The sequence below is a fragment of the Eumetopias jubatus genome, unplaced genomic scaffold (assembly GCF_037043125.1).
Source record: "Eumetopias jubatus isolate StellerSeaLion01/CBP00866 unplaced genomic scaffold, mEumJub1_p1.0 scaffold_11, whole genome shotgun sequence".
In the NCBI taxonomy this organism is placed as follows: Eukaryota; Metazoa; Chordata; class Mammalia; order Carnivora; family Otariidae; genus Eumetopias; species Eumetopias jubatus.
In genome coordinates, this window is record NW_028274817.1 from 61,605,135 (window position 1) to 61,820,126 (window position 214,992).

The 214,992-nt window shown below is 35.9% G+C and overlaps 1 protein-coding gene and 1 non-coding gene across 6 annotated transcripts; one reads left to right on the plus strand and one right to left on the minus strand.

Moving 5' to 3' along the window:
• The first annotated feature begins 9,785 nt into the window (after nucleotides 1-9,785).
• Nucleotides 9,786-213,938, plus strand: BRWD3 (bromodomain and WD repeat domain containing 3). 5 transcript variants are annotated; one of them, XM_028101475.2, is made up of 41 exons: nucleotides 9,786-10,060; nucleotides 10,184-10,242; nucleotides 10,435-10,464; nucleotides 10,871-10,930; nucleotides 22,428-22,578; nucleotides 24,123-24,221; nucleotides 69,017-69,177; nucleotides 72,766-72,987; nucleotides 77,054-77,154; nucleotides 77,693-77,763; nucleotides 78,887-78,987; nucleotides 111,592-111,632; nucleotides 114,264-114,368; nucleotides 115,387-115,540; nucleotides 119,444-119,578; nucleotides 120,610-120,738; nucleotides 121,648-121,873; nucleotides 131,452-131,619; nucleotides 133,861-134,044; nucleotides 135,526-135,619; nucleotides 149,413-149,562; nucleotides 151,076-151,155; nucleotides 151,741-151,909; nucleotides 153,360-153,473; nucleotides 170,627-170,734; nucleotides 172,386-172,510; nucleotides 173,833-173,915; nucleotides 175,040-175,151; nucleotides 176,136-176,197; nucleotides 176,300-176,455; nucleotides 177,117-177,237; nucleotides 178,460-178,585; nucleotides 178,675-178,753; nucleotides 184,183-184,239; nucleotides 185,413-185,553; nucleotides 186,485-186,556; nucleotides 188,172-188,324; nucleotides 189,308-189,471; nucleotides 189,839-189,936; nucleotides 190,717-190,875; nucleotides 208,253-213,938. In XM_028101475.2, the coding sequence occupies exons 1-41, from the start codon at nucleotides 10,030-10,032 to the stop codon at nucleotides 209,005-209,007; spliced, it is 5,406 nt and encodes a 1,801-aa protein (XP_027957276.1). In that variant the 5' UTR covers nucleotides 9,786-10,029; the 3' UTR covers nucleotides 209,008-213,938. The 5 variants fall into 5 exon arrangements, with proteins under 5 accessions (XP_027957276.1, XP_027957278.1, XP_027957277.1 ...); XM_028101477.2 differs by having other exon boundaries at nucleotides 190,723-190,875; XM_028101476.2 differs by having other exon boundaries at nucleotides 151,076-151,152.
• Nucleotides 132,661-132,762, minus strand: LOC114207587 (U6 spliceosomal RNA). The gene has a single exon (XR_003608885.1). It is a non-coding gene; the product is annotated as a U6 spliceosomal RNA (small nuclear RNA).
• Nucleotides 213,939-214,992: the final 1,054 nt, after the last annotated feature.

The window sequence follows — 214,992 nt, forward strand, 5'->3', positions numbered from 1 at the left end:
GAAGCCAGAAAAGATTCATGGTAAGATTTCAATCTTTTTGTATTTGTTGAGGCCTGCTTTTTGACCTAATGTGTGATCTTTTCTGGAGAGTTTTTTATGTGCACTTGAAAAGAATGTGTATTCTGTTTTAGGATTGAATGTCCTCAATATATCTGTTAAATTTGTCTGGTCCAGAGTGTCATTCAAAGCCACTGTTCCCTTGTTGATTTACTGTTTGGATGATCTGTCCATCAGTGTAATTGGAGGAGTAAATTCCCCTACTATTATTGTATTACTATCGATTAGTTCCTTTATATTTGTTATGGATTGTTTTATGTATTTGGGTGCTCCCATGTTGGGTGCATAAATATTTACAATTGTTATGTCTTCTTTTTAGATCATGCCTTTCATGATTATATTGTTTTTTCTTGTCTCTTCTTACAGTTTTTGTTTTAAAATCTGTTTTGTCTGGGTAGACAGCTGCTCCTCTGCTGTCCTGTCTGCCATTCCCTTGCAGTGTATTCAATGAACTCTGTCTCCCGGTACCATATGCAACTAATGAATCATTGAATACTACATCAAAAACTAATGACATACTATACAGTGGCTAACTGAACATAATACAAAATAAATAAATAAATAAATAAATAATTTTAAAAAGAACAAACACAAAAAAATAAAATCTATTTTGTCTGATAAGTATTGGTATCCCATCTTCCTTTTCGCATTCATTAGCATGATAAATGATTCTCAATATCCTCACTTTCAATCTGTAGGTGTCTTTAGATTTAAAATGAGTCTCTTGCAGGCAGCATATAAATGGATCTTGTTTTTATATTCATTCTTACACCCTAGGTCTTCTAAGTGGAACATTTAGTCCATTTTCGTTCAAAGTAATTATTGATAGATATGTTTTTATTGCCATTTTATTACTTGTTTTATGGTTGTTTCTTTAGATTTTCTCTGATTCTTTCTTGTCTTTGTCATTTTTGGTCTCTACTTTTAATGTTTCTTGCAGTGATACTTTAGTGGTCATGAATTCCTTTAGTATTTGTTTGTCTGGGAAACTTTATCACTCCTTCTCTTCTGAATGATAGCCTTGCTGGATAGAGTATTCTTGGCTACAGAGTTTTCCCATTCAGCACTTTGAATATATCATGCCATTCCCTTCTGGCTTGCCAACTTTCTTTTGAGAAATTTCTAGCTAGCTTTATGGGTTTTCCTTTGTAAGTTATGGACTTCTTTTGTTTTGGTAGTTTTAATATTTTTTTCTTTATCATGACATTTTGCAAATTTAATTACAGTGTGTCTTGGTATTGACCTGCTTTTGTTGATTTTGATGGGAGGTCTCTGCACCTCGTGGATCCGGATATCTGTTTTCTTCCTCAGATTGGGGACATTTGTAGGTATTATTTATTGAAATAAATTTTCTGCCCCCTTTTCGCCCTGTTCTTCTTCTGGGACTCCTATAATACAAATGTTAGCACATTTGATGTAGTCACTGAGTACCCTAAGTCCATTCTCCTGTTTCATAATTCTTTTTTCTGTCTTTGTTCAGCTTCATTACCTCTCATTACTTGTGTTCTAGGTTATTAATTTGTTCCTCTGCTTCTTCCAGCCTGCTGCTCATTGAATCAGGTGTGTTTCTTATCTCGTTAATTGCACTCTTCATCTCTGATTCTTTTTTAACTCTTTTATCTCTGTGGTAAGGGTCTTATGGATGTCTTTTATTCTTTTCTCACATCCAGTGAGTATCCCTAGGATCTTTGCTTTAAATTCTCCATCAGGCATGTTACTTATATCTCTTTCACTTAGATTTCTGGCAGTGGCCTTATCTTGTTCTTTCATTTCTGACAAATTTCTACATCTTTGCATTTTGTCTACATCTCTGCCATCTTCTCTGTGTTAGCAAAGCCAGTTATGTCTCATGCTCTTGGTAGTGATGGCCTGATGAAGAAGAGGTCATGTACTGCCCAGGCCCTGGCACTTCAGGGAGTAGCTACAGTGTATGCTATATGCCCTTTGCTATTGTGCTTTTGCTCCTCTATCTTTCTGAAGAGGTTGTCCTTGCCTGCTGTGGGCAGTGTTTGGTCCCTGGCCTGAATGTGGTGAGTTTTAACTAAGTGTGCTGTGGTCGTCTTGTGAAATGAGACCTGTCACCACCTCTACCAGAACTGAAGCTCTACAGAACTCTCTGTGAGAAGTGGTGTTAGCAGGGGTTTGTGCTGATCTTCAGTAGCCTGCTTGCCCTGGGACTGTATCAAGTGTGCCTGAGGTAGGCAATCCCAGTGTAGTCCAGGGAGGTGGGGTTTGGTGTAAGTAAGTTAGGCAGCTAGTGTTGGCACTATGCTGCTTCCCACAGGTGGCTCTGTGTTCATGCTGAAGGGTAGGAGAGAGAAATGGCACCAGGCAGCTCTTTTGTTCCCAGAGAGGTGTCCCTGTGAAGGCTGCCTCTCAGGAATGCACTCTGAGAAGAATAAATGAGATCTCAACTGTGTGTTCCTGGTGTTCTTCAGATTGCTGTTTTCCAGGCTGTGTGTTCCTTGGTTTTTTTGCCTGCCTTCTCTTCAGAAGCAGCTGCGCCCTCCAGGCTCTATCCCAGCTAAGCCCACTGACCTTTTAAGTTCCAGACTTTAAGCCCTGTTTGTTGCAAGAACTCATTTTTAGCCCCTGAATTCAGCCCCTCTTGTTTTCCAAGCCAGTGGCTTTTGGGGAAATGTTCTCCTTGTGCATTTCCTTGTATGCTCCTCTCTCTCTCCCTCTCTCTGTCTCTCCCTCCCTTCTCTACAACCACAGCTTCCTCCTCTCTACAGCACCAGTGATATGTTTTCCCCTAAACCATGTCTCTACATTTCCTATGTTTTTGATGTGGTCTCCTCTCTACCTTTAGTTGTGGAGTTTGTTCTGTCAGTCTTCAGGTGAATTTCTGGAGTACTTAGAATGATTTGATGGTTATCTTGTCGCATTCATGGGACAAGGTGATCCTAAGGTCCTCCTCCACTGGCATCTTCCTCTGTTACTCCAGGTTTCTTTTGACTTTCATTTGCATGATAGATGTTTCTCCATCCTCTCACTTTCAACCAGCAGGTGTCTTTAGGTCTAAACGATGAAATGATGAATCTTGTTTTTTTGTTTGTTTTTGTTTTTGTTTTTGTTTTATCTATTCAGCCACTCTCTGAGCCTGGACACTTTAAATAGTATATTGTGGCAACTTTGGGTCTGGTATACCTTTCCCTCAGGTCTTATTATTGTAATGTGCTTGTTTATATTACTGTGTAAAGCCTCTGACATTGCCCCTCAGAGGGTGCAGCCTTGATTACATACACATTCACCCTGGGGGAACACTCATATTGGCAGGGCTTTCCTTGTCTCTTTCTCTCATCCCTCCCAGATCTTAAGTTTCACTAATTGCCTACTGATTAGTCTGTATTTTTTTTTTTTTACATATGCACTAGGGCATAAATTGACTTACAGTCTGATCCAGTCAAATTTGAGCTCCTTTGAAAGGATGTTTGCCTAGATCAGTGTTTGAGATTTGCTCTGATCTCAGGATGGCTCTTTTCAGATGTCTTTCCCCCTGTTTCTCTCCAAGACATAACCAGTGTAAGGTTTAGCCTATAATTCAAATGGTTCTACAGTTTTGGTGGGAATGCCAGCTGGTGCAGCCACTCTGGAAAACAGTATGGAGGTTCCTCGAAGAGTTGAAAATAGAGCTACCATATGATCCAGCTATTGCACTACTGGGTATTTACCCCAAAGATACAAATGTAGGGATCCAAAGGGGTACATGCACCCTGATGTTTATAGCAGCAATGTCCACAATAGCCAAACTATGGAAAGAACCAAGATGTCCATCGACAGATGAATGGATAAAGAAGATGTGATACACAAACACACACACACACACACACACACACACACACACACACACACACTGGAATATTATGCAGCCATCAAAAGGAATAAAATCTTGCCATTTGCAATGACATGGATGGAACTGGAGGGTATTATGCTGAGCGAAATAAGTCAATCAGAGAAAGACATGTATCATATGACCTCACTGATATGAGGAATTCTTAATCTCAGGAAAAAAACTGAGGGTTACTGGAGTGGTGGGGGGTGGGAGGGATGGGGTGGCTGGGTGATAGACATTGGGGAGGGTATGTGCTATGGTAAGTGCTGTGAATTGTGTAAGACTGTTGAATCACAGACCTGTACCTCTGAAACAAATAATACATTATATGTTAAAAAAAAGAAAAAAGAAAAAGAAAAAGATAGCAGGAAGGGAAAAATGAAGCGGGGGGAAATCAGAGGGGGAGACGAACCATGAGAGACTATGGACTCTGAGAAACAAACTGAGGGTTCTAGAGGGGAGGAGGGTGAGGGGATGGGTTAGCCTGGTGATGGGTATTAAAGAGGGCACGTACTGAATGGAGCACTGAGTTATATGCAAACAATGAATCATGGAACACTACATCAAAAACTAATGATGTAATGTATGGTGATTAACATAATATAATAAAATTTTAAAAAATGAAACAAAACATAAAAGAAAACAAATGGTTCTATCAATTTCTTTCCAGTTACCTTTTGCCACTACCCTCACTATTTTTTAGAGTACTCTCAGGCTTAAATTTCTTTATACACTATTGTAAATAAAGTTAGTTCCTATGGGGAAAGTTTCATAGTTGTCTCTTTTAAGCCCTCCTTCTTTCCTAGTGCAAAATCTCCAAAGTACAGTTCTGGTACTGAGGGCCAGCATAGTGGCATACTTCTCTAAGACATTCCAGCTTTTGGAGATGAGTGCATAGTGTAGGAGGAATGTAGCAAGCTTAGGTCTCTTTGCCTTGCCTGTCTTAGTATGCATCTCCTGTGCCATATTTCAGTAAAAGAGTGAGTATTCTTTTACTGGCCCCAGTATTCTGAGTGCCAAGGATGTCCCAAATCTATCCTTGTCCCATGAATGGGAGCTTTGTGAAAGAATGATGCCCACCGTATCTTGGCTGCATTGGATCAAGACTTAGCTTCAGGAACAGGTAGTTGGTGGAAGAATGAGAAACACTTATGTCCTGTGCCACCCAAGAAGATAGTCCTTCAACTGAGAAATAGGGGGAAAGAAAGCCATATATTTTTAGTTATTTCACTTGCAGTGGAGTTTCTTCCTAGATAAGCTTGTGTCAGGGGAAGGAGGGAATGGTTCTTGTTTCAAATACCATAAACTTTCACTGTTTCTAAAGTTTTAGATTTTCTTAAATACATGCTTTTTTCATTTATGCTATGCCATTTTAAGACCATTTCTAGAGATTTTATTTTTTATTTTTTTAAATGGTTATTTATATTTTATAATTTCCACTACTTTCACTGGGAAGCTTAGCCACAAAGCTCTTCATGCTGTTATCCTGGAAGTAGAATCTATCCATTCACATGTAATGCTGTTATTGATGTAGATGGATTTATGTCTATCATTTTAATTTTTTCTATATGTCTCATGTCTTTTTTGTCCTATTCTTTCTTCTTGGTATTAGGTAAATATTTTCTAGTGGAACTTCTTTAAATTATTTTTTTCACTATTTTTTAAGTTATTTTCTTAGTGGTCCTAGGGCTTGCACATATCTCTTAGCAGAATATGGTTCACTTTTACACTAATTTAGTTCCTTTAAGATATACAAATGTTACTCCTGTATAGTTCTATTCTCTCTTCCTTCTTTTTTTCCTATTTTTGTTATGCATATTATATCTATTCAGTATGTTAAAATATATTAACATATCATAATGTATGTGATATATTTAAGAATCTAAGAATACATTATTTTAGTTATTACATTGTATACATTTTTAAGAAAATGAGATAAGAAAATAGAACTATTTATTTATACAGTTTATTATATTAATCTTCTAATTTACCACTTCTGTCCCTCCATCTCAGGATTCCCTACATTTTAATTTTCTTTTTTTGCCATACTAGGGATATTTGCTAAATTTTCAACCTTGGTTTTCCATTAACATTATTTTTAAGGAGACAGAATAAAACAATTTTGTGGGTTTAATTATGTCCCTTCTAAAAGATATGTACATTTCCCTATCCCCAGTATGTGTGAATATAACCTCATTGGAAAATAGTGTCTTTGCACATGTAAATCATTCAGGTTCTTGAGATGATATTATTCTGGATTTAGGGTGGACCTGAAATACAATGACTGGTGTTTTTATAAGAAAGAGGAGAGGGATTTTTAACACAGGGACACACAAAAAGACCATATGAAGATGGAGTCAGAGACTGCAGTCATGCTGCCACAAGCCAAAGAACGCCAGGAGCCACCAGAAGTTGGAAAAGGCAAAGAAGGATTCTCTACTAGATTTTGGAGGGAGTGTGTCCCTGTGATACTTTGATCTTAGATTTATGGACTCTAGAACTGTGACAGAACAGATTTCTCTAGTTTTAAGTCACCCTCTCGTAGTAATTTGTTATTGGAGTCCTAGGGAACTAACACACCCAATCAGGCAATCATTCCAGATATTTTCTTTGTAAATCCATGTTTGCTTTCATTTATGAAAATTTCCTTCCCCTCCCAATTAAGCTTTTGGGCACAGGGTTAATACTGGTGATTTTATTGCAACAAAGTAATTCAAAGCATTTGGCTTATCATAAACAACAAATGAAAACTTTTTATGTTAATATACACATTTTAATAACTTTCCTTTTGTCAGCCTAGTCATTACAATCAAGAGAAAAGCAAGGAAATTGTGCCAGTTTATTGATTTACTGCTTATCATCTCTAAATTCTCCCTTCTTGACTGCTCTATGAAAATGAATATGGGATATTTATTTATTTTTATTTAAAGATTTTATTTATTTACTTGACAGAGAACAAGAGAGAGAGGAAGACATAGCACAAGCAGGGGGAGTGGCAGGCAGAGGGAGAGGGAGAAGCAGGCTTCCCACTGAGCAGGGAGCCCTACTCCAGGCTTCATCCCAGGACCCCAGGATCATGACCTGAGCCAAAGGCAGATGCTTAGCTGCTTAACCAACTGAGCCACCCAGGCGCCCTGATCTGGGACATTTAAATATTTTTCCTTTTGTCAGCTAAAACTGAAGGTTTTTCAGTAGATGGAACTGGAAATACAGTGCAGGAAGAAAGAGTTTTGTGTCCTGCTTCTGGCATTTTTACTGGGTAGGCTGCTCCCCCAGCTTGTAAAATTTCTCCTGTGCCTTGTTCCTGTGGTGCATTGTTTTGGTAGCACTCCCAGCAGCTTCCCCTGGTACCCTTCTCCTGGTGGCTTTGTAGTAATGTCCTTCTGGTGATAAACTTCCCCATGAACACATTTCTCAGGCACCCTAGAAGACTGATCCCCAGGGCAGAGTTCCAGTGACTTCCAGAGGTTGTAGTTTCAGCAAGTTCTGCCCACAAGGTACCACAGCATCTTTCCTGCCATTTAATAAGTCTTGTCTGGCTTAATTCTCTCCAACCAAGTCTGGATCTTAGTCCTAAGTGGGGAGTAGGGGTTGAGGGTACTATACCTCAATTCTAGGAGTAGTGGCTATTTTATCTACTATTATATTATATATCTATATATCTACTATTATATTATATATTAGAGTTCTCTTTACTCCTTACAAGGTAATCCCTCATTACTCCAATCTCCTATTATTGTTAATAATAATCTTAGCCTAGGTTTTTTAGCTCTCACTCTGGCCATGTTTTCCCCTTAGAAAGAAAGAATGACACAAGGTAATTGTCATATTATAGTTCTATCTTTGGTGGTTATGCTATAGTACTTGAAAATGCCATTAATGTTAATTATTATTAACAATAATTAATGATTCTTGATAATTAACAATAAAATTATTAATAATTTTGTATCTTAAACTTTCTTAAAAGGCACATGTTAATTTGAATTAATTAGTAATTCATAGTAATTTTCCCTCCTGATTGCACCCAGACTGATACTGGAATAACAATGTCCTATAAAGTTTGAAATATGGTATGAATATATTCACATGACTTTTACAGCAAGCAATTCCTGTGAAGTGGGCACAGCAAATACTATTACATTTAACAGATGAGGAACAAGGCTCACAGAATACAAGTAAGCTGTGAAAAGTCATATAGTTATTTTTATTATCTGTAAAATGGGGATAATAAAACCTACCTCCAAGGGTTTTAAAAAGATTTATAAAGATTAAATGAAGTGAAAAAAAAGATTAAATGAAGTAAAGTATATAAAGTGCTTAGTGCATGGTAGTGGCTTGATAAATGTTAACTGTTATATATATTATACTTGACTTGTAAAAAATATTTAATCTGGTGTTTTACTAAACTATTTGTAATGAGTTGTCTAGGGCTTGCTTATATATTTCTTCAATATCTTTTTTGTTTTTGTTAATGACATTTTTCAAGTACTGTAGCATAACCACCAAAGACAGAACTATCATATCACAATTAACTTGTGTGGTTCTTTCTAAGGGGAAAACATGGCCAGGGTGAAAGCTAAACAACCTAGGCTAAGATTATCAGCATAATGCAATTCTAGACCAACTGCGATCAATGGCTAAACTCTCAGTAAGGAAACCAAATTTCTAAGAATCCATCCCTAAACTTAAAAGGTAAACCTTCAAATTTGATTATTTTAATGAATGTAAATAGTACATGCAGCTTAAACATCATCTCTGGTCTCATCGGGTTTGGCTTCTATTAATTACTTTTTTCGGTCAAGGCTTGAGGTGGGAACAAAATATTAAGGAAAAGTAGAAACGGAGACTCAGTTTATTATATATGTACCAATTATTCTGCAAATCCTTTAATCACTTTTTAGTAACCGAATACTGAAAGTAAGTATTGTACTAAAAATTTAGGATTCTATGTATTAAAAAACAAAAACTGTCCCAAAGCTTTCATACAGATTTGTAATAATACCTAAAACCTTGCATACAGATATGTAGTAATACATAAAAATCCATTGTTAATGTAAAGTACTTTGGCAGTACTTTAAGACACAATTGAAAATTATCCTACAGGAATGAGACAGATATGGCACGTGTTAAACTTTCAGAAGGGGAAGAAATAAAATGCTTCATATCTGACGGCATATTCCCCCCACAATATGAGCTCTGTACTCTGGACTGGTAAGTAGAACATTTTCATCTGGTACAAAAACAATCTGAAAGCGAAACAAGTGACGTAGATATAGGGGCTCCTTTTTCTGCCTCAGTCGCAAGATCCCTCAGTGGCTGGCCTCTTTTCGGTGGAGGCAAAATAAAACAAAACAAAACAAAACCCCAAAAAACAACAACAAAGCCTCTTCGGTGACGGGAAGGAAAAGAAGAAAGCACTGAATCAGGTCAACCCCTCATACGTTCCTCACGACAACGCCAGAGGGAAAAGTCCTCAACAGGAAAGATCTCAACTGCTCTCCCAGGAAAGGAAAAGTACCTCAAGAGCTCTCGGAGGAGAACGCCACCATGGAGTTCTACGGCGTCAGCCAGAGCGTCGGCCGTCAGTTAGCACCTCCCCGTTTCCGGGAGCGGTAGCTAGGCAACCGCCGGCCTCAGGGAGAGTGGAGGACATTCGGTTGCCTTAGTGCCCCTAGCGGCGAACAGCGAGACCTGCAGGCTCCTCTCACAGTTTTTACCCTCCCCTCTCTCCACCCCCTTTGCCCCGTCCCCCCACCCCCCCGGCACTTCGGCTCCTCCCCTCTCTTCTCTCAGGCTGGCTAGCTCGCTCGCGCTCTCGCTCTCTCTCTCTCTCTCTCTCTCTCTCTCTCTCTCTCTCTCTCTCTCTCTCTCTCCTCTCTCTCTCTCTCGTCTCCCCTCTCTCTCCCTCCTCTCTCTCCTTCCTCTCCGCCTCCTCTGCTCTTGGGCTAGAATATCTATGGGTCGATACGTGATGCGATGAATCCGAGAGCGACCAGAGAGACCAAAACTAGGGCGAGGAGTGGGGCGGAAGCGGTGGGACTCCTGGGCATGGGGGCTTCACCACAATAGAGGCAGCGCCCCCACCCGCCCCCGCCAGCTCCTCCGGAGCGGAGCCCCCAAACCCCCTAGGGAAAAGGATGGCGGCGGCACCTACCCAGATCGAAGCCGGTGGGTAACTGTGTCTGGGGGCTAAGGAGATGGGAGCTTAGCGCGACGGCTGTCAGTTTCTTTTGAAAAAGCTTCTGTTTTTCTTTACCTCCCTCTCAACCTCTTTTTTCCCCTCTTCCACAGAGCTGTATTACCTGATCGCTAGATTCTTGCAGTCCGGACCCTGCAACAAATCCGCTCAGGTGAGAGGGAGAAGGAGCTCTGGGGAATGGTCCCAATGGGGAAATCGAGGCATCGGGTGTGCGGTTTCACTGAGGGTGAGGGAAAGGCCGGCCTTGACTAGTCCTGCCGTCAGCGGCGGGTTCGAAGTGGGGAGGGAGGAATGTGTTGATGGCCCGAGCTGCTCCTCATATCCGTGTTTCCCTTTTGCTCAGGTGCTAGTGCAGGAGCTCGAGGAGCATCAGGTACGGAGCCCCTTCGGGAAGACGTGGGGAGGGCTGGGGTGAGACTGGAGGAAGGGGAGGGCAAGTCAGGGGCGGAGGACAGAGGCTGGGAGGGAAGCTTGGATCTGGGCACTCATAACTGTTGTCACTGGAGTGAACCAGCTTCTTCCCTCAAAAGGGGCGGATATCGCTGGGGTCTTAACTCGCCCCCTCTTTATGACCAAGGGGGGCGGTTTTTCAGGATTTCCTCCCCCTCGGCCTCCTCCCTATACTGGACTAGCTTTGAGGCAACAGCTATCGGACCTAGGGAAATACAGACGCCAGAGGGTCGGGGACCAGGACCCGGGTTGGGTCGGGTTCATTGGGAGCCAAGGCATGGCCTATATGGTTTGCCCACCCCCCACCCTTTCTTTTCTCTCACCCCCAGTTGATTCCGCGCCGCTTAGACTGGGAGGGAAAAGAGCACCGAAGAAGCTTCGAGGATCTGGTGAGTAAAGTTTTCATTTCAACTTAATCCAACTCTTTCTACACTCTCTCTCCACCTTGTTCCCCCAACCCGCTCCCAACCCCTTAGCCAACAGGGCTGTAGAGCTCTGCGCTGGGCCGAAGAACGACTGCCCCTTCCCCCGCTCCCTGCCAGTCAGAGAAAGGGTACCTTGTCCTCCCCCTGGCCTCGCTTATTTCCACTCGGAAACTTTGAAGAATGTGAGTTAGTTATCAGAGATGCCGTTTTGTGGATTATGAATATGTTACAAACATTGAGAAAGGCCCATTGTAGGGAGAAAAGGGAGAGAAACCTGGGGGTTATCTTGGGGCACGTACCAAGGACTGACGTTGGCCAATGACAGCGTTGGTAACAGCCCAGAGTTCCGGATTAGTGGAAGAAAACTGGTTTCTGGTTGGTCCTGGCTTGAAATACGGGAACTGAGGCCAGGCTTAGTCTTTGGCGGGGGGGGGGGGGGGGGGGGGGCTTACGGGGTACGGGGCTCAGGAGGGGAGTTAACCGACCCTGGATTGGGCAAAACGACACAATTAAAAATAATAGGAAGCATCAAGCGAATTCCAAAATTTGCCGGTTTTAGGTAATCTACTACCGAATAAAAAAAGCATAATTATTGTATGTATCACATTTTAGAAAATAGCTCATTAAATCATTATATCGCATTTCTGCAGATACATTTTCACTAAATAACTACGGATTTATGACCTTTTTGAGAATTGATGAAACACGATTTGGGGTTTAGAAGAGCCAACAATGGTTATATTTTTAAAATATACTTTAGTAAAGGACCAAAGGCATTGGATTGACTGGGTTGTTTCTCCTACAAATGTAATTCATAGTGTCCATGCACTTCTGTTCAGCATTGACACACACAAAAAGGTGGTGTTTTTTTATTTTTCGGAAGATGTCCCCTTGCGTTAGCCTCTGGTACAGTGAATTGGAAGGAAATGAAAGGAGAAAGGGGTGATGTTACTAAAAACTAAATTCAGCTATCTTTCCTTCAAATAAGATCCAAATGGAGGAAAATCAAAGTTAAAGAGAGTTGAAGGGGTATGGTAGACTGTAAATATAAATAAAATGATTTAATAATACAATATTTAAACTGACAGTGTTAATTTGACAATTTTTATATTAAATTACAATAATGAGGCCATGTTAATAATTATTAAATAATAATTTTAGTTTTCTGACTAAATATTTTTTGCAAATCACAAAATGGTGTAATAATTGTAATATGGATAAACTCCACCATCTATACTATTAATGGTAAAGAATTCTCAGTTGGATAAAAACTATTTTGGAAAAACTGCATGTATTATCACTGTATTTAATTTGTAGTCAGACTTTTTGTTGGACTGAAGTCCTGCCAAAAAAGGGGCAAAACAATGCCTACCAATATCTATTTAAATACTTTATAACTAATGTGGTTTTGAAGATAGTTTTATACTGAGATGTATTGAAGATGTTTTCATTTACATTTGTCTCTAAACAGACCATTTTAAGCAAATAGCAAAAAGAAACTTAAAAAAAAAGCTTTTTTTAAAAAAGATAAAGCTTTTTAAAAATTACTTGACAGTGATAAAAAGCAAATGGACATCAAAATAATTAAAAACAGTCTACTAACCACACACCCACATAAAAACAAAAAAATCCCACAAAATCCAGTTTACTAGACTTCCTTTCCTTTTATTATAAAGGCATATTTTTACATAGTGGTAATCAATGTCCATTTTAAGCTCTATATTTTAACACTTTCACATATAATTTTCTTTTTTGAATAGACATTGTCATTTCAATAAGAAAAGATTCAGTTACATTTAAGTTGGCTATGATTTGAACTCAACATTCAGTTGAACATTTAGATTACTTCCAGTTTTTCATTAATATCTTTGCATAGTTAAATAGTCTTTCTTTTTTCCTTTCTTTTCTTGGATTTATTTTCCTGTACTGTATTTCTAAAGTGGAGTTATCAGGTCAAAGGGTCTCATCGGTTTTTTAGCTTCTCTTATATAGTACAAAATTGCTCTCCAGAAGATAGTACTAATTTATGATGTTACCATCTAGGTACTTAGAGTGAGTTTTTAAATACTTTTAAAATCTTTTGGTGGCTTTAATAGGTGAAATAGCCCCTAGTTGATTTAATTAGCTCTTTTTTTCATGATTAGTGAAGCTTAAATTTTAACCAGTTATTTTTTTAATTGTTAATCCTTTTGTATATCCCTATGTATACCTGATTTTCACATTTATCTTTTGAATTTATTGTTTTTTATATTTCCTTATACATTTTTATTTTTATATACACAGACTTTCATCTATTGTTTGAACATTGTCTATAATTTAGATAGTACATCTTTTGTTTTTAATTTAATTTTCATATTGTACAGAGGTTTTTATTTTTCTGGGATCCAGTGTTTCTAGGAATATTATATTTTGTTAATATGGCCCTATTTTAAATCAAATATCTGTTCTCTACTATAAATTTCTTTGTAAGGGAAGATGGGGTAGGGCTGAGTGAGAATTTGAACAGAAGGAAAAGAAGTATAGTGGCTTAGAACTAAATGTGCTGTGTTAGATTGATCACTAGATGCATCAGTTGTATAGTTGCTTAAAATTATTTCACATTTGACCTTTGATTTTGTGTGGCTTCATTGTGGGAGATATTTTTTTTTTCTTAGTGTAGGTATTTTTTAAAATGCTGTTAGAACAATGGATTTATACAATGTGATCTTTGATTTAGCTACATGTTTCAGGTTGAAGTTTAGGATAAGTATTAGTAATTAGTAAAACGTTATATGTACATAGTATTTATAAATAGTATAATTCTGTATGTTAAATTATATAGCAATACTTCGAACTGAAGGTAAACTAGTATAAGAAGGAAAGAATACAAATGCATGATGAAGAGCTAAAGGATTATAAACAAGGATATCAAAATACTGAATTAAGATTGCATAGCCATGTATACTATGAAACAAGACTCCTGCCTTTCTGTCTGTATGTGTACTTTCACTTAAATTGTATGTGCTGCTTAACTTGATTTATCCAGAAGAATATTAAGATAATAAGTTGGATTTCTTCAACACTTCATTACTGTTACTATTATGCATTCTAGAAATCCGTCTTTTTTCTTTCTTAAATCTGATTTAGTGTTTTACTTATAATTTGAAACAAAAGGAAAGGTGGTATTTTGTTAAAGCTACTAGCAGGCTAGTACTGACATATTCAGATCTGAAGTACCTTTTAAAATATGAGCCTGTACATGAAATGTTTGTCAGTTTATGTTGAACTGTAAGGTTTTTGAATATGGCATTTAAAATAAAACATTCTAAATTAACTTTCAGAATTTTAAGTAATGATACAGGGAGAAATTTGAAGTAATGGTGAGTTTTTTTGAAGTTTAATCTGGACATTTTTCATTTCTGCTTGACTCTTATTTACAATGTAATAGAATTAGATTTGCTTCTTACAATTCATCTTATGGTAGATAATTTAAATAATTACAGATGTCTGTTCATTTGTGGTGACCCTGTTGAATTGTTGCCTGTTTTATTGCTTCCTCCTTGGAGCTTTATTGGGGACTACAAACATAGTAATGAGGGGTATGTGTGTATGTGTGTGTTTAAATAAAGTTTTTGTTAACAAACACATTTTATATATTGAAATTGTGACTTGGAAGCTTTTTTTAAAGGCATGTTTTAATATTTTTTAATCATTTTAAGGGGACTTGTATCATGAGACTGAACCAAAGGCATAATTATCTTTAGGTATGGTATATATTTTTAAATTTATTCAGCATTTTTCATGTATAGAATTGAAAGCCCTAATTAGTGCTTTCATTTAGAGTGACATAGATTGTATTACCTTCATTTTATATTCAAAAGACTTGAAGCAATTTTATGCTATTGAAAAGTTTATCAAGATTGTATTTTCATTACTATCTTTAAAAAATGTATACATCTATGATGATATATGTCGTTATAAGAACTTGCATCTGCATATAATATATGCAAGTTTAAAAGTGCTTTCACATCTCATTTGATGCTCGCCAAGTACTTTAAAATACTCTATTTGAATTCCAGACATACCTATATTTTTTTCTTACCTTACCCAGCTCTTGTTCTCTAATTACTAGTAATAGCTTAAATTGTCTATTAGAACATTAGAATGATTTTTGAGTGCTGGAGGCATAGTTATTGCATCTCTAAGTGTGGAAGTAATTTAAGTGTGTGTGATTTATTAACTGCTATGTGGGTACACAGCCATAGTTAGGAAGAACAGAATGCATCATGGGAAACCAAAAGGCATGTGCTGCTCAACCCCAGTGTGGATATAATGCTAAACTGATAGGTCCTATGGTAGAGAGCAATTAATGTCTGGAAACTAGTATTCCTCACTTTTGATTTGTTTGAGCCACATGTATACTTTTGCGTTCTATAATATGTTGGTTTTAGCTATTTGTCTGGATTGATCATTGTCTTTTTTTTCACACTTTGGCTCTAAGAACATACTTTCAATGATTAAAATCCTTTGGGAGGGGGCACCTGGGTGGCTCAGACGGTTAAGCGTCTGCCTTCGGCTCAGGTCATAATCCTAGGGTCCTGGGATCGAGCCCCGCATCTGGCTCCCTGCTCCATGGGAGGCCTGCTTCTCCCTCTCCCACTCTCCCTGCTTGTATTCCCTCTCACTGTCTCTCTCTCTCTGTCAAATAAATAAAATCTTAAAAAAAAAATCCTTTGGGAGATTTATCATTAGTTCTAGGAAACTGGTATCTTAGTACAAATGAGATGGCGTTAAGAAAGTGAAGAGAGCTGCGATTAGGGAGTAAGAATTTGGGTTGGGTGAATGTTCCTTATAAACTTTTGTCCTGAAGGCACCTTTGTCAATTTGAATATTAGTTTGTTTTTGTTCTTGGTTTACTGATGTTGATTACTGATTGATTAATAAACAGTTTTTTGGTAGAGAGCAAAAAAGTAATTTTAAGTCAATTTAGTGTTTGGGTCAAATCTCAGAGATGCCCTTGTTTGACATTTTTCATAAAGGATTTTGTGAGTAGTGGAAAGTACCATAAGATTTAGTTGGGAAGATAGTCTTGCTGAGTGACCCTGGGCAAGTTACTTAACCTCTCAGGGATTCAGTTTCCTCATTTATAAAATAAAACCCCCTATCTATTTTACAAGGTTGTTGTGCGAACCAAATGAGTTAAATAGAATGCATTTTGTTAATTGAAAATGCTGTGCAAATAAATTGGTTACTGCATTTTAAAAATAGGACATAGAGGTTGAATGGAAAATGGATATCTAAAGAACTATGACCCCAGAATTTATATGTTCTTAACTAGCTATGTCACCACCTCATTTTCCTAATATTTTTATAAGGTGAGGGGCATTTAAAACAGTACCATTGGGGAAAAAGTATTTAAAAAGTAAATGTTAGAATTGAACCAAAATGAGTGCTTTGAATTGCATCTGTATTAACTCAAACAAGAAATGATTGTTATGTTAAAAGATGTTTAGTGTTATTTGCATTTTTATTAGAGAGAAGTAACTTAGTATGATACTGGTGTAGTATTCACTGTTTTTTAAGAAGTGGGAGATATGTCTTTCTGATGTCTTGTTGCCGGGATCCTCAACGCTTCTGATTGATCTTTTCTAATCCTGAACTGATTTTCTATACATTATTGATAAATATTTTCTTGTATTTTAAATTACCTTGTTGAAGATGTTTTCTCATGCCCTTTAATATCTACTATAGTACTTTATAATAATCTGGCCCTCAGTTATTGTTTGTGTAATTTTCTTAACTTTTGTCAGGAGCATTTCATGATATGTATTTCTTAGGCTTATTTAATATGCTAGCTGGAACTAAGTTCGTTTATCGGACCTTTCTCTACTGAGAAACTTCCAGAATGTGGGTAGGTCCCTTGTCCTTGTCTTGATATTATCTGCCCTCAAGGTTATAGTACTTTTGGTACTTTCTTATGGTATTGTAACCCAGAGAATATTTGAACCTAGGTGGGTTGCTCTTGGCTGTCTCATTCCTGGGAAAATCTTAAAACTGATAGAAAAAGAAATGCTATGAACAATGATAAACATTTTCAAAGAAAAGTAATAGGAAGTCTTAACACTTTGTAACCTGTTGTACAAACCAGTGTATTATTATAGTAGAAAAGTCTACCTGTTTTATTTCCCTTTCTGTCCAGTTTTTTCCCTTTCCTCCTTCAAATTCAGCAAACATTATAACTCAACACTTTATGATATAATATTGGATTATTGCAGACATTTATATTTTACTGAAAAGTATCAAGAAGAAAATAAACTATTAGTTTTTTGTGTTTTCTTCTAGTCTTATTTTTTTGTACATGTATTTTTTCCCATCAAAATCAGATGATACTCTGTGAGTTTTTTATTACTTTTTTTTAACTTAATGTTCTGGAGGAGAATCTTAAACATTGAGGGACATTATGTGTTAGTCACTGTGCAAAGTACATTTACTGGGTGGGGGAACCTTTCTATTTGCCTGGAATGCCTTCCCTTCCTTTTGTGTCATGTGAATTTTCACTTAGCCTTCAACTGTGAAATTAGACATGAACCCTACCCCTGGGCTGAAGTAGGTACTGTATCTCTTTGCTTCTCTTAGCTCTTTGTACTACCTCTGGGTACTTGTACTTTGATTTGTTTTATTTACAAGTTTGTTTTATTTACTAGTTTGTTTCCCCCACTGGGACTGTGGGTTCCTTTAGGACAGCAGTTTAATTGTCTTCCCATCTCATCTCTATATGTTAAATGTCTGAATGAATGAATGCATGAGTGAATGATTTTTTTTTTTTTTTTTCACAAATCATATGAGGTAGTTATTATTACTCCCTGTTTTCAGATGCAGCAGCTCAGGCTCTCAGATTGAGTAACTTTGCAGGTCATAGAAGTAGGAACTGAGAATGGTGGAAAAATTAAAATCTAAGTCCTTTCTACTGTATCACACTGCCAGAAGGAGTTAACAGCTAGTAAATTTTAGAACCTGAATAATCCAGGCTTCCAGACTTCAAAGTACCATGCGTATCTCTATGTTATACTTATATTGATGTATTTAAAGCCTTGCTGTATTTTTTAAAATCTATTTTGTTTTTTGTCCCTAAATATAAAAAAAAATCATGTGACTAATTTTTTATATGTACTTCTCCTCCCACCCTGCCCACACCAAAAAAATTAAAATCTCAGATAAAATGTATTTCACTTCTTCAACGTATGGGCCCAGTTTGATTCTTCATTTACCTGTCTAGTGATGATCTTAGAAAACAAAACACAGAAACAATTATCTCTTTTATTTGTTTCTTGGAGTTACTTATCCTATAATTTCTAAAAGCCAAGGTAAAAATATCATTATTGCTCTCTGAAGATTAGTATTTCAAATGTAGTGTTTGGTATGGGCCTGGCACCCTGAAGTTAGGTACCTTTTGCATTTTATTCAATTCTCAGCTGGATTCCTTTTAACTAATTATGATGAGTAGGATCATTTCTGTGAACTCTCTGGTCTTCTCACTTGTCATTATAATTCTGAAGCTTAGTAATTCAATTGTTAGGTTTGCTCTTTAGGTCAGCCAGTCTTCCTATCTAGAAGGTTTATAATCTAGGCTTCATTTAATTTCTTTCAGTTTATTTGAATTTATAGTTTTATTTTTTTGCAGTCTTTGTGTTAATTACCTTCATAATTTTTCAATTGCCTTAATAAGACAGTAATAGGAAGAGCAGTGGACAGGGAAACCCAGATTTCTGTACATTCACTGTGACCATTGGACTTCACTTCTGGATGTTTTTCCTACTATAAGATGTGAAGTTAGGTTAATTATGTATAAGGACCTTTCTAAATCAAACATTCTATAATTTAACTCCTTGGAGCTGTTTTACAAAATAATATAAAAGTTTGTATATACTCTTGAACTTTGTTTTTAGAGAATGCTTTTCTTCTGCAGACATCAAAGCACTTGTTGTGTTACTTGTTGGCATTATATTTCAGAGAGAAAAATGTGGTTAAATAACTGAAATTAGAATATTTGAGCTTTAGTTGAAAAGAGTGGCTTATAATATGTTACAAATTTTATAGAATATTTTAATACATACTTTTAATATTATATTTTATTACATATTACATTTTATTCATACATAATTCTAATATAGAATTTTTAAAAGACTTAAAAAAGTCATTACTGAGGATAGATAAGCGTTCTTATGCCAAAAAAGATCCTTTAAAAAATTTCAATTTTAATCAAAGCAGATGGATTGAAATAAATGTTGACTACCACTTTTAAGTCCTGAAATTTGATTTAGAAAAAACTGCATTGCAAGAACTGAGCTGATATAATCTGGAAGCCTGTTGATATTATTTAAAGGAGACGCTAGCATGTTCAGCTTAAATGTATTGTTATTGCTATTGTGTTGATAGAATATGTTTATCTACTACTGTTTCATAATCAAATTTTTATTGATTTTAGAGGAACAGACTTGTTGAATGGGACCACTTAGAAATTAAGCAATTTCCAGTTGTATAGGGTAGAATTCAAATTTGTAAAATTTATTTAATAGCTTATAATAAAAATCTTCAAGGGACAGAATTTGGGTGTAGATAAGTCTTGTTTTGGTTGCTTAGTTAATGATTCTGTATTTTAAAATTATTACTGAGGAATTGATAGAAAGATTTATGTAATTGACTGAAAATCAAACATCATTGTTTCCATAAAATGAAATAGCCAGGAGACTTAAGATGTCAGTTTAGGATATAGTTCTGACAGATTTTCTGTAAGGGGGTGATTCTAAAAATTCATATTAGAGAATTATTTTCTGGATTATATATGGTTAGATATATTGCAGTTTCTAGGCAGGAGAATAACTCTTGAGATGGTAACAGGACGAAAAAAAGAAGATTGATCAAAAAGAAAATGCCAGTTAAGGAGGGCACTTGTAATGAACACTAGGTGTGATATGCAACTGATGAATCACTAAATTCTACCCTGAAACTAATAATACACTATATGTTAACTAACTTAAATTTAAATTAAAAAAAAAAAAACAATCTGGGACGCCTGGGTGGCTCAGTAGGTTAAGCGGCTGCCTTTGGCCCGGGTCATGATCCCAGGGTCCTGGGATCGAGTCCCACATTGGGCTCCTTGCTCAGCAGGGAGCCTGCTTCTCCCTCTCTCTCCCTCTGCTTGTGTTCTCTCTGTCAAATAAATAAAATCTTAAAAAAAAAACAACAATCTGATACCCTGTGTCTTTTGATTGGGGCATTTAGCCCATTTACATTCAGGGTAACTATCGAAAGATCTGAATTTAGTGCCATTGTATTACCTGTAAGGTGACTGTTATTATATGGTTTGTGTTCCTTTCTGGTCTATGTTACTTTTAGGCTCTCTGTTTGCTTAGAGGACCCCTTTCAATATTTCTTGTAGGGCTGGTTTCATGTTTACAAATTCCTTTAGTTTTTGTTTGTCCTGGAATGAGGGATCTAGAGGGGAGGGGGGTGGGGGGATGGGTTAGCCTACTGATGGGTATTAAAGAGGGCACATACTGCATGGAGCACTGGGTGTTATATGCAAACAATGAATCATGGAACACTACATCAAAAACTAATAATGTATGGTGATTAACATAACATAATAATAATAAAAAAAACCAAACCTCTCGAAAACCCAAACAAAAAAGAAAATTCCAGTAAAGACAAGAACTATTATCCTATGTAAAGCTTTCATATAGTGTTTACTTGATGAAAAAGTAATGGCTGATAATGGAAGTGGAGTGTTGGTGGGAAAAAAGGCATAAACTATTATAGATGTTCATATGCAGTATTTTAAAGCTTTTCTCTTTGAGTCACATATTTTTCTGGGGTACTAAGTATACTTGCCTGTAGGCATATTTAGGAAATGTTTTAATGTGGAGGGAGTGAATTATAAACTAGGATTTTAGGATGTCATTGTCTGTAGATAATACTTAGATTAAATTGAATCATCAGCTGCTTTGACTTTAATGTTACCTGTATGTTTTACTAAGAGGTGGTTCTATGTAGTTATTTGGTTGGAAAACAAACTATAGATATGAGAAATAACTGAAAGAATTTGCTTGATCTTTTGTCCCAATCCAGAAGCTAAACTGTGTTGATGCAAATATAAAATAATCAGACTTGGTTGCCGTTCTTTCTGAGCATCATGACAGTTCCCAAGCCACATTTATTTTGGTAGATTAAAATTAATTTTTGCTTGGACTTAAAAAAGATAATTGGCAGGAAATAATTTTTAAAAATCACAGCAGAATCCCTTATTCACAGAATTCTGAATACACGTTTTATTATAGTTCTGCAACGTATGTTTTCTAAGAAAACAAACAAGGTACCTTGATAGGAGAATCTAAGATTTTTCTTCTATGAATTCTTGTGATATTTCTTATAGATGGACTTTACTTTGGTTTTTTAATGTTCATTGATTCATTGAACAAATACTTACCAAGAACACGCATAATTTCTTTTCTCATGGTGATCATTAGGGATGATTTACAAAATTATTCTTTTATATTGTATTGTTCTTGACCTGGTGATAATATATTGATGTGAGGTCCTCTGTGATGTTATATGTATGTGTTTACATTTTTATTTATATTTATTTTTCATTCTTTCTCTCTCCCTTTATGTCAAGATGAGATGTAGATTTTTTTATCTAAGGATTTAATGGTCTAGTTTTCTGTTTCCTCCTTTAATAATTAGGTATTTATGAAACACATCAGGGACTTGAACATTAGCTTAGACAAAAAATGAACAGTTTTGTTGTTTAATTTTCTCATCCCGGTCTGCATATGTTTACCATCTTCAGAAATTTGCTTGTGTGTTTTAAAAATGAGTTAATGTTGTGATGAATTTTGAGTACATAGCTTATTTAGAGCATAGTATATATAAAAATATTACTTTGATACTGTTTTGGAAACCAGTTAACTTTTTTCAGGAAAACCAGTTCTGCTTTATTAAGCAAATTTGTCCTGTTAATCCTAAAGGGATTTAGGTGAGAATTTGGTGCAAGTAATACCTTTTGTTTGTATTTTTATCATTTATATGGAATCTAGAGTCTCTGATTTTTGATCAGTTCATCACTACTGAATAAATCAAGTACTAGTAGAGTTTACCTGTTGTCTTTGTACTTTAATTTTAGGCATGCGCACTTTTGCTGTTTTGCAACACTTATTTCATAAGATTAACAGCTAAGCAAATGATTTAATCAAGGCATGTAAAAGTAAGTTTGAGTGCCATGTCATTTAAATCTTATCATTTAGATGTGCTTAAATTTTGTAGCCATTTCTTTAATTTGGTTAAAGTATTAAATATTTAAAATGTTATTTTCCTGATCCTGTATATAAAAGTTGCACTTTGTTCCATGATGGAATAGTTTGGTAATGGACTAAATTATATTTTTAAACCAAATTGGTTTTCCTGTTTTATTTATGCTTTTTAGGTGGCAGCCAATGCACACATTCCTCCAGACTACCTCCTTAAAATTTGTGAGCGGATTGGTCCCTTACTAGATAAGGAGATCCCTCAGAGTGTTCCTGGGGTACAGACATTACTAGGTGTTGGTCGGCAGTCTCTGTTACGGGATGCCAAAGGTAAGATTTTCACAGTTTTCAGAGGAAGGAGTGGAGAACAGCATATTTTCATGTTACGTAAATGTTAACATGCTTTCCTAAATACTAATTTTCTTCTAGTTTTTCTTATTTTGCCAATCTTATTTTCTTAGTGTACAAGTACATTTTTAAAGGCCTAAAAGAAGCCCTCTGCTGTAAAACAGTGAATACAGTAGAGGTAAAGAATATTAAAATCTTTTTGTAATCCTGTGGAATAGAGATCTTAAAAATCACTGCTCTAATTAGTATAGTATGCTTAAAAGTCTTTCATTATGTTTTAATATTTTTAAGTATTATGAGTCTTTATATCATCTTAATCACATATATTTTATAATATGTAAATGAAAAATGATATGTAAAAATTTATATGTGATATATGATATGTAAAAAAATTTTATAATTGAAAATATTAAAACAAATATCAACCCTATTAGTGACTGTTCAGTAACAGTTTTTGTACTCCACTGTTTTTCAGTCTTTTAAAGATTTTCCCCAAAGTTTTTCATGGAACCCCAATATGTAAAATATATAAAGTAGTATTTTATGAATATAAAAATGTGAAATTAGACATTAAGGATGCCTGTTAATGTAATAAATACTTCAGGTCTAGCAACTCATTTGTTTTGTTGTATTAGCATCATGTTTTTTAAAAATTTAATTCACAAAGGTAAATAGTTTCAAAAATATCAATTTTAAGCATCTCATTTTATAATATAAGGAAACTCTTCAAATCAGTTAATTTGGAAGTTTTCAAGAGAGCAATAGAGGGGTGTCTGGGTATCTCAGTTGGTTAAGTGTCCAGCTCTTGATTTCAGCTCAGGGCATGATCTCAGGGTTGTGAGACTGAGCCTGGTGTCAGGCTCTATCCTCAGCATGGAGCCTGCTTGGGATTCTCTCTCTCCCTTTCTCTCTGCCCTTACCCCCCCCTCCCAAAAAAAGAGTAGTGCAATATTTTTGTATCACAGTTAAATTATTAGGAATATTTCATATTTGCTTGAGTTTCTTGACATAAACATAAAAACAAAAAACACAACTATTTATAGTCATTTGTCATCTGACATGCAATATTGTTACCTGTTATGGCATAATTGTCAGGCACTCTGTAATGTGAGTATGCACCAAGTATACATGTTTCTGATTTTTACCTGGCATACTTGTGCCGTAGTTGTAACCTTGCTTATATAGTTTTATGTAAGTAGAGATCAAGATCAAGAAGGACCAATATAAAATTAAAACCTTATTAATCCATGACATATTTACTTAAGATTCAAATACATGAATAATAAAAGCTTTAGTTCTAGATCACAGAAATAAAATATCCTGGTGTTATATTAAAGTATTATTGTTTAACAGTCATAATATAGTTTGTAACATGTTTAAAAATATGCATGTTATTTTTTATTGTGGTATTAATAGTTAAAAATATACTCCAACAAATGAAATTGAAAACAGACATTTACCTCTGAGGTACAACTTAAAAAAACACTGTTCTATTTCTTGACTAACTTTTGATTCTTTTTGAATAGACTGTAAGAGTACACTATGGAATGGGTCTGCTTTTGCAGCTCTACATAGAGGCAGACCTCCAGAACTACCTGTAAATTATGTGAAACCTCCAAATGTGGGTGAGTATGTCCATATGAACTATGAACATATTCTTGATTTGTTTCTTCCTGAATTCATTATACAGCCAAAAATAGGTACCAGAATTAAATTTGAAGTATAAACAAGCTGCTTGCATTCTTGAGGAGTTTCATGGTTGGTCTAACTTTTTTAAAGCATTTTTATTTAATGTAGTTATGGTTTTGTGATCTTGTTTTCTTTCTTTCTTAGCAGAAGAATTTCCTTTTTTATATATATGTGTTTTTAACCATATGGATGTCTGTTTACATATCTATGTGCTGAACTTAAAGATTTTACAGGGAACTATGTAAGGATAACTTTCAGAACAAAACAAAATATATTCTGCTTATATCTGTTTGCTAAACATACTGATGTGATAAATTTTATATGTATTTATTAAAACAAAAAAAATCACCCTTCCCCTTTTTAAAGTTTACTGAAATTTCCATGTTCCATTCAGATTATTCCTGGGGCATCTCTGGCCAGACCATTATGGTGAAATACTACTAGTGGTTTCCAAGGAGACCTAGCTACAAAACTATTTGTACTAAAATTTAACTCTTAAAAAGAATGTATAAACAGCTAGATGAGTAATTGACACTCTGCTTCCCTATTTTCTTACTCTTCTAAAAAATTATTTTATATAGTGCCTAGGGCCTAGAGAATATTCCTTAAATTCAAATCGAAAAATAGAAGTACTTTTTAAAAGGAATACTATTTTATATAATAAGCTTATAGAAGTTATTTACCCCAAGAGGTTAAATAAATTTAGGCTAGAAATAATTTCAAAAGCTTTTTGACAAAATTATTGATAAAGATTCATAAGGGTTATTGAAGTAAATTAGATACTTCAGTATACATTACTAACAGTACTCTTCCATAGCCTGGATGTTACTGGGTGAAGAAGACTACTGATTTGGGTCTAATTGGATATGGCATTTCTAACATTTTTTTTCCATTTTCAGGGGTGGTTTGTTTACCCTTTAGAATTTTACAGTGTTCACTTTTCCCCTAAAGCTTTATTCATAATTAACTTATTGACTTGAATTAAGATGGCTCTTATTATTCATGCATTTATGTTCAAAAGCTACAATATTTTTAACCACATTGTCAACATTATTTGTAATGCTTTATACTTCTTTCAGTGGTCACATGTAAAGTGCTGAAGAGCAGGATTCAGAGTATTAGGTTTTCCATCTTTCTTTAGCCTTTCTTCCCTTCCCTTTTTAAAAACTATTTTAACTATATACATTCAAACTTCTACCAGTTTTGTACAGTGAACACTTACATTCTGACTTGGATCACTTTGTTATTTTTATAGTAATTGCTCAGGAATTTTAGTGTTCCTGGCATCGATGCTTTCACATTCTTATTTCTGCCCTGTTATTTGAAGAGTTATTACAATAGAGATAATTCAACTATGATGTATTTTCATGTAGTATATACTAGTCAAAAATATTTAGGATATTTAGAATTCAGAACCTGGTAAAAACTCAGAGGAGTTGACTAGGAAAGTAGCAAGATGAATAAGAAGTCTTAAAATTTGTGACTTAAGTTTTCTCATTAAGGGGTATAGTTCTGCATAGCTACTTTAAAATCAATCAGTTTTATAGTTTCCCAGTATAAATAAAACTTAATCCAGAAGGTGGGCACCTGCGTGTCTCAGTCCCTTAAGCATCTGACTCTTGGTTTCAGTTCAGGTTGTGATCTCATGGGTCATGGTCATGGGTCCTGAGATTGAGTCTCCTGTTGGGCCCTGTGCTCATCAAGGGGTCTGCTTGAAAGAGTCTCTCCATTTGCCCCTCCCCCAACTCACTCGTGTGTGTGTGTGTGTGTGTGTTCTGTCTCTAATAAAGAAATAAGTCTTAAACTTAATCAAGAAGGTAATCTTAAAAGTTTAATCAATTAATCTTAGAACTTTAGCAATACTGTTTTTAAAAATTATTTTTTTATTTATTTTTGGAGAGAGAGAGAGCAGGGGGAGGAGGTTGGAGGGGCAGAGAGAGAGGGAAAGAGAATTTTAAGCAGGCTCCATCTCACTACCCTGGGATCATGACCTGAGCCAAAATCAAGAGTTGTATGCTTAACTGACTAAGCCACCTGGGTGCCCCAGCAACACCATTTTTTTTTAAGATTTTATTTATTTATTTGACAGAGAGAGACACAGCAAGAGAGGGAACACAAGTAGAGGGAGTGGGAGAGGGAGAAGCAGGCTTCCAGCCAAACAGGGAGCCCGATGCGGGGCTCGATCCCAGGACCCTGGGATGATGACCTGAGCCAAAGGCAGACACTTAACGACTGAGCCACCCAGGTGCCCCAACACCATTTTTTGATAGAAGTTTTCCTTGGTCAAGTAAATGTGGGAAACTGAGTTTAAAAAATTATAGAAAAAAATGAATGCATCTAGGACTGCTCAGAGCCTTTCATATGCTAAATGCATTGTGAATCACCTTATGGGGAATATTTCCTAAATAATTTGACAGTAGAAACCCTTTACCCAAAATACCTGCAACATTCTAAAAATTTCCTGGAAACAGACTTGAGAAACTGGGTTATAAGCCCCTATTTACACCAGAAAATGCTAAAGTCCAGAGAAGTATGGGACTGGCATTAAGTTATACTGCTTGCCTTCCAAACAGTCTATTTCTACACCACATTTCCTTGGTATAACAGATCTGTACTTATAGAGCATCAAAGATAGAAGATTAGCCATGTTACATTTATTTCTTTATTTTGATTTATTTATTTATTTTTAGAGAGAGTGTGTGTGTGTGTGCGTGTGGGTGGAGGGGGAGGGGCAGAGGGAGAAGGAGGAAGGAAACTCCTCGCTAAGTGGGGACCCTGACGTGGGGTTGGATCTCAGGACCCTGAGATCATGACTTGAGCCAAAATTAAGAGTTGGATGCTTAAGTGACTGAGCCACCTAGGCACCCTTATTACTTTTATTTTTTAAGTCAAATATATTATGGTATAATTCATATAAAGTAAATTTTTTCTTTTTAAGTATATAGTCCAACGAGTTTTGACAAACATATACATTTGTATAACTAACAGCACAATAAAAATGTAGAACATTCTGTCACCTTCTGAATTTCCTCATGTCTCATTGCAGTTAATCCTCTGCCCCTCCCTGTATTCCTGGAAACCAGGAACCTCTCTGTCCACTCTACTTTTGCCTCATTTACAATTTCATCTAAATGAAATAATAAGCATGTAGCCTTTTGTTTATATCTGATTTTGCTTAGAACCTAGTACTTTTTTGATTTATGCATGTCATTTCATGTATCAGTAATTTATTCCTTTTTATTACCAAGCAGTATTTCATTGTATGGATGGATATACCATGATATGTTTGTTAATTCATCAACTGATGGGCATTTGAGGTGTTTCAGATTTTGGCTATTATAAATAAAACTGCTATAAACTTTCTTATATATATCTGCATGAACATTGATTTTCATTTCTCTTGGGTAAATATCTAATTAATGGGATTGTTGGATCATGTGGTAAGTATGGATTTAACTTTTTAAGAAACTGCCAAAATATTTTGAAAGTGGCTATCCCATTTTGTATTCCCACCAGAAATGTATAATTTTAGAATTAGCTTCTCAATTTCTACCAAAAAAACAGCTAGGATTTTGTTTGGGATTACATTGAATCTGTAGATAATTTTGGGGAAAAGTAACATCTTAACAACATTGAACCTTACAATCCAGGAACATGGTATAATTTCCCATTTATTTAGGTCTTCTATAATTTCTCACAGCAGTATTTTGTAGCTTTCATTGTACAGGTTTTGCAAATCTATTGTGAATTTTTTTCCTAAGGGTTTCATGTTTTTTTGGTGCTATTTTAAATTTTCAAATTTATAGTTGTTTTTTTGATAGTAAATAGAAATGGTTTTTGTTTTTGTTTTTGTACATTGATCTTGCTAAATTCATTGACTAGATCTAATAGCATTTTTTTTTTAGATTCTTCGGAATTCTCTACATAGATGATCACATTGTCTACAAATAAAGACAGGTTTACTATTCCTTTCTAATCTTGTCTGCCTTATGGTTCTTTGTCATGCACTAGTGAACTGCTAGTGCTTCAGGTATAATGGTGAATTGAAGTGATGAGACTGGACATCCTTCCCTAGTTCCTGATTTTAGGGGGAGAGCAGGCTGTCTTTCACTGTTAAGTATGGTTGTAGATGCCTTTATCAGCTTGAGAATATTCCTTTCTGTTCCTACTTTGCATAGAACTTTTATCATAAATAGATATGTCCCACTTTTTAATTTTATCCAGTATAGTTAGACTTATACCAGTTATTTTTTGGGGCTCATTTTAACTGGTATTTTATGTAGAATAGTGCTACCCAATAGAACTTTCTGTAATAATGGAGATGTTCTATTTGATGCCATCCAAAACAGTAGGTACATATGGCTGTAGTATCCAAGGAACTCAATTTTTTAATTTTACAGAATTTTTACCAGTTTTAAAGTCTATAACCACATATGGCTAATGACTACTATAATGGACAGTGAAGATCTAGAACAATATGAAAACCAGTAAGCAGCTTCCTGGATAGGTACATAATTTAGTAATAATGTATTGACTAATGATTCATTTTACAGATTTAACCTATGGAATGTTTTCTACTTTTGTACTTAGAAACTACCTTTAGCTTTTCCGTTTTTGATTTTAGTAACTCACTTCAAAGATAATATTGTGCCACTTTCTAATGAATTTCACAGTTGTCTTTGGCCAAAAACAATAAAATTCTGACCTTATCTGGACTTTCCACAATATGGGATTATTTATTCAAATGTTCCCATCCTTTGTGCAGTTAATCAACAATGTTATTTAGTAATTTAATGAAATGGAGGTGAGGTAGCATGGCATAGCATAGACTAACTACGTAATACTTTACATATATGTGTACTCAAGTTTACCAAGGGTGATTTTCCAAATCCCTATAGAGAAAGAGCAAAGATGCCTATGATATTTATGTTATTACAAGTCTAAGCTCCAGTCATGCCATTTCATTACCTGTATGCTTGACTAATCAAATTGGGTTTGCATTATGCCAAAATTAAATCAAAGGAAGAAAATTGAACTAAATTCAAAACAGTATTAATACTTAATGCCACTCAAAAAAATCCTGGAGCATATGTAATTAATATTTGTAATATCATTTGAGATCTTGTATTATAATCACAAAATATTGTTTCTTCATTCCCTTAAAGATCAGTATTTGTTTTGGAAACTTTGTAAGTAGTTGCACTAAAATTTGAAAAAAAAATTTCACACAAACACAACTCTTCTACTGAGCTAGTTTTTCAGTACAGAAGTAATTTCTTTTTTTTTTAGTTTTTATTTTATTTTATTATGTTAATCACTATACATTACATCATTAGTTTTTTTTTAATTTTTTATTGTTATGTTAATCACCATATATTACATCATTAGTTTTTGGTGCAGTGTTCCATGATTCATTGTTTGTTCATAACACCCAGTGCTCCATGCAGAACGTGCCCTCCTCAATACCCATCACCAGGCTAACCCATCCCCCTACCCCCCTCCCCTCTAGAACCCTCAATTTGTTTTTCAGAGTCCATCATCTCTCATGGTTCGTCTCCCCCTCTGACATACTCCCCTTTTCTTCCTCTCCTGTTATCTTCTTCTTTTTCTTTTTTCTTAAAATATGTTGCGTTATTTGTTTCAGAAGTACAGATCTGTGATTCAATAGTCTTGCACAATTCACAGCGCTCACCGTAGCACATACCCTCCCCAATGTCTATCACCCAGCCACCCCATCCCTCCCACCCCCAACCACTCCAGTAACACTCAGTTTCTTTCCTGAGATTAAGAATTCCTCATATCAGTGAGGTCATGTGATACATGTCTTTCTCTGATTGACTTATTTCACTCAGCATAACACCCTCCAGTTCCATCCACGTTGTTGCAAATGGCAAGATCTCATTCCTTTTGATGGCTGCATAATATTCCATTGTGTATATATATACCACATCTTCTTTATCCATTCATCTGTCGATGGGCATCTTGGCTCTTTCCACAGTTTGGCTATGGTGGACATTGCTGCTATAAACATTGGGGTACACGTACCCCTTCGGGTCCCTACATTTGTATCTTTGTGGTAAATACCCAGTAGTGCAATTGCTGGATCGAACGGTAGCTCTAATTTCAACTGTTTGAGGAACCTCCATACTGTTTTCCAGAGGGGTTGCACCAGCTTGCATTCCCACCAACAGTGTAGGAGGGTTCCCCTTTCTCCACATCCCCGCCAACATCTCTCGTTCCCTGACTTGTTAATTTTAGCCATTCTGACGGGTGTGAGGTGGTATGTCATTGAGGTTTTGATTTGGATTTCCCTGATGCCAAGCGATGTTGAGCACTTTTTCATGTGCCTGTTGGCCATTTGGATGTCTTCTTTGGAAAAATGTCTGTTCATGTCTTCTGCCCATTTCTTGATTGGATTATTTGTTCTTTGGGTGTTGAGTTGGATAAGTTCTTTATAGATTTTGGATACTAGCCCTTTATCTGATATGTCATTTGCAAATATTTTCTCCCATTCTGTCGGTTGTCTTTTGGTTTTGTGGACTGTTTCTTTTGCTGTGCAAAAGCTTTTTATCTTGATGAAATCCCAATAGTTCATTTTTGCCCTGGCTTCCCGTGCCTTTGGCGATGTTTCTAGGAAGAAGTTGCTGCGGCTAAGGTCGAAAAGGTTGCTACCTGTGTTCTCCTTTAGGATTTGGATGGACTCCTGTCTCACGTTTAGGTCTTTCAACCATTTGGAGTCTATTTTTGTGTGTGGTGTAAGGAAATGGTCCAGTTTCATTCTTCTGCATGTGGCTGTCCAATTTTCCCAACACCATTTGTTGAAGAGACTGTCTTTTTGCCATTGGACATTCTTTCCTGCTTTGTCAAAGATAAGTTGACCATAGAGTTGAGGGTCCATTTCTGGGCTCTCGATTCTGTTCCATTGATATATGTGTCTGTTTTTGTGCCAGTACCATACTGTCTTGATGATGACAGCTTTGTAATAGAGCTGGAAGTCCGGAATTGTGATGCCGCCAGCTTTGCTTTTCTTTTTCAGTATTCCTCTGGCTATTCTGGGTCTCTTCTGGTTCCATACAAATTTTAGGATTATTTGTTCCATTTCTTTGAAAAAAGTGGATGGTATTTTGATGGGGATTGCATTGAATGTGTAGATTGCTCTAGGTAGCATTGACATCTTCACAATGTTGATTCTCCCAATCCATGAGCATGGGACGTTTTTCCATTTCTTTGTGTCTTCTTCAATTTCTTTCATGAGTATTTTATAGTTTTCTGAGTACAGATCCTTTGCCTCTTTGGTTAGATTTATTCCTAGGTATCTAATGGTTTTGGGTGCAATTGTAAATGGGATTGACTCCTTGATTTGTCTCTCTTCTGTCTTGTTGTTGGTGTATAGGAATGCCACTGATTTCTGTGCATTGATTTTATATCCTGCTACTTTACTGAATTCCTGTATGAGTTCTAGCAGTTTTGGGGTGGAGTCTTTTGGGTTTTCCACATACAGTATCATATCATCTGCAAAGAGTGAGAGTTTGACTTCCTCTTTGCCAATTTGGATGCCTTTGATTTCTTTTTGTTGTCTGATTGCTGTGGCTAGGACTTCTAATACTATGTTGAATAGCAGTGGTGAGAGTGCACATCCCTGCCGCGTTCCTGACCTTAGGGGAAAAGCTCTCAGCCTTTCCCCATTGAGAATGATATTCGCTGTAGGTTTTTCATAGATGGCTTTTATGATATTGAGGTATATACCCTCTATCCCTACACTCTGAAGAGTTTTGATCAAGAAAGGATGTTGTACTTTGTCAGATGCTTTTTCTGCATCTATTGAGAGGATCATATGATTCTTGCTCTTTCTTTTGTTAATGTATTGTATCACGTTGATTGATTTGCGGATGTTGAACCAGCCTTGCAGCCCAGGAATAAATCCCACTTGGTCCTGGTGAATAATCCTTTTAATGTACTGTTGGATCCTATTGGCTAGTATTTTGGTGAGAATTTTTGCATCCATGTTCATCAAGGATATTGGTCTGTAATTCTCTTTTTTGATGGGGTCTTTGTCTGGTTTTGGGATCAAGGTAATGCTGGCCTCATAAAATGAGTTTGGAAGTTTCCCTTCCATTTCTATTTTTTGGAACAGTTTCAGGAGAATAGGTATTAATTCTTCTTGAAATGTCTGATAGAATTCCCCTGGGAAGCCATCTGGCCCTGGGCTTTTGTTTCTTGGGAGATTTTTGATGACTGTTTCAATTTCCTTAGTGGTTATAGGTCTGTTCAGGTTTTCTATTTCTTCCTGGTTCAATTTTGGTAGTTGATACATCTCTAGGAATGCACCCATTTCTTCCAGGTTATCTAATTTGCTGGCATAGAGTTGCTCATAATATGTTCTTATAATTGTTTGTATTTCTTTGGTGTTGGTTGTGATCTCTCCTCTTTCATTCATGATTTTGTTGATTTGGGTCATTTCTCTTTTCTTTTTGATCAGTCTGGCCAGGGGTTTATCAATCTTGTTAATTCTTTCAAAGAACCAGCTCCTAGTTTCGTTGATCTGTTCTACTGTTCTTTTGGTTTCTAGTTCATTGATTTCTGCTCTGATCTTTATGATTTCTCTTCTCCTGTTGGGTTTAGGCTTTATTTGCTGTTCTTTCTCCAGCTCCTTTAGGTGTAGGGTTAGGTTGTGTATTTGAGACCTCTCTTGTTTCTTGAGAAAGGCTTGTATTGCTATATACTTTCCTCTCAGGACTGCCTTTGCTGTATCCCAAAGATTTTGAACAGTTGTGTTTTCATTTTCATTGGTTTCCATGATTTTTTTTAATTCTTCTTTAATTTCTTGGTTGACCCATTCATTCTTTAGTAGGATGCTCTTTAGCCTCCATGTATTTGAGTTCTTTCCGACTTTCCTTTTGGGGTTGAGTTCTAGTTTCAAAGCATTGTGGTCTGAACATATGCAGGGAATGATCCCAATCTTTTGGTACCGATTGAGACCTGATTTGTGACCTAGGATGTGATCAATTCTGGAGAATGTTCCATGGGCACTAGAGAAGAATGTGTATTCCGTTGCTTTGGGATGGAATGTTCTGAATATGTCTGTGAAGTCCATTTGGTCCAGTGTGTCATTTAAAGTCTTTATTTCCTTGTTGATCTTTTGCTTAGATGATCTGTCCATTTCAGTCAGGGGGGTGTTAAAGTCCCCCACTATTATTGTATTGTTGTCAATGTGTTTCTTTGCTTTTGTTATTAATTGCCTTATATAATTGGCTGCTCCCATGTTCGGGGCATAGATATTTACAATTGTTAGATCTTCTTGTTGGGTAGACCCTTTAAGTAGGATATAGTGTCCTTCCTCATCTCTTATTACAGTCTTTGTTTTAAAATCTAGTTTGTCTGATATAAGGATTGCCACCCCAGCTTTCTTTTGGTGTCCATTAGCATGGTAAATGGTTTTCCACCCCCTCACTTTCAATCTGGGGGTGTCTTTGGGTCTAAAATGAGTCTCTTGCAGACAGCATATTGATGGGTCTTGTTTTTTAATTCAATCTGATAGCCTGCGTCTTTTGATTGGGGCATTTAGCCCATTTACATTCAGGGTAACTATTGAAAGGTATGAATTTAGTGCCATTGTATTACCTGTAGGGTGACTGTTAACTGTCTGTTGTCTGTGTTCGTTTCTGCTCTTTGCTGCTTTTAGGTTCTCTCTTTGCTTAGAGGACCCCTCTCAATATTTCTTGGAGGGCTGGTTTCGTGTTTGGAAATTCCTTTAGTTTTTGTTTGTTCTGGAAGCTTTTTATCTCTCCTTCTATTTTCAATGATAGCCTAGCTGGATATAGTATTCTTGGCTGCATATTTTTCTCGTTTAGTGCTCTGAAGATATCTTGCCAGTCCTTTCTGGCCTGCCAGGTCTCTGTGGATAGGTCTGTTGCCAATCTAATGTTTCTACCATTGTAGGTTACATATCTCTTCTCCCGAGCTGCTTTCAGGATTTTCTCTTTGTCTCTGAGACTCGTAAGTTTTACTATTAGATGTCGGGGTGTTGACCTATTATTATTGATTTTGAGAGGGGTTCTCTGTGCCTCCTGGATTTTAATGCCTGTTTCCTTCCTCACATTAGGGAAGTTCTCTGCTATAATTTGCTCCAATATACCTTCTGCCCCTCTCTCTCTCTCTTCTTCTTCTGGGATCCCAATTATTCTAATGTTGTTTCGTCTTATCATATCACTTATCTCTCGAATTCTGCCCTCGTGATCCTGTAGTTGTTTCTCTCTCTTTTTCTCAGCCTCTTTATTTTCCATCATTTGGTCTTCTATATCGCTGATTCTCTCTTCTGCCTCATTTATCCTAGCATTTAGTGCCCCCATTTTCGATTGCACCTCATCAATAGCCTTTTTGATTTCGATTTGGTTAGATTTTAGTTCTTTTATTTCTCCAGAAAGGGTTTCTCTAATAACTTCCACGCTTTTTTCAAGCCCAGCTAGTATCTTTAAAGTCATGATTCTGAACTCTAGGTCCGACATCATACTAATGTCCGTATTGAGTAGGTCCCTGGCTGACGGTACTACCTCTTGTTCTTTTTGCTGAGGTGATTTCTTTCATCTTCTCATTTTGTCCAGAGGAGAATAGATGAATGAGAGAACAAAATGCTAACAGGTTTACAACGTCCCCAGCAAATATACTGTATACAAATCAGAAAAGACCTGAAACCAGGGGAAAAGAAAGGGAAAGAAAGAAAAAAGGAAGAGAAAAAGAAAAAAAAAAGAAAAAAAAAGATTAAAAACAAAAACAAAACAATACAAAAAAGGCAGAATATGATCAAATATGATCAGGCTAGTGCATAGATCAGTGCCACACACTAGATTTTGGGCGTATTTTGGTCTGTTAGAAAAAAGTGCCTCCTAAAATTTTAAAGGAAGAAAGACATATATGTACAAAATAAGGGTTGATACAATGAAGGGATGGAAGATGACTGTAAGGATGAAAATTATAAAAGATTTTATAAAAGGACTTGGTAAGATAAGTTGTTTGAAAAAAGAAAGAAGATTTAAGAAAAAAAAAAGGAAAAAGGGAGAGAATGTGATCAGGCAGGAGACCAGAACAAAGCCATACACTAGTGATTTAGGGTATATTTTGATCTGTTAGAAGAAACTGTACCTCAAAATTTTAAAGAGAGAACAACTTATATATATATGCCAAAAATAAGGGTAACTACTATGAAGGGATAAAATATGACTCTAAAAATGAAAAATAAAAAATGTTTTTTTAAAAAGGATTTATAAGATGTTGGTTGAAAAAGGGAAAAAGAAAAATAAAAAAAAAACAGTCAACAAAAATTAACTTTGATGAAATAATGAATCATGGTAAAAAAAAAAAAAAGCCATGAATCTATGTGCAGTATTCCCCTAGCGCTGGAGTTCTCCTATTCTCCTTGATCGATCAACTTGGTCTTGGCTTGCTGGCTGTTTGTGCTGATCTTCTGGGGGAGGGGCCTGTTGCTGTGGTTTCCAAATGTCTTTGGCGGAGGCGGAATTGCCCCGCCCTTGTCGGTCCGGGCTAAGGAAGCTGCTCCGGTTTGCTCTCAGGAGCTTTTGTTCCCTGCAAGCTCTCGGTACAGCTTTGGAGGACCAGGGCAGAAATGGTGGCCTCCCAATCTCCACTCAGAGGAGCTGAGAACTCGGGGCCCCGCTCCTCAGTGTGCCCCCAGAGAAAAGCAGTCACTTCCGTGTCCCCGGTCTCTGGCCGCACTCCGTGCTCACCCGGCCTGTGATCGAGCGTTGCTATCTCTGGCACCCGACCCCGCGTGGAGTCTCCAAACCCAGCAGATCCCTGCAGTGCGTTCCCGCACCGCTCCTCCCCGGGAAGGAAGGGGAGTCTCCCCGGATCTGCTGCTTGTTGGGTCCCTGCTGGGGGAGCCGTGCCCCGACTGGGCCGCAGATCACAGTTTATGGCAACCCCGAGCTGAGAGCCTGCGACTCTGCTCCGTCTCTGCAGCCGGCTTCCCTGCTCTGATACCTGGGAGCTCTGGCGCACTCAGGCACCCCCGGTCTCTCTGTGACCCCAAGGGTCCTGAGACCACACTGTCCTGGGAGGATTCCACCCCCCGCTTAGCCACGCAGCGACGTCCCTCTGCCGAGCCAACTTCTAAAAGGTCCGATTTTGTGCTCCGTGGCTCTATCACTTGCCAGAAGCGGCCGGCGGAGGCCCCTCCCCCGCCGTCTATCCTCCCGAATATCGCCTCGGATTCACTTCTCCGCACGCCCTACCTTCCAGTAAGTGGTCGCTTCTCTGTTCAGAGAGTTGTTGCTACTCTCCTGTTCGATCTCCTGTTGAGTTCGTAGGTGTTCAGAATGGTTTGATCCCTATTCAGCTGAATTCCTGAGACCAGACGAAATCTAGGTCTCCTACTCCTCCGCCATCTTGCTCCGCCTCCACATCATTAGTTTTTGATGTAGTGTTCCATGATTCATTGTTTGCATATAACACCCAGTGCTCCATTCAATACATGCCCTTTTTCATACCCATCACCAGGCTAACCCATCCCCCCAACCCCATCCCTTCTAGAACCTTCAGTTTGTTTCTCAGAGTAATTTCAAAAGTCTGTTTCATGTCCCTTTGAAATGAATATTTGAAAGAACTAGTCTTACAGTTATTTTCTATCATGATAACCATTTCAGAATTTTTCCTAATTATTATATTCTAAACAATTTCTATAAAATTATCTGTAGAAATGATGGCAGGATGGCTTGTTTATTCTAGTTTGAGACTGACATTATTACCCGAGGAACAAATGTGCATACTAAGGTCTCTAAACTGAATTAAGGGCATGATATGACAGGACTATTTTTAAACCTTTTTCTTTTCTCTTTTATCTTTAGTAAAATTGATATATAGCATTGTCCTATAATTTACATAGTAGGCCTGTAATTTATACTGTATATAGCTCAGGAGGCTTGCATTAACTCTAAAGCCAAATTAATATTTATATATTACCATAAGCTTCCATTTAGCATTGATTGGCTCTTGACTTATTGGCCATTGTATGGTTATATGTCACACTTAAACCCATAATTCACTTGGAGGTGGGAAACTGGCCTCTTGTTAATATTAAAATGTAAATTGAAAGAAAGTCTAATTTAAATTTTTTGTTTGGCTGAGGTGACTGGGTTTCTGCCAGGAATATGTGTCATCCTCCCTCTCTAATTCTGTGTATTTCTTATCTCTTGCCCATGGATAACACTTTTGCCAGGCCTTGCTTTTTCTTGACTCCTTCTCTCCACTCACCATGTTCCTCCTATTTGTACTCACATAATTGTGCATGAAACTAGTTGATTCTGAAGTCATTACTTTTATGTATCTGGAGAGGAGCAGGGGTTTCTTGTCACACCTGCAAGTAATTAGACTGGAAAATAAACAATCTTTTTTTAAGTGCCACATTGTGAGTACTCACTAAATATTACATGAATAGAAGTAGTATAATTGCTGCCACATGGAAACTTAAGCATCCCTTTTAAAGGCCTTGAAATGGTTTTATACAGCTCATGAATTTCTCATTTGTGCCCATTTCTGGAATCAATATTGTATTAATATCAGTATTAATAATTTGTTTCTTTATCTGAAAGAAAAACAGCTTTTATTATATAAGTCTTAGTATCGTCATGTATAGTATCATAAAAAATAATTTCTCTATTCCTATTTTGAACATTCTTTCCCTTCATCATTATTCTTTGTCATTCCTTTAGCTTTTTCTTTCAACATACACCAAAGCATTCTAAAAGAATCTTTTAGTATTTGTTTTATACATTTTATGCAGTACCTTACAGAAATAGAACTTCATATTTATAGTTCATAAAGGTAAGCTATAAAACAGTTTCAGATTTGTTTAGTTAGAGGAAAAGGCAGCCTAATAAGACATCTGTGTATAAAAACCAAATGCAGTTAAATGGTTTAGAAGATAGTGAAATAAAGATTTAGGATATTTATTCCCAAATTATATTAAGTGAACTTTGCAGAAAGGTTGAATGGAATTAGAAATACTGTTTATTTACTATATCTCAATATTATCCTAGGAATAAGACGTTCAGTGATCATGAATGTCAATACTCTGTGGGACTTACTGGTGTAATTTAAATTATAGTGTGGATGGGTGTTGTAGGGTAGGAATGCCATCAACCTTAAAGACTGTAAAGCTGTTCTGTGTGGTTAAGGTTTCAGAGACATAATTTGATCCATAATAGCATCAAATCCATGAAAGAATTCTGTTGTCTTGTGCTTTTACTGTAGGTTTCAGGTTTTATTAAAATTTGTTTCTGCTCTTTTTCTGGCTTCTTTTATAACACTTTTTTTTTGTTTAGTTGTTAGAGCTTTTTTTGGGAACCCTCAAACCAAGCTTCACACAGAAAATATTATTAGTCTTTGTAAATCTAGAATTGACACTAAATTTCATGAGTCACTTTCCACTGTTCTTAAGAGTATTTTCTTAGTTTATTATCCTCTCTACTTATAGAAGCCATTATGTTCAAGTGCATTTTTAAATTAATTAATTTATAAAGATTTATTTATCTGAGAGAGAGAGCATAAGCAAGGGAGAGGGAGAAGCAGGCTCCCTGGAGCCTGACCCAGGGCTCCATCCCAGGACCCTGGGATAAGGACTTGAGCCGAAGGCAGACCCTTAACCGACTGAACCAACCAAGCTCCCCAGTTCAAGTTCATTTTAAACAATCAGAAGTTTGCATATTTGCTATGATTCTATTTTCTGATTAAAATTAAAAAAATAAAACTGTAAATGTTGATCAGGTGACTTTTTTGTAAAAGAGAAAAGACTAATCCAAAATTATTTTAGCTTTTAAATATATCTTATTTTCCGAAAAATTTTGTATTTGAAGATGATATTGATGGTGATGGGTGTGGTATTAGAAGCCTGATTTGTGCGCGCGCCTGGGTGGCTCAGTCAGTTAAGTGTCTGCTTTTGGCTCAGGTCATGATCCCAGAGTCCTAGGATTGGAGCCCCATGTCAGGCTCTCTGCCCAGCGGGGAGTCTGCTTCTCCCTCTCCTCCCCACTTGTGCTCTCTCTCGCTATCTCTGTCACTATCTCTCTTTCAAATAAATAAAATAAAATCTTAAAAAAAAGAAGTCTGATTTGTGAACAATAGTCCTTTTTGCTTTGTGTGAATAAAGCCTTAGGACTGTTTTTTGGTTAGCAGTTATTGGCTGAGCCTCTGGTACTGTTTTTGATTCAGTCTTAAGCTTTTGCTGAAAGCACTCTCTACTTCATCCTCCACCCAACCCCCACATTTCTGAGATTTATCGTTGAGGTAGGTGTGTAGCTACTATTTCTTAGAAGTTCAAAACTTTGCTTTATTGTTTTGAAGTTGTTTTAGTGGATTTTAAAACATTTCTTGATCCAACAAGTATTCTATTAGAATATGATTTTGGTAATATCCTTTGTTCTTCATTTCCTTCATAAGGCTGGCCTACCAAAATTGGGTTGAGATTATTCTTTAAAATAGCTAGACCCACTACTTTCCAGTGTTACTGGTAATGAGTCATATTTAAACTCTCTGGGTTGTTTATGGCTTCTTTGTATATGAAGTTAGCTTGACCTATGGTTAAAAAAAAACTAGTTCATTTTATCTTCCAATGCCATTTACAGAAGAATGGGAAATATTCTGTTTTTTTAATATAATCTGTCTTAAAATTTAAAAATGAAAAGTTAGAAATTATACAAGGATTTCATGAACACTAGGTATAGCACATTAGTAGATTGTGGGTGACAGGTAAAATTCCTCGTGTTATGTGACTGATGTATATTAAAAATCAGATAATATCACCAATTTGTATATTTTTGTTTTATCTGGAGCTTGATGCCAAGTTAATAATATACTGTTTCTCCCAGCAGGTATGGTAGTTACCTGGCTTTGGTTAAGTATTATATCTCTTAGCATCATTGATCAGATATTTCCTGTGATATAAGCAGTAGAATTCAGTGAGTTCATCTTGGTAGTGAAAGTTGCCTATGGCTAATGATTTTCTAGTTTAAGTACAGAAGTGTTGTTTTTTTTTCTGTTTTGGGAGGAGAGGGAGGGTGGTGCTTTTTGTCAGTACTAAACTGCTGAATCTCTAGGGTAATTAAAAATAATTTACCTTGTGGGGCACCTGGGTGGCTCAGTCAAGTTCAACTCTTGATTTTGGTTCAGGTCATGATTTCAGGATCTTGAGATGGAGCCCTGAGGGCTCCACAGTCAGCTAGAGTCCACTTGAGATTCTTTCTTTCTTTCTTTCTTCTTTCTTTCCTTCTTTCTTTCTTTCTTTCTTTTTCTTTCTTTCTTTCTTTCTTTCTTTCTTTCTTTCTTTCTTTCTTTTTCTTTCTTTCTTTTCTTTTCTTTTTTCTTTCTTTCTTTCTTTCTTTCTTTCTTTCTTTCTTCTTTCTTTCTTTCTTCTTTCTTTCTTTCTTCCTTCCTTCCTTCCTTCCTTCCTTCCCTTTCTTTCTTTCTTTCATTTCTTTTTCTTTCTCTCTCTTTCTCTTTCTTTCCTTTTCCTTCCTTCCTTCCTCCCTCCCTCCTTCCCTCCCTCCCTCCCTCCTCCCCTATCTCTCTGCCCCCCTGGACACCCCCCCCACTCTTTCTCTCAATAAAAAATAAATCTTTAAAAAAATTTACCTTGTTAAAGCCTCACCAGCAAAAGACCAGGAGGAACAAGCCTGTAGTCTGACAAAATCAGATTTATTGACTTAATAGTGAGGAAGTATACTCCAGAAGAACGATACAAGGCCTCTGGATAAGAGGGAGAAGGGAAATGTCTTTAGTAAATTTTGGATTGCTGCTGAAGAATTCTGAGAAGGGTCTGAAGTCAGCCAGGATTAGTTCTAGATTGGTGGCTGCTTCTGAAGCAGTTTGAAAGAAGTAGGGATTAACTAGGGATTGGGTGCTGTCTTGAAGCAGGGTGGTTTAGGAATTTGGTATCTCCCTCTGGTAATAAATGAAAATAGCAAAGCAAGTCTGGAGGCATCATGGTAAGAAGCAATAATCACTCAAAGAAGGGGTCATTATGATATTTTACAACTGGTGCATGACCTTGGGAAAAACAGTGTTTTCTGTTAACTTTGCAGTTGGCTTTATCTGTGTCTATCCTCCTAGCCTGATTAATTGCAGGGCTGCTTTTTCTTTTTTTTATTCTTAGCTGATATTCACTCTTTCAGTCCCAGATAGGTTTTGATTCTTTCAACATGTGGTCTTATAAATCTTTTTTAAAAGTTTTAATTTAAATGCCAGTTAGCATACAGTGTAATATTTGTTTCGGGTGTACAATGTAATGATTCAACACTTCCATACATCACCGGTCTTTATCACAACAAGTGCACTCCTTAATGTTCATCACCTATTTAACCCATTCTCCCACCCACCTCCCCTGTGGTAGCTAGCCATCTGTTTGTTCTCCTTAGTTAAGGTCTGTTTCTTGGTTTGCCTCTCTCTCTCTTTTTCCCATTTGCTTGTTTGTTTTGTTTCTTAAATTCCACATAGCACTGAAATCATATGGTATTTGTCTTTCTCTGAGTGACTTATTTCACTTAGCATACCTCCATCCATGTCATTGCAAATGGCAAGATTTCATTCCTCTCTATGGCTGAAGAATATTCTATTTTATACACACACACACACACACACACACACGTATATATGTATACACATCACAACTTCTTTGTTCATTCATCAGTTGATGGACACTTGGGTTGTTTCCATAGTTTCGCTGTTGTACATAATGCTGCTATAAACACAGGAGTGCATGTATCCCTTTGAATTAATATTTTTGTGTTCTTTGCATAAATACCTAATAGTGTGATTGCTGGATTGTAGGGTAGTTCCATATTTAAGTTAAGAGGAATCTCCATACTGTTTTCCAGAGTGGCTGCACCAGTTTGCATTCCCACCATCAGTGCAAGAGGGTTACCCTTTTTCTACATCCTCACCAACACGTGTTTCTTCTTGTGTTGTTGATTTTAGCCATTCTGACAGGTGTAGTTTTGATTGGTATTCCCCTGATGATGAATGATGTTGAGCATCTTTTTATGTGTCTGTTGGCCATCGACATGTCTTCTTTGGAAAAATTCCTATTCATGTCTTCTGCCCATTTGCTAATTAGATTATTCTTTTTTGGGTACTGAGTTTTACAAGTTATTTAAATATTTTATATACTAACCCTTTCTCAGATATGTCATTTGCAGATATCTTCTCCCATTCCATAGGCTGCCTTTAGTTTTATTGATTGTTTCCTTCACTGTGCACAAGTTTTTTATTTTAAGTCCCCGTATTTTACTTCTGCTTTTATTTCCCTTGTCTAGACCTCTAGAAAGAATTTGCTATGACCAATGTCAAGAGGTTACTCCCTGTGTTCTCCTCTAGGATTTTTATGGTTTCAGGTCTCATTTTTAGGTCTTTCATCCATTTTTAATTTATTTTTGTGTGTGGTGTAAGAAGTGGTCCAGTTGCATTCTTTTGCATGTTGCTGTCCAGTTTTCCCACCATTTGTTGAACAGACTGTCCTTTTCCCATTGGATATTCTTTCCTACTTTGTCAAAGATTAATTGACCATGTAGTTGTGGGTACATTTCTATTCTATTCCATTCATCTATTTTTGTGGCAGTTCCATACTGTTTTGATCACTACAGCTTTTAATATAACTTGAAGTTCAGAACTGTGATGCCTCCAGGTTTCCTTTTCTTTTTCAAGGTAGCTTTGGTTATTTGGGGTCTTCTCTGGTTCCATACAAATTTTAGTATTATTTATTCTAGCTCTGTGAAAAATGCTGGTGGTATTTTGATAGGGATTGTTCATTAGGGATATTGGCCTGTAGTTGTCTTTTTTAATGGGGTGTTTATATGGTTTTGGTATCAGGTAATGCTTTCCTCGTATAATGAATTTGGGATTTTTCCTTACTTTTTTTTTTTTTTTTGCTTTTTGGAATAGTTTGAGAAGAATAGGCATTAACTTTTCTTTAAAGGTTTGCTAGAATTCACCTGTGAAGTCAAATGGTTCTGGGCTTTTCTTTGTTGGAACTTTTTTGATTACTCATTCAATTTCTTTGCTTTTGATTTGTCTGTTCAAATTTTCTATTTCTTCCTGTTTCTGTTTTGGCAATTTATGTTTCTAGGAATTTATCCATTTCTTCCAGGTTGTTCAATTTGTTGGCATATGGTTTTTCCATAATTTCTTACAATTGTTTGTATTTCTGTGGTGTTAGTTGTTATTTCTCCTCTCATTTGTCATTTTATTTTTTGGGGTTCTTTCTCTTTTCTTTTTAGAAGTCTGGCTATGGGTTTATTAATTTTATTTTATTTTTCAAGGACCCAGCTCCTGGTTTCATTGACCTGTTCTACTGTTTTTTTTTTTTTTTTTTTTTTTTTTTAGTTTCTATATCATTTGTTTCTGCTCTAATCACTATTATTTCCTTCCTCCTGCTGTCTTTAGGCTTCATGTGTTCTTTTTCTAGCTCCCTTAGGTGTAAGGTTAGATTGTTTCTCTGAGATTTTTCCTGCTTCTTGAGGTAGGCTACATGTATTGAGGTAGGCTATATGTATTTCTATATACTTCTCTCTTAGAACTGCTTTTGCTGCATCCCATAGGTTCAGACTGTTGTGTTGTATTTCATTTTCACTTGTTACCATGTATTTTTAAATTTCTTCATTGATTTCCTGGTTGACCCATTTATTGTACCATGTTATTGAACCTCCATTTTTTTCTTCTGGTTGACTTCTGGTTACATAGTGTGTCAGAAAAGTTTCATGGTATGATTTCCATCTTTTGTATTTGTTGAGGCCTGTTTTGAGGGCTAATATGTGATCTGTTCTGGAAAATTTTCCATTTGTACTTGAAAAGAATGTGTACTTTGCTGCTTTAGGATGGAATGTCCTGAATATATCTGTTAAGTCCCTCTGGTTCAGTGTGTCATGCAAAGCCATTATTTCCTTGGTTATTTTTTGTTTAGATGATCTATTGGTGTAATTGGGATGTTAAAGTCCTTTCCACTTATTGTGTTACTGTTAATTCAAAAGAATTTGTTTTGTTATTTATTGTTTTATATATTTGGTGCTCTCATGTTGGGTGCCTAATTATTCACTATTATAAATCTTTTAAAAGCACATAGTCAGCAAACAAGAATTGTACTTAAGGGCTTTTCTGTATGTTCTTAGTCTGTGGAGTTGAAAAACATTTGTTTCACCCTAGAAATATTTTTGACACCAGTTAAATTTTCCACGTCACTGTAAAATAATTTTAAAACAAACAGATTTTTCTCCACTGTAAATAGAGAATGAATTGAATAGACTTGTGGCCTAAGAACTCTGATGTTGCCATTTTAGAATAGTCTTCAAATCTGGTAAACTTTCCAGTAAAACCCAATTTTAATAGAGCCACATTTCCTGTTGATACTGTTCACTGACTTTTGGAGTATGAAGGAAGTACATACTGTAGAATTTTTGCTGTTAAAGTTACTTTTTCAGGCTCATAGCAGATTGAATTTTGTATAATTTCATTAAAGTAGATAGCATTGAAAAGTGTGAAGAATACTGAACTAGAATTAGGAGACGTGGATTGAGCCTAGCCCTGGCTGTTAATTGGCTCTGTGATGTTAGACAAATCACTTAGCTTCTTTGGGCCTTAATTTCCTCCTTTACAGATTGAAGAAAATGCTTTCCTTCAGATCTCACAGAATGACCGTGATCTCAAATGAGATGTCTATGGAATTCATAAGCTTTAAAATGTCATGTAGATGTAATTTATAATTATGATATTGGGTCATAAGTGCCAATAATAATGTGAATAATAATAATGACTTATAGATTAAAGATGTATTTTAGTTATCTTTGTGAAAATATTGTCTAACTGACACTCAAGTATAGTGAGGTGCTACTTTAGTATGTAAACTTGTTAGACCTGTCCTTTGACTATAAATCTAGTAGTCTTCCCACAAAATTCTTAGCAAAGTAAATAATATATATTTCCTGGTTGCCATAGTAGAACCTCTTGTCAACCATTGTAGGTACTCTGAGATATTTATAATCCTCATTTTCTATCACTTTCCCAAATAGTTACCAACCTCTGATTTATGTTTAGAATCATAGTTTTGACATTGTTATATGTGTTTTATAAATAAGACATGAGATAATATCATGGGAATTGGTAAACACTATTTTATTCAATATGCTTTGAGGTCCAACTGTATCAACTTACAGCCTTGTAAAATGAGTAGTGGTACTCAGAAGAGAATTGCCTGTTTGATAAAATAAGAGCCTGGAATTTGCAGTGGGAGACGTGACTAGAAATGCAGGTTGGGGCCCAATTATTCTGAACTGTCCATGCTAGGAGTCTACAGAACTTTTGGATAAAGGGCTAGATAGTAAAAGTTTTTGGTCTTGTGCGTCATTTGATCTCTGTTGCTACTACTCAACTGTGTGGTAATGTGAAAGCAGCCATTGATAATATGTAAATGAATGAGAATGGTTGTTTTCTAATAAAACTGTCTTTACATAAACAGATGGTGGGCTGAAATTGGACCATTGACCATAGTTTGTCAACCTCTGTTCTATGCTATACTAATGAGTTTAGATTTTATCTTGTAGATATTAATGTGCCACTGGATAGTTTTGAATAGGAAAATTATATGATCAGATTTTTATTTTGAAGAGATAACTCAAGTGGCAGAGAGTAGGATAAATTGGAGAGAAGAGAGACTGGAAGAGGCAGACAGAGAAATCAGAGGGAAGGCTATTACTGTAAATGTAGACAGAAAATGATAAGTATGGCATCAGTGGCAATAGAAATGGAGATAACTGGATTGAGTCAAGCAAAATTTTGGAGGTAGGATTAATAATACAGTTTGGTTGGATGTGGTGAATAAAAGAGGAAGTGTAAGAAGTAATCTGTTAGTGACAAAATTGAGGAGTGGGAGAATATAAGAAACTTGTGATGGAAGGATAATTAACTTGATATGTGAAATCTCCATCTGTGGTATATCCAGGTAGAGGGGATGGATGTCCATGAGGTTGTTGAAAATGTGGTCCAGGAGCTAAGGTGAAGTACAACGGTTAGAGATAAAAATTTGGCACTAATTAGTATGTGGGTAGGTGAGATTGCCAGGGCAGCATGAAGACAGAAGAGAATCCTGGATAGCATTTGAATGAACTATCAGCCTTTCATCAAGAGTGAGTCAGGATAAAAAAACAATACAAGGAACTAAGAAGGCAAGGTTTAGAGAGGCAGGGAGAGAATCAGAAATAAGATCTTGTAAGTCATAAGAAGAGGATTATAGACTTGATCAAAATGCCCTATAAAACTTATTGACTATGGAATTTAAATTCTGAATGGCTTTGGAAGGTTGAAGGATAATCAAAATTACTTAACATTCTAGAAATATTTTTTAATTCAATTTAGCAAATATTTGAACATCAAATATATGCAGAGCCTTTTCCAAATGTTCAAGGAAGTCCTTGCTATCAAGGATTTTACTCTTTGGGGATGTTTGGACAAGATGCCAGAATATGATTATGGTATAGGGCATTGTCTCAGTCCTTTTAGGCTCCTGCAACAAACTGGCATAGACTAGGTGGCTTATAAACAACAAACATTTATTTCTCACCGTTCTGGAGTCTGAGAAGTCTAAGATCATGGCAGCAGCAGATTCAGTGTCTGGTGAGGGCCCACTTTCTGGTGCATAGATGGTACCTTCTCACTGTAACTTCACAGGGAAGAAGGGGCAAGGGAGATTTCTCAGTCCTCTTTAAAGGGTACTGATTCCATTCATGAGCACTCTGCCCCCATGATGTAATCACCTCCCCAGAGGACCCACATCCCAATACCATCATATTGGACTTTAGGTGTTCAACATGAATTTGTGGGTAAGACCACAAACAGTCTATAGCAGACATATAGACTAAGTGATTTAAGGGAAATACAAAGTGTAATGGGCATTCAGGAAGGAGAGAAGAAACTGATTAAGAGAAATAAGGAACAATTTTAAGGAATAAGTGGCCTTTGAGGTGAACTTTGTAGGCTGAGAGGTGGAACATTCCAGGTAAGAAGATAACTACATAGGACAGACAAGGTTTGTCTGATTTCAAGTGGAAAATTTATGCCTAAGAGGAGTAGGAATTATGGTTAGATATTTTGAGAAAGTTGGGACCAGATTAATTAAACAAATACTTGAGTGTCTTACTTCCAAAGGATTGAGCTAGGTCACTCCATGATTCATTAAACATTAATCTCTGTCTTTAAAATACTTATAATCTTATTAGATCAGAGATATGCAGAAGTAACTAATACAAGTACCATGATAAGGTCCAGGAGTGAAGTAGGAGAGCTCTCTTTTGGCTGAAGTGATTGAGAAAGATTTCTTTAAAAAAATAGGAGGCGGTTTTAGGCTATGTTTCCAAGGTTAAGGGGGATAGTGACAGAGTAAAATAGCAGACATAGGCATAAGGCTAAAGGAATAGCATAAGCAAAGGTGCCAGGGTGGTAAAATGTGAGAAGTTTAGTTTATGTGTGAGACTTGAATTCCTGTGGTCTTAATCAGAAATTACCAGTTTTGCTGGTACTCATTTGATTGTATATGCATAGTTAAGTCTGTACAGTTTTATCACTTGTGTATTCACCTCCACAGTTAAGATAGAGTTTTATCACCACAAGGATCCCTGATATTACCTTTTATAACCACACTTACCTATCTTCTGCCTGTCTCTTCCCACTGCCTCTGTCTTGTCAACCACTAATCTGTACTCCATTTGTATAGTTTTGTCATTTTAAGAATGTTATGTAAATGGAATCATACAGTATATAACTTTATTTCACTCAGCATAATTATCTGGACATTCGTCCAAGTTGTGTTAATATTCCTTCCTTTTTATTGCTGAGTGATATTCCATAGTATGGGTATACCACAGTTTATTTGTTCACCAGTTGAAGGATATCTAGGTTGATTTCTAGCTTTTAGCAGTTACAAATAAAACTGCTATAAACATCTGTGCATAGGTGTTTTAAATTTTGCTTTGGTGTGTGTGTGAACATAAGCTTTCTTTTCTCTGGTAAGCTTTCATTTCACTGGTATAAAATCCCAAGAGTACAATTGTGGGTCATATGGTAATTGCATGTTGAGTTTTTTAAGAAACTGCCTCACTGTTTTCCAGAGTGGGTATAGCATTTTACATTCCCACCAGCAATCTATCCAATTTTTCCACATCTTTGCCAGCATTTGGTATTGTCACAATATTTTTAGATTTTCTCATGTCTATGCAGTGTGCTGTATCATTGTGGCTTTAATTTGCATTTCCCTGATGGCTGCTGATGTTGAACATCTTTCTTAGTGCTATTTACTGTATGTATATCCTCTGATGAAATGTTTGTCCGAGTCTTTCACCCATTTTCTAATTGGATTATTTTCATTCTGTTATTGAGCTTTAAGAGTTCTTTATATATTCTAGATACCAGTCCTTTGTTAGATATGTCATTTGCAAATATTTTCTTCCTGTCTATAGCTTGTTTTTTTCATCTTCTTTACCTAGGATTTCACAGACCAAAAGTTTTAAAATTTGATGACATCCAATACATCAAATTTTCTCTTTTTGGATCATGCTTTTATTGTCAAGCCTAAGAATTCTTTGCCTCAGAATTCTGAAAATTTTTTACTGTATCTTTTTTTCGAACATTTTTACATTTAATTCTATGATCCATTTTGAGTTAAACTGTGTAATGTATGAGTTTTAGGTAGAGGTTCATTGTTTTTTACCTATGAATGTCTAATTGCTCTAGCACCATTTGTTAAAAAGGCTATTCTTCCATGGGATTTGACTTGCTCTTTTTTCAAATATCAGTCAAGAATATTTCATTGTCAAGAATCTATTTTTTGGTCCTCTGTTTTATTCCACTGATCTATGTTTATCTCTTCACCAGTACCACATTGTTTTGATTACTATAGTTGCATAGTAAGCCTTAACATTGCAAAGAGTAATCCCTCTCACTTTTTCTTTGTCAGGATTGTTTTCAATATTCTAGTGTCAACGCTTTTCCATTTTTATTTTATTTTATCTTATTTTTTATTTTATTTTATTTTTTGAGAGGGAGGGAGGAGGGGAAGAGGGAGAGGAAGAAAGAATCTTAAGCAGGCTCCATGCCCAGCATGGAGCTTGATGTGGGGCTCTATCTCACAACTCTGAGATCATGACCTGATCTGAAATCAAGTCGGACGGTTAACCTTCTGAGCCACCCAGGCAATCCTTCCATATACATTTTAGAATAAACTTGTTAGTGTCTGAAAAGCCTTTTGAAAGGAATTGCATTAAGCCTATAAATCAGTTTGGGAGAACTGATTTGTTTACTGTGTGGAGACTTCCAATCCATGACCATAGTATGTCTTTCCATTTATTGAGGTCTTTGATTTCTTTCATCAACATTTTGCAGTTGCAGCATACAGATATTGTACATGCTTTTTAAAATGTATATCTAAGTATTTAATTTTTGAATGATTGTAAATGATATTGTGTTCTTAAGTTTGATTTCTGCATGTTCATTGTTAGTGTGTAGAAATGCAATTAATTTGTGTTTGTTGATCTTATTTCCTCCTACTTTGTTGAGTTCACCTATTATTTCTAGAAGTTTTCAAACTCTTTTTAAACATATTCTATCCTGCTATTTTTATATTACAATTTGGAGATTAGATGATTTGACAGATTTAATTATGTTCTGGGTTGGTTTGAGCTAGAATGTGAAGTTTTGGGTGAAACCTGTTATAGTCATTGGAACATAGGATTGCTTTGGGGCAAATGCAAATTTAATTTTTTTTTTCTCATTTTCAGAAAAGGTATTATAAAATATTGGTTAAGAGATCAACCTCTGAAGCCAGATTGCCTGGGTTTGAATCCTTGCTCTACCATTTACTAGATTGGGATCTTGGAGAGATTACCCCTCTATGCTTCAGTTTCCACATCTTTAAAAAGGGAATATTAATAATAATTTATAGGATTAAATAAGTTAAACATACAAAGTTCTTAGCACAATGCCTGGCACATGAGAAGTGTTAAATGTTAGGTTTTATTATACATAACAAAGGATTTTTTTGTCAATTCTGGTCAGTAAAGTATGGGTAATATTTTTTCTTTAATTTAAATTTTGTTAGTTAACATACAGTGCAATATTGGTTTTTGGAGTAGAATCCAGTGATTCATCAGTAACATACAACACCCAGTCCTCATCACAGCTGGTGCCCTCTTTAATACCTATCACGCATCTAGCCCATCCCCTTCCCACATCCCTCCATCAACCCTGTTTGTTCTCTATCAGTGAGTCACTTTTGGCTTGTTTCCCTCTCTTCTTTTTTTTCTTTTTGCCTCTTCCCCTATGTTCATCTGTTTTCTTTCTTAACTATCACATATGAGTGAAATCATATGGTATTTGTCTTTCTCTGACTTATTTCACTTAACATTATACATACTAGCTCCATCTACATCATTGCAAATGGCAAGATTTCATTCTTTTTGATGGCTGAGTAATATTCCTGTGTGTGTGTGTGTGTATACCACCTCTTCTTTATCCATTCATCAGTCCATGGACATTTGGGCTCTTTCCATAGTTTGGGTATTACTGATAATGCTGCTATACACATAGGGGTGCATGTATCCCTTTGATTCTGTATTTTTTATCTTCTGGGTAAATATCTAGTGTGATTGCTGGATTGTTGGATAGTTCTATTTTTAACTTTTTGAAGAATCTCCATACTGTTTTCCAGAGTGGCTGCACCAGTTTGCTTTCCCACTAATAGTGTAAGAGGGTTCCCCTTTCTCCAGATCCTCGCCAACATCTGTTTGTTTCCTGTGTTATCAATTTTAGCCATTCTGACAGGTGTGAGGTGGTATCTCATTTTTGTTTTGATCTGTATTTCCCTGTTGATGGTTTGCATTTTTTCTTATTTGTTTACTTTCACCAATGAAAATTGTGTATAGTGAAGGTATGCAACATGATGTTTTGATATATGTCTATGTTCTGAAGTGATTATTACAATAAAAAATTAACATGTTCATCAACTACTATAGTAATAATTTCTTTTATGAGAACACGTGAGATCTACTCTCAACAAATTTCAGGTATACAGTACATTATTAGCTATAGTCACCATGCTGTATATGAGGTAATTAAATGTTTGTACCTTTTGATCAGTGTCTCCCCTTTTCCCGTACCCTTCCAGCCTCTGGTAACCACCATTCCAATTACTGTTAATATGAATTGAACTTTCTTTTCTTGGATTCCATGTATCAGTGAGATCATGTGATTTTTGTCTTTGTCTGGCTTATTTCACTTAGCATACTGTCCACCAAGTTCATCTGTGTTGTTGTGGATGGCAGGATTTCATTTACTTATTGCCAAAGGCAGCTGGTTGTTTTTTGTCTCCTGCATTTTCTATGTTTAGAATTAAAGAGCACAAAGCTCAGTTAAATTTAAATGTTAATCACAATGAAAATTTCCTAAGGTCATAGAAAATGAATAGAAATACTAAATTTCGAATTATACTTGTGGACAAGTGTCTCTTCATGCAGTTGATTCAAATGCTTATTTGAACCTATGCTTTCTAGAAAAAGGGCCTTCTTAATGTACTTTTCAAATTGAAATATATTTGATGTAAAACATTGTATAGATTTAAGTTCTACAATATGTTAATTTGATACATTTATATATTTTAATATGATTGCCATTGTGGCAATAATTAGTACCTCTCTCACATTGTATAATTATCATTTCCTTTTATTGCAATAATTAAATTCTAGTCTCTTAGTAGTTTTGTTGACTATAATACAATATATTTGTTTATAGTCACTATACTATGCATTTGGATTTATTTACTACTTGTTGCAAGTTTGTACCCATATAACATCTGTCCTATCCCCCAGCCACCAGCCCCTGGTAACTACCATTTGCTTCTCTGGTTTTACAAGTTTGAGTTTTTTAGATTACACATATAAGTGATTCCCTGGTTGAGTTCTCTCACTTTGATCATAATGTGATCAAAGTCCATTCATGTTGTCACAAATGGCAGGATGCCTTTCTTTCTCATGGCTGAATATTCCATTTACATATATACCACATCTTTTTAATTCATTCATCCACTGATGGGAATGTGGGTTGTTTCCCACATTGTGAAAAGTACTGCAATAAATATGGAAGTGCATATATCTTTTCAATATCCTGTTTTCATTTCCTTTGTGTATATAGTTAGAAGTGGAATTGCTGGATCATATGGTAGTTCTCTTTTTAATTTATTGAGGAAGATCCATATTGTTTTCCATAGTGCTTGAACCAATGTACATTCCCACCAACTGTGGCCAAGTTTCCCCTTTTCTTCACATCTGCGCTAACACTTATTAAGTGTTAAAGAACTTGTATTCTTTTTTTTTTAAAGATTTTATTTATTTGAGAGAGAGAGAGACAAAACGAGAGAGGAATACAAGCAGAGGGAGTGAGAGAGGGAGAAGCAGGCTTCCCGCAGGGCGGGGAGCCTGATGCGGGGCTCAATCCCAGGACTCTGGGATCACGACCTGAGCCGAAGGCAGACGCTTAACGACTGAGCCACCCAGGCGCCCCAGTCTCTTGTATTCTTGATTGTAGCCATTGAAATAGGTATGAAGTGATAATCCCAGAGTGGTTTTGATTTGCATTTTCCTGATGATTAGTGATGTTGACCATTTTTTTCCATGTACCTGGTGGGCTTTAGATGTTGTTTTTTGGAAAACAAATGTCTTTTCAGTTCCTCTGCCCATTTTTAATGAAATAATTTGTTTTGTTGTTGTGATTGAGTTGTAAAGTTCTTTATATATTCTGGATATTAACCCTTTGTCCAAAATATTGTTTGGAAACATTTTTTCCCATTATGTAGGTTGCCTTTTCATTTTGCTGATTGTTTTTTTAGTGTGCATAAGTTTTTTAAATTTGATGTAGTCCCACTTGTTTATCTTTGCTTTTGTTGTTTGTACATTTTGTGTCATGTTCAAATATTATTACCACATTCAATGTTGAAGAACTTCTTGTTTCTTTCTATGAGTTTTATGGCATCAGATCTTATGTTTAAGTCCATTTTGAGTTAATTTTTGTGAGTGGTATAAGCTACGGATCCAATTTCATTGTTTAGCATGTGGTCCATTGGTATACGGTACCATTTATTGAAGAGAATATCTTTTTCCCATTGGGTGTTCGTGGCCCCCTTATTGAATATTAGTTGACTGCATATGAGAGGATTCATTCTGGAGTCTATATTCTGTTCCACTGGTCTGTGTGTCTTTTTCTATGCCAGTTTAATACTGTTGTTATTACCATAGTTTTATTGTATAGTTTGAAATTAGGAGGGGTGATACTTCTGAATTTGCTCTTTCTCAGGATTTCTTTGACTACTTGGGGTCTTACATAATTCCATACAAATTTTAGGAGTATTTTTCTTCTGTTTCTGTGAATTATGCCATTAAAAATTTATTTAAAGATTTTATTTATTTACTTATTTTAGAGAGATAGAGAGAAAATATACATGTGAGCGAGGAGAGAAGCAGAGGGGGAAGGAGAGGGAGAGCGAATCTCAAATAGACTCTGCTCAGAGGGCAGAACCTGACACCCTGAGTCCATGACCTGAGCCAAAACCAAGAGTCAGATGCTTAACCAACTGAGCCACCCAGGTGCCCCTGCCATTAAATTGATAGACATTGCACTGAATCTATGGCTTAGGGTAGTATGGACATTTTAATGTTATTCATAATGCTGACACATGAAAATGAGATGTCTTATCATTTATTTGTGTCTTTGATTTCTTTCAACAGAGCCTTGTAGTTTTTGTTGTACAGATCTTTTACTTCCTTGGTTAAATGTATTCCTAAGTATTTCATTTTTTGATGTTTCTGTGAATAGGATAGGTTTGTTTTCCAGTGTTTCATTATTAGTATATGGAGATGTAACTGATGGAGAGGAAGATGGGGGCAGAGTAGGAGGACCCTAGACTTGTCTCATCCCACAAACACAACTAGATAATTACCAAGTCATCCTAAATACCCCAGAAAATCGACCAGAAGACTGACAGAAAAGTACTCCACAACTAAAGGGAGAGAAGAGGCCACATCAAGAAGGTAGGGAGTGCGGAGATGTTGTTTAGGGGAGAAACAGAACCTGGGTGCTGTGGAGGGGAGAGAGCTGTGGTCACATAAAAGGGCAAGAGAGAGGAGGACACAGGGTAATGCACAAAGAGAATGTTCCCCCAAAGCTATTGGCTTGGAAAATGAGAGGGGATGAATTTCATGAGTTCTTGCAGTGAGGCTTAAAGCCTGGAGTTTTATTTATTTATTTATTTGTTTATTTGTTTATTTATTTTACATTTTATTTATTTGATAGAGACAGAGAGAGAGAGAGAGAGAGAGCACAAGCAGGGGGAGCAGCAGGCAGAGGGAGAAGCAGGCTTCCACTGAGCAGGGAGCCCGATGCGGGGCTCGATCCCAGGATCCTGGGATCACGACCTGAGCCAAAGGCAGACAGTAAACGTCTGAGCCACCCAGGAGCCCCCAATGCCTGGAATTTTAAAGGCTAGTGGGCTTTGCTGGAATAGAGCCTGGAGGACACTGTGCTGCTACTGGAGAGAAGGCAGGCAAACAAAGTGGCCAGCAAACAGAGTGAGACCCTTACCACAGAGATAAAGGAAATAAAAAAGTGTTAGAGATGCAGAATGCAATAAACGAGATTTGAAACAGGCTTGATGCAATGAACAGCAGGTTATCAGAAGCAGAGGAATGAATTAGTGATTGAGAAGACAAAATAATGGAAAATAATGAGGATGAACAAAACAGAGAATTATGCAACATAAGAATAGACTTAGAGGGCTCAGTGACTCCACCAAACATAATAACATTTGTTTAATAGGAGAAGGGAGGGAAAATTTATTTCAAGAAATAATAGCAGAAACTTTCCATAGGCCAGGGGAAGGAAACAGACATCCAGATCCAGGAGGCACAGAGAACTCCCATCAAATTCAATCAAAGCACGCCAACACCAAGATATATTGTAATTAAATTTGCAAAATATAGTGATAAATAAAAAATCTTAAAAGAAGCAAGACAAAAGAAATCCTTAACTTTCAGGGGAAAACCCATAAGGCTAGCTGGAGATTTCTCAACAGAAACTTGGCAAGCCAAAAGGGAGTGGCATGATATATTCAAAGTGCCAAATGGGAAAATCTGCAGCCAAAAATGCTCTATTCATCAAGGCTATCTTTCAGAATAGAAGGAGAGATAAAAGAGTTTCCCAGACAAACAAAACCTGAAGGAGTTCCTGACTGCTAAACCACCATGTAAGAAATATTAAAAGGGATTCTGAGTGCAAAGAACAGCCAGAAAGTGACAAAGACAAGAAAGGATCACAGAAAATCTCCACATACAACAATAGGACAAGCAATAAAATGGCAATAAATACATATTTATCAATACTTACTTTGAATGTAAATGGACTAAATGCTTCAATCAAAAGACAGGATGTCAGAATGGATAAAAATATAAGACGCAACTATATGCTGCCTCTAAGAGACTCATTTTAGAACTAAAGACACCTGCAGATTGAAAGTGAGGAATGCCTTGCTAGGGGCGCCTGGGTGGCTCAGTCATTAAGCATCTGCCTTCGGCTCAGGTCATGAGTTTAAGTGTTACTAGTAGTCACATAGGTGGGAAAACCCAAGCAAATGGGGATATAAATATGTTTACATAGCTATGCAGAGATCATTGTGATATCAGCAAGAAAGACCCTTGAGGGGACACCTGGGTGGCTCAGTCAGTTAAGCATCTGCCTTTGGCTCAGGTCATGATCCCAGAGTGCTGGGATCAAGCCCCACATCAGGCTCCCTGCTAAGCAGGGAGCCTGCTTTTCCCTCTCCACCCTGCTCATGCTCTCTCTCTATTGCTCTCTCTCTCTCTCTCAAATAAATAAATAAAATCTTAAAACAAAACAAAAAAACACCACTAAGAAAAAGAACTACAGGCCAATATCCCTGATGAATATGGAATCAAAAATTCTCAATAAAATACTAGCAAACCCAATCCAACAATACATTAAAAAAATCATTCACCACTATCAAGTGGGATTTATTCCTGGAGTGCAAGGCTGCTTCAGTGTTTGCAAATCAATTCATGTGAGACACCACATTAATAAAAGAAAGGATAAGAACCATGTGATCATTTCAATAGATGGAGAAAAAGCCTTTGACAAAGTACAACATCCATTCATGATAAAAGCCCTCAACAAAATAGGTTTAGATGGAATATACCTCAACATCATAAAGGCCATATATGAAAAACCCACAGTTAATATCATTCTCAATGGGGAAAAAAATGAGACCTTTTCCTCTATAGTCAGGAGCAAGACAGGGATGTCCACTCTCACCACTGTTATTTAACATAGTACTGGAAGTCCTAGCCACAGCAATGAGACAACACAAAGAAATAAAAGGCACCCAAATAGGCAAGGAAGAAGTCAACGTTTCACTATTTGCATATGACATGATACTGTATATGGAAAACCTGAAAGACTCTACCAAAAAACTACTATAGTTGATAAACAAATTCAGTAGAGTCACAGGATAGAAAATCAATATACAGAGATCTGTTGCATTTCTATACTCCAACAATGAAGTAGCAGAAAAAGAAAGCAATGAATCAGTCCCATTTACAGTTGCACCAAAAGCAGTAAGATACCTAGGAATGAACCTAACAAAATAAGTGAAAAGACCCAAACTCTGAAAACTACAAAACACTGATGAAAGAGATTGAAGACAACACAAAGAAATGGAAAGACATTCCATGCTCATGGATTGGAAGAACAAATATTGTTAAAATGTCCATACTACCAAAGAAATCTTCATGTTTAATGCAATCCCTATCAAAATACCACCAGCATTTTTCACAGAGCTAGAACAAACAATCCTAAAATTTGTATGGAACCACAAAAGACCCCAATTAGCCAAAGCTACCTTGAAAAAGAAAAGGAAACCTGGAGGCATCACAATTCTGGACTTTAGGTTATATTAAAAGCTGTAGTGATCAAAACAGTATGGAACTGGCACAAAAATAGATGAATGGAATAAAATAGAAAACCCAGAAATGAATCCACAACTATATGGTCAATTAATCTTTGACAAAGCAGGAAAGAATATCCAATGGGAAAAGGACAGTCTGTTTGACAAATGTTGTTGGGGAAACTGGACAGGAACATGCAAAGAATGCAAATGGACCACTTTCTTACACCACACACACAAATAAATTAAAAATGGATGAAAGAAATGAGACCTGAAACCATAAAAATCCTAGAGAAGAACACAGGGAGTAACCTCTTGACATTGGTCATAGCGGCTTCTTTCTAGGTATGTCTCCTGAGACAAGGGAAATAAAAGCAGAAATAAAGTATTGGGACTTAATCAAAATAAAAAGCTTGTGTACAGTGAGGGAAACAATCAGCTATACTGAAAGACAACCTGTGGAATGGGAGAAAATATTTGCAAATGACATATCTGATAATGGGTTAGTATCCAAAATATTTAAAGAACTTAGAAAACTGAACACCTGAAAAATGAATAATGCAATTAATAAATGGGCAGAAGGCATGAATAGGCATTTTTCTATAGGGCACATACAGATGGTTAATAGACACATTAAAGATACTTAACATCACTGATCATCAGGGAAATACAAATCAAAAGTACAGTAAGATATCACCTCACACCAGTCAGAATGGCTAAAGTTAACAACACAAGAAACAACAGGTGTTGGCAAGGATGTGGAAAAAGGGTAACACTCTTGCATTGTTGATGGGAATGCAAACTGGTGCAGCCACATTGGAAAACAGGATGGAGGTTCCTGGAAAAGTTAAATAGGTAACTACCCTACCCTATGATCCAGCAATCACACTAGTAAGTGTTTACTCAAAGAATAGAAAAATATTAATTCAAAGGGTTATACACACCCTTATTTTTATGGCAGCATTATCTACAATAGCCACCTTATGGAAAAAGCCAAAGTGTCCATCAACTAAGGGATGGATAAAGAAGTGGTGTGTGTGTGTGTGTGTGTGTGTGTGTGTGTGTGTGTGTGTATGTGTATACACACACACACAATGGAATATTTTCAGCCATAAAAAAATAAAATTTTGCCATTTGCAACAATGGGGATGCAGCTAGAGTGTATTATGCTAAGCAAAACAAGGCAATCAGATGAAGACAAATACCATATGATTTTACTCATATGTGAAATTTAAGAAACACAACAATCAAAGAAAGGGGAAAAAACAGAAAGAGAGGCAAACCAAGAAACAGTCCCTCAGGTATAGGGAACAACCTGATGGTTACAGAAGGGTAGATTGGTGGGGGTGTTGGTAAAATAAGTGATGGGTATTAAGGAGTGCACCTGTTGTGATGAGCACAGGGTATTTAATGAAAGCGTTGAATCACTATGTTGTACATTTCGAACTAATAGTGCACTGTATTTAACTAACTGGAATTTAAATAAAAACTTTAAAAATAAAAAAAATGAAATGTAACTGATAATTGCATGTTGATCTTATATCCTTCAATTTTACTGAGTATGTTGATTTTTTCCAGTTTTTTGTTTGAAGCTGGAATTTTCTAAAATTATATTATGTACAAATAACAATTATATTTCTTCTTTTCTGATTCAGATGCCTTTTATTTCTTTGTCTTACCTAATTGCAATAGCTAGGACTCCCAGTACTATATTGGAAAGAGTGATGAGAGTGGGCATCCTTGTCTTGTTCATGATTATAGAAGAAAAGATTTCAATTTTTCACAATTGAGTATAATGTTAGCTATGGATTTGTTGTACATGACCTTTATTATATTGGAGTATGCTCCTGCTATACCAATCCTTTTGAAGATTTTTATCATGAAAGGTTGTCATATTTTGTAAATACATATTTTGCAGCATCTATTGGTATAATCATGTGATTTTTATCTTCCTATTTCTGTGATGTATTACATTTATTGATTTGAGTATGTTGATCTCTCTTTGAATCCCAGGGTTAAATCACAGTTGGTCATGTTGTATAATTCTTTTAAGTGTGCTTGAATTTTGTTTGCTAATATTTTGTTGTGAATTTTTGTTTCTATGTTTATCAGGGATATTGGTCTATTATAATAGCTTTCTTTTCATGTAGTGTTCTTATCTGACTTTGGTATCAGAGTAATGTTGGCCTTGTTGAATGATTTTGGAAATGTCCCTTCCTCTTCAATTTTTTGAAAAAGTTTGAGAAGGATTGGCATTAATTCTTTAAGTTTTGGTAGAATTTGCCTGTGATGCTGCCTGTCCTGAGGTTTTCTGTGTTGGGAGGGTTTTGACTACTGATTCAATCTCTTTACTAGTTACTGATCTGTTTAGATTTTCTATTTCTTCTTGATTCAGTCTTGTTAGGTTGTGTATTTGTAAGAATTTATTCATTTTTTTCTAGGTTATCCAATTTGTTGGCATATAATTATTGATTGTAGTCTCTTATGTTCCTATGTATTTCTGTTGTAATATGTCCTCTTTCATTTATAATATTATTTGAGTCTTCTCTCTCTCTCTTTTTTTTTAGTTAGTGCAGCAATTTTATCTTTTAGAAAAACCAGCTCTCAGTTTTGTTGATCTTTTTATTTTTTTCTTTAGGCCTCTATTTCATTTATTTCTGCTCTAATCTTTATTATCTTTCCTTTTGCTAACTTAGTGCCTAATATGTTCTTTTTCTTTCTAGTTCTTTGAGGTGTAAAATTATGTTTGAGATTTTTATATTTCCTTAATGTATGCATTTATCTCTATATCCTTCCTCTCAGAACTCCTTTCTCAGCATCCCATAGGAATTGATATGTTGTGTTTCCATTTTCATTTTTTCCAAGGTATTTTGTATTTCCCTTTTGATTTTTTTTTGTTTGACCCATTGATTGTTCAGAAGTGTGTTTATTTTTCACATTTGTAGAATTTTCAGCTTTCCTCTTGTTGACTTCTAGTTTCATATGATTGTGGTCTGAAAAGATAGGTGGTATGATTTCAGTCTTCTTAAATTTGCTATGACTTCTTTTGTGTCCTATCATATGATCTATCTTTGTAGCGTATTATGTGTGCACTTGGGAAGAATGTATTCTCGTGATGATGGATAGAACGTTCTATATATGTCTGTTAAATCTATTTGGTCTAAAGTATTTTTCAGTTTTGTTTCCTTGATTTTTCTTATGTCTTCTTTGATTCTTTTAATTAAATAGGTTGGCTATTAGAATCCTTTTGTATTCCAGAATGTGGCACAGTAACTCATGCATGTGGCCTTTCCATCTGGAGTTAGTTCCCTCAGATGCACTAGGAGCATGCGCGAGGACCTGGCAGTGGAATGGGAGTGGCATGGGCTTAGCACCTGGGGCTTTCAGGGTGCCCACTAGCCAGTGGGTGGATCCTCAAAGTGGAGCACTCCCAGAGATCAGTGGGGTAGACCTGTTGATCTGAAGCAGACAACATGAAACTTGTGCCTTCAGTGCCCTTTGATATTCTCATCTGCTTTTCCCCTATTCTTCTCCCTCCCCCCAATCAAGGAGGTCCCTCCTCCAAAATTCTGGCGCTGCCTGAGAGAAACAGGTCTCTTCAGTTGTAACCTGCACATTTGCAGCAGCTGGGCAGTCACTTACCACTTTTGATTTCTTCCTTCTCTGTGGGAGTGGTTGCAGCTTTCCACCTTTACTGGAGAAGGTGCTGCTGCAGCTGCCAAAATCTCAGACCGTTGCATTGTCATCTTGGGAAGCAGTGTTTCCTTGGCAAGTTCCTTCATCTCTGTGTCCAAGTTCGTCTCTATTCCACTCTGATAGCATGCCAGATTCTCCCTTCAGGCAGGCTGGCCCTCTACAAAGTCTTTATTGCCTGTGTGTATCCACTCACTTTTGCACTGTCCAGGTTCCCTTTATCCCATGATCACCGTGAGTTGGGGTGGGGCATGCTTACCCAGTCCCTTGGGTTGCAGCCCCCACCGAAGCCCTGTCTACCCATAGATGCACAGGTAGGTAGAAACCTCCGGGGTATTCTGGTATGATGTGCAGAAGCACTTTTGTTCTGCTATGAATGTCTAATTAGTTGTTAATCAAAGTGGAGAGAAAAGTGGAACAATTAATCTGTCATGATGACATCATTCCCTTAGTGAACTTTAAATTTGGGTTTTGCTATTGATCGTTGTATCCTAGGAATAAAGCATGTGTAATATGAGATTCTATAAGAAATACTCATTTTATTTCTAAAATGGAATCATTTTTGAATATATTATATAATAAACTTGGACTCTTAAAATACTTTAGAAATCTAAGTCAAATTTTTCTTCACTAAGTATATAAAATATAAAACCTTAAGTTTAGTATAAAATATTTATTTTATATTTTATTACTACTTTTGTACTTTTTCCAATTTTTAAATTATTTATTACTTTACAATTTTTGTCCTACTTGTTATACAGTTGTTTCAGTATGTTTCAGCATAGGCTTCCTTATCTTTTTGGTCTAATAATGTTCTGTCTTTCATGTATAGAGTTGATAGAAGAGAATATGCTTTGAGGTGTTTTTCACAGAAGTTATGCATTTGCAGTGATCCTTCTATTTCTTCTTGCTTACTGACCTAGGTGTTTTGATATGATTGACTGAATTTAGGAGAACAGACTGTGTGTCTTGACTGTTGTAGGAAAAAGCTGATGCAGTAATAAAGTTTTCTTAGTATAACAACCCTGTAATAAATCTTTGATTTGGTTTATTGTTATTAAGTGTTCTTGATATTGGGTCCTGTACTATTTTTCAGGGTTTTTTTATTACTGTTTAATATTTGAAATTCTAGTGCTAAGCTTTTAAGTCAAGATAATAAGTAGTACATCTTGTGCTGCATGGAGCAAATATTCTAAAATGAACACACTTTTTCAAACACCAGGATTTTAACAGGTTGTTAGTATCTTTATTTTTTTATTTTTTTATTTTTTATTTATTTTTTTAAAGATTTTATTTATTTAAATGACGGAATGGATCACTAATGGAGAGAACAGTGAAGAAAGGATTAACATAAGAAGCACATCCTTATAATAAATTCAGGATGCCACAGAGTGGGCAAGGCAAAGCTGTTGTTGAACTCTACCTGAAAAAAATCAGTCTGGTTTGAACTTTATTAATTTGGGTTACAGCATTACATATTATAATTACAAAACAGATAGAATTTGAGTATGTGAAATGCTGTATTAATATCTAGGATGTACTGGAATATCATACACTTCAAATTATAACATTTTTCTGTGCATTTTTTCAAAGATCATTCAATATTCTTAATTTCTAAGGGTATTTCAATAGTGTTTAAAATATTAATAGAAAAAATAATAAATTTCAGGAGAACCTTTACATGAATTTTATTCAGTTTTAATTAATTCTTTAAAATATTCTTGATAAAATTTGAGTCTTCTTATGGGATAACTGTGATCTCATATTCTCTCCTTTTTACTGTGCACTAGCACTTTTTTTTTTTAAAGATTTTATTTATTTGACAGAGAGACACAGCGAGAGAGGGAACACAAGCAGGGGGAGTGGGAGAGGGAGAAGCAGGCTTCCTGCTGAGCAGGGAGCCTGATGCAGGGCTCTATCTGAGGACCCTGGGATCATGACCTGAGCCGGAGGCAGACGCTTAACAACTGAGCCACCCAGGCACCCCTTTCACTTCTAAGTGATATTGAGAAGGCATAGAAAATTAAAATGAAATAAGTTAATTTTACTGCTTATTAGGGATACTCATAAAATTACCCAGTTTTTAAGAAAATAGTATGATGAAATATAGTGGCTATAATATAGGGAAAAGATCCACAAAGATGGAAGTGACCAATAATTCACAAGAGAAAACATTAGGTTGGGCAGAATATTTATAAATACTAGGTATAATGCAACAAAGTGAACTAGAAAATTTTACATAAGGAGTTACAAACTTGAAATGGTATAAATGTGACTACACTATGAAAAACAATGGGTAGAGGTAAAAGGAGTAAGAAATCTATATGGGATGATACTGTAGACCTGACAGTGTGGATGATGGTTTCCTAATGGAGAAGTAAAGATAGCAGGATATCTACGTCAGACTAATGCTTGCTGTCTGCTCATCCCCCCACTCCAATTATAGGTATTATGCTGAGCCATCTAAAATCACTATTTTTTTATATAGAAAATAGTTAAATACCAACAATTTCATTCAGTTCACCCCATATAGGATTACCCCAAAACACCTTTAAATCCCAATTAGCATATAGGGGAAGAACCTATAGATTTATCAAAAAGGAATAGATGGTATAAATTCATAGCTTAAATGTGAGAGCTGGAGATAACAATCTTTTCTATTAGTTTTCTATGTCAAAGAGAGTGCTCTCTAAACTGTAAAGGGTAGATCAAGCATGATTAAAGAAAAGAAAAACCAAGATACATGTGTGCCTACCTGCTTTAAGAAGCCCAAATGATTTAAATCCTAGTATACTGAAACAGTTTTCACTGGCAGGTATTCTTTGTGAAATCAGAGTGGACAGGAGAAATGGAAATGACTCAATAGACAAGTTATATGAAAGGAAACAAATAGTAGATTCTAGGAATTATAGATTGGTGAATTTAGCTTTAACCCCAGGCAGAATTTTAGACAGGTTTATTGAACAGGTGGTTTGTGAACTCTTAGAAAAGAAAGAGGTGAGCACTAGGAACATATGTTTACTAAGAAAGCATATCAAACTAACTTTATTTCCTCTTTAACCAATAGATAGTATAAGGCAGCTGTTTTAGAAAACTAATGTAGTATTTGCAGTCCTAAATTGCATTCATAGAAGTGTGGTTGAAAATACTCTGTGCTCATTAGACCACTGGAATATTTTGCTCAGTTCTTGTTATTTTAAGAGTCTGAGACATTGATGAACTAGAAACTTCTCAAAAAAAAAAAAAAAAAGCAACCACATTAGTGTTTAGGGTGAAAGAGTGTTTTTCTATAGGCGATGATAGGGAAGAGAGGTATGTGTGAACTATGGCTGTGAATAATGTAGAGGGGACCTCATGTATTGAGAGAAGATGGAAGGCACAAGTGATAGCTATCTTTAAATATTTCACGGGTTACCATGTAACAAAGGGATTTGACTATTTTTTGTTGTGTGTGTGTTTTTTTTTTCCCAGTGTAGCTCCCGAAAGATTGTTATCTCCAGCTCTCACATTCCAGCAAAGCCTGTATGATTCCCAAAGTTACAGGGAAAGAGTTTGAGTTCAATTAAAGGTAGAGTCTCCCCAAAATTAGAGCAGCTCATATGAATTGGCCATTTTTTAAAGAAATAATAATCTTCTCTTTACCAAAAGTGTTTAAGCAGAGGCTAAATGGCTATCTGCCAGATATATTATGGAAAGGATAATTTTGGGAAGAGGGAGGTTGGACTAGAATTAGTGGTTCCCAAACTTGGCAGAGTATCAACATCACCTGTAAAGCTTATTAGAAAAATACATTTCAAGAGCTGTATAGATCACTTTCCTCATTAAGGTATCTTATTCATGAAATTGGGTAAATGATGAAAGCTTTGTTCAGTGGAATGTAAATTCTATGAGGATGGGGATCTAGTTTGATTTGTTTATAAGCTGTATTTCCAGTATCTGTCAAGGGCTTAGCTCATATCAGGTGGTCAACAAACATAGGTTTTAAAGAGAAAGTATTCCATTGATAGCCGTTCAGTGCTCTCTGTGACTTAATAAATTTAAGACATACAGTAAGTCTTATCCTGTTCTTACTTGAATCTTTAAGCATTTTGGTCTATCACTGAGTTAGTTCATATATCTTACCTCTTGTTAGAGAACATTTAGATGCCTATCTTACAAAATTTTAAAGAAAAAAATTAGACATAATGGATTCTGAATAGAACATTTTGTATTTAAATATATTTTATACATATATACATTTGACTAATTTATCTACTAGTTGAATTTGTCAACATTGCTAAGTACAAAGAAATGTATTGTGATATCAAGGATGTTTGTCTGAAAATGAAAGTTCTTAAAATATTTCAAGACAAAGTTGGCATGTTGACATGCAATATTGAAAAATACTGGTTAAATGGACAATGCATGCAAAAAAGAGTGTTGACAGAACTCCTTAATGTATATAGAGCCTAAGGCCTGTTGATATCAAATGACTGAGAAAAATATGTAAATGTTATCATCTCAGGTGCTAGATGAATAAACAAAAAAATCACTGAGATTGGAAAGAAGGAATATTTGATGCTGCTGCTGTCAAATATACAATGTGCCTTACAGTAGAATTTTTTTGAATAGCTATTAGCAATAACTAGGAAGAACCCAATAGAAAAGTTGTGTTGAAGATAAAAATATATTGTTAAGTGTGTTAGGTGAAATTTTAAAAATTTACCTATACTTTGATCACAAAGCAGTTGGTTTCATTTGTCTTGTTTCTTTTTGGCCTTTATTATATATGTATGCATATTTTTTCATAATTTAAATCATAGTATACTTGTAAGGTTGCATTTTGTATTTTTTGCTTTGTAGTTTCTAAATTTTTACACAGTGCTGTAGTTTGGTATTTTAATTATTATTTCCTGTAGAATAGTCCATCACATAGTCTGTAATTTAATCAACCATTTCCCTGCTGTTGGACTTAGATTATTTATCATTCTTTGGTACTGTAAATAGTACTTCATTAAACATTTGTACATGTAACTCATTTTTGCTAATAAGTTGTGTCACTAGAATAGATTCACAATGGTTGGGCAATGGGTGTGTATATTTTCATGACTCGAAGTGTATTGCCAAAATTATTTTCAAAATGGATCATGTCACTTTATGGTGTATGTAGAAATGAAGGTGTATACCAGTTTCAAGTAGTAATTGCTGGCCTTAGGTTTTTAGAATTTTTAAAATGCTAATTTATTAAGTATAGTATTGTATTTCATTATTTTCATTTAAATTTCTTTTGATAGTTGGCAAAATAGTTGTGTATTCTGTGATTCAGTTTATTTGTATTTCCTATATTGTGACTTATCTGTTAATTTCCTTTATCCATTCATCTATTAGATCTTAGTGGTATTTTTTTAAAGATTTTATTTATTTATTAGAGAGAGAGAGCAGAACGAGAAAGAGAGCATGAGCAGGGGAGGGGGTCAGAGGGAGAGGGAGAAGCAGGCTCCCCGCTGAGCTGGGAGCCTGGTGTGGGACTTGTTTCCAGGACCCTGGTATCATGACCTGAGCCAAAGGCAGATGCTTAACCGACTGAGCCACCCAGGTGCCCCCTTGGTACTCTTATAGATGGTTAGTTTTATATGTGTTTTAAAATATTAAGATTCTTTTCATATTTGTTCCACATATTTTTCATTCTTCAATTAATAGTTTTCTTTGTAAAGGAGTCTTAAAAAGTAAAAGCTAATTTGTATAGACTATAAAGATGCATAAAGTTTTCAGTCATTGGGCGCCTGGGTGGCTCAGTTGGTTAAGCGACTGCCTCCGGCTCAGGTCATGATTCTGGAGTCCCGGGATCGAGTCCCACATCAGGCTTCCTGCTCAGCAGGGAGTCTGCTTCTCCCTCTGACCCTCTTCCCTCTCGTGCTCTCTATCTCTCATTCTCTCTCTCTCAAATAAATAAAAATCTTTAAAAAAAAAAAGTTTTCAGTCATTGTTCCTGATTTAACAGTTTTGGCCTGAGATACTAATGGGATCTCTTAGTGGGGTTAAGAATATTTTGTTTATATGCTTAGTTGTATTCCTTTGGCCTTCAAAAAACACAGATATTTGTTAGAGGAATGACTGGATTTCTGGTAGTTCTTTATCTCTCCCCTGTGTCTTTCACTACTTCTTTTTCTTTATGTCTCTGCTTTTCTTCTTAGAGTTGCTTTTCTGATTATTTTTCTTCCTATTGATGCTGTTTTTTGTTTTTATACTTTTAAGCAGTGGTTTTTAACTGTGGGCAGTTGTTAATATTTTTTTGTTTTTGTTTATTACCACCAGTAGACATTTGGCAATGTCTAGAGATATTTTTCTTTGTCACAGCTTCATGGTGGTAGGGTTCTACTAAAATCTAGTGGGTAGAGGCCAGGGAAACTGCTAAATACTTTTCAGTAGACAGACAGCTCTGCACAGTGAAGGTTCATCAGGCCCAAAGTGCCAGTATTTCTTGAGGCTGAAAAACCCTGCGCTAAAGTAACACACCTTTTCTTCTATCTACTTGAAAAGTATGGATAGAAAAAAGCAAAGAAGTGATGGTTGATTGTTTTAAGGAACCAAGAGCAGTAAGAAATGTTTGACTGGAGAAGGAAAATTGCTAAGTCTCAAAGTTATGGTGTCTGCTTTTTCCATCTTAGAATTGTGAAAATTTCTAGAGGTTGGGATGGGGAGCAGGTGCCAAAAAGAAATCCTCTGAGTTGGTAGTGATGCTTGTGAGTTTTCTACCATTATTTACTCAGCATTTCACAGTGTTATATAAATACTCAGTCTCTGTTGTGTTCTTATGATTTGCATTCAAAGTCTCATTGGTTTTACTATTCATCATTCATTTTTTGTCATTTTGTCAGTTTAAAATGGCCAGTGGATCTACCTTCACCTGAAGAAAAAAAAAGTACTCCATTGCTTTTAAGATTGAGATATGGAAAGATTTCATATTTTTTATTGTGGCATGGTTCTAATTGTGTTAATCTAGCTACAAACCCATTCTTGCCTTAATTTTGCCTTACTTCAACATAAAGCTGTTATCATTTGTACTATATTATTTATGCACTATGGTAAAATGTCACCTTGCCTCAAGGTGACTTTGCACTTAGAAGGATCCTATGGTTTGATTAAAATATAATGTATGGGATGTTAAATATTTTCAGTGTATAAGGAAAGACTGGAGGAATTTCACAGAGCAAGTGGGTGCTTGTAAATCCTTACATGGGGACTAAGATCTCCATTTTAGGTAAGTGAGAAGAATTCAAGTGGCATGTGGAAGAGAACTGGACAGACTTATGCTTTTTTCTGTTTGTTTCTTTTTTTAAATAAGGCAAAACAAACAAAAAGAACTATAATGACTTTATATAGGATATGCAGTTTCAAAAATTCATTGGTAACTAGTGGGAGAGTCTATAGTTTCAGAAACCAAAAAGCGGAGAACCTATAGACAAACCTATAAAGGATTGTTTGTTACTGAAAACTTGATGTATTATAGCTTCCTTTGTTTTTTCACTGTATAAGTCTATTACTCTTGGAAGTTTAGAGATAGCTGCATATGGAGTGGATAGGTTTGACGAGGTAGGACAGTTCATAAAATTCCCTATGTAATTTTTAAAATGTATTATATTTAATCAAATGTAGTCTCTATTCTAAAATTCCTTCATGTTATGGTAAGATTTAACTATATATTTAAAGTGACAGTATCTTTGACTATAGTTTACCAAAGAAAGGTAAAAAAGAATGAACCTGAGAAACCATAGTAAGGCAAACAGAAAATCAGACTTGTGGGTTTTAAAAGAAGAGTATTCTTAGTGCTTTGTGGTAGTAAACATGAATTCATAAAATCATGAAATGTGTAATGGAATTTAGACTTTTCACAGGGTAAAATTGCTATGGTGTGTGTACCCTATTTTATCTCATCTTAATATTTATGAATTAACTTCATGAAGTAGGTTTTGCTTTTAGGTCTTAAGAAGGAATCTTCTATTTTATGTTTTTCAGTGAATATCACCTCTGCCAGGCAATTAACTGGATGCAGTCGCTTCAGCCATATTTTCCCTTCATCTGCTTACCAGCACATTAAGATGCATAAGAGAATTCTGGGGCACTTGTCATCTGTCTACTGTGTAGCATTTGACCGAAGTGGGAGAAGAATTTTTACAGTGAGTTTAAAATTAATGATACTGTAGCATATTTGAGATTTACTACAATTGAAGGTAGGCTTCATGGCATTGGATTATACTTTATATAGTATAGGCAGAGGGAGAGGGAGAAGCAGACTTCCCACTGAGCAGGGAACCTGACCTGGGGCTCTGGCTTGGGGCTCTGGGCTAGATCCCAGAGCCCTGGGATCATGACCTGAGCTGAAGGCAGATACTTAACTGACTGAGCTACCCAGGCATCCTTCTTAGACACATTAATGCACGAAAAGATGAGTACAAAGATGAGTAAAAAGATGACTTTATAAACAGAGTGGCTGGAGGGGAGGTGGCTGGGGGGATGGATAATTGGGTGAGGGGCATTAAGGAAGGCACTTGATGTAATGAGCACTGGGTGTTATATGCAACTGATAAATCACTAAGTTCTACCACTGAAACTAATAATACATTATGTTAACTAATTTGAATTTAAATAAAATCTAAAAAAAGGAAAAAGGAAAAAATAAAAGTTATGTAACTTAAAAAAAGAAATTGAAATTTTCTCATTCTATGTAAGTGAATGGGTGAACTATAATGTCCTCTATGTTTTGGGAAATCTAATTTAAAAAAATTAAATCTTAAGGCCTCATATTCTAGAGGTGGTTAACTTATGTGAAACAAGTTTATCTGTTCCATTTCATTTCATTTTAAAATGCATTTTCCATTTGTCACTTAGTGTAATTGGTGCCCATTCTGCTTAATTAAAAAGATTAAAACATTCTTATGGTTGAATAATTATATTATACAGTTAGTAACCAATTTATAGTTGTGTATATCTTTCTTTTATTTCAGTACTAATTATTACTTTTTTAAGATTACATTTATTTTATTTTATTTTTTTTTTAGTTTTTTTATTGTTATGTTAATCACCATATATTACATCATTAGTTTTTGGTGCAGTGTTCCATGATTCATTGTTTGTTCATAACACCCAGTGCTCCATGCAGAACGTGCCCTCCTCAATACCCATCACCAGGCTAACCCATCCCCCTACCCCCCTCCCCTCTAGAACCCTCAGTTTGTTTTTCAGAGTCCATCATCTCTCATGGTTCGTCTCCCCCTCTGACATACTCCCCTTTTCTTCCTCTCCTGTTATCTTCTTCTTTTTCTTTTTTCTTAAAATATGTTGCGTTATTTGTTTCAGAAGTACAGAACTGTGATTCAACAGTCTTGCACAATTCACAGCGCTCACCGTAGCACATACCCTCCCCAATGTCTATCACCCAGCCACCCCATCCCTCCCACCCCCAACCACTCCATTTATTTTATTTTTTTGAGAGAGAGAGAGAGAGAGAGAGAAAGAGAGCGAGCAAGGGGGGAGGGCAAGGGGGGAGGGGCAGAGGGAGACGCAGACTCCCCCCACTGAGCAGGGAGCCCATCTTGGGGCTCAATCCCAGGACCCTGAGATCGTGACCTGAGCCAAAGGCAGATGCTTAACTGACTGAGCCACCCAGGTGTTTCAATACTAATTATCTTTTAAATTGTTTTTTTGTTTGTTTGTTTTTGTTTTTGCTTTTTTTTTCCATGAAGCATTTGAACTCATGACCCTGAGATTAAGACCTGAGCTGAGATCAATAGTTGGACACTCAACCGACTGAACCACCTAGGTGCCCTTAAATCTGGGTTTTTTAAGTTTTTATTTAAATTCCAGTTAGTTACCATACAGTGTAATATTAGTTTCAGGTGTACAATATAGTGAGTCAACATTTCCATACAAAACCTGGTGCTCATCTCAGCAAGTGCATTACTTAATCCCCATCACCTATTTTACCCATCCCCCCACCCACCTCCCCCCCAATAAACGTCAGTTTGTTCTTTGTAGTTAAGAGTCTATTTCTTGGTTTGCCTCCCTCTCTCCTTTTTTTTTCCCCTTTGCTCATTTGTTTTCTTAAATACCACATATGAGTGAAATCATATGGTATTTGTCTTTCTCTAACTGACTTATTTCGCTTAGCATTTTATTAACCAGATCATATCGTGTGCTTTTGAGTACAAAATTGTAGCATGCTAATATTTCTAAGAAAGGGTTTAGTCTCACTACTTTAGTACTAAGTTAACATAGAAGTGTATATAGTGTCATAATTTTCTTTTTAACTTTCTATGCTATAATAAATGAAGTAGTTTGCATTTTGGGAAATTATGACTCCTTGGAGTTCATTAAAGACTCTTCCATTGACATTTTCATAACTCCAAATGTATCACCTAAGTATTTGGATGTTAATGATCATGATGAAAATGACAATTGCCATCTTATTTTTTATTTTTTTAAAAGATTTCATTTATTTATTTGAAAGAGAGAGGGAGAGAGAGCACGAGCGGGGTTGGGGGCAGAGGGAGAGGGAGAAGCAGACTTCCCACTGAGCAGGGAACCTGACCTGGGGCTCTGGCTTGGGGCTCTGGGCTAGATCCCAGAGCCCTGGGATCATGACCTGAGCTGAAGGCAGATACTTAACTGACTGAGCTACCCAGGCATCCTGCCATCTTTTTATAAACAAATAATTACTAACTAACTTATTTACTACATTAGAATAGAATTGCTTTTTACTATTTTTAAAGCTCTTTTGAAATTCTCAATAGGAAGTTCAACTTAATATTTTCAGCAGTTTATTAACAAAGACTCATGTTTACTGAGAAATGCATGTAGACTTTAGGTTAAATTTTTAAATATTTGGGCGCCTGGGTGGCTCAGTTGGTTAAGCGACTGCCTTTGGCTCAGGTCATAATCCTGGAGTCCTGGGATCGAGTCCCGCATTGGGCTCCCTGCTCGGTGGGGAGTCTGCTTCTCCCTCTGACCCTCTTCCCTCTCGTGCTCTCTCTCATTCTCTCTCTCTCAAATAAATAAATAAAATCTTAAAAAAAATTTTAAATATTTGTAGAAAAAGTATTCTTTTTTTTATTATGCTATGTTAGTCACCATACAGTACATCATTAGTTTTTGATGTAGTGTTCCATGATTCATTGTTTGCATATAACACCCAGTGCTCCATGCAATACATGCCCTCCTTAATAACCATCACCTGCCTAACCCATCCCCCTACCTCCCTCCCCTCTAAAACCCTCAGTTTCTCAGAGTCCATAGTCTCTCATGGTTCATCTCCCCCTCTGATTTCCCCCCTTCATTTTTCCTTTCCTTTTCCTAATGTCCTCCATGCTATTCCTTATGTTCCACAAATAAGTGAAATAGAAAAAGTATTCAAGCAATTGTGATAAAAGGCTGTCAGGCATAAGGAAAGAAATAATGGCAGATATATTTAATGCCAAATCACTTAAAAGTGAGTTATAAATATTTTGAGTTGTCAGATTGGCAGTTTTGGGGAGTTCTTCACAAATGTTGTTAGTTTAGATAATGCTTTGTCAGTGCTGTCATTTGGAGATCATTTATATTTCTTCCTGGATCCATATTATATGGACAGAGGAGATTAGAAAGTAAAGGCTCAGAAGTAACTTAATGAAAATCCTCCCTTTGTCATTTTGGCTTTTTTTTTTCTGGGGGTGGTGGTAATGGTGCAGATTTTTGCTTCATTGGGAATATGTCCTTTTGTGTTACTATAGGGTTCAGATGACTGTTTGGTGAAAATCTGGGCAACAGATGATGGACGTCTCCTTGCTACACTTCGAGGGCACTCTGCTGAAATTTCTGACATGGCTGTTAACTATGAAAATACTCTTATTGCTGCAGGCAGCTGTGATAAGGTTGTAAGAGTGTGGTGTCTTCGAACTTGTGCACCAGTTGCAGTCCTTCAGGGACATTCAGCTTCTATTACTTCCATACAGGTAAGAAAAATGAAAAGATATCACTAACATATGTAATGAGGTTGAGAATTCTTTCAGTTTTTATTATTTTGTGTGGATATTATTATAAAGAATGGCAACAGAAAAATGTTGATCTCTAAGGGCTTTGTCCGTACCCTGCTCTGGTATTTTTTTTAATTCCTTTTTCATATAAATTTATTGTTTTAGAGATAATTTAAAAATCATTGAAAACCTTTTTCAAATACAGTGTAAGACATTTATCTCACTAGTATTTGTGAAGAAAGGAGAAGACTTATAAATGCTGTAAGGAAGCAACACTAATACCTGTTAGTCAGGTTGTAAACAGGTTCTAACTTGAATATTGGCATACTTTGTGTTAATATTTAATGCAAGATGTTTGTCAGTCTGATTGTGTGTGTGTGTGGTTTAATGTTAAAGAAAATTTTATTAGTTTCAGTGATTTCCTATTTCAACTTGATGTTTGACATACATTGACTTCTTTTAAATTCTTGTTCATAGAGTATTTTTACAAATGTTGATAGTGAAAATCCTGGATACCCCCAAAAAACCTTTTATTTAAGAAAACTAAGCTGAACTTGTCCTCTTCTTTGTGTTGAGAGCAAAATAGGAATCCTGAAAGTGTGTTTTACACTTTGGTCAAGGAGACCACTTTTGTGGATGAGATAATTACTTCCATTTACTTTTCTTTGTTCTTTAGTCACTAAAAAGTATGTCAGTCAATTTTTGTGTGTTATTTAATATAATATCACCTGTTTATGAGGAGCTAGCAAGAATTAGGTTTAGTATATATTGGATTTTAAAAATTCTGTATCAAATTTTTGATCTGTTGAAATTATTTCATGGATTTTGTTTTAGGAGATTATTAGTTATTTGTATTCCCACAATCCTATCTGACAGATTAGTTCTGGAATTTGGAAATAACTCTCATATAACATAAAAAAATAACTGCTTACATTGAAAAAATATTTATGATACTGTTTGGCTCCTTCATAAGTTTCATTTTCTAATTTCTATCTCATTTTGTTTATATTTGGGAGCTCCCTAAAGATCCATGATCTCTATCACATTCTTTCCTTTAGTGATCTCATTAAATCTCATGGCTTTGGATTTATCTGTAGGCTGATGATTTTCAAACTTATGTTTTCATCGTGGGACCTTTCTTTTAGTTCCATACTTGTATATTCAAGGACCCACTTGGTATCATCACATGAATGTCATGAATCTCAAACTCAGCATATTCAAAATTGAACTTCTGTCTTCCTTCTTCAAATCTCCTTTTCTTAGAGTGTTCTTCAACTAAACAAATGGCAGTTTTATCCTTTCAGTTGCACAGAGTAGTCATTCCTGACTTTTTTTCTTTCTCTTATATCTCATATCTAACTTGTTAGCATATCATGTTGGCTCTACCCTCAGAATAAATCCAGAATCTGACAAATTATCATGACCTTAATCATTACTATTCCATTTCAAACCATTATCATCTATAACCTGGATTATTGAAACAGGATTCTAACTGATCTTCCTGCTTCTTCCTTTCCTTCTTTCTTGCCCCAGTCTAACCTCTGCATAGCAGGCTGAGTGATTTTTAAGTGGAAGTTAAATCATGTCACTAGTACTCAAAACCTTCAGTAGCTTCCAAATTCACAGTTAATGTTGAAGTCTAAATGACCCACATTGTAAGGCCTATATTCTCAGCCCCTTGCTCTCTTTGACCTCATCTTCTACTACTTGTTTCCTGTTTTCATTCTTCTTTAGCTGCTACCCTCTCTGCTTTTTTAGACGACTCTAGCTACACTCCTGCCTTTGCTCTTTCTGTTTCATGTCTCTGGAATGGTCTTCCTTGGATAGTCACATGGCTTATTCCTTCCCTTTCTAAGTACCTTGTGCAAATGTGTCTTTCTCAGGGAGTCTTTCTCTGACCACTTTACCATTCTAAAATTTTATTATTTTTATTTTTTTTAAGATTTTATTTATTTATTTGAGAGAGAGAGAGTGAGAGATAGAGAGCACATGAGAGGGAAGAGGGTCAGAGAGAGAAGCAGACTCCCCGCCGAGCAGGGAGCCGGATGCGGGACTCGATCCCGGGTCTCCAGGATCATGACCTGAGCCGAAGGCAGTCGCTTAACCAACTGAGCCACCCAGGCGCCCTACCATTCTAAAATTTTAAGTTGTTCCCTGCACCAGCACTCTTTATCTCCTCTTAATTTTATTTAGCATGCATTCTATATACATTACTTATTCTTTGTTAATTGTCTCTCTTAACATCATGGTGTATTATCTTTTCAGATTCTTCTTTTTTGTAAGCAAAATTGAGATAAAATGATATGATTTTATAGTAGTTGCCTCTGGGTGGTGGGATTATAAGTAACTTTTATTGTTTTTCTATATTTACTAAATTTCCTTCAATAATTATATATTAATTTATATTAAGAAATGCACATATAAGTGTTTTTATTTTTATAATCTCTAACATGATTTATTATTTAAAAACAATTCAATTAGACTACATTAATAGGCCAGATCCCCCTTTGTGACTGATGAATTTGTTTATAATGGTGATAATAAAGGTTCTAGTGTTTCTTCAAACTTAATAAAATTATACTATTTTATATATATATCTCATTTGTATAAATCAAAGATCAGCAAATTTACAGATCAGATAGTAAATATTTTAGGATTTGCAGGCCGTATGGTCTCTGTCATACCTACTTGACTCTGCATTCCAGTGCAAAAGCAGCCATAGGCAGTGTAAGGTGAATTTGTTCCAATAAAACTTTATTTACAGAAACAGGCAGCAAGCTGGATTTGGCATGTTGCAGACTCCTCCTATAAATTGTGGATTAAGGTTTCCAATGCAAGCTTCTCTATCTCAGAAAGGAAAATATAGGCATGCTACCTGAGTACTGGTTTCTTTACTATATATATCAACTATTAATGGATAACATTAATTGATAATTTTTTATTTAAACTCTGTAGTCTTCGTAGAAGTTATATGTTTCTAATCAAGAAAACTAGATAAATGACTTCTAATATTTGTAATGATCACTTTCTTTAGATATGAGGTCAAAATTTGTTCAAACCCTATGCATCTTGATCCTTAATACTCATCTTAGTGGTGTTGATTATCTCTATTTGGGATTTTTAAAACTCATGGCATACAGAAACCCTCGTTTGATTTTCAACTTGTTCCTGTATCTCAGGCCTCAGGAGCCCAATGGCTCTTCCCTTATCTGATTCTTTTCTGGAGATGTATAAAATACTGAGTCAGAGCCTGAGAATCCTACAGGATAAAGGCTGTCCATGGTTTACCCAGGGTATTAGTTATCCTTTAAATTGGCAACTTAAGTATATTTTTTAATCTGTTTTTTTCTACAATGATATAGAGATTTGACCTATTTTACTTATTCTATTAAAACAAATGAAAATTATTTAAATTTTAAAAGAACAAAATTTGTATCATACGTCATTGAAGCTGGAATTTAAAGTAAAATATTAAGGCCAAAATATTTAGATATTAATTTCCTAAGCATTGATTTTAGATTGGTTTCTGATGCTCTGTTCATATGAACTATAAAAATTCCACAATTATTGCTGTATAAGCATACATTTAGCAGATTTCTAATGGTTTAACTAGTAACCACCTTGTGATTTTTTTCCTCCATTAAAAGTAATGAAATAATAATATGTGATATTCAGTAATTTAAAGATATTTTTTTTTATTTTTTAAGATTTTATTTTTAAGTAATCTCTACACTCATAACCCTGAGATTAGGAGTTGCATGCTCTACTGACTGAGCCACCCAGGCACCCCTAAAAATAGTTATTTTTAAGACTAATACATTTTATCCTAAATTTGATGACTGACTTTTTTTCTACAATTTCTTGATATTTTAAATTTTTGTAAGGTATTCATTAATCTAGGAAATTTAAATAACTGATTTCTTGAAAGTGAAATTCTTAATTGAATTTATTTATTTTTTAAAATGATTATAATTTTAGAACATGCTGTGTTTAAAATAAGTTTGAACATGAAAGCTTTCTATTTGAATTAGAATTTTTTTTTTAGTTTTGTCCATCAACTAAAGGCACAACCAGATACCTCACTTCTACTGGTGCTGATGGAACAATCTGTTTCTGGCAATGGCATGTAAAAACAATGAAGTTTAGGTAAGTTTAGAATTGGGTTAGAAATTTTGTGCAAAATCAAGCATGTTTATTTTTCTTTATTACCTTGAGAAATTCTTAATAGTCCACATATTTAAGTATATAAATATATGTGTGTGTGTGTGTATATATATATATATATATACACACACACATCTATACCTACTTCAATTAGATGTTAGAGATTTTAGAATCAAATTTTTATGAAACCAATGTTGAAGAGACTATTTAACTTATACACAAAATTTTGTAAAGAGTATTTGTTTCATTTATTATTCTGGTAAGAAGACTTTGAACTTCTCTTAATGGTAGTAAGTTATGTGGTAATTTGTAAAGTTATAATAATGATACTGGTATCTTAAAGTATATTTGCAAGGTTTAATGCATTTTTAACCTGAATGATGGGAATAGTACTTAACTACTTCAGTTGTGTGTTTTTTATAGTACTGATATTAAATCTGTCAATATCCAGCAGTGTACAAAGATTCTTGCATGTTAAATGAACATGATGGAAAATAAAAATATCTTACTTTTCCCTTAGAGATCGCCCAGTGAAATTTACTGAGAGATCCAGACCTGGAGTTCAGATATCTTGTTCATCTTTCAGTTCTGGTATGTGTAATAATTGAAAGTTTCAAGTACCCAAAATATTAAATGATCCGGTTGTAGAAGAGATATGTATAATTTTGTGGAGAAAAACAGTGTATATTTGTTAATAGAAACATACCAAAAATGTGAACCATATGCTATAATAGATGGACCTTTGTGGACTTTAATTAACATATAATAGCTTCTTATTTTCTAGTATGTTTTTATATAAATCAGAATTTGGTTGGTAAAAAGAAAAGCTCTCCCACCATACACACACAGTTCATCATTAAAATCCTGCCCTGACATTTCAGAAAATATGTACTGTGGTTCCATATAGAAGACACTTTTACAGTGTGTAAATTGTGCTTTTCTACTGCTAAGAATCACATGCTAGTTGACCTTTTCTTTTATTGTGGTAAAATATAACATAAAATTTACTATTTTTTAAAAAAGATTTATTTGAAACAGAGCGTGTACCCGCGCACATGAGTTGGGGAAGGGACAGAGGGAGAGAATCAGGCAAACTCTCTCCTGAGCATGGTGTCTGATACAGGGCTCAATCTCAGGACGCACAGATCATGACCTGAGCTGAACCCAAAAGTCGGACATTCAACTGACTAAGCCACCCATGTGCCCCTAAAATTTACTATTTTAATAACCATTTTTAGGTGAGTTTTGTGACATTAAGTATATTCACATTGTTTTAGATATATTACCACCATCCATCTCTAGAATTTTTTCATAATCCCAAAAGTGGTTGAGTTTTTACATTGCACCATTATAGCCACTGAAAAGAGACTTGTAGCTATAGGTCATTTTATAAATAATTTTGGAGCACTATGATTTTGCATAAAATATAAAGAATTCCTCAAGGCTCTGACCTTTAATGTTTATTATTCAAAGGCCTATATTTAGTGTATAGTTGTTGGATTTTTGTTGGGTGAATGGTATAGTTGTCCTTTAAATATTTCTCTTGAATTTTACCTATTTTTCTCTGAAATTTTATGTCATTAAAGATTAGAAGATAACCTGTGTTTCTGGAAGTCCTTTTATTAATATAAGGTAGCATATAACTAAGAAGGCAATCAAAGTGTTTTTAAATTCCTTGGTACAATGTTTACTTGTTTGTTTTTTAATCTTCCAGGTGGTATGTTCATTACAACAGGTAGCACTGACCATGTGATTAGAATATATTATTTGGGTTCTGAGATCCCTGAGAAAATTGCTGAATTAGAATCACATACGGTAAGAGCAAAATGAGAAACTTATGTTGTTTTCTTTTTTAATATCTCTGGAAAGTTGGTTTTATTTCTTTTCTAATCTGTACCTTAATTTAATATATATTGGTGCTGAAATCTATATGGTAAGGTATCTCGGTAGTAATGAAGATCAGTGTGAAATTCTGGACTTAGTATGGCTGTAGTATTTAAAAAAAGTTCTGTTTACAAAGAAAAAGAAAAAACATAGTAATAGTTAATAAAAATCCTCTTTTAGCCTGCTGTATTCAATTAATTATAGGAGCTGTTTGTTACTTTAAAATCTACATACTTTTTAAAAGACACATTGAAAAATGGTGGCATAGAAGGTTCCTGAAATCACCTCCTCCTGTGAACACAACAAATCTACAGCTATATATGGGAGTGTTCCCTCTGAAAAGGACCTGAAAGCTAGCTAAACCAGTGCCTCTACAACAAAGGATAAAAGGGCCACATTGAGATGGGTAGGAGAGGTAGAGACGTAGTCTTCAAAAAACTCCACCCCAGGAGCAGCGACCTACAGTTGGGAGTGATCTCATAATATGGAACTTGTTCTTGAGGAGCAAGGTGTCTATGGCCCGCATCAGGCACCCCAGTCCTTGGGACCTACACTGAAGAAATGAGCCCCCAAAGCATCTGGCTATGAGAACCAGTGGGGCTTACTTCTAGGAGAACTGTAGGGAATGAAAAATACACTCTTAAAAGGGTCCTACACAAACTCCCTCGCCATGGGACCCAGCTCAAAAGCAACAGTTTGCAAGGCACTTAGACTCTATGTGAAGGAGACTCATTTGCTAATCTTAAAGCATCTGCTGGAGAGGCAAGAACCTGTTGGGACTCTCTCCAGGGACAGAGGTGGGCACCATTTTTGCATTCTCCTGCCTTGTTGGTCCTGGTGTAGATGGGTGCTATTATGGAACCCCTCCTTTAAGTCTTTATATCTGCTAGCTTCAGTGGTAGCACCCTGCCCATGCACACTGCAGCTGTGGCTTATCCCACCACAGCCAGGTGGACTGAGTACCACACCCCCATACCACATTCACAGCTCTCCTGCCATAGCTGGTGGGCATGCATAGCCCACATGGGACAGCCCTTGAACACCTGGCTCTAGTGGCCTGGGGTATTGTGTTTCTGGACCCAGTGGGTTTGAAGCAGTTAGAGAGACAGTTTTTGGCAGGCTACCATACCCAGGGCACTGCACAAACAGAAGACTAAAACACACCCCCATTCTTGATGTGAAAAAGTCCTATTTTTTTGTCATGGGGACAGGTCACACATCCAGAGGCTACAGAAGGGCTCTCAAGGAACATGGGCAGGGATTCACCATATTAGCGCCCTCATTTGACCCCATCATAGTTTGCTGATACCTCACAGAAAGGTTATACACACGTCTAAAGCTACGGTTTTTGCAACTATTGTCCAGGGGACACCTCTGGAACTGGTCTGGAAGTCAGCAGGGTTTACGATTGTGGACCCAAAGACTATATATTTGCATATCTTAAGAAGATACTGCCTGATAATCTGTCTTACAATTAGGCTGAAACTAGTCACTGTCAGATCCCTCCATTCGGAACAGTGACAGGTCTTGGCATACGCTCAACAACTGAGACCTATCAAGAACAAATTGTGCTACTTATAGACAATCACAGAGGTCTGAGAAACAACCAAAAGCTAGGGCGTGGTTGAATTGATAAGGTTTATCTCCAATGCAAGGCCAGATTTATATATGGAATCTAAAAAGTTAAAACAAACAAAAAACGGAAGCAGACCCATGAAGGCAGAGAAAAAACTTGTGATTGCCAGAGGGGAGGGAAGTAGGGGAATTGGCAAAATGGGTGAAGGGAAATGAGAGATACAGGTTTCCAGTTATGGAATGAATAAGTCATAGGGGTAAAAAGTACAGAATAGGGAATATAGTCAATCATACTGTAATAGCGTTGTATGGTGACAGATGGTAGCTACACTTGTGGTGAACATAGTATAATGTATAAACTTGTCAAATCACTATGTTGTATACCTGAAATTAATATAACATTGTCAACTATAATTTAAAAACTTTTTAAAGAGGAGAGGTAGCTATTTTACCTAACACATAGAAACAAACATGGAGTCAAGCAAAATGAGGAGACATGTAATGTTCCTGATAAAAGAATAAGAGAAAAACTTCAGAAAAAGACCTTAATGAAATGGAGATAAGTAATCTACCTGATAAAGAATTCAAAGTAATGGTCATAAATATGCTCACCAAACTCAGGAGAAGAATGGATGAACACAGTGAAAACTTCAAAGAGAAGTCACAAAGCTGAAGAATACAATAGGTGAAGTGGTAAATATACCTAGTGGGGTTCAGGGGCAGACCAGACAAAATGAACAGATGAGCAACCTGGGAGACAAGACACCAGAAGTAACTGAGAATAGGAAAAGGGAAAAAATAGAAAAATTAAGATAGTTTAAGGGACATATGGGACAACGTCTAGCAGAATAACATCTGCATTATAGGAGTACCAAATGAAGACAGAGGAAATAAAAGTAAAAAACTTATTTCAAGAAATAATGGCTGAAAATTTCCCTAACCTATGGAAGGAAACAGATAATCAGTTCTAGGAAGCTCACAGAGTTCCAAATAAGAAAAAACAGAGATCCACATCAAAGAATATTCAAATTAAAATTTTAAAAATTAAAGAGAATCTTAAAAGCAGCCAGAGAAAAACAACTTCTTGCATTAAATGGGACCCCCATAAGCCCATCAGCTGATTTTTCAATCGACATTTTGTAGGCCAGAAGGGAGTGGCATGGTATGGCATGGTATATTGAAGGTGCTGAAAGGGGAAAAAAAAAGAAAACATCAACCAAGAATTCTACCTGGTAATATTCAGAATTTAAGGAGAGTTAGTTTTCCAGACAAGCAAAAACTAAGTGAATTTGTCACCATTAAAACTGTCTTATAAGAAATGTTAGAGATAAATTTCAGCTGAAAAGAAAAGGGATTAACTAGTAATAAGAAATTGTATGAAAGTAAAATATCTCACTGAAAAAGAAAAAACATATATTAAAGATAGGGGATTAAACACATATAAAGCTAATATAAAGTTTAAAACAAAAAAATTGATAAAATTGTATAATAGTACAGGTATACACAAAATGAAAAGATTTATTTTTTAATTCTTTTTTTTAGCTTTAAATTTCAGTTACTTAACAGTGTTATATTAGTTTCAGCTGTACAATATAGTGATTTAACAATTCCATACATAACCTGGTGCTTATCACGAAAAGTATACTCTTTAATCCCAATCACCTATTTAACCCATTCCCCCAAAACTCCTCTGGTAACCATCAATTTCTTCTCTATAAGTAAGAGTCTGTTTCTTAATTTGTCTCTCTCTTTCTTTCCCTTTGCTCCTTTCTTTTGCTTCTTAAATTCCACAGGTGCATGAAATCATATGGCATTTGTCTTTCTCTGACTGACATTTCACTTAGCACTATACTCTGTAGCTCCATCCATGTCATTGCAAATGGCAAGATTTCATTTTTTATAAAAACTAAATAATATTCCATTGTACGTATTCTTTATCCATTCATCAATTAAGGAACCCGTGGGTTGCTACCATATCTTGGCTATTGTAAAAAATGCTGCTATAAAAATGGGATTGATGTATCCCTCTGATTAGTGTTTTTGTATTCTTTGGGTAATTACCCAGTAGTGCAATTGCTGGATCATAGGGTAGTTCAATTTTTAACTTTTTGAGGAACCACCATACTGTTTTCCAGAGTGGCTGCACCCAGTTTGCATTCCTACCAACATTGCAAGAGGGTTCCCCTTCCTTCACATCTTCACCAACACCTGTTGTTTCTTGTGTTGTTGATTTTAGCCATTCTAGCAGGTATAAGGTGATATCTCATCATAGTTTTGATGTGAATTTCCCAGATAGTAAGTGATGATGAACATCTTTTCACGTGTCTGTGGGCCATCGGTATGTCTTTTTTGGAAAACTGTTTATGTCTTCTCTCCATTTTTTAACTGGATTATTTGGTTTCTGGGTGTTGAGTTTTATAAGTTCCTAATGTATTTTGGATACTAACCTTTTATCAGATATGTCCTTTGCAAATATCTTCTCCCATTGCTTAGGTTGCCTTTTAGTTTTGTTGATTGTTTCCTTCATTGTGCAGACACTTTTTATTTGATGTAGTCTCAATAGTTTATTTTTGCTTTTGTTTCCCCTGCCTCAGGAGATATATCTAGAAAGAAGTTGCTATGACTGATGTCAAAGAGGTTACTACCTGTGTTCTTTTCTAGGATTTTGATGGTTTCCTGTCTCACATTTAGGTCTTTAATCCATTTTGAATTTATTTGTGTGTGGTGTAAGAAAGTAGTCCAGTTGCATTCTTTTGCGTGTTGCTGTCCAGTTTTCCCAACAGCATTTGTTGAAGAGACTTGTCTTTTTTCTGTTAGATATTCTTTCCTGCTTTTTAAAGATTAATTGACCATATATTTATGGGTTTATTTCTGGGTTTCCTATTCTTTTCCATTGATCTATGTTTCCATTTTTGTACTAGTACCATACTGTTCTGATCACTATAGCTTTGTAGTATAATGTGAAGTCCAGAATTGTGATGCCTCCAGCTTTGCTTTTCTTTTTCAGGATTGCATTAGTTATTTGAGGTTTTTTGTGGTGTCCTACAAATTTTTGGATTGTTTGTTCTAGCTCTGTGAAAAATTCTTGTGGTATTTTGTTAGGGATTGCATTAAATGTGTAGATTACTTTGGGTAGAATAGACATTTTAACAATATTTGTTTTTCTGATCCATGAACATGGAATATCATTCCATTTCTATGACCCCGAGTTTCTTTCATCAGTGTTTTATAGTTTTCAGAGTCCAGGTCTTTTAGTTCTTTGGTTAGGTTTATTCCTATGTATCTTATTATTTCTTGTGCAATTATAAGTTGGATTGATTCCTTAATTTCTCTTTCCACTGCTTTATCATTACTGTATAGAAATGCAACAGATTTCTGTATGTTGATTTTGTACACTGCGGCTTAACTAAATTTATTTATCAGTTTTAGCAGTGTTTTGGTGGTATCTTTTGGATTTCTATATAGAGTATCATGACATCTGGAAGTAGTGAAAATTTGTTTTCTTCTTGCCGATTTGGATGCCTTTTATTTCTCTGTGTTGTCTGATTGCTATGGTTAGGACTTTCCAGTACTATGTTAAATAAAAATGGTGAGAATGGACATCCCTATCTTGTTCCTGGGTGTGGAGGAAAAGCTCTCCATTGTTCCCCATTGAAGATGTTGTTAGCTGTGGGTTTTTCATATATGATCTTTATCATGTTGAGGTACGGTCCCTCTAAACCTACTTAGTTGAGGGTTTTTATCATGAATGGATGCTGTACTTTGTCAAATGCTTTTTCTGCATCTATTGAATGGATCATATGTTTATTATTTTTTCTTTTATTGATGTGATGTATCGCATTGATTGATTTGCAAATATTGAACCACCCTTCCAACCCAAGAATAAATCCCACTTGATCTTGTTAAATGATTTTCTTAATGTATTGTCGAATTTCGTTTACTAGTATTTTGGTAAATATTTCTGCATCTCTGTTCATCAGGGATATTAGCCTGTTGTTTGTTTTTAGTGGTGTCTTTTATCTGGTTTTGTTATCAGGGTAATGATGGCTTCATAGAATGAATTTGGAAGTTTTCCTTCCTTTTCTATTTTTTGGAATTGTTTGAGAAGAAAAGGTATTAACTCTTCTTTAAATATTTGGTAGAATTCACCTTTGAAGCCCTCTGGTCCTAGACTTTTGTGGTTATGAGTTTTTTGATTACTGATTCATTTTCTTTGCTGGTTATGAGTCTGTTCAAATTTTATGTTTCTGCCTGTTTCAGTTTTGATAGTTAATATTTTATAGAATTTATCCATTTCTTACATGTTGTCCAATATGGTGGCATATAATTTTTCATTATATTCTCTTATAATTGTTTGTATTTCTGTGGTATTGGTTATTTCTCCTCTCTCATGTGGGATTTTATTTATTTGAGTCCTTTCTCTTTTTTTCTTGACAAGTCTGGCTAGAAGTTTATCAGTTTTATTAATTTTTTCAAGGAACCAAACTCCTGGTTTCATTGATTTGGTTTTTTTTAAGTTTCTATATCATTTATTTCTGCTCTATCTTTTTATTTTCTTCCTTCTGCTGGCTTTACATATAGTTTGTCCTTCTTTTTCTAGCTCCTTTAGGTGTAATGTTAGGTTGTTTATTTGGGGTTTCTCTTGCTTCTTCAAGAAGGCCTGTGTCACCATAAACTTCCCTTTTACAACCACCTTTGCTGCATCAAGGGTTTTGGACTGTTGTGTTTTCATTTTTATTTGCTCCCATGTATTTTTTAATCTCTTCTTTTGTTGCCTGGTTGACCTATCATTGTTGAGTAACATGTTATTTAATCTCCATTTATTGTGCTCTTTCCAGATTTTTTCTTGTGGTTGACTTCTAGTTTCATAGTGTTCTGGTCAGAAAAGATGCATGGTATGACTTCAATATTCTTTATTTTGTTGAGGATGTTTTATGGGGTAATACATGATCTATTCTGGATAATGTTCCATGTACACTTGAAAAGCATGTGTATTTTGCTGTTTTAGGATAGAATGTTCTGAATATATCTGTTAAATTCATGTGTTCTAGTGTGTCAGTCAAAGCCATTGTTTCCTTGTTGCTTTTCTCTTCAGATAATCTGTCCATTCATATAAGTAGGGTGATAAAATCCTGTACTGTAATTGTATTATTGTCAATTAGTTCCTTCATGTTTGTTATTAACTGTTTTATATATTTGTGTGCAGCTATGTTAGGTGCATAAATATTTACAGTTGTTATATCTTCTTGTTGGATATTCCCCTTTATTATTATATAGTGTCCTTCTTTATCTCTTGTTACTCTTTATTTATTTATTAATTTTAAGATTTTATTTTTATTTATTTGACAGAGAGCAAGAGAGCACAAGCAGGGGGAGCTGCAGAGGGAGAGGGAGAAGCAGGCTCCCTGCTTAGCAGGGAGCCTGACACAGGGCTCGATCCCAGGACCCTGAGATCATGACCTGAGCCACAGGCAGTTGCTTAACCAACTGAACCCCCCCCCCCAGGCGCCCCTGTTAGTCTTTTTTTAATGTCTATTTTTTCGGATATAAGCATTGCTAGTGCAGCTTTCTTTTGGCTACCACTTGCCTGATGTTTCTCTATCCCCTCACTTTCAATCTGCAGGTTTCTTTAGGTCTAAAATCATTCTCCTGTAGATAGCATATATATGGGCCTTGTTTTGTACCCATTGCATCACCCTTTATATTTGAATAGAGCTTTTAGGCCATTTACATTCAATGTAATATTGATAGATTTGTGTTTATTGTCATTTTGTTATTTGTTTTGTAGTTGTTTCTGAAGATTTTCTCTAATCCTTTCTTGTTTTTCTCTCTTTCATGTTTTCCTGATTTTCATTACTGATGTGTTTGGATTTCATTCCCTTTATTTTTTGCATATTTATTGGTGGTTCTTGGTATATGGTTACCATTAGTTTTAGATATAATGTCTTCTGTATATAGGAGTCTATATTAAGTTGATGGTTAAGTTTGAATCCATTCCTTACTGCTGTAATCCCCATGCTTATTGTATATGTTGTTATAATTTATCTCCTTCTGTTTTGTGAGATCATTGACCAATTTTTTTACAGAAATATTCATTTTTACTGCTTTTGTGTTTCCTACCTTCTACTGTCACTTTTTGTTTTTCCTTTCCACTCAAAAGAATCCCCTTAAATATTTGTAGCAGGGCTGGTTTAGTTGTCATGAATTCCTTTAGGTTTTTTGTTTGTCTGGAAACTCTTTATGTCTCCTTCTATTCTGAATCATAGCCTTGTTGGATAAACTATTCTGGGCTGCAGATTTTTCCCATTCAGCACTTTGATATATTATCTCACTCCCTTCTGGCTTGCAAAGTTTCCATTTAAAAGTCTCCTGCTAATTGATTTTCCATTTTAAGTTACTGTCTTCTTTTGTCTTGCTGCTTTTAAGATTTTGTCTATATCACTATATTTTGCATATTTAATTACAATATGTGTTGGTGTTGGCCTGTTTTTGTTGATTTTATGGGATTTTCTGTGCTTCCTGGATCTGTATATCTGTTTCTTTTTCGAGATTAAGGAAGTTTTCAGATATTATTTCTTCACATAAATTTTCTGCCTCCTTTTCTCTCTCTTGTTCTTCTGGGACTTCTATAATACGAATGTTATTAAATTTGTGTTTTTTTTAAGATTTTATTTATTTATTTGAGAAAGAGAGAATGAGAAATAGAGAGCACGAGAGGGAAGAGGGTCAGAGGGAGAAGCAGACTCCCTGCTGAGCAGGGAGCCTGATGCGAGACTCGATCCTGGGACTCCAGGATCATGACCTGAGCCGAAGGCAGTCGCTTAACCAACTGAGCCACCCAGGCGCCCCGAATGTTATTAAATTTGATGGAGTCACTGAGTTCCCAAAGTCTATTCTCATTTGGCATAATTCTTTCATCTCTTTTTTGTTCAACTTGAGTACTTTTCATTACTCTGTCTTCTAGATCACTAATTTGTTCCTCTGCTTCTGCCATTGTTCTCTTCATTCCATAAAACATATTTCTCATTTCGTTTTTTGACCCCTTTATCTTTGCTATGTTATTCTTTATCTGTGTGTTAAGGTCTCACTCATGTCTTCCACTCCTTTCTTAAGTTCAGTCAGTGTTCTTATGATCAATGCTTTAAATTCTCTATTAGGCATGTTACTTATATCAGTTTCACTTAGATCTCTAGCCATGGCCTTTTTCTATTCTTTTGTTTGGGATAAATTTCTCCCATTTTGCCTCCCTCTTGTGTGTTAATATAGTCAGCTGTGTCTTCTGCTCTTCAAAGCAGTACCTTTATAAACAAGAGGTCCTGGAGTGCCCTTCAGTGCACTATCTCATGTTTGCCTGAATCTTGCACTTTGGGAGCGTATCCTGTGTGTGTGTGTGTGTGTGTGTGTGTGTGTGTGTGTGTGTGTGTGTATGTTTTGCTTGTGCTCTACTGTTGTGTCTGAGTCACTTTTCCTTCCAATGCAGTTGTCTGCACTGACTCTCTGCCTGTTGTGGGCTGTACTTGCTCTCTGTATTGTTAGTGGGATCCAGGCAGGCTAGCTCTAAGGGTCATGCCCACCCAGATACTTGGGAGTAGGGTAGCAGTATTAGCAACATTTATACTGGGCCACTAGTCCTATGCTGCATCCACAAAAGCACTGCATTGGCTGAAGACTGTTTGCTGGGTTGGCCTGGGGTGGGAGGCTGAGTGCTATACATCATAATGCCTAGGTATGGTTGGGCCTGGTGCACGATAGTGGCTTGGGGCATGTGGCAAGGCGTGGCCTGCAGCAGCAGCTGTGCACCCAGCAGCTGGTCATCGCACGGTCATAATGGCTCAGTGTGGCAAGGTAGCTGTGTGCTGTGAGGTGGCTGGGCTCAGTGCATGGGGGTACCTATGCACTGGTGAGTGGGAGGAGTGCATGGCTTTAACAAAATTTGCCCTGAGCCCATGGTCACAGGACAGCAGACTTGGAGTGGTTGAGTGCTCAGGAGAACTCGTGGAGGCGGCCTACTGCCAGTAGGTTAGATAGCAAGTGTCTGTGCAGCTGCAGATAACTATGTATTTATGCTGAGGGGTGGGGATGAAAATCTTGCCTGCCAGGTCCTTCATTTTTGAAGTCCCCCAACATGCTCTGAAATCAATAGGAACAGATCTGTCTTCTGTTTGCTCTCCAGCATTGTGTAAACTACTGTTTTTATGTTGCCTCTTCATGCGGGCTGTTGTCTCTTTAAGGGCTGTGGCCCAGCTATCACTCACCCTCATGGCTGGTCCAGTGCTGAGTCAGCTGACTTTTAAAGCTTCAGGCTCCAAGTCCCACTGATTATACAGACTCACAGAATTCAGTCCCTCTGGTTTTCAATGTCCAACGTTATGGGGATTAGTCTTCTCAGTGTGAGTTCCTTGATGTGAAGGCCTGTTTCTCTGCCCTCTCCATGCACACAGCTCCCTCCCTTCTGCCAGCAGCCTCCTTCTGCCTTTCTGACTTTCCTAACTTTCAGATGCAGCTTTTTCTCTATATTTAGTTGTTGAGTTTGTTCTGACAGTGTTCAGATTACTCTCCAGTTTATTGGTTTGGATATAGATGATATCTAGTGGTACAGGGTGAGCTCAGGTCCTCTTACTCTGCCATCTTCCCTGGCAGGCATGAAAATGAACAGAGTTAAAATCAACATCAATACAAAATAAAAATAAGTAAGTAAGTAAAATAAAATCAACATAAAAATAACACATTAGGGGTGATAAAGATGTATAGTTTTAGAATGCATTCATACATCAGTTGCTATCACTTTAAAATAGAGTGATATATATAGAATGTTAAAAGTGAAACTCATTTAATACAAAGCAGAAATCTATAGTAGAACACAAAATGAGAAATGAATTAAATATAATACTAAAGAAAATAACCAAACCACAAGTAAGAGTGCAAAAAATAAAAAAAAAGGAAATGAACATAGAGGAACTAAAAAAACAGCCAGAAAATACTCAATAATTGTCGATAAGTACATTCCTATCTATAATTAGTATAAAGTTAAAGGAACTAAATTCTCCAATCAAAGACAGAGTAGATGAATGGATTTAAAAAAAAGAAAGCAAGACTCATTAATATGTTGCCTGCATGCTCATTTCAGATCTAAGAACACAAAGAAACAAAGTGAAACTATAGGAAAAGACATTCAGTGCAAATGGAAATGAAAAGAACACTGGTCTTTTGCATGTTGGGAGTTTGTGATTACTAATTTCTTTGCTGGTTATTGGTATCTTCAAATTTTCTATTTATTTCTGTTTCAGTTTTTGGTAGTTTATATGTTTGTAGGAATTAATTCATTTCTTCCAGATTGTCCAATGTGTTGTCACATAGTTTTTCCTGAGATACTCCTATAATTGTTTGTATTTCTGTGGTGTTGGTTGTTATTTACCCTTTTTCATTTGTGATTTTATTTATTTGGGTTCTTTCTCTTTTTGATAAATCTGAATAGAGATTTATCAATTTAATTTTTTCAAAGAAGCAGCTCCTGGTTTCATTGATCTGTTCTATTGTTTTTTTCGTTTCTGTCTCATTGTTTTATGTTCTAATCTTTATTATTTGTTTCTTTCCGCTGGCTTTAGGCTTTGTTTGTTGTTCTTTCCCTAACTCCTTCAGGTTTAAGTTTAGGTTGTTTATTTGAGATTTTTCTTGCTTCTTGAGGTAGGCCTTTATTGGTGTAAACTTCCCTCTTATGACCACTTTTATTGCATCCACAAAACTCCCAATAAACAAAAGTCCAGAACTAGATGGCTTCACAGGCAAATTCTAACATACATGTAAAGAAGAATTAATATCTATTCTTCTCAAACTATTCCAAAAGGTAGAAAAGGACAGAATACTTTCAAATTCATTGTGAGGCCAGCATTACCCTGAACCAAAATCTGATAAAGACTCCACTAAAAAGGAGAACTGTAGGCCAATATCTCTGATGATTATGGATGTAAACATTCTTAATAAAATATTAGTAATCCAAATCCAACAGTATATTGAGAAAATCATTCACCATGATCAAATGGGATTTATTACTGGGTTATAAGGGTGGTTCAATACTCATAAATCAATCAATGTGATATACCATATAAAGGAAAGGATAAGAAACATATGATCCTTTCAATAGATGCAGGAAAAGCATTTGACAAAGTATAGCATCCATTCATGATAAAAACCCTCAACTAAGTAGGTTTAGAGGGAACATACTTCAACATCATAAAGGCTTTATCTGAAAAACCCACAGCTAACATCATCTTTAATGGGGAACAACAGAGAGCTTTTCCTCTACACTCAGCAATAAGATAGGAATGTCCACTCTCACCACTGTTATTTAACATAGTACTGCAAGTCCTAACCACAGAAATCAGATAACAAGAAGAAATAAAAGGCATCCAGATCGGCAAGGAAAAAGTCAAACTTTCACTATTTCTAGATGATGTGATATTCTATATAGAAAACCCAGTAGACTCTACCAAAATACTGATAAAACTGATAAATTCAGTGAAGTTGTAAGATCCAAAATCAATGTACAGAAATCTGTTCCATTTCTATACACCAATACTGAAGCAGCAGAAAGAAAAATTAAGAAATCAGTTCCATTTTCAATTGCATCAGAAATAATATACCTAGGAATAATCCTGACTAAATAGGTGGAAGGCTTTACTCTCTTAACTATAAAACACCGATGACAGATATTGAAGATGACACAAAGAAATGGAAAGACATCCCATGCTCATGGATCAGTAGAACAAATACTGTTAAAATGTCTATACTACCCAGGGTGCCTGGGTGGCTCAGTTGGTTAAGCAACTGCCTTCGGCTCAGGTCATGATCCTGGAGTCCTGGGATCAAGTCCTGCATCAGGTTCCCTGCTCAGCAGGGAGTCTGCTTCTCCCTCTGACCCTCCCACCTCTCATGTACTCTCTCTCATTCTCTCTCTCAAATAAATAAAATCTTTAAAAAAATGTCCATACTACCCAAAGCAATGTACACATTTCATATGATACCTATCAAAATACCAACAGTCTTTTTCACAGAACTACAACAAACTGTCCTAAAATTTGTATGGAACTGCAAAGATCCTGAATAGTGCAAGCAATCTTGAAAAAGAAAAGCAAATCTGGAAGTATCACAGTTCCGGACTTCAAGCTATATTACAAAGCTGTAGTCATAAGACAGTATGGTACTGGTACAAAAATAGACACATAGATCAGTGGAACAGAATACATAACCCAGAAATGAACCACAGATATATGGTGAATTACTCTTTAACAAAGCAGGGAAGAATATTCAATGGGAAAAAGACAGTCTGTTCAACAAATGGTGTTGGGAAAACTGGACAGCAACCTGCAAAAGAATGCAGTTGAACCACTTTCTTAAACCACACACAAAAATAAATTCAAAATGGATTAAAGACCCAAATGCAAGACCTGAAACCATAAAAATCCTAGAGTATTACATGGGCATTAACCTCTTTGACACTGGTTGTAGCAACTTCTTAGTAGATATGTCCTGAGGCAAATGAAACCAAAGCAAAAATAGCCTTTTGGGACTTCATCAATATTAAAAGCTACTGCATATAGAAGGAAACAGTCAACAAACTAAAAAGCAACCTATGGAATGGGAGAAGATATATGCAAATGATACATCTATTAAGGGTTCAGTGTCCAAAATATATAAAGAAATCATAAAACTCAAACCCCAGGGCCACCTGGGTGGCTCAGTCGGTTATATATCCAACTCTTGATTTTGGCTCAGGTCATGGTCTCAGGGTATTGGATCAAACCCCGCATCAGACTCTGCTCACTATGGAGACTGCTTGAGATTCTCTCTCTCCCTCTGCCCCTCCCCCCACTCGCACTCTCTCCCTCTCTCTCTCTCTCAAAAAAAAAAAAAAAGAGACCATGAGTTGGGGGGGAAGGGCAGAGGAAGAGGGAGAAGGAGGCTCCCTCTGAGCAGGGAGCCTGACGCTGGGCTTGATCCCAGGACCCAGGGATCATGACCTGAGCTGAGGGCAGATGCTTAACTGACTGAGCCACCCAGACACCCCTTAAATAAAATCTTAAAAAAAAAAAACTCAACCCCCAGAAGACAAATAATGCAATTAAAAAATGGACAGAAAACATGAATAGACATTTTTCCAAATAGACATGCAAATGGCCTACAGACATATGAAAAGATGCTCAACATCACTGATCATCAAGGAAATACAAAATTAAACTACAATGAGATATCACCTCACACCTGACAGAATGGCTAAAATCAGCAACACAAGAAACAACAGGTGTTAGTGAGGATGTGAAGAAAGGGGAGCCCTCTTGCCCTGATGGTGGGAATGGAAACTGGTGCAGCTACTCTGGAAAACTGTATGGAGGATCCTCAAAAAGTTAAAAATTGAACTACCCCATGATCCGGCAATTGCACCGCTTGGTATTTACCCAAAAAATACAAAAACACGAATTTAAAGGGATACATACATTCCAGTGTTTATAGCAGCATTATCTATAATAGCCAAACTATGAGAACAGCCCAAGTGTCCATCGACTGATGAATGGGTAAATTAGATGTCCATTGACTGATGAATGGATAAAGATGTGCTCATGGATGGATGAATGGATAAAGAACATACACACACACACATTCTGGAGTATTAGTCATAAAAAATATTGAAATCTTGCCATTTGCAATGATGAGGCTGGAACTGCATAGTATTATGCTAAGTGAAGAAAGTCAGAAAATGACAAATACCTTATGACTTCACTCACATGTGGAATTTAAGAAGCAAAACAAACCAGCAAAGGGAAAAAAGAGAAAGAGAGAGAGGCAAATGTAGAAACAGACTCTTAACAATAGAGAACAAACTGATGGTTATCAGAGGGGTAGTGGGTGTGGGATGGGTTAACTTGATGGGGATTATGAAGTGTACTTGTGATGAGCACAGAGTGTTGTATGGATGTGCTGATCATCGTATTGCACACCTGATACCAGTATAACCCTGAATGTTAACTAACTGGATTTAAACAAAAAGTTTAAAAAATGAAAGCTTTTAAGGAGAAAAAAAAAATAAGGAACACTTGTGAAACTGTGCATATACCAGACAAAATAAACTCTCAAAGAAAGATGGTTATGAAAGGTATAGTAGGTTATTACCAAATGATAAAGACATCATTGCAACATGAGCATATAGTATTTGTAAATATTTAAACACTCAGCATAGGAGCACCTAAATATACAAAGCAAAAATTAACAGACTTTAAGGGAGAATTTGAAAGCAATAAAATAATAGTAGGGCACTTTAATATCCAACTGACATCATTGGATATATTTTCCAGGCCAAAAAAAAAAAAAAATAAATAAGGAAAGATTGGCCTTAAAGGACACATTAGACCAGATGGACTTAATAGATACATAAAAAATGTTCCATTTAAAAGTACCAGAATACACATGAAACATTGTCTAGGATAGATCATATTTAGACCAAAAAACAAGTGTCAGTAATTTAGAAAGACTGAAATCATATCAACCATCTTTTCTGATCACAATGCTATAAAAATAGAAATCAGTTATAGAAGGAAAACTGGTGGGAAATCACATATATGTGCAGATTAAACAAGATAATACTGAACAACCAATGGATTGATTAAGAGATCAAAGGAGAAGACAATGTGTGCCTGAAGACAAATAAAAATGGAAATATAACAGTCCAAAACATGTATGATACAGCAAAAGCAGTTTTAAGAGTTAAATTTAACAGCAATACAGGCATATATAAAAAACAAGAGAAATCAGAAATAAATAATCTTACTCTACACATAAAGGCACTAAAAAAAGAAAAACAAAGACCAAAGATACTAGAAGGAAGGAAATAAAGATCAGAGAAGAAATAAATGAAATAGAAACTAAATGACAGTAGAAAATATCAATGAAAGTAAGAGCTGGTTCTTTGAAATAATAAAGTTGACAGATGTTTAGCTATATTCATCAAGAAAAAAATAAGAATGGACCCAAATTGATAATCAGAAAAAGAAGTTCCAGTTGATACCACAAAAACACAAGGGATCATAAAAGCGTATATAAACCATTATATGTCTACAAATTGGATAACCTAGAAGAAATGGATAATTTCTTTTAATTTTTATTTTAATCCAATTAATTAACATATAATGTGTTACTGGTTTCAGAGTTACAGGTCTGTGATTTATCAGTCTTATATAATACGGAGTGTTCATTACATTACATGCCCTCCATAATGTCCATCACCCAGTTACCCCATCCCTCTACCCCCGTCCCCTCCAGCAACCCTCAGTTTGTTTCCTGTGATTAAGACTCTTTTATGGTTTGTCTCCCTCTCTGGTTTCCTCTTGTTTTATTTTTCCCTCTCTTCCCCTATGATCCTCTGTTTTGTTTCTCAAATTCCACATATCAGTGAGATCATATAATAATTATCTTTCTCTGATTGACTTATTTCGCTTAGCATAATACCCTCTAATTCTATCCATGTCCTTGCAAATGACAAGATTTCTTTTTTTTTTGTTAGCTATTACTATTCCATTACACACACACACACACACACACACACACACACACACACACACACACCATCTTCTTTATCCATTCTTCTTTTGTTGGGCATCTGGGCTCTTTCCATAGTTTGGCTATTATGGATATTGCTGCTATAAACATTGGGGTGCAGGTGCACCTTCATATCACTAATTTGTATCATTGAGGTAAATACCCAGTAGTATAGTTGCTGGGTCATAGCGTAGCTCTATTTTCAACTTTTTGAGGAACCTCCATACTGTTTTCCAGAGTGACTGCATGAGCTTGCATTCCCACCAACAGTGTAAGAGAGTTCCCCTTTCTGCACATCCTCACCAACATGTGTTATTTCCTGACATGTTAATTTTAGCCATTCTGATTGGTGTGAGGTGGTATCTCATTGTGGTTTTGATTTGTTTCCCTGATGCCGAGTGATGTGGAGCATTTTTTCACGTGTCTCTTGTCCATCTGGATGTCTTTGTTGGAGACATGTCTGTTCATATCTTCTGCCCATTTCCTGAATGGATTATCTGTTCTTTGGGTGCTGAGTTTGATAAGTTCTTTATACATTTTGGATACCAACACTTTATCTGATATGTCATTTGCAGATATCTTCTCCCATTCTGTCAGTTCTCTTTTGGTTTTGTCAACTGTTTCCTTTGCTGTGCAAAAGCTTTTTATCTTGATGGAGTCCCAGTCTTTCATTTTTGCCTTTGTTTCCCTTGCCTTTGGAGACGTGTCGAGCAAAAAGTTGCTGTAGCCGAGGTCAAAAAGGTTGCCACCTGTGTTCTCCTCAAGGATTTTGATGGATTCCTGTCTCACATTTAGGTCTTTCATCCATTTTGAGTCTGTTTTTGTTATGGTGTAAGGAAATGGACCAGTTTCATTCTTCTGCAAGTAACTGTCCAATTTTCCAAATACCATTTGTTGAAGAGACCGTCTTTTTTCCATTGCATATTCTTTCCTGCTTTGTCGAATATTGGTTAACCATAGAGTTGAGGGTTCATTTCTGGGTTCTCTATTCTGTTCCGTTAATCTGTGTGTCTGATTTTGTGCCAATACCATATTGTCTTGATGATTACAGCTTTGGAATAGAACTTGAAGTCCAGAATTGTCATGCCGCCAGCCTTGGTTTTCTTTTTCAACAATCCTTTGACTATTTGGGGTCTTTTCTGGTTCCAAACAAATTTTAGGATTATTTGTTCCAGTTTTGTGAAAAAAGTTGATGGTATTTTGATAAGGATTGCATTGAATGTGTAGATTGCTCTAGGTAGTATAGACATTTTGAAAATATTTGTTCTTCCAATCCATGATCATAGAATGTTTTTCCATTTCTTTGTGTTTTCCTCAATTTCTTTCATGAGTACAGATCCTTTCCTCTTTGGTTAGGTTTATTCCTAGGTATCTTATGGTTTTCAGTACACTTGTAAACAGGGTAGACTACTTAATATCTCTTCTGTCTCATTGCTTGTTTATGGAAATGCAACTGATTTTTGTGCATTGATTTTATATCCTTCCACATTGCTGAATTCCTGTATGAGTTCTGGCCATTCTGCGTTGGCGTCTTTGTGTTTTCCACATAGAGTATTCTGTCACCTGCAAGAGTGAGAGTTTGACTTTTTCTTTGCCAATTTCGATGCCTTTTATTTCTGTTTGTTGTCTGATTACTTATGCTAGGATTACTAGTACTATGTTGAACAGCAGTGGTGATAGTGGACATTCCTGCTGTGTTCCTGACCTTAGGGGAAAAGCTCTCAGTTTTTCCCCCACTGAGAATGATACTCGCTGTATGCTTTTCATATATGCCTTTGATGATATTGAGGTATGCTCCCTCTATCCCTACATTGTGAAGTGTTTTAATCAAGAAAGGATGCTGTGCTTTGTCAGATGCTTTTTCTGCATCAATTAAGAAGATCATATGGTTCTTCTTTCTTTTATTTATGTAGTGTATAACATTGATTGATCTGTAAATGTTGAACCACCCTTGCAGCCCAGGAATAAATCCCACTTGGTCATGGTGAATAATCCTTTTAGTATACTTTTGGATCCTCTTGGCTAGTATTTCAGTGAGAATTTTTACGTCCATGTTCATCAGGGATATTGGTCTGTAATTCTCCTTTTCAGTGGAGTTGTTGTCTGGTTTTGGGATCAAGGTAATGCTCACCTCATAGTTTGGAAGTGTTCCTTCCATTTCTGTTTTTGGAAACATCTTCAGAAGAATAGGTATCACGTGTTCTTTAAATGTTTCATAGAATTCCCCTGGGAAGCCATCTGGCCCTGGGCTCTTGTTTGTTGGGAGATTTTTGATCACTGCTTCAATTTCCTTGCTGTCTGTGGGTCTGTTCATGTTTTCTATTTCTTCCTGGTTCAGTTTTGTTAATTTATATGTCTCTAGGAATGCATCTGTTTCTTCCAGATTGCCTAATTTGTTGGCATATAGTTCCTCATAATATGTTCTTATGATTGTTTGTGTTTATTTGGTTTTGGTTGTGATCTCTCTTTCATTCATGATTTTATTCATTTGGGTCCTTTCTCTTTTCTTTTTGATAAGTCTGGCCAGGGGTTTATCAATCTTATTGATTCTTTCAAAGAACCAGCTCCTAGTTTTGTTGATCTGTTCTACTGTTCTTTTGGTTTCTATTTCATTGATTTCTGCTCTAATCTTTATTAATTCTCTTCTCCTGGGTTTAAGCTTTATTTGCTGTTCTTTCTCCAGCTCCTTTAGGGGTCAGGGAAGGTTGTGCATTTGAGACCTTTCTTGTTTCTTGAGACAGTCTTGTATTGCTATATACTTCCCTCTTAAGACCACTTTTGCTGCATCCCAAAGGTTTTGAAGAGTTGTGTTTTTATTTTCATTTGTTTCCATTAATTTTTTTAATTCTTCTTTAATTTCCTGGTTGACCCATTCATTCTTTAATAGGATGCTCTTTAGCCTCCATGTATTTGAGTTCTTTCCAAATTCCCTCTTGTGATTGTGTTCCAGTTTCAAAGCACTGTGGTCTGAAAATATGCAGGGAATGATCCCAATCTTTTGGTACCAGTTGAGACCTGATTTGTGACCCAGTATGTGATTTATTCTGGAGAATGTTCCATGTGCACTAGAGAAGAATATGTATTCTGTTGCTTTGGGATGGAATGTTCTGAATATATCTGTGAAGTCCATCTGGTCCTGTGTGTCAAAGAAAGCCCTTATTTCCTTGTTGATCTTCTGCTTAGATGATCTGTCCATTGCAGTGAGGGGTTGTTAAAATCCCCTACTATTACTGTATTATTATTGATGTGTTTCTTTGATTTTATTATTAATTGGGTTATATAATTGGCTCCTCCCATGTTAGGCACATAAATATTTACAATTATTAGATCTTCTTGTTGAATAGACCCTTTAATTATGATATAGTGTCCTTCCTCATCTCTTATTACAATCTTTGGTTTAAAATCTAATTTGGTATAAGGATTGCCACCCCAGCTTTCTTTTGGTGTCCATTAGCATGATAAATGTTTTTCCACCCTCTCACTTTAAATCTGAAGGTATCTTTTGGTCTGAAATGACTCTCTTACAGACAGCATATCGATGGGTCTTGCTTTTTTATCCAGTCTGAAACCCTGTGTCTTTTGAATGGGGCATTTAGCCCATTTACATTCAGAGTAACTACTGAAAGATATGAATTTAGTGGCATTGTATTACCTATAAAGTGACTATTACTGTTTATTGTCTGTTTCTTTCTGGTCCATGTTAGTTTTGCGCTTTCTCTTTGCTTAGAGGATCCCTTTCAATACTTCTTGTGGGGCTGGTTTTGTGTTTGCAAATTTTTTTAGTTCCTGTTTGTTCTGGAAGCTTTTTGTCACTCCTATTTTGAATGATATCCTAGCTGGATTAAGTATTTTTGGCTGCATATTTTTCTCATTTAGCACCCTGAATATATCACACCAGTCCTTTCTGGCCTGCTAGGTCTCTGTGGGTAGGTCTGCTGCCACTGTAATGTTTGTACCCTTGTGGGTTACAGACCTTTTGTCCCTGGCTGCTTTTAGGATTTTCCCATTGTCTCTGAGATTTTTAAGTTTCACTATTATATGTCAGGGTGTTGACCTATTTTTATTGATTTTGAGGGGGGTTTTCTATGCCTCTTGGAGTTAGATGCCTGTTTCTTCCCCAGATTAGGGAAGTTCTCTGTTCTTATGTCCTCTAATATACCTTCTACCCCCCTTTCTGTTTCCTCTTCTTCTGGGATCCCAATTATTCTAATATTTTTTCACCTTATGGTATCATTTATTTTTTTAAAGACTTTATTTATTTATTTGAAAGAGAGTTAAATGGAGAGAGATCACAGAGTGAGAGAGAAACAGACTCGCCACTGAGCAGGGAACCCAATCGGGGCTTGATCCCAGGACCCTGAGATCATGACCTGAGCTGAGCCGAAGCAGTCTCCAAACCAACTGAGCCACCCAGGCACCCCTCCTTATGGTATCACTTATGGCTCGAATTCTCCACTTGTAATCCAGTAGTTGTTTATCTCTTTTTCTCAGCTTCTTTATTCTCCATCATTTTGTCTTCTATATCACTAATTCTCTTTTGCCTCATTTATCCTAGAAGTTAGAGCCTCCATTTTTTATTGCATCTCATTAATAGCCTTTTTTATTTTGACATGGTTAGATTTTAGTTCTTTTATTTCTCCGGAAAGGGATTCTGTAGTGTGTTTTAAGCTTTTTTTTCAAGCCCAGCTACTATCTTTATAATCATTATTCTGAACTCTAGTTCCAACATCTTACTTATGTCCATCCTGACTAGGTCCCTGGCAGTCAGTACTGCCTGTTTTCTTTTTTGAGGTTAGTTTTTTCGTTTTGTCATTCATTCTGTCCAGAGGAGAATAGATGAACGAGAGAACAAAATACTGAAATGGTAACAACAACCCCAGAAAAACATGCACTAAACAAATCAGAAGAGACCTGAAACCAGGAGAAAAAAAAAAAAAAGAAAAAAGAAAAAAAAGAAGAATAAAAAGAGAATAAAATCAGACAGGTGAGTAGAATAGAGCAATACACTGGATTCTTTTGTGTATTTTGGTCTTTTATTTAGAAAACTAGATCCCAAAATTGTCAAGAAAGAAAACTTATATATGCACAAAAATAAAATTAAATCCAATGAAAAGATAGAATGTAACTAGAAATATGGAAATTAAAAGACAAGAAAAAAACAAAAGAGGAAAAAGAGAACAATAACAGAAAAAAAAAATAGAAGGGCGATAGACAGGTGAACAGAAAAAAGTAATACAGTATCTCCTGAGTGTGTTTTGGTCAATTTGTTAGGAGAAACTACATCTCAAAATTGTAAAGAAAGAAAAACTTATGGATACAAAAATAAAATTAAATACATTGAAAGGATGGAATGTAACTGTAGAGATGAAAATTAAAAAACACTTTAACAAAGCAAAAAAAGAAAAAGATGAAAAATACAAAAACAAAAAAACAAAAAAGAGAAAATGATCAGATAGATGAATAAAACAGAGCCAAACACTAGATTTTGTGTGTATTTTGGTCTGTTAGAAGAAACTGCATTCCAAAATTGTAAGGATAGAAAAACTTATGTATATACAAAAATAAGATTAAATCCAGTGAAGGGATAGGATATAACTGTAAAAATTATAATTAAAAAAAGATTTTAAAAAGGAGTTGCTAAAATAAGGAATTGGTTGACAAACAAAAGAAAAACAGTTAAAAAATTAAAGTTGAAAAACTAAAGAATCATGGGAAAAATAGCCATGAATTCTATGTCCTGTATTCCTCTAGCGCTGGAGTTTTGTTTTGCAGTTCTCATTGATTGGTAAACTTGGTCTTGGCTGGATGTTCTTGCTGATTTCCTGGGGGAGGGGCCTTTTGCATTGATTGTCATATGTATTTGCTCCAGGTGAAATTGTACTGTCCTTGTCAGGGGGCCAGGCTAAGCGCTCTGGTTTGCTCTAAGTGGCTTTTGTTCCTTGAAGGCTTTCCCCTGCAGCTCAAGAGGATGAGAATGAAAATGGTGGCCTCCCATTCTCTAGCTCCAGAACCTAATGCTTGGAGCCCTACTCCTCAGTGCACCCTCAGGGAAAAGCAATCACTCCTGTTTCCCAGGTCTCTGTCCACACTCCGTGTTCACCCAGGCTGTGACTGAGCATTTCTATCTCAGGCAAGCCACCCCGTTTGGAGTCTCCAAACCCTGCAGATTCCTGCCGCATGCTCCCACACTGCTCCTCCTGGGAGAAGAAGGGGTGTCTCACTGGTTCTGCCACATGTGGGGCCCCTGCTCAGAGAGCAATCTCCTGACTGCTATATTTTGAGGTTTATGGCTATCCTGAGTTGGGAGTCCACTCCTGGGCTCACTCTTTGCAGCCGGCTTCTTTGCTCCGATGCCTGGGAGCTCTCCCACACTCAGGCACCCCTGGTCTTCCTGTGAACCTGAAGATCCTGAGACCACACTGTCCCATCTAGGGATCAACCCCCACTTAGCAGTCTGAGCGATGTCCCTCACCAGAGCAGACCTAAAAGTTCTGATTTTTGCTCTACTGCTATAACACTTGCTGGTAGCTGGCTGATGGAAGTTCCCTCCCCCCATGGTCTGTCTTCCCATATATCACCTCAGATTCACTTCTCCACATCTTCTACCTGGCAGAAAGTGGTTGCTTTTCTATTTGTAGAGTTGCAGCTATTCTTTTCTTAGATCTCTGGTTGAGTTCACAGGTGTTCAGAATGATTTGATAGCTATCTAGCTGAATTCCTGGGACCAGACTAAATTTCAGTCTCCTACTCCTCCGCCATCTTGGACTCAGAAATGGATAAGTTCTTAAAACATAAAGTTTTCTAAGACTGAATGATAAAGAAATAAAAAAATATCTGTATTGATGGATCCCTAGAAAGGAGACTGAATCAGTAATCAAAAACCCTCCAACATGCAAAAGTTCAGAACCAGATGGCTTCACTGAATAGTGCTAAACATTGAAAGATTTAATCACTGTCCCCAGACTCATTCTAAAAATTAAGGGAATGCTTCCAAACTCATTTTGCTAGGTCAATGTCTGATATAAAAACCAGATAAGGACACTAAAAATGAGGAAATTACAGGCCAATATCCCTAATATGTAAAGATGCAAAAATCTTCAACAAAATATTAGCGAATTGAATTCAGCAATGCATTCAAAAGATCATACTCCATGATCAGGTGGGGATTACTAGAGGCAAGAATGATTCAACATCTGCAATTAAATCAACATGATGCACCACATTAGCAAAATGAAGGATAAAAATCATATTATCATCTCAATAGATGCAGAATAAGTATTTGACAATATTCCATATTCATTTATGATAAAATCTCAATAAAGTGTTATAGAAGGAATGTATCTGAATATAACAAAGGTCATTTATGACAAATCCATGGCTAACATCATACTCAGTGGTGAAAAGGTGAAAGCTTTTCTCTAAGATCAGGAACAAGAGAAAGATGTCCATTTTTGCCACTTTATTCAACATAGTATTGGAACTCCTAGCCACAATAGTTAGCCATGTAAAAGAAATAAAGGACATCCAGTTTGGAAAGGAAGAAGTAAAACTGTAACTATTTGAGATAACATAATTCTATATATAGAAAACCCTAAAGATTCCACTAAAAAAATTGTTAGAACTCATAAATGTATTCAGTAAAGTTGCAGGATAGAAAATCAATATACAGAAATCTTTTGTGTTTCTATACACTGAGAACAGACTATCAGAAAAAAAATATACTAAGAAAACAGTTCCATTTATAATTGCTTCTAAAGAATGACATACCTAGGAATAAATTTAACCAAGGAAATGTAGATCTGCACACTGAAAACCAGAACTGATGAAAGAAATTGAAGAAGACAAATAAATGGAAAGATATTCCATGCTCCTGAATTGGAAGAATTAATATGTCCAGGCTGGCTGCCCAAAGTAATCTAGAGATTACATGCACTCTCCATCAAAGTCCCAGTGGCAATTTTTAGAACTGGAACAGATATGTCTAAAATTTGTAAAAATCACAAAAGATCACAAATAGCCAAAGCAAACTTGGAAAGGAGGACAAAGCTCGAGGCATCACCCTGCCTGATTTTAAACTATGCTACAAAGTTCAATAATCAAAACAGTATGATATTGGCAGTAAAACAGACAAATAGATTAATGGAACAGAATAAAGAACCCAGAAATAAACCCGCACATACATGGTCAATTAATTTACAGTGAAGGGGCCAAGAATATACAATAGGGAAATGGTAGTTTCTTCAATAAGTAGTGTTGGGAAAACTGGACAGCCACATGCAAAAGAATAAAACTCTGGACCACTATTTTACACAATAGGCCAAAATTAACTCAAAAGTAAGACCTGAGTATAGGACCTGAAATCAAAATTCTAGAAGAAAACAGGCAGTTATCAGTTTGTAACCCTCTCAGGAGCTTACTGAGTATAATCTGAAACTCGCCACTGTACTCAGATGACAAGTAAGATGCAGGCCACTCCAGGTTGGTAGGTGACAGTTTTAACAACTAAAAGGAACTTACATATAAGGCATGTCTTAGGTGGTAGCAAGACAAATGGATACCCATGGCCACCCACCAAATCTTAAAAGTTTAACAAGAGGCCTTAACTGGGTCCAGTCAAGTATACTGTGCAGGTGTTCTTAGCACTACATCATTATCTCAAGGCTTTGCCTTTGGAGCAGCCTCTGGGAGCAGGAAAGGCAAGAGGAACCCACATTCCAAGGGAGGAGGTAACAAGCTTTTGATTGCCTGGGTCAAGCTCACAGGTCAACTGGTGGTCACATCTTTTCAGTGACCTTCCCCAACATTCCACCCCTCATGACTGGCTTTTATAATCTCATGTGTGCCCTTCTTCTGAAATGGGCCCTAAGTGTTCAGCAAGGGGTTTTATTAGCATGGAGGTGACTCCTTTGGTGACTGTCTGGCTGCACTGGAGTCTAATGCCACAGCAGCAATACAGGTGCATGTAAAAGGAAACAGATTAAATAAGACAAGGATTACAAAATCAATGACAACTTTTTTTTATATGATCCCTTGATCTGAGCCACTGATTTATTAAGTCTCCTAAGCTGGGGATTGGATTACTCAGGGCATTCAATTGTATTTCATGTGATTTAATAAAGATGACACATTAGCAGATTCATTGGGGGTGATCACACAACATTGTGTTTGGATAATGGCAAAGGTACCGCCTTATGAGGCAGTAATAATGTCTAAGGCCATTTTATTTTGGAATACAGCTTTATAAGTAATGAGCACAGCTTACCAGAGACATTTCAGTGTTCAGTAAGGACGGGTTTTATTGCTATCATTCAATGCTTGCTGAGTGAATTTATTAAGGGCTTCACACTTGCTAATAATGTCTTCTAAATCTAAGCCAATGGAGGGAACAAAGACAGTGGTAAAATGGTCTTATCAGTGGAAAAACCAAACATTTCCCCTGACTTTGAGGAGAGGGAGGTTAGCAACTTTAGAAACTTGACCTGGTTATACATACCATACATGTTGGTTGGGGGGGCAGCACTGTCAGGTATAAAAAGATGAACTGGGGACAGGATATGTCATTACCAGGACCCCCACTTTCTCCATTCTTTCAGTGGTGCATGCTTCATTTCAGTTATAGTGCATTTTAACAGTCCCAGTGTGCAGCAGGACAAGAGGATATTAGTGAAGATTGAGTAGTTCTTCACCCAGGGGTGTGAAGGAATTCACCTGTCTCAGTGGGATATTGCATTGTAAATTCTAGTAGATAATTCGTTTTTAAAGAATGATGGGGCTTGGTGTTTTCCACAGCATAGTGTGTTGATCCACTGTGAGATTTTGGACAATGGTTGTTTCCAGAAACTTCTATATCTTTACAGTATTGGATGCCTGGGCAGGGATTCCCTAGTCTGGCATATGGGGCAATAGGCCCTACTCTTCGGTCATTTAAATGTATTAAAGCCTAGGACAGTACTTTTGCCCAGTTGGCCAAGGTGGTTTTGCCTGTTAAGTATTTAATAGGCTGTTTTAATATCCATTTTCCTTTCTACCAATCCTGCTGCTTGTGGGTTATAGGAGAGATGGAACCTTTATTTAATGTCACTTTTTTTTAAAGATTTCATTTATTTATTTGACAGAGACAGACACAGCAAGAGAGGGAACACAAGCAGGGAGGAGTGGGAGAGGGAGAAGCAGGCCTCCCGCTGAGCAGGGAGCCAGATGCGGGGCTTGATTCCAGGACCCTGGGATCATGACCTGAGTCGAAGGCAGACACTTAACGACTGAGCCACCCAGGTGCCCTTAATGTCACATTTTATTGTTCAGTCTTGTACATCATGGCCTTTGAAATGTGACCTCTGATAATTATGTTTTTGATGAGGGTATTCATACATGGTACTCAGTTTCTTAATCCCCTAATGATGGCAGCCTGGTTTGCAGGGTGGCAGGGAAAAGTGTGGGTTAGACCAGATGCAATGTCTACATAAACCAAGGCATATTTAGAACACTCACTTAGAGGAGGCCAGTATAATCAATTTGCCAATTTCTCATAGGTTGGGAACTCCAGTGGATGGCCTTATTCTTTTGGCAGTTGCCTTTGGTGGTGTTTAGGACACACAACATGCTGTTATTACTTTAACCAAGTCAGTGTATTCTGAGGGCAGTCCAGCATCCTTGACAATATGCCATCCTACTTGGGCATTTTGGGGGCCACTCTTTATATGCACCCAATCTGCCTAAACTACTGACAGGTCAGTAGCTAGGGATCATTCCCAAGTAGGGCACTGGCTTCCTGATTGCTAGGGGTGTGTCAGTGTCTTTTTTTTTTTTTAAGGTTTTTTATTTATTTATTATTTGAGAGAGAGAGAATGAGAGATAGAGAGCATGAGAGGGAAGAGAGTCAGAGGGAGAAGCAGACTCCCTGCTGAGCAGGGAGCCCAATGTGGGACTCGATCCCGGGACTCCAGGATCATGACCTGAGCCGAAGGCAGTCACTTAACCAACTGAGCCACCCAGGCGCCCGGGGTGTGTCAGTGTCTTAAGAACTGGGGCATGAAAAACAGTGAGAATCACTTCAGGCTCTTGCAGGTGGACCCAAATGTCATATTATATATATCTTGACCCCACAAGGACTGTTTAATGATCAGCTTCCCATTATTCAAGCCATAAATTTAGTCCCTTAGAATAGTCTAATTATCAGTACAAAGGGTTAATGGCCCTTGAGTGATCAGCAGCCAGACCACTATGAGCTCAATACTCTAGTTGCTGTACTGGCTGCTGTGTGACAAGTTTTACCTGGAGTAGCACTGTGTACATTGCTAGGAGCTCTTGCTCTATTTGGGTATATTGGGGTTTTGCCCCCTTCAGAGCTGGAACCAAAATCCCAGGGGCATTCTCCCCTTTTGTTATCTCTGCCGTACTGTCTGACCCATATCTTTTGGAGTCATAGACACATCAAACTCAAATGGTAGCCCTACTTAGGAGATGCTCAGAGCTTTAATCTTTTTTATTAGTATTTTTGCCTTCTCAAAGGCAGCATGCTGCTATTGTCCCCAGTCTCTTTACCAGGGAGCATAAGGAATGGGAGTACTGTGCCAGGTGGAGATTAAAAGTCTTCCATAACCCCAAAATCCCTATAAAGGACTGCACCTCTTTCCCGTTCTTAAGAGGTTGGATAGGCTTGTACCTTTTCAGTTACAGCTTTATGAGTCTTAGCTGACCAGATGACACCTAAAGCCTTATAGCAGTGTCTAGGCCTTGAATTTTCTTTGGGTTCATTGCCCATCTTCTTCCTCACAGATGTTCCTGACCAAAGCCTGCAGGTGTCCTGCAGCAGAGGTAAATCTTTACATGTTAACATTGTATTATCAATGTGTAATGGGCCCATTTTGCTGATGTGGGGAAGGAGAACAGGGATAGGTCCCCAGCTACCATTGTATGACCTATTGTGGGGCTATGCACGTAGCATAGGGGGACCACTTGAAAGGTTCATTATTATCTCTCCAACAAGAAAGCAATTTAATCTTAGTTATCAGAAACTTGTCAAAGTCTTTTCCATGAGTGTTCTTAAAGATGAAGCACTGTTGTAGGGACACTTTGCAAAGCATCAGAGCAAGACAATAACTACAAATGACAGAAGACTTAAAAATGGTCATTTGATTTGATGAGAGTTCATTATAATGCGGTGGACAAGAGAACTATAGCTGTATTCTTAAAAGATCCGCTGCCTTTTTCTGGCAATGTTTTGGTTATCTCCAGGGGTCTTTATATTTCAAAGATATGATAAGATTTATAAACTTCAGGGGACAGAGAAAGATGTGTTTTCTCCTAGGAGTTTTGGGGTAATTGCTATTTAAAATTAGAGGTCAGAAGGTATGGGACATTTTGTCTGTTTCCTCATCAGTTACCACAGCATCCCCCTCTTGATTTTCATCATTTTCTCCAAGATTCCACCTCTTAGCATCCTAATCGGGCTTTCTCATAAGTTCTCATATCTTAATACATGACAGCTTGTATCCTCCTTGCTTTGCAAAACAGGACACTAAGGTCTCCAATTTATTAATTTACTCTTCCATCTTGTCTGCCAGCCCCAGAGCTAGCAGAGTAGTGGACACTCACATATCCTTTTCTAAACTCAGCTCTTTATAACTTGAGCTTTAGCTTCTAGTTGGGCATCAGTGGCCAGCTGAACTACCCACAGTAGAAGCCCACTATGGCAACCATGTTTCCCTTCTCTGCCTCAGTGTGGTATGTGCCTTTCCTCCAACAAGTACATTAGATTGGCTGGCATTTTCTGGGTGTCCCCATATTCATGTAGTAGCCCATAAGCATCTAACATACCTGCCACCCTCCTTACCCAGAAGTTGATGGCTAATTTGGGATTTCTCCTGTGGATGCCGCATTCCCAAGGCCCATTTCTTTGGTCTCTGGGCTGGCTCACCAAATTGTCAGTTTACAGCCCTCTTGGGATCTTCTTGGATATAATCTGAAACTGGCCCATGTACCGAGAGGGCAAGGAAAGACCAAAGAAAGAGGTAGGCCATTCTGGGTTGGTAGGTGGCAGTTTTAATAAGCAAAGGGAATTTACACATGAAGTTTGTTTTGGGTGGCAGCAAGATGAATGGATCTTTGTGCCTGCCCACCAAATCTTAAAATTTTATAAAGAAGCCTTAACTGAGCTCATTCAAGTATACTGTGCAGGTGTTCTCAATACCACATCATTGTCTCAAGGCTATGTCCTTAGAGCAGCCTCTGGGAGCGGGAAAGGCAGGTGGAACCCATATACCAAGGATAGGGAAGAGGGTAAGGAGGCTCTGATTGCCTGGGGTCCAGCTCACAGGTCACCTGGCAGTCACATCTTTTTCATGACTTTCCCCAGCAGTGGTAAGGTCCTTGACATTGGTCTTAGTGATTTTTTTTTTTTTTAAATCTGACTCTAAATGCAAGGGAGACAAAAGCAAAAATGAACAAATGGGACTACTTCTTAGTAAAAGGCTACTGCACAGTGAAGGAAAACATCAATAAGACAAAAAAGCAACCTAGTAAATGGGAAAGGATATTTGTAAGTAATATATCCATTAAGGGGTTAATATCCGAAATATATAAAGGATTCATATAACAGCCCAATTAAAATGGGTAGAGGAACTAAATAGACATTTTTTTCCCTAAAGAAGATATACTGATGGCCAATAGGCACATGAAAACATGTTCAACATCACTAATTATCAGGGAAATGCAAATGAAAACCACAATGTGATATCACCTCATACCTATTAGAATGGCTATTATCAAAAAGGCAAGAAATAACAAGTGTTGGAGAAGATGTGGAGAAAAGGATACTCTTGTACACTATTGGTGGGAATGTAAATGTAAATTGGTATGGCCACTATGGAAAGCAGTATGGAGATTTGTCAAAAAATTAAAAATAGAACGATCATAGGATCCAGATATTCCACTTCTGAGTATTTATTGATGAATACAAAAACACTAGTTCAAGTAGATATATGCACCCCTATGTTCATTGCAGCAGTATTTATAATAGCCAGAATATGGAAACAACCTAAGTGTCTATCCATGGATGAATGGATAAAAATGTTGTACACACACACACACACACACACACACTGTAATACTACTCAGCCCCACATAGGGAAATCTTGCTATTTGTGACAATACAGATGGATCTTGAGGGTATTGTGCTAAGTGAAAAATCTGATGGATAAAGGCAAATAACATGATTTCACTATGTATGGATTCTAAAATAACAAAACAAATGAACAAACCAAACCAAACAAAAACAAACTCATAGATACACAGATCCATGATTACCAGAGGGGAAAGGGTGTTGGGGGATGGGTGAGAGGGCTTATTTGTATGGTGATGGATGGTAATTAGACTTGCAGTGGTTATCACTTTATAGTACATACAAATATCCAATTATAATATTGTACAGCTGAAACTTATATAATGCTATATGCCCATTTTACCTCAATAAATAATAAAAGACATATTAAGTATATCTTGAGAAAAAATAATTTGCTAATTTAGCTTGTTGATTTTAGTTTGATTATTTTCAGAATGCCATCATGGACTCCTAAAATCTAATCCTACTCAGTTATCAATAACAACAGGGAACAGCTTTATACCTAGGTGACAGCCATTGGTGGCTGGCCATTGGTGACTGGACCTTTTCTTCAAAGCTATTTCTACTTTCTTTTTTTAGGAAGCGTGGAGCCAGTAATTTTCTTTTTCATATCCCTGTGAACGTTTCATCTCTTTCTCCTCTTCCTTTCCTTACCTTTTTCTCTAGATAATTATTTGCTATGGTGTATGGGAGTACTTGTTTTTCATCTCACTATACATCTCACATACCTTATTGTCAAAGCTGTATAGTCAGCAATTGAAAACACTCAGCTTTGCAAGTCTTAAGATTACTGTTTTTAGTACATAAAATACACACAGTTTCCCTGAATCATGACTATTAGAAAAAGATACTTGGTGAGTTACACAATTAATCATGTTCCTGAAATTTGTACTAAAAGAGACCTGTTAGAAACCTTCTCCTTGAGCTTTTGGAAATAGCCTCCTGATTTTGTTCCGTCCCATAAGCATAATTGAACAGTTACTTATGAATCATTACTGAACCAAGCTGAGCTCTCACCTTGCTGTTACTTATTCCTAGATACTAAAATCCTGGAATATTATTTAAATTGTGAAAGAGAAAAACTTAGGAAATATATAAAGATCTCAGTCTGAGACTATCCAGTGGGAGAAATCCATTTGTACTAGAGTATGCAAAGGAGGCATCTTTACAATTACCACCCAAGCAGGGTATGTATACAAGTGCAGTCAAGTTTATTGAGAGCTGAGTGAGAAGGAGGTAGTAGAAACAACGGGCAAGAATTGAATGGGGGAAAGATGAAGAAAAATTGATTAGTAGAGTTTTGTGCGTTTTTTTGCTGGGGGTCCAGCTAAGAGAAAGTCAAAAAACCTAATTATTCCCTGTTGAAGTCAGTGACTACTGTTAGTTATCGAAAATAAGATGTACTTTCAGAACATCTAAAACCAGTTATTTTGCAACTGGCAGTGAGAATCCAGAATCTGTCCGATAAATACTATAGTGAAATCACAGAGCAGTATGAATATAACTCTGAACATATGAAGACAGTTTAATAATTTTTAAAAATGAAAAATAAATATAAAGATATTTAGTATTTGAGCTTTTTATTAAAAATTCAAATGCAGTTCAGTAACTGTTTTGTGAAAATATGTACAACATTTGAGGGTACATTTTATCTTTATTATCAAGGAATAAAGAGAAAGAAAATGCATATTCTGGCTTACACTTTAATCTTCTCATCACTATAATATACCTTATATTTGTAAAAGTATAGTTTAATCATAATAAAAGAAGATTCAAAGGAAGTATCTAAACTATTGTACCTAAAGACAGATGAATCCTTTGTAAAATAAATAATCCATGTGAGAGGCTGGAAATGATTGATTTTCTGAAATTTAAAGAAAATTAATTGGGAAATTTAGTTCAACTGCTATTAAATCTGTTACTTTAGAGTTAAATTTTAGGTTAGTGTGCTGTCCTATCATGGGGGACATAAAACTAGTATCTATTGAAAACTGTCTCTTGAGATTATGATTTAGAAACAGATGTGCTATGTCTGGTTTGTTTCAAATTACTGCTAATAAGTATTCTTCCTCAGTTAATGCATTGTTTCAGCCTTCATTAATTTTTTAAAGAAAATTGGAGTTTTTGCCAAGAAAATTATAGCATTAAAAAGTCTACTCCATGATACTTTTGCATGTGAATTTGAAGGGAAGAGTACTTTATTCGTTTTACAAATAAATTAACTCTAACCAAAAATCTGTTGTTTTATGTCTTAGGACAAAGTTGTTGCTGTTCAGTTCTGTAACAATGGAGACAGGTAACTATGTAGTACATATCTGTGTAAACAGATGTTTGACATATATTACTTCTATTCCTTCAGAAGTAGCTCCTTCTACTGTAGTACTTTATTTCTGTTCAGTTTCTTAAGCTGAAAGCCCTTGTCTATTTCTGATGATATCCTTACCCCACCTCTTTTAAACTCCATCTCTACTACTCCAAGTAGTAGCCATACTTTATCAGTTCTTCCTTTCTGAGTGATTTCTTTTTTGTTTATTTTGTTTTTCCATTTGTATTATAACTCACTTTAGCCAAGGATTCTATTTTTTGACCCATTACCTTCAATTTTCTTCTCCTCTCTAAATATATCCTGTCCATTTCTGCCAGATCCACATTGCTCTGTTCAGAAATCTTTAGTGTTTCCTCTTTGTCTGTAGAATAGAATTCAAATGTCTTAGCCTTGAAATCAGAACTTTCTGTAATTTAACTTAGATCTACATTCTTTTCTCATTTACTATTCCCCATATAAATCATTATATTTAGCCTAATTGACTTAATCATTGCTCCTGTTGCATCCATATATCTATATTTTTTTCTCTCATTCATTGCTTTGCTTATACTTCACCTTACACCATTCTTACCCAAAAATATCACCCCTACTCCCCCCTCACTCCTCTTTCCCTCCTACAGCTTCCCTCTCCCTTTCGCTCTCCTTCGCTCTATTTTTCTTTTTCCTCCAGTCCTTTTCTCTCATTTTCTAAGTCCTGTCTTCCCATGTTCTACCTGAAGCCTTTTCTGACTGCTCCAGATTTTAGCCATATTGTCTTCCTCTGAACATCTGTATTACTTATTGTCTCTCCTATTCATATGATACATATTTCCTGTGTCTGTAAACTCAGAAATTACATATAGGTATTTGTGCACCCTCTCAAATGTTTGATCCCAAAAGGATGATAATCTTTTGCCCTGGTCTAAAAATTGACCTAAAAATAGATTTAAAAATGTAACCACTTAACATAAATGTGTATCCATATATTTCTATAAGGACTTTATGTGGGTGACCATGTTTTATTTTAATTTAATTTTTTTGACCATGTTTTATTTTTAAATATTTTTCAGACAGTGGGTGATTGCTATGATGAATTTGTTCATCTTTATTAAATGCAAGAGTAAATAATGATGGTCCACATAGAGTGAAGTTTATATTAGGAGTGAGGAAACCTTCAGATAATTTTTTGAGGTTGATTTATTGCACTATACTGAGTTATACACTTGAAGGTTTGTACAGCTATGATTCTTTCATGCTAGAGGAATCTGAAGTTTTTAATTCCTTGCCTTTTCCCTAAAGGAGAAACATTATTTTATCTTCATTAGTTATGTGGACAATAAACAAAGGATGTCCAATTTTACTAATAGTTAAAGATGCAGTTTAGAATAAAAGTAACATTTTTTTTCCTTTCAGAATGACAAGAAAATGAAGAATGTTAGCACCCAGTATTGCTAAGGGTTTAGGGAAAACGGGCACTCACTCTCCCACAACTTTTGAAGAGACTGTAAAGTGTTAAAAAACTTTTCAGGGAAATTATTCATCAAAAACATTAAAAATGTGCTGACCATTTGACTCAGCAAAGTTATATATAAGGTTATACAAAGATATGTATAGAGATAGTCATCACAACATTATTAATAATGGTGAAGAATGGAAATAGTATAAATATTTATCATTAGGGAGCTGATTAAATAAACTTTGATTCATCCAAATAGTTGAATACTTACTAAAAGTGACAGTAGTTTTATTTATAAACCTAGAGATATATCTATGAAATAATCCTTAGGGGACAACACAAAACATTATATGTAGTACAATTCTGTTTCCTATAGGGGGAAATATATAAGTGTATATGTATGTCTTTAATAAAGTCTGGTGGAATAGAAATGGAAGTATGAACAGTGATAGAATTATGGGTGAATGAATGTACTTTTGAAAGTTTTATTGAGATATAATGCACATAACATAACTTCTCTGTTTTTTAGTGTATTCATGGGGTTGTGCAACCTTTACCATAATTTTAGAACATTTTTAGCACCACAAAAAGAATTTCCATACCCTTTAGCTATTACTCCCCAATATCTTTACCCTTAACTCTGGGCAATCTTTAATCTAGTTTTTATCTTTATAGATTTGCCTGTTCTGGAAATTTTATATAAATTGAATTATACAAAATGTGGTTTTTTTGTGACCTACTTCTTTCACTAAGTGTAATGTTTTCGAAATTCAGTCATGTTGCAGCATGTATCATTATTTCTTTTTATTGCTGAATAATATTTGATTGTATGGATACCATAATTTGTTTATCCCTTTATTAGTTGATGGACTTTGGATTGTTACCACTTTTTGGCTTGTGAGGAATAATGCCATGGATATTCATGTATAAGTTTTTATGTGGACTTAATGTTTCATTTCTCTTGGATTTATACCTGGGAGTAGAATTGTTGAGTTATATGGTGACTGTTTATCATTTTGAGGCACTGCCAAACTGTGTTCCAAAATGTATAATTTTCATTACCCCCAGTAGTATATGGGGATGAACATATTACTTTCATAATTAGAAAAAAAGTGATTTATATTTTGGAAAAAAGTAATAAGGTTATTTTAACTGTTTCTTTGCAGTTTAAGATTTGTTAGTGGAAGTAGAGATGGAACAGCAAGAATTTGGCAATATCAGCAACAAGAATGGAAGAGTATAGTGCTAGATATGGCTACTAAAATGACTGGGTAAGATTGGATGTTAGTATAGTATCTTTTGATTTACTGAATTATAGTTCATAATGAAAATATCTTTTTAGATTAGTAAATAGTTTGGAGTTCATTGGTAGACCTGAAGTTTGTGTCTGTATTTAGTCTCTAAGTAAATTGCCTTTTGCTGTTGATTGACAGACTGGACGATAGAAATATTGCTGAGTCCTTCAAAATTCTCGTCTCTTGTGACCCAAAGATCTTTACTCTGCTAATGCCCATGGAGTTATTTTCTGCCTTAGTTTTCTATAGGTCATTTTTAATATCTATCTATACTACTTTCTATTTTGAGGGTTGTCCCTATTAAATGTCATCATAAGTTTAACTATTTCTCTGTCTTACTGAGGTTGCCTTTATAATGTTTCATATTGTTAGCATTCCTACTCAACATTATAAGTACACTTAATCAGCATTCTGTTTCATCGTCTTCCCTGTTGATTGGAAGATATATAATTACATCTTTAGGACATTACAGTTTCTATAGGGTAAGGCCCTGAAACTAATTATCTTCCTAATGACAATATAGAACTGACATTGTAGTCCTAGCCAGCTATTCATATTATATTCAACTAAAAGTTAATGAATTTCTTGCTGCTCTTTTTTAAGACCTATTAGTTTCAAAATTTATTATTTAAGGGAGTAAAGTGTCCATTATATGTTTTCTTCATATTTTCTGGTAGCCAACATGACCTTGTATTTTATTTTTCAAGGGATTCATAGATTTTTTTTCTAGTTACACCTTTTTTTTTGTTCTTGTGTAACTAACTACAGATTTTTTTGTCATTTTGTGCCTTTTGTCTTCCTAAAATAAGCTTATGGGTCTTGCCCTACTTAGGTACTTTTAGTATTTTATTTTGTGAGTTACTTAAAAGTATAGTTTAGGATTTTTTTATCTAAAAATTTATAAGCTACTGGATTTTTTTTCATAATTTTCTGTTTTAGATGTACCTTTGCTAATAATTTACAATGTATGAATACTGCAAATTATTTTATTTAGGAATAATTTGCCATCTGGAGAAGACAAGGTCACTAAACTTAAGGTGACTATGGTGGCCTGGGATCGCTATGACACCACAGTTATTACTGCAGTGAACAATTTTCTTTTGAAAGTATGGAATTCTCTCACAGGGCAACTTCTTCATACTTTATCTGTAAGTATTTTTGGAATAATTAAAATGATCAAAAAGGACATTATTCCAGAAGACAGGAAATTTAAATTTTAGTTTACTTTCTGTGACTTACTATCGGAGAAGTAAATATTTCAGTTACCTTTGTTGACATATCTGCAAAATAAGGATGGCACATGGTATAGCTGCTAAAAGCAGGTATGAATACATTTCAAGGTCCTTTTGAGGTCTGATAATTACTTATTTTGTTAAATGCAGTCAAGGATATATAAGTTATTTTGTTTTTAGCATGAGTTGGGATTTTTGTTATTATTGTTTTAGGGGTAGAGCTAACTTTATTTTGACAAGGGTATCCTTTATATTCTACTTTCAGGGATTCATTTATGCAAGAAGTAGAGGTAAGAGGAAAAAGTAGGAGAAAAAGGTGGCTTTTCCTCTTTTTTGTTGTAGTAAAAGTTATAATATTTGTGGCATGAAAAACTGACGGGATTAACAGCAGAAGTCACATAGGTGGGGTTGTTTGTTGGTTTAGCTTGTACACTTCAGGTTAAATGCCACTTAAAAGCCTTATTTCCTATCTGCTTCAGTTATCAGTTCATAAATACTTTAAGGACAGGGCCAAGTGATTGCCATATGGTTTACAAAGTAGTAAGTGATAAGGACTAGAATCCAGTTCTCATGACTCAATTTACTTTGTAGTATACCATAGTATCCATCCTTATTTGACTCCTTTGTGAGATAATCTTATTTATAACCTCTGAGATTTCTAAAGATTTGTTTAATTTTGGAAGGAATTCCATATACCTCCCAATTCTTGTTCCTAAATAAAACCCTGACACTGTGTTAGTGGAGTTTTAGATTCTTTTTTTTTTATCTGCTTAGCCAATTCTTTATCCCCTTCTGCCTTTCCCTATTCCCCAATATAAGTTTCTGTTAATATGTATAGAAAAATCCATACTATTTGCTTGATTCTTTATTAGGAAGTGTTTGTCTATGCAGCATGCTCCAAGAGAAATATAATATGAGTCACATATGTAATATTAATTTTTCTAGTAGCCACAACAGAAAAAGTAAAGCACAACAGGTGAAATTAATTTTAATAATATATTTCATTTAACCCAGTATATCCAAAATAGTAGCATTTCAACATGTAACTAATATGAAAATTATTAATTTTAACTATTTCATATTTTTAAAATACTAAATCTTTGAAATCTAGTGTGTATTTTACACTTACACAACATCTCAATTTGGACTAGCCACATTTCAAATGCTTAATAGCCATATGTAGCTATTAACTACAGTATTAGACAGCACAAGTCTATATCTCTAAAAATCACAGTTTCAAAGTTCATGTCATAGCCACTGGTTTTATAGATCTGTGTAAAATTCTGTCTTAACAAGTACCTTAGTTTAGAATTCTGTTTAGTGGTACTCTTCCCATGGATTGATTAATGGGTCATCTGTTTTCAGTGAATTTTACTGAAAAAATTTTAGAACAGACTATTTTTATTTTTAGACCTTGTTAACAGTCAAATCTACTTAGTTTTGCTATTTATCTTTTCTGTGTTAACAATTTGTTTATTGGGGTCTTAGTGTGGTGTAAAGTTCTTCCACTCAGCAAATACTTACTGAGCATCTACTGTGTGCCAGCAGCTGAGTTAGATGTTAGGAATAAATAGTAAATTAGAGAGTCCCCATCATACTGGGATTTACAGCCTATTAAGAAAAACATTAAAACAAACAAACAAACACACACACAAAATAATTAAATCAATGGTCAGAAGAAAGAAGTGCAAAATACAATGCAAGTTTCTAATAGGGTGACCAAACCTGATCTAAACCTATTTGACCCTGGTCAAAATAGGGTCAGAGAGGATTCCTAAGGAAGTTAAATTTGGGTTAAGATTTGAAAGATAGGTAGAAATACGTCTCAGCCTAAATGTCACCTCCTTGACAAGGCCTTCCCTGATCAAACAATCTAGAGTAGCCTTCCAGTCTTTGTCTTATTCTATCACCTTGCTTTCTTTTCATCATAGTGTTTATCACTACCTGGTATTTTCTTGTTTGTTTATTTTCTGTCTCAATATGGTAGGATATCGATAAATATTTGATAAATTACATATGTGAGAGAGTTGGGAGTTCCTTACAGGAAGAGGGAAAAGCACATCAAAGGTCTTCAGGTAGAAGGGAGTTGAAAGAAAGACAATTTTTGGCTAGAGCACAGAGAAAGAGTGTCACCAGATAGACCTGGAGAAATGGAGAGACGCCAGACCATTCAGGGTCTTATAGGATCTATCCTAGACCAACAGTAAACCATTAAAAGATTTAAATGCTAAGGAATGACATGTGAATTTTGCTTTTGAAGAATACCATATAATTCTGGCAACAGAATAGAGAGAATTGGAATGAAGATAAGAGTGGCTCTGGTATAATGTAGGAGTCTGTGGTAGGATGGGCCATGATGATAATTTGGATTTGTGTGGCAGTGTTGAAAATAGAGGTGTGCTTAATAAATAAAAATAAGGCAGATGATATATCTTAAGACATTACTAAATTTGGTTAGGTTTTGTTCCCTATGATACAGTGACTGTGTCCTATCCTATGACATGTGACCAACAAATAAAATCCTCTATTTAAAAGCCTCTTTTCCAATGTTCACTGAAACAGTTGTATCATTATCATTTGAGTTTAACAAAGTAGTTTTATTGTTTACTCATTAGGAACCTGAGAAAGTATTTGTTATATGCTATATTTAGCATATAACAAGTAATTTTTTAGTGGTCACTGGGAAGAGTCTTGGTAAACTTTCAGTTGTATGAGTATTTATTGCAATGGGATTTTACCTACACATTTTGAGGCAGTCTGCAGTTATTTTTTAATAAGTTATGTTTTTGTACCTAAAGGTAACATGGTAGGGTGCTCTATTCCATTTTTTATACAATGATTTAGGATAAAATGCACTTTTTAGGGTCATAAGATATGATGATTTCTAAAAACTACTGATGTGTAATATGCTGATGTGTTCCTAAGTGAAATGCAACTTCAGTATAATGCATGCTTTTCTAAGACTTGGAGCCTATTGTTAATCATGTATTCTCCTTAACAATGATCTGAACCAAGTGTTGGCAAACTACTTCTTTAAGAGGCCAGATAATAAGTATTTTAGGCTTTGCAGGCCACATATAGTCTCTGTTGTATATTCTTTGTTTTTCTGAAGACTTTTAATGTAAAAACCATTCTTAGTTCACAGGCTGTGTGTACAAAAATGTCTGGGAGCTAGATTTGGCCTGAAGGCTATATAGTTGCAGACTCCTGATATAAGGTCTCTATATACTGATACTCATCAGTAAGGGAAACATATATAGAGAGCATTGGTTTTCAAACTTTTTTTTAGCAACAAACCCATTTTTCAGATAGCATATTAAATGAAACCTTCAACTGTAAAGTAGATAAAGGGCAGAGCCACTATGCTTTTTTGTTTGAATGTACCATGGGGCCTTCCAAAATCTAATTTGAATACTAGGGATAAAGAGTGCTGGATAAAGAACAATGAAGGTTTGTGTGTTATCTCTGTGGCAGAATTGGGTGTTAATGAAAGATCCTGTTTGTCCCATTTTCTGTGGGTCTTAAATAGCAGAGTCATAGAAATACAAATTCTATTTCAGGGGCCTGGTTAATGAGGTGTAACTGTTTTGGACTACACTTTAAACACCTTCCTGGGTCTTCTGTATTGAATACTTTTTGAAATCAGCACCTAAACATATAAGGAACTCTGAACTGTTTCTTTTAGTGTCCATGTAGTAAATGCTGTGGTGTACATAAATTCATCTGCGTGGGATTAGTAGCACATTCCTGAGATCTTCTGGCCAAATAAACCAAATACTTGGTGTTGCTTTTCATTTTTAATATTGATTTTTATCACAGGGACATGATGATGAAGTATTTGTTTTGGAAGCACATCCATTTGATCAAAGGATCATACTTTCAGCGGGTCATGATGGGAACATTTTTATTTGGGACCTTGACCGGGGAACCAAAATTCGGAATTATTTTAACATGGTAAGAAAAATCTGTGTTTAGTTCATATTAAAACAGACATCTCTTATATGACAACTTGGTAATTAAAGTATACTTAGTGCCAAGGAACCTTTGTCATCTGTGTTTAAATCCATACAATAACTTAGAGAATATCTCAAGACCTGAGAGTAAGGCCAATCAAGAATTACACCTTTCAGAGTGACTCTGTTATCATGGCATTAGCATTTTCCAAATTCTTGTCCCCAGCTCTAAATTCTAGAAACTCAAATTTAATAAGCTTTTGGAGGTAACAGTAACCAAACTCACAAAAAGGTTAATGTTTAAACAATAATCGTAATGTATGAATCATAACAGTGACTGTATTGTATCTGCTTCTGGTAAACTCCATATGGCTTAGTTAGTAATCAGGAAGTTGTTTGGTAAACATGGAATTGGAGGTATAGATACTCTTAAGATATATTTCATACAAACCATGGGAAAATCTGGTGAGCTACCTCTTTTTCCAGTAGAACACCCTCCTATGGTAATGGGAATACTCACATCCTCCATATTTAGTGTTAGTTCTGAGGAAACATTTCTAAATTGTCAACCTTTGAGCTCCCTTTTATAGGCTTTGTACAGTTTGAGAGTGTTAATACCCTCTGTCTTTTGTTAGTAAAATTGATTTATGTGCTTTAATTTTAGGAAGGTTATTTTAAGGTTGCTTGCATTATAATTTAAGGTGTGAAGATATTATCTTGATTTTGCTGAGATAGCACTTTTGTCATTTTGGTCGTGTTTAGGTCTTTTTTTATTCTCAGTCACTCATTTAGTATTTCTTGAGATACGACATTGCTAGTAATGTGTGATACCATCCATCTATTGCATTTTGATTCTTCCTAATTTCTTTCAGAGCTTTACTGTTTCAGTAGGGTTCTGGCAACAGAAGCCAGAGAGTACATTGGAATGTAGATGCATCACAGAATCCAAGATATTAGGAAGCAGAATCTATTGCCTACTTATTTGAAAATTACCTCTTAAAGATGACTTAAAGTGACTCCTCTAAATTTCAGATTGAAGGCCAAGGCCATGGTGCAGTGTTTGATTGTAAATTTTCACCAGATGGAAACCATTTTGCCTGCACAGACTCTCATGGGCATTTGCTGCTTTTTGGTTTTGGATGCAGTAAATACTATGAAAAGGTTAGTCTGTTTGATTTTTGTTATAGACTATAATTTTGGATTGTATCATTCATAAATCTTATTTGAAGTCTTCCAGTTAATAAGGGTCATTGTGTGTCAATAGATATAAAATAACAAAGTCACCTTTCTTGACAAAAGTTTTCATCACTGCCAGAACATAGGCTTGGCAGTTTGAATCGCTATTAAGATATAGGGTGATGTAGATAAAAAATTCATTAGGAAATCCTTTCGCTTAGAACATATTCTCTGTACTGCCCTTCAGGTATAATGGGAACAACTTTACCAGATTGCATCCTCTAACTTATCATAAATTAGAAATAAACAGCTGGTGACCAAATGTTAATTTTCTTGCTTGGCCACTTTACCTATTATCCATCTTGTTAAAATACTTTGGAAGCTAGCTTAAATGGTTCTTTATATTTTATTAGCTCTGAATTTGAAATAGATTATGGATTCTTAGAATTGGAAGAGAACTCAGAATCATTGAGTTTAGCTCAATACCTATCATCTTTGAGTATTTTTTATGTATTTGGTATTTACTTGCTTTGCTATTTATATTATACTCCCATCTATCCTTATTTGAATAGAAATAAGCAATAAAAATAGCTATAAATGTTTGTATGTTTACAACTTAAGTAAAAATACCTAACTTTATCTACTATGGTATTGCTCTCCTTCATATGCTAATTGGAGAAATATGATATAGGGCCAGAAAGTAATACAGATTATAGGATTTTGTGGAGAAGAGATAAGATTACTGTTTAGGTGATTCATTTCTACCTAGAGGGAACATAAAACAGTAGAGGGCTATAAGAGTATGTAAAAAGTGTCTGATTTGAAAAATGCATTCTCTCTAGGAATAAAAATTAATTCCCTATGCATGTTAAATACTTAAAACCTGTCATAAAGATTCCAGATCAGATGTTCTTCCACACGGATTATCGACCTCTTATCCGTGATGCCAACAACTATGTACTGGATGAACAAACCCAACAAGCTCCTCACCTCATGCCTCCCCCATTCTTGGTGGATGTTGATGGCAATCCTCATCCTACAAAATTCCAAAGACTAGTACCAGGACGGGAAAATTGTAAAGATGAACAACTTATACCACAGCTGGGATATGTGGCTAATGGTATGTTATCTCTAAAATTAAATTTAAAACATTTTGCAAAATGTTATACTTGCTGCTGTTCTCTTTATATGTCCCTTGCTAAACTCTGTAGTAGGTTATACCATATTTTACCTAATACTTCTATTAATTTTCAGTTGCCTAGTACTTACCAGGGTAGTTTTACATTTTTATATCACTTAAACACAGATAAATGGATTAGGACAACAAGCATATACTCAAGCAGAGAATGTATTGACCTGCTTTCTTAGAACCCTGAACATTAAATGTACTAACTTTAGTGTGTCAAGCTTTTCTCATTGGTGAAATTCCACTGCTCTTATTACTGGTTTTTTGATTTGACAGTCCATAATTAATGGACCAAAGATGAGGAAATTTCAAAAATCAAAAACTGGGAAATGGCCATTTACCCATTCTCTTGTGTGAAATGCAAAGAATTATTTGGTGTTTAAATGATAGTCAATCCTGGAGGATATAAAGGAAGCAGTGATGAGCATGATGCATGATGTAAGGATACTAGAATAAGACACTGAAAAATGCTATTCCCTGTCAAAGCAACTCTTCTTTTTCAAATTTTAATTCCAGTATGGTTAACATGCAGTGTTATATCTGTTTCAGGCATACTATATACTATATAGTGATTCAAGAATTCCATGTATCACCCTGTTCTCATCACAAGTGCTCATCACGACAAATGCACACTTTAATCCCTATCACCTATTTGACCCAAGCCCCACCTACCTCCCCTCTACTAATCATCAGTTTGTTCTCTATAGTTAAGAGACTATTTCCTGGCTTGTCTCTCTCTCTTTTATTTTCCTCTGCTCATTTGTTTTGTTTCTTAAATTCCACATATGAATGAAGTAATACAATATTTATCTTTCTCTGACTGACTTATTTCAATTAACATTACACTCTCTAGCTCTATCCCTGTCATCACAAATGGCAAGATTTCATCCTTTTTTATGGCTGAATAATATTCCATTGTGCATTTGTGTGTGTGTGTGTGTATACATACTATATCTTCTTCATTCATTAATCTATTGATGGACACTTGGGCTGCTTCTATATTTTGGCTATTGTAAATAATGCTGCTATAAACTTAGGGGTACATTTATCCTTTTGAATTGACGTTTTGTGTTTTTTGGGTGAATACCCAGTAGTGCAGTTATTGGATCTTAGGGTACCTCTATTTTTAACTTTTTTTTAAAGATTTATTTATTTGAGAGAGAGCAAGTGCAGGGAGGGGCAGAGGGAGAGAGAGAGGGAATCTCAGGCAGACTGCCCTCTGAGAACAGAGCCCAACACCAGCCTCTTACCTCACGATCCTGAGATCATGACCTGAGCTGAAATCAAGAGTCAGACACTTAACTGACTGTGTCACTCAGGTGCCCCACTATTTTTAACTTTTTGAGGAACCTCCATACTGTTTCCACAGTAGCTGCACAGTTTGCATTCCCACAAACATTGCAAAAGGGATCCTTTTTCTCCACATCCTTGCCAACACTTAAAGTTTCTTGTGTTTTTTATTTTAGACAAGTGTGAGGTGGTATCTCATTGTAGTTTGGATTTGCATTTCCCTGATGATGAGTGATGTTGAGCATCTTTTCATGTGTCTGTTGGCTATTTGGATGTCTTATTTGGAGAAATGTTTATTTCTTCAGCCCATCTTTTAATTGGATTATTTGGTTTTTGGGTGTTGATTTATGTAAGTTCTTTATATATTTTAGATACTAACCCTTTATTGGATATGTCCTTGGCAGATATCTTCTATCATTCAGTAGGATAACATTTAGTTTTGTTGACTGCTTCCTTTGCTGTGCAGAAGCTTTTTATTTTGATGTAGTACCAATAGTTTATTTGGCTTTTATTTCCCTTGCCACAGGAGACATATCTACAAAAATGTTGCTATGGCTGATATCAGAGAAATTATTGCCTATACTCTCCTCTAGGATTTTTATGGTTTCAGAACTCACATTTAGGTCTTTTAAAAAATTTTTTAAAGATTTATTTATTTATGAGAGAGAGAGAGTGGCGAGAGGGGCAGAGGGAGAGAGAGAATTCTCAAGCAGACTCTCCACTGAGCATGGAACCCGACTCGGGGCTCAATCCTAGGACCCTGAGATCGTGACCTGAGCCAAAATCAAGAGTCAGCTGCTTAATGGACTGAGCCACCCAGGTGCCCCAGCATAGACATTTTTAAATATTTGTTCTTCAATCCATAAGCATGGATGTCTTTCCATTTCTTGGTGTCATCTTCAATTTCTGTCATCAGTATTTTATAGTTTCCAGAAGATAGGTCTTTCACCTCTTTGGTTATAGGTTTATTCCTAGGTAATATTATTTTTTATATAATTTCAAATGTGATTGTTTTCTTAAATTCTCTTTCTGCTGCTTCATTATAAGTATATAGAAATGCAATAGATTTCTGCACATTGATTTTATATCCCGTGACTCCTGAATTCATATGTCAGTTCTAGTAGTTTATTGGTAGAGTTTTTAGGGTTTTCTATATAGTCTCATGTCATCTGCAGGTAGTGAACATTTAACTTTTTCCTTACCAATTTGCCTGCCCTATATTTTTTTGTGTGTGATCTGATGGCTATGGCTAGGATTCCAGTACCATCTGGAATAAAAGTGGTGAGAGTAGACATTCTTTTATAGTTCCTTACCCTAAGGGGAAACCTCTCAGTTTTTCCCCATCAAGGATTATATTAGTTGGGGATTTTTTTGTATACAGCCTTCATGATGTTCAGGTATGTTCCCTCTATCCCTACTTTGTTGAGGGTTTTTATCATGAATGGATGTTATACTATATCAAATGCATTCTCTACATCTATTGAAAGGATCATATGGTTCTCATCCTTTCATTTATTAATGTGGTATATCAAATTGATTGATTTGTGAATACTGAGCCACCCTTGCAGTCAAGGAATAAATCCTACTTGATTGTTGGATTCTGTTTGCTAGTATTTTGTTGAGGATTTTTGCATCTATGTTCTTCAAAGAGATTGACCTGTATTCTTTTTTAGTGGTGTCTATGTGATTTTGGTTATCAGGGTATTGCTGGGCTCATAGAATGATTCCGGAAATTTTCCTTCCTCTTACATTTTATGGAATACTTTGAGAAGAATAGGTGTTAACTCTTCTTTAAATGTTTGGTAGAAAGGGGTGCCTGGGTGACTCAGTCGTTAAATGTCTGCCTTCGGCTCAGGTCATGATCCCAGGGTCCTGGTATCGAGCCCCGCATCAGGCTCCCGGCTCTGCGGGAAGCCTGCTTCTCCCTCTCCCACTCCCCCTGCTTGTGTTCCCTCTCTCGCTGTGTCTCTTTGTCAAATAAATAAATAAAATCTTTAGATGTAAGTAGTGTATTAAAGTCCCCTACTATTATTGTATTATTGATTGGTTCCTTTATGTTTGTTATTAACTGTTTTATGTATTTAGTACTCCCATGTTGGGTGCGTAAATATTTATAATTGTTACCTTTTTGGTAGATTGTCCCCTTTGTTATTATATAGAGTCCTTCTTCATCTCTTGTTATAGTCTTTGTTTTAAAATGTATATTTTAAAATGTGTATTTTCTGATATAGGTATTGATACTCCAGCTTTCTTTTCACATGCATTTGCATGATAAATGTTTTTCAGTTCCCTCACTTTCACCCTGCATGTGTCTTTAGGTCTAAAATGAGTCTCCTATAGGTAGTATATAGATGGGTCTTGTTTGTTTTTGTTTTTTTTTAATTCATTCTGTCACCCTATGTCTTTTGACTGGAGCATTTAGTTTATTTACATCAAAGTAATTATTGATAGATATGTATTTATTGCTACTTGTACTGTGGTTATTTCTGAAGTTTTTTCTCTGATCCTTACTTATCTTTCTCTCTTTTAAGTTTTGCTGATTTGCTTTAGTGATATATTTGGATTCCATTCTCTTTATTCTTTACCTATCTATTAGTGTTTTTTGATTTGTGGTTATCATTAGTTTTACGTAGAACCTCTTGTGCATATAGCTGTCTATATTAACTTCATTGCATCCAGCCTATTTTGAATCTCAATTATTGCATTCTTCATTTCTGACAGTTTTTCAACCCTTTTATCCCTGGGTTAAGGGCCTCCTGAAGCCTTCCATGCTTTTCTCAAGCCCAGTGAGTATCCTTATGACTGTTGCTTCAAATTCTCCATCAGACATATTACTTATATCTGTTTTGCTTAGATCTCTGGCCGTGACCTTATTTTGTGTTTGAATTCCTCCATCTCGGCATTTTTTCTAAGTCTCTGTCTACTTCTCTGTGTTAGAAAAGCCTGTTATGTTTCCTGCTCCTGAGAATTATGGCTTTATGAAGAAGAAGTCATAAAGTGTCCAGGGTCTGGTGCTTCAAGGAGTGTCTCTGGTGTGTGCTGAGTACACTCTGCTGCTTTGTTTCAACTGCTCTGTCCTTCAGACCATTCCTCTTCAGAGGCTCTCCTTGCCTGCAGTGGGCAGTGTTTGGACCTTGGCCAGAGTGTGGCATGTTTTCACTATGTGTGCTCTGTTCTGCTTGTTAAATGAGACTTGATGGTACTTCCACTAGAACTGATGCCTTGCAGACCTCTCTGGTCAGGAGTTGTGGTGTGTGCAGGGGTTTCTGCTGGTCTTCTGGGGAAGAGGCCCACTGTACTGGAACTGAGGCAAACTTTACCTAGAAGGGCAGTAAGGGCAGAGTGCAGGGGTGTGGGTCCTGATGTAAGCAAGTTAGGCAGCCAGCGTTGGCGCTGTGCTGTTTACTGAAGGTGGCTCTCTGTTTATGTGATGGTCAGGGGAAGACAATGGCACCAGCCAGCTCTTTTGTCCCAGGAGAGGGGTCTCTGTGCTTGCTGCTCTCAAAGAAGCACTCTGAAAAGAGCGAATAATCTCTCCCAGTGTATCCGGGTGTTTTTCAGTTGCTGTTTTCTTGCTGTTTGTCCCATGGTTGTTCATCTGCCTTCTCTCCTAGAGCAGCACAGTGGCCTCAGGGCTCTATCCCAGCCATGCATACTGACCTTACCTTTAAAACTCCTGTCTTTAAACCCCGCTGGTTGCAAAAACTCACAAAAATCAGCCCTTCTCATTTTCCCAGCCAATAACTAGGGAAGTGTTCTCCTTGTGCATTCCCTTGTGTGCTCCTCACTCTCTTGCATTTCTCTGCGATCAGGGCTCCCTTCCCTCCACAGCACCCATGCTGTTTCTCCTCCAAACCATGTCTCCACACTTCCTATCTTTCTTGATATGCATCTTCTCTCCCTCTAATTGTAGAGTTTGTTCTGTCAGTCCTTGGGTTTATTTCTTGGGTATTCAGAATGATTTGATAGTTATCTAGTTGTGTTTGAGGGATGAGATGAACCTAGGGTCCTCCTACTACACCACCATCTTCTAGCTGTCTATATTAAGTTGATGGTCATTTAAGATTCAACCCATTCTTGTATGTGCACCCCAATGTTTATAGCAGCAATGTCCATGATAGCCAAACTGTGGAAAGAGCCAAGATGCCCATCGACAGATGAATGGATAAAGATGTGGTATATATATACAATGGAATATTATGCAGCCACCAAAAGGAATGAGATCTTGCCATTTGCAATGACTTGGATGGAACTGGAGGGTGTTATGCTGAGCGAAATGTCAGTCAGAGAAAGACATGTATCATATGAGCTCACTGATATGAGGAATTCTTAATCTCAGGAAACAAACTGAGGGTAGCTGGAGTGGGGCGGTGGAAGGGATGGGGTGGCCAGGTGATAGACACTGGGGAGGGTATGTGCTATGGTGAGCGCTGTGAATTGTGCAAGACTGTTGAATCACAGATCTCTGAAACAAATAATGCAATATATGTTAAGAAAAAAAAAAGAAGATAGCAGGAGGGGAAGAATGAAGGGGGGGAAATCAGAGCAGGAGACGAACCATGAGAGATGATGGACTCTGAAAAACAAACTGAGGGTTCTAGAGGGGAGGGGGGTGGAAGGATGGGTTAGCCTGGTGATGGGTATTAAAGAGGGCACGTTTTGCATGGAGCACTGGGTGTTATCCACAAACAATGAACCATGGAACACTACATCAAAAACTAATGATGTAATGTATGGTGATTAACATCACAATAAAAAATTTAAAAAAAAATATTCAACCCATTCTTTACTCCTCTCCTCCCCACATTTTAGGTATATGGTGTCATATTTTACATTCTTCGTGTGTGTGTGTGTGTGTGTGTGTGTGTGTGTCTCTTGACTGATTTCTTACAGAAATACTCATTTTCACTGCTTTATGTTTCCTACTTGATACTGTCACTTTTGGTCTTTCCTTTCCACTCAAAGAATTATTTTTAATATTTTTTATAGAGCTGGTTTATTGGTCATTAACTCCATTAGTTTTTGTTTGTCTGGGAAACTCTTTAGCTTTCCTATTCTGAAAGATAACCTTGCTGGATAGAGTATTCTTGCCTGCAGATTTTTCCCATTCAGCACTATGAGCATATCGTGCCACTCCCTTTTTGTTATAACATTTCTGCTGAAAAAGCTGCTGATAGCCTTATGGGATTTCCGTTATGTGTAACTGTGTTCTTTTGTCTTGCTGACTTAAAATTTTTTTTATTTATAAGTATATTTTGCCATTTTAATTATAATATGTCTTTGTGTGGATCTGCTTTTGTTGATTTTGTTGGGGGTTCTCTGTGCCTCCTGGATCTGGGTATCTGTTTCCTTCCCCAGATTAGGGAAGTTTTAAGCTATTATTTCTTAAAATATATTCTCTGCCCTCTTTTCTCTTTTTCTTTCTTCTGGGACTCCCATAATATGAATGTTATTATGTTTGATGGAGTCACTGAGTTCTCTAATTCTTTCACATAATTCTTCTTTCTCTCTTTTGTTTAGCTTGACTACTTTCCATTACTGTCATCTAGGTCATTAATTTGTTCCTCTGCTTCTTCCAGACTGCTGTTTATTCTGTCAACCATGTTATTCATTTTGTTTAGTAAATCCTTTATCTCTGCTATATTATTCCTTATCTCTTTTTTAAGTGTCTCACTAATGTCTTCCACTCTTTTGTCAAGTCCAGTGCATAGCTTTATGATCATTACTTTAAATTCTCTATCAAGCATGTTACTTATATCTATTTTGCTTTTAGATCTCTGGCTGTGGCTTTGTCCTCTTTTTTCATTTGGGGGAAATTCCTCTGTCTTCTCACTTTGTTTGCTTCTCGTGTATCTGTTTCTGTGTGTTAGATAAGTCAGCTATGTCTCCTCTTCTTGGGGGTAATGACCTTCTGAAGAAGAAGTCCTTGTAATACCCTGGAGTGCAGTGTCCCCTTTTCCCCAGGATCCGACACTTCAGTGAATTTTTCTAATGTGTGGTGCATGCTCTCTGCTCTTCTGTGCTGGCCACTTTATTCTTTAGGCCCATCTTCTGTAGATGCTGTCTTTGCCTGTTGTCAGCATTGTTTGGTCCTTGGCCTTTTGTGGTGAGCTTTAACTGGTGTGCTCTGGTCTGCTTGTGAAATGAGACATGTTGCCACTGCCACTGGAACCCAGGTCCTGCAAAACTCCTGGATCAGGAGATGCAGTGTTGGCAGGAGTTTCGGCCAGTCTGAGGGAAGAGAACTGCTGTGTTAGGACTGAGGTTAAGTGTGACTTGGAAGGTCAGTTCCATCTGAGCACAATGGGGCGGGACTTGGCATAAGCAATTTAGGTAGTAAGTTCTGGTGCTGTGCTGTTTCCCATAGGTGACCCTGTGCTTATGCAGATGGGAGGAAAACGGCGGCTGCTAGTTACTTTGTTCACAGACGGGTCTTTTCATGAATCCTGCCTCTCTGGGACACACTCTGAGATGGGCAAATAAGCTCCCCACTGTGTGCCTCAGGCGCTCTTGAGATCAGTTTCCACGCCACAAGTTTATGGGCTGTTTGCCCTGAATTCTTTCCAAGAGCAGCCCCAATGCTTTGCATGCTCTCCCAGAGCCAAACCCATTGACCTATAAAACTCCAGGCTTTAAGCCCCACTGTTTTCAAGAGCTCGTGAAATTCAGCCCCTCTGGCTTACCAAGCCAGTTGCTGTGAGGATTCATCTTTCCCATGTGAGCTCCCCTTTGTGCTAGTCTGTCTCTTGCCCTTCTCTACGACCTTGGCTCCCTCCCCACTATGGAAGCCATGATCTGTTTCTATCCCAAGCCATGTCTCTGCACTTCCTACCTTCTCTGATGTGGCCTCTTCTCTACCTTTAGTTGTAGAGTTTGTTCTCCTAGTCTTCAGATCAATTTCTGGAGTATTTAGGGTGAATTGGTATTTATCTACTTGTATTCATGGGAGGAGGCAAGCCTAGTCTCCTACTACTCCACAGCTATCTTCCCCTCCATAGCAAATCTTGTTTATGTATTTCTCTTGCATTTTCTGCCTCTCATACCCCATCCACCACACCAGAATGCCTTCAGATCTTAGTTTGTTTTTTGTAGGTTTTCTTCCAGGTATGGTGTAGATATTGAATTGTAAATGGAATTTTATTTCTTTACTAGAGATTTAATATTTGATTTGTTTTTTATAGAGTGAAATGTTGCATATCCTTTTATGTATTCTCTCATAAAGATCTGTAGAGCAATGAAATGGTGTTATATGTTTGCTAATATTGACTTTTATAATGTCATATATGTAAACAAGGGGAAAAGCATGAATATTAAATAGATAAAACTCAACACATTTGAGTAAAAAAAGTCTCTAATTCATCATACTTCATTTCCTATAAGACCTGATGTCTGGCTACTTCGCTGCTCTTTTGGATACCTTTTAGTCCGACTAGAGGACAAGATGAAAAACATGTCTAAGATGTATTTAAGAAAAAGAATATAGAGGCACCTGGGTGGCTCAGTTGGTTGAGTGTCTGACTCTTGATTTTGGCTCAAGTCATGATCTCAGGGACCTGAGATCCAGCCCCGTGTGGCTCTGTACTCAGCATAGAGTCTGCTTGAGGATTCTCTCCCTATCTCTGTGCCCCTCCCTCCCATCTCTGGAATAAATAAATAAATCTTTAAAAAGAAGGAAAGAAAAAGAATATAGAAGTAAATAAAGTATTCAGATATAACCATTGTATTTCAGTGTGTCAGTAGAAATAATTTCTGTACTTATCAATATACTGAGATGTTTTTGAAAGAGACAGTATTTGAAAGACCATTATTTTGATTTATTTCAGAAAGGAAATTCTCATGAAAGAAAGATGCAAAACATTTTCTGTATCTGTGGTTGCACTTTAAACTTTACTCAGATCTCTACTCTGGACTTTTTGCTTGGAATATTTCATCAAGAAAGTACATTTGGAAATTCATAATTTAATGATTATTCTTTAAAATGAGAAGACCCTCCTAATAATGGCTAATTTGGGGACATTTGTTAAGTCATGTGAACACACAAGCTGACATATCAAACAATTTAAAAGTTCTTTATAAATACTTTTTGATATATGTTTTATTTTCATTTTAATCTTGTTTTTTATTATTTATCTAGAGATTTATAGATGAAGGTTATTTTTACTGTATTTAAGGTATATTAAAATGTATGTAATTTTGTGGTTTTATATCTTGGTGTCATTAAGGTGATGGTGAGGTGGTAGAACAAGTAATTGGGCAACAAACCAATGACCAAGATGAAAGCATTCTTGATGGAATAATCAGGGAGCTACAGAGAGAACAAGATCTTAGACTAATTAACGAAGGAGATATTCCACATTTTCCAATTAATAGATCATATTCTGCTAATGGTGGTAAGTATGTATATATTTATATGATGGAGTTACTTTATTTTAATTGCACTAAGTAATTACATGTAAGGAACATTTTAGGTTTTTAAATAAGAACATTTTTATTAATTTACAATTGTGATATCAAATACACCAAAGTGCCATAATCTCATTTTCGTTTGTGGCTAAGAGTTCTTAGCGTTTCTTAAGAAATACAGGTGATATTTAATATACTGTTTTCTCCTAACTCAAGAATGTATTTGCAGTCTTTCCTTTTGTTATAATATATGAGGTGCTGCAGTAAGTACAGCCTTTTTGTAAAAGGAGAACCAACCTATAATGTTTTCGAAATTAAACCATGTGAATGTAAAAATTACTAACAAAAAATTTACCCTCCTTTGTTGGAAAAAAAAAAAAAGCAACGTTATCCCCTTCGTTTCTTGAATTTACAAAAATACACTGGAAATAAAATCTTTAAAAAAAAAAGGGGGGCACCTGGGTGGCTCAGTCGTTAAGCGTCTGCCTTCGGCTCAGGTCATGATCCCAGGGTTCTTGGGATCGAGCCCCGCATTGGGCTCCCTGCTCAGCGGGAAGCCTGCTTCTCCCTCTCCCGCTCCCCCTGCTTGTGTTCCCTCTCTTGCTGTGTCTCTCTCTGTCAAATAAATAAAATCTTTTAAAAAAAAATACACTGGAAGATAAGCCCTATTCTTAGGAAATACAGATGCAACTTATGAATTGATTTTCATAACAGTTTGAATACTGGCAGTATTCTAATTTATTATATCTTTTCTTCACTTTACATGAAATGTGGCTATACATCTGAATTTTTTAAAAGATTTTATTTATTTGAGAGAGAGAGAGAGTGAGAGAGAGAAACACACGAGGAGGGAGAGCCAGAGGGAGAAGCATACTCCCTTGCCAATCAGGGAGCCCATGAGGGACTTGATCCTGGGACTTGGATCATGACCCAAGCCGGAGGCAGATGCCCAACTGACTGAGGCACCCAGGTGCCATATATATCTGAATTTTATATAAATCTTAGCTTCTGTCAGTTTTATATTTTTTTTAATGATGTAATACTTCATGAATTTGTGTGTCATCCTCACTCGGGGGCCATGATAATCTTCTCTGTATCATTTCAATATAAGTGCTGCCAAAGTGTGCATCATCAGTTTTGCCTTTTTCAAGAACTATTAGTAGTACTTCAAAATGCAGTCTTCTTATGGGATTTTGGCAAATGTGTTTCTTTTTACATTTATGTAATTGGGGTTTATTTGGGTATTATAGCTTTGGGAGTCCAGGAATTGAATAAAGTGATTTAAATTTGAGGTGATTCACAGAGTATTATACTCATTTCCTGATTCTTAAGTATCCTCTAAAATTAAAATAAAAATATTTTTTGTTCACCTAAGGAGCACCTAACTAAGCTTTCCTTAATCTGGAACAGGATAAGAAGTGGGCTGATAATCCTACATAACCAGGCCCTTTTTGTTAAACATTCTTAGAACCCTGATTTAGAGATTCATTAATGAAATCGGCGTTCAACTCTACCCTCCATACTAGATTTCTGTGGATATATTTGAAATGCCATTAGTCAGAGTGACCCCACTGACTTCTGTTTCCAATGATTTTTGTTTGTTTGTTTCATTTTTGTCTTTCCTGGGTGCTTATTTTAACAGTTGAATGAATCATTCAATTTCCATTTTTATTTTATTTGCAAATACAACAAAAATAAATTAACAGGGAATGTCTAGGGGCTTAAAAAAGGTTTCATTACTTTATTTCCCCTTTCTTTCATTGCTTATCAGCTTTGAAAATGAAATTTTGATAGTTAATATTTTTCCTTATACTTTTTCTCTCATTACTACTTTTGAAAGCCTATTGAAACTTTATTCATAGTCCTTTTAGTGGGCTAAATATAAGATTTAGATTAAAAGCTGCTTTCTGAAGTAGTACTATTAAGCATTTGTGAATCTACCAAATCTGTTAAATACACTTTTTGTATTTCCTAAGCATTTAGTAGATGACAGATGTGAACGTACTTTGAAAAAATTTAAAAGAGTGATAGAAACTTTAAACATTTATTGAGTGCTTTGCTTTATTCAACACAGTTTAAAAACCATAAAGGTGGTACAGAAAATGTAGAACAAAAGGATGGCAATATTGTCTAGAAGTACCATCTTAGACTCTCCTATTTTAGAGTACTGATATCTAAAATTTTGGTGCCTTTACTGGGAGAAAGTGGTACCTTTCTTTTTATTTTAGCTCTGAGAAGTCCAAATATGGACATATCTTCATCCCCAAATATTGGGCTTCGACGTAGTGGTCAAATTGAAGGTGTCCGACAAATGCATAACAATGCTCCCCGGAGCCAGATGGCCACTGAACGAGATCTCATGGCATGGAGCAGAAGAGTGGTGGTCAATGAACTAAATAATGGAGTTAGTAGGTGAGTCAATAAGGTAACATTGATAAGAAAATTGAGAATTTTATTGTTTAGTTAGTAAATTTTAATAACTAAGGTATTTTTTAATGAAGCTGAGTTTTGTATTAGTTTTTCTACATTATTCCAGTTAGTTCATTCCATAACAACTATTTAATGATTATCTTTAATTTGCTTGGCTTTGTGCTAAATGGCTTGGGAAATACTGAAAAATGAAGAACATAGTTTGTTTTCCATGAGTTTATAGTCTAGGTTAGAAGATAAAGAATACAAATACTATTAAGTAAGAATTTGAGACCATTTGTTATTAAATATGTCAGTGGTATATAGACCCAAATTCAACAGTGGTTCTGAGGAAAAGGCCCTCAATTTGATATTGGAATGGTTTGGGAATGCAATATAGATGTGTTGTAGACCCCAGTACTTAGGGTGTATTTTGAAATGCCCTCTAAGTATACTTCCTTGTATGAAAGGATTTTATTAGGATGAATTTCAAATTTAGAATACCTATTCTTATTTAGAAATCCTAACATTTGCTTTAGTATCAACTCCAGATAATCCACATAGGCTGTAAGTAGATTTAGGAAAGAAAAAAGACATTTGACAGAGAACATACAAAATCTCTTAATCATGCTAACTCCTCTACCAAGCCTTTTTACCAGCTCATCCAACAAGTAGCAAACATAATTTAGTTTTTTTTTCTTTCTATGACAGTAATAAGAAAAAGGGAGATATAGCTAATTTATGAACTCTTGGCAGTAGAGGAATTTGAAGTAATTCTTTGCTCAAAACGTTAAAGTACAATTGAAAGAAGGAAGTCAAAGAGATACTTGTATGCCAATGTTCATTGCTATATTATTCACAATACCAGAACAGTAGAAATAATGCCAGTGTCTGTCTACAAATGAATGGATAAACAAAATGTGATATATACATACAATGGAATATTGCTCAGTCATAAAAAAAAAGAATGAAGTTCTGATACCTGCTACCACATGGATAAACATTAAAAACATGCTAAGTGAAATACCAACACAAAAGGACAAATAGCATATGATTCCACTTATATGAAATATATAGAGAAAGCAAATTCAAAGAGACATAAAGTTGATTAGAGGTTAACAAGGACTGGTAGAAGGAGAAATAGAGAGTTACTACTTAATGGTTACAAAGTTTGTTTGGAGTGATGAAAAAGTTTTGCAAATAGTGTTGATGGTTGTTATACAACATTGTAAATGTCATTATCGTACACCTAAAAATAGTTAATTTTTGTTGTCTGGCTTTTAGACTGTTGGTTTGATTTTTTTAATAGTTATTTTTTTATTATGTTCAGTTAGCCACTGTATAAGTACATTATTAGTTTTTGATGTAGTGTTCAATGATTCATTAGTTTCATATAATATCCAGTGCTCATCACAACACATGCCCTCCTTAGACTGTTGGTTTGATTTTTGATGATTTCCTGTCACTTTGACCTTTATTATCAGGGTTCAGGAAGAATGTCGAACTGCAAAAGGTGACATAGAAATCAGTCTTTATACAGTCGAAAAGAAGAAAAAGCCATCTTATCCTACCCAAAGGGTAAGTTTAGTTTTATAGTCCTTTGGGTTACACTACTTGCAAGTATTTGCAGATACTGGGTTTTTCAAAGGTAGCAGTTATATGTTAAGGGGTTATTTTGCTAGTTGACTACATATAGGTAACCTAGTTTTTAAATCTGAAATTGAAATATATGGCAATTATTAATAAAGATAAAATTACACAAAGTCAGGACTGTCCCCCCAAATTTAGGACATGTGGTCATTGTAGGTATAAAATATTTGTATTAAAATACCATTTTCATATGGTTAGAGTAAAACCTTAAAATTATTGGCTGATCACTAATCACAGTGTAAAATAAATGTTTGGATATCCTAGGTAAGAGGTTGACAAACTACTACCCATGGTCTAAATCTGGTCCACAGCCTATTCTTCTTAATAAAAGTTATATTGGAACACAACCACACTTATTAATTAATATACTGTCTATGGCTGCTTTCATGCTGTAGAGTTGACTAGTTATAACAGAGATCACATGACCTGCAAAGCCAAAAATATTTACATTCTGGCCCTTTAGAGAAAAGGCCCACTTTTAGCCTACCTAATCATATAGGAGCAAAATCTGATCTATACATTGGGAAGTTTCATATTCCCAGTAGAAACTGCTAAGCAGGGAGTCAGATTCCTATACTTCATTAGGTACATAAGTAAGCCCCTTACTGGTATTCTGAGATTGAACGAACTAGTGGCAGAACGATATCTGTTCTTATTCCCAGATCTAACCATAACTCCTGATAAGTATGGTGACTTGGAGAGTCTAGGATGATTTTAATTTTATTAAAGAAATCTAGGCAATGGGCACTGAATTTTAAATTTTCTTTTCAGTATTGATAAACACAATTTTAAGTAAGTGTAGGAATATATTCAAATATCCTTAGATCATTTTGTTGCCCACTTTCTTAATTTCTGTTGAGGTTTTGTTACCTTATTTGATGTTCTCTGATAAGGTTATTTTCTTAGAGATTTTGAATGACTCAGATCCATGATTTATATTATTTTTTCCTCCTAAGCTGATTTTTAAAATATCAGACTTCTCTGAGACTAATAAACAGGGTCATTGGGTCAATAGAAATTTTTATTTATATCAAAAATGAGAAATATTTACATGTAGGATAAGAAACTGGCCTTTGATAATGATTTATTTGTAAGAATTTTAAACTTGTTTACTCCTGATAACATGCTATGGTTATAACTTTTACATAAGGATGTATCATTAATATTTTAAACTTGTAAAGGTTAGAATAAAATAGTTTTCACTTTAATTTTAGTTGTTAAGAATTAAATATTTTTCTTGTTTATTAAATGTAGTTTTTTAAAGAACTAAAGAAGTGTATATTATATTAAGAATTATATATACATAGGTATGATACAGATATCTTGTAATAAATTGTGAGTAATAATTGTGAGTAACTGTGAGTAAAATTGTAAATTCTGAGTGGGCCCATTCTTGCAACCCAAACTTTCAGCATAATCTTTAATTTGATCACAAAATTTCCAAAATAGGAAAGTGATGAATATTAATTTAAAATGGCTTAAATATATATAGATATATCTTGTATTTTCTTTTTGGGGATTTATTCCTAATTATTACATCCATCCATCCCCCTCCCCCATCCAGTTGATTTGCTTTATATATGTTTTTGTTTGTTCACTGAGCCCTTCATTTTTTTTATTATGTTATGTCACCATACAATACATCATTAGTTTTTGATGTAGTGATCCACGATTCATTGATTTTGTATAACACCCAGTGCTCCATGTAATATGTGTCCTCCCTAATACCCATCACCAGGCTAACCCATCCCCCCACCCCCCGCCCCGCTAAAACCCTCAGTTTGTTTCTCAGAATCCATAGTCATTCATGGTTCATCTCCCCCTCCGATTTCCTGCCTTCATTTTTCCCTTCCTTCTCCTAATGTCCTCCATGCTAGTCCTTATGTTCCACAAATAAGTGAAACCATATGATACTTGACTTTCACTGCTTGACTTATTTAACTTAGCATAATCTCCTCCAGTCCCATCCATGTTGATGTAAAAGTTGGGTATTCATCCTTTCTGATGGCTGAGTAATATTGCATTGTATGTATGGACCACATCTTCTTTATCCATTCATCTGTTGAAGGGTATCTCAGCTCGTTCCACAGTTTGGCTTTTGCGGACAATGCTGCTATTACCATTGGGGTGCATATGGCCCTTCTTTTCACTACATCTGTGTCTTTGGGGTAAATACCCAGGAGTGCAATTGCTCGGTCATAGGGTACCTCTATTTTTAATTTTCTGAGGAAACTCCACACTGTTTTCCAAAGTGGCTATACCAACTTGCATTCCCACCAACAGTGTAAGAGGGTTCCCTTTTCTCCATAACCTCTCCAACATTTATTTCTTGCCTTGTCAATTTTCTCAATTCTGACTGGGGTAAGGTGGTATCTCAATGTGGTTTTGATTGGAATTTCCCTGATGGCTAATGATGATGAACATTTTTTCATGTGCCTGTTAGCCATTTGTATGTCTTCTTCGGAGAAGTGACTGTTCATTTCTTCTGCCCATTTCCTGACTTGATTATTTGATTTTTGGGTGTTGAGTTTGAGAAGTTCTTTATAGATCTTAGAAATCAGCGCTTTGTCTGTACTGTCATTTGCAAATATCTTCTCCCATTCTGTGGGTTGCCTCTGTTTTGTTGACTGTTTCCTTTGCTGTGCAGAAGCTTTTTATCTTGATGAAGTCCCAAAAGTTCATTGTCGCTTTTGTTTCACTAGCCTTTGGAGATATATCTTGAAAGAAGTTGCTGTGGCCAATGTCAAAGAGGTTACTGCCTATGTTCTCCTCTAGGATTTTGATGAATTTCTGTCTTACCATTGAGGTCTTTTGTCCATTTTGAGTTTATCTTTGTGTATAGTGTTAGAGAATGGTCGAGTTCCATTCTTCTGTATATAGCTGTCCAATTTCCCAGCACCATTTATTGAAGAGACTGTCTTTTTCCATTGCACATTTTTTCCTGCTTTGTCAAAGTTTATTTGACCATAGAGTTCAGGGTCCATATCTGGGCTCTCTGTTCTGTTCCATTAGTGTATATGTCTGTTTTGATGCCAGTACCATGCTGTCTTGGTGATCACAGCTTTGTAATATAGCTTGAAATCCGGCAATGTGATGCCCCCAGCTTTGTTTTTCTTTTTCAACATTTCCTTGGCGATTCGGGGTCTTTTCTGATTCCATACAAATTTTAGGATTGTTTGTTCCAGCACTTTGAAAAAAGTTTTGGAATTTTGAACAGGATGGCATTGAAGGTATAGATTGCTCTGGGCAGCATAGATATTGTAACAATGTTTATTCTTCCAATCCATGAGCATGGAATGTTTTTCCATCTTTTTGTGTCTTCTCCAATTTCTTTCAGGAGTGTTCTGTAGTTCCTAGAGTACAGATCCTTTAACTCTTTGGTTATGTTTATTCGTAGGTATCTTATTTTTTGGTGCTATTGTAAATGGAAATGTTTCTCTAATTTCTCTTTCTATAGTTCCATTATTAGTGTATAAGAAAGCAACTGATTTCTGTGCATTGATTTTTCTACCCCGCCACATTACTAAATTGCTGTATGAGTTCTAGTAATTTGGGGGTGGAGTCCATTGGGTTTTCCACATAAAGCATCATGTCATCTGCAAAGAGAGTTTGACTTCTTCTTTGCTAATTTGAATACCTTTTTTTCTTTATGTTGTCTGATTGGTGTTGCCAGGACTTCTGGTACTATGTTGAACAATAGTGGCGTGAGTGGGCATCCTTGATGTGTTCCTGATCTTAAGGGAAAGGCTCTCATCTTTTTCCCATTGAGGATGATATTTGCTGTGGGTTTTTCATACATGGATTTTATGAACTTGAGGATTGTTCCCTCTAATCCCTATACTCTGAAGATTTTAATTAGGAAAGGATGCTATATTTTGTCAAATGCTTTTCTGCATCAATTCAGAGGACCATATGGTTCTTTCTCCTCTTATTAATATGTTCTACCATATTGATTGATTTGCGAATGTTGAACCACCCTTGCATCGCAGGGATAAATCCCACTTGGTTGTGGTGTATGATCCTTTTAATGTATTGTTGGATCCTATTAGCTAGGATTTTGTTGAAAATTTTGGAATCCATATCCATGAGGTATATCAGTCTGAACTTCTCCTTTTTGATGGGGTCTTTGCTTTCTTTGGGGATCAAGGTAATGCTGGCCTCGTAGAATGAGTCTGGAAGCCTTCCTTTTTTTTCTGTTTTTTGGAACAGGTTTAGGAGAATAGGTATTATTTATTCTTTGAATGTGTGGTAGAATTCCCCAGGGAATCCATCAGGGCTTGGTCTCTTGTTTTTTGGGAGGTTTTAATCACTCCTTCAATCTCGTTACTGGTTATTGGCCTATTCAGGTTCTCAGTTTCTTCCTATTTCAGTCTTAGCAGTTTATAGATTTCCAGGAAGGCGTCCATTTCTTCCAAGTTGCTTGATTCATTGGTGTATAGATGTTGATAATAATTTCTTTTTTTTTTCATTTTATTATGTTATGTTAGTCACCATACAATCCATCATTACTTTTGATGTGGTGATCCACGATCCATTGTTTTCATATAACACCCAATGCTCCATGCAGTACATGCCCTCCTTAATACCCATCATTGGACTAGCCAATCCCCCTTCCCCTGTCCCCTCTAAAACCCTGTTTGTCTCTCAGAGTCCATAGTCTCTCATGGTTCATCTCTCCCTCCAATTACACCCCCTCATTTTTCCCTTCCTTCTCCTAGTGTCCTCCATGCTATTCCTTATGTTCCACAAATAAGTGAAACCATATGATAATTGACTTTCTCTGCTTGACTTATTTCATTTAGCATAATCTCCTCCAGTCCCATCCATGTTGATGTAAAAGTTGGGTATTCATCCTTTCTGATGGCTGAGTCATATTCCATTGTATATATGGACCACATCTTCTTTATCCATTCATCTGTTGAAGGGCATCTCGGTTCTTTCCACAGTTTGGCTATTGCGGACATTGCTGCTGTGAACATTGGGATGCATATGGCCCTTCTTTTCACTATATCTGTGTCTTTGGGAAAAATACCCAGGAGTGCAATTGCTGGGTCATAGGGTAGCAGTATTTTTAAATTTTTGAGGAACCTCCACACTATTTTCCAAAGTGGCTGTACCAACTTGCATTCCCACCAACTGTGTAAGAGGGTTCCCCTTTCTCCACAACCACTCCAACATTTGTTGTTTCTTTCCCTGTCCATTTTTGCCATTCTAACTGGTGTAAGGTGGTATCTCAATGTGATTTTCATTTGAATTTCCCTGATGGCTAATGATGATGAACATTTTTTCATGTGTCTGTTAGCCATTTGTATGTCTTCTTCGGAGAAGTCTCTTTTCATGTCTTCTGCCCATTTTTTGACTTGATTATTTGTTTTTTGGGTGTTGAGTTTGAGAAGTTCTTTATAGATCTTGGATACCAGCCCTTTGTCTGTAGTGTCGTTTGGAAATATCTTCTCCCATTCTGTGGGTTGCCTCTTTGTTTTGTTGACTGTTTCCTTTGCTGTGCAGAAGCTTTTTATCTTGATGAAGTCCCAAAAGTTCATTTTTGCTTTTGTTTCACTAGCTTTTGGAGATGTATCTTGAAAGAAGTTGCTGTGGGTGATGTCAAAGAGGTTACTGCCTATGTTCCCCTCTAGGATTTTGATGGAATCCTGTCTCACATTGAGGTCTTTCATCCACGTTGAGTTTATCTTTGTGAATGGTGTTAGAGAATGGTTGAGTTTCATTCTTCTGCATGTGGCTGTCCAATATTCCCAGGACCATTTATTGAAGAGACTGTCTTATTTCCATTGCATGTTTTCTCCTGCTTTGTCAAAGATTGTTTGACCATACAGTTGAGGGTCCATATCTGGGTTCTCTATTCTGTTCTATTGATCTATATGTCTGTTTTTGTGCCAGTACCATGCTGTCCTGGTGATCAATGCTTTCTAGTATAACTTGGAATCGGGCAATGTGATGCCCCCAGCTTTGTTTTTCTTTTTCAACATATCCTTGGCGATTCGGGGTCTTTTCTGATTCCATACAAATTTTAGGATTGTTTGTTCCAGCACTTTGAAAAATGGCATTGGAATTTTGATCAGAATGGCATTGAAATATGGATTGCTCTGGGTAGCATAGACTTCTGAACAATGTTTATTCTTCCAATCCATGAACATGGAATATTTTTCCATCTTTTTGTGTCTTCTTCAATTTGTTTAATGAGTGTTCTGTAGTTCCTAGAGTATAGATCCTTTACATCTTTGCTTAGGTAATTCCGAGGTATCTTATGGTTTTTGGTGCTATTGTAAATGCAATCATTTCTCTAATTTCTCTTTCTACAATTGTGTTGTTAGTGTATAAGAAAGCAACTAATTTCTGTGCATTGGTTTTGTATCCTGCCACATGATTGAAGTGCTGTATGAACCGTAGTAATTTGGGGGTAGAGTCTTTCAGGTTTTCCACATAAAGTGTCATGTCGTCTGCAAAAAGAGAGAGTTTGACTTCTTCTTTGCCAATTTGAATACCTTTTATTTCTTTTTGTTGTCTGATTGCTGTTCCTAGGACTTCTAGTCCTATGTTGAACAATAGTGGCGAGAGTGGGCATCCTTGACGTGTTCCTGATCTTAAGGGAAAGGCTCCCAGCTTTTCCCCATTGAGGATGATATTCGCTGTGGGTTTTTCATAGATGGATTTTATGAACTTGAGGAATGTTCCCTCTATCCCTATACTGTGAAGAGTTTTAATCAGGAAAGGATGTTGTATTTTGTCAAATGCTTTTTCTGCATCAATTGAGAGGACCATATGGTTCTTCTCCCTCCTCTTATTAATGTGTTCTATCACATTGATCAATTTGTGAATGTTGAACCACTCTTACATCCTGGGGATAAATCCCACTTGTTTGTGTTGGATGATCCTTTAAATGTATTGTTGGATTCTATTAGCTAGGATTTTGTTGAGGATTTTGGAATCCATATTCATCAGGAATTTCGTTCTGAAATTGTCCTTTTCGATGGAGTCTTTGCCTGGTTTGGGGATTCAGGTAATGCTAGCCTCATAGAATGAGTTTGGAAGTTTTCTTCTGTTTCTATTTTTTGAAACAGCTTCAGTAGAATAGGTATTATTTCTTGTTGGATGTTTGGAAGAATTCCGCAGGGGATCCATCGGGCCCTGGACTCGTTTTTTAAGAGGTTTTTGATCACTGCTTTAATCTTTTTCCTGGTTATTGGCCTATTCAGGTGGTAAATTTCTTCCTGTTTCAGTCTTGGCAGCTTATAGGTTTCCAGGAAGGCCTCCATTTCATCCAGGTCTCTTGATTTATTGGCATATAGTTGTTGATAATAATTTCTAATAATTGTTTCTATTTCCTTGGTGTTGGTCATGATCTCTTCCCTTTCATTCATAATTTTATTAATTTGGGTCCAGATTTCTCTTTTCTTTTGCATAACTCTGGCCAGTGGTTTATCGATCTTATTAATTCTTTCAAAGAACCAACTTCTAGGTTCATTGATCTGATCTTCTGTGTTTCTGGTTTCTCATTCATTGATCTCTTCTTCAATTTTAATTATTTCTCGTCTAATGTGTGGCTTAGGTGTCGATTGTTGCTTTTTCTCTAGTTCTTTAAGGTGTAGAGTTAGTTGGTGAATTCGAGGTTTTTCTAATTTTTTGAGTGAGGCTTGGATGGCTATGTATTTCCCCCCTTTGCAGTATCCCATAGGTTTTGAACCAATGTGTTTTCATTCTCATTGATTTCCATGAATTAAGTTCTTCTTTGATTTCCTGGTTGACCCAAACATTCTTGAGCAGAGTGGTCTTTAGCTTCGAAGTCTTTGAATTTCTTCCAAATTTTTTCTTGTGATTGAGTTCCAGTTTTAAAGCTTTGTGGTCTGAGAATATGCAGGAAATAATCTCAAACTTCTGGTATTGGTTGAGACCTGATTTGTGACCCAGTATGTGGTCTACTCTGGAGAAAGTTACATGTGCGCTCGAGAAGAATGAGTATTCTGTTTTAGGGTGGAATGTTCTGTATATATCTATGAGGTCCATCTGGTCCAGTGTATCATTCAAAGCTCTTGTTTCCTTGTTGATTTTCTGCTTAGATGATCTGTCTATTGCTGAGAGTGAAGTATTGAGGTCTCCTACAATTAACGTATTGTTATCAATATGACTCTTTATTTTGGTTAACACTTGGCTTATGTAGATGGCTGCTCCCATGTTGGGGGCATAGATTTACAATTGTTAGATCTTCTTGTTGGATAGACCCTTTAAGAATGATATAGTGTCCTTCTGTGTCTCTAATTACAGACATTGGTTTAAAATCTAATTTGTCTGATATAAGAATTGCTACCCCAGCTTTCTTTTGAGGTCTGCATGCATGGAAGGTGGATCTCCATCCCTTCACTTTCAGTCTGGATGTATCTTTAGGTTCAAAATGAGTCTCTTGTAGGCAGCATATAGATGGGTCCTGTCTTTTTATCCAATCTGCAAGCCTGTGCCATTTTATGGGAGCATTTATGCCATTCACGTTGAGAGTGATTATTGAAAGATATGAATTAATTGTCATCATGTTGCCTTTGAAGACTGTGTTTTTTAGATTGTCCCTGTAAATTTCTGTTGTATATCACTCTTGGGGTGTTTCCCTTTTTATAGAACCCCCCTTAATATTTCTTACAGGGCCGGCTTAGTGGTCACATATTCCTTCAGTTTCTGCCGGTCTTGGAAGCTCTGCATCACTCCATCCATTCTAAATGTCAGCCTTTCTGGATAAAGTGTTCTTGGCTGCATGTTCTTCTCATTTAGTACCCTGAATATGTCTTCCCAGGTCTCTGTGGATAGGTCTGACGTTATTCTGATGTTCCTCCCTCTTTACGTAAGGAATCTCTTCCCCCTAACTGCCCTTACGATGGTTTCCTTTGTTCTAAGATTTGCACGTTTTACTATTACATGCCGGGGTTTTGACCTGTTTTCCTTGATCTTGGGAGGGGTCCACTCTGCCTCTAGGACGTGAATGTTTGTTTCATTCCCCAGATTAGGGAAGTTCTCAGCTATGATTTGCTCAAATACGTCTTCTAGTCCTCTCTTTCTCTCCACTCCCTCCGGGATTGCAATTATTCTGACATTGGAATGCTTCATGGTGTCACTTATTTCTCTGATTCTAGTTTCATGGATTCTGAGTTGTTTTTCCCTGGCCTCCTCTTTTCCCTTTCTATCTATTATATTGTCTTCCAGGTCGCTTATTCGTTCTCCTGCCTCAGTTACCCTAGCTTTCGATTATCTAGATTGGATTGGATCTCATTGATATCATTTTTCAGTTCTGCCAATTCAGCTTTCATTTCTGCCCTTAGAGACTCTATGTTGCCATTAATTGATTTCTCCATTCTAGCCATTGTCTTCACAATTGCTAGCCTGAATTCCATCTCAGACATCTTGGTTATATCTGCATCTATTTGTAAATCAGCATAAGCCATAATCTCTGAGTCTCTTCTATTTTGGGGGCTGCTCCTCCTAGTCATTCTGTTGATGGGTGTTTGAGGGAATGTATAGAGTCCAAATTATTGACCAGAACCCAAGCAAGATGCACCTGTTTTCTTGAGACCTTAGGGTTGCTGGCCTCTTGTTCTCCCAGCCTGTCTTCTGGGGGAGGTGCCTACAGCGCTTTTACTCGGGCAACCCTGTTTGGGCAGAGTTGCCCTGCCCCCCTGTGGCAGGGAATGGGCTCAGCGGGAATCAGTTTTGGGGGCTTTTGTTCTCTGGCAGCTTTCCCTGGCAGCTTTCTGCGTCTCTTCCACGAGTCAGAGCAGAAGAGACCGTTTCCAACCCTCTGCCTCAGAGCAGAGAGATTGCAGTCTGTTCTTCAGTGAGCTCTCCTGGCCACACTTTCTCCCTTTCTGTCCGTGCTGCTATAAAATGCAGCATCCTGAGTTTTGTGCCCCTCCACAGCGCCCCCAGTCCTGCCTCCAGGTCCAGGCAGTCTCTGCCCTTTGTGCTTCTAATACTGCCAGCCACTCCCAGGTTGCACGCTTGACCGAGGCCCTCCGGGTTTCTGCCCCGAGGGCTGCCCTAAAGCCCTTTCCCCGCTGCTACTGGTCTGCGAGTCTGTGGCCTGTCCCCAGCGCATGAGGCTGTCCCTCACCAGTGGTGTAGGATCTCCATGGCCAGGCACCCTCCCGCTGCCGTTTATCCTCCGATATCTGCCCACGAAATCAGGGTTCCCCACTTCGTACCTCAAAACCAACCTCCTGCAATATTCTCTTTGTAGAGATCCAGATCTTCTTACATATAAGGCTGATTTCGTGGGTTCTCAGGGTGGTCTGGTAGATATCCAGCTCAATTCCAGGGACCAGTTGAAATAGGGTCCCCTACTCCTCCACCATCTTTCCTTCCCTGTTTATAATAATTTCTAATAACTGTTTCTATTTCCTTGGTGTTAGTCGTAATCTCCTCCCTTTCATTCATAATTTTATTAATTTGGGTCCTTTCTCTTTTCTTTTGGATAAGTCTGGCTCATGGTTAATCAATCTTATTAATTCTTTCAAAAAACCAGCTTCTAGTTTCGTTGATCTGATCTGTGTTTCTGGTTTCTAATTCATTGATCACTGCTCTAATCTTAATTATTTCTCTTCTAATGTGTGCTTAAGGCATCATATTTTGCTTTTTCTCTAGTTCTTTAAGGTGTAGGGTTAGTTGGTGAATTCGGGATTTTTCTGGTTTTTTTGAGTGAGGCTTGGATGACTATGTATCTCCTCCTTAAGACCGCCTTTGCAGAATCTCATAGGTTTTGGACCTATGTGTTTTTGTTCTCAGCGGTTTCCATGAATTGTTTAAGTTCTTTGATTTCTTAGTTGACCCAAACATTCTTGAGCAGAGTGGTCTTTAGCTTCCATGTGTTTGAATTTCTGCCAATTTTTTTATTGTGATTGAGTTCCAGTTTTAAAGCATTATGGGTTGAGAAGATGCTGGCAATAACTTCAGTCCTTTGTAATCGGTTGAGACCAGATTTGTGACCCAGTTTGTGGTCTGTTCTGGAGAAAGTTCTGTGTGCGCTCGAGAAGCATGAATATTCTTTTGTTTTAGGGTGAAGTGTTCTGTATATATCAATGAAGTCCATCTGGTCCACTGTGTCATTCAAAGCTCTTGTTTCTTTGTTGATTTTCTGCCTACATGATCTGTCTATTGCTGAGAGGGGAGTATTGAGGTCTCCTACAATTAACGTATTGTTATCGATATGACTATTTTGGTTAACAGTTGGCTTATGTAGACGGCTGCTCCCATGTTGGGGGTGTAGATATTTACAATTGTTAATTCTTCTTGTTGGATAGACCCTTTAGGAATGATATAGTGTACCTCTGTGTCTCTACAGTCTTTAGTTTAAAGTCTATTTTTTCTGATATAAGAGTTGCTACCCCAGCTTTCTTTTGAGGTTTGCTGGCATGGAAGATGGAGCTCCATCCCTTCACTTTCAGTCTGGATGTATGTTTAGGTTCAAAATGAGTCTCTTTTGGACAGCATATTGATGGGTCCTGTCTTTTTATCCAATCTGCAACCCTGTGCCGTTTTATGGGTACATTTAGGCCATTCACATTGAGAGTGATTATAAAGATATGAATTTATTGTCATCATGTTGCCTGTGAAGACTTTGTTTTTATAAATTATCCCTGTAAATTTCTGTTGTATATCACTCTTGTTATCTTTCTCCTTTTATAGAACCCCCCTTAATATTTCTTGCAGGGCCAGCTTCGTGGTCACATATTCTTTCAGTTTCTGCCGGTCTTGGAAGCTCTGCATCACTCCATCCATTCTAAATGACAGCCTTGCCAGATGAAGTATTCTTGGCTGCATGTTCTTCTCGTTTAGTACCCTGAATATGTCTTTCCAGGCCTTTCTAGCTTGCCAGGTCTCTGTGGATAGGTCTGACTTTATTCTGATGTTTCTCCCTCTGTACGAAGGAATCCCTTCCCCCTAACTGCCCTTAAGATGGTTTCCTTGGTTGTAAGATTTGCAAGTTTTACTATTACATGCCGGGGTGTTGGCCTGTTTTCCTTGATCTTGGGAGGGGTCCTCTCTGCCTCTAGGACAGAAATGTTTGTTTCATTCCCCAGATTAGGGACGTTCTCAACTATGATTTGTTTAAATGTACCTTCTAGTCCTCTATCTCTACCCGCTCAGGGATCCCAATAATTCTGACATTAGAATGTTTCATGGTGTAGCTTATTTCTCTGATTCTATTTTCATGGATTTTGATTTGATTTGATTTGTTTTTCCCTGGCCTCCTCTTTTTCCTTCTTTTCTATCAATTGGTCTTCTAGGTCGCTAATTCGTTCTTCTACCTCGCTTACCCTAGCTTTTAGATTATCTAGATTAGATTGGATCTCATTGATAGCATTTTGAAGTTCTGCCAGTTCAGCTTTCATTTCTGCCTTTAGAGATTCTATGTTGCCATTAATCGATTTCTCCATTCTAGCTATTGGTCTTCATGATTGCTACCCTGAATTTCATTTCCAACATCTTGGTTGTATCTGTATCCATTTTCAAATCTGTGGCAGAATTCAGTTCCTTTTTTTTTTTTTTTTTAAAGATTTTATTTATTTATTTGAGAGAGAGAGAATGAGAGCCAGAGAGCACGAGAGGGAAGAGGGTCAGAGGGAGAAGCAGACTCCCCGCTGAGCAGGGAGCCCGATGTGGGACTCGATCCCGGGACTCCAGGATCATGACCTGAGCCAAAGGCAGTCGCTTAACCAACTGAGCCACCCAGGCGCCCCTAGAATTCAGTTTCTGAGTCTTTTCTGTTTTAGGGTTTCCTCCTCCTGGTCATTCTGTTGAGGGGGGTTGAGGGAATGTACAGAGTCCAAATTATTGACTACAACCCAAGCAAAATGCACCTGTTTTATAGGGACCTTAGGGTTGTCAGTCTCTTGTTCTCCCAGCCTGTCTTCTGGGGAGGGGCCTGCCGCACTGCTACTTAGGTAACCCTGTTTGGGTAGAGTTGCCCTACCCTTTGGGGGGGGGGATTGGCTTAGTGAAAACCAGTTTTTGGGGGATTTTGTTCTCTGGCGGCTTTCCCTTGTGGCTTTCCGTGTCTCTTCCGTGAGTCAGAGCAGAAGAAGTCGTTTCCAACCCTGTGCCTCAGAGCAGAGAGATTGCAGTCTGTTTTTCAGTGAGCTCTCCAGACCACACTATCTCCGTTTCTGTCTGTGCTGCTATAATCTGCAGCATCCTGGGTTCTGCACCCCTCAGTAAGGCTCCCAGTCCTTGCACCAGGTTGGGGCACATCTCTGCCCTTTGTGCTTCTAAAACTGCCAGCCACCCCAAGTTCGAACACGTGGCCCCACCACTCCAGGTTTCAGTTCGGGGTGCTTCCCTAAATTCCTTTCCCCATCGCTACCAGTCTGTGAGTCTGCACCCATTTCCCAGCACAGGAGGCCTTTGTGTTCCTGTGTTATTTCACCTTCCTGGTGCCAGCGCTTATGGCAGCTCCCTCCCCCTTCCGTTTACCTTCCAATATCTGCCTGCGGAATCATGACTCCCCGTTTTGTACCTCAAAACCAACCGCCTGTGATATTCTGTTTGTAGAGATCCTTATCTATCTTCTAACATCTCAGGCTGATCTCGTGGTTGTTCAGAGTGGTCTGCTGGATATCCAGCTCAATTCCAGGGTCCGGTTGGAATAGTGTCCCCTACTCCTCCACCATCTTTTCCTCCCCCTGAGCTTTTCATTTTTTTAAACCTGTTTTCTTTCTGTTTTACAGAATGATTATCAGCCTAGTTGTGGGCGGTCTTTACGAAGGACACAGCGCAAGCGTCAGCATACTTACCAAACACGGTCCACCATAGAGCATAATTCACAAGCATCGTGTCAAAATTCAGGTGTACAGGAAGACTCAGACAGCTCTTCAGAGGTTAGATATCTGCTATTATTTACTTAGTGTAATTTTTGTTTACCAGTTAGTGTCATCACCTTGGGTTTACTTTTAATAGTCATTTTAATAGAAACTAATTTTAATGTATTTCCTTTTAAGAAGAGTGTTCATTAATAAGGCATTTAATGAGCAACTTTGAGCATTATATTGAATTTCTTTAGATATGTTCTATGATTTATACCAAAGAAAGTATTTTGTTTGAGTGTATCAAATATGCCAGTAAAAGTTTGACTTTGGGACAAATGAGAAAAGAGTGAGAGGAATTCTGCCCATAAATAAAAAGTGGAATATAAACAGTAATGACTAGTTTACAGTCCCAGAACTCGTTTACTGTGTAATCAGCAGAAAGGCACATTTTCATTTATTCTTGACTTCATCATTCATGGAAATTATGAAGTGATGGCTTTTTTCAGACCTACTTTTTTCATGGTAATAGAACAAGAGTATACCAATTCTTTTCTTCCTCTCTTCTTCAGTCCTTTCCTTTTGTTCTCTTAACAACTTTAGTTGTTAAGTGGCTAATGTGGGTTTAATTATTCATTGACATTATATGGCACTCCCATTATTCTTCCAGCATTCAATTTTTTAATTCTTATCAATGATATCCTTCCTTTTCTCCCTCACCTATGGAAATCTTGAACTAAAATGAATGGTCAGATATTGAGGAATGACATTACATTTCTAATGGCATAATGGTAGTGTGGTTTTGTTTTAAAAAAGAATCTTAATCTTACTAAACTTTTACAGTTAAAGTTCTTTTTTTATAAAATGGCATTGAAATAATCATGTGGGTATAAGGCAATTGGTGATGATACAGATAAAACAAGATTGGCAGTGAGTTATTGTATAAACTGGATATTGTGTACACAAGAGTAATTTATTCCCTCTACTTTGCTATGTTTGAAATTTTGCATAATAAAAATTAATTTTAATGGAGAGTAATTATATTAACTTGGCAGAGGCATATAGATATTTTTTAAGCAATGGTTTTAGCGTTTAAGAGGGTTATATTTGGGAACCTTAAGGAGTCTCTTCAGTCTTTGAAATAATAAAAGATGTCCCATATCAGTAAGATAGTAGATATTAAAAAGAGTTTTAAATACCTGGTAAGCTTAGTTGTGAGTTACAGATATATGTAGAAAAATGATTATGTGCATTTTTTAAATATTTATTTGTTTTAGAGAGAAAGAGTGCGTGAGTGGGGGAAGGGGCAGAGGGATAGGGAGAGGAGAGAGAATCTCAAGTAGACTCACCACTGAGTGCAGAGCCTGACAGGTAGCTCAATCCCACTGCCATGAGATCATGACCTGAGCCAAAATTGAATCAGACTTTCAACCTACTGAGCCACCCAGGAGCCCCTAATTATGTACTTAATTGGAATGTTGTTTTGGTTGGAGAAAATACAGAAAGTGTTATAAAACAGGTACTGTGTGATAATTAATAATATGCTAGTTAATCACCATATATCTCAATTGCTGGCTCCTTATTGCAGGAAGATGAAACAATTGGCACAAGTGATGCTTCTGTAGAGGATCCTGTTATTGAATGGCAAAGTGAAAGTTCTTCCAGGTAGTTGTAATCGTTTTGATTTGATCAAAATTATTTTACCATTTTAATGTGAAATTATCTTCTTGTAGGAATTTGGTAAATCCAGAGTTAAAATAGTATTTTATAGTAGAAAGAGTACTAGGTTGGAAATCCAGAAACTTGCTTTATCCTGGTTCTGCCAGTATCTTTTTGGGCATGTCACTATGGGCTTTAGTTTCCTCATTTGTAAAATAAGATGCTTTGTAAATCTAAGATTCTGCATCTTAGCAGGCTATGTTTATTTAGTTGAGTTTTAAAACAGCTACATTTAACCATTTACAGGGATTAGGGGCACCTTTATTTAAAGAAGCTTTTGTGACTTGAACAGGATTTTGAATTTTAAATTCTGTTATGGGAAACTAACCATTATATTTTATACAAGAAGGATTTCACTGAAATCACTTAGATAATGATCAAAAATCTATATTGATATTTTTTCTGTTCAGTTAGAACAATATCAAGCCATGTCATTTATAATGCTATTTTATTACAAAATGACCATCTTTCATTTAGGGGGCAAAACTATTCCTTTTCTAAACTTATATATTCATAATTTTGATATATTTATAGTGATTCATCAAGTGAATATTCTGATTGGACAGCAGATGCTGGAATAAATTTGCAACCTCCAAAAAGACAAACCAGACAGGCAACACGGAAAATATGCAGCAGCTCTGAGGAGGAGAATTTGAAGTCACTAGAAGAAAGGCAAAAGAAAACTAAACAAACTAGAAAGAAGGTTTGTAAATTTACTAGTTTTTGTTTTTGCCTTTGACAGTTGAATAATAGTAACACTTGACTTTTCTCTAAAAATAACATTCCATCTGAGAAACTAAGTAAAATTGTTTAAAATGACTTTAAAATAAAAAGTTTTAATTTTTTTTCAAAAGTAGAGGCTAGAATATCTTCATTATTTAGTTATTATTAAATTAAAACATTGATAATCACTTTTAAAATATAGTAGAGTTTATTTTATTTTTTATTATGTTAAGTTAGCCACCATACAGTACATCATTAGTTTTTAATGTAGTGTTCAGTGATTCATTAGTTGCGTATAACACCCAGTGCTCATCACCACACATGCCCTCCTTAGTACCCATCACCTGGCTACCCCCTCCCCCAACCCCCTCCCCTCTGAAACCCTCAGTTTGTTTCCCGGAGTCCAGAGTCTCTGATGGTTTGTCTCCATCTCTGATTTCCCTCCCTTCAGATTTCCCTTCCTTCCCCTATGGTCCTCTGTGCTATTCCTTATGTTCCACATATGAATGAAACCATATGATAATTGTCTTTCTCTGCTTCACTTATTTCACTTAGCATAATCCTGTCCATTTACATCCATGTCGATGCAAATGGTGGGTATTCATCCTTTCTGATGACGGAGTAATAGTCCATTGAATATATGAACCACATCTTCTTTATCCATTCATCTGTTGAAGGGCATCTTGGTTCCTTCCACAGTTTGGCTATTGTGGACATTGCAGCTATGAACATTGGGGTGCATATGCTCCTTCTTTTCATTACATCTGTATCTTTGGGATAAATACCTAGTAGTGCAATTGCTGGGTCGTAGGAAAATTTAGTAAAGTTTTAAATATTAAGCTACCATAGTATGAAAATGTTATTCTTGTCATGTTTCTGGTCATAAATTTCTGTACATTTTGACTTGTAAAATGGAAGGGTATAATAAATCATGTAGGTGTTCTTCCATTTCTTTATATGTTTTTATTTCATCCCAATGGTGGTTTCTCTTCCTCAGAGAATTTCAGGTAAAGACTTAGTCCAAATACTTATTTGAATATTAATTTAAAAATTTATTATGTACATATTCTGTATCCTGTTGCTTTAGTAGACAGAATTATCTTCTTGATTGTCACCATTTTATTGGCAAAAAGATCCCCTGTTACTTGTACTCAAATTCATATGGTATTCTGAGGACTTGAAAGTTTGTGGTTCTTACGTAGTATATAATGTTATATTATTATCTGTCAGCCAAAATTGAGCAACATATTAAAGAATTAACTTGATTATTTTATTGATACAAGATTGTACATAATTAATTGGTGAATTAAAATGTTTAAAATTTGTATATTTTAGGTTTTATTATAACCTGATTTTTTTAACATTCTCTGTTATTTTTCATACTACTATTCATATATTTATGGTTTATATATTTGTGAACTATATTTTAGAAAGGAGGACTGCTTTCTATGGCAGGTGAACCCAATGAAGAATGGTTTGCCCCTCAGTGGATTTTGGATACCATACCACGACGTTCCCCATTTGTCCCACAGATGGGAGATGAGGTAATTGTTACCTGTTATAATCTTTTTCTCTTGGAACCTCAAGAGCACTCACTTTAATCAGTCTTAGGACATTTATATTCTCAATTCTGTTATAGTTATATGTACACTGTCTTAACTGCTCTCCTCCATTATATATTCTTGTGGATAGTGACAGAATCTTACTAGTTTTTGTATCCTTGGTGTTGTTGATAACCTAACCCTATGCTTCAGGGACAAAATATAACTCGAAGACAGAGTTTGAGTAAAGAGAAAAAGAGGAACAGTAGCTTTATTGCCTTCCCAGGCAAAAGAGGCTACAGCAGGCTATGGCCTTCAAAAACTGCTAGTCCACTGGAGGAAGGGGATAGGGGGTGTTATAGGGAAATACAGAATCAAGCTGGTTTTGATAGGCATTATGTACTTTCTACTAGCTCTTTTGTCATGTCTTTAGGGTGGTAACAGGTTCCTGAAACAAAAGGCTAAGAAGGGAGGAGGGGAGGTTTGCAGAAGAGAGGTAAAAGGTTACTTTAAAATCTAGCTTCACTGAAGCATTACTGTAGCCATCTTGATTTCTGTTCAACTTAGCACAGAATCTTCAATATATTAGATGCTCAGAGAATATTTAAATAAATTGATTGGCTTATGAACTCATGAAAATAATTGTCTTTATTTTTAGCTTAATTGCCACTTAGTGGAATTAAAGTGGTATTTTGAGTCCTAACTCAATTCTAGTATTCTTTTTTTTTTAAAAGCCCAAGCTCGGGGCGCCTGGGTGGCTCAGTCGTTAAGCATCTGCCTTCAGCTCAAATCATGATCCCAGGGTCCTGGGATCAAACCCCACATTGGGCTCTCTGCTCGGCGGGAAGCCTGCTTCTCCCTCTTCCACTCCCCTTGCTTGTGTTCCCTCTCTTGATGTCTCTCTCTGTGTCAAATAAATAAATAAAATCTTTAAAAAAATAAATAAAAAAGCCTATGCTCAACCTGATAGAAAATATACAAGAGGACAGTTACCCATTTCAGTGATTAGAAGAATGTCATTTCATGAGCAAGTCCTTCCTACTGAGCCTATGATTGAATAACATAGCCATGTTTATCACTGGTCCATCAAAAATTGATTTAAATTCTCTCTTATGAGAAAGTTTTCATTTTCTTATGAAAATTATGGTAACATTATTTTATAGTATTTTATGGTAACATAATATTTTAACTAAAATTGGCTTGTATATTCTCTGATATATTGAGTAATCATTTCTGAGTGATTAAATGTTTGCAGTTTTTAATTTAAGACTAATAATAGGAATGTAATATTGCCATCATAATAAAAGAAGGGGCAGAACTTTGCAAATGGGTCTAAAAGTCATGGGACCAATAAAAATTTCACCAAATGTTTCTCTAATTGACTTATAGATATCTTATACCAGACATAGTGATCAAGTAGTCTTATAAAGAATTACTTGCTCATTATCTTTTCATATTACTAAAATGTTTCCTTTCATGATTGTGTCTTCAAATAAGTATTGGAATTTGGAGCAATGCTTGTTTGTGTGGTTATTTTAGTAGAACATGCTCTGATGAATGCTATATTAAAAAAAAAAACCTAAAGAACTTTTTCAGGGGCATATTCAAAATCATGATTTGTTGTACTTATTGCCTGTTCTTATGGAGGCTTAAGGGGGATAATTTTTTTAAGATTTTATTTAAATTCCAGTTACTTAACATACAGTTTTATATTAGTTTGTTTCAGGTATGCAATATGCTGATTCAACACTTCCATGCAACACCTGGTGCTCATCACAAGTGTACTCCCTAATCTCTAGCACCTATGTAACGCATCCCCTTACCTACCTCCCTTCTGGTAACCATCAGTTTATTCTCCCTAGTTAAGTTTCTTTCCCAATTTCCCTTGCTCTCTCTTTTTTTCCCTTTGGTACTTTGTTTTGTTTTTTAAATTCCATATATGAGTGAAATCGTATGGTATTTGTATTTCTCTGACTGCCTTATTTCACTTAACATGATATTTTCTAGCTAAATCCATGTTCTTGCAAATGGCAAAATTTCATTCTTTTCAATGGATGAGTAATATTCCATTGTGTACAGATAAAACATCTACTGTATCCATACATAAGTCGATGGACACATGGGCTGTTTCCATAATTTGGCTATTGTACATAATACTGTAATAAACACTGGGGTGCATGTATCCACTTGAATTACTATTTTTCTATTCTTTAGGTAAATAACTAGTAGGGTAAATTCTGGATCCTAGGGTAGTTTTATTTTTAACTTTTTGAGGAACCTCTATACTGTGTTCCACAGTGGCTGCGCCACTTTGCATTCCCACCAACATTGCACCTTTTCTCCACACCCTCGTCAAGACTTCTTGTTTCTTGTGTAGTTGATTGTAGCCATTCTGACTGGTGTGAGGTCGTATCTCATTGTAATTTTAATTAGCATTTCCCTGATGATGAGTAATGTTGAGTATTTTTTCACCTGTGTGTTGGACATCTGAGTGTCTTCTTTGAAAAAATGTCTATTCATGTGTTCTGCCCATTTTTTAATTGGATTATTTGTTTTTTGGGTGTTGAGTTTTATAACTTCTTCATATGTTTTGGATATTAACCCTTTATCAGATATGTCATTTGCAAATATCTTTTCCCATTCTGTAGGTTACCTTTTAGTTTTGTAGATTGTTTCCTTTGCTGTGCAGAAACATTTTATTTTGATGTGGTCCTCATAGTTTATCTTTGCTTTTGTTTCCCAGACATATGTAGAAAGAAGTTGCTACACCAATGCCAATGTCAAAGAAGTTAGTGCCTGTGTTCTCTTCTAGTATTTTTGTGGTTTGAGGTCTTTCATTTAGGTCTTTAATACATTTGGAATTTACTTTTGGTTTTGGGTATATGAAAATGATCCAGTTTCATTATTTTGTATGTTGCTGCTCAATTTTCCCAACACCATTGGTTGAAGAGACTCTTTTTCCCAATGAATATTCTTTCCTCCTTTATCAAAGATAATTGATCATGTAGTTGTGTTCTATTGACCTATGTATCTGATTTTGTGTGAATACCATACTGTTTTGATTACTACAGCTTTATAATAAAAATTGAAGTCTGGAATTGTGATGCATCCAGCTTTGCTATTCTCTTTCAAGGTAGCTTTGGCTATTTCGGTTTTTTTGTGGTTTCATACAAATTTTAGGATTGTTTGTTACAGTTCTGTGAAAAATGCTGGTGGTATTTTGATAGGGATTGCATGAAATGTGTAGGCTATGTTGGGTAGTATAGACATTTTAACAATATTTGTTCTTTCAATCCCTGAGCATAGAGCGTCTTTCCATTTCTTTGTCTTATCTTCAATTTCTTTCATCAGCGTTTTACAGTTTTAGAATACAGGTCTTTAACCTCTTTGGTTAGATTTATTCCAAGGTATCTTAATAGTTTTGCGGCAGTTGTAAATGGAATTGAGTCCTTAATTTGTCTTTCTACTAATTCATTTTTGGTGTATAGAAATGTAACAGATTTCTGTACATTCATTTTGTATCCTGCAACTTTACTGAATTCGTGTATCAATCCTAATACTCTTTTAGTGCAATCTTTGGGGTTTTCTATATAGAGTATCATATCAACTGCAAATAGTGGAAGTTTTATTTCTTCCTTGCCAATTTGGATGCTGTTTATTTCCTTTTGTTGTCTGATTGCTGAGGCTATGACTTCCAGTACTATGTTAAATAAGAGTGGTGAGAGTGGCCATTCCTGTCTTGTTCCTGACCATGAAGGAAAAACTCGCAGTTTTTCCCCTATAAAGACAATATTAACAGTGGGTTTTTTGGTATATGGCCTTCATTATGTTGTAGTATGTTTCCTCTAAACCTACTTTGTTGGAGGTTTTTATCATGAATGGAGGCTGTACTTTGTTAAATGCTTTTTCTGTATCTACTGAAATGATCAGGTTTATAAAGAGTTAAGAGAATGGAATAGTGGGGGTACGCTACATTTGCCTTGGCCCTCAAACACAGATAAATATCGGGTCATTCTGAACACTCACAAAATCAGTCTGAGGACTGAGATAACAAATTGAACAACTAGAGGGAAAAAAGAGGCCACATTAGGGAAACACAGACAGACTTCAGTGAGAAACACAGTGCCCACAGTGGAGGCTTGAGCTGCGTACACTAAACCCTGCCCCCCTGAGCTCTGTAGGTGCTTTTTTCCTAAGGCAAGGTTGCCTGAGAGCCAGAACAACAGGCACCTTCCCCAGAAAACCAACACAAACCACCCCACTCTCATCAAGTCTACTGACCATGGAGTGTGGCAAAACTTCAGATCTAGTGGAAGCTGGATCTAGCTTCTTTTAACAAGCTGACCAGAGCACACCTAGCTAAAACTCGCCATGCACTGGACAAGGTCCAAGCACTCCCTACTGCAGGGAAGAAGAAACTCTGCAGAGGACTGACATGAGGGAAAGAGCAGCCAAAACACAGCAGCAGAGTACACACAGCATACACCAGAAACATTTCCTGAAGTATCAGGCCCTGATCACTATATGACATCTTCTTCATATAGCCATTACTCTCAGGAACAGGAAATATAACAGGCTTTCCTAACAGACAGAAGACAAGAGACCTAGGCAAAATGCCACATTGGAGGAATACATCCCCAAAGAAATAACAAGGTCATGGTCAGGAATCTAATCAATATAGGTATAATATGCCTGAAACAGAATTTGAAACAACAATCATAAGGATAGTAGCTGGGCTTGAGAAAACCATACAAGATACTGGGGAGTCCCTTACTGCAGAGATAAAAGACTTAAAAACTAGTCAGGCTGAAATAAAAAATGCTACAAATGAGATATGAAACAGATTGGATGTAATGACATGGATGGAATGAATAAGTGATATAGAAGATAAAATTATGGAAAGTAATCAAGCTGAAAATAACAGTGAAAGGAAAATATTGGATCATGGATGTAGACTTAGGGAACTCAGTGACTCCATAAAGCATAATAACGTTCATATCATAGGAGTCACAGAAGAATAAGAGAGGGAAAAAGGGGCAGAAGGTTTATTTGAGCAAATTATAGCCGAACATTTCCCTAATCTGGGAAAGGAAACAAACATCCAAATCTAGTAGGCACAGAGAACTCCCATCAAAATCAACAAAAGCAGACCAAAACGAAGACATATTATAGTAAAATTTGTAAAATATAGAGATAAGGAAAATATCCTGAGATCAGCCAGGGAAAGGATATCCCTAACTTAACAAAGGCAGACAAATCAGGTTAGCAGCAGACTTATCAACAGAAACATAGGAGGCCAGAAGAAAATGGCATGATATATTCAATGTGCTGAATGGTAAAAATATGCAGCCAAGAATACTTGATCCAATAAGGCCTTCATTCAGAACAGAAGGAGAAATAAAGTTTCCCCGACAAAAACTAAAGGAGTTCATGAACACTATGTTAGTCCTACAAGAAATATTAAAAGGGACTTTTTGAGTGGGAAAGTAAGTCCAAAGGCAACAAAGACTAGACAGGAACAGAGAAAATCTCCAGAAACAACAAGGTAATACACGTGACACACAATGGCACTAAATTTATATCTATCAATAATCAGTCTGAATGTAAATGGACTAAATGCTCCAATTAAAAGACATAGGGTATCAGAGTGAATCAAAAAACAAGACCCATCTATGTGCTGCCTACAATAGGCTCACTTTAGACCTAAAGACAAATACAGACTGAAAGTGAAGGGTTGGAGAACCATTTATCATGCTAATGGATGTAAAAAAAAAAAAGCTGGAGTAACCATACTTATATCAGACAAACTAGATTTTAAACCAAAGACTATAACGAGAGATGAAGAAGGGCACTATATCATAATAAAGGGGTCTATCCAACAAAAAGACTGAACACATGTAAATATTTATGCTGCCAACGTTGGAGCACCCAAATAACAAACATAAAAAACTCAGTGATATACAAGTATATTATGGGACTTAAACACCCCACTTAACAAGCAATGGACAAATTATCTAAGCAGAAAATCAACAAGGAAACAATGGTTTTGAATAACAGGCTGGATGAGATGAACTTAACAGATATATTCAGAACATTTCATCCTAAAGCAGCAGAATACACATTCTTTTTGCATGCACATGGTATATTCTCCAGAATACATCACATACTGGGTTACAAATCAGGCCTCAACAAATACAAAAAGATTGAGATCATACCATGCATATTTTCTGACCACAATGCTATGAAACATGAAGTCAACCACAATAAAAAATTTGGAAAGACCACATATACATGGAGGTTAAAGAATATCCTACTAAAAAAATTAATGGGTTAACCATGAAATTAAAGAAGAAATAAAAATACATGGAAACAAATGAAGATGAAAACACAATTGTCCAAAACTTTTGGGATGCAGCAAAAGCAGTCATAAGAGGAAAGTATATACACAACAGTTCTACCTCAAGAAGCAAGAAAAGTTTCAAATACCCAACCTAACCTTACACCTAAAGGAGCTAGAAGAGGTACAGCAAATAAAGCCTAAAGCCAGCACAAGAAGAGAAATAATAAAGATTAGAGCACAAATAAATGAGACAGAAACAAAGAAAAACCAGTAGAACAGATCAGTGCAACTAGGAGCAGGTTCTTTAAAAGAATTAATAAAATTTATAAACCCCTAGCCAGATTTATCAAAAAGAAAAGAGAAAGGACCCAAATAAATAAAATTATGAATGAAAGATGAGAGATCACAATTAACACCACAAAGATATTAAAAAATTATGAGAATAATATGAAAATTTATATGCCAAAATTTGGGCAATATAGAAGAAATGGATAAATGCCTAGAAACACATAAACTACCAAAGCTGAAACAGGAAGGAATAGAAAGCTTGAAGAGAACAAAAACCACCAAAAAATTAATCAGTAATCACAAATCTAACAAAAAAAAGTCCAGGGCCAGATGGCTTCACATGGGAATTCTACCAAACATTTAAAGAGTTAATTCCCATTTTCCTCAAACTCTTGCAAAAACTAGAAATGGAAGGAAAACTTCCAGACTCATTCTATGAGTCCAGGCTTACCTTGATTCCAAAATGAGACAAAGACCCCACTATGGGGGTTCCTGGGTGGCTAAGTTGGTTAAGCATCAACTCTTAGTTTCGGTTGAGGTCATGATCTCAGGGTTGTGGGATTGATCCCCACTTTGGGCCCCACACTAAGTGCAAAGTCCACTTCTCCTTCTCCCTCTGCTCCTCCCCCTGCTCTTTCTAAAAACGAACAAACAAAAAAAGACCCCACTAAAAAGGAGAATTATAAGCCTATATCCCTGATGAACATGGATGCAAGAATTCTCAAGAAGATGCTAGCAAATTGAATCCAACAGTACATTAAAAGAATTATTCACCACAATTATTCCTGGGCTGCAAGGGTAATTCAATATTTGTAAATCAATCAACATTATAACACCACAGTAATAAAAGAAATAATAAGAACCATATGATCCTCTCAATAGATGCAGAAAAAGCATATGACAAAATACAGCATCCATTCTTGAAAAAACCTTCAACAAAGTAGGTATAGAGGGAACATACCTCAACATCATAAAGGCCATATGTGAAAGACACACAGCTAATATAATTAATGGGGGAAAACAGAGCTTTTCCTTTACTGTCAGGAAGAAGACAGGGATGTCCAGTCTCATCACTGTTATTTAAAATACCTGGAATTCCTAGCCACAAGAAAGAGACAAAAAAATTAATAAAAAGCATCCAACTCAATGAGGAAGAATTAACTTTATTCGCAAATGTCATGATACTGTGTAGAAAACCCAAAGCACCCTACTAAAAATTCCTCGAACTGATACACGAATTCAGTAAAGTTGAAGGATACAAAATCAATGTACAGAAATCTTTTGCATTTCTATACACCAGTAATGAGGCAACAGAAAAAAATCAAGGAATCCATCCCATTTACAATTGTACCAAAAACCAAAAGATACCTATGAATAAACCTAACCACAGAAGTAAAAGATCTGTACTCTGAAAACTGAAATAATTACGAAAGAAATTGAAGAGGACACAAAGAAATTGAAAAATATTCCATGCTCATGGGTTGGAAAAGTTAGTATTGTTAAAATGTCTGTACTACCCAAAGCAATCTACACATTTAATGCAATCCCTATCAAAATATCACAAGCAACTTTTAACTGAGCTAGAACGAACAGTCCTAAAACTAAAATGGAACCACAAAAGACCCTGATTAGCCGAAGCAATATTGAAAAAGAAAAGAAAAGCTGGAGGCATCACAATTCCAGACTTCAAGCTATATTACAAAGCTATAGCAATCAAGACAGTATGTGACTGGCACAAAAACAGACACATAGATCAATGGAACATAGCAGAGAACCCAGAAATGCACCCACAACTAGATGGTCAGCTAATCTTTGACAAAGCAGGAAAGAACATCCAATGGGTGGAAAAAAAGGCCAATCTCTTCAACTCATGGTGTTGGGAAAACTGGACAGCAACAAGCAAAAGAATGAAACTGGACCACTTTTGTACACAAGGTACAAAACTAAATTCAAAATGGATTAAAGACCTAAATGTGAGACAGGAATGCATCAAAATCCTAGAGGAGAACAAGGGAGAATCCTCTTTGTCATAAGCTATAGCAACTTCTTACTAGATGCATTTCAGGAGGCAAAGGAAAGAAAAGCAAAAATGAACTATTAGGACTTCAAGATAAAAAGCTTCTGTATAGCAAAGGAAACAGTCAACAAAACTAAAAGACAACCTTGGGAATGAGAGAAGATATTTGCAAATGACATATCTGATAAAGGGTTAGTATCCATAATATATAAAGAACTAGTAAAATTCAACACCCAAAAAAACAAATAATCCAGTTAAGAAATGGGCAGAACCCATGAATAGACATTTTTCCAAACAAGATCTTCAAATGTCTAACAGACACATGATAAAATGTTCAACATCACTCATGATCAGGGAAGTACACATCAAAACCACAATGATACCACCTAATACCTGTCAGAGTGGCTAAAATTAACAACACAAAAACAACAGATGTTGGAGAGGATGTGGAGAAAGGGGAACCCTCTTGCACTGTTGGTGGGAATGCAAATTGGTATAGCCACTCTGGAAAACAGTATGGAGCTTTCTCAAAAAGTTAAAACTAGAACTACCCTAAGACTGAGCATTTAACTACTATGTATTTATCCAAAAGATACAGAATTACTGATTCAGAAAAGCACTTGTACCCCAATGTTTATAGCAGCGTTATCAACAATAGCCAGATTATGTAAAGAGACCAAATGGCCTTTGATGAATGGATAAAGAAGAAATGGCGGGGCGCCTGGGTGGCTCAGTCATTAAGCATCTGCCTTCGGCTCAGGTCATGATCCCAGGGTCCTGGGATCAAACCCCACATCAGGCTCCCTGCTCAGCGGGAAGCCTAATTCTCCCTCTTCCACTCCCCCTGCTTCTGTTCCTTCTTGCTGTGTCTCCCTCTGTCAAATAAATAAATAAAATCTTTAAAAAGAAGAAATGGCATATGTATACAATGTAGTATTACTCAGCCATCAAAAAGAATGATATCTGGCCATTTGCAACAATGTGGATGGAGCTAGAGTGTATTATGCTAAGTGAAGTAAGTCAGATAAATACAAATACCATATGATTTCACTCATTTGGAATTTAAGAAACAAAACAAATGAACATATGAGAAGGAAGACAAAAAATGAGAGACAGAAGCAAACCATAAAAGAGTATTAAGTATAGAGAACAAATTGTGGGTTGCTAGAGGGGAGGGGGGCAGCAAATGGGCTAAATGGGTAATGGGTATTAAGGAGGGCACTTGTGATGAATGCACTGGGTGTTATATGTAAGTGATGAATCACTAAATGCTACTCATCAAACCAATATTACAGTATAAATTAACTAACTGGAATTTAAATGAAACCTTGAAAAAAGCCAAAAATGAAATGATCATATGTTTTTTATCCTTTCTCTTATTAATGTGATACATCATATTAATAAGATTGATGAAGTGATGTGCAAATATTGAACCACCCTTGCAACCCAGGAATAAGTCCCACTCGACCATAATGAATATATTTTTTTAATGTATTGTTGGACTTGGTTTGGAAGTATTTTAATGATTATTTTTGCATCCATGTTCGTCAGGGATATTGGCTTGTAGTTCTCTTTTTTAGTGGTGTCTTTATCTGGTTTTGGTATCATGCTTATGCAGGCCTCATAGTATGAATTTTAATGTTTCCCTTCCTTTTCTGTTTTTTGGAATAGTTTTAGGAAGTATATGTATTTACTCTTCCTTAAATGGTAGAATTCGCCTGTGAAGCCTTCTGGTCCTAGACTTTTGTATGTTGGGAGATTTTTCATGAATGATGTAATTTCTTTGCTGGTTATTTTTGTGTTAAAGTTTTCTATTTCTTCCTGATTCAGTTTTTGGTAGGTTATGTTTCTAGGAATTTATCCATTTCTTCTAGGTTGTCCGATTTATTGGCATATAGTTTTTCATAATGTTCTCTTATAATGTTTGCATCTCTTTGATGTTGATTGTTATTTCTCCACTTTCATTGGTGATTTTATTTATTTGAGTCTTTTCACGTTTGTTTTTGTTATGTCTGGATAGAGTTATATAAATTTTGTTAATTTTTTTTTCAAAGAAACAGTTCCTGGTTTTGTTCATCACTTGTATTTTTTTAGTTTCTATATCATTTATTTCTTCTGTAATCCTTATTACTTCCTTCCTTCTGGAATGGCTTTAAGCTTCAGTTGTTTTCCGTGTTCCTTTAGTTGGAAGGTTAGGTTGTTTCTTTGAGATTTTTCTTGTTTCTTGAGGTAGGCCTGTATGGCTTATATGCTTTGCTCTTAGGACCACTTTTGCTATATCCCAAATGTTTTGGACTGTTATGTTTTCATTTCCATTTTTTACCATATATTCTTTAATTTTTTCTTTCATTTCCTGGTTGTCCCATTCATTGTTTAGTAGCATGTTGTTTAACCTCCATACATTTGTTGTCTTTCTAGATTTTTTCTTGTGGTTGACTTCTACTTTCATAGTATTGTAGTCAGAAAAGGTGCATGGCATGACTTCAGTCTTTTTGTATTTTTGAGGCCTGTTTTGTGACCTAATATGTGATCTATTTTGGAGAATGTTCCATGTGCACTTCAAAACAATGTGTATTCTGCTGTTGTAGGATGGAATGTTCTGAATATATCTGTTAAGTCCATCTGGTCCAGTGTGTCATTCAAAGCCATTGTTTCCTTGTTGATTTTCTGTTTAGTTGATCTACCCATTCACATCAATGTGGTGTTAAAGTCCCCTATTATTATTATGTTTTTACCAATTAGTTCATTTATGTTTGTTAAAACTGCATTATATATTTGAGTGTTCATATGTTGGGTGCATACCTATTTACAATTTTTAAATCTTCTTGTTTGATTCTCTCCTTTATTATGCTATTGTGCCCTCTCCATCTCTTGTTAGTCTTTCTTTTAATGTAGTTTTTCTGATATTATTATAGCTGCTGTGGCTTTCTTTTGACCTGTATTTGAATGATAAATGTTTCTCCAGCCCCTTGCTTTCAATCTTCAGGTGTCTTTAGTCTCAAATGCATCTTTTGTAGGCAGCACATAGATAGGCCTTGTGTTTTTATCCATTCTGACACCCTATGTATTTTGATTGGAGCATTTTGTCCATTTACTTTCAGAGTAATCATAGATAGATATGTATTTATTGCCATTTTATTACTTGTTTTGTCCTTGTTTCTGGAGATTTTCTCTGATCCTTTCTAATCTTTGTCACTTTTGGTCTCTCTTTTCCCCCCAAAGGGACCTGTTAATATTTCTTGGCAGGGCTGGTTTTGCTGGTTTTGGGTCATGACTCCTTCAGTTTTTGTTTGTCTGGGAAACTCTTCATCTTTCCTTCAAATTATGAATGATAGCCTTTCTGGATAGGGTATTCTTGACTGCTCCTTTTCCCCATTTAGCACTTTGAATAATCATGACACTCCCTTCTGGCTGGCCAAGTTTCTTTTGAGAAATCTGCAGCTGCCTTATGTGTTTTCTCTTGTATGTTAAGGACTTCTTTTCTCTTTCTGTTTTTCAGACTTTATTTTATCACTAAATTTTGCACATTTAATTACAATTTTTTTTACATTTAAATTCAATGAATTAACATATAGTGTATTATCTGTTTCAGAGGTAGAGTTTAGTGATTCATCAGTTGCATATAACACCCAATGCTTATTACTTCAAGTGCCCTCCTTAATGCCCATCATGCAGTTACCCCATCCCTCCACTCACCTCCCTTTTAGCAACCCTCAGTTTGTTTCCTATAGTTAAGAGTCTCTTATGGTTTGGCTCCCTCTCTGTTTTCATCTTATTTCATTTTCCCCCACATTCTCCTATGATCCTCTGTCTTGTTTCTTAAGTTCCACATATGAGTGAAATCATATGATAATTGTCTTTCTCTGATTGACTTACTTTGCTTAGCATAATACCCTCTAGTTCCATCCATATCATTGCAAATGGTAAGATTTCGGAATTTTTAATGGCTGAGTAATATTCTTTTGTATATATATATACTACATCTTCTTTATCCATTCATCTGCCAATGGACATCTGGGCTTTTTCCATAGTTTGGCTATTGTGGACATTGCTCCTGTAAACATAGGGGTGCAAGTACCCCTTTGGATCACTATGTTTGTATCCTTTGGGTAAATACCTAGTAGTGCAATTGCTGGTTCCTAGGGTAGCTATATTTTTAACTTTTTGAGGAACCTCCATACTCTTTTCCAGAGTGACTACCAGTTTGCATTCCCACCAACAGTGTAAGAGGGTTCCCCTTTCTCCACATCCTTGCCAACATCGTTGTTTCCTGACCTGTTAATTTTAGCCATTCTGAGTTTTATAAAGTGGCATCTTATTGTGGTTTTTTTTTTTTAAAGATTTTATTTATTTATTTGAGAGAGAGAGAATGAGAGACAGCACGAGAGGGAAGAGGGTCAGAGGGAGAAGCAGACTCCCTTGCTGAGCAGGGAGCCCGACACGGGACTCGATCCCAGGACTCCAGGACCATGACCTGAGCCGAAGGCAGTCGCTTAACCAACTGAGCCACCCAGGCGCCCTTATTGTGGTTTTGATTTATATTTCCCTCATGCTCAGTGACATGGAGCATTTTTTCATGTGTCTGTTGGTGATTTGTATGTCTTCTTTGGATAAATGTCTGTCCATGTCTTCTGCCCGTTTCTTGATTCAATTATTTGTTCTTTGGTTGTTGAGTTGATAAGTTCTTTATAGATTTTGGATACCAGCCCTTTATCTGATAAGACATTTGCCAATATCTTCTCCCATTCTGTAGGTTGTCTTTTGGTTTTGTTGACTTTTTCCTTTGCTGTAAAAAAGCTTTTTATCTTGATTATGTCCCAATAGTTCATTTTTGCTTTTGTTTCCCTTGCCTTTGGAGACGTGTCTAGCAAGAAGTTGCTGTGGCTGAGGTCAAAGAGGTTTCTGCTTCTGTTCTCCTCTAGGATTTTGATGGATTCCTGTCTCACATTTAGGTCATTCATCCATTTTTGAGTTTATGTTTTGTGTATGGTGTAAGAAAATAGTCCAGTTTCATTCTTCACGTGTCTGTGCAATTTTCCCAGCACCATTTATTGAAGAGACTGTCTTTTTTCCATTGGATATTCTTACCTGCTTTTTCAAAAATTTGTTGACCCAATTACAATATGTCTTGATATTTGTCTGCTTTTTTTTATTTTGAATGGAGTTCTCTTTGCCTCCTAGATCTGGATGTCTGTTTCCTTCCCTAGATTAGGAAAGGTTTCAGCTTTTGTTTCTTCAAATAAATTTTCTGTACCCTTTTCTCTTTCTCTTTTTCTTCTTCTGGAACTCCTATAATACACATGTTATTAGGTTTAATGGACTCACTGAAATCCCTAAATCTATTCTTGTGTTACATAATTCTTCTTTCTCTCTTTTGTTCAGCTTCACTACTTACCATTACTTTGTCTACTAGGTCACTAATGCATTTGTTCTTCCAAACTGCTGTTCATTGAATCAAGTATGTTTTCTAATATCGTTTAAGGCTCTCTTCCTATCTGATTGATCATTTTTTAACTCCTTTGTCTCTGTGGTAAGGGTCTCCCTGATGTCTTCTATTCTTTTCTCAAGCCCAGTGAGTTTCGTTATGATTGTTGCTTTAAATTCTCCATCAGGCATGTTACTTATATTTGTTTTGCTTAGATCTCTGGTTGTGTCCTTTTTCTTTCATTTGAGATGAATTCCTCCATCTTTGCATTTTGTCTAAGTCTCTGCCTTCTCTGTGTTACAAATGCCAGTTATGTTTCCTGTAAGTATTGGCCTTCTGAAGAAGAGATTATATAGTGCCCAGGGCCTGACTTTTCAGGGAGTATCTCGGGTATAAGCTGCTTCCACTCTGCTGTTGGGTTTTGGCTGTTTTATCCTTCAGGCCATTCATATGCAGAGGTTCTCCTTTCCTGCTCTGGGCTGTGTTTGGTCCATGGCCTGAGTTTTAACTAGATGTACTCTGGTCTGCTTGTGAAATGATTCCTGTCACCAACTCCATGAGAACTGAGGCCGTGCAGAGCTCTCTTGGCAGAATTCGTGGTGTGGGCAGGTGCTTCTGCTGGTTTTCTATGGGAGGGCCCCACTGTGCTGGGAGTGAGGCAAGCTTGACTGAAAAGGGCAGTTGCACCAGAGCACAGGGGTACAGAGCTTGGTGTATGCAGGTTAGGCAGCAGTGTCAGCACTATGTTACTTCTTGCAGGTAGCTCTGTATTTATACTGAGGGGTGGGAGAGGGAAATTACACCAATCAGCTCCTTTGTTCTCAGAGAGGTGTGTGAATGCTGTTTCCGGGATGTACTCCAAGAAGAGCAAATAATCTCCACATTGCATGTCCCATACGCTGTTCAGATAGCTGTGTCCATACTGTCTGCACCGGGGTTGTTTGCCTGTCTTCTCTCAAGGAACAGGGCAGTGCCCTCCTGCCTCTATCCCAGTCAAGCAAGCTGTTCTTTAGAGGTCTAGGTTTTAAGCCTCTCTGGTTGCAAGAACTCACAAAATTCATCCTGTCTTATTTTCCAAGCCAGTGGTTTTTGGGAAACATTCTCATTGTGTGTTCCCCCTTTGAGCACCTCTCTCTCTCTCTCCCCTCTCCATGACCATGGCTCCCTCCCCTCTCCAGCACCTGCAGTCCATTTCTCCCCAAACCAGGTCTCCATATTTCCTACCTTCTTCAATGAGGCCTCTTCTGTACCTTTAGTTTTGGAGTTTGTTCTGTCAGTCTTCAGATCTATTTCTGGGATATTTAGGATGATTTGATAGTTATCTAGTTGTGTTTTTGGGACCATGAAAGCCTAGGGTCATCCTACTTTGCTGCCATTTTCCTCTAAGGGGAGTAATTTTTAATTAATCTTAGAAGACTTTATAAGATGTGGGGTACCTGGATGGCTCAGTCGGTTAAGCAGTTGACTCTTGAATTTGGCTCAGGTCATGATCTCAATGTTGTGAGCTTGAACCCCGTGTTGGGCTCTACACTCAGTGAGGACTCTGCTTTGAGATTCTCTCTCCCTCTGCCCACTCCCCCTGCTCTCTCTCTCTCTTAAATAAATAAATCTTTACAAAAAAGAACACTTTACAAAACAATACAAGGATCTGTATATTCTTTGATCTGATGAGATGCCTCTGTATAAGACCATATTTGTCTTGGTGGAATCACTAAACTTAGCATATGCTTATATTGCTTCAAGACTGGTTTGTAGTAGGTAATGACAGTTGTTCAGGTAATGGAGAAGGTATATAAGTGAATTAGTCAGTGAAATACAAAAATAATGTTTTTAAAGAACTCATAAAACTCATAATTTTTTATAAAATCAGCTCTTAATGACAGTATTACTTTTTACTTTAAATGTTAAGCCCTCAGTATTTTGCCTGGAATGGCCATACCCACAGATCACTGCCTTTGAAAAATGCTCATTTGCCAAAGTCTAACTTAAATGGCAACTTCTCCTGGATGCTATTCCTGCTGTCCATTTGCCTGCCATTCTTTCCTCCTGAGCTTTCACACCTAAATTATTTATCTCTTATGGTACTTAGTATATTCTGCCTTATGTTGTACTCACGTGTCTGCCCATATCCTTGAGGGAAAGGATTTTATTTTGATATGTTAACCATGGCACCTAGTGCCTTGTACACACATGTTCAATCAGTATTTGTTGAGTACAGGAATAAATATATAATAAATGATATCTGAATAACATCTTTATTATTGATATTTTTACCCTTATAATTATGTTTCTATACTAGTATTTAAATCTTTTTAGTGTTCTACTTGTTATTTTTAGGTATTAAAAATTCTGACTTAGAAACTGTTGATTGGTAGAGTATGTCAGTGTATTTTTTAAATCTCAGTATGTTTTTTTTTAATGTTACTTTTTGAGAATTTTATTATCTCTACTACCACTTTAAAATTATTGAGAACAAGAAACTTTTTTTTTTAATGAATCAGAATATGGTGGTGAATGCTGTCCTAAGAAGGTGAAGGTGTTAACTAAGCACTTGAATTCATTTTCTTTCCATACTATGCCAGTTCTGATGTTAATTCTTGCAAAATAAAATTTCTAATCCATTTGGAAATTACTCTATTTAGTAACCTGTGGTTATAATTACATATTTTATATATATATATATATATATATATATACATACACATATACACACAAAAAATGTGTAGGCTATTAGAATTTGATATTTAGAATGTTAATTACAGTTTGAAATATAGTACTTTAAAATATGACCAGTTTTGTGTACATCTGTCATTGATCCCTGTTTCTTCAGAAATTTATGAAGCAGCTACAGGGAAAAGGATTGTACAGTATGTGTTTATATTATACAGTATCTAGTGTGGGGCAACACAGTTGTGAGTACTGAATGAACATTATTTGATGGTGACAAATACCTTTATTATACATTTTTTTAAATTATAATTATGTTTGTTTTAAACAGAAGAAGACATTTGTAGGAGAATATATTGGGATATGTAGAATTGTTAAATAGGGTGCTGCTGTTTAATACCTTATGTTTTTTGTTTTAGCTTATCTATTTCAGGCAAGGACATGAAGCTTATGTGCGGGCTGTAAGAAAGTCAAAAATATACAGCCTTAATTTACAAAAACAGCCATGGAATAAAATGGATCTCAGGGTAAATTTGACATTTTCATAAGTGTGCAATTGAAATAGCTTTGGAATTAAGTTATTTGCTTTTATGTTTTTTTCTGCTTCATACATATTTCACTGTTGATTGTGTATCTAAGATAAGATGATGCACCATACTCTTGTACAATTGAGTGTTATGGGTCATATTTTATGTTTCCTGAAATTTGTACACTACCTGTTGTCTTGATTATTTGACTTAATTTCCTTCAAGCTTCAAGTCGTCTAGTGTATATACCTTTCTATATTTGGAGCAAAATGGTAGTTCCCTGGTGTGGACATTTCCCTCAGCAGTTTTGTACATTCTGGAAGCTCTATAAATTGCGTGTGTGTACAGACACCCTTGAGGTTCTGGTGACTTTAAGATACAGTAGATATCATAAATCCCAAGAAACTCAGAACTTTGCGGTGCTTTATGGATTACCTATTTTGATATATTACCTTATAGCTACATGGTATTAAGTAAAATAGATATGTTTATTTCTTAGAGGAGTTTTTTTCTGACTGTAAATACATATTCATTCATTCATTTATACATACATAGATACATACAAACAAACAGATATAAGGATACATACACCATCATTTCTAGTTAGGTTTATGGGTGTTTTCTTCTTTTATTTTTCCAAGTTGGAGAACAAGAGACTAAAGAGAATTTTACAATGGTTTACAGGTAAATGAAGGATTGTTGTATGTTGAGGTTTAGCAGGAAGGATACATGAAAGCATGTATATGTATTGAAATAAAGATTTAGACACTTGTAAAATATTATATTAAGGTTGTAAGGTACCAAAGTATCTTATCTGGCGAGCTTTACACAGTCATCTCCTGGTAGATAATGATGCTACCATCTATTCTGAATCAGGTGAAAGTTGAGTTGTAAGGTTTTTTACTTTTTTATTTTTTTTACTTATTATTTTTTTTGAGAATCAAGGAATGAATAAAACATATGATTTTTTATTTTTTAAATTCTAACCCTGTGGCTCTAGGAAACTGCAAGAGGCAGCATATGTGTGGATGCAAGAGTCTGGGTTTTGGAATATGACCTGAATTTTAATCCAGATTTAATATATATACACATACCCAAGTGTGTAACTTTAAGCAAGTCACTATACCCACGAGGCTCAGTTTTGTCATCTGTTGTGTTACTAATAATCAATGATAGGGGTGGTTTGTAAAATAATATGTGGGCATTAAAAAAAATGTAAGTCCTTTCCCCAAATATATACATGCATGTCTACCTGCATACTTACATACTGTATTTCTGCTGGAAGAGTGATTCTTAACTAGGCAGAGCATCATAATCCCCTTGGGAGTTCTTTCAAAATACATATGACTAAGCTTGTATCCTAGACCTACTGAATTCAATTTTATAGGAGTAGGGTTTAAGAATATGAATTTTAAAAATGTTCTCAAGGGACTTCTGTTGCTTATCCTTGGTTTAGAGCCCTGCAATATACTACAGCCTGCTATTAAGGGTCAAGAACCATGTCTTACTGCCATTAGCACTTAGTGGAATACTTAATACTTGGTGGATATTCAGATAATTTTTAATTGTTTGAAAAATAGTGAAATACTATGCAAATGTTAGGCAATTACTTATATTGAAAGTAATAATTTATTGGTATTTTCATGAATAGGAACAAGAATTTGTTAAGATTGTAGGAATCAAATATGAGGTTGGACCACCTACACTATGTTGCTTGAAGCTTGCGTTTCTGGACCCCATTTCAGGCAAAATGACTGGAGAATCTTTTTCCATTAAGTGAGTAGCTATCTCTGGTTGTGTGTGTGTGTCTGTGTGTTTTAATCCCTGTCATGTGTTCTGCAGAGTACAGGGCTTAATGGGAGAGACAATACTATAATACCATAGGCTTTAGAGTTTTAAAGGCCTGATGAGCACGGAGTGTTATATGCAACTAATGAATCATTGAACACTACACCAAAAACTAATGATATACTATATGTTGGCTAATTGAATTTAAATTAAAAAATAAATGAAGACCGGGATTTAATGTTTAATTTTTGGTCTGTTTCTCCACATAATAGTGTGTGTGTGTGTGTTTGTGTGTGTGTATAAAAACTTGCATGAGTATGCATGCATGTGTGTGTAGCTAATATATATGTAATATAATATAATGTGTGTGTGTGTGTGTGTGCGTGTGTGTGTGTGTGTATGTATACAGTTGACCCTTGAACAATGTAGGAGGTTATGGGCAATGACCCCCACGCAGTTGAAAATCTGCATATAGCTTTTGACTCCTGAAAAACTTAACTAATAGCCTGCTGTTGAGCAGAAGCCTTACTGATAACATACTTAACTAATAGCCTGCTGTTGAGCAGAAGCCTTACTGATAACATAAAGTTTTGACTAATACGTATTTTGTATGTTTTATGTGTTATATTTAGTATTCTTACAATAAAGTAAGCTAGAGAAAATAAACATTGGTAAGAAAATCATAAGGGAGAGAAAATACATTTACAGTACTATATTTATTGAAAAAAATCTGCATATAAGTGGGCCCGCACAGTTAAAATCAATATTGTTCAAGGGTGGATTGGACATATATACATATATATATCCATGAGCAAGTTACTTAACCTCTCTGAATTTATGCCTTCACCTGCAAAATGTAAATGTTAATAGCTTCTCAAGATTGTTGTGATGAATTAAAAGAAAAACCTTTATAAATGCCTAACTGTGGTTGAAACATGGTAGTTGCTTTTAGTTCTGTTAATAATAATAGGAATAGCTAATCAGTGGTTCATTTCTTAAAGTTTGAAATCTGAGATGAAAGAACATGAATTCATACTTTTCTTAAAGAGGACTTAATATAAAATACCTTATACTAAGCTTTAAGGATCTTCATTGGTGTCTTTATGTTTTTGAAGTGATATAGTAGTAGGCAGGGAACTCCCAAACAAATAAAAGCAGATGGAGTTTAATTAAAGCCATTTGCAGGAACCTTGAGACTTGCAATGGTTTTTAAATGGCTCCACGTTAATCATATATCTCAAGATATTTAGTAAGTAACATAAGCTGCTATATTTGTATATTGATTTATATGTGCTTTATTTTTTGTACAGGTATCATGACATGCCAGATGTCATTGACTTCCTTGTGCTACATCAGTTTTATAATGAAGCCAAAGAAAGGAACTGGCAGATAGGTAGGTATAAAATTCTCACTTAATAACTATTAAGTTTGAAATAGAGTAACTTTTTAAGTCCAGTTTAATAGACATAAACTAGTTTAACATGTAGTTGGTAAAAGCTGTTAGCCAAATTAGAAAGATCAAATTAAATTTTTCCTTCTCAGTTGTGTTTGGGTGATTTTTTTATGCATATCGTGTGTGGCATATAACCTCTAAACTTTCTGCAAATACCTAAGCTGTTAGAATACAAAGGTGAATTACAAAGAAAATCATCAAATGTCAGTTGCCCTAATATAAAATACTTAACACTTGGGCTCTTAAGCAGACCATTACTGATTGTGGTTTTCTTTCTTTCTCTTTTTCTTTCTCTTTTTCTCCCTCTTTGTCTGTCTCTGTTTCTCTCTGTACCTCTACCTCTTTCTACCCCTTTTCTCTTCCTCTCTTCTGCCCTCCCTCCTCTCTCCCTTCCTTAACTCCTCACTAGCTATTTGATCTTGGGCAAGTTTTTCATCTCTCTGTGTCCCACTTCCATTATCTGTATAATGGGAATCATAACAAAACATACCTATAAGGTTGATGTGAGCAATAAATGAGTTTATATATAGGCAACACTTAAAATGGTACCTAAGTACTTAAAATTTATACTATGTAAATGTTTGTTATTAGTACTTTTAAATTCTCCTTTTTTATGGGGGAGAAAATTTTTGTTCACAGTGGTTTGGTTTTATAATCCTTATCCCTTAAGAGGCAGAAAATTAGTATGAAGAGATTTTTAAAGGCAAAAAGCTGAAAGCAAAAAGGAAAAGGAAAAGAAACAACTGTAGTAACATGTATAGTACAAGAAAAAGTATGCCTAATGATGATCCTAAATAATTGATAAAAGATTATATGTGGTAGCATTTATTTAAGAAGACATGGACATATCTGATTTATTTCAGAAAGATTACTAGTACTTAGAAATCAAAATCCTTAGTGAAGGTAAAATGTAAAATTTACTCATCTGGGAAACTCAGATTGAAACCTCTAATAATGATAGATACAATGCTACTTCTGTGTCCAACACAAAGTAGCAATTTAGAATGTGAACAAAGCTATTATTCTCAAAAACATCCTTTTAAGAATTTCTAAAAACATTATAGGTGATAGATTCCGCAGTATAATAGATGACGCCTGGTGGTTTGGAACTGTGGAGAGTCAGCAGCCTTTTCAACCAGAGTATCCTGATAGTTCTTTCCAGTGTTACAGTGTTCAGTAAGTACAGTTATGGTATTTTATGCCTGACATAATACTGTAGAACTATATGGACTTTCTATAAACCATATTAGGAATAATACCTTGTTAATGACTTATCTTTATCTGACCTGTAAGGAAGTAATCATAGTACCTCTAAGGAAGGAATGTGATGATAAACCTCTTGGGTCCAGTATGCATGCTAAAACAAAGCAGTAACTGAAGACTTATTTCTACCTCCCTTATGCCTGTATTTTCTTTTAAATATTTCTGTTTCAAACAAGAATTACAACTATTATTTCACGAAGAATACTGAAATTAATTCAGTGTTTAAAGTAATTGTTATAGCCGGAATATAGCAACAAATATTAGTAACCAGTCCTTTATTTAATGGTATGAATTCTAGGCAGAGGTATTATGTTTGGACGTACTATTTGTCTACAACATTTACTTTAGTTCATTAAATACCAGCATTGTAAGATTCCTAATAAATGAAGTTCTCTTCTCAAGAATGATAAAGGTTTATTCTGTGAAGATTGACTTTTAGTCTCCATATTGCTGACGAAAAGGGAATAATAAAATTTTGGAGATGCTGTAATACTTAGACTGTAGGATAAAGTAGATTATCCTACAGAAAGAATTGATCTATCAAACTGACTTTTTTTAACCTGAAAAGAATTTTCCAAAGAGATCTTTATTCATTCTGTATCCTGGCTTAATATTGAATACATGCTGAATTGGAATTAAAAAAAAAAAAAAGCCAAGTAAAACTAAGTGTAAGCTTACTGCTCTCTATATTTCATATTGATGGACTATTCTCTATTTTTCTTTAATTTTCTTTGTTTTCTCTATTAAAGGTTTATTATTATCTTTATGTAAGTGAAATTGTACTTTAAGGAAAATTGGATTGCTGTTTCCAAATTTTACCCCAAGAAGTCATGCAAATTATGCTAATATATAAAAGTGTCATGTGAATTTGATTAGTATCTTGTTATTTTTTAATAGCTGGGACAATAATGAGAGAGAAAAGATGAGCCCCTGGGATATGGAGCCAATTCCAGAAGGAAGTAAATATGCTTTTAAAAATGAATTATAATTCTTCTAAAAGAAAAATGTCAGTAGCATAATATTGGAAACTAATGATTTCTGATTTTTCATCTTATACATAGCTGCCTTTCCAGATGAAGTTGGTGCTGGTGTTCCTGTGTCCCAAGAGGAACTGACTGCTTTGCTATACAAACCCCAGGAAGGAGAGTGGGGGGCTCATTCCAGAGATGAGGAATGTGAACGGGTTATTCAGGGCATCAACCACCTTCTTTCCCTGGGTACGGTGGATGTGAAGGAATATTAGGAAGGAAGAAGGAAAACCAGCAAAATTTTAAGTTCTACAAAAGGAAATACATTTTTTCACTGTATACTTTTAACTTAAGAGGCACTTTTAATTAAGTGATTCTAGTTTAACATTAATATTTTGATACGTTTGGCCAATGTAATGACAGATAAATGCTTTCTATTCTCTGGGGGCTTACAATAGTGAAAGCAGGCATATAATTGTCTTTTACTTTCTTGAGTCACTTTGGCTCTCTGGATATTTCCTGAGCCTGACTTTGGATGAGTTTTTTGGTAGACAGTAGGTGAGTAATATATTTTACTCACATGCCTAAGCTATATTATCTAAGCTGTTTCACTTGAGCTGTTTGGCATTTATCTAGAAAAGACATCAGTTTGAAGTTAAACCCAGTTGTCTTTTAATTTTTCTCATTTTACCTGATTTGAACCAGTGTGTCATACATGATTCATAGGTATTATGTCCAAATAAAGAGAATGACATTTTAACAGTATTTGCCTAATATTTGCATAATTGAATCATTATCATTTTAGTAATGTAGTATATTGCCCTCCCTTCTTATTTATATATGAGTTTTTGTTAAGGTGAAATATTAATGTCTGTTATAACTACCTTTTTTTATTTTGGTAATATTATAGATTTTGCCAGCCCTTTTGCTGTTCCAGTGGATCTCAGTGCCTATCCCTTGTATTGTACTGTAGTTGCTTATCCAACTGACCTCAACACCATTAGGCGGAGACTTGAAAATCGCTTTTACAGGTCTGTTTAGTTTTATAATTTACTATAAAGTTCATAGCTTTACATCTTTTGTTTTCCTTTTTGTATAATGACACAGTGAGATCTGTATTTTCATAGTGTAAAATAATCATTCAATATACCCACTCCAAAATTTCTTGTAAAAATTTGGAACACTAGGGTGCCTGGATGGCTCAGATGGTTAAGCGTCTGCCTTCGGCTCAGGTCATGATCCCAGGGTCCTGGGATTGAGTCCCGCATCGGGCTCCCTGTTCCTTGGGAGCCTGCTTCTCCCTCTGCTTGTCTCTCTCTCTCTCTCTCTCTCCCTGTCTCTCATGAATAAATAAATAAAATCTTTAAAAAAATTTTGGAACACTAATTTCCCTTTTTTCAATAGATTCTCAGTCTTCCAGGGAAAGAAGGAGTATGGAATAAAGGACAGGGAAGAAATTTTGAGTAGCACAAATCACATGTGACACAAAAACTACAGTTAACTTTAGTTTAATTAAAGGCAGATTAGATAGTTTGTGAATTCATCATAATTAAGGTGCTATAGAAACTTGGAGCATGATTAAATCCCCTGTTGAGGAATTAGGCAGCAGTTAGATTTAATTACCAGCCCCAAAATGTGTTTAGATAAAGAGCCAAGTTATTTTTTTCTTGGTTTCATTTGGGAGTAGGGTAATTATGAGAGAGTGGTAGAGGGTAGCTTTTGGTACCTCTCTCACCCCAAAGCCTACTGTGTCCTAACTATAGTTATTCCAACATGAACTGGTTATAAATATAACCAGTTGGGGGTATTTTATAACATTACCTGTAATTTCATTTAATAATATATATCATAAAATAACTAGATAAAAATCTGTCTTTTTCTAAAACCTGGTTTCTTTTTTTTTCTTGATCTTCTCATTTCTTCCCCTGAAAACTAAACATTCTTTTGACTTTATCAAAACAGTTTGTTTATGTTTATACTTATTTGGTTAAATCACTATTTACCCACAATGTCCTGGGTCAGTTCTTTTTAATATGAAGTCCAATGGTTCTTAATTCTTACCTGTGCTTCAAATACTGTAACTATATACCTTTATTAGTGCACATTTGTTATACACATATATTAAGTCACATACAGATAGTAGAACACCTTTGACATACCATGATTGAGTGCCTGGTTGTTCTATGTTGTATATTCCTAGAATATACTTTAAATCATCAACCAAGAGTAACAGGGTATGTTTTTCTTTCATAGGAGAATATCAGCATTAATGTGGGAGGTGCGCTACATTGAGCATAATGCCAGGACTTTCAATGAGCCAGACAGTCCTATAGTTAAAGCAGCCAAAATTGTAACTGATGTCTTACTTCGATTTATTGGGTAAGAAGCAGCTTTATCTTCCACAAGAGCTGATTTCTGATTTAAAAAAAATATATATTGAAATGTTTTTTGACTTTCTTGTTTCTTAGGGATCAGAGCTGTACTGATATACTGGATACTTATAATAAAGTTAAAGCCGAAGAACTAAACAGTACTGATGCAGAGGAGGTGAGAATCACAGCATGATTAATAGGCATGAATTCCTTTTCTGTTTTTTGAAGTACAGTAAGTATTGTGTGTATTATAACTGGCTATAAGCATTGAAACTGATTTCTAAAACCTGGCTGAGCACCTGCATCTTTTTATATTAAACTCTTTAACCTGTATTTAGATGGTATATACTAGAAATATAGTGGTGCTACAATTTTTAATCAGAGACAGGTAGGCAGTTATCCTGTTTGACTCAATGGGTTTCAATGATGAGAAATCAACACTTCATTTTCCAGCCTTAAAAACAAGACAAAGCACTAAATATTTTAAAAAGAATGTTTAGTTTTTAGAAATTTTAATAGGGATTAATTTTCTATGCAATATGTGCAAAATATTAAAGTATTTTAAAGTTTCAGGTTTCAAAGTACATTTTTAGTAGTTTCATGGAATTGCTATTTAATTTCCTTTTTATGGGAATTTACAAACATAAGCCAGTTTTTCTTAATGAAATCAAATTAGTATTATCAGCAGACCTGCACATATCTAATTGCCCCACCTAGCCATATTCCCATTTTATATAAAACCATTTTTTATTGAAAGCTGTGATAGAAGCAAAAACCAAGAAGAGGATGAAACAGTAATGGAATGTGATAATTCAAAAATCTTTAGTGGAAAACAATTCTCCCCAAGGATGAGTGACTCAAACATGCTAGATTCTATTTTAATGACTATTGTATAGAGATATTTTACATGTTTATATTGTCTGTACTGTTAATATCTAGAACAGTAAATCCCCAATTTTTTTCTCTTTAATTGACATAACATTAGTTTCAGAGGTATAACAAATGATTCTATATTTGAATATATTAGGAAAGAATCACCAAAATAAAACTAGTCACCATATATAGTTACAGTTTTTCTCATGTGATAATAATTTTAAAATTTACTTTAATATATTCAAGACAGTATTAAATTATAGCCACTATGTTGTACATTATATCCCTAAGACTCATTTATTTTATAACTGAAGCTTGTACCTTTTAACCCACTACATGTATTTTGGCACCCCCACTCTAGTCCTCCCCATCTCTGGCAACTACCAATCTGTTTTGTGTATCTATAAATTATTTTTTGTAGATTCCACATATAAATGAGATTATAGATGCTATTCTCTGACATATTTCACTAAGCATAATGTTCTCAAGGTCCATCTATTTTTGTCCCAAATGGAACGTTTCCTTTTTATGGCTGAATAATATACCATTAGGTATATATTACCATTTTTTCTTTATCCATTTACCCATTAGTGGAAACTTAACATTGTTTCTATATGTTGGCTATTGTAAATAATCCTGCAATGAATATGGGAATACATACATATATCTTTTAGAGTAGTGTTTTCATTTTCTTTGGAAAACCCAGGAATGGAATTCCTAGATCATAAGGTAGTTCTTTTTTTTTTAAATTTTTTGAGGAACCTCCATACTATTTTCCATAGGTTACTCCAATTTACATTTCCACCAATAGTGCACAAATGTTCCCTTTCTCCAAATCCTAACCAACACTTGTTATTTCTTGTTTTTTTGCTAACAGCCATTCTAACAAGTGGCTGAGGTGATGTCTCATTGTGGTTTTGATTTGCATTTCCCTGATGGTTATTGATGTTAAGCACCTTTTCATGTACCGTTCAGTCTATATCTTCTTTGGAAAAATGTCTGTTTAGATTCTCTGCCCATTTTGTTTGTTTTTGTTTATTTGTTTTTTAATTCTTTTATTTGAGTATAGTTGACACACAATGTTAAATTAGTTTCAGGTGTACAACATAGTCATTCAGCTTCTTTACATGTTATGCAATGCTCACCACAAGTGTAGCTACCATCTGTCATTATACAACACTATTATATTATTGATTGTATTCCCTATGCTGTGCCTTTTATTCCTGTGATTTATTCATTCCATAACTGGAAGCCTGTATCTCCCACTCCCTTTCACACATTTTGGTCATCAACTCCATTCCCTTCCCTCTGACAACCATTAGTTTGTTCTCTGTCCCAGTGTTGTTTTTTACTCTTTCCTGAAAATGTATCTGACTGTATAACATTGTATTATCAGAGTTAAATGTTATTGATATAATAAGGAAAACTCAGATATTTCAATTAGATATTATCCTCCTGAAACTAATGAAAAATTTATCATTCTTATTTCTGATAATTTCTCTGACCTTTCATATAAATGCATTTTGACTCAGGATTTGATGTAGCAATAATTACTCCTCAGAGTAGCACTACTTGTGTTAAAATGGAAAATTAAAAGTAAAATGTAATTCAACAACTTTATTTTTTTTTGTTGGTGAGAACATTTAAGTTCTACTCTCTTAGCAAATTTGAATTATATAATACAGTGTTATCAGTTATGGTCACCATGTTTTACATGAGATCCTTAGATCCTCAGACCTTATTCATTTTGCCGAAAATTTGCTTTTACCAATCTCTCCTTATTTCTCTCATCACCCAGGCCCTGGCAACAACTTTTCTATTCTGTTTCTGTGAGTTTGATTTTTTTTCTAAAGGTGCCATGTATAAGTGATACCATGTAGTATTTGTTGTTTTTTTTTTTTCTGGCTTATTTCACTTAGCATAATGCCCTCAGGATCCACCCACATTGTCACAAATGCCAAGTTTACCTTTTTTTTCTCAAGACTGAATAATATTCTGTTGTGTGTATATATATATATATATATATATATCACATCTTCTTTATCCATCTATCTGTTGAGGACACTTAGGTTGTTTCCATATCTTGGCTATTGTGAATAATGCTGCAGTGAATATGTAAGTGCATCTTTCTCTCTTTGATATCCTGTTTTCATTGCCTTTGGATAAATATCCAGAGGTAGGATTGCAGGCTCATATGATAGTTCTATCTTTACTTTTTTGAGGAACCTCCATACTGTTTTGTATAGTGGCTATACCAGTTTACATTCCCACCAACAGTGCTCAAGGGTTCCTTTTTCTCCATATCTTTATGAACAATTATTATCCCTTGTCTTCTTGATGATATTCATTCTAATAGATGTGAGATGATATCTCATTGTGATTTTGATTTGCATTTCCTTGATGATTAGTGGTATTGAATACTTTTTCATGTACTTCTTGACCATTTGGAAGTCTTTATAAAAATGTCTATTCAATTCCAATGCCCATTTTTATTTTTATTTTTATTTTTTTAAGATTATTTATTTATTTGAAAGAGAGAGAGAGCACAAGCAAGAGAGCACAAGCAGAGGGAGCAGCAGAGGGAGAGGGAGAAGCAGACTTCCCACCGAGCAGGGAGCCCGATGTGGGGCTTGATCTCAGGACCCTGATCATGACCTGAGCCGAAGGCAGCTGCTTAACTGACTGAACCACCCAGGCGCCCCCAATGCCCATTTTTAAATTGGATCTTATTTTTATTATTGAGTTGTATGATATTTTTATATATTTTGCCCTTATCAGATACAAGATTTGCAAATACTTTCTCCCATTCTGTAGGTTGCCTTTTCATTTTGTTGATGGTTTCCTTTGCTGTGCAGAAGCTTTGTAGTTTGAAATAGTCCAGTTGTTTACTTCTGCTTTTGTTGTTTTTTGTTCCCATTGGATTTTGTCAAATCCAAAAAAATTCGTTGCCAAGACCAATGTTTGTAATCCTTGTGTTTTTTTTCCCCCTAGGGGTTTTATGGTTTCATGACTTACATCCAAGTCCTTAATCCATTTTGAGTTGAGTTTAATATCTGGTATAAGATATGGGTCAAGTTTCATTCCTTTGCATGTGAATATCCAGTTCTCTCAGCACCACATATTGAAGAGACTATCCTTTCCCAATTGTATATTCTTGGCTCCTTTGTTGTAAATTAATTGACCATGCATATGTGGGTTTATTTCTGGGCTCTATTCTGTTCCATTGATCTGTATATCTTTTTTTCTTAATGCCAATATCATCCTGTTTTTGTTACTATAGCTTTGTAATATAGCTTGAAATCAGGAAGTGTGAGGCCTCCAGCTTTGTCTTTCTTTTTCAAGATTGTGTTGTCTATTAAGAGCCTTTTTTGTGGTTCCATACAAATTTTAAGATTGTTTGTTTCTATTTCTGTGAAAAATGCTCTTGGAATTTTGATAGGGATTGCATGTAATCTGTAGATGGCTTTGAGCCATATGGGCATTTTAATAATATTAATTTCTTCCAATTCATTACCACAGAGTATCTTTATTTATTTGTGTCCAATTTTTCATCAATGCTTTATGGTTTTTAGTGTGCAGATCATTCATCTCCTTGGTTAAATTTATACCTCAGTGTTTTATCTCTTTTGATGCAATTACAAATGAGATTGTTTTCTTAATTTGGCTTTCTGATAGTCCTCAGTGTATAGAAATGGAACTTATTTTTGTATATTTATTTAGCATCCTGCAACTGTACTGAATTCATTTATTAGTTCTAACAGTTTTTTGGTGGAGTCTTTAGGGTTTTATATATGTAGTATCATGTCATCTGCTAATAGACATAGTTTTACTTCTTTTATGATTTGGATGTATTTTTTTTTTCTTGCCTGATTTCTGTGGCAAGGGCTTCCAATACTATCTCAAATAGAAATGGCTAGAGTGGGTATCCTTGTCTTGTTCCTGATCTGAGAAGAAAAGCTTTTAGTTTTTCACCACTGATCATGATGTTAATTATGGGATTGTCATTTATGGCCTTTATTATGTTGAAGTATGTTCCCTCTACACCTAGTTTATTGAGAATTTTTATGATGAATGGGTGTTGCTGTCCTCAGAGTAGCATTCTTTGTGTTAAAATAGAAAATTAAAATAAAATACAATTCAAATTTATTTTATTAGAAAGGAGTACCAGTAGCTCATGAGCTGCTTTTATTTTCTCCTAGGCATTACCTATGTGCTTTACCACCACCAGCTGAATAATGGTGTGTGGGCCTTGCCTCTTTGTATTAAAAAACTATTGCTCAGAAGGATACTTAACTGAATCTTAAGTTTTAATACACATTCATATTTCCCTATAGAAAATAGATGTATTTCTTGAAATAGTAAAAGATTAATCATGAGTAATTCATGATTATAATATATTAAAGTAGCATGTCATATAGAATAAGTTTTTTTGAATATTAACATTAGGTATAACTTTAGATACTAGTCACTATACTTTTTTCTTCATTTCCTGTTCTGATTTAAAGAGAAACCTTGTTTACTCTTCCTCTCCCAATATATTTTTCAGTTTGTATCTAGCATATAGGCAAAGTTTGGAGTAATTGTTCCTTCAAACTTTGTTCTGCCTGCTGCCTGCTCCAATGAGGGAGTTAATTGTGATTGTATTTGCCATTTCTTTGTAAATGTTTATCAAATTTGTGAGACTTCAAATATAACTTAACATCTTTTATCACTCTTCCCTTTTAATTTTAGGATACAGAATTGGTTGATTTAGATTCAGATGGTCCTGGTACTTCATCTGGAAGAAGGGTGAGTGAATAAAATAACCTGCTGAGAAGAAAAAATTTCAGGCTTCCTGTGTCAGGGATCCCCAAGACCAACTCCACCGTTTGGAGAATTGCTATAAAGACTCATAGAACTCAGTATATATACTTGTGATTCATTGCTAAGGTTTATTACAGTGACATAATAAGGATATACAGCTGGATCACAGGGAAATAAACACAGGCAGAGTCTGGAGGAATCCATGTGTAGGCTTCTTTATGCTTTCACCCTTCTGTGAGGGGCCATACAGAGCACACCGTTCTCCTACAATGAAAATTTAGCAATATATATGTGATTAGAGACTCAGACCCCAAGGAATTTATTGGGAACTGATTATATAGACACCATCTGACTAGCACATGCCAAGATTCCAGACTCCCAGAAAGCAAGAAAGCATAGGAAAAGTACAGGAAAACATGTGTTCAGTACAGATCACATTGTTTATACAGTATAGGCACAGCAAACCACCTATAGTATTTAAGAAATGGTTCAAGTGCCAAGTATCCAGAATGCCAACCAAAGGCCAACCTTACAAGCAAGCCCTGGTAAAGATGCCAGCCTCAGATCTGTTATGTTAACTCTGTTCTATACACTTTCCCTCCATGGTAATTAGACAAATACTTGTTTTATATAAGGAAAATTTTCTTTGAAATACTGAAAGAAATCATATAAAAAGGCATCAAATGGTAAAGGCTAGAATGTACCATGACAACAAAGGATATACATATATATACACAACAGAGGAGATATATATATATATATATATATATACACACACACAACAAAGATATATATATACACATATACACACAAATGCATAATATATAAATATATAGATAAATATGTATTAATATATATTTGAGTTTTGAGAAAATTATAATGCCATTGTCAAGTATATTTAACTACCAGCAAATATTAAGGCATTAAGATTATTAACCTTATTAACCTGTAGAGAAAAAAAAAATGTTCCTCTGTGTTTTATTTGTGGTTCAGATTTTCTTAAAATGAAAATTTGTCAGGGAGAATGATGACTAAACTAAGAAACTTAAATAGCACCTCCTCTATGTTACATAGATATATTAGCATAGGAAAACAGGAGAAAAATCAATGAATAGTTAAGGAAAGAGCTTTTATGTATAATTCTATTAAAATCTACAGGTCAAATGCCGAGGCAGAAGACAGTCTTTAAAGTGTAATCCTGATGCTTGGAGAAAACAATGCAAAGAACTGTTGAGCCTCATTTATGAACGTGAAGACTCAGAGCCATTTCGACAGCCAGCTGATCATCCTTCTTATCCAGTAAACATACACTTGTTTAAATAATTGCCAATATGTAATTTCCCACAAATGTACATGCTAAAATCTAGTTAAGAGATACTTTTCCCCTTTTTTCCTTTCTTCCTTCTTTCCTTCCTCTCTTCCTTCATCCCTCCCTCCCTCCTTCCTTCCTTCCTCTTCCTTCCTTTCTTGTATATCTTTTAATTGTGAAAGTGGGTAGAGTGATTAATCATGACTTTGAAATTCCATTCATGTACTTTGTGTATAAATTATATAGTTGTGAACCAAATTTGAATCTAAATATCTTTGCAATTCCTTCCTGCTTTCATTTTGGATATTTGTTTAATAAGTTTTGCTAACTTCTAATACATTTTTACTCACTGGAGACCCCTGGTAACATATGTCAGCCCTGTTTAATTTATACTAAATGTGTTATCCAATATGATCACTTAGAGTAATCAATGTATGCCATATTACTTTTCATAAAAGATAAAAACATGAGAACTTAGATTATAGGATTCTTTTTTTAGGAGTGTATCTATTTGTGTGTTGAATAACCATTTAGTGTAGATAGCAAATCTGTCTTAACTTTTTCAGAGAAAAGTTACAGCAGTATTTGAGAAATGCATCAGACCATCCTCTGAAATTAGTAAACATAAATATTTTCTAAATACACAGGTTTTAGTTGGGAAAAATATTGAAATAAAAAACAGAATTATGTTCAACAAAGCTCATTTTGTTTGTAGGGAGTTTGAGTAGAATAAATTAGTCTTGTGTTTCTCATAGTAGAGAACAATGGTGAATGTAGAATTCCTTCATCTTAAAGTACAGTCAGTAAAAACCTAATTCCTATTTATGGAACTTAAAGCTTTTAAAATCATAATTGCATTGCAAATCTTGATATTTTGTTGTAGTAGTCTGGAAATACAATATATCCTCTTTACCCTAATAGGGCCATCAAGAGCAAGAGGGAGAATCCTCAGAGTCAGTTGTCCCAGAAAGACAAGATCCATCTCTTTCTGAGGTAGACCTAGTATTCTCTTAAAAGACATACACTGGTTGTTTTTGCAGTGTTTTACTTTTTAAAAATTTCCATACTATAAATGAAACTTTTATAATTTATAAAGCTGTTTTCCAACTCTTCTCTCTCTTTTTATCTTTGATTTTTTTGGTTGTTTATGTTTTTGTTTTGTTTTTTGTGGGTTTTTTTGTTTTTTAAAGGGTTTTTTTTTAAGATTTATTTATTTTGTTTAGAGTGAGAGAGACCATAAGCGGGGGGAGGGACAAAGGGAGAGGGAGAGAAGCAGACTCCTCACTGAGTAGGGAGCCTGACACAGGGCTTGATCTGAAGACCTTGAGATCATGACCTGAGCCAAAACCAAGAATTGAACACTTAACCGACTGAGTCACCCAGGTGCCCCTATGTTTTTGTTTTTTAAATCAACACGTGTTTCCAGGTGTGTTCTTTGTGGCATCTGCATACATGTTTATTTGTTTCTATAGATCTAAAGTTACTGAAGTGGAGTAGAAAACATTAATTACACAGTATGTCTGTATTGCAGCTGATTGTACCCACTGGGACTTCATTCAGCAACCTTACTGGATCTTTTGAGTTTTGGTCACATTACACAAGTTCCAACATATTTCCTCTAAGAAAATCTTTGCTTCACAAGCTATGCTATGTTGGAATATACTTTTGGTTGTTATGATTTAAGACAAAAAATATTTTTAAAGATAGATAAAGAGCAATCATGGTCTCTTACACTTGAAAAAATATTTTCTCTTTTTTTATAATACTTGCCCTCTGCCCATTCTTCTGGCTCTTTGGCTTCTTCTTTGAAAGAAATATGGTGATTGTTACTGAATGATTTTAAATGGGATGAGGGATCTAACACTGACTATGGTTTTCAGTCCAAAATGTTTATTTATTGATGGTTATGGTATATATAAGTATAAATTTTAGATTTCATTCTGTATGATAAATGTAGGCATATCTTAACTAGACTTGACAGATCTAGGTTAGAATAGAGAGAATCTTCTCCCTTCCCTAATCAAAATCAAACTAATTCAGAATTTATGAGACTACAGACCTCCAATGAAGCACAAGTGTCATATTCATTAAAAAGCAAAACTATAGAAGCTAGGCACAGACATGGCCAGTTTGACTTTGACATTCAACTAATGACGTTTTAGGTAGAATGCCCTCCTAGCTGGGAATATCTTGGATATATGTAGCTAATTTGTGTCATGGAACTATTTAATTATATGTGAATAATTCCATCTTCTACCTTCATTGAGCACTTTGCCCGGGAATTGGAGGCTGCTTCAGCCTTTAAGCAAAAAATGGAATTATGTAGGGATAAAGCCAGTGGCTGTGCATTTTCTATTCTGTCTTTTGAGAGAATCATATGGTTATCGATTTCAGGGTGAAGGCTGACTCTCCCAAAGACCCCTGCTGTTTTTCTGAGCTACCAAAGGAACTCTGTTTAAATGAATGGTTTTGTTTGGGGTAGATAGTTGGCAGATTGAGAAGCAGTGTGTTTATTTCATGGTGGATTGGTGATGCAAATCTCAGTACCATTGTATTATGTAGTATTGTTACCCAGCCTGTGTGTTTAATAACACATTCTTCTTTGTAGGATTATCCAGATGTTATAGACACTCCTATGGACTTCAGCACTGTGAAAGAAACTTTGGAAGCAGGAAATTACGGTAGTCCTCTGGAATTTTATAAGGACGTTCGCCAAATATTCAGCAACTCCAAAGCTTATACCTCTAATAAAAAGTCAAGGGTATGAAAAAAACAATATTAGGTGGATTAATTACTTAAGCATTTACATATATATGTATATCAGGTAGTTTTCTTTCATCAGTTTTAAAACTAGTAAAAAGGTATATATACAGTTCTGACATGGTTACTGATGTTTGATATTTTCCTTATGTTTTGTCAGAACTTAAATATCTTAAGAACAAAAAATTAGCAATAATATTTTTGGGTTTTTGTAATCACTGGTATCTGATTAACTTTTAAATCAGTTGTGCACTAAATATATACTTGCCCACTTTCACCACATGTAAGTGAATTTTCGCTAATTTCTGCAGGCATAAAAGTTTTCACTTTTGGTTTACTTCCTGCATATACAGCTACATATGTTTATATACTATTTGAAACTGTAAGTTTCATATTTTGAAGACTTTTTTCAGCTTATATATTATGAACATTTTCCCATGTCATTATGACTCTTTGAAAACAGTTTTAATGTCTCCATAGTATTCTATTGTATGGTTGTTTTATATTATTTAACCAGTGCCCTGGTGCTTGAGATTTAGGTGGTTTCTAATTTTTAACATTACATGAATAATGCTGTGGCTTTCATCTTTAACATCTTTGAACATAATTATTTTGTGTGTGCAATTCTCTGATATATACCTACAATAAATTCCCAGAAGCAAAATTATTACTGAAAGGATAGATATATTTTTAATATTTTTGGTACATAATGCAAATTGTTGTTTTAGAATCTTGTTCCAGTTAAAATACTCACTGGCAATATATAAGAATCTTTTTCCTACCCTTCCCAACATTGGATATGATCTTTTAAAAATCTTTGTTAATTTCTAGGTTAAAATGATATTTTACTTATTTAGGAAGAGTTTTTCAAGTGTATGAAATTGCACTTATATTTTGTCTGAAAGGATAATGCTGATACTAGTCCAGGCATGTTCATACTTTTTATTTTCATATAATTAAAGTAGTTGCTTTTTACCTTTTCAGATCTATAGCATGACACTGCGATTATCTGCCTTATTTGAAAATCATATTAAAAATATAATCTCTGAATATAAGTCAGGAATGCAGAGTCAGAAGAGGAGAAGGCCACGGTACAGAAAACGTCTAAGAAGCAGCAGCAGTTCATTATCTAGTAGCAGAGCTCCTAGGTATGTTACACTGATGTAGAATTTTATGTTTTAAGGCATTTTATATATATTACCTCATTTCTTAAAATTTATTGAATAGTTTGAGAAGATCCAAAGATCAAAAAGATTTTTAAAGAACTCTTGTACTTGTGTAAAGATGGAGTTGGTAACCCAAAGCTTTATTTATGTGGATTTTATTATGCCAAAAACTATTTTTTTTTAGTTTTAACGATTGAAATTTAACTTTGTCATATTACCAATTTGAAGCATTTCACTTAAATTATAAGGCATTTCTTTGGTCAACTTAAGCATTTTGTATCATACTGTCTATCATAATATGTTGCTAATAGAAAAACAAATGTTCATTGTTATATATTTTAAATTGTAGTCCCAAAGGGAAGCAGAAACAAATGAAATTGCAGCCTAAAATTGACCAGAATACCTCAGTGTCTTATGCAAGGACTAGCTCTCCTTTCTCGTCTCCCGGTAAATGTCTTTTGTTTTTAATGTTCTATATTTCAGTTTAATACTGATATTAAAGATGTAGAAGAGGCAGCATGATTTATAGTACAAAGAGCAATGGATTTGGATGTAGAAAAGTTGTATTTTATTCCCAGTTCTTCTGTGTGGCCCTGGGTAAGACATTAGGCCATAGAATTCAGTTTCTTCATTTTTAAAATGGAAGTGTTGAGACTAGATGAATTTTAAAGTCTCTTACTTTTGGGAGTCCTGAGTGGCTCCATCAGTTAAACATCTGCCTTTGGCTCGCGTCATGACCCCGGAGTGCTGGGATTGAGTCCCATATCTGGCTCCTTGCTTGGTGGGGAGCCTGTTTCTCCCTCTGCCTGCTGCTCCCCCTGTTTGTGCTCTCTCTCTCTCTGACAAATAAATAAAATTTTTTAAAAAATTAAAAAATAATAAAATTTAAAAAATAAAGTCTCTTATTTTTAAAATTCTGTAACTATAATTTTTAACTCTGGAATATCTCAGAGCACTCATTTATAACATATTTGCAAACACAAAAATTGAGGATTCGTTGTCTGGGGAGGTGGTTTTCTTGGACAAGTTTTTCTGACCTGTGCTTAAAAGCCTAATGATGTGATGAAACATTTGTTCTCAATATATTCATAGTTCCCTCTTCAAACAACTTGTATTTTGGGTGTTGGAGTACAATAACTGAGTGAGATATAGTTTTAAAATACAGCCTGTTTAATTTTTCTGAAAACATGATAATTATGTTAATATTACAGTCTTTTTAAATATAAGTTTCAGATGCTGCTGAAGGCCTTTCATTATATTTACTTGATGATGAACTGGATGGGCCATTTTCTTCATCGAGCTTCAGTGGATATAGCCGAAGTGGAAATAGCCATGACCCAGGGAAAGCCAAATCATTTCGGAATAGAGTTTTACCAATTAAACAAGGTAGGAAATAAATATGGACTGGGCATTTATTCTTTGTTCTCTTATGTTGGCAGATGAATCATTTAAAAGCTGATGTAGTTATGTAGTAAAAATTAGCAGGCACTTATAGTTAATGACAATTTTAATGTTGTCAAATAAACTTGAATAAGATAGGGTTTCATATCCACAATCAGGAACAGGCCATTAGCAGATTCCAATAACTATCTCAAAACATATTTTAGTCTTTTAAAATAAAATATGAAATGAATAGGGAGGAAAAGAGATATTTCAAACCAAACCCTTTTTTTAAAATTGAGATAGCCCTTAAAAATATAAGACCTACCTAAAGATGATTTTGGAATGTTTTTCCTTTGTTATTAATACAGTTTAATATGTGAAATATGTTTTTATTTTTTATAAATTTTAATGAAAGATTAAGTAGCATATCCATTTTTGTTGAACTATCAAATGACTTAAAAATGGACTTTCTAAAGATATATTTTAATTGGTTACATGAAAAATATTGAAACATTTGATTACTTTAAAATATTAATACCTTTATTTTTCCTAATTTGTATCTTTATTCTCTTCTCTGATTGTGCTGCACATTGCTGACTCATGCCACTTTCTTCTCTTTTTTCCTCCCCTTCACTGTCAAGCAATTAGAATAGCTTATATTTCTTACTTTTATTTTCTTTCCAACTAAAACTTCTTTTATCCTTTATTGTCTGGCTTCTGACCCCAGCATTCTCCAACTGTTCTCCCCAGAATCACTTGTTCTCTTTAGTAACCAATCAGTGTTCTTTCCTTAGTCCTTATCTCCTTGATTTTCTCTATCTTTACATACTATTAAATACCCCCTCTAGGAACTCTACTGCCAGGCTTCCTTCCTGATTATCCTACATCTCTGTTTTTCTCATATTTCTATATTTTCTGTTTCTTTTCTTTGGCTGTACTTACCTCCTATTTGCAGAGTTTCCCACAGGTTTCTTGATTTGTTTGTTTGTTTTAGGCTTTTTTTTTTATTTTGGTCGTCTACAAATAATCTAATAAATATATCATTCATCTTTATGTTGATGACTCTCCAAATTCACATATCTAGCCCTAACATCTCTTTATTCTACCAGTCTCATTTCCAAGTGCTTCCTAAGATAATTTCCTTGGGTGCTTATTATCCATCTTTCTGTCTCAAGCTTACTTCTATTTCTGCACTCACTATTTTAGTTAATGCCACCACCATCTTCCTAGTCACCCAACTTAAAATCTTGCAGTGTACTTAGACACTTCTTTTACCCCTCATATCTAGTCAGTTGCTAAGTTTTGTGAATTCTAAAGCTCTTTTATACAACTTAAATCCTTTGTCTACAGTTTCTATTGCTATCACCTTAGTCTCTAGCCTACTATATTAGTCAGCTTAGGCTGTTACAATATAATACTGCAGACTGGGGGGCTTAAAAGCAGATATTTATTTTTAACAACTTTATTGAGATATCACTGACATATAAAATACTGTATATATTTAAAATGTGCAACTTGATGTCTTGACATATATATACGTTGTGAAATGGTCACCACAATCAAACTAATTATAACATATCCATCACTCTACATAGTTACCCTGTGTGTGTGTTAAAAGTTAAGATCTCTCCTTTTAGCAAATTTCAAGTGTACAATACAGTATTGTTATCTATAATCACCGTGCTGTACCTTAGATACCCAGAACTTACTCATTCTGAATAACTGAATCTTTATACCCTTTGACCAGTGTCTCCCCAATTCCTCTTCCTCTAGCCCCTAGCAACCACCATCCTACTCTCTGTTTCTATGAGTATGACTGTTTACAATTATATATAAGTGACATGCAGAATTTCTCTTGCCCTGTCTTCCTCATTTTGCTTAGCATAATGTCTTCCCAGCTCTGAACACATTATCACAAATGGCAAAATTTCCTTCTTTCTAAAGTCTCAGTAATATTCCACTGTGGGGTGTGAGTGTGTGTGTGTGTGTATGTGTGTGTATTACATTTTTTTACATTCATATCTGGAAAGACATATAGATTATTTCCATATCTTGGCTATTGTGAATAATGCTACTGTGAACATGGGAGTACAAATATCTCTTGAAGATCCTGATTTCCATTCCTTTGGATATATATCCAGAAGTGGGGTTACTAGATCAAATGATAGTTGTATTTTTAATTTTTTGAGGAACCCCCATAAATATTTCCATAATGGCTATACTAATTTTCCCTTTTCTCCACATCCTTGCCAACAACTGTTATCTCTTGTCTTTTTTTTTTTCAAAGAAAGAGAACTTGGCCAGTAATATTTATTTCTGTAGAACAATGTGACTGTACAAAAAGACCACCACAGGACCATGTGCATCAGACATTTCCCATGCTCTGCATTTCCTCCCTCAGGAGCACTGTGCATGAGACCTGGGAAGGATGAGGGGTGCTGGTGCAGGGTGCCGATGGAGGATGGCAAAAACAGGACATAGACATGTGGTGTCATGCCCACAGCCACATTGGATGCTGTCCTTTCTTAAAAAGTATTTTGGGGGTGCCTGGGTGGCTCGGTTAAGCGGCTGCCTTCCACTTGGGTCATGATCCTGGGGTCCTGGGATCGAGCCCCATGTCAGGCTCCCTGCTCAGTGGAGAGCCTGCTTCTCCCTCTCCCTCTGCCCGCTGCTCTGCCTACTTGTGCGCTCTCTCTCTCTCTGTCAAGTAAATAAATAAATCTTTAAAAAAAGTAGTAGAGCCAACAGAATTTTTTAAAAAAGTATTTTAAATCCAGTTAGTTACCATACACTGTTATATTAGTTTCAGATATACAATATGTGATTTAACAGTTACATACATCACCTGGTACTCATCACAACAAGTGCACTCCTTAGTCCTCATCACCTATTTAACCCATCCCCCCACCCGCCTCCCCTCTGGTAACCATCAGTTTGTTCTCTATAATTAAGAGTCTGTTTCTTGATTTGTCTCTCTCTCTTTTCTTCTCTTTGCTCATTTGTTTTGTTTCTTAAATTCAACATATGAGTGAAGTCCTATGGTATTTGTCTTTCTCTGACTGACATATTTCACTTAGTGTATTTATTACTCTCCAGCTCCATCCATGTCATTGCAAATGGCAAGATTTCATTCTTTTTTATGGCTGAATAATATTCCACTGTGTGTGTGTGTCTGTGTCTCTGTGTGTGTGTCTGTGTGTGTGTACATGTACCACATCTTCTTGATCCATTCATTATTCAATGGATACTTGGGCTCCTTCCATACCTTGGCTATTGCTGATAATGCTGCTATAAACACAGGATGCATGTGTGCCTTTGTAATAATGTTTTTGTATTCTTTGGGTAAATATGCAGTAGTGTGATTGCTGGATCATAAGGTAGTTCTATTTGTAGCTTTTTGAGGAACCATAATGTTTTGCACAGTGACTATACCAGATTGCATTCCCATCAGCAGTGCAAGAGGGTTCCATTTTCTCCACAACTTCACCAACACCTGTGTTTCTTGTGTTGGTGATTTTAGACATTCTGACAGGTGTGATGTGGTATCTCATAGTTTTGATTTGCATTTCTCTCACAGGAAGTGATTATGACCATCTTTTCATGTGTCTGTTTTCCATCTGGATGTCTTGATGTCTTCCTTGAAGAAATGTCTGTTCATGTCTTCTGCCCATTTTTAATTAGATTATTTGTTTTGGGGTGTTGAGTTTTGTAAGTTCTTTATATATTTTGGATACTAACCCTTTATCAAATATCACTTGCAAATACCTTCACCCATTCAGGAGGTTGCCATATAGTTTTCTTGATTATGTCCTTCACTGTGCAGAAGCTTTTTATTTTGATGTAGTCCCAGTAATTTATTTTTGCTTTTGTTTCCCTTGACTCTGGAGACATATGTAGTAAGAAGTTGCTACAACCAATGTCAAAAAGGTTAGTGCCTGTGTTCTCTTCTAGGACTTTCATGGTTTCAGGTCTCACATTTAGGTCTTTGATCCATTTTGAATTTGTTTTTATGTATGTTTTCAGAAAGTGGTCCACTTTCTGTCTTTTGCATGTTGCTATCCAGTTTTCCCAACACCAGTTGTTGAAGAAACTGTCTTTTCCCCATTGGATATTTCTTCCTACTTTATTAAAGATTAATTGACCATATAGTTGTAGGTTCATTTCTTGGTTTCTATTCTGTTCCATTGATCTGTGTTTTGATTTTTGTACCAGTACCATACTGTTTTCAACACTACAGCTTTGTAATATAGTTGAAGTCTAAAACTGATGCCTCCAGTTTTGCTTTTCTTTTTCAAGATTGCTTTGGCTCTCTGGGGTCTTTGTGGTTCCATACAAATTTTAGGATTGTTCTAGTTCTGTAAAAAAGGCTGTTGGTATTTTGATCAGGATTGCATTAAATGTGTAGATTGCTTTGGGTACTATAGACATTTTGACAATATTTGTTCTTCCAATCTATGAGCATGGAATGTCTTTCCATTTCTTTGTGTCATCTTCAATTACTTTCATCAGTGTTTTGTAGTTTTCAGAGTCCAGGTCTTTCACCTCTTTGGTTAGGTTTATTCTAGGTATCTTACTATTTTTGGTGTAATTATAAATGTGATTGTTTTCTTATATAGAAATGAAGCAGATTTCTGTACTTCAGTGTTTTTATCCTGCAACTTTAATAAATTTGTTTATCAGTTCTAGTAGTTTTGTGTATGTGTGTGGAGTCTTTCAGATTTTCTCTATACAGTATCATGTCATCAGCAAATAGTGAAAGTTTTATTTCTTCCTTCCCTATTTGGATGAATTTATTTCATTTTGTTTTCTGATTGCTTTGTCTGGGACTTCCACTATGTTGAATAAAAGTTGTGAGAGTGGACAATCCTTGCCTTGTTCCTGACCTTAGGGAAAAAGCTCAGTTTTGCCATATTAAGGATGTTAGCTGTGGGTTTTTCATATATGGCCTTTATGATGTTGACGTATGTTCCCTCAAAACCTACTTTGTTGAGGGCTTTTATAATGAATAGATGTTGTACTTTGTCAAATGTTTTTTCTGTGTCTATGGAAATAATCAAATGGTTCTTATCCTTTCTCTTACTGATGTCATGTATCACATTGATTGATTTGTGAATGTTGAACTACCTTTGCAATCCATAAATAAAACCCACCTGATAATGGTGAATGATTCTTCTAATGTATTGTTGGATTCAGTTTGCTACTATTTTATTGAGGATTTTTGCATCTATGTTCATCAAAGGTATTATATTGGCTTGTAGTTCTATTTTTTAGTGGTGTCTTTATCTAGTTTTGGTATCACAGTAAAGCTGGCCGCATAGAATGAAGTTGGAAGTTTTCCTTCCTTTTCTATTTTTTGGAGTAGTTGGAAGAGAATGAGTGTTTACTCTTCTTTAACTGTTTGGTAGAATTCCCCTGTGAAGCCATCTGGCTCTAGACTTTTGTTTGTTGGGAGTTTTTGATTACTGAATCAATTTCTTTGCTGGTTTCAGTATCTCCAGATTTTCTATATCTTCCTGTTTCACTTGTGGTAGTTTATATGTTTCTAGGCATGTATCCATTTCTTCCAGGGTTGTCCAGTTTGTTGGTATATATAGTTTTTCATAATGTTCTCTTATGGTTGTTTGTATTTCTGTGGTAGTGGATGTTATTTCCCCTCTCTGTGATTTTACTTATCTGAGTCCTTTCTCTTTTTTTCATCATACTTCTGACTAGAGATTTATCAATTTTATTGATTTATTTTCCAAACAACCAGCTCCTGGTTTCATTGATCTGTTCTATTATTGTTTTAGTTTCTTTATCATTTATTTTTCCTCTAATCTTTATTATTTCTTTCTTTCTGCTGGCGATAGGTTTATTTTTCTTTTTCTAGCTCCTTTAGGTATAAGGTTAGGTTGTTTATTTAAGATTTTTCTTTCACCTTTAGGTAGGTATATATTATTATAAACTTCCCTCTTAGGACCACTTTTGCTGCATCCCAAAGGTTTTGGGCCATTCTGTTTTCATTTTCATTTGTTTCCATGTATTTTTTATTTCTTCTTTATTTCCTAGTTGACCATTCATTGTTTAATACCATGTTATTTAACCTCCATATATTTGTGGTCTTTCCTCATTTTTTCTTGTGGTTGACTTCTAGTTTCATAGCATTGTGGTTAGAAAAGTTGCATGGTATGACTTTGAACTTCTTGAATTTGTTGAGGCTTGTTTTGTGGCCTAATGCATGATCTGTTCTGGAGACAGTTCCATGTGCACCTGAAAAAAATGTGTATTCTGCTGTTTTAGGATAGAATGTTCTGAATATGTGTGTTAAATCCATCTGTTTCGGTATGTCATTCAAAGCCATTATTTCCTCATTGATTTTTTGTTTAGGTGATCTGTCCATTCACGTAAGTGCGCTGTTAAAGTCCCCTACTATTGTTGTATTATTATCAATTAGTTCCTTTATGCTTGTTATTAATTGTTGTATGTATTTGGGTTCCTATGTTAGGTGTATAAATATTTAACAATTGTTTTATATTCTTGTTGAATTCCTTATTGTGTAGTGTCCTTTGTCTCTTCTTACAGTCTTTGTTTTAAAACTAGTTTGTCCTTTGTAAGTATCACTACTTCAGCCTTCTTTTGACATACATTTGTGTGATAGATGTTTCTCCATCCATTTAATTTCAATTTGCATGTACCTTTAGGTCTAAAATGAATCTCCTTTGTCTGAGGAAAGCATCCGCATCCTAGAGACCATCTGGGAAGCCCGGGCTTTGGGTGAATGCACTAACCTCTGCCTCTAGACTTCTTCCCAGCCTGCTCCTACCTCCAGGTCCTGGGCCCAAGCCGTGGCCTCCAGACCAGCCCTCTGTCCCTGCTGCAGACCAGCTGCCCCCACAGCCCACGTCCTTCTATCCTGCCCATTTCTCCTGCCTAATGGGGTTTTGTGCAATTCGGGTGCTTTTCCATAAGTTGACCCTTGTATTAATAGAGCCTTTAGGAGATTTTTTGGTAGAAATCAAGGACCTCCCTTTAGCTCTGAGCAGGTTTTTCCCTCGATTCTAACCCAAGGAATTATGTGCCTTTCTAGTTTAGTCAAATTTGTGGACGGCTTCTCCCCCTTTCCCATTCTACATTCTTAGTCCTGTGTTAGCTTCATGTCTCAGAAATGGTGAAATGTACATCAGTCCAATAAAATATGAAATAACCATAAATAAATAATAAATAAATAAATAAATAAATAAATAAAATGAATCTCATTGTAGGCAGCTTGTAGATGGATCATGTTTTTTTTTTTTTTTTAATCCATTCTGTCACCATGTGTGTTTTGATTTTAGCATTTAGGCCATTTACATTCAAAGTACTTATATATTTAGCCATTTTATTGTTGTTTCTGAAGATTTTCTCTGATCCTTTCTTGTCTTTCTCTCTTTCATGTTTTGCTGACTTTTAAGTGATATATTTCTCTTTATTCTTTGCATATTTATTAGAGGTTTTTAATATATGGTTACCAGTACATTTGTATATAACCTCTTCTGTGTATACGAGTACATATTAAGTTGATAATCCTTAAGATTGGACACATTCTTTACCCCCTCTCCCCATGCTTTAAATATATGCTGTTATATTTTATATCCTTTTATCTTGTGAGTTCCTTCCCTGATTTTTTCACAGAAATATTCATGTTTACTGCTTTTATGTTTCCTACCTTTATATTGTAGCTTTTGGTCTCTCCCTTCTACTCAGAGTCCCCTTAAATATTTCTTGTATGGCTGGTTTAATGCTTATGAAACTCCTTTAGTTCTTGAAAGGGAAATTCTACCTCTTCTTCTCTTCTGAATGATAGCCTTGCTAATAGAGTATTCTTGGCTGCAGATTTTTCCCATTCCATTCCCTTCTGGCTAGGAAAGTGTCTTTTGAAAAATCTCCTGCTAAGGCATTTTTCCTTCTATGTTACTATTTTTGTCTTGATGATTTAAAAATTTTCTCTTTATCACACTACTATCAAGAGTGTTTCTCATTTCATTTATTGTACCCTTCATCTCTGCTATGTTCTTCTTTATTTCTGTGTTAAGTTTCTCATTTATGTCTTTCACTTTTTTCTCAAGTCCATTGAGGATCCTTATGATGATTGCTTTAAATTCTCTATCAGGCATGTTACTTATATCTGTTTCGCTTCAATCTCTGGCCATGGCCTGGTCCTTTACTTTCATTTGGGATAAATTTCTCTTTCTCCTCATTTTGTCTGCCTCTCTGTGTCTGTTTCTATGTGTTAGGAAAGTCGCCTATGTCTTTTGCTCTTGAAAGTAGTGACTTTATGAAGAAGAGCCTCTGCAATGCCCTGCAGTGCAGAGTCCCCTGTTCACCAGAACCTGGCCCTTCATGAGAGGATCCTTTGTGTGTTGTTTATGCCCTGCTGTTGTGTCTCAGTCACTTTTCCTTTCAGTACAGTCATCTGAACTGACTTTCTGCCTTTTCTGGGCTGTGCCTGCTCTCTGTGGTATTAGTGGGACCCAGGCAGGCCAGCTCTGAGGGGGTGTACCCTCCAGGGAACTAGGGACATGACAGGGGTGTTAGCAAAATTTGTGCTGGGCTACTAGTTTTAAGTTGGAATCCTGAGGTACTACAGCAGCTGGGTCCGTGCACCAGGGTAGCTGGGTGTATCATGATGTCTGTGGCTCAGTGTGCCCAGGCAACAGGGCAGGGCTCGGCAGCTGAACATGGTGTGCTTTGGCAGCTGTGCACCTGGTGGCTGGGTGAGTCCCCGCAATGTTAATAAAATTTGCCCTTAGTCAAGGGTCCAGGCCAGCAGGCTTGGAGTGGGTAAGTCCTCAGGAGAACTTGTGGGTGTGGTGCACTGCTAGTGGGTTAGGTAGCAAGTATCTGTGCAGTCCTGCCTCCTGCACGTGGCCCATCGTTTATGCTAGGGGGCAGGGGAGGAAAATGCCACCTGCCAGCTCCCTCATTTTTGGAGAAGTCCCCCAACATGCTCCAAAATCAGTATGAACATGTCTCCTTTTTGCCCCTGACATTGTATAAACCTGTTTTTCTGTTGCCTCCTGGCGCAGGCTGCTATCTCTTTAAGTGTGGCTACCCAGGTATCACTCACCCTCCAGAGTTGCCCAGTGTTGAGTCAACTGACTTTTAAAGCTCCAGGCTCTAGGTCCTAGTGGTTAAACAAACACAGGAATTCAGCCCCTCTGGTTTTCAAGGCCAAACATTATGGGGATTAGTCTTCCCTATGTGAGCTCCTTGGGGCAAGGGCCCATTTCTCTGCCATCTCCACTCACATAGCTACCTTCCTCCAGGCAGCAGCCTCCCTCCATATTTATGACATTCCTTACCTTTTGGATGCAGCTTCTTCTCTATATTTAGTTGTGGAGTTTGTTCTTCCAGTCTTTGGATCACTCTCCTGTTTATCGACTTAGATGGGGATGACATCTACTGAAAACATGGAACAGGGTGAGCTTAAGGTTCTCCCACTCCACAATCTTCCCAAACTCCTCTCTCCTCTTGTCTTTTTTTTTTCTGTCTTTTTTTTTATATGAAGTTTTGTTTTAATTCCAGTATAGTTAACATACAGTGTTACATTAGTTTTTGGTATACAATATAGTGATTCAAGAATTCTATACATTTGAAGTTTGTTCTCCATAGTTAAATGTCTCCTGTTTTGTCTCTCTCTCTCTCTTTTCCTTTGCTCATTTGTTTTGTTTCTTACATCCCATATATGAGTGAAATTATATGGTATTTGGTTATCTCTGACTGACTTATTTTGTGTATCCTTATACTCTCTAGCTCTATCCATGTCATTGTAAATGCCAGATTTCATTTTTTATGGCTGATGAATATTCCATTATATATATATACCACACTTTCTTTATCCATTCATCTACCAATGGACAACTGGGCTCCTTTCATAATTTGGCTATTGTAAATAGTGCTGCAATAAGTGTAAGGGTGCATATATACCTTTGAATTAATATTTTGGTATTCTTTGGATAAATACCTAGTAGTGAAATGGCTGGATAATAGGGTAGTTCTATTTTTAACTTCTTGAGGAACCTCCATGCTGATTTTCAGAGTGGCTGCATCAGTTTGCATTCCCAAAAACAGTGCAAGAGTGTTCCTTTTTATCCACATCCTTGCCAACACCCGTTGTTTCTTGTGTTGTTGATTTTAGCCATTCTGATAGGTGAGAAGTGATAACTCATTGAAGTTTTGATTTGCATTTCTCTGATGATTTGAGATGTTGAGCACTTTTTCATATATATACAATAAACATTTTTTTCCTCACAGTTTTGGAGGCTCAAAATCCAAGATCAAGGTGCCAGCAGGACATCTGGTCAGGACTCTCTTCCTAGCTTGCTGATGGCTGCCTTCTTGATGTGTCATTGCATGGGTTTTTCATTGTATATCCACAGAAAGGAAGAGAGAGTGAGCACTGCTGTCTCTTCCTCTTCTTTTAAGGATACCAATTCTAGTACTTTAGCGCCTACACTTATGACTTCATTTAATTTTAATGAGTTCCTTATAGGATCTGTCTCCAAATACAGATACATTGGGGGGTAGGGCTTTACCATATGTAACTTTTTAAAGTTTTTATTTAAATTCCAGTTACTTAATGTACAGTGTTATATTAGTTTCAGTATACAGTATAGCAATTCAGTACTTCCATACAACACCTGGTGCTCATCACAACTGCTGCACTCCTTAATCCCCATCACCTAACCTATCCCCCCACCAAACTCTCCTCTGATAACCATCAGTTTGTTCTGAACAGTTAAGAATCTGTTTCTTGGTTTGCCTCTCTTTCTTTCTTTCCCTGTACTTATTTGTTTGGTTTCTTCAGGTCTACATATGAGTGAAATCATATGGTATTTGTCTTTCTCTGACTTATTTTGCTTAGCATAATACTCTCTAGCTCCATTTATGTCATTGCATGAGTAATATTCCATTGTTTATGTATACCACATCTTCTTTATTCATTCATCTTTCAGTGGACATCTGGGCTCTTTCCATAATTTGGCTATTGTAGATAATTAATTAAATTAAAAATTTTAAAAAAAGAATATTATAAAAAACAATAGTTCAACAAATTGGACAACCTGAAAGAAATGGAATAATTCCTAGAAACATTTAAACTACCAAACTGAAAAAAATAAGAAATAGAAAACCTCAACGAAAATAACCAGCAAAGAAACTGAATCAGTAATCAAAAATCTCCCAACAAATAAAAGTCCAGGACTGTTGTAGATAATACTGCTATAAACATGGGGGGGGGGCGTGTATCCTTTTGAATTAGTATTTTGGTATTCTTTGGGTAAATACCTAGTAGTGCAATTGCTGGATCATAGGGTAGTTCTATTTTTTAACTTTTTGAGGAACCTACATACTCTTTTCCACAGTGGCTGCATCAGTTTGCATTCCCACCAGTAGTGTAAGAGGATTCCCCTTTCTCCACATCCTCAAACATGTGTTATTTCCTCTCTGGTTAACTTTAGCCATTCTAACAGGTGTGTGGTAATATCTCATTGCAGTTTTGAATTGTATTCCCCTGTTAAAGATGTTGAACATCTTTTCATGTGTCTGTTGGCCATCTGTATGTCTTCTTTGGAAAATACTTATTCATGTCTTCTGTCCAGTTTTAATTTGGATTATTTGTTTTTTTGGGTGTTGAGTTTTATAACTTCTTTATATATTTTGGATACCAAATCTTTATCAGATATGTCATTTGCAAATATCTTATCCCATTCCATAGGTTGCCTTTTAGTTTTATTGTTTCCTTCACTGTGCAAAAGTTTTTCATTTTTATTTTTTTAATTGTATTTATTTATTCATTTGAGAGAGAGAGAGAGTGCACATAAGCAGGAGGAGCAGCAGAGAGAGAAGGAGAAGCAGGCTCCCAGCTGAGCAGAGCCCAATGTGGGGCCCAATCCCAGGACCCTGGCATCATGACCTGAGCGAAAGGCAGACACTTAACTGACTGAGCCACCCAGGCACCCCCCCCAGAAGCTTTTAATTTTGATGAAGTCCCAGTAGTTTATTTTTGCTTTTATTTCCCTTGCCTCAGGAGGTATAGCCAGAAAGAAGTTGCTATGGCTGATGTCAAAGAGGTTACTGCCTGTGTTCTCCTCTAGGATGTTAATGGTTTCCTGTGTCTCGTTTAGGTCTTTCATCCGTCTTGAATTTACTTTTGTGTATAGTGTAAGAAAATGGTCTGGTTTCATTCTTTTTCATGTTGTTGTCCAGTTTTCCCAACACCATTTTTGAAGAGACTATCTTTTACCCATTGGATATTCTTTCCTCCCTTGTTGAAGATTAATTGACCATATATATAATTGTGGGTTCATTTCCTGGTTCTCTATTCTGTTCCATTGATCTATGTGTCTAATTTTGTACCAGTACCATACTGTTTTCATCACTACAGCTTTGTAATGTAATTTGAATTCCAGAACTGTGATGCCTCCAGCTTTGCTTTTGTTTTTCAATATTGCTTTGCCTGTCCAGGTCTTTTGAGGTCCAGTAGAAATTTTAGTGTTGTTTATTCTAGCTCTGTGAAAATGTGAAAAATGCTGTTGATATGTTGATGGGGATTACATTAAATGTGTAGATTGCTTTGGGTAATATAGACTTTTTAATAATATTTGTTCTTCTGTTCCATGAGAATGGAATATCTTTCCATTTCTTTGTGTCATCTTTAATTTCTTTCATCAGTGATGTATAGTTTTCAGATGACAAGTCTTTCAACTCTTTGGTTAGGTTTATACCAAGTATCATAGTTTGGTGCAATTATAAAAGGGATCGTTTTCTTAATTTTTCTTTCTGTTGCTTCATTAATTTCTTCATTTCTTGTTACAGCCTTTGTTTTAAAGTCTAGTTTATCTGATATGAGTATTGCTACTCTGGCTTACTGTGGACATGCATTTGTGTGATAAATGTTTCCCCATCCACTCACTTTCAATTTGCAGGTGTTTTATGTCTAAATATCAGTTTCTTATAGGCAGCATATACATGGTTCTTGTCTGTTTGGGTTTTTTGGGTTTTATTGTTGTTTTTGCATCCTGACAGCCTATGTCTTTTGATTGGAGTGTTTAGTCCATTTACATTCAGAGTAATTATGGATATATATGTATTTAGTGCCATTTTATTACTTGTTTTGTCAATGTATCTGGAGATTTTTCTCTGTTCCTCTCTAGTCTTTGTCACTTTTGGTCCTTCCTTTCCATGCAAAAATTCCCCTTTAATATTTCTTGCAAAGCTGGTTTTGTGGTCATGTATTCCTTTAGTTTTTGTTTATCTGGGAAACTCTTTATTTCTCCTCTATTCTGAATGACAGCCTTACTGGATAGTGTTCATTGCTGCAGATTTTTCCCATTCAGCAAGTTGAATATGTCATATCACTCCCTGTTGCCTTGTCAAGATCCTGTTGAGAAATCTCCATCCAGCTTTATGGGTCTTCCCTTGTAAGTTAAGGATTTCTTTTATCTTACTGCTTTTAAGGTTTTTTTATTTATTACTAGATTTTGCCAGTTTAATTACAATATGTCTTGTTGTTGGCATGCTTTTGTTTTGATGGGAGTTCTCTGTGCCTCCTGGGCCTGGATGTCTGTTTCCTTTCCCAGATTAGGAAAGTTTTCTGCTATTATTTCTTGAAATAAATTTTCTGCCTCTTTTTCTCTCTTCTTCTGGGACTCATGTAATAAGAATGATTTTACATTTGATGGAATCACTAAGTCCCTTAAGTTTATTCTCATATTACATAATTCTTCTCTCTCTCTTTTGTTCAGCTTCATTATTTTCCATTATTTCGTCTTCTATATCACCAAATCATTCCTCTGCTTCTTTCAGCCTGCTTTTCATTGCATCAAGCTTGTTCCAATCTCATTTATAGCATTCTTCATTTCTGACTGTTTTCTAGCTCTTTTATCTCTGTGGTGTCTCCTTGATGTCTTCCATTCTTTTCTGAAGCCCAGTAAGTATCCATATGATTGTTGTTTAAATTCTGGACCAAGCATATTACTTATATCTGCTTCAATTAGATCCCTGGCTGTGACCTTTTCTTGTTGTTTCATTTGGGGTGAATTCCTCCATCTTGGCATTTTGTCTAGGTCTCTGCCTTTTTCTGTGTGTTAGGAAACTAGTTGTGTTTCCTGCTCCTGAAATTAATGGCTTTATGAAGAAGCAGTCATATAGTTTCCAGTACTTGTCACTTCAGAGATTTCTCTCTGGTTGTGCTATGTATGCTCTGCTGTTGTGTTTTGGCTGCTCTGTCCTTCAGGCCAGTCACCTGCAGAGGCTCTCCCTGCCTGCAGTGTACCGTATTTGTTCCTTGGCCAAAATTTGGTGAGTTTTTGTGTTTTTTTTTTGACACACAGAGAGAGAGAGCAAAAGTAGGGGAAGGTGTAGGCAGAGGGAGAGGGAGAAGCAGGCTCCCCGCCAAGCAGGGAGCCCAATGTGGGGCTTGATCCCAGGACCCTGGGATCATGACCTGAGTTGAAGACAGATGCTTAACCATCTGAGCCACCCAGGCACCCCATAAATGTGGCAAGTTTTAACTAGTGCTCTGGTCTGCTTATTAAATGAGACCTGATACTATTTCCACTCGAACTGAAGCCCTGTAGAACTCTTGTAGGGAAACGTGGTTTGGACAGAGGTTTCTGCTGATCTTCTGGGGGAGGAGCCCACCACGCTGGTACTGGGGCAAGCTTGACTGAGAAGGGCAGTCTTGTCAGAAAGCTGGGGTATGGGACCTGGTGTAATCATGTTAGGCAGCCAGTATAGGTGCTGCAGTGCTTCCTGCAGTTGGCACTGTGTTTATGCTGAGGGGCAAGGGAGAAAAATGGCACCAGTCAGCTCTTGTTCCCTGAAAGGAGTCTCCATGAATGCTGCCTCTCAGGGAAGCACTCTGAGAAGAGCAGAAAATCTCCCACCTGTGTGCCCCAAGCATTTTCTAGTTTGCTATTTTGAAGCTGTCTGCCTCCAGGTTTTTTTTGCCTACCTTCTCTCCAGGAGCAGCGCAGTGCCCTCCAGGCTCTATCCCAGATAATCCTGGTGACCTTTAAAACTGCAGCAGGCTTTAGAGACATGGTGTGGTAGGGGCTTGTGCTGGTCCTCTGGGGGATGAGCCCACCATGCTGGGACTTAGGCAAGCTTGACTGAGAAGGGCAATCCCACTAGAGTGCAGGGGTGTGAGGCTTGGTGTAAGCAAGTTAATTAGCCAGTGTCAGGGCTACACTGCTTCCTACTGGTAGCTCTGTGTTTATGCTGAGGGGTACTGGAGGGAAATGCCTCTGGACAGCTCCTTTGTTTCTAGAGAGGCGTCTCTATGAAAGCTGCCTCTCAGGGAAGCCCTCGAAGGAGAGTGAATAATCTCCCTCCTTCCATGCTCTGTCCCCAGGTTGTTTGCATGCCTTCTCTCTCCAGGAGCAGAGCAGTGCCCTCAGGGCTTTGTCCCAGTCAAGCCTGCCAACGTTTAAAATTCTGGGCTTTAAGCCTCACTGGTTTTAAGAACTCATGAAAATCGGCCCCTCTCATTTTCCAAGCCAATGGCTTTGGGTAAATGTTCTTCTTGTGCATTCTGCTGTGTGCTCTACTCCCTCTCACCCTTCTCTGTGACCACAGCTCCCTCCCCTCTGCAGTACCCATGATCCGTTTCTCCCCTAAACCACATCTGCGTACTTCCTACCTAATTTAATATGGCCTCTTCTCTCCCTTCAGTTGTGGAGTTTGTTCTGTCAGTCTTCATGTTGATTTCTGGGGTATTTAGGATGATTTGATTGTTATCTAGTTGTGTTTGTGAGACAAGGTGAGTCTAGGGTCCTCCTATTCCACCTCCATCTTCCCCCAGAAAACCAATATATGTATTTTTTGAGAGGGGAACACAATCCAGTCTATAACACCTAGACTATTAAACTAATCTTGTCACTATGGTTACTGTATAACCCTAATCTTTGCTCCTTCCAAGCTTTTCAGTCCACTCTCCTGTTTTCCTCCTACCTCACTAGCTGTTCCTTCTCAATTATCTTTGCCAGTTGTTCTTTATCTTTAGATGTTGGAATATCCCAAGTCTTAGTCATCAGCTACATTCTCTTTCTTTGTTTGCTCTCTTAATAAGCGCCATAAGTTCTCTTGACCTTAAATGTTATCTCTTACTGAAGTTTTCCAAAATTATATCTCTACCTCTAATGAGTCTCTTCTGATCTCTAGACAGGTGTATCTACCTGCTTTTTTTCTTTTTCTTTTTTTTTAATTGTCTTTACTTGGAACTCTAGTAGTATTTAAAACTGGAATCTTGATTTTTTTTCCTACCATACTGCCTAAACCTGTTCCTCTTTCAGTGTTCTCCAACTCAGCATAATATCTCTACCATTCAACCAGTTTCTCGGGCCATAAAACCCTGGAGTTGACCTTCATTCTGTGCTTAACACTTGACATCCAATCCATCAGCAATTCCTGTCAGTTCAAACTTGAAAAATAAAACGTTGGCTCTGATGGCTCCTCTAGAAGGAAACATTCCAAATCTAATCACTTCTCATCATCTCTATTGGTACATCCCTTATCATGTCTTACCTAGACTACTGCAATGGTGTCTCAACTGGTCTCTGCTTCTAATCCTTTCCATAATTCATTCTATTTAAAAGAACCGTAGTGCTCTTTTAAAAATAAAAATCAGATCCTATCATTCTCTTGTTCTAAAACCCTTTACCACTGGCAGTTATCTCCCACTACTCTGTTTTTTCTTCCACTCCAATTACACTGGCTTTCTGTTTCCTCCAATGGAATGTTCTTTGCCCAGATCTCATTTCATTCAGTTCTTTTCTCAGATACTACCTCTACATGAAAGTCTTTCTTATCTAAAATACCCACCATGTATATACTTGAGATTTTGTATTACTCTCTTTTTTCTTTATATCATGTCTCATTACTTGAAATTGTATTAATTTTTTTTATTTATTTCATTGTCTATCAAGCTTTCCCCACTAAAATATAAATTCAAAGAGCAAGGACTTTGTCTCATTATTGCCATATTTCAAACTTCCAGCAATATAGTAGGTAATCAGTAAATATTTGTTCATTGAATGAATGAAATTATTCTGATACATGTTCTTACATAATTCTTTATAGAGCTCAAGCCCTTGAAATTTCTGCCCAACTTCCTTACCACCCATCATCCCTCTATACTCTCTTCCCTGCCCCCCCAAAAAACACAATCAGACAAAACTCAGAACATTAGTATCTTCCATTTCTAACAGATTTAAATTTATATTCCAATACTCTCCATTATTTTACCCTATCTTTGGGTGCTAAGTATTTTTTGATAGAAATTTTATTTTACTTTTGAACTTAAATAACCATCTTCAGTGTCAAAGCTTAACTTTAAAAAAAATTATTCATCTTGATTTAGATCACTCCCTTGATGGACCCCTTACAAATGGTGATGGCAGAGAGCCTCGGACAGGAATCAAAAGAAAACTACTTAGTGCATCAGAAGAAGATGAAAGCATGGGAAGAGAAGAGAAAGAGAAAAAAGAAACAAAAGAGAAATCTCATTTGTCCTCCTCAGAGAGTGGAGAGTTAGGATCCAGTTTAAGTTCTGAAAGTACCTGTGGTTCTGATTCTGATTCTGAATCAACTTCCAGAACAGATCAAGATTACGTAGATGGAGACCATGACTATAGCAAATTCATACAAACCAGGCCTAAAAGAAAACTCAGAAAGCAATATGCCAATGGAAAAAGAAACTGGAAGACAAGAGGCACAGGAGGAAGGGGCAGATGGGGCAGATGGGGTAGATGGAGTAGAGGAGGCCGAGGAAGAGGAGGCAGGGGACGAGGAGGTCGAGGAAGAGGTGCAGGTGCCACTAGAGGGAGAGGGAGAGGGAGAGGAGGAAGAGGTGCTTCTAGAGGAGCCACCAGAGCCAAACGTGCACGTATTGCAGATGATGAATTTGATACCATGTTTTCAGGACGTTTCAGTAGACTGCCTCGAATTAAAACAAGAAACCAAGGCAGGAGGACTGTTTTATATAATGATGATTCTGATAATGACAATTTTGTGTCCACTGAAGATCCTCTGAATCTTGGTACATCCAGATCAGGCAGAGTGCGTAAAATGACAGAAAAAGCCAGGGTTAGCCATCTCATGGGATGGAATTATTAACAGTTAATAAATTTAGAGTAATTTAAAAAAAATTCAATGGCCTTCTACTGCAGGGAATTTACTAGGAAATCTACAAAGCAAGTTGTGTGGGGACTTCTGCTTCCTTTCACATTGGTGCTTTTCCATTATGCCAGTATACATTTGTTTCAAGACTTTTGATCTCCACACTTCATTTGTTCAAACAAGCCTTACTCATTAGGCCTTAAATTAAAAAAAAAAATCTGCCCACATATAGACACACACACACAACACATCACAAACACACTACATATTTACTACATTAAAGGAGCATTCAGCTTCTTAAGAGTAGCATGACATTTTTATCTCAATTGAATATCCCTCTTTTGCTTTTGTATCACAGAAGTATAGCACCTTCTTACAGAGTTTTATATAGTTTGTTTTTGCCATTTTAATTCTTGTACCCAGTAATAATAACTTTTGCACAATACACCAATCCTATAGGCAGCTATTAAATGTTTACAGTTTCTATATTGTAAGAACGATCTGGATTATTTTACTCTTCCCAGGCCAAACTTTCATGAATTGTACTGAACTGAAGTATATATTTATACTACAGTTTTTTGGGGGTGGGGGGATCTTGATATGCTTTTCATTGATTTGCTTAACTCATGTTAAAGGTGAGAAAGGGTTGGTGCCTTGTAAATATGTAGCAAATCTTTGTGGTGTGTCCTGATGTTTGCATTAACTTTATTAAAAAAGAATATTTGAGGTATCAATCTAGACAAGGTGCCAAATGCAAAAGTTTCTTGCATCCATTTTCTTTTTCCTATTATATTTTATTGCATTAATAGAACTTGTGTAGTTTAAAGAATAACTTAAACATTTGAAAAATCCTCATCCACAAAGAATAATTTCTTTGAATAGTAGCTCAGCTACCTCTATTAACTACAACTACTGGAAACGTTAAGGAAAATAGATGCTGTTATTCATTACTGACTAAAAAAAATAGAACAAGCTTGGTAGGAATGATTACTCATATGTTATAAGCTGAGAGGTTGTTAATAATTGTATTGGCTCTCAAATTAATAGTTGTAATTAACAAACTTTCATAAGTGTAGTGTGCTGTACCTTAGGCTTTTCTTAGTACATTCTTGTGTAAGTAGACTTGGTCTACTGCTTATGTATCTCTGCTACCACTTGCTATTTACAGCTGTGAGTGATTGGTTTTCATTTGAATTTTAAAATGTAACAAAGCAGCTAGTTTGAATTGGAATGTTTTGGCTAGCAAATATTTTGAGGCAACTTTAATAGGTTTTGCTCATACCATTCCAAAGGTTCTTCTGTTATAATCTTTTAGAAAAGAACCTCATTTCACTGCACATTGATATTCAAGTCATTATTTTATAGATTAAAAAAAATCTTTAAAATGCTTATGGTCTTGTTTACAGCAGTAGAGTGCACATGATTCCATAAATGAGCTTGAATTCCAAGATGAATTTTAATCCTCAAATTTGAGAAATTGCAAATTCACTAATTTGTTAAGGTGAGTGGGATAATATTAATCTGTTACTGTAACAGCAGATTTGTTGCACTTAGATCAGACTTTGGAGATTAAAAAAAAAAAAACTTCTTCATGTATGCCTAGTAATCCCAGGATATTTCTTAAGCTAATGTGTTTGTTTCATGTTTCCAATCATTTGTGCATCTGAAAATCCTTAAGTGCAAAGGAAGGAGTACACACATAACTTTGCTATTTTGTTTGGATCAGGTGGGGGTTGGTCCTGTACTAACTTTAAGCAATTTTCACTTGCAGTAGAAATGATGTTCAGGCTTTAAGAAAGTATTGTTGTGAATTGTTAATGGCACTAACTTCTGTTACTGAACAGTAGATCAAGCTGATTTTTTTGTTGTTGTAGTGTTGTTGTTGTTGTTTTTCACTAAACCAAAACTACTGCTGGTTAAACTCAGCTGACACTTTTAACCATACTATACATTCAAAAACATTCACATTTGAAACTCTGCATTTGATTTTTGCTAATGTACTATTTTAATTATTCATCTCATGGGCATTTAGACTAAATTTGTGTCTGTGTTTTCCTAGAATCAGTAACACTTTGACTTACCCTAATCAAAGTAACATAGTTACTTAAATTCATGGATATACCCAAACATGTATTACGTGTATCATTTTAGTGTGAAATTTTTTTTGACATTCTTCTATGAAGAGCTGACCCTTTCAAATGTAGAAGAATTGCCATTTGTGTGATTTTAGCTATCTCAAGCTTTATTTATAATTTATTTTGAAAAATAAAAATGCCACATTTATTTCCCATATGTCAAGATTTTCTAGGTTTAGATGATTAGAATAATAAGGCTGAAGACATTTTTAAGCACATTTTATATGTAGTGAAATACTGTGAAAATACTAGTGAACAGCATTTTGCTATAATATTGATTTCAGTTATTAGGATTTAAAAGTCACCAGGGTATGTTAGATGAGCATATTTACCATTTATTACAAAACAAACAGATTATTTTCTGTTTGCATGCAAATTATTTTAATACATGTGAAAATAAAAGTTTGGAAGATAGTATTTTTACTTTTATATCTGAACACTTTCCCCCCAGTTTATACTTTGCTTGTTTGTAATGCCGCCTCCTGTGAATGTGTTGTAATTTGTATCACATTGAATACTGTACACTTTAATTTTTAGAGTATCTTTAAACCTAAATAATATCAGGTTCAGGCATAGCAAAGCAAGTAGGAAATGAGGTGAAAATTTTGAAGAAAAGTCTAAATCTTAAGTGAATTGCTAAGAAATAAACTTATATTTAGGTCCATGAGAACATACACATGTATAAACCTAATCCTATGCTGGATATTAATAGTCACTGAACTATAATATTTCTCATAAATGCTAATAATCTTTTAATTCCCAGCTTTAAGATCTTAGCATGTGTATCTGTTTATGAAAACAGAATTGTGTGTTCTATGTCTTGCTGTGTGTAACTCTTCCAGCAATAGGATGCTTTCCAAAACATTCACTAGCCTATCAGCCTAATTACTAAGTGTGTGTGTGTGTGTGTGTGTGTGTGTGTGTGTGTGTGTGTGTGTGTAGACTTTTTTCCAACTTGACAGACTTTGTCTTGGACATTAAAATAAGAATATTTTGTATGGAAGACAGCTGTATTCACAGCCTACCAATTCTTTGCCTCTGTTTAAAGCACTTAGCCTGTATATATACTGCTTGATCATCCATCTCATTATGCCTTCTAGATAAACTAGGTTTTTATCATGTACATGTGTCCCTCTATTTTTTTTAATTTATCTTTCCTTCACTTGTTTCTTTTTCTCTTTCCCTTCCCAGAAATCAGGCTTGTGCTAGAATTCTTCATACAGCACTTTGTTTCACCCAGAGGCTAAGAAATTGAGTAAAATTCATAAATCTCATAATGCACAACTGTGTGCTCAAATATCTAACTCAGCCTTGTAATACTTTGAAGTAAATTTGAGTGATTTGTTATTTTGTTGTTTTTGTTGTAATCCTATAGGTTGTCATCAGACAATAACAGAGTGATTGAAAAGAAAAATGTGAATGCCATTTCTTAGTTTTTGATAAAAACTTTTTGAGCATTTTTCAAAATTTGTATATTTGTGGTAGTGATAAACACCTTTATTACTTGCTTATGTATCTTGGGAATTATTTTATGCACATTTACCAACTGGTACTTATCTTTAACGTTGGAATTTTCACATCCACAAAAGGGAAACTTACATCCTGTATAATTTTCAGTTTACTTTGATATCCAGCCTTTTAAACAATTACTAACATTTTGAGTTCCAAAATGAATATAGTTCAGTTCTGGGGGAGGGAATGGAACTTTTGACATTTAAAATTCACTGTTTTAAATGTTAACCCCATCCCCAACATTTTTGTGGTACATGAGGCTTTACAAAAGTTTTATTGAAAATAGAGTATGATCACTTTAAAGGCTTGTTTTAAAAATTAGTGTGAAAATATTTTCATGCTTTTTTTATTTTTATCTCTTAGTAAAGTTTCTTTACTAAGTTTTAATTAAGTTTACCAAGTTTTGTTTAAATTCTAATATAAAGTTAATTCTTTTCACGGTGCTGTATTTTATGAAATATGAATTGCCCTCAAGTTCCTAGACATTTATTTCTTATATAGCCTTATTCTTGATTATTTTCCTTTCAATCATTCCTGCTTACTTTTATCCTCACTTCTCTTACTGCAATGAAGACTGCATCTAATTTAGCACACTTCAACAAGACTGGCAATTTATGAGTCACTGATGGGAGAAGTACAGTAGAAAGGCCCTGCAGTTTAGAGTTAAGGTGTGTTTATTTATATGTATGCCCATTTGTTATTCTTATACCTATCTTAATTAAATCTATAATATGAGACTTTGACATATAAAAGCATGATAAGTATTTTCTAAAAAATAAAACTATTGATACATATAATCACCATTGGTAATTGACTTTTAAAATCACATGCAAAAATATTTAGAAACCCAGTTGGGAAATGTGTTTTTACATATGTCACCAGATGCACATTAGGCAGTACTAGAAATGTTAATTCTTTAAACAATACTGTGGTGATGGCAATCAGTAATTTATTTCTTTGTCCTGTAACTTACCATCTTTGTCTTTTGTAATCCCTTACAAAGTATTAACAAAACTGTACCTTATGTTTGTTCTTAGTATCCATAAAATTTTAAGATGGAAAGTCATTGAGTTAATAGTTGCTGTGATGTTATATATGGACAAAATGTCCATTAAACTAAAATTCAGTAAAGAAAGGTAAACTAACTGGCTCGGTTTATAAAAGATGTTTTGTTTGGCAGTTACCAGTCATTTAAGCAATTATCTTCAAAGACAAAAAACTGGATTAATTTGTTGCCATTCTTTATGGGATGTTTACAATAAAATTCCAAGTTGTTTGGAATCACTTGCACTCTTGCTGCTTTATGCTTTAACTCAGGTACTGGAGATAAATTAACAAGAAGAAAGAAATAAGGAGTTTCCTTTCCATTATTCAGCTTCAGAGGTTTTAATATGTAACTCCTGGGTCTTTCCTTTTTTGTTTATTTGTCATATAATATTTTATTACTGTTTTTTTTATTTGAAAAACTAGAGTGCTTATCAAAGAAAATTAATAAGGCTTTTTTTGTCTTAGTCATTGCAGATATTCTTTGGGTCACTTTTAGGTAATAAATGTTTTAACATTTTAAATGTGGGCTGCTTGGTGCATTAAATAACAGCCTGAAAAGCTTTAGTCAACATTTTGTTTTGAAGTGAATAGATTTCTAATGTCTCTATGGCTTATAAGTTTTAGCAACTGTGCAGTGAATGCATAGCATCTTTATTTATAGTAATATTGCCCACAGAGGCTTAACTATATTATAAATGTACATGAAGGAAGGAGAGAAGTCAACTGAAAGGTAACTTTTGATACAGGAATTGAAAGCCCTAACAGGAACATTATTCAACTTATGCGCTGGTAATTTCCTTCCCAGTGGCAAGAACTTCATTTGGTTCAAGGTAAGTAAGCTGGCAAAAGACTGGACTGCATGTTTTATATATATTTTGTCTGTTTTATGTATTCGAATCAAGAAATAAGGTATTTAGAAAAAAAATACCATCCTTGACTTCTTACATGGTATCCTATGGGTATGAAAGGAGCCCAAATTTTCACATTTGGAGAGTGAAGCAAAGATATATTGTTTGATATTTGTGTTTAGTTGCTTGATTGGTTAAAGATAGCACTATTAAAGATACAAAAATTGGGGTGCCTGGGTAGCTCAATTGGTTAAGTGGCTGCCTTTGGCTCAGGTCATGATCCCAGAGTCCTGGGATCGAGCCCCGTGTCAGGCTCCTTGCTCATCAGAGAGTCTGATTCTCCCTCCTGCCCCTCCCCATCCCTTTGCTCATGCTCTCTCTTTTTCTCTCTCCCTCAGTCTCTCTCTTTTAAATAAATAAATCTTTAAAAAAAGTAAAGA

What these genes read in the sequence shown, in the direction of transcription:
- BRWD3 (XM_028101475.2), top strand. Translation starts at nt 10,030, where the DNA reads ATGGCGGCGGCACCTACCCAGATCGAAGCCG. An exon ending in TGTGAAACCTCCAAATGTGG is followed by an intron (nt 24,222 to 69,016) that starts GTGAGTATGTCC and finishes TATGTTTTTCAG; the next exon opens with TGAATATCACCTCTGCCAGG. An exon ending in AGAAAGGAACTGGCAGATAG is followed by an intron (nt 173,916 to 175,039) that starts GTAGGTATAAAA and finishes AAAACATTATAG; the next exon opens with GTGATAGATTCCGCAGTATA.